This window comes from Mesoplodon bidens (assembly GCF_964165515.1).
Source record: "Mesoplodon bidens genome assembly, chromosome: 4".
Lineage (NCBI taxonomy): Eukaryota > Metazoa > Chordata > Mammalia > Artiodactyla > Ziphiidae > Mesoplodon > Mesoplodon bidens.
The window spans coordinates 93,578,991-93,795,918 of NC_138160.1; the positions used below are offsets into that span (position 1 = coordinate 93,578,991).

Consider the following 216,928-nt stretch of genomic DNA (forward strand, 5'->3'; position numbering starts at 1 on the left):
ACCATCTCAATCCTCATAGCCCAACCTGCTTCTCTGTGGACAACATCTTATTTATGTTGAAAATGTTAGTTTCACTTCCAGGGAGAAGGAGTAGATGTGTTTTTCCAACACATCAGAAGACTCTGGAAATTACAGAGAAAAAGGCAAAACAGCTAAAGACTTGGGGACACAAAGAATAATACAGTGGTGAGTTCCCTGGGTTTTCTTTTTGTCTCATATGCCCGAACTTGTAGCTGAAGCAGCGAGTAACTTAGAAATGCTAAATAGGCAGACTGAAACAAAACAAAACCCCAACAAAAGACTATATCCAAAGGACCAAGAAAAGGGAAATCTGGCAAGACAGAAAACTTCTAGGTAATAACAGCTTTACTCCAGCCAAACGTCACAGAAAACACTACAGCTTCACTCTTACCCATGTCAGCAAAGGCCAAATGGGGAGCCTAGGCTTCCATACTTGTGAGGCTGTAATGAGACACCCAAAACTCTGAGTGGGGTGGTGTCAGAGAGGGTCAACTAGGGAGCTTGGGCTTCCATCCATCTCCCTTTCCCTGGAGAGGTCTCAGAGGAGGCCTCAAAGAGAGTAAGGACTTTCACGATTATCCAATGGTAATGAGGTCATTCCTGTTGCAGTGAACATGTGAAAATCAAAATTTAAAATGCAATACCATTTGTAAATGCTTAAAAACACAACAAAACACTTACTTAGGTGTAAATCTAGCAAAACGTGTATAGGGACATACCATGTTCATGGATTAGAAGATTCAACATAATAAAGATGTCATTTCTCTCCTATTGATATACATGTTTAACACAATTCCTATCAAAATCCCAGCAAGATTTTTTGTAGGTCAAGACAAAATTGTTCCAAAATTTATATGGACAGGTGAAGAAACTATAATAGCTAAAAATTTTTTTGAAGAATAAAGTGGGAGGAACCAACTACCTAATTTCTAGACATTATATAATGAAAGTAACCAAGACTATATGATATTGGAAGAGAGACAAACACATAGAACAATGGAACAAAATAGAGAATCCAGAAATAGACCTACACAAATATGCCTAACTGTTTCTTGACAAAGGTGCAGAAACAATTCTATGGAGGAAAGATAGCAAAACAAATCATGCTGGAGCAAGTGGACATCCATAGGCCATAAATAAATAAATAAATGAGAAGAAAAGAAATTTGACAAAAGTCTTATGCCTTATACAAAAAATAACTCAAAATGGATAATGACTTAAATGTAAAATGATAAAACTCTTAGGAAAAAAGCATAGGAGAAAATCTTTGGTATCTAGGACTTGGCAATATGTTCTTAGATTTGACACCAAAAGTATGATCTATATAAAACAAAAAAATTGATAAATTGGGCCTCATCGAATTAAAAATTTTACCCTGTAAAAGACCCTGGTAAGAGGATGAAAGAAAAGCTACAGACTGAGAGAAAATATTTGCAAACCACATATCCAAACAAAGCACTAGTATGTACAATATGAAAAGAACTCTCGAACTCAAAAGTAAAAAAGAAGACAGTTCATTTAGAACATCAGCAAATACATGAAGAGAATTTTCACCAAATAATATAGAAATGGCAAATAAATACATGAAAAGATGTTGACATCATTAGCCATTAGGGAAATACAAATTAAAACTACAATGAGATATCACTACACACCTATTAGAATGACTAAAATAAAAATAATGACAACATCAAATGCTGACAAGGATGCGGAGAAATGCATCACTCATACACCTTTTGTGAGTATGTAAAGTGGTACATTTACTCTGGAAAATGATTTGGCAGTTTCTTAAAAAGCTAAATGTGTAGCTACCATACAACCAAGTAATCCAACTCCTGGGTATCCCAGAGAAATGTAAAGTATGTTCACAAAAAAATAATTTTACATGAACATTTATTAGAAACTTCATACATAATAGCCCCAAACTGGAAACAACCCAAATGTCCTTCAACATGTGAATAGTTAAACAGTGATAGTCCATACCATGGAATATTACTCAGCAATAAAAAGAATAAGCTATTGGTACTCACAACAACCTGGATGAATCTCCAAAGAATTATGCTGAGTGAAAAAAGCCAATCCCAAGTTGCTACACATTATATGATTCCATTGAAATGACATATTTATAGAAGTGGATTACAGATTGGTGGTTGCCAGGAGTTAAGGAGGGGGTGGTATCAGGAGGAAAATGGATGTGTCTATTAAAGAAAACTTGAGGGATCCTTGTGCTCACAGAAATGATGGAAATGCTCTATATCTTGACTGTATCAGTGTCAATATCCTGGTTGTGATTTTGTACTATGGTTTTGTAAGATATTGGCATTGGGAAGAAACCGAGTAAAGCGTTTTTCTAACAAATGCATGTGAGTCTACAATTATTTCAAACTAAAAGGTTTAATTGAAAGAAGTTAGCATATATTATAATCTCTTCCATATTGTTTACTGTTTGTTCCAGGTAAGATTATCTTGGCTCCGTAGTAGATTTTAAACTACTGAGAGTAAGGACTATCTCGCCAATCTGATCTCTGTCATGGTGTTTGGCACAAAATAGGTGTTCAGACAGCTGGGTGAATGAATATTGTTGAATGAATGCTCTGCTGTGCCTAAGATAGGTAGATATAGCATATGGCTTGAGCTCATCTGTCAAGCCAGATGGAGGGAATTGGGGGAATAGATGTACTTTTAGCACTGCCAACATCCGTGTTACTACCAAGGATAAAGTATAGGAAACAAAGCAACACAGAGCCATCACAATATCCATGCCCAGACAAACCCTTTTCATCACCACCCCACGCCCCACTGAAATGCTGAAGGAAGAGAAAACGAGCTAAATATATCAGTAATCTTTCTCCTGCTCAGAGAAGCTGAGAAGAAAGTTGTAATAAAAATAATCCAGCAGAAAGTTGATAAAAACCCAGTGTTCCAAGGTTCAGCAGAGAGTAACCAAGTAGAAGTTTCTCTGTTATTTCTTGCTGTGCTGTCTATGTGTTTTCCTGGTCTGGGTGCAGGCCCTTAAAGGGGCTAACTGAGCTGGATATAAACCAGAATGTTTTTAGGACACAATTAATAATACCCCTTCTTTTGATTCATGTTTCTAAGGCTCAATTTAGGGAAACCAGGTTTTGTTTCTTTTGTTGTTGTTTGTTGTCATTTTTTATCTCTTGTTGCTTAGCTTTTAGTTTTTTATGCATGTCCATATTAAATGTTAATATCTATCTCAATACTGATAAGAGTAAAAATACTAATTGGGTCCTAAAAGACGTAATGACTAGTGACAATCAAATCAATAGAAATTCACCTATGTTGTGGCTAGCTGCATGGATGCCTAAATTAAGATATGATTAGATGGATATTTATAGGTTAGATATTAATTGGACCTTCATTGAGTGTTCCATATTATAGAGCATTAATGAAGATGAATAAGACATTTTTTTTCCTTTAAAGAGTTCACAGACCAGAAGACAGACACATAAAAACAATTACAGCCCTGTAATAAAAGCTATAACAGTGGTGTGTTCATGGTGTTAATGGAAATATAGAGAGAGGAGAAACTAACTCAAACTGTATACTGTGGCTAGTTTCTAAGAGTCATAGAATCCTAAGGTTTTCAAAAAAATCTGAGTTTGTTTCCCAGCTCCAAAATGGTCTCTTTACTTAACTGTGAGAAATTACAGGACACCATGTGGTTTAAAATTTAGGATTTGGCATTTCTAACATGTGTGCTATGCCTGAACCTGCCTGAGGTCCAGCTGTTTCCAGGTACCGCCCGGAGAATCAGCAGGTGAAGGTAAGAGCCCAGAATTTGGAGCCAGACTCCTTGAATTGAAATTTCAGCACTGCTACTTATTAATGGCCAAGTCACTTAACCTATCGGGACTTTACTCTTCCCAGCTGTAAAGTGGAAGTAATAATGCTACACTTATCCTTTGCTAATTTCTGAAACCACCAATGAATTTAAATGGTATAGCATTTACCTCATTGCATTCTTATCCTATTACTTTCAAACATTTACATGACCTTTAGCTGTATAATAATAATAATACACTCAGCTGTATGATAATGGTGATCCACAATTTGTTTGATTCTCCATCCACTGTATAAGATAAATTTCAAGTTTCTCAAAATTTTCATGACACTATGCAATTTTCTAAAACATATATACCTATATACACATTTGACTAGAAGCAAATAAACTGGAAGTTGTAGTAATTAGAATTCTGGCAGGAAATGGAGAGCATAATGCATGTGGGTAATTTGAGGAGAGTTTTTGAAAGGGACAGAGATATGAGGAGGGGTAGGGAAACCACAGGGGACACTGTGGCCCCCAGGTGGAGTAATGGCAGGGAGCCATTGCCACTCTTAAACCTGAAGGGCAAGGGGAGGGAGTAGTTATCGGAATTCAGAGAAAGGTCATTCAACAGGAGCTATGACCTTTGATACGCCCATGGCAACCCAGCAGAAAGCTATCTAGGGGAAAGATACCCTGATTTCCCTCTCCTCTCTCTGTGACCTTCTACCTGATTCTCCCTACCATTGGCCAAGCCCAACAGAAAGCCAGACAGCAAGGGAATCATTGAGGTCATGCATACAGGTCAGCTTGCCAGAGCACAGAGCAGGGCTGAGATGAGTAGAGCATAGTTCTGGAAGGCAAATGATAGTTAATGTAGAAGACTATTTTATGGTGAAGTTCTATTGCAACAACAACAATAGCAAAATGAAACAAAAAACAAACCCAAGACTGGTTGACAACTGGTCCCTAACTGGCCACTTAGCCAGAATTCAAACCTAGAGAAAGATTTTCAAAAGCTGAGAAACCTCTAGGAAGAGCATCCTCCTAAATGCTCACGTCAGATGTGGCCACAAGAGACAGTAACTAGGGAATGTCTTCTCCAAATGTATAGCCATGGGGCAAAGGAAAATAAAGAGGATTTCCCCATAGGACAGAGCCAGGGTCAGAGGAAAGAAACTCCATTGCCTAAGCACAAGGGCCTCATTCTTACTCTTACTGTCCAGCAGGATGTAGTATGGGTTGTGTGTTTCCCATCTGTATCTTCCCAAATGGGAGTTTTTAAAATTGTAGTTATCCTGTTTCTTCCTCCATCATCATATACTCAGTGTATTTGGATCAGATATTAATTTTTTTTTAATTTTTTTAAAATTTATTTATTTATTTATTTATTTATGGCTGTGTTGGGTCTTCGTTTCTGTGCGAGGGCTCTCTCTAGTTGCGGCAAGCGGGGGCCACTCCTCATCGCGGTGCGCGGGCCTCTCATTATCGCGGCCTCTCTTGTTGCAGAGCACAGGCTCCAGACGCGCAGGCTCAGTAATTGTGGCTCACGGGGACAGCCGCTCCACGGCATGTGGGATCCTCCCAGACCAGGGCTCGAACCCATGTCCCCTGCACTGGCAGGCAGATTCTCAACCACTGCACCACCAGGGAAGCCCAGATATCATTAATTTTAAACTTAAGTTTACCAAGTCACAGGGAACTACAGCCAGAACTATTGAAAAGGACTGGATCTTACATAGAGATACTGGACTTTGACCTGAATGTAGTAACTAGAGTTATATTCCTTGGGAGAAGAAGTAAATGTATTCCACATGCAATGAATATATGAAAATAAGGAAATGTGTGAATTATGTGTAGCCAAGAGGGTAGACTGTGGTGGACACCCTGGATGGACTATCCAAGAGGCTTTCACAAACCCCCTTTTCCTTGCCTTTCTCTACTAAAGAGACTGAAAGCTAAAATACACATCTTTCAGACTCCCTTGCAGCTATAGATAACATAATTGTGGGTACTGAAATGTAGAGACTTCTTTCTAGAAGTCTAAGGCTGGTTTACTGTTCTTTCTCCCTAGACTATAAACATGATGCCTAAAGTTGGAACAGTCATCTTCTAACCATTAGCATGAATTCTGTGTGCTAAAGATGATAGAGCAAAACAATAGATGAAGCCTGGTTTCCTGATTACTATTTAGCAAGAATTTTGGTCAATGTAATTAATACAGACTTACCGCATAAAATGACTATTCAGTTGGTGCTTTTTTACTATATAGCTCTTTAAAAGTCATCCATTTTTGGACAAAGACTCCTTTTGTTGTTTTTGCTGTCTTCATGACTTTTTCACTCCAAATGCACTAAGTAGGTATACTATAAGAAGTGATATTTTGACATTACAGCTTCAGGCAAAGACATACTCCAGTAAATCCTGACCATGAAGCTGTTAGTCAGAGAATATCATATAGACCAAATATGAATTGTGCACCATATTGAGAGGGTTAAATTCATTAAAATAGGAAAAGCATTGAGAACAATGACTACTGCCTAACACAATCAGGGCCAGCTTCATAAGCCAGCTTCATGGGCAAGCAACCTGTGGAGTCACACAGGGCTCAGTGCTTAGAAAGATACCATGCTTGGTTTAATGCTCTGCTGCTGCTGTCTTGATATTCTTAATAATTTTATCTTTGAATTTTTGTATTGTAAATAAACTCTGATGGAACAATAGAGCACACACAGGAGGAGAGGAGATACTTGCAAACTTGGGTGTCCTCCACTCCTTGCTGCCTCATTTGCATATTGTACCTGTGGTACACCATGATCACAGAATGCCAGTGGTTGGAAGTTGAGCAAGACTCAAAGCAAGAACAAAGTAAGCATGCTACATCTACAACAGAGTAAATGATGGCATTGACAGCCCCAGGAGACCATGTTCTCTGTCTGAACCAAAATTTGCTTCAAATGTGGAAAGAAGGCAAAGGCATTCTAAGAAATAAGAACAACCAAGGAACTCTATCATATCCTTCTTATTTACCAATATTAGCCAACCTGCACTGAAAGTTATGACATAGAAGAAAAGCAAAATATAGGGCAACCCATAGTTCCTTTTCCTTTCAGTCCTCCTTCCCTCAACAGGCTTAGGTAGAGAATGTTAATAGAATATGTAAGTATCAAGAAGCAAAATAAAAACAGTTGAGTTAGTTTTGTGCAGTGTTTCACTGTTCAGGTAAGAACAAAATGCATATACATGTATAAACTGCAAAATACAAATGGTATAATTTCAGTAATCCCATATACAAATTAAATGTTCTTGTATTTGCATTTAAAACCAGCATCACACAATATAAAAATGAATGGCAAAAATTCATGCTAATAATTTAAAATCTTAATTTTTCTTTACTTAGAATAAGTAGAAATTTATAAACATAGGGTAAGTTGAGAGAGAGCACACAGAAGAAAAGAAAAAGCTTTATATTGTAGTACCTTTAATAGCATTTTGTTTGTTTGTTTGTTTTGAACAAGAAGCGCTACATTTTCCTTTTGTTCTGGACTCTGCAAGTTTTGTAGCTGGCCCTAAATGATACACATTTACACACAGAACATAAACTGTAACTATAAGCTAGCTATAGTAAACACTAATTAGACATCCAATTAATAATTCTCCAATAAATGGCCTTTTAATAGAGGGGGAAGAAAACACAACTTTGCTAAGAGAGCTTATTCTATCTGTAAGTGTTTAGTCTAGCTTAAGATCCAGATCCTGTAATCACAAATATTACAGGATCCTTAAGATCCTGTAATATTTGTGAAAAAATACGTTTTCTCAGAAATCTAATGTCAGAGAAAAGCGGAGAGGCAAGAGCCATAGGTAGGGATTAATACGGGACCCAGGACTTGACTCGCTGAGCTCTTCCATGCAGCTCCTGCCCTCTGCAACAGGGACGATCACTCTCACCGTGAATGTCACCTTGGATGTGGCTGCAGAGAAGGGGCAGATTAATGGTTTTTGCCTTACCTCTATTGTTTTAAATTCTCCTGGGGCAGAGGCCAAAGGGGTACCATAAAACTAGCATAGGCACCCAGGCCTGTTGGTAGGCTAAAAATTTTGAAGTCCAGGTTCTATATCCAAAGTCTATGACTCGCATAGATCTAAGGCATTGGTTAATATTCCATGGGATTGAAGCCTACTATGTTTTTATAAGGAGTATCATGGTCAGAAAACCCCTAAGCATGGTTCAACCTGCTCGAGCCTCTAGGACTCGCACCAATAGAAAGTGGTCTCAGAAAGACGTACAGCCACCAGAACAGCCCCAATTTCCATTGTTGTTCTGGGTTATTAGACGAGGGAGGTCTTCAGAAAGAACGAGTGGTCGTGGAAATCTATGAGCCAAGGAGATGCCTCCCAAGATCAGAAGCTGGGGCAGCTGGTGGATAGACCAAGGACCACCAGGGCATGGAGTCCATGCTATTCCTGTCCAGTAGGAGATAATATATGCTATAGTCCAGGGACTACTGTGTTCTCTCTTTTCCCAAATGAGAGATGTTATTGAAGGTATTCTCTTCTCTACCCACTATTTTATATAGGGTTGCTTGACTTGGTGAAACATGAAGAGCTACATTTGAAGGGGGACTGGACAGCACCCAGTAAACCTGGACTTGGAGTTGCTTGAAGCACATAGAAGATACATGATTTAACTTCCGCTCGGGAGTTTGCAGGATCTGACTTGTTAATATCCACTGCCACTGTCACAGAGGCTCACTGAGACTCTACTGATGTCCTGGCCAAAGGGGCTGCCTCCTGCCTCCAAAGCTGCCAATGAATGGCCATGCTGCCCTCTTTGGAATGTTTCTTGTTCTGAAGGCACACTGTGGCCTGTGCCTGACTGGGGAGAAGGTGCTTCCCCCTTATCTGCGCATAGAAGCAGCACTGCCTACGTCCTCATGTCACACAGAGTCCCTTATATAAACAGCTCCTTCAGCCTCTGCCTGCAGCCACTCTCTCCATTGGCTCAACCCCTGCCCATGGGGCTGGCCAAGGAGCATCACTGAAACTCTAACCCATTCCCCCACATCTCCTTCCCTCTGGGGCTTGGGCTCCTGCTTCTCTTCTTTTTCAACCAACAAAACAAAGCAGACCCTCTGGCAGGCCTGCCTTATCAAATCAGCAGACAAGTCTGGTCCCGTCTGAATCCCCAGTACGAATCACTGCAGAAAACAGACTGACCTGAATATTCGTATAGTCTATTTAAGAAAGCCTTAGTATCTTGGAGTGATTGAGCAGAAAACCAAAACTACTTGAAACTGACTTGCCATTTGATTTTTAGGGTAATCCACTGGAATTGAGCAGACAGTAGAGGAATATTATTTATTAACGAGTGAGGGTTATTGTGCATAACAGCAAAGAGGATTTTTCTTAATTTCAGTTGAGAACAATTCATGGCAAGTGGACCCATGTTTTAAAGAGAGGTGCTAGGCCATCTCTACAGGACTTGTTAAGAGGTGACTCCAAACTGCCTCTGCTGCCTCTTCCAGGTTTAGCGAAGGATTGAGAATGAGGCTTTCTTGGAAGTCTGGTGGGCGCTGAGCTCTGTGGCATGGCCCTCCCCTCCCACTGGGAGAGAGATGGTGCTACCCTCTCCCACCTCCAACCAAGTGAGGGGGCTCCTCCGTAAACCCTTACAAAGCTATGGTCCTGGAATGGCCACTGGTGACAGCGTTCACAGAAGACTGTGACACATGACTCCCAGCATTTAGAGCATCTGGGGTCTGACTCCTGCTAAGAAACTTCTAAGGTTCGAGGTTCTCTGGACCTGCCCCTGAAGCAGGGCAAGCAGAGCAGCTGCAGTGAGGCAATGCTGGCTGTCCTTCCCTCGAGGGACAGTAGATTCCCTGGGCCAGAGTGGCCATCGTGGGACACTGCAATGGAAACAGGATTTGGGGAGGTGGGAACAAGTAGTTGTCTGGGGAGTGCACCACCCACATCAATGCACACATAGTGCTGGAAGTATGTGAGGGCAAAGAACCCCCTAAAAGAGAGCTAGCTTTGGTGCATCTGCCACGCAGGAGTCACAAACACCACATTAGAACAGCACCCATCCAGTCATAACTGTTTACCTCCTTACCTGTCTATCTCCTCTCCCTGCCATCTCCTCCAACCCTGGAGGAGCCAAAGGGTGCACACTGAGTAGGAGAGGAAAAGTGGAGGAGTCACATCTGGGAATTGTGAAAATATGGAGTAGATCAAGCCCCCTTCCCCACTGCTAGTCTGCGGATGGTGGCAGGGAGAAGCTGGAGAGATCAAAGTTTTCATTTTATCCTACGGGATTTGTTAACACTGTGCCTGAAAGTTAAACATTTTAATCTCTGAAAGGGACTGCAAATCTATAGCATCTGCTTAAGCTTTCATCCAGGGGCCAAGAAGGGAAACACGATGGGAGATATCTGAAGATCAAAGTGGAAGAAAAATGAAGGTGCTTCCTGCCTGCACCCCTGGAGTCCAACGCATTCTACAAACATCTTACATCTGGGATACCGGGGAGAAACTGGAAGAAGTAGTTAACATGTATGGATTTCACGTAAATGCCCTGCTGGAGATAAGTGGAATTGATGTTTGCAATGTTGTATTTCACTATTAAATTTACAGTCATTAGATCGGGAGCCATTAAATATGGCTCTTTCTCATAGTTTCTATCAATGACAACCAAAATTATTTCCCACCTCAGTAATTCATTCCTTTGGGAGAAAAAAATCTAAGAACTTGCTTTTTATACTTAACATTCTATCATAACTATTTTCCATGTTATTTCATATTCTTTTGAGTGCAGTTTTAAATGACTTTATAACTACATCCTATAAAAAGACATTTTGATTACTAACAGTTTTTTTTTTAATGAATAGCAAAGCATGTAGATAGGACTTTTCACATATTTTAAAGCTTAATTCCTTTGGTTATATTCCAAGAACCAATGGGACTCTTAAGTCTCATTATTATTTCATTTTCAATTTTTGACAATTCAAGGTATAATTGATTCCTATTAATTATGATTGGAAGTAATTTTTGTTCTATGAATTTCATGGCCTTACTGGTTAGAAAAAGCAGTTTAGTCTAAAACTGATCACTTTTTAATTTTCCAAATAAAGTGCTCATAAATTAACAATTTATTCTTTGAGCCTTCAACTTCTGATTTTAGCAATAAATTATTTTGTGTTAAATGGCTTGTGTTTATTGTCCAAAAAATACTAGTTTATTTTAATCCTCATTTACATATTATATGTACTACATTAAGAGTAAATTATTTTTAAAAATATTTTGTGATTAAGAATTCTCACTTCGTAGAACAGCCATTTCCTTATTGTCAGTTTGTGAGATTTTATCATAACATGCTTATAGCAAAAGACTCAGTTGTTTTAAGAATTCAAAGTAATTTGAATTCATTGGCTAGACAGTTTTGTGGAAATAAAGTAACTCATACTACATAAGAGAAAGTTTGAGTGAAGTTATTACTTATTAAAATTCCCTCATATTTAATAATAAAATACTAAATACATTGTATGAGCAGAATAAAGCATGTTCCACATTATTTTGCCTATAAATGTAGTTTCATAAAACAAATAAGGTTTCAATTGTCCAAAAAGAGGAAAGAGAAGAGCAATAATAATAAACCATGCCTGATCTAACCCAATGATGTGGAAATTTTAAACAATGTCCATACATATGACTAATATTTAAGGACCTGCATTTGGCATCGTTATTTTTAATGTGTGCAGGATAATATGCATAAAGGTAACGTAATTTTAAAGTTTCATTAGAATTTTTGGCCCTATGTCTTTCAGCAAACTAAACTGGACTCTTTCTCCAGTTGCCTTTGGCAATAAAAACTACAGTGACTGATCTTCATGACCTCATCCTGGAATTTGGCTTCAGTGACCAGTTTTAATCAACCTGAAAATAATGCCTCTTTGTCTATTGGAAAATGAATGGCGACAGATTGGCTCTTTCTGCTATAACCATAGTTCATCTGACTAGCTTTGTCCATGAAAGCCTTAGAAAAGTATGAAATACAATTTGAGGAGTTAGTTGTGTGTGAAAATCTTAATGAACTCAGTCACCTTGTAATTTACTGGCCAAGAAGCAGCTGTCTGAACAGATTAGCCATTAAATCTCAGATGTGCGGCTGTTTGACCTGAATTTACATATTTTTAAAATCCAATTTTGCAGGATGTGGTCAGCTCTCTGATTCAAGCGAGGAGTCTCTGAGCAGTGCCTCACTCCTATCATGTAACAAGGCTACGGAGCAGAAGCTGAGCCAGTCACTAGTAGAAAAACAAAAGGTGACACTATTTTCCTTTGTTTTACATAGTTTTAGTAAATTAAAATGGTTTTATACAATTAGCATTCCCTCACTGGCCACCTGTGTTCTCTGAAAGGCTAAATTAAAATTCAACTACAGCAATGGTGGGTAATAAGAACATCACTTATGTTGGTCTTTACAGTGTATTTATTTCTAAATACAGATATGACTGTTGTTGGCATAAGGAAAACTGAAAATAAAATAACGAAGACATTCAAATAGTGTTGCCAAAGGAAATGCCCAGAAGAACTGGGGAGGTAAAAAGTTGGGTTGTACAAGAGACTACTAATGGACCTCTAGGATTAGCAATAGAATCCTGCTCAGAACATACACTACACTTCTCAGGCTCCCTTGCAACTAGGTGAGGCCATGTGTTATGGACTGAATTGTGTCCTCCCAAATTCATACGTTGAAGCCTACCGCCCTCCACCCTCCCCAACACACCAGCACTATGTGACTGTATGTGGAGATAGGGCCTTTAGGAGGTAATTAAAGGTAAATGAGGTCATAAGTGTGGGCCCCTAATCCAATCAGACTGTGGCATTCTAAGAAGAGGACGAGATCTCTCTCTCTTTCTCTACCATGTGAGGACACGGTGAAAAGGCTGCTGTCTGCAAGCCAAGAAGAGAGCTATCACTAGAAACCAAATCAGCCAGCACCTTGATCTGGGACTTCCCAGCCTCCAGAACTGTGAGAAAAAAAATTCTGTTATTTGCAATGCCTTGGTTATGGCAGCTTGAGAAGACTAAGATACCTTGTGATTAAGTTCTAGCCAATGTGGTATGAGCAGAAATGATAAGGGTAACTTCTTGGTTGTGCAATTATGGAGAATGCACACACCCTCCCCTTCTCCTTCTCTCTTTCTCATCAGCAGGAACCTGTTCCTGGTGGTAGTCAGCCATCTAGGACCACTCAGATGAGGACAATACCTTGGCTGAGCAACAACAAAGAAGGGACCTGGGTCTCACACACCACAAGTCTGTCATCCTAGCTTATGCTAGAATTATATTATAATGCTTATGCTTATGCTAGAATTATATTATATGAGAGAAAAAACAAAAGCATTTCATTTAAGTCACTGTTGCTTTGGGTCTTTAAGAGCAGAATCTATTTCTTAATTCACATAGTATATAAGTTAGTTGAAAGGAGGGGTTAAAGTCCTAAAAGCATAAAAATACAAGTTTTAGGAAACAATGTGCTTGCAAAAACAAAAGCAAACAAAAAATCTGTCTTAGGATAGATTGAACTAGTTTGCAGTTCTGGCTGCCATTTTTCAGTCTCTTTTCTGAAGCCCAGACTCAAGAATCCTTAGAAAGCTGCCACATCCCACCCTTTTCCAGGCTGTTCAAAGCATCCCTCTCACATAGCCTGACAAAGGTGATTCTGCCTGTCAATCCTTTATAAGATTTAGACCTAGGGGTGGGAGCATATAGTTTAGGTCCTTCATTATTGACTGGCTGATTAACTGTGAAGACAGGAAGTTGAAAACCAAGGGCCATGGGTCTATGAGGTGCCAAAAGAAAAGGAGTTTGAGGATGGATTGGAGAGAAAGTACCCCTGGAGGGGATGGGCACAGGACCACCCCTTACTGGTGTGTAGATTGTGTATTGCACAACTGTAAGGGAGCCCATTCATGAAGAAGTCAGAGATTTGCATGTTCTGACAATCTCCCAACAAGTCTTAATGAAGTGCCTTGGAGTCAAGACTCCCTTTGTCTAATTTGCACACTGCTGCAGTAAGGGCTGCATTAGCTATAAGGTGGGTGTGATATGCTGGCTGGTGCTGAAGAACAAGAGTGGGAGACTTTCTGGGAATATATAGAGAGAAGGTGGCAATTGCCCCCAAAAGGAAAAAGTGACTTCCCCTTTGTAAAAATCAGTGAGGTTTTGCAGTGCCAGGAGGGCCTGAGTTTCAGCATACACATCTACTATGGAGATCTTGAGACAGCCATGGGGGGAAAGAAAAACACAAGAAGACCAATGAAGTGTGGGTGGTAAGCACACTTGATTAGAAAGGTTCCTATCTTTACAGTCATTGCATAGGAAATCCCAGGCACCCTAAATGGTGCTAGGGGATTGGGGTAGGGAGAGATTTCCAGTAACATATTCCAAATATTTAAAAAAACTTATTTTATGTCAACATATTGTAAGAGTAGCTGTTCCATGTTTTAGATATTTCCAAAAGTTGAGGGGAGAGGGAGAGGGAAATGGCAACGCTTTGTGAAATTCACTGCTTGTGTTTTAAATATTGTACTATACTACGTTCTATTGCAGAGGTTGTTATCTGGCTGCTCAGGTTGAATTTGGCCTTGCAGTCATATTTTGCTGACACAGTATTTTTTAAAAATTGAAAATAGTTGTCAGTTTTTAAACAGAAGAAATTTCTCAATAAAATTGGGATGTAAGGCTTTTTTAAAAACTGGAAAATTTGGCAATACTGAGCTCATGCTCCCTTATGGTAATAATCAATGGAGCTGACTAAAGGCAGCTTCTTTTTTTTTAAATTGAAGTATAATTGATTGTCAATGTTGTGTTAGTTTCAGGTATATGGCAAAGTGATTCAGTTATATATATATATTCTTTCATATATATATATGTATGCATATATATATATATTCTTTTCCATTATAGGTAATTACAAGATATTGAATATAGTTCTCTGTGCTATACAATAGGTCCTTGTTGTTTATCTATTTTATATATAGTAGTGTGTATGTTAATCCCAAACTTCTAATTTATCCCCCTCATCCCCTCTTCCCCTGTGGTAACCATAAATTTTTTTGTTTTTGTTTTGACTCTGTTTTAATTTTGTAAATAAGCTCATTTGTATCACTTTTTAGATTCCACATATAAGTGATATCATATGATCCTTGTCTTTCTCTGTCAAGGCAGACTCTTTGCGATGGAGCCTCTACCCTTCAGGCCACCACAATTCCCAGTTTCCCCTAGCCTGCCTCATTTACGTTACCTGCCTGCTTCTATTGGCATTTGACTTGACTACCTCTGCTAGATTTCCAACAGGGACTGTTTTTCCCCACGAGGACCTAATGTATTGCTGATAGAGTATGTACTTGATAAAGATTCATTGAATAATGAAGGAGTGAATGAATTGATCCTGCTCAGGGTTCACTACAGTCTGACGTCAGTGATCATCCTCAGGCTAGAATAAGTTATGGACCAGTGTTTTGATCTTCCCGCCTGGACCTCTGCTTCCAGCCAGGAGACAGGTGAACCATTGAAGCCGGATGTCATGAATCCATCTCCAGGGAGGCAGCTTTTGCAGTTATTCAGGATGAGTTTGTGGGACTTGGTGCTGCTCTTCATTTTTATTGAAAACTTTATTTTCTGACAGCCTACAGTCCTGTATTTAGGGTCTGACCTAGGTGATTTCTTGGACCAAGGCCTTTCTGTTTGTGTGTCTTTGTAAAGCTGCTTTAGATTCTTTGGTCAAAAAAGATAACTTTTGCCTGGTGACCTTATTTTGCTTATCAGCTTATTCAACAATTCTGTGATTTCAGTTATTTCCTCAGGAAACTGTGCTTGATTCCAAATGAAACACTTAAGTGCTTTATCTGCAAGTAACACACAATGTGTCCCAAATGCACGGACTTTAATTCATGAGTCATTTAAGAGAAAAGTCTACTAAAGGAAAACTGGGGTGGAGGGTAGAGGGAGGGAAAGAGTAGACAAGAAAGGAGAGGTTGAGGTTGTTTTGTAGATTCAGCAAAAGGAACGGGGTGGGGATCTTGAAGGAATAAATTAATCTTGAATTACACTGGGGTATACAGGCATAAATTCAAGTGCAAAGCTCTTCTAAGACTGAAAGAAAATCATCCAATCCATGCTTTGGGGTGAAACCTCTGATTCTGGTTGAATATTTTTCAGCCATTCTACTTCGCCCAGTTGTTGAGGACTCTGATCCGTTTGGTGGAAACAAGGAAGAAATTCCTCTAGAGTTCTGCAGGCTGGTTGGTGCTTCATAAGCTAGGAAGGATTTTATAAACTCCTCCCAGAAGGATACAGTATATTAAAGAAATAACATTAAAATTTTAGTTGCCTCATTGCTAAGGTCTTTTATATCCCTATGTGCTAGGCATATTATTTCCTGGTAACTAAAAATGGCTCCCTCCATACAATTCATGAAACAAGAAGCATTTCCTCTTCTCACCTTGAGTGTGTATTTCCCAAGTCCTTTTCCAAAGCTTAAAATTTAAGGCAGAGAAAGGCATTCTTCTCATTTTGAAAGCATTTATTAAGAATCTCTGGTGTACTGTACTTACTACCGGGCCAAACAAGAGGCAGAGAGTGGTGGTTGGAAAGTGATAAAGGGGCACAAGACAATACAGAGAAATCCTACGATGCAATAGTCCCTGATCAAAACGCCAGTCTTTGGGGGCAAATAAAACTCACATATTTTATTCTTTCAATTCATTCACTCATTCATTTATCGATTTTTCTTTAAACATTTATTAATTTATACTTAGAAAACTGTAACATGAACAAAATCAAAGACTTAGAACTGACTGGGGAAACAGTGCCTGGTACATGAAAGCATTCAGTAATGGTTAGCTATTATGTTTACTAGAAAATTAAAAAGTTAGTATCACAGAGAGTTTCTACAAGTTAATGAGAAAAAGATAAACACTCACAGAAAATTGAGCAAGGATTATGAAAAGACAATTTATAGAGGAGGAAATCCTAATCTTTAATAAACATATAAAAATATGTCCAGCCTCGGACTTCTCTGGTGGCGCAGTGGTTGAGAGTCCGCCTGCTGATGCAGGAGACACAGGTTCGTGCCCCGGTCCGGGAAGATCCCACATGCCGCGGAGCAGCTGGGCCCGTGAGCCATGGTCGCTGAACCTGCGCGTCCGGAGCCTGTGCTCCACAATGGGAGAGGCCACAACAGTGAGAGGCCCACGTACCGCAAAAAAAAAAAAAAATGTCCAGCCTCATTAGAGGTCAGGGGAAAACATCAATTTAAACAACAATGAGATACCAGTTTCAGACATGAAGCTGGCAAAATTTTAAAAGGCTAGTGAGCATGGGGAGAAATAGTTGCTACAACTGTGGGAAAAGAAATCTGGTGGAATCTATTAGAAATAAAAGTACACATATCCTCCTTGGGCTATGGTTCATTTTGGCTAGAACTTGGTGAGTGGGTGTTTGTGGGGAAAAGTACACAGGGTGAGACCTGGGTATGTGGTGGGGAGCTTGTATCTGCAGGGGGAACCCCTGGCAGAATTTTACCTGGGGAGTGGAACAATGAGATCTAGGAGGTGATGAAGATCAGATGTAGTGCTTCAGAAGGATGCTCTGGCTGCAGTGCAGGAAGAGTGATGGATAGTCACAGGGCTGGAGACAGGGGGATGAGTAAATGGCTGTGAAGAGAAGTCTGATGCAAGAAAATGAGGGTCTGGCACTAGGGCAGTGGCTGGAGAGGAGTGGGTACTATCAAAGCAAGCACTCAGGATGCGAAATCGACAGGCCACCTACATGAATACTCAAGGTCGGGGTGGTACAATGCAGGTGTCTCAGGAGGCAGAGGTGAGAACAGACTGAAGAGTCCAGGACATAAGACTGTCCTAGACCAAACAGTGAAATAGCCCAAATGTACATTAAGCTCTTCCTCTTACCTTTTGGTCTGAGCCCTCATGCCATCCCGGATTACCCAGAACTCTTTTTTGTTTGGGGGGGTGGTACGCGGGCCTCTCACTGCTGTGGCCCCTCCCATCGCGGACCACAGGCTCCAGACGCACAGGCCCAGCGGCCATGGCTCACGGGCCCAGCCGCTCCGCGGCACGTGGGATCCTCCCGGACCAGGGCACGAACCCGTGTCCCCCACATCGGCAGGCGGACTCCCAACCACTGTGCCACCAGGGAAGCCCTACCCAGAACTCTTGACCACACGGCCTCCCACTGGCAGTGCTGCAGGCTTCAAAAGGCTCTAGGCATTAAGCTGTGAGCCACTGGAGGGCAGGGATTGCAACCCATTCATTACTGTGTCCACCCTCTAGCCTGCCTGTCACATTGTAGGTACTCAATAAGTATTTTCTTATTTTGCGCTTTCAATTAATTATTAAGAGGATAATTAACTAAGTCATACCAAAATACGCAAGATAGCAACTTAACATGTGACCTTCCTAGAGTCCGTTGTTAACCCAAAGGAATGTATTAGTGATGGTGAAATTTCTGGGAGAGGGAGAGTTTTTGGAATCTGTATCTTCCTGTCAAATCACACAACACAGGCTATCACCTAGATAAACTGTATTAACCTGGAATGGCAGGAGAAAGTCCCGATGCCATGGCTGCTTATGAGAATCCAATGAAATAATATACCAAAAAAAGTTTATAAGACGGTAAAGTAGATCAGAGATTCAAGTTCTGTCACAATCCAATTCCTTCTCTACACAAAGTCACATATGGAATGGCAGAATCTGGGTATATTTGAGGGCTTTGATTTAGTTACATCAATCCGTGGTACCCAAACGTGAAAGTTTACGTTAAGAGCTCTCTGGCTTGGTCTACAATTTCGTATTTCATATTGTCGTTGCTTTGGGCTCTCCACAATCCAAACTTGCCCTGGGATGATAAATTACTCATCTGATTCCACTGACTGTCTCTTTATTTACCACTTAGTGTGTTCCCAGCTCCACTGGGACCAGCGATGGGTCTCCTCTGGGTCCATACTGGTGTGTGTTAGTCTTTTCCCTGTGAGCAATAGAACCAACTCCTGGAGGGCAGAGGCCTGTTCTCATTAGTGTGTATTCTACAAGGCACACAGTGGGAGCACAGTGGGAGCTCAGTAAACGTTTGCAGATTTCAATTAGAATAAACCATGGAAAAGGGGAGACTTTCAGCATCCTCTGATTAGGTTGAAAGGTAGCTGTATCTAGAGATAGAGCAGATCTATTGCTGGTCCCCAGAGGGCCAGGCTCTTGCCTGCAAGGTACTCCACTTTTATATACCTCATTTATGTCACCCTACTCACAAACAACTTCCTTGGTGGTCAATAACCCCAACGATATCATAAGGTAGCCATTTATTGTTTATGGGTCAAGCAGTATGCCTAGCATTCTTTGTATATATTAATTTTATTCTCACAACAACCCAGCAAGAGGAATTATTATTCCTGTTTGATCACTGAGTTAATACCAGAAAGGTTAGAAGACTTGCCCAAGGTCACTGGACTAGTAAGTGATGGTCTTTTGGTCTCCAAATAAAACCTGTGCTTGAGTCACAGCGAGGAGTTGTTCGTTTGCTTCTTCCCATCCCCATCCTCACTTACATTTTATTTTTATTTTTATTTATTTTTATTTTTTGTGGTACGCGGGCCTCTCACTGTTGTGGCCTCTCCCGTTGTGGAGCACAGGCTCCGGACGCGCAGGCTCAGCGGCCATGGCTCACGGGCCCAGCCGCTCCGCGGCACATGGGATCCTCCCGGACTGGGGCACGAACCCGTGAACCCTGCATCAGCAGGCGGACTCTCAACCACTGCGCCACCAGGGAAGCCCCTGGTTTGTTCTTTAGAGAGTTGAAATACTTAAGATGGAAATAAAATGTATAAACGCTGTTTAAAATGTTTGAGGGTTTTTTTTATGAACTCAGTTTGTATATTAATTTAATACATTAATCAAACCTTCCTTAAAAGTGACTGTTAAAATTTGTTAGTTGTATGAACAGAATAATAATATTTGTAAGTGAACTAAAAGCTCGAAAAAGACCTAGATTTTCCATATTTAATTTTAATACATAACTTATCAAAAAATGAAGTTCCTTAATAATCTTTTCTATTTACAAAGGCCTCTCAAGGTACCAAAAAACACCAGTAACACATTGACATGATGTATGCCTAAATTAAAAAGAATATTATATAGGGTTTCTCAGATAATATATTTATATTGTATATAAAAATATTTCTATATATAAATATATATTAAATATATTATAAATATTATATAGATATAAATAAATATATAAAACATAAATATAAACATATTTATATTTACTATATTACTAATAATGTATTCTTCTGTACATAATAATATAGTCCAAATATATATTTGTGTGCATATGTTTGTGTATTCCTTTTTCCTCTCATAGGAGAAGCAATGGTATGCAAACATTGCACACTAAGGGTTGGATGGTCTTGTCTGAAAGCTGTTTGCCACAGCTCTGATATCCAGTAACCTAAGTAGAGAACAAAGGGGTTTTGCTCCATGAAGCTTAATTGCCTCCTGAATAAATAAATAAATAGATGAAGTGCTGCAGGCGTCAAATGAAGGTGAATATTGACCTGACACCATATGTTTGCTGGCGTGCCAGCTGAAGTGTGCTGGCAGGTTTGATCAGTCAGGGGGCTCGCCAGCCCAGCAAGCAGGGGCCTCTGTCATTCAGAAGCACAGTCTGGCAAGAGACTGAAATATCAACAAGGCTCTCCTGTTGGTACCTTAATCCACCCCCACGTCCAATTCTTTCACCAAAGTCCACTTGCGAAATCTGAAATCCAGAAAAGGAAAAATAGGATGGATATTGATTGCCTAACCTCAAGGTGGTCCCATGGGAGGCTTTGTTAAATCAGACTGAGGAGAAGCATACCTTTGTTTTATTTCACCTTTACTTTAAAACGGAGGAATTATTTGATTGGGTCAGACCCATGAGTGCGTAGGCAACTACAGCATGCCCGAGTGGAACAGGCCCCTCTCCCCACAACACCACTGGCTGGGGGAGTACTATCACCTCTCTGAGCCCCAGTTTACTCAACCTCACGATGAGGATAATACTGGCCCTGTCTTTGTCACAGGGTTTAGAACCTCAAGTGAGGTTAATTATACAACAGGCCTGGGGAAAAGGGCTGTGGATTTAAAAAAGCTAGTTACAATGATTTCTGAGTAACAAGAAGTAACTCTGGAGTATCCCCTCACCCACCTTTGCTTTCTGCCCCTGTTCCCATTTCCCAAGCCCAGAGTGGCCAAAGGAGGGGTAAGGATAGTCAGGCTGCTGCTGCAGGTGGCCATGGTGACTTCTACAGAGGAAGAAATCCCTTCTGTTCTCCTAATTTTTTCTGAATTAATTAAGAAGTCTGAGTAATAGATTTTCAAAGAAATGGAATTTACAAATTTTAAGGATATACAGAATCAGAGAAGTTAAATATTTTCCTTCAATAATAGACAAAACTTATTTTCAAGGAGTGGCATAGAGCACATAAGTAAGTGGTCCTTAAAAAAAAAGGTGTGTAGGTTGTTTATTTAGTTCTTTGCTATCCTATACGGTCAGAAACACGGCTGTGGGTTTCACAAAGGATTACATTTGGCCACCTGTAACAAAAGGCAAAACAAACCCCCAAAAACAAACAACAGGGGTTTGAACAGGTGGACATTTCTTTCTTCCTTTCTCATAAAAAAGCCAAGACAGGCTGCCCCAGGCTAGTGTGGTGCTTCCATGTGTGCTGGGTACAGGCTCCTTTCTTGTTCCCTGCCATTGTCTTGACCTGGCTGTTTGAGTTCCAGCCATCCCATTCAAATGACAGTCACCAGCAGGGATGACAGATGTTGCATGTCTCCTTTCTTCTTGTTAAAGACTTTTAGGAAGACTTTTAAAAGGCTCTGAGGAAGTACCATTGAACACTTAACACTTATACCTCACTGCCAGGTCTGAGCCACATGGATATATCTATTAGCAAAGGAATTTGGGGGAAATGCCCAGGTAAAAACTGGGGTTTAATTTCAGAGGCAGATTATATGCCATATTTTGCTTTGATATATAGGTAAGGGGAAGGTAAACTTTAACCTCAAGATATCATAAACTGCAAAATCAGAAGTATCTTTTGGATAAATACTCAGGAACTACTTCTTCCTACCTAACTCTAATCCACTGCAGCCATGCATACTACTTTTTTGGAGTAGAGACTAAATTGATTCATTAAAAGCTGGGGATACATATGATGTGCCAGGCAGTACTTTAGGTGTTACAGGTAAGAAGCGGAATAAGGTGCGGCCTCTGCCTTCAAGCAGCTCATAGTCTAATAGGGAAGACAGACCCATAAAAACATTTATAATTATAATACTAGAGTCAAAAATAATGTACTCAACCCCCAAATTCACATAACGATCTTCTAGAGTCTTATTTGCACTTCTATCTTATACAATAGTGATCTAACTAAAGGAAGATTAATGTTTGCTAAGAACTATCATTTTGTGAGACTGCAAACTCCATGAGGGTAGAAACCATGTGCAGTTTGCTCATGCTAAGCCTGGTACACAGTGGGTTGTCAATGTCGTGACTGAGTAGTAAAATGAATGGAAACATGTGAGGAAAAGGGGAGTGTGAGTACCATTTTTTAAGTGTATAATTCATACAACATGGAAACTTGGTACATGAAAATAGATATTTGTCAAAGATATAAGGCAAAGGATGATTATTTACCTTGAATGCATGGCCCTCATTTTCAAATATGATTTGTCAAACAACACTGTGTATTTAAACCATGATTTGGGTAGTGGACATTTGTTGGTTACTCCTACCTGCTTTCTATGCTTCAAATGCCTAATTATTCCTTTTCAGTGTCCCTATTTGGGGATCCATGTGATTCCAGAGAAGCAAATGCTGCCTATCACTCGGGAGGTGACTTCTGACCTAGGCTAAGCCTTTCAGTACATCCTCCCTCTAGCCACAGTGATTGTTTCAGGGATGAATAACACCATCATCATCATCATCATCACCACCACCACCACCACCATCACCATCATCATCACCATCATCATCAAAAATACTTTCATAGGATGTAAGTGCCAGGCACTGTTCTAATGACTGCATTAGTCCATTTAACCCTCACAACAACCGCATGAGGTAGGTGCTATTATAACCCCCTCTTTGTGCTGCTCTGAGGCTCAGAGCTTGTAAAGAGTGAGCTGGGTTGGATTCTGAACTCAGGTAGTTTGGCTCTGGAATCTATGCTCCTAATAACTCCATTGAACTGCTTGTGACTCAAGCTGGTCCATCAGAGTGAACCCTGGGCCTCCAACTAAGAAAGTTAGGATGGTTTACACCCTTTTCTCTGTGTGGTGTGGACAACAGATGTGAGTATTGGAATTACTCCAGCATCTGATTGCTTCAAGAGAAAACAGGCTGAGTTAAAGACCAATACATGGAGGTGGTATAGGTAAAAGGTCACAGGGAAGGAATCAGAGTGAGTTCTTGGATGATGCTTGAAATTTGTAGTCAGCAAGGCAATAAACTCTATTTTAAAGATTGGTTTAAGTTGGGTTTTCAAAAGCATCCTCCTATCATTTGATTTACAAAAAATTTACATACATGCATTTTTTCTTACATACATGTTACATGAAAATACTTATATCTGTGTCCTTCACTTATATTTACCAATGAGCATGGTATAAATACAGACACATTGGTAACATTAATCAATTATTTTAGCAGAAAAGAGTAGTATAAACATAATCCTAATTATCATCATACTTTGTTAGTTTTCAAGATGACATTTTCCCCCACATGTTAGTATTTCTGAAATTGGGATATCTCTCATAATTGATAGTGTTATCAATTAATTCTTTCTTTCTTGGTGGTAAAAAAATAAGTTACTAATGGAATCAGTGGCATCTTAGAGTCAATGAAATATACTAATTTGATTATGGTTGGATATATACCCCCTCTTAAATATTGCTTTATCTTACCTACAACCTGGACTTACCTACAACCTGGACTAAGCATATTCACTATTCATATACACTCTTGGTATATATAGTATATGTATACACAACAAAGCTTAACTTCATACTTTCCTAGAGTTTTGGGTGATGTTATATTGCAAGTAAAGATAAATTATAAATGAAAAAATTAACAAATTAAGACTTAAGGAGAGGGGTATCAAGATGGTGGAGTAGGAGGACATGGAACTCACCTCCCCCCACAAGCACATCAAAAAAAATCTACATATGGGGCTTCCCTGGTGGCGCAGTGGTTGAGAGTCCACCTGCCGATGCAGGGGACACGGGTTCGTGCCCCGGTCTGGGAGGTTCCCATATGCCGCGAAGCGGCTGGGCCTGTGAGCCATGGCCACTGAGCCTGCGCGTCCGGAGCCTGTGCTCCACAACAGGAGAGGCCACAACAGTGAGAGGCCCGCGTATCACAAAAAAAAAAATCTACATATGGAACGCTGTTATGGAAAACTAACTGGAAACGGGTAGAAGAACTCCTATACAACAAAAGCTACAAGAAAGATCTCAATGCAACTGGGTAGGATGGAAAAAAAAGGCATCAGGTCAGGACCTGTGTCTCTAGGAGGGATCTATAAAAAGCAGAAGGTCCACATGGGTGGACCCTTACCCTGAGGACTGAGCAGGCTAAGCTATAAACTGGACATCCCAGTCCGGGGGTCATGCACAGACAGCCCCCTTGCCTGCTGGGAAATCTGCTGAGACAGATAGAAGGGCTGGAGAAGCTGAGGCTCTACAGAAGAGGAGTGCATGTGTGCTGGCCTGCTAAAAATCAGGGCAGAGAGAGCCTTCCATTGGCAGCTTCAACCTTGTGATACCTACCTGACACTACATCCCCCAAAACCAGAATATACATTCTTTTCAAGCATGCATGGAACGTTCTCTAGGACAGACCACATAACATACTAGGTCACAAAACAAGCCTCAACAAATTTAAGAGGATAGAAATCATTTTAAGCATCTTTTCTGACCACAAATGTATGAAACTAGAAATCAACCACGAAAGAAAAATGGGAAAAGATGAACACATGGAGACTAAACAACATGCTACTAAAAAAAAGTAATGGGTCAATGATGAAATCAAAGAAGAAATTAGAAAATACCTCAAGACAAATTAAAATGACAAAAAACCCCACAAAATTGATGAGATGTAGGAAAAGCAATTACAAGAGGGAAGTTCATAGTGATACAGTCCTTCCTCAAGAAATAAGAAAAATCTCAAATAAACAACCTAAACCACCACCTAAAATAATTAGAAAAAGAAGAACAAACAAAACCCAAAGTCAGAAGAAGGAAGGATATAATAAAGATCAAAGAAGAAATAAATGAAATAGAGATTAAAAAAATAGATCAATAAAACTAAGAGCTATTTTTTTAAAAGATAAACAAAATTGACAAACTTCTAGCCAGACTCACTAAGAAGACAAGAGAGAGGACCCAAATAAACAAAATGAGAAATGAAAGAGGAGACATAACAACAGATACTATAGAAACAAAAAAAATTATAAGAGAATACTAAGAATAGTTATATACCAACAAATTGGACAACCTAGAAGAAATGGACAAATTTCTAGAAACATACAGCTTGCCAAAACTGAATTGAGAAAAAACAGATAATTTGAACAGACTGATCACTAGTAAAATATAATTTGTAAAAACAAAACAAAAACAAAAACAACTCTGTGCAAGCAAAAGTCCAGGACTAGATGGCTTCACTGGGGAATTCTGCCAAACATACAAGGAAGAACTTATACCTATCCTTCTCAAACTATTTCAAAAAACTGAAGAGGAGGGAACACTCCCAAATTCATTCGATGAAGCCACCATCACCCTGATACCAAAACCAGACAAAGACATTACAAAAAAAGAAAATTACAGGCCAATATCTTTATGACTATAGATGCAAAAATCCTCAACAAAATATTAGCAAACCAAGTCCAACAATGCATGGAAAGCATCATACACCATGATCAAGTTGGATTCATTCCTGGGATGCAAGGATGGTTCTACATATGCAAATCAATCAATGTGATACACCACATTAACAAAAGTAAAGGTAAAACCACATGATCATCTAAATAGATGAAGAAAAAGCATTTGAAAAAATTCAGCATCCCTTCCTAAAAAAAACTCTCCCCAAAGTGGATATAGAGGGAACATATATCAACATAATAAAAGCTGTTTATGACAAATTCACAGCCAACATAGTACTCAAGGGTGAACAGCTGAAAGCCTTCCCACTAAACTGAGGAACAAAACAAGGATGTCCACTCTCACCACTTCTATTCAACATAGTATTGGAAGTCCTAGCCACAGCAATCAGACAAGAAAAGGAAATAAATGGTTTACAAATTGGAAGGGAAGAGGTAAAACTGTCACTATTTGCAGATGACATGATACACTATATAGATAACCCTGAGGTCTCCACATGAAAACTATTAGAACTAATAAATAAATTCAGAAAGGTATCAGGATACAAGATTAATATACAGAGGGCTGTTGCATTTCTTTACACTAATAATGAACTATCATAAAGAGAAATTTTAAAAAAAATAAACCATTTAAAATCATGTCAGGAATTCCCTGGCAATACAGTGGTTAGGACTCCACGCTCTTACTGCTGACAGCCTGGGTACAATCCCTGGTCGGGGAACTAAGATCCCACAAGATGCATGGTGAGGCCAAAAAAAAAAAAAAAAAAGCCACGTGAAAAAAAATTCGTAGGAATAAACTTAACCAAAGGTGTGAAAGACCTACATGCCGAAAACTACAAAACACTGATAAAGGAAATTGAAGATGATTCAAAGAAATGAAAAGATAACCCATGCTCTTGGATTGGAAGAATTAATATTGTTAAAATGGCCATACTACCCAAAGCAATCTACAGATTTAATGCAATCAAAATAACCATGACATTTTTCATAGAACTAGAACAAACAATCCTAAAATTTATATGCAACCAAAAAGGGCCCAGAATTGCCAAAGCAATCCTGAAGAAAAAGAACAAAGCTGGAGGCATAAAACTTCCACACTTCCAAACAGCATGATATTGGCACAAAAACAGACATACAGATCAAGTGAACAGAATGGAGAGCCCAGAAATAAACCCACACACCTACAGTCAATTAATCTATAACAAAGGAGGCAGGAATATACAATGGAGAAAAGACAGTCTCTTCAACAAGTGGTTTTGGGAAAGCTGTACAGCTGCATTTAAATCAATGAAATTAGAACACTCCCTCACACCACATACAAAAATAAACTCAAAATGGTTTAAAGACCTAAATATAATACATGAAACCATAAAAATCCTAGAAGAGAACATTGGCAAAACATTCTTGGACATAAATCGTAGCAATATTTTTTTAGATCAGTCTCCCAAGGCAAAAGAAGTAAATGCAAAAATAAACAAATGGGACCTAATTAAACTTAAAGCTTTTGCACAACAAAAGAAACCATCAACAAGAGAAAAGACAACCTACAGACTGGGAGAAAATATTTGCAAATGATGTGACCGACACGGGGTTATTATCCAAAATATTAAAAGAGCTCATATAACTCAGTATCAAAAAACAAACAACCCATTCAAAAAATGGGCAGAAAACCTAAATAGACATTTTTTTCCAAAGACAACATGCAGATGGCCAACAAGTACAGGAAAAGATGCTCAGCATCACTAATTAATAGAGAAATGCAAATCAAAACTTCAGTGAGGGCTTCCCTGGTGGCGCAGTGGTTGAGAGTCCGCCTGCCGATGCAGGGGACGCGGGTTCGTGCCCCAGTCTGGGAAGATCCCACGTGCCGCGGAGCGGCTGGGCCCGTGAGCCATGGCCGTTGAGCCTGTGCGTCCGGAGCCTGTGCTCCGCAAGGGGAGAGGCCACAACAGTGAGAGGCCCGCGTACCAAAAAAAAAAAAAAAAAAAAAAAAACTTCAATGAGGTAACACCTCACACTGGTCAGAATGGTTATCATCGAGAAGTCTATAAATAATAAATGCTGGAGTGGGTGTGCAGAAAAGGAAACCTTTCTACACTGTTGGTGGGAATGTAAATTGGTGCAGCCACAATGGAAAACAGTATGGAGGTTCCTTAAAAAACTAAAAATAGACCTACCATTTGATCCAGCAATCCCATTCCTGGGTATATATTCAGAAAGGATGAGAACCAATTCAAAAAATACACGCACCCCAATGTTCATAGCAGCACTATTTACAGTAGTCTAGACATGGAAACAACCATCACAACCCATCACTAGACAATTGGTTTAAGAAGATGTGAAATACATACACACACACACGCGCACACACACACACACAATGGACTACTACTCAGACATAAAAAAATGAAATATTGCCATTTGCAGCAACATGGATGGACCTAGAGATTATTATACTTAGTGAAGTAAACCAGACAAAGACATATTCTATATGATATCACTTATATGTGGAATCTAAAAACTAATACAAATGAATCTATATATAAAACAGAAACAGGGCTTCCCTGGTGGTGCAGTGGTTGAGAGTCTGTCTGCCGAGGCAGGGGACACGGGTTCGTGCCTCGGTCCAGGAAGATCCCACATGCCGCGGAGCGGCTGGGCCCGTGAGCCATGGCCGCTGAGCCTGCGTGTCCTGAGCCTGTGCTCCGCAACGGGAGAAGCCACAACTGTGAGAGGTCCGCCTACCGCAAAAAAAAAAAAAAAAAAAAAAAACAGAAATAGACTCACCAGACATAGAAAACAAACTTATGGTTATCAAAGGGGAGAGGGAGGGAGGAAGGGACAAATTAGGAGCACGGGATTAACAAATACAAACTACCATACATAAATAGATAAACAACAAGGATTTACTGTATAGCACAGGGAATTCTATTCAATATCTTGTAATAACCTATAATGGAAAATAATGTCAAAAAACATATAATCGAATCACTTTGCTGTTCACCTGAAACTAACACAATATTGTAAATCAACTATACTTCGATTAAAAAAAAAAAAGAATTAAGGGGCAGGAGTCCTGTGGTTAAATACAACTTTGTCAAGAGTTAAACACTTCATTTCTTTGTGTCTCAATACATTCATCTGTAAAATAATTAAAAGTTAGGATTAGGTTATCATTAAAATTCCTTCCAGATTTCACATGCTATAGGTCCTACGTAATTATATTGCTTGCCGCTGTTTTATAATATTACCAACAACAACAACTCCAATCATAATATCAATAAAGCATCCCCTAAACCCAGATTAAATGACTTATTAGGGAATTCCCTGGTGGTGCAGTGGTTAAGAATCTGCCTGCCAATGCAGGGGACACGGGTTTGATCCCTGGTCCGGGAAGATCCTACATGCTGCGGAGCAACTAAGCCCATGAGCCACAACTACTGAGCCTGCACGCTGCAACTACTGAAGCCTGCGTGCCTAGAGCCTGTGCTCCGCAACAAGAGAAGCCACCGCAATGAGAAGCCCGCGCACCGCAACGAAGAGTAGCCAATGCTCACCGCAGCTAGAGAAAGCCCGTGCTCAGCAACAAAGACCCAACCCAGCCAAAAACAAAGCAAAACAAAACAAAACAAAAAACGCTTATTAGAGATTAATCCTCATCTTGGGGAACTCAACAAAGCTTTCTAAAGGAACAGATTATTGTAACTCTTTTATCAGTATCATCTTGGATATCAGCTCAAATGCTACTTCTAATAGAATTTGGTATTTATTTAATATACCTTGACCGTAAACTCTGGTCTGTAAGTTTGCACAAAGAAAGCCTGAAGTTTTCACCACTGCCCTAATTGCTCATTCAGGTTACTTTCTACAGAAAATAAGGGGATACCTCACAACACTTCTGAGATCCAAGCGCCAACCACAAAATCCAGTAATACACAAGGCAATGAGAAGCCTCAAGGGTAAAGTGCATATTTCAATATATAACAAAGGTTGTATGCTTACTCCAATTCTTTATTACCACATCAGTAAAAGCTGCTTTTGGCTGAGAATATAGATAGCTGGCAAAGTAAGAGTTTTTTTGGAAGGGAATCAAGTCCAGTTGAGGGTGCTCAAAAGAAATGTGCAGGTAGCATGCCACAACTGGAGCCTGTACAAGTGATCTCATTCATTCATTCAACACATATTTATTGAGAGTTTACTGTCAGTCAAGTACTGTGACAGGTGCTTGGGACATAACAGTGAACAAGCCAAACATGGCCCAGAGTTGAGGAACTACAGTCTAGTAAGAGGGTGGTAATAATGCAGATTAGATTGGGACCCAACCCAGACCCAGGAGTCAAAGGAGTTTCCTGGAGGAGGGAGGACAAAGTGGATACCTGAGCAGAGAGTGGACTTACTGAGCTGAAAATGGGGCAGTGGGTGGAGATTTTGAAAGAGGAGGATTTTAGGAAGAGGAAGGTTTTAAGCTAAGAAAACGGCTCATATTGTGAAAGGGTATGAGGACTGAGGGGCTGAAAGTCAGTGATTCCCAGGCCATGCCCTGAGAGCATGTCTGTGTTAGGTGATGTGGTTGCTAATAGAGACTGTGTGATAACTTCTCCCCTTGTTTTGATGTGCTCATTTGGCCTCCTTTTGCTCTTTATTTCACATTTTTATTTTGCAAGATTAATGTTTAAAATTAAAAAGATTTACCTGGCCACAGGGGTGATATTCATGGAAGAAAATTTATAAAAATAAATAAAATCATAGAAAAGAAAACAAAATTCACTCACAGTTCTACCACAAAGAGATAATCACTGTTATTTTCACATATATAAATCCAATCCTTAATCTATCCAATCCATTTAAAAAGATGAGATCAGGGGCTTCCCTGGTGGCGCAGTGGTTGAGAATCTGCCTGCCGATGCAGGGGACACGGGTTCGAGCCCTGGTCTGGGAGGATCCCACATGCCGCAGAGCGGCTAGCCCCGTGAGCCACAATTACTGAGCCTGCGCGTCTGGAGCCTGTGCTCCGCAACAAGAGAGGCCGTGATAATGAGAGGCCCGTGCATCGCGATGCAGAGTGGCCCCCACTTGCCGCAACTAGAGAAAGCCCTCGCACAGAAATGAAGAGCCAACACAGCCATAAATAAATAAATAAATAAATTAAAAAAAAAAAAAAAGATGAGATCATAAACTATACTTTGTCTTTTTAAAAGTGACTTTAAAAAACTTATTTCTGTAGTGACTAAGTAACACATGCACAGAATGAGGCTACAAAACTCCAAATGTGTAAAAAGGAATATGGTAAATGTTGTCTCCATTCTAGTCCTCTCTACCAATCTCCCTCCCTGTAGAAAATGACTGTATTCAGTTTTTCTTGACAATTTCCTAATATCAGAATCAGAAGTTTAGACATGAGTACAGAGGTCATCTACTCCAGGTGTTTCTTTGCCAGATGTTACACTGGGTTGTTCCTTTGGGGTAGCAGCCTTACAGAAAGAGCAATGTGCCGTTTCTAGAAGAGAGGGATGGGAAAGCAGCATGCTGGGCATGAAGATCAAGAGGCATCGTAAGTCCCACGTCCCTTATTTTATAAATGATGGGACTTCTCTAAGGTCACATGGCTCGTCTGACAAAATCAAAATAATTGCAGGTAACTAAAAGCTAAATTCCTTATCCTTTTCCTCAAATTTGTTTAGGTGGATTAATACCTGTATCACTAAATTGATGTTAATGAAGTTAAATTGATATGCTTTATTCAGGGTACAAACCAGAATATATGAACCAGGCAAAATAGTCAACACATTAGAGTCCAGGTTAGGACTTAGAAAAGGCATTCATTCATTTTTTTTTTTTTTTTTTTTTTTTTTGCGGTATGCGGGCCTCTCACTGTTGTGGCCTCTCCCGTTGTGGAGCACAGGCTCCGGACGCGCAGGCTCAGCGGCCATGGCTCACGGGCCCAGCCGCTCCGCGGCACGTGGGATCTTCCCAGACCAGGGCACGAACCCGCGTCCCCTGCATCGGCAGGCGGACTCCCAACCACTGCGCCACCAGGGAAGCCCGGCATTCATTCTTAAATGAAGGCCAGTTTCACTAACTGGTAATTTGACCATTATTTCATATAAAAATTGATTTTTATTTTAAACTAATTCATGCTCATTGTAAAAAATCCAAACATTCTTTTAAAAACAAACAAAAATGGATGTTTCCGTTTGCACTATTATATAAGCTGCTCTTTTTTTTACTTCACTGCTTACCTAAGAGAACTTCCATGTCAGTACATATACATTACTCTCATCTTTTCTAACAACTGCTGGGTATTCTATTATATGCATACATGAAAAGTAATTTAATAACTCCCTATTGTTGGGCACTTGGATTGTTTAAAAAGTTTTAATATTATAAACATGCTGTAGTAAATATCTTTTTACATACATCTGTGTCTATTATTTGATAAGGATAAATTCCTATAGATTGAATTTCTGGGTCAGAGTGTATGCATATTTAAATTATTGTATTTACGACATATTGCACTTCAGAAAGCCTGAATCAATCTATAATTCCACCAACAATGTATCAAAATACCCATTTGACCCACACTTGCCAATCTTTGGAATCTCAATCCAACAGGCAAAGATGTTAATCTGTTGTTTAAAAAACTCAAAAAATATCCCCAAAGGAACTAGACTTATTGACTAGCTCCCCTGCTTCCATTTTTTGCTAGTATATATTTGAACAGATAAGGGGAGACTAGGGTATTTCAAAGTCAAGTTTCCAAACCTTTTATACCAAATACGAACCATACTGATGCATTCACCAACAAGGATAAAAAACTGTGCAAAAGGGACTTCCCTGTTGGTGCAGTGGTTAAGAATCCGCCCACCAATGCAGGGGACATGGGTTAGAGCCCTGGTCCGGGAAGATCCCACATGCCGCAGAGCAACTAAGCCCGTGCACCACAAGTACTGAGCCTGCACCCTAGAGCCATAACTACTGAGCCTGTGTGCCACAACTACTGAAGCCCATGCACCTAGACCCTGTGCTCCGAAACAAGAGAAGCCACAACAATGAGAAGCCCGTGCACTGCAACGAAGAGTAGCCCCGGCTCGTTGCAACTAGAGAAAGCCTGCGCAGAGCAACGAAGACCCAACACAACCAAAAAAAAAAAAAAAAAACGAAAACTGTACAAATTTAGAATTTCCCCTAAACCCCAAAGAACATTTATATGGAGATCACAAGGATGAAGAAACAGCTTAGATAACTATCTTGGGAGATGATTTCCCTTGAAATGTGAGTAACACCTTTGAGGCATTTCAACAAATGGGATCTAAAGCTTCACTACTTAGAAGAGAGGATAGCTGGTTAATGACATTTATATGAAGTGAGTCAGAAGGCAGGATGGGCTTAAAAACTGGATGCGCCTGGGCATATACTATATGAGAAAGAAAAATGAGGAGGGTATCCGAATAGACTAGGCCACAATATGATGAAACTCAAATAGGGATATCTCCCTTCCTTAAAAACTACTCTTTGTGATGTAACCTACTTGGCAAGGTCTTCAATACTCTTTTCTTTGACAGGCATTAGTTTGATGGATGAGGTAGAGTAAGAGGGAGGCTGCTGGTAAAGAATGAACTTTCCCCTTTTAAAATACTATTTGTAGGTAATTAGGAACAACTTTTATTATTTTTTTTGAGAGATAAGCTCTAAAGCAGTGGTTCTAAGTGTAGTTCCCAAGCATCAGCATCAGCATTCACCTGGGAACTTGTTAGAAATGCAAATTCTCAGGCCCCATTCCAGACCTACTGAATTCAAAGATCTGGGGATGGGGCCAGAATCTGTGTTTTAACAAGTCTTCCTCGTGATTCTACTGCATAGCCTTCAGGTATTTAAGTAATTAACTTATTTACGTCAATGTTTTAAAAGTGTTTTTTCTTTTTTCAAATTAGTTAACTTTCTGAAATTTGGAAAATATAAAATTATAAAAAGATGACATAAGACATAGACTGTTTAAGCACATCTTAAAGAGAATATGGTGCTTTAAACAGAATGCTGTGTCTGGCATTTTGAAGTGCATGTTTCACCAAAGGGTAGGGGCCTGTTTTATGTAAAGTGAAACTGCTTTTTCCAGGATGAGATTCCTGCAGTCCTTCACAGATGGTCTACATATTTCCATAAAATTGTATCTACTCTGAATTTGTCATTTGACTCATCTACATGGGCTTATTACGACAAAATGTCATCTTGACCAAAGAAAATATTTTCTTAAAAATCTCTGAAGAGAGATCAAAGGTTTTGACACGAGGCTTTAAATAGACTGTATTATGTTATGCACATGTTGAAAAACGATGTGATTTTCCTGGGGAAAAAATGTTTGAGTAGTATCTTGTTAATTTCTTTCTCTGGATAGGCAGAGAAAGTTTTCCTCCAAAATCCTGTGGATGGTTATATGTTCAACTTTTTGAGAAACTGTCAAAGCGTTATCCAAAGTGGTTGTACCATCTTACATTCATACCAGCAGTGTATGAGAACACAAATTGTTCCTCACCCTCACCAACACTTGGTATGGTGGTGCAGTAGCCATTCTATTAGGACTGTAGTGGTATCTTACAGTGATTTGAATTTGCACTTCCCTGATGACAAATAATGTTGAGCATCTTTTCATGTGCTTATTTGCCATTTGTCTATCTTCTAGTCCAATGATTCTATTCTTTTTTATTTCAAAAGAAATAAAAGCACATGTCCACACAAAGACATGGATCCTTGCTATGGACTGAACTGTGTCCCCTCCAAATTTATATGTTGAAGCTCTAACCCCTAAGGTGACTGTATTTGGAGATAGGGCCTATAAGGCAGTAATTAAGGTTAAAAGGATCATAAGGGTGGGGCCCTGACAGAATAGGTTTAGTGTTCTTATGAGAGAAGACACACAGAGCTCATGCTCTCCCCAACAGCTCCCAGCAAAGAGGAGATCATGGGAGCACGCAGTGGGATGGCCGCCACCTGTAAGTCAGGAGAAGAGGTTTCAACAGAAAGGAACCATGCTGGCATCCTGATTAGACTTCCAGCATTCAGAACTGTGAGAAAATAAGTGCCTGTTGTTTAAGCCACCCAGCCTATGGCTTTTTGTTTTGGCAGCCGGAGCTCACTAGTATAGTCCTCATAGCAGGATCTGTAATATTTATATCATTTGTTCTAGTCAAAAACTAGAAGGCTTCCCTGGTGGCACAGTGGTTAAGAATCCGTCTGCCAATGCAGGGGACACGGGTTCGAGCCCTGGTCCGGGAAGATCCCACATGCCGCGGAGCAACTAAGCCCGTGCACCACAACTACTGAGCCTACGCTCTAGAGCCCGCGAGCCACAACTACTGAGCCCACGTGCCATAACTACTGAAGGCCGTGTGCCTAGAGCCCGTGCTCTGCAACAAGAGAAGCCACCGCAATGAGAAGCCCGCACACCGCAACAAAGAGTAGCCCCTGCTTGCCACAACGAGAGAAAGCCTGCGCACAGCAACGAAGACCCAACACAGCCAAAAATAAATAAATAAAATAAATAAATTTAAAAAAGAAAAAAAAAGAAATAGTTGCTATTAAAAACAACAACAACAAAAAAAACTAGAAACCACACAAATGAATGGATAAACAAATGGTGGTCTACACATGTTCAAAGGAATATTACTGAATAATACAAATGAACAAATGATTGATATACACAACAACATGGATAAATATCACAATAATTATGCTAAATGAAATAAACCAGACCAAAAGAAAAGAGTTGGCACTATTATTCCATTTATATAAAACTCCAGAAAATGGCGATAACTGATAGTGACGGAAAGAAGGTCTGTGGTTGCTGGGGAGGTGAGGTGTGGTGGGGAGTGACAGGGAGAGATTACAAAGGTACCGGAGCAAACTCTAGGGGGTGATGGACAGGTTTACTAGCTTGACTGTGGTGATGGTTTCATGTATGCATAAGTCAAAACTTACAAACTGTATCCTTCAAATATACACAGTTTACTGTGTGCCAGTTATAGTGTTCCTGAACCAGACTTGGGTCTGCTAGCCCACCCAAAGTAAAGCCAATCTCCTGACCAGGTTGTGGTGAATGAAAGTTCAGTGTTTATTGCAAGGCACCCAACATAGGGCCAAGCAAGGAGAACGGGCAGCTCATGATCACAAAGACCTGAACTCCCCGATGGCTTTCCTGGAAGGGTTTTTAAAGACAAGGTGAGGGAGAGGGTGGATATCCTTCTGAATGGTTGGTGGTGAGGTAACAGGGCGGTGTTTCAGAAGTTAACATCATCAACCTTCTGGTTTGAACTGGTCTGGGGTCTACATGCAGTTAACTTCTTCCACCTGGTGGGAATTTTAGCATCTTCAGAACAACTCAAGGATATGGCTCAGAACCTTATCTATAAGCCCTTGAGGAGGAACTAAAGGTCCTTTGTTTTATGGCTAAACTATTATTATTTTGTCTTGCTTCACTGTTTTCCTCTGTTTCTGCATTTTCTCACTTCTCTGATTAAATTTTCCCCTTGGAACTTGGGGAAGGCCTAGGAGACTAAAGCTTTTCTATAATATAAACAAGAGGCGAGGGGACATGAGGGTGGGGTCTGTTCCCAGGAAGGCCCCACAGTGTGTTGCTTGGTTTCCATAGCTCAATAGGCTATTTAACAACAACAACAAAACACCTGTGGAATTCCTATTTTCTCCAGGAAACTCTAATTTTGTGTTAAGTGGATTTTGTTTTCTCCATCCCAATAAAGACATGGAAAAGAAAATGTGTCATCCAGAAAAGGCTGTCATATGTACAGGACTCCATGGCTTTGTACTTTCCCTTGTGAGGAGCCTAGAACAGAATCCCTGCCCCACCCCAAACCCTCAGCCTTTCCATTACCACTGGAGGTAAAGCGGAACAAAATCACAAAATTAAAGAACATAAAACAGGGGGCAGCAAAACTCAAAACTGGCAAGCAAATGATTAGACTTGGGCCTTATCTTTTGTTTTTGTAAGCTTAGGTGGCTCTATTGGATATTGTGGTAAAGAATGAAAATCTGTTATGCAATCTTTCAGTCACATTTGGTAATTTGTGTGAGGAATTATATTACAGAAAAGAAAAGCTTCCCCAAGTAAAGACACTAAAATCTAGAATAATAAGATGTCAGCTCACAGGAGGCAAAACTTTGCCAGTGCAACCCAAAGTTGGACACAGAATTTGGTTAGAATTTCGAAACCTGCTTCAATTTCACAGTAAGTTTGAAAGATAAAGCAGGGTTTGATTCCTATCTTTAGGTAAAGTTCATACCAAACAGTGGGTTTATCACGCTTTGGGGGTTGTGTTAATTTATGTTTAGATGGGGCTGAGACAACAGGGAAGGAGGCTTTCTACAGAAGGTCCTTTGTGGCAAACCACTATGGGAGGAAATTCCTTCTAAAGTTGCATTGTGCATTTCCATTCTATCATTCTACTGTGCTGTGGATGCCAGGTGGTTTTTGTTTTTTGTTTTTTTAAGTAGTAGCGTCCTAGGCTTTAAGCAAATTTTTCACACTTGGGCTCTGTAGTTTAAAAGTGGTAGAGGAGAGAACTCAAAACCGTCTGATACCCAAACTCTCGCTCTTTCTAATACTCAATGTAAAGTAGAGGAGATTTCTGGGAGGCCTACCGTCCATCCTGGCCCGCGTCCTCCTCGGCCTGCGTCCTCCCCTTGTGTCTCCTATTTCACTTGCATTAACTTGCTTCTGGTTCCCAGCTTGAGTGCACAAACTGCACCTGCTCCGAAGGCCAGCGGGGGCCTTGCCTCACCCGCTCCTCAGCCTCGGTTGCTTGTGCACGGACACGAGTTCCCACCAGGGGGCACTGCAGCCTCAGAGCTATTGTGCCCGCCAATCCTGGACACAGCCGGTCCCGCGGAGGGCGTGGGACTAGGAGCGCGGAAAGCCAAGGTCCGACCCTCGCTGCGCCTGCCTTCCTAGAGCAAGCCTCCAGGTCTCCCCGGGAAACCGATACAGCTAGCCGGGCCAGGGCCCGCGACGGCTAGGCGGACCCGCTCCCGCGTCGCGCAGGTTCCTGTGCGGACCTCTCCGCACCTCGCCATTTGACCACCTCCGCTCCACCCTACATCCCCGGCCGAGACCCCGCCCAGAAGGGGCGCCCCCTTCCCGGCCACTGGGTCCCCGCTTCGCTCCAGGGCCTTTTGCAGACGCCCGGGCCCGGCCCAGCTACACCTGGGCTACTACCGCCCGGGGCGCCATCCCTTGCACCGCCAAGAGAACTTTCCCGGGAGCCGCTGCGGCCTGGCGCGCCCAGGGCAAACCCCACCAGCCCGCCGGCCGCGTTCCCAGCCGGGGCGCCCGCTCCTCCGCCCGCAAGTCCCCTGACTGCCCGCTTCTCTGAATCTCCCGGGGAAGCAGCACTCCGCCACCCAGGCAGGGGGTTCTCGGAGGGAAAGCTTCAACTTGGCCACACGTAACCCCGTGATGAACTCGGGGATCCCCAGACGGGAGCTGCGCCTCGCGACGAGCTGACCTCCACTCGCCGGTCGTGGTAAGGAGCCCGAAGCCCTTTCCGACCCTTTTCGGGCTTCTCGGTGGCCGCGGGTTGGGGAGGTGGAGGTGGAGGTAGCCGACTGAGTGACGACCCTCGCCACTGCCCCTGCAGTGGGGCCGGGACGTCGTGGGTACCCCTGACACAAAGGAACAGACGAGTGCTCCCCAGTCGGCGGACCGGACCGGGGGCTGCGGGGTGGGGTCGGAGCTGGAAGTGCGCGTCCGCTGAGGACCCCGGAGGCAGAGAGGAGGCCGGTGCGTGGCGCCAGCGCTCCAGGAGGGCGTGGGTGGAGGCGGCTGCAGAGCTTCTAGGGGCTTCCAAGTACGGGGACGGCCTAGAGCTCTCGTCCCTCCCTTTTCTTGCCTCTTGTCCCCTTTGACAGGAGATTTTTGTCGTCCCCAGGGCTGCGGTTGAGGCCGCGGCACCCCCGCCTTCGGAGGAGCCGGAGCCGCAGGATGCGCGGGGACGCGCCGCCGCCCTCTGCGTCCAGTTCCTCAGGCGCTTCCCTGGCCGCTCGCGGGCGCTGACTCTCTCCCGGGCTTCCCCGCCCTCCTTACCTTACGTCCGCGCCGGGCGGCTGGTCCGCGCCGCGCTGGACCCCGCCGGGAACTGGTCCTCACGCCCTCGCCGCGGTGCGGACAATAACTTAATGCCCCGCGCTTGAGGGGAGGGGGCGGCTCGGCGCCTGGGTCGCAGCTTTCTCCCCTGGCTGAGGCCGGCCACAGCCGACATGGGCTGTTTCTGCGCTGTTCCGGAAGAATTTTACTGCGAAGTTTTGCTTCTGAATGAATCCAAGTTAACCCTCACCACCCAGCAGCAGGGCATCAAGGTAGGCGCGGGCCGGGGGCATGTTCGGGGTCGGGGTGCGTAGCCGGGCAGGCTCGGGGGTTCCGCGGCTTTGTCCCAGGGCTGTCACCCGGGCGGGGCGGACGGCGGTGGCGTCTGTGCACGGTGGGAACGAACGGCAGCTGCCCCCCGCGCTCAGGTGGAGAGTGGACGTGTCAGGGTGAGTTAACTTTGAGTCCTTCATAAAGGAAAGTAAGTTTGACGCCTCGTAGGAGGGTCCAAGCACCAGCTCTCAGCTGCAGTGCACCGTTCTGCAGCTGAGACCCAAACTTCCTTACGTCGTTTTCCTCCAAAAGCGTTTAAGGCCCCCGCAGCTCCCAAAGAGGCGCAGAATTGATTGTACGGGCAGCATACAGTGTTGAAGGCACGATCTCCCTCGGCTTTGTTGAAGACCTTTTTTCTTGATAGGATTATTGGGGAAGTAAAATAATTCACTCGTTGAAACACATTTATTGGGTGGTTGTGATTGTGTCGCCTGTATTTGTGGTTGGGTAATGCTAAGTTTGGCCGGAAAATAATTTCCTTTTCCAAAAGCCACCTGGTTTATCCCAACATTTAAGTAAACATCTCTCCAAACGAGATAATAACTTTGCGCCTCTTCGTAGGTCATTATAATGCAATTACTGGTATTAACCTAGAGAACCCAAACAAAAAGGCTGTGGGAGCTTGCAGACATTCACTTCCTTAATTTTGGCGAGCTCTTATGTTTACGGTTGACAACCTGACCGACGCGCCTGCGCGCTAGTTTTTCTCTCGCAACAGCGTAGCTACCTAGAGATGATCGAAATCCCGAGTGTTTTGTTCCCCTTTCTCCTTCAGTTTTAAATCATTTAGGCATTTTAGATACCTCAGCAGCTGAGTCTGATGAAGGGAAACCGTCCCCCTCCCCCCGCCAAGGAGGCTGTCTGAGAAATCAAGTTCAGGCTGCCAATTGTCTTGTCCTAGTCTTGTCATCTCAGAAGTTAATCCTAATGGCGTAGGCTCTGGGCATTTTCTTGTGTGAATCAGATTTTACATAGCTTTATGCACACTAGAGTAAGTGTTCTTGGCCAAAAGCTTCAGCTTTGTTATAACCGTTCTTGGTGTACAGAATTTTAATTTCACAGCTGTCATTTTTTTTTTTTTTTTTTTTTTGCCAGAGAAAGAGGGCAAAAATGATCAATTAAAGCCACAAGATACAGTTAACCCTTTAGGAAACACTTTAGGTTTTGAATATTGTTTCTCCTGTAATTGTAATAAGCAAAAGTCAATCAGATTCTCATTTAGTGTTTCCTTTCAAGGACAATAAAAGACTCTTTGCGGGGGGAGAGTGTTCATTGTATATTTTTAGCTCTTTATGTTCCAACTCCCAATTCCCCCCCCACCCCTATGAAATCAGGAAAAGAACTTACTTTACAAGATGACATAACATTGCTTGGAGTACTGTGAGCACAAAGTAGACAAAAGTAAAAAAAATCATACATTTTTGATAATACATAGATTCTCTTTGGCTTCGAAACAATTAGCGAAAAATAACTGATGATCTGTTACTAAAAAAACATAGAAGTCTTTCTGAAGTCTAAAGTCATCTGGTGTGTGAGCTTCCTATTTAATCATGAAAGCCCTACTCCTGTCACTTGTGGAACATGTACATTATTCTGTCACGAGAGCAGCCAAGACTCAGAATCAAATGGAATAATTTTGTCAAAGAAACATGAATTAAAAATCCTGATCCATAATTACTTTTTATATCCTGATGGTGCTTATCTTGTTTTACAAATAGGTCGAAAATTGGTGAGGGATTCAAATGCAATAGCAACTTTATAATGCTGTTATTTTGGATATGTGCCATTTAACTGAACAATAATTTAAGCATGCTTTTGTTGGAAGTAATCATTTTGCAACAGGCTTGCCCTCTTTCAGTGTCACAAAAGCATGCCACAATTATTTTGATGGCCATATGTGTAACACAGATGTCTGCTGAAGTTAACCACATTATCTGTAACTACCATGCTACCATAAAATGCATGTGTTAAGCACCTATCTGCTTGTGGTATGTACTAAATTAAACACATATATATATTTACAAATGGTATAACGTATGAACAGCATCTTGCACGTAGATGGTATTCAAACATTGAATGAATATGTGTATATTATTGTTCTGTACATACTTGGCATTTTCTTTAACTCCTGCTTTATTATTATTATTTTTTTCTTTAACTCCTACTTTAGTTTGTAAATGAAATAGTAAGCAATTACTCCAAACTTAATAGCCAATAACTACTATTACAGTGTTTTCCCCCCAGGATAGTACTCTTGATAATTTTGATTATTACTAATTAAAGTCGAAGTTAAGCATGTGACATTTTTCCCCGAAATTAAAATAGAAAAATCTTTTTTCAAAAATATTATCTAATATTTATTTTGAGATGACCCCTTTTCACATTCTATCTCAAATGAAGATATCTAATTTTGTGGTAAAATTATTCACATATTTCATCCCTTAATGGAAGGAATTTTACTAATTCCTAAATGGTTACGTAAGAATTTGCTAGCATTACTGTTATAATAATGCATTGTAGGTTAAAGGAAATTAATTGTAGTAAATTTAAGTAGAAAACATATGAGAGAAGCTTGGTAAAACATTTTTTTCTGTGTGCTATTTTGAAAAACACTCTCTGGATTTCTTTAAGCACCAAATTGCTCATTGAAAAGTTAGTTATGAAGTGATTTTTCTGCAACTCAGATCAAAGTTTTTCATCGACTTAAAAAAAAAAAATGAATGTGTTTGTTCCCATGGAAAGCATTTCAGCCTGAAGACAATAGTTACACATCTTATGTGTTAAGATGAGTAGCATTTAAATGGAAGATAATTTTCTGTTTCAGAAATAATTAGAAAAATAAAACCCAGTGTCTGTATTCATACTAATGTGATGTAGCAATTTGCCTTCTTAAATTGCTTTAGAGCTAACCTCACCTTGTCAAGCAGAAAGTCTTTTGCGTGCAGTTCGTAGTTTGAGCCCTATGCAAGATTTAAAAACCCAAGTTTATATAAACTGAATGTTATTGGTTGTGTGTTGAGCCACACAATAGCTTTTAGCTGTTTGTTCTCTGCTGCTATCTCTGTTGTTTATTTTAGTAAGAATTTCTGCTGTGGTTGGTCTCTTGGTTTTTTGAGCAGTGTTTGTTCAGGGAAACGTTTGTTATGTCCTGGGGGAGGTAGAGATCCTTCTTTTTGTTCTCTTAGATAGCAAAACTTGAATGTGGCTCAGACTAGTTTTTATAAGTTGTCATTTGATTAGCAAAAGATTTTTAGGTAAAAAAATCACAAGGTTTGATGATTTAGTCCTCATAATTGCTGCTGCAAATGTGAACTAGATTAGTATTTTCATTTCAGCAAGATTTTAGTCCTCTGAGTAGTAATGTAATAAACACTGAGGTGCTTATTTTTCCCTCAATGTATTTGACTAAATTAATGAAACCAATATGACAGCAAGATGGAAATTCCATTAACTTTTTTAAAAAACTGCTTTATTGAGATACAGCATACAATTCACAAAGTTAAATTCATCCATTAACTTTTAAATGAAGTTACTTCCTAATCATCCTGAGGTTCCTGAGGGAATATTATGAGTCAATTTTGATGTTTTGATCAGAAACTTCCTAATAAACTAGAAAAACAGAAGTTGGGGACTTAAATTATATGCGTCTCCCTTACCAAGGATTGTAATTTTCACTCCATTTGGACTGGTAAAGAAGACATCTGAGAAAATTTGGAAAAAGTGAAAAACAATAGTTTTTCACAAATCATATTAAGTGCATATCTATATCTTTTAATATCAACTACATAAGGTACACAGTCAGGGACCTTATAAACGTAGGTTGAAGCAAGTAATCATACACCAACATTTCTGTTAATATAAGATTGACTGTAGTTAGTAAATTAGGCTGTGGTTAGTAAATTAGTAAATTAGATGTGACTGGGATAGAAGTACCCCTCTTCCACACTGCATCTAGGTTTCTAAAATTCAGATATGATATCCATGTTGTGACTGTTTAAGATCAGCTACTGTATAAATGCTCCTTCATAATTTTTTTGTTTTTAAAAAATGATTGAAAGTATTTTTTTCAGCTTTATTGAGGTATAATTGAAAATGAAACTGTAATATATTTAAAGTGTGCAACGTGATGATATAATATACATATATATTGTGAAAGGATTCCCACCATCCCACCATTGAGTTAATTAACATGTCCATCACCTCACATATTTACCTTTTTTTGTTGTCGAGAACAGTTCAGTTCTATTCTCTTAGCAAATTTCAATTATACAATACAGCCTTATTACCTATAAATACCATGTTATACATTACACCCTCAGACTTAAATGCCCCCTCAATTTTACAGGAAGTTTTTCTTGAAAAAAATTATTAAAAATGTCATTTATCATTTATGGTTTAAAAGCGATTTAAAAGCAATATAATGGGGAAAGAATTGTTTGTTACCTCTAGCAGGTAATGGCTAGCTATCCTTTTATAGGGACTTATACTTTTCTTGGTTGATGGTGAATCACACTTTTTGCAGCCCCGTTAGTGTAATTGTCCTTGAATTCTGTAATGTTAAGCTTAAACGAACTTTGAACTAAAGTTAAACTAATGCAGAGCTTTTGTTTCTTTTGAGCATGGGTGGTGTCTTAGTCTGTTCAGGCTGCTATAAGAAAATACCACAGGCTTGGTGGCTCATAAACAAGAGAAATTTATTTATCATAGTTCTAGAGGCTGGAAGTCTGAGATCAGGGTGCCAGCATGGTCAGGTGAGGGCCCTCTTCCAGGTTGAAAACTTGTTGTATCCTCATGTGGCAAAAGGGCCTAGGGAGCCCTTTTGGCCTTTTTTAAAAAATAAGGGTGCTGGGCTTCCCTGGTGGCGCAGCGGTTGAGAGTCCGCCTGCCGATGCAGGGGACACGGGTTCGTGTCCCGGTCTGGGAAGATCTCACATGCTGCGGAGCGGCTGGGCCCGTGAGCCATGGCCGCTGAGCCTGCGCGTCTGGAGGCCTGTGCTCCGCAACGGGAGAGGCCACAACAGTGAGAGGTCCGTGTACCGCAAAAAAAAAAAAAATAAATAAGGGCGCTAATCTCAAAGGCCCCACCTCCTAAAAAACATTACCTTGGGAGTTAAGTTTCCGACATATGAATTTCAGGAGGGCACAAACGTTCAGACCGTAGCAGATGGCGCTAGAGTTCAATCTAAGTTGCAGGGTCAAAAGTCCAGACTCGACTGTCCATTAGCTGTATGGACAATGGTTGGTTATTTTTATTACAAAACAAGATGGGAAACTCATCTTTTCTTCAGTGGTTTGTGTCAGGTTGTATCTTAGCCCGGCCAGACGATTCTTTGTTGTGGGATGCTGTCTGCTCCATGGCAGGATAATTAGCAGTCTTTGTAGCCTCTTCCCGTGAGATGCCAGTAGCACCTCTTGCCTAGTTGTAACAACCAAAAATATGCCTAGATGTTGCCAAATGTCCCCTGATGGGCAAAATCATCCTCATTTGAGAACCACTGCTGTGGAGGGTAGCAGTTTCCTTTATTCTTCTTTATTTGGTACACATTGGATGCAAACTGACTTTTGGATGCCTTCTTTTTTCTCTTTTGGAGGAGTGAGTCATGTGCCTTATAGGTCAGTGAAAACAATATGAAATCTGTGTCTTTAACTTGCTTAATATTCTTAGACTAGGAGCAATATACTGAAGTGATGAAAAGCATGGGCTGTAGCATCAGACCACCTGGACTTACATTTTGGCTCCACTGATTACTTATTAGTTGTGGGGCCTCCAGAAAGATACTTTTCTTCTCTGAATCTCAATTTCCCCGTCTGTAAAATGGGAACAAAGTCATACCCACTTCATAAGTTCAAGGTGCCTTGCATGTGGTAAGCCCTCAGAAAATGTTGGTCTAGATTCTTTCTCCTCCGTTCCTCATCCTCTCCTTCTTCTTTTAGTGCTTCATTCCTGTCTGCACATAAAGTCCACCCTTCACTGTCTGATTTGCCACCCTACCTGCTCTAGGCCTTCAGCAGTTCTGTGTGCCTACCCAAACGACTTGCTCTATATGGGCACGCACAACTGCTCAGTCTCGCAAACATACCAGACTTGCTTGTGCCTTATGCTTGGGATTCCCACTGAGTGGTACTGTTTTGTGTTTCCCTAAGCACACGCTCATCTGAGCTCATCCTTTAGGACTTGAACTGAGCATCCCATCTGCTAGAAAGACTTAGACCCGGCGTGCCCTGGCAAAGTTAAGTGCTTGTCAGTGTCCTGCACGCTTCTTATTATAGCCCTTACCACACTGCAGGCATTATTTCTGGACACGTCTGTCTCCCCCAGAAGCCTGAAAGCCCTCGCCCATGATCCCCAGCAGCTAGAGCTGTACACCACATGTAATAGATGCTTATTCACTGTAATTTGAATAGAAGAATGAATGGAGTGTTACTGTTGGAATAGGCCATATTGAAAATCTTCTGGATAATGAGGTTCCTTTGCCATTTTATTTTTACTCAAAAAGACCTAGAATAAAGAGAATCTCACTGTGAAAAATCTGTTGCCAAGATACTCTAATTTTTATATTGATAATGGGTAGAAAATGAGATGGTGCAGTGGACTGAGTGCATGTAACGCATTGAAGAGCTGACTAGCGGCCATTTTAGAAAACATGAGTTACCAACATCTTTGTAGTGTAGAAGTAACTACTGAATCCTTCCCTCTCTCTCTCTTTTTAAAAAGTATAACTTTCCCCTTGTAGCTTGAGAGTCTTTTGGAAGAAGGGCGTATTTCACGAATGGATAATAGATCCTCACACTTTGCTTTTCTTCCTTGTCCCCTATTCTGTAAACCATTGGAGAACAGTATCAGTTGGTTTCACAGTGTGGGTTTACACAATCAGGGACCATTGGTATAATTTTTAATCTTGCTGTACCACCCATTTTACTCCTGAACCTCATCTGACACTGCTCTTAGGCATAATGGAAAACACAGGGTCAAGAAGTTAAATACTGGGTTTTTATGACAAATGTTAAGTTTTTCATTCCGACGCACAATGGATTTTTCTGCAGGCCTGTTATAAACAGGACACATCAGACATCAGATTTGTCATAACCCTGCAGCTTCTCTGGGGTTGACTGCTTTGACCGAGCTTTGTCTCTGATATTTTAGCCACGCGTACAGCTTATCCATAATGCTCCTGGTTAGCCTGCTTTGAGTGGTAAGAGTAACTGACGTTTGCTCCTGCGTAGCAGGATTTGTTTCTAAGTCTCACGTGTTAAGTTTAACCAGGCCTCTGTTATCACTTGTTTGGGTCTCGACTAGGTGTGTTAAGGTCAGGAACCAGCCAGTTTAGTTTGTGACTCAAAAAGCCTGTTACCACACTTGGGAGAGTCTGTAGCATTCTCAGAAATGTGGATTGCATTCCTGTGCCCTCTGAACCATGATTTCCTTTTTTTTTTTTTTTTCTTTTTTTTTTTTTTAAAGTGAAACAGTCACTTTTCCTTAGTGCCGCCTGTTGTTAATCCATTTCTCTGTAACTAAACACTCTTGCTGAATCCCCAAAGGCTGAGATGGCTCTCTGCAGAGGCTCTCCCAGTAATCGCTGAAGTCATGAGAGGGCCTGGCAGTGGCTTCCAAAGGGGTAAGAAGTTTGTTTTCAAGGATACTGACATGCCAAGTGGAAGTTAAAACAAGGGAGATTGTGGCAGGCAGGGAAACCCAAGAGGTGCTGAGTGCTAGCCCCCATGGTCAGTGACCAAAAGGTCAGATGGCAGAGGAGGAATCAGCCGACTGAGACCAAGGAGGGAACCAAATATGGCAGCAGATTGTCGAGAAATGCCACGTTCTGAGCACGTGAGGAAGCGCAGTTAGTGATGCTGAGCGCTACCAACTCTGTGGGCACAGCGTCCTGGAAGTTGGGTAGAAAGTACCTTGCGTAGAATACAGCTTTCCATAGGAACAGTGACGTGCATGGGGGTCGAGTTCCTGAGCTAGCCCACCGAGACCGTTTGAGTTTTTAAACCACTCACGTCCCATTTTGCCCTTCATTCAGAGCCGTGTTTGAGAAGCAGTCTTAGAGCCTCTGCTGCCTTAATTATCACTTGTCAAAATTGGTTTTTATCCACCATCCTCACTGCTCCCACTTTGCACCAACCAGCCTCCTAACTGGGGTGCCATGTGGTCATCTTCAATCTCTCCCCTTCCCCTATCCTGCCCTGTGTTTAAATCCTGGTTTACCATGAAATTGTTGGTCTTGTGATGGACCACAGGACTCTTCTTTGAACTAGCCTTCCTTTCCTCATTTGTAAGCTGAGGAGTGTGATAACTGCCTCATGGGATGACTGTGCAAATCTGAGAAAAGAATTTTAGGCACATAGGATAAAAGGTGCTCAATAAATGATAGCTATCATTATGTGTGATCTATTATTTGCTAATAATTTTTTTTCTGAATTCCAGTTTGGGATATCTAATCCCCCACCCCTGCCCAAAGTGACACTGGCTCTCTGAGAGGTATGGGTGGTTGTTAGAAGTGGGGGAACAGTGGTGGTTAGATATCCATAGATACCAGTGACTTTTCAGATCCCTGTATTTTTATTCACATTGCCTCAGCTACCACTGGGATGCTGAAACTTCACATCTGTACCCCTAGTCCAGACTTCCTCACTCTTACCTGACTTGTATTTCTGATTGCCTACTGGAGGTCCCACTAGATGTCTAAGCCCTTCTGTTTGCTCCAGACTCTCTCTTCTTGTGCTGCCTAGTTTGGCGAATGAGGCCACTCTCCGTCTTCATCAGTTAAGATGCTTTGATTCTCGGTTGCAGAGATTCCATTGCAGATTCTCTTAACGTGAGGAAGCTTATTTGTTCACATCAGGTTCCCAGCTTCTCTCCATCTCTTCTGGGCTCTGTCATCTTGGGAGACAGGGTCATATGCAGATGGGTAATGGTTCTAGAGACAATATTTGCACATGGCAATATGTGAGTTGGGAGTAGAGACAGGCTCTTCTTCAGAAAGGAGAGAAGACTCCTTCTCCCCAAGTTCCCCATCAGACTTTCCCTTGTGTCTTTTAGCAGAACAACTCTTGTGGCCATTCTTGAGCTATAATGGCAATGGGATCACCTTTAGGGCAACAGATTCTCCCTGGGACTGGGTGGGGGTGGAATCCATTTTCCCAAGGCAACTGGCAGCTGGGGGAGGGGTTCAGTCAGGAGGAAAGGTAGGAGTTGTGGGTGCTATTGGCCCTCTGCCCCTCTGGTCAGGATTCTGGCACCTGGGCTCTCCTTAAATTTCCACAGCCTTCCAGGTGTTGTAATTCCACCTCTTAAATATATTCCAGATTCATCTCTTCTCCCCTCCTCTGATTGCTCCTGCTCTGATCTGGACCACTCTCAGTTCGCAGCTGGACACCTGTAGTAGCCACCAGCATGATCCCCTGTGACTGCCTCTAGCGTGGCCTTTCTCACCCTGGCTTGGATACTCCCACGGCTTCTCAACCTCCGTGGCTTAATTTATATTCCTGAGCATGATGGCCCTTCATGATCGGACCCCACCTCTATCTGACCTTCCTCCCACTGCTACCATATACCTCTCACGGATTCTAGCCAGATCAAGCTGCTTTCTAGTCTGAATTCTCCACACTCCCTCTCACCCTGGTCTTTTTCTGCCGGGAAAGCCCCACCCCACCTCATCTTGTTTGAGTGAAGTCCCAGCTCTCATCAAGCAGGGTGCTGCTCAAATGCCACCTTCTCTGAAGACTTCTCCTTGGTGAAGCACTGGAGAGGCCCTCTCCTGACCTGAATCAGGCCTGCATTTCATTGCAGGAGTTTCCGTACTTTCCTGCCCACCTTGCCCTGGGAGCAGTATAGTAAGATGAAGAGAGAGTGGGTCTAGGTCATAGAAAAATCTGGCTTCAGGTCTCCTTTCCATGTGTTAGTGCTGTAAATGTGGTCAAGTCACTTACCCTCAGAGTCAGCTTCCTCATCTGTAAAATTAGGCTCAAGCTCTCCAGCTTATCCTGAGATACTGCACGTGAAACCCTCAGCCCTGTGCCTAATGAGAGGGAGCTGTTGTTACTAGAGATGGAAAGCCTTGAGGGAGGGGACTATATCTTTTTCATGGGATCCCCAAGTCAAGCTGAGTTCCTGAGGAATCGATGAAGGATTGTTGACTGGGTGAATTAATCTGAATAAGAAAAGTACTTCCAGATCGACATAGGCAACGAATCTGAGAAAGAAAAGACATCTTTCACCTCTTTACTTTCTAGGTTCCCTGGTACAAGTAGTGTACCTCCTTGACTCCTTAATTTCTCATTTAATTTTGAAAAGCAGATTTATTGAGATGTAAATCACAGACCATACGAGTCACCCATTTAAGGTGTGCAGTTCAATGGCTTTTCATATAGTTACAGAGTCGTGCGACCACATCGCCATCAATTTTAGAACATTTCATGACTCCACAAAGAAACCTTATACTTATTAGCAGTCACTCCTCATTTCCTCCCAGCCCTCTTACCTGCTCCTGCTAGGCAACCACTAATCTTTCTGCCTCTACAGGTTTGCATATTCTGGACATTTCATATAAATGGATTCGTATAATATATGGTCTTTTGTGACTGGCTTCACTTTGCATAATGTTTTCAAGTTTCATTCATAATGTATGTATCAGTATTTCAGCCATTTTTTGGCTGAATAATAGTCCATAGCATGGATATACCATATTTGTCCATTCATCAGTTGATGGACTTTGGTATTATAAATAATTTTGCTATGAAGATTCATGTGTAAGTCTTTATGTGGACATGTGTTTTAATTTCTCTTGCATATGTACCTAGGAGTGGAATTGCTGGATCATAGGTTTAACAGTTTGAGGAACTTGCAAACTGTTTTCCACAGTGGCTGCACCATTTTACATCCCCACTAGCAATGTCTAAGAGCTTCAGTTTCCCCACATTCTCACCAACACTTGTTTTACTCTTTTTGATTATAACTACGCTTTTGGATGTGAAGTGGTATCTCATTGTCATTTTGATTTTCATTTTCCTGAAAAATAGTGACGTTGAGCATCTTTTCATGTCCTTATTGGCCATTTGTATATCTTCTTTGGAGAAATATCTATTTGCTAGTTTAAAAAATTGGCTTATTTTTCTTTTTATCATTGAGTATAAGTGTTTAAAAATATATATATATACACATATATGTATTCTGTATACAAGTATTTTGTCAGATACTTGATTTGAAAATGTTTTCTCCCATGGGTTTTTTTTTTTTTTTTTTACTTTCTTGACAGTGTCCTTTCATGTACAAAAGTTTTAAATTTTGATGGAGTCCAATTTATCCTTTTGTTTCCTGCGCTTTTGGAGTCATATCTGAGCAGCCGTTGCCTATGCCAAGGTTATGGAGATTTACTTGTATATTTTTAAAGAGTTTTATGGATTTAGCTCTTACATTTAGGTCTATGATCCATTCTTCATTCTTTTGCATGTGGATATCCAGTGGTCCCAGCTCATTTGTTGAAAAAACGATTTTTTCCCATTGAATTGTCTTGGCACTGTTATCAAAAATCAATTGACAATAAATATAAAGGTTAATTCCTGGACTCCCAATTCTGTTCCATTGATTGACATGCCTATCTATGCATCTTGTTTAGTTTTACTAATTCCTTGGCAGGGTAGGTGTGTGTAATTCAGCAGAGAAAACACTCCCAGTTAAAACAAATTTGACATTTAATATTTTGAGCAAAATTTCCTGTAAACTTCCTGGTGGCAGTTAAGTATTGTATATTTTATTCACTTTTAAATCCCTGAGCACCTAGAAGAGTGGCGGGCACATGGTGGTGCTCAGTAAATATTTGTCATATTTGAAGAAAGACTGATAGAAGGATTGTTTTAGTCATGCTGCTATTGCTTTTGTAACTTGAAACCTTGGTTGTTGAATATTTAGATTTCCAAAATCTTTTCTGTATAAGCTTTTGAGTGTTGCTGTTTATGTTGTGTAAAGGATTTGCCTTTGGTCCTTCCAGGCTCTTTCTGTAAATCACTTGATGGAGGGCTGGAAAAGAGTATTAGCATATGTTTTATGAATAACTTTGTTAGTTTTGGTAGGTGAAGATGTAGCATGTTCAAAAAGTTAATGTCATTTAAATAGGTATGTGGATTTCCTCTATTACTTGGCAACTGAGAATTTGCTAGAGATTTGTCCTGAGAGTGCAATGCGCAGTGTTCTCCTCCTGGGAAAATGATGTAGGTGGCTAGAAGACCACTTCTGAATGCACACACCCTCCCCGCTCCCCATGACTTCCTTTCAACCTTGAACTTCCAGGATACCTAGTGTGATTGCAGGTTAAAGCCTAGGGAGCAACTGTGGCTTCATGGAATTGAGAATTCCCTATGACTGAGGGAAATGGTAGCAAATCTTAGTGGTATTGAAAGTGGCATAATAGAAGCTTTACAGCTTTTGTCTGGATTGTGCATTTTAAAATTGGTAGTATTCAAACACTTGACAAATCCCAGTAGATATGCAGGCTACAGGCAGTTTCCTCCGTGAAGAAAATTTCAAATGTCTAGAATCTAGATAATGCCACAGCTCTGTGTCAAAATCTTTCACACAAATTGGTTTCTACTTGTCATTGCTTTTTATTTTTTTGCCAGCCACTCATTCTTTGCCCAGTAGTTCAACTGTCTGGTTTTCTGCACCAAATCTGAGTGTGGTCACACATCCTTAGTTAATTCAGCCCTGTGATGCTGCTCCAAAATGCAGCAGACACCCGGGGAGAATGTGGAAGAGATGACATGAGTTACAGCAGACTGGCTTTCACTTACCATGGAAAGCTAGACTCGGCATGGGCATTTAGAATCATCTAATCCAGTCCTCCCATTCCACAGCTGTGGGAACAGGGACCCAGGGAGGGGCAGTGATTTGCCAGAGCCCAGCACATGGTCCTAGAACCCTGTCTCTTGGTTTCCTGTCTGGTAATTTCTCAGTGCTCACCCACCCTCAGTTTCTTTGAAGCCTGCAAGGGAGGAAGGGCTGAGAGCTGATTATAGGGGAAGAGGTCAGAATTTATTGAAAATCATCTAGGTTTATTGCCAATCCCATCTCTTCCATGCTCCCAACCCTTCTCTGTTTCCTCCTCCCCCCCCCTCCTTAAATTAAGTCCTTCTAGGCCTACATCTGGCTTGATTGCCTTCTGCAGTCTTGGCATTTGGATTTGTGGAACTCTTTCTGGGTAGATTTTATGAGGGAGAGACTCTTTTGTCCTAAAGAATCTTTTTTTTTCCCCCTCCCAATTTGGAAAAGAGTTTGCTTATGTGGAATTTCTTTTCAGAATGATACCAACTGCATTGCATTTTAAATTTTTGGCTTTTTTGAAAATGCTTATTTATTTAAAAGGCCTAGAATAATTTATGGTTATGGCCATGGTTTTAGAGCTCATATCACTCAGAGTTTTTCCTTGGTCTTTATTTGTAAAGTCTTTATCCTGAATTCTTATAGCTCCATTCTGGTATCTCTCCAGGAAAGAAAATTAAAAACTGATTAGTGACCCTTCTTATTGCCTGAGGGAGGGTGCAAGAGAGGAAAGTAGAAAGGTAAAATTGCTCTTTTGCTGAAAGGTTTCAGATGGGCCAATCATCAGGAGGCTAATAGATCTTTCCCCCGATAATGATTATTTCATGCATCTGCTGCTGTTTACAAGGGCACTTGGAGGATGTGCAAATTTTCCAGAATTCCTCAGAGAGCCAGTTTCTTTTTCTTTCAGATGCTGTTTTTACATAATGTTCTGGGGTAGTTATATGAAGATAAACAGGTTTTGAGTGTGATGGTGTATGGGGGTCTGGACCAGTGCTGTGTGTCTGTAATTGTAGGTATTGCTTTGTGAACTCACTTTTAGGAGATTTTATTCAGAGCTTGTGTACCCAGGAGCACCCAGAATTTCTGGTAGGGATGATGAAATAGAGGGAACACTCTTGCCTTTTATTTTTTTTCCTTCAAACATAAGTATGGGTATATTTAATTCTTTCAAATGCACACAAGACAATAATTACACAGCAACAAATTTTTTGTTCAACAGTGATTTGATTCATAAGTATTTGAGTGAAATTTACATAATTTTACATCCAGACTCTTGCATTTTTAAATACTGCAAGTAAAAAAGCTCCCCAAATAGCCAATTCTTATATTTCCTACTTATCCCTCTCTATATCCACAGTTTAAAAAGTTACAAACTGAACATTATACAGAACATATAAGTCATGTTTAAAAACTTGAGGTTTTAAAATCATTGTACCCCAATATAACTCAAAAAAGTCCCCATGCTAACAAATACGGTCCTAGGTGGTAAAATAAATTGGGGGAGGGGAAGAAAGAAGAGACAGACACAAGTTTGCTGTTTTAATATTTTACTAATCCTGTCAGTTAAAAATGGTGATGTCATGAGAAATGACAGTTGAGGTTTAATATGAGGAATGGAGCTTGCCTCATAATTAAAAGAAGTTTAAAAAGTTAAAAGAAATTTAACTTTTAGGTGGAAAGAGAAATATTTACTTATAAAACAACAGAATTCAATACAGTTCATAATCAAGTACTGGGTTATATGGTGGAGATTCTAAGAGGTATAGACATTCTTACAAGAAATGATGTTTCTTATATGCCGAGGTGGGGTTAATCAGGAAAGGAATTTTAGAAAAAGTGAATATAGGTTTGCAGTGCCTTATCTGAAACCCTTGGGGTAGGTGTGTTTGAAGATTCAAAAATTTTCAGATTCCAGCAAGGTAATATGGTATATAAACCATTCATTATGCAACATCCCTGGCCAGGTTTGGGGTGGTATCTCATAAAACAAGCACAGTAGTATTTGCACAGCTTGTCATTTGGATATTCACAATAAGTGGGGTAAATAGAGACTATAAGTTGCCTTCTGCCAGTTTATAATAGATTTTGTCTCTGTATTAGTTATCTGTTGCTGTGTGCCATGTTACCTCCAAAACTTAGCAGCTTAAAAGAACAAACATTTATCCCAAACAGATTCTGTGGGTCTGGAATCCAGGAGCAGCTTCACTGAATGATTCTGGTTCAGGGTCTCTCTGAGGCTGCACTCAAACTGTGCCTCAGGCATTGGTAATCTGGGGATGGTGGGTCTGCTTCCAAACCCGCTCACGGGCACGTTGGCAGGCCATGGTTCCTCACCACATGAGCCTCTTCATAGGCTCCTGGGTGTCCCCACAACATGGCAGCTGGCTTCCCTACACAGCAAGCAATTTTAGAGAGAGAGAAAGCCCAAGATGGAAGCCACAGTCGCATATAATATCCTGTTACTTCTGCGGTATTTTGTTGATCACACCAGCTAACCTTGGAGTGAGCGGGCACTGTATAAGGGTGTGAATACTGGGGGGCGGGCATCACTGAGAGCCGTCTTGAAGATGGACTGCCATAGTCATCAAGTGAGTTTTGGCGTCAAACGTAAAGCTTTCAGTTTTCCTATCTTTTTGGGTTCTGGATTGAGGATTTATATAGACTCTGGCCTCCTCAGAGTGATGACTTGAGAGGATGAACTGTGGCTCTGAAGGTGGTCAAGGACTTCAGGGTAGTGTGAACATAGAGAAGTGAGTTTGGTGGAGGAAGATGGGCGTCTGGGGAGTATGCAGACTCATAGTGTGCTCTGTGCCAGGCACTGTACCTGACATGGGGGGTAAAAAGGTGAATTAGATACATTTTTAACCATCTGTAGCTATACTTATGCTTTGAGAAGTCTAGAGTTTTGTTTTGAAAATACTTGTATTGAGGATCTACAGTGAGAAAGAAAGCCTGCATAGTGAGAGAAGCAGAGAGTATAGACTCAGAAAATCTGGATTCCTTTGCCAGTTCCTTCATTTCCTACCTTGCAAAAGTCAAAGTTTGGGAGCCTTAGTTTTTCCATTTGTAAAATTAAACTGATGCTTATGTTATTCCGTCAATATCAACGTATTGTGAGACCCCAAGGAAGATAATGGCTGAAAAAACTCTTGCAAGAGTTTAAAGTGCTTTGGAGTGTTAATTATTATTATCCTGTGGCTCTGCATTTACTAACTAGTGACCTTTTGCCTCAGTCTCATCATCAGTGAAATGAGGATAATACTACTATCTACTTCATAGATTGCTATGAGGTTTGAATGAAATAATACATATAAGGGCTGAGAATAGTGCCTGGCACATGATAACATGAGAAATAACAAATATTAGCTGTTTTTATGTCATCATATAGTGCTAAGCCTTATGAGGAATTAAAAGAAAAGTGAAATGATGACTTAGAATGTCCTTAGAAAGTTTTAAACAATGAGAAAAAAACCCAGTTTTCCTTAAAAGGCTTTTTATTATTTGTATTTGCATTTGCTGACTAGAAAACTGATTTATTTGGTTGGACAGAGATTACTTTGAAAACAGCTACCAGCTTCCTCCCTCCTTCTTTTCTTCTCTCTCTCTTTCTTTTTTGATGTTGACCTTCACGTACAGCTTTTCAAATTTTTAAAGGTCATAACTGAAAATAAATCCCTTTGCACTTCCGGTAGCATAGTAGTCAGCTTGCCTGTCCAAGCAGAAAGAGCTAAGTTCAATTTAGATAACCCTCATCACTTGATAAAGATGTGTTTCAAAAATGAAGCTTAGATTTGGAAGCCTGGCAGGATTTACTCATTAAAATTCCTTGTTGGAATAAATTATGAGTCAAAAATGAAGACTTGCAATTCTTTTGTTGAGTTCTGTGATGAAGACATTTAGTTTATTATGATTTAGCCTTTGTAAGAATCTGAATAGCCATTTTTTGAGGATCATGAGAACTTCAACAAATCATTATTTTCTAAAATCTTTGTCTGGCAAACCCTGAAGAACTTTCACTTAGAATACCTTTATGCCATTACACGCACCCAGGGATAGCAGGCTGTGACAATGTCATGGAAACATCAGTATTGACACAGCCATTATGGTGACTACCAAAGAACAGCTATAAAGGAAACCAGACCCCAGGCTGACAGCAGATCAATCCCCTTAAGTCACAGATTTCCTTTGTGAATGGTGGTGAAAAAACTTGAGCTTCTTGTGTGTTTTCAGGTTAAAAATTCTTGAGATTTCCTTCTGCTTGAAAATGCTGAACTCTGTGTGTGTGTGTGTGTGTGTGTGTGCGTGTGTGCGCACGTGCCAGAGGGAGAAAGATAAGTGACCTTGTGTTTAACTACCATTTTAATATTTGGGTAGTTGTGTTTAAGAGTACATGTATGTAGAGAACAGACTTGTTGACAAGGGGAAGGGGGTGTGAGAGTTTGGGATTAGCAGATGCAGACTATTGCATATAGAATGGGTAAACAACAAGGTCCTATGTATAGCACAGGGAACTATATTCAATATCCTTTAATAAACCATAAATAAAAGACTGTGCAGAAGAATATATATGTGCATGTATAACTGAATCACTGCTGTACAGCAGAGACTAACACAACATTGTAAATCAACTATACTTCAATAAAATAAATTTTTAAAAAAGAGTAAATGTATGACTAACTGCTCTCTAGGAAACCATTTTTCTTACTTTTAAATGTTGTTTTCAAAAGATGAGCAGTATTTATGTTCTGAAACAACTTTTCCTTCAAGTGTGAGCATCGGGGCTATTGAAAACAGGTGTGCATATTCAACAAGCTGTACCTTGCTTTACTTAAAAAAACTATTATTTTGAAAAGTTTCATTGTGAATTGATTCTTGTTTTAAAATGCTTTCCATCTGGTATAATTGAAAAGTTGAAAACGACACAGATTTTTTTTCCCAAGGGAAGGGTGGTGATTTTTGTGTCAACTCGCTTACAGATCACTGGGTCCTCCTCGTGCTTTTCCATTTGTTTCAGTTAGTGCTGAGTTGAGCAAAGCCAAGTTCCTGACAGAGACTGTTGTGGTTTTCAGCACAGGCCTGCCGCTGTGTTGGCTTTACCAGTGTATGTTTACACTTTTGTCCTCAAATGGTTAGATAATTTTGTGCTTTCTGCCTGAGGCTGGGATAGCAAAGTGACAACAAAATGTACCATTTCTCCCTACATTTAATAAATTCTGCTGCTCTTGAGTGGAACCCATGGCTTATTAGACATGTCAAGTTGCTAGTTTTCTAAGCACGTTCAGCTAAAAATGATGAACAAAATGGCTTAAACTGGAATATTTTGGGTCTCTCTGCATGTATAATATTTGTCAAAGAGTTTGGCTCTTGTTTATTGGCCAATCTCTTCACGGAAGATTCATTGACACCACTTGGGTCAATTTGGCTGCCATTTCTTGTGTTAGGTTGTGTTAGAGTCCTCTTGCAGGAAAGTAAAGGAGTAAGAGCCAGTAAGAACCCAAATATTTATTTATTTATTTTTAAAAATTTATTTATTTAATTTTTATTTTTGGCTGTGTTGGGTCTTCGTTGCTGCATGCGGGCTTTCTCTAGCTGCGGCGAGCAGGGTCTACTCTTAATTGCGGTGCGCAGGCTTCTCACTGCGGTGGCTTCTCTTGTTGCGGAGCACGGGCTCAAGGTGCGCAGGCTTCAGTAGTTGTGGCATGAGGGCTCAGTAGTTGTGGCTCACGGGCTTAGGTGCTCTGAGGCATGTGGGATCTTCCTGGACCAGGGACTGAACCCATGTCCCCTACATTGGCAGGCGGATTCTTAACCACTGTGCCACCAGGGAAGTCCCAGGACCCAAATATTTAGAAACATCTGTAATATTTATACCGATTACTAATAGATTTTCCACTTCCCCGTAAATTAAAACTTTTGGGCTGAGTATAAAGCATATACAATCCACATGTATATTTGTTATTACATGAATCTGGTATTTCTGGTTGTGTCAGTGCATGCAGGGATAATGTTTAAAAAAAGATCTTCAAAATTAATGAGACAACCTTGACTGAGAAATAGTTTCCTTACACAGGAACTTTTAGTTCTTAACTGAGTGAAGTGTGAGGAAAAGATTCTGCAGACCCTGGGTAGTGAATACGTTAATTGTATGTTTGACACAAGCATTTGACCATTAGAATAAATAGCTGAGCTTCCTTCTAGCTCTGAAAGTCTGAAAGGTTGTGTCTAAGGTGGCTGTGATGACAGGTGCAAGTTTTCATATCTGGAGATCGTGTCTGTGGTTTATCTAGTCTGGAGCCACAATCAGCTTTTCATTACTCAGGTTTCATAGATTACTGTGGCTTGTTCAGCTCCCCACATAGAGTGGACAGGGCCCAGGAAAATCAATTAGATTTCCTGTTTTCAGAAACCTGAATGATTGATTTGGTAGTAGGGAAAGGAGAGTGAAGCTGCCTGTTCTTTCTCAGACTCATGAGCATTTTGGATTTTTGGTTACTCCGTTTTTGGGGGTGGGGGTGGGGGCATTATTATTTTCTTCTTTAAGGCTACTTCATAGAGTAAGCGCATAGGCCATTAAAGGCTGCCCATAAGAAAATGTGAGCCAGTCAATTCAATGGATGTTTTAACAGTACTTACCATGCACGTGGATATTTTATACCACATGAAATGTCTAATACCCAGTGATGTTCAGTAAATGTGACCTTTTCCTTCTTTTTGACACTAGTCAGCCTGTTATGGGTGATACAAAATGAACATAAGTGAAATTTTAAGAGAACAGTTAAATCTATACTAGGGCTGGAAGTATGATATTGACGTGTGGGACATGAAGGGTCTCATGGAGAAGTGTGTCTTGAATTTGACTTTTAGGGATAAGTGGGCTTTAGATACACAGAAAGTGAAGGGTTGCGCAGTAGAACTGCTGGGCCACTGAGGAGGCTGGCCGAACCTGGAAGCAAAGGGGAAAACCAGATGGCATCCAGTTGGTGTTATTCAGTAAGGGAAGGACTTGAAAACCATGAAAAGGAGCTAAGACCCTGCTGAGTGATAAGTCAAAGCAGAGAAGAGTCGTGGTAGTATTTTAGGAAGATAAGTTGGTAGGTAACAACTACAGACTAGATTGGAGTGAGAGGAGCCTGGAATCTGGGAAAGCAGTCAGTGGTGAGGTGATGAGAGCTGGGATTCCACCGTGGCGTGGAGTAAAAAAAAAAAAAAAAAAAGATAGTAAGGATGTTTTGGATAGTCATTCACAGAACAAATATATTTGGAGGACCTTCCAGGTGTTAGGCACTGGGCTGGGCCCTGGACGCAGTGATGAGGCCAACTCACACAGTCTCGACCTGCATGGAGCTTACAGCTTACCAGGGGAGCAGGTGTGTGAGCACCCAGGTGTGTGAGCGGCCAGGTGTGTGAGTGGCCAGGTGTGTGAGTGGCCAGGTGTTTGAGTGCCCAGATGTGTGAGTGCCCAGGCGTGTGAGTGGTCAGGTGTATGAACGCCCAGGTGTTTGAGTGCCCAGGTGTGTTAGTGCCCAGGTGTGTGAGTGCCCAGGTGTGGGGAGGAAACATTGGCAGTGACACGAGAGTGTACAACAGGGACTCTGATGGAATGGGAGGGAAGTTTCCTGAGGGAGTCATACATGGGTTGAGTAGGAGTGATGGGGAAGCAGAAGTTCTAGGCAGAGCGAAGAGCTGGTGCAAAGGCCCTGAAGCAGAAACAGGAAGAACCCAGTGTGTCTGGAGTACAGTCAGGAGGATAAATGAAAGAGCTGGTGATTTGTTACCAGCCTAAGTGAGGGAGGGTGTTTAGAGAAGAATATTGATGGAAAATGGGTGGCTTGGAAGGTTTAATGTGGGTAGGGGTGAGAGTATCTGGTAGAGGAGGTTGGGAGAGGATGGATTCAGAATTCCATTTCTGCTGATGGATTGCTTCTTGCTTCCCTCCTCTCACCTGTATACTGGTCTGCCTCTAGAACCCCACCTACATGCTAAAGCTCATTTCCTGGGATGACTGATTTGTCTAATTATAATTTTACCTTCAGCAGGTGTCTTACTGAATGTGACCTACCTGAGATCAAGGTCACAGCAGTTTTATTTAGGTGTGCTCGTTAGTGGGTGTCCATTTTCTCGAGAAACGTGCCCTCAAAACACAGTGTTTTGTGCTTCTGGCTGGCTGCTTTAAGCATGAAAGGCTTTAGGTTTACTTTTAAAGAGAATTCTTAAAAGACAGGGACTTCCCTGGCGGTCCAGTGGTAAAGAATCCGCCTTCCAATGCAGGGGATGGGGGTTCAATCCCTGGTCGGGGAACTAAGATTTCACATGCTGCAGGGCAACTGAGCCCGCGCACCACAACAACTGAGCTCGCGTGCCTCAACTACAGCCCGCGTGCCGCAAACTACAGAGCCTACACATGCTGGAGCCCGAGCACCACAACTAGAGAAGAAAAACCCTGCACACCACTACTAGAGAGAAACCCGTGCACCACAGTGTAAGATCCCGCATGCCTCAACGAAGATCCCGCCTGCCGCAACTAAGACCTGACGCAGCCAAAAATAAAATAGATAAATAATAAAGACATCTTTAAAAAAAAGAGAGTTCTTAAAAGACAGTAAAATAATTAATGTTAAGTACTCTGAGTTCTAAGGCTTAAGAGTCATGAAGATGTTAGGAGTAAAGTCCATTTGTTTCTCATACGCGCAGCTGGTCTCTGCCTTGGGGCCTTAGCTCCTGCTGTTCCTTCTGCTGGGAATGCTTTTCCCTAGAATTCTGCCTGGCTTACCCTCATCCCTTCAGGTCTCTGCTCAAGTGTCTCCTTTCTGAGACCTTCCTTGAGCCCTCTGCATATACTTTCCCTAAGCCCCTTCTGCTTTATTTCTCTTCATCATGCCTACCACCTCTATACATAGTGTATAATTTACTTACTGATTTTGTTTGTTGCCTGCCTTCTCCACTATAATGTACTAGAACGTATGCTTCATGAGGGCAGGAGTTTTTTTAGGATTTGTCCACTGAGATCTGCTCAACATCGACTACAGTGTCTGGCACATAGTGGGCTCACAGTAAATACTTATTGAATGAACACCTCTTTTTTTTTATGCTTTCATTTTTTACATTTATTTTTAAATTTTTTATTGAAGTACAGTTGATTTACAATGCTGTGCCAATCTCTGCTGTACAGCAAAGTGACTCAGTTTTACACATATAGACATTCTTTTTTAAATATTCTTTTCCATTATGGTTTATCCCAAGAGATTGGATATATTTCCCTGTGCTCTACAGTAGGACCTGGTTGTTTATCCATTCTAAGTGTAATAGTTTGCATCTACCAACCCCAGCCTCCCAGCCCATCCCTCTCCCTCCCCTCCCCTCCCCTCCCCACTGCCATGGCACCCACAGGTCTGATCTCTATGTCTATGAGTTTGTTTCTGTTTTGTAGATAGGTTCATTTGTGTAGTATTTTAGATTCCACAGGTAAGTGATATCATGTGGTATTTGTCTTTCTCTTTCTGACTTAATTCACTTAGTATGATAATCTCTAGTTGCATCCATGTTGCTGCATATGGCATTATTTCATTCTTTTTTATGGCTGAGTAATATTCCATTGTATATACGTACCAAATCTTTATCCATTCATCTGTTGATGGACATTTAGGTTGTTTCCATGTCTTGGCTATTGTGAATAGTGCTGCTATGAACATAAGGGTGCATGTATCTTTTTGAATTACAGTTTTGTATGGGTATATGCCCAGGAGTGGGATTGTTAGATCATATGGTAATGCTATGTTTAGTTTCCTGAGGAAACTCCATACTGTTTTCCACAGTGGCTGCACCAGCTTACATTCCCACCAGAAGGGTAGAAGGGTTCCCTTTTCTCCACACCCTCTCCAGCATTTGTTATTTGTAGACTTTTTAATGATGGCCATTCTGACTGGTGGGACACCTCTTTTTAACGTGGGTTAAACACATTTCTCTGTTGGCTCTAGTCAAGATGTACTGGATACCGCGCCTACCCCCCGACCCTTTTTTAAGGCTACGCTCCCAATAGCTTCTTCCTTTCAGAAAACACCCTGACAGTAAGGAAAAAAAGTCTCAGAGGTACTGGATGAGCCACTTAGAAGCCTGTGTTTTAAAACCCATGTATGTTTTACTCAGAGCCTATGAACTCAAATCAGCAACAGTCACACAAGTTAGTTGTAATTTCCGACTCTATAGCAAAGACAGGCCTCCTGGAAGGACCATATGTGAAAGAAAGAAAACCCAAGTTCTAAAAAGGCATTTATTTTGGGGCTGTTTATTATAGAGGTTGATAGACCTTCCCTCCCATTAAACTCCTGAGTTTGGAAATTGGCAGAAAAAGTAAGGAAAGGCCTTTTTTTTTTTTTTTTTTTAAAGAGTCCCCCGTGCCTCCCCACACTGGGGACAAAAAGTTAGATTTTTTTCATATTGAATAATCATCCCTGTACAGTGAATGGGTTGGACTAAGTAATCTCTAAAGCTGCCTTCTGTCTTGAAAGCTGTATGATCCTGTTCTAAATATTCCACTCTGGCCAGTTTATTTTATACACCACTGTATGAACATGCTGCATGCATTCCTTAGCTTAGTGGCTTAGTTTATGATTGTCTCCAGCCTGAGTACTCTAGAAGGGGGATTTCTGGATCCAAGGACTTGGAGATTTTTGAGGCTCTTGTTTCATAGGGCCAAATATTTTCTAGATAGGCTGCACTTTAGGGTAAGGTTTAATGTTTAGGATATTGAGTTAGCACAGCTATGGTCAGCCCTGGGTCAGCTGCTTACCAGCCATGTGCTGAGTTTACCGGATCCCTTTCTCTTCATTTCTTTCATTTTTTTCCTTATAGGATAGTGATGAAGATTAACTGAGAATGCACCCTGGCTGCTATTATTATTATCATTATTATTTTATTTTGTACTCAGAGTTTTCACAAGCACAGAATATTAGCATATAAAATATCCTTGTCAGTTTGTTAAGGAAAATGTGAAGTTTTTATATTTTTGATTACTTTTGAGTATTTTTTCATGTTCATTGGTTATTTACATTTTTTTTGGTATTTAAAAAAATGTTTCTTCTTCATTTTGGTCACAATTCCTTTCTCTAAGTTTAAATCCATATTACACCCATCACTCAGTTTACATGCATTTGGTGTTCTTAAGATCACCAAACATAGCAGGAAGAATGCACAGGTGGTGTTCAAGAGATACGGTATACATTTTTAGACATATAAGATATGTGTATAATATGTGAAGATTGTTTTGGTAAAAATTGTTTTTTGATCAAGTCTGTCAATTGCTTATTAAATAAATGAATATATATTTGGTTTTAAAAGCAAATCCCTTGCCAGTGGCCTGGTGAGTGAGCCATTTTGGAAGTTAGTCTGTTGGCCCATTCAAGCCTTCAGCTGCCTGCAGCCGTGGCTGATAATCTGACTACAGCCTCATCAAGAGACCATGAGGCAGAACCACCCAGTTTATTAAAAATGCCAGTACAAATCTGTCCCCATACAGGGAAATAATTTTGGATGAAATATATTTCTCATATTAGAAAATGTTAGTTTTGCATTTTAAATTATTGTACTTTCTTTTGTTTTTTTCCCCCACTCTTGTGCTCTGAGCCTCCTGCTAAGCCCCAGACATTTGGTTTTTTTCATGTACAATAGTTCTCTTCCGGGATGAGAAGTTACTTTAGCATAAGTTCACAGCTCATTAATTTAAGAAGCAACTGCTTCAGAGACCCACAAACCAATAATTTACTCTTAAGTGTGTGTTTATGTCTGAGAACTCGTAGCAGGGGGCTAAAAGGGGAGAGTAATGAGCCTGGAAACTCACTGCTCAGCTGGCTCACCAGACCCCTCACCGGCAGTGTTTCCACAGTCCCTCTCTGTTTTCTGGGGTCCCACCAAGATGCCCTTTGGAAGATTACAGACAGTTGTTCTGCATGGCACTTAACGATAGAGCAACAGAGCAAAGGGAGAGAAGAGCTTGGAGCTGAGCCTGCACACAGAAATGGACCACGTGGATGTATGGCTGGGCCAGGCCTTTGAGAGAGCCTTCTGCTCCCCAAGTGGGCACGGAGCAGACTTACGTCAGGGCAGCCTGTGGACTTGAGGTGTTTTGAACGCAGGTTATCTGTTCCTGCTTTCCATTTTCCTTTTTCACTCCTTCTCAAGCCAGTGGGGCTGACCCCTGATTGCACAGTAGTCACTTGGGGGAGCCTTGAAAACAACCAGAGAGGTTCTGATTCAAGTGGTCTGGGTGGGATCTGGGCTTGGATAAAGTTAAAAAACCTCCCCCTCGTGATTCAGATACACTCCAGGATGCGAGAGCCAGGAACCCAAGCCAGGTTGGTCCACTGATCTGTTTCCAGACTTAGCCTTTCCAGGCTCCTCCCCTACCATTTGCCTTCCATAAGTCTGCTCTAGCAACAGCTCTGCCCTGCACTTTCAAACTTCGACCTTCGGCTGCTTGCCCTTTTAAATACTGGGAAGGAAGGAGATTGGTGAAAATTCGCAGGCTGTAATCAGGTAAGGGTAAGTTGTTAGTTTGCTACCCTGTTGGGTTTTGAATTAATTTAATGATCTGTGAATTTCTGCTGAAACAACTAGAATATCTAAGTCTCCTCTGTGGCATAGACCCTAGTGAGAAACTCTTGGGTTTGGTATCTTAAAACTTCTCTCTGCTGGTCCTCATGTGCTGGTAGAAGATTCAGGTGGTTTATTTCCTTTTCCCTTTATTATTGTTATAAATTGGGCACACAACTTTTACATTTCTTTTTAAGGCAGTGAAGGTGGAACATTAAGAATGTATTTCATGAGTTTTGAATCAATCTCTTAGGGTTAATCTGAATGTCTAATTTTTCTCTTTAATGTGATTGTATAGGAATGCCTCAGCATTCTAATGAAACCTACAATCTGCAGAACTGTTTCATATAAAATCTCACTTACAGATGATGTGTATTTGACAGTGTAGAAACTTTTCAAATCTACAGTTTGGAGGACTTTGTGATAAATGTTATATTATTTGGCAACTCAAAGGAAAATTTGCAAATTATTTAACAGTTTCCTTAAAATATAGCCACTTAGTAAGAAACTGTTATTAGCCCATTCTAGGCAAAGTTTGACACTTATGTTCTAGTGGTGGTTCATTACCTTTGAGATACTTAAAGTGATGGGAAGGCTTTGGAGCCCTGATGGAAGCTGGGGTGTCCTGTGGGGATGGTGGTCGAGGTGGGCTCAGGGAGGGCCCCTGTGTTGGACATGGTCAGCCCAGGTACCCGGACTTCATGCAGCTAGCTTAATCCCTGGTTGCATCTGGATCTGGCCAAAGTCAGCAGCCATGTGAGTCAGCCTAGGGACTTTTTTGAACAGAGTTTGAGGGGAGAGACCATCGAGGGCCTCCAGTTCAGTGAACTTCATCCTCAGTAGTGCAGGACCCTGAATCAGTCCCTTGGGGCACTTGCTGACAAAGCTGAAGGGCAAGCAGCCTTCAGGCCTTCCTCCTCCGTGTCTGAATGGCTAAGTCTTTGCAAGTCAGTGCTTTTATGCTGTAGTTAGTCCCAGTGGGAAGGTAATTCTCTTCTCTGGGCTTTAATTTTCTGTATCAGATGTGAGGCCCATGTCTCTTGGGGTAGATGTGGGTCTTCCAGGTGGACACACACACTTAAGGGATCCAGGTGGCAATTTGCTCTTTTTTTCATTTTTTTGGTTTTTTCCTCTTCCCTTAATCTTTTTAGCTAAAGCGGGGACCCACTGTTAGGCTCTCTTAATGGTAAGGTCAGTGTCAAGTAGGGTGGTGGAACGGAAAAGAGTCTACTACCAGTGTTTGTTGTCTCATCTCAGTTGCTTCTGCTTTCTCCGTTTCCACTGAGCCTCTCCATCTATTCAGTCTTCCAGTGTCATGTCTATAGTATCTTCCTTTACTGTTCAATCAAAGTAACTGGAATCTATAACCTCAATTTTGAGATGTGTCCTATATTTATGATCCTAAATATGGGATTAAAAAGAAAGTTGATATCAGAGATTTGTTTTATTTTTAAATCTATTTATTTATTTATTTTTGGCTGTGTTGGGTCCTCGCTGCTGCACACGGGCTTTCTCTAGTTGCAGTGAGCGGGGGCTATTCTTCGTTGTGGTGCGCATGTTTCTCATTGCGGTGGCTTCTCTTGTTGTGGAGCATGGGCTCTAGTCGCGCCGGCTCAGTAGTTGTGGCTCGTGGGCTCTAGAGCGCAGGCTCAGTAGTTGTGACACATGGGTTTAGTTGCTCCCTGGCATGTGGGATCTTCACGGACCAGGGCTCAAACCTGTGTCTCCTGCATTGGCAGGTAGATTCTTAACCACTGTTCCACCAGGGAAGTCCCAGAGATTTGTTTTAAAACTTTATGTCTATAATCTGTCCTGAAGTTAGTGCTCAGTCCAATTTCTTATATATCTTTCACAGATCAGAGCCTGACAGTTAAATTCAACAATCATTTATTAGATTAAAACAACCTGGAAAATTCAATTACCCAGAAAACCCATTCCCTGAGCATCCTTTTAAATCAATATTGGGCCATATAGATGAACTGGGAAGTCTCTGTATTCCTTAAAATAATTACTGTGGATGTGTAAGCCTTTAGACTCTATCAAAATCAAGTGTTAATTTTTAAGCTAATAAAATGTATTACTGAAGGTTTGATGTCCCATTGGAAACAGTTTAGGAGCAGAGAAGAGTAATTTGCTGTAAGGATATTTTACATAAGGCTTGAGCAATTTTATGCACTGGGTTTATGAGGCTGGTGTTCAGGGGCTGTTTCTTTCTTCACTGTATGTTTGCAGGGTTTAACATATGATGCCCATTCGTGGGTGATAGTGCCTTCCTTAGGTCTTAGTGCAAACAGCTGTGCTTCATAAAGACAGGCCTCACAGCTGAGAGGATGCACGGCATTGCTTCATCCCATTATGCCTTTTAAAAATATAAAGCGCTGGGGCTGAATTCTTTATTAAAGTAGCTAGAAGTAAGTGTAACTGAAAGGACTAATTAAGCCATATTTAAAAAGTTAATTTGGCTAACAGTGAGCTCACAACTTTATTTCTGAGACAGTAAAGCTTGGGGAGAGAAAGGAGTAATGTTCTAGTGACAAAGAAATCAATACATGGTGCTCACATTATTTTCAGAAATTCTACCAATTTGAACACCTACCACAAGCTTGTGAGACTGAAATCTCCTCTGAGTGATATATAGTATTTGAAGATTTGAGAAATACAAATTTGCATCTTAAAAATTCATTGGTGAGGTTAGGTATTACCCATTTGTTTCCCTCTATTGAGGTTTGTGTCCTTTGGTCCAATGGAGTCTCTCTTAACATCTTCTGGGTTTGGGGCTGCCTCATCTCTGTCATTTAGACTATAATTTTAATTCTTTTAATCTCAGTGAGGAGATAATTTCAGTGACTGAAAAAACAGAGACTGGTCAATGGATTTTATTATTATTATTATTTTCCTGTATGTGGGCCTCTCACTGTTGTGGCCTCTCCCGTTGCGGAGCACAGGCTCCGGACGCGCAGGCTCAGCGGCCATGGCGCATGGGCCCAGCTGCTCCGCGGCATGTGGGATCTTCCCGGACCGGGGCACGAACCCGTGTCCCCTGCATCGGCAGGCGGACTCCCAACCACTGCGCCACCAGGGAAGCCCTAGCTCATAATTTTGACAGCCTAAATTCTCCTAAACATTTCACACCATTTTCAAACTTGATTAATTAAATTCCTTTAGGCATTTCAACCGGTAACACCTAATATACTTAATTTATCCAAGCACTTTAACCTTTAGCAGGATAACCTTACAGAAACCTTCCTGAGCACTTAAACACAACTTACAGACTGGAAACCTAATGTATGTATTAGTCAATCAGTTTTCAAATGATGTGTGTAAACTTAGTCAATCAGACATTTTTTTTTTTTTTTTTTGCGGTACGCGGGCCTCTCACTGTTGTGGCCTCTCCCGTTGCGGAGCACAGGCTGCGGACGCGCAGGCTCAGCGTCCATGGCTCACGGGCCCAGCTGCTCCGCGGCATGCGGGATCTTCCCGGACCGGGGCACGAACCCGTGTCCCCTGCATCGGCAGGTGGACTCTCAATCACTGCGCCACCAGGGAAGCCCCTAATTATTTTAAGAGGAACTTTCCAAATGTTTGAGGGGAGATATATATGTTCTTTTGCCTCCATTCATGTCCACTGAAAGCTGGGGGGATGCCTTGGCTTCCCCAGTGTACTGGCCCCTCAGAGAATGAGTATCTGCAGAGTTAGTGAGGAAGCGCTGGTTTGGTGCTGGCCCGGTGTGCTCTCCACTTGTGTAAAGGTGTTCATGGATGCTCACACCTGCACACACCCAAGCCACAGGATGACAGGTAAGGATTTACAGGGAGCACATCACAGTGGAATGGTTTCCATATTTAGCCCCCGATGCAAAATAAGACTTAATTTTAAGTCAAAATTAGACTTAAAAAATACCTTTAGAAAGGTTCCCCCATGGAAACTGCCCTACCGGCTGTTAAACACGGCCCGTGTTTCGTCTTGCTTTGGAACTATTACTATATGTTCAGTTGCGCATCAGAGAAATGAAGAAGGAGGCTTGTGTTTAGAGGCCTTGTGTTGTTAAAAAAAAAAAAAAAAGAATGCACCTGAACCACTAAGATCAGACTCTGTTTCAAAGCACACCTGAGAGAGGCGTCAGGGAACTGAAGCTGCAGGAACAGGAAAGGCCCCTGGAATTTCCTTGTCTTTCAGATTGATCTAGTTCAATGTGTGTAAGTCAAATGCTGAGTACTCTCTGACCCAGCCAATCTGGCATTCTTAGGAGTGGCTAACATTGTGTGAAAACGAATTCCTCTGGTCATGAGAGGAAACACAGTTTTTACCAAGATGTGATGCAGAAGATAGCATGGCTTGACAAATGAAGGTTGTGAAGTATCAGAATAAGCAGTGGAATGGACTGTAGATATTCCCTCTCTGGAGTGTTTTAAATTCAGGGTAGGTTTTCACTTTCCCATGTTGAAATAAGTTACTCCCTGTTGATGAGGTACATGGATTCTTATGTCTTGGAAAGTTTTAATGACTATCCTTATAGGTAAAAAGTGAAGGTGGCAGTTTTTTGTTTCTGTTGTTTTTGGAGCCAATAATTGTGGATTCAGAATCCTCCAAATGTGAAAATAGATGAATTCTTGTTGTCTTAAATACACTGTAGAGTAATACCCTTTTTTGGTTTCCCCTGAGAATTGGGTTTGTGATAGGAAAGATGAAGCATTAGGAGTAGTGACTTTTTTTCCGGTTCATATGAAAATGTTAGTCTGAAAGACAGGACTGGAAAGGTATAGTACTGGACAGGTGGGCATTTTAGCATCTTTCACTAAAGAGATGGAAGAGAACAAAGCAAGTAGCAGCATAGAAAATGGTCACTAGAGGCTGTGTGTGTCATAGGCTTGATAGCTAATATTATGTTGAATGTCACCAAGGAAATATTAGTCTTGGCAAGGCTATGGGGTCCCCTCCTTTATTGAATAAAATTAGTTAGGTTGCTGGGACTCATGAATCACGGATGAAATGTTAGAGCTAAAAATGGCCCATAAATAACAATCTTGAATAAACATAAAGGTCACTTCCAGGTACTTGCTGTTCACTGTATGTTGCAGTTAATGTTCAGTGGGCCGGTAGCCTTTTTTTAAAAATTTTAATTAAACTTTTTATTATGAGAGAATTCACATGCAGTTGTGAGAAATACTACACAGAGAGAACCTATGTCCCTTTATTCAGTTTCCCCTGATGGTAACTTCTTGCAAAACTGTAGTCCAGTATCACAGCCAGGGTATTGACATAGATGCAGTCAAGATCCAGAGCATTCCCATCACCACAAAGCTTCCTCGTAGTGCTCTTTTATAGCCACATCCACGTCTCTGCCACTTCTACCTCTCCTTAAACTCGTTACCACTAATCTTTTCTCTCTTTCTATAGTCTTATCATTTCAAGAACGTTCCATCAGTGGAGCCATTTGGAAAGGCTTTTTTCATGCAGCATACGTCTCTGGAGATTCATCCAGGTTTTGCGTGTATTCCATGGTTTGGATGCAACCGCAGTTTGGTTAACTATCCACCTGCTGAAGGACACTGGGTTGTTCACAATTTTTGGCTTTATGAATAAAGCTGCTACAAATATTCATACATACATTTTATGTATGAAAATAAAAATTTCATTCCTCTGGGATAAATGCTGAAGAGTACAATTACTGGGTCATGTGGCAGGTGCATGTTTAGTTTTTTAAGAAGCTGCCAAATTGTTTTCCACAGCAGCTATACCATTTTATAGTCCCACTAGCAATATGTGAGCGACCCAAGTTCTCTGCATCCTCGCCAGCATTTGGTGTTGTCACTACTTTTATTCAGCTGTCCTGTTTGGTATGTAGTGATATCTCATAGTAGCTAAATATGTGGAATATCTTTTCATGTGCTACCTGTATATCCTCTTTGGTGAAGTGTCTCTTTCTGTCTTTGCTGACTTTCTAAATGGATTGTTTGTTTTCCTGCTGTTGAATTTTTCGAGTGCTTTGTGTATTCTAGGTATTAGTCCTTTCTTTGGATATGTAGTTTGCAAATATTTTCTCTCAGTCTGTAGCTTGTCTTTTTATCCTCTTTACTGGATATTTTGCTAAATAGAAATTATTAATTTTGATGAAATCCATAGCAGTTTTTACTTTCATTCTTACTTTCTGTGTCAAGTCAAAGCCAGCCCCTGGGATCAGTCCTCTTGTCCCTTCTTCACATCTGAAGCCTTAGGAGACACAGACACTGTCAGTCAATCAGTCCCCAGAGGGGTAGCTCCCCTCAGTGGTCCTCATCTTTGACTCATTCAACAGTCTCATTCAGAAAGTCAGATTAGATCTATTAAGACAAAGGCAACTTGGTCCCTGGTGGCGCAGTGGCTAAGAATCTGCCTGCCAGTGCAGGGGACACGGGTTCGAGCCCTGGTCCGGGAAGATCCCACATGCCGTGGAGCAACTAAGCCCGTGTGCCACAACTACTGAGCCTATGCTCTAAAGCCCGTGAGCCACAACTACTGAGCCCACGTGCCACAACTACTGAAGCCTGTGCGCCTAGAGTCCGTGCTCCGCAAAAAGAGAAGCCACTGCAATGAGAAGCCCGCTCACCGCAACGAAGAGTAGTCCCTGCTCGCCACAACTAGAGAAAGCCCACGTGCAGCAGTGAAGACCCAACACAGCCAAAAATAAATACATAAAATAAATAAATTTATTAAAAAAAAAAAAGACAAAGGCAAGTTACAGTGAACAGGCCCTAGGAGACCACAGACCAGTGTACAGCTGGGATGGAGTCCCATGGGATCCTTCCCCCAAAGAAGCTTCCCAGCCTGCACCAGCCCACACCTGCACAGTTCTGTCCGGGCTAGTAATGAACCTACTTCAAGGACCTGAAGAACATGGTAGCATTTCCTTCAGTTTATCTAGCGTCTTCATAATGGCTCCTTGAAGAATTTTTATCATGGCTACATAAAAATCTTTGTCAGATAATTCTAACATCTCTGTCATTTTGATGTGGAAATCTGTTGCTTTGTCTTTTTTCATTCTGTTGGAGATCTTCCTCGTTCTTGGTGTGATGAGTGATTTTTTAACAAAACCTGGACATTTTTGTATTATGAGATTTTGGATCTCATTTCAACCTTCTGGTTTTGATCCCACTCAAAAGGGAAGGGGGGGAAGTTGTCACCTAATTACTATCTGTGTCTCCAAGGGGTTCTTAGGAAGAAGGGGCAAGAGGATTGGCCCCAGGGTTTGGCTTTAGTGTTCCACCATCACTCTGGGGCCTTGATATTACTTTAGTATCCTCTACACAGTGGTTCTCAACCCCGTCTACCCATTAAAGTCCCCCAGTGGAGCTGAAAACAGCAACTATACATGATGGTCTCTTCTTCTACCCTGAGATTTTGGTTCAGTTGATCTGGAGTGGAGCTTAGGCAGTGGTATTTTTAAAAAGCTCCCCAGGTAATTGTAATGTGCAGCTGGAGTTGAGAGCTGCCATTCTGCAGACAAAAAGAACCTGAATATTGACCATCACATTATGGATTCTTACATTTTTTAAAAGCCTTGGCCTTAAACTCAAAGTTTTGTTTATATCCATTCTCAGTGGCAGGGATGGGGGATGGGGGAAGATGTGAAAAGTCACAGGATAAACTTGACCCATCTTCCTGGAGTGCCAGTTCTGCCCGATAGAAAAATCATGTTTTAAATTACCTTGCAAAAATGGGCAAAAAAATCAAAACAGATCTTTTTTAGAGTAGAATGTAAAGTTTGCATGCATTTTTAAAGAAAAAAACCAGACTAGGTAGGACTCCAGAGAAAGCTCACATTAGTGGTAAGCCCCAGCACCCAGGGATGGGCGTTGGCAGGGCTCTCTTACTGGTGGAATTGTTTTGAGATGCACCATGAAGGCCTGGAAGGCAAAATACTGCTGTCTGTGAGTGATGTTTATAACTCCTATTGTTAGGTAACCTAGGTTACTGGACTAATGCGATGTTTTATAGTATGAATCATGTTTATTTAGAAGACTTTACCCCTTTCCATCATCTTTAACTGTCAAAAGTATTCATCCCCCTGAATACTGATATTTCACACACACACACACACACACACACACACACACACACACACATTTTGGTCTGGAGCTCTGGGTGATTAGAATCCCATGGTTCTGAATTCTAAATTTAAGAAACACTTCTGCTCATTCTTAGAGGGTTAAAGCAGGGGGCTGTTGGGTAATGAGAATATTCTCGGCCTTTTGTTTCCAGCCCCCATCACTGTCAGCGTGGATGAGCTCCTTCTGTATGGCCATAGCTTGTAACACCAGCTTAGCAGTCTTGTTGGGGGCCTGTGCTATTCCGTGGGGATGCTTCTGACATTTGAAGAATGCCATTTATTTCTGAACTGAGCACTCATTCCACACTAATAATTCTCTTTGTGGGAAGTTCTCACAGAAGATGGGTGCTTCCTCCCTGAAGACTTGCGCTCTGGCAGAACTGACAAGTGTGTGCATGCGTTGCTGTCTTTACCACATACTCAGTGAAAAATGAATGTTTTCTCTTCTTCCCATATTAACCTGACTTTCTGGAAGTGATCCAGAACTTGATGGAAACAAACTCACATAATTTCAGCACTATAGAAACCATATAAACATTCACCTCAACGTTTCCCCATTAAAATATAAAAGTTGGACACTCCCTCTTTCCATTGAATCATGGACCTTTCGGTGGTTGACTGCAGTTGTTTCAGTTTATTCCTGAAGAATGAGTAACCAAAATGAAGCTTTGAAGAGGCAGCTCAACTGGTTAAGAGCATGGGGACCATGGGCAGACTGGCTAGTTCTAATCCTGCCTCTGTTGCTTGCTAGTTACTTAGCTTTTTAGTTTTTCGGTGTCCCCTTCTATAAAATGGGAATAGAATTTCTCTGAGGATGACATTAGTTAATACATTGAAAGCTCTAAAACAGTTCAAGGTGTGGATGAAAAATGTCACCTGACATATCAGTAAACAAAGGATGTTGTGACCACCAAGCCAGCAGGTACTGCAGCCATCCCCAGCTGTGTGCACCCTGAGGGGATTCAGAATGGAGAAGAGTAGAATACTGGCCCTAGATAGTTAAGGTGTATATCAAAGGAATGATTTCAGTCAGCCCAGCCTCTTGAATCTACCCAAACATAGAAAAGCGCTAAATTCATTAATTTGAGGAGATGTCTGATTTTCTTTAATTAACAGTAATATTTTGATGTTCGACTACCTGGTTTTTGTTGCAAAATTCTTATACCTGGTTCTTCCTTCACCTCTTCGAAGCAGTCCCTCAGAGCTGTCTGAGAGACTGTCTTCTGGGCTTAAGTCCTCAGTTTTGTCGGCCAAATAAAACATAATTCTCAACTTTCAGGTTGTGTAATGTTTTTTTAGTCGACAGTGGCATATGACAACAAATGCTCAATAAATTAGCTCTTTGTATTGTTTAAATGGACATAAGATATAGGTGGCTACCAGTTTCTGCACATTTGACATATATGTGAAAAAAAAATTCCAATTCCAGATTGGGTGGCAGGTGAATTTGTACTTGTAGCTTCCTACACTTGGGACATTCTCCTTCTCTCATGACTAGTGCACACTCAGCTCAGATATCCCCTCCTGGAAGGGCCTTCCTTATCATTCTGCTCATTTCCTTCCTAATAATACCACTGTTGATAGGTACTTATTTACTTGCTGTCATCCATCTCTTCTACTAGAATATCAACTCCACGAGGTCCATGTTGCAGGCTGACTTAAGTCAGCCTGGCCTTCCAGCATTGTTGGGTTCTTCTGTTCAATGTTGGAGACCTCCAAAGTCTAGAACTAAGTGGGTGCTCTACAACCCTCTCTCCAGGCTTTGGCTTCCAGCTGGGAAATTACAACAAAAGCAATGTCTCGTCTGAATTCTGCCAGGCTTACAGTCATTTATGAGAAAGCAGTGCCAGCAGGTCCAGAGCCACATACCGTCTGGTCACTCTGGATGAGTCCCCACACTGTCCTTGCGCGCTGAGGTTCTTCCGGTACAAGTGCAGCGATGATGTTCTGATGACGAGGCTGGCCAGCTGTGACTCAAGTCAAGCAAGAGAGTCTCCTGAGGGGTGGAGAGAAGCAGGACAAAGGTTCCAGATCTTGAGTCGCACATTACAGGTGTCAGATTTTTGGCCTTGCCAGATTTTTGATGTCTTGGTCTTGCAGAGATGGTGAAGTCTGTATAATCTTAACCAACCACATATCTTGGGCACCACTCATTTCACAAATCAAAATTACTTCTCATTCCTTCAAACAGTTTGCTAATTAACAAACCTTTTGTTGTATTTTAAAATAATGATACTTAAAGTGCTAAGCAGGAGTGTGAACTCCTGATAACAGAACTTGAAATGCTAACTAACGACTGCTAGGGTGTCCATAAGTCATTATGTAAATATACAATACACACAGTGCTCATTGTTTATACCAAAGTTTTCCTAAATTACAGGAATTGCAATAGATGGGGACCTTCTCTGTTTTATTTCCTATAGTATCTCCATCACTTAAAACAGTACTTTGTACATGATAGGTGTTGCGTGAATGAATGAAATTATTGCTGATAGGAAAAAAAAAGAGCTATGTTCTAAACAACCAGTTTACAGACTTTTGGAGCATAACTGACTTTTGAGGATTTGTAACTTGAAAAATTAATCTTTTTAAAGAAATCCATGAATATTTTTATTTAATCTAGACCAAGTTGATGATTTGGTTATCAATCAAATATCTAAATTGATTCGGATGCCATTTTATGAATATGGGAAACACATCCATACCATCCATTTGCTTAAAAATGCTGTGAAAATGACAGAAAAAATACTTTTGGAAGAGAAAAAATCTGGGAATTCCCTGGCGGTCTAGTGGTTAGGACTTGGCACTTTCACTTTGGGGACCTGGGGTCGATCCCTGGTCGGGGAACTAAGATCCTGCAAGCCTCACAGCGCAGCCAAAAAATATATAAATAAATAAAAATTTTAAAAAGGAGAGAGAAAAAAATCTGTAAAATTCAAGAAAGGTATAGAATGCCACTGACAGATGAAAACTATGGAGTAATTCCTGAAGGGTGGAAAAGTTAACAGTTCTGTAGAGGAGCAAAAGTAGTTAAAAGGAGCCAAGGATTGCTACAGAGTAGAAACAGTTCTGCAGACCTACATCCCAGAGTAGGGAAGCAGCAGAAGCAGGTAAGCAACCTGGGGTGTTCATCGGAGATTAATGCAGAGCTTAGAGGCCAGGGAGCCTTCCCCAAGTTTCAGTACCTTTTGCTCCAGGCTAAGTGGGCCAAGGGGTCTGTGCCCAGGTGTCCTCTTGTCCCATCAGAAAGCTCAGGACTCCCAGAGGATAAGCTGCCCCACCTCTCTGACAGCATTTCTGCCTCCTCCCAGCAATTTCCAGTGGCACGCTGGTTATTTCTCAACATTTCTTCAGTTACACAATGGAGATAAAACAGCTATCTTAAGAATTTGGAAAATATTAAATAAATGAATGAAAAAACCCAGCATAGCACATGGTGCTCATTATATTATATAAAGAGTCCCAAGTTTGTAAGCGGTCTGTATTCAGTGCTATGTAGAAACACTTAAAGTAGTATGAGGACATTGGCCTTTCTCAAATAGTGGAACACATGTGGGTGAATTAATTTAGCGTTTTTGGAAATCATTTCATGAGCCATGTTTCTTAACATTGAACTAGGATCATGTTGTCATAAGTCATTATTTAATATAAGCAAAACATTTGAAAATAAAGTCACAAGATTTATGGCTGTTTCAAATAAACTCAAATACATTCCTAAGTTTTTCTAATTCATTCATTAAAGAAATATCATATCTAGATCTGATTATGCAGCTGTTCCTTCAAGTCCCTGAACAGAAGAATGACTACAAGAGACATAAGTCTCCTTTGAAAATCTACTGCAATAGAAACAATGAAATGTGCTAGTCCGATTTTTGGTATTGTTTTGTTTGCAGTTATAATGAAGGAAAAGATAGTGTTCTCAGGGCTCACCAAAGCTTTTACCTCCAAGAATTTTTCTTTAGGTCCTCTTTATTTACCAGTAATTTGATCCAAATCTAAATGATATTCAAAATACCCCTCAGATGTTTTTAATCATACTAACTTTTGCTTCAAGTCCAATTACCTTCATTAAGGCTCTTTGATTCAGTAAACATTTCTTGTGCCTCTGTGCTATGCTATGCATAGCATACACCACTAAATAGGACAGGGTCCCTACCCTGTGGAGGCAACACAGAAACAGGTGATTTTAATTAATGAGGCCAAGGAGGCTACCTAGAGGAGATGTCACCTGAGACCAGAAGAATGAATATGACTTTTTCAGGGAAGGGAGGGTATGAGGAGAATTCCGCAGAAGATCAAATAGCATGAACAAAGACACAGAGCCATGGCATAGCCCTGGGAAACACAGGCAGGTGATAGCCGTCAGTTCTGTATTGCTAGAACATGAAACCAAATAGAGACTAGGTGGGACGTAAAGCTGGGGAAGTAGGTGGGCCTGGAACGGGAGGACCTTTATGCTCTACGTGCAGAGTTAATGGAAGGTCCTCTTAAGGGTTTTGACTGGGCTGCTGATAGACATTTGTGTTTTCAGTAGATCTGGCAGGGCTGTGTCAGGGAAGTGACATGAAGGAGGTTCAGAATTAAGGAAAACCAGGTTCAAAATAAGGAGAACCAGGAAGCTCTGTTAGAGACTTTGCAGTGGTCCAGGTGAGACAGTAAGAACCTGAATTAGTATTGGGAAGTCTGTGTGGAAAGGAAGCGGGGGCGATGGGTTTTAAAAATACTTAGGAGGTAAGACTTGGAAGATTTGGAAAATGAGGAAGAGGTTAGGTTGATTCCAGATCCCTGGCTTGCCAGACTAATGGTGGCTAGGCTACTCTTGGGCATTCATGTTGAGTCTGAAACACTGTAGGCATCAAAGCTGCCATCTAAGTATATTTCTGTAGCTGGAGAAAAGACTCAGGGAGCATTTAGTGAAAGGTGAGAGTTAGAACCGTGGAAGTGGATACAACTGTCTACTCCAAGGAGAGCTTGGAAAGAGTGAGAAGGGGGCAAGGCAGTGGGAGGGATGAAAGCGAATTGTTGACAGAGGGGTGAGAAGGCAGAGAGAAAGACAGAGGCAGTATCAAAAGAGAACCATTAGGGATGTTTAAGGAGTGGGCAGAGAAGCACCGAGAAAGCACAGTAAGCAGGAATGGTTAGAGAACTCCAGAACAACCAGAAATGAAAAAATTACATTATAGTAGTCACAGGAAGGAGAGGTCAGTGGTATCAAACATGGCAGAGAAGGCCAGCAAGACACAGACTGAAATGTATTCAGTGGGTTTGGCATCTACAAGAAATTGGTGGCCTTTGGGAGAGCAGATGCAGTAGCATGATGGTGTCTGGCCTTGGCTCAAGGAAAGGAGGGGCACGAAGTAAAGATGCAGGAGCCCAGAGCACCAATAGTCTTTCAAGTGAGAAGGAGGAAAGCAATGGGCAGCAACTGGAGGGACTTAACGTATGGGCCAGGGAGATTATTATTGGTTATTTTTAAATTTTAATTTTATTTATTTATTTTAATTTTTTGGCTGCGCCACACGACATGTGAGAGTGAACCCACACCCCCTGCATTGGAAGCACAGAGCCTTAACCTGGACTGCCAGGGAAGTCCCTATTGGTTATTATTATTTTTTTAAAGGATTTGAGTGACTAAGGGGTATATATGAGCTGTAAAGAACGTGTGAGTCAATGGGGACAAGATGGTGATAGAAGGGAGGGGACAACAGATGGCCAGAGGAGATGAGAGAATGGTGTCAACCATAGTATGGAAGGAATGGTGTCCAAGAAGAGACAATCCATGCTCTTAGATCAATGAGGAGGAGGGAATAGAAGTATTCTACAAGGGAAGGCAGAGAGATGAGATAGGTATGAAGATGTTCCGTTAGAAGGCCAATCTGTTCTGAAAGTTTATTCCTCATATCTTTAAAAATGATAATTGAGTAATAAGATTAATAAAAGACTTAAAAGCTACAAAAATTATTGTTGGCTGCTTTTAAATTATTTTATATCATAAGCCTTATGAGCTACGTTTTCCTACCAAGTAGTCTCTGTACAAACCCATTTTGATAAATTAAATGCAATTATTGATCATCTTTTTTTTTTTTTTTTTTTGCGGTACGCGGGCCTCTCACTGTTGTGGCCTCTCCCGTTGCGGAGCACAGGCTCCGGACGCACGGGCTCAGCGGCCATGGGTCACGGGCCCAGCCGCTCCGCGGCATGTGGGATCTTCCCGGACCGGGGCACGAACCCGTGTCCCCTGCATCGGCAGGCGGACTCTCAACCACTGCGCCACCAGGGAAGCCCTGATCATCTCCTTTTATGAAGAACCATATTAAATCATCTGCTTTGTATTCCTGGTAAGGTGAACATAATAGCTCATTGCCACACCACTGCAGAGATTTGATTGTGGGTTGGTATTTGGTGTTCTTTGTTTGATGGCACAGGCTGTTCATGGTTTGTTAAAATAGCGACTTGGAACTTTATTGACGGCACGATCATAATGAAATGTAAATGTCATTCCTGTGGTCCTTCAACCTTTCATATTTTCATTGCATTTCCGAAAAGAGGAATGGGTGTTTTTATTAAATGCAAAGGCATTTGTGCACAGCACATTCAGCGCATGAATTCCTTAGGCACTTACTGTGTTGCCTAGTACAGTGCTGGTCTGGGAGGAAGTCAGAAGAAATAAGGAGACATCTACTTGTCCTGGAAGGAGCTGCCAGGTAGGGAATGTGGAGTGGAAAGTACCACCGCGAAAGAGGGCAAGGGCCCCAAGGCAGGAGGGCAGGGGAAGGATGGGGAGGGCATTGAAGGGCCTTTATTCAGGGAGCTTTATGCAAGTAGTGGGTGATAAGGGAAGTCTGCTGTTTATATAAACATAGAAGGTCTAGTACCTCATTAAAAGTCTCCAGATAACTGGTTTTATAGGCTCTTAAGCAAGACAAATTATTTGGAGAAGTGGAGTGAAATGTAAATGAAGTTTTATTTTGTTCTCAGTCTATCAAGTGTAGATTCAAGGTCCAGCCCTGGAGCTTAGGAAGTATTGGGCAGGATGACCCAGTGGTTAGGTTCTTCCTTGTTAGAACATAGGTGCTGGCCTGGGACCACAGGTGCAGACTCTGTTCTGTATTGACATGGGGTGTGGGGCACAGCTGAGCCGTCAGTCTGGGTGCTTGTGAGCCTTCCCTGCAGCAGAGTCATGCTGTGGTGGACCCAAGTTCCATCCTGACTAGTAGATGAGATGGGTATGTTGTGTCTCTTCTTTCAGATACACCTCCATGGCCCACTGGGAGGTTTGTGTTGGACCTAAGATTATTTCTGTAAATCCCCGTCTTCCAGGAGTTCACAGTACAGTAGTGGTGATATGACAGACGAACAAATATCAAAATGCGAATAGCTGTCTGAAGGGTGCCTTCCTTTCTGAACTGCCTTTTATTGGCCCCTCCAGATCCTTTCCCCATCCTAATCCACTCTGTTCTGTGCTCTGGGATGCTGACCTATGTAGTCAACTCGTTTGCCTTCTGGTCTCCTTGGTTCCGGCCGATGGTTGTTCTGGAGTTCTCTAGCAGGGTGGGAGGACAGGAGAGTGAGGTGGGAAAGTCTGTTCCCCTAAGCTCCTGTCAAGTAGCCCTTTTCCCAGTCACTATTCTCCCAGAATTTTAGTATTTCCTTTCTTTCCTTGTTATTTCAAACTCGGTGTGGAGCAGCTTCCCATGGTTGCGTACCCCAGGGTACTGTACCAATTCAGGTTGGTTTCTCTGCCCACATCTCTGTAGATGCTCCTTGATTAATCTCAGTTACTCTGTTGGTAATGCTTTTTCCTGCTGGGACCTGACCACTTTCTTTTCTTTTTCTGAAAATGATCAGAGACAGTTTACAAAAGAAAGACAGGTTGCAATGAATAGCTGCGGGAGAGTGTGGCAAAGGTAGGTAGTGGCGGGGGGGCAACAGTCAGTACAGTTCCTGTAGTTGAACTCTAACTTCAGAGTGATGCCTGGGGCACAGTAGATGCCAGGTGAGTTTTCTCCCAGCTCTCCCGAAATGTTTCCTTGACTCTCAGTCTTTCTCAGGCTCACTTTCTCTAGGTTTCTTGTGATTTGCCCCCCAGCAACACTCTTCAGCTTAATTTCCTATTGCTTAAGTTCTGTACCTGCAGTCTGGAATTTAAAGCTGTAGTTGGCTTCTTCCCAGAATATAGTGCATTTTTCGATGAATAAATGGGGAGATAAAGGACAAATTTTTGCTTTGTACTTTGTCCTGTCAGAAATCTTTGAGTTGAATATTTTGAAATTTGATGTTTGCAAACCCAAAGCCTTCTAGGAAAAACATAAGACAAATCCAGATTGAGGGACATTCCTCAACTCAGTACTTCTCAAAATTGTCAAGGTTATCAAACTTAAGGCAAGTCTGATAAACTGTCACAGACCAAAAGCTAAGGAAATGTGATCACTAAATGTAATATGGTGTTCTGGATAGAGTCTCAGACATTAGGGAAGAACTAGTGAAATTCAGATATTGTCTGGAAGTTTGTTCATAGAAATGTACCAATGTTGGTTCTTTAGTTGTAACAAATGTACCATAATAATGTCAGATGTTAACAGTAGAGGAAACAGGGTGCCAGGTTTATGGGAATTCTACGTCATCTTTGCAACTTTTCTATAAGTCTAAAACTATTTTCAAATAAAAGTTCACTTAAAAAATCAGTCTTTCAGAAAGAGAAAAGCAAATATCGTATAATAATGCATATATATGGAATCTAGAAAAATGGTATAGCTGATCTTATTTGCAAAGCAGAAGTAGAGATGCAGACGTAGAGAACAAATGTATGGATACCAAGGGGGAAAGGGGTGGGGTGGGAGGAATTGGGAGACTGGGATTGACGCATATACATTATTGATACTATGTATAAAATAGACAACTGATGGGAACATAGTGTATAGCACAGGGAACTCTACCTAAAATACTGTGGTAACCTAAATGGGAGGGAAGTCCAAAAGCGAGGGGATATCTGTATATGTATGGCTGATTCATTTTGTTGTGCAGTGGAGGCTAACACAACATTGTAACAATAAAAATTAGTTAAAAAAAATCAGTCTTTAATATCTAAATAACCTCAGTGGAATTGATATTAATGGTAAACTGAGGTCAGTGTTTTGCTTGACTTTTAAAATTAATGGTCTGCTTGTTTTATAAGCTTAATAGTCTAATGGTAGACAAGCCCATTTGGTTTAGTATAGTAAATAACCTAAGAATTTAAAAGTTTGCCTTAATGGCCTGGCTTATCAAGAAAGAAGAAAAAAAAGTCAACATAATAAAACATTTTTAGAATTGGATTTGCTTATTTTCCTTAATTACTTTTGTTACCCTAAAACTGAGTTTGCCTCTTGGTAGGTGTTGAGCCAAAAGACACAAGCAAGCCAAAGATGGGGAGAAGGAAGGATTTATTATTTGCAGTAAGTAAGGAGAACACCAGGAATCTCTCCCAAAGCAGTGTCTCCCCATCAGCAAAACTGGGGAAGTTTTAAGCTAAGGGTACATGCATATTCATGAAGGGGCTTGGGTGGTAGGCAGAGTCCAAGCTTTAATTGATTGAAGCCATGAGGGTCAGAAAAGGTCAACATCATCATCCCTTAGATTTCTGGTGGGTGAGCCCCCAAGGGGGGGTGATTTAAATTCTGTAGAACAGCTCAGACAGTGCTTTAGTCTCATCTTTACCACTGATACAGAATTGGGAGTCTTTACAACTGATTTGCTATCTTTGCTGTTGTTACTTCTCTTGCCTGATAAGGTTGTTTCTGCATTCTTTTGTTCCCATGATATGACTGAGACCTGTTCAAGGACAAGCTTTGTGGCCAGGCTTAAATCACACAATGGCTTAGGCCAAAAATGACTTCTCTTATGTCAAGAAAGCCATGCCTGGTTCTCTTTCTCCGGGGACCCCGCTACCCTATCTGATTACACTTTTACAAATGTATTGGATTTCTATTGGATCTAGTCTGGACAAGAGTTTTTTTTTAATAAAATGTAATTTTAAGTAATTACAGAGTTCAAATATATGCTTTGAAATTTAAAACATAGTATGTTGAGATAGAAAGGGAAGATGGTGTATCATAATAAGGCTAACATTTTAAAACATAGTGATACATGACATATTTAACATAAACTCATCAAGGCTTTCAAGGACTTTTTTCCTACTTATCCTTGAAACTGAAGTAGCAAGTAAGTTTTTTCAAATCTGAAACTCAATCATTGTTATTCTAACCACATTAAGATTAGAGAGCATAAGGAAGTGAAAGCTTTTGAAATCAGCTATAGTAGATAATTGGCTGCCTCTGGCTATGTAGAGAGACGGAAGTTTCTCTAAGCAAGCACTTGGCTGAAAATTTGAATATCTCTGGCTTTTTTTTCGTTATCTTTTTTGGACCCATTAGAGAACCTGGGGAAAAAAAAAAAACCTCTGGATTCTCTTCTAAGAATATGTACATATACATAAATCTTTTAAGAACAATTTTATGGGGGTATAACATACAGTAAAGTACACAAATCTTAAGTATATAGCTGGATGGATTTTTACATATAAATACAATTGTATAAACACTGTCCAGATCAAGATGCAGAATATTTTCAGTTCCCAAGGAGGCTCCCTTGTGTACCTTTTCAAACAGTACCTCTCTCCCCCTTTCACTCACCCACCCAGAGGTAAACCACTATTCTGACTTTCAGCACTGTACCTTAATTTAGCCTGTATTTGACATTGCATAAGTGGAATAATAAAATATGTACTCTTTTGTGTGCTGCTTCTTTCACTTAGCATTATGCTTTGGGATTCTTTCATGTTGCCTGCAGCAGAAGTTCTTTGCTTTTTTCTGTTCAATTTCTGTGTGGTATTCCATTACATGAGTATAATACAATTTATCCATTCTGTTGACAGTATTTAGCTGTTATATATAAAGCTATTCTGAACATTCTTATATATGTCTTTTGGTGGATATGTGCACTCACTTATCTTACGTGTATAGCTAAGAAGTAGAATTACTGGGTCACAGAGTATGTGTACGTGTAGCTGATAGTTTTCCAAAGTGGATATACCAATTTATGCTCCAAATTGCAATATATGAGAATTCCAGTTGCTCCATGTGCTTGTCAAACCTCTTTTTTTTTTTTGCGGTACGCGGGCCTCTCACTGTTGTGGCCTCTCCTATTGTGGAGCACAGGCTCCGGATGCGCTGGCTCAGCGGCCATGGCTCACGGGCCCAGCCGCTCCGCGGCACGTGGGATCCTCCTGGACCAGGGCACGAACCTGCGTCCCCTGCATTGGCAGGTGGACTCTCAACCACTGCGCCACCAGGGAAGCCCTCAAACCTCTTTATTGTCAGTCTTATAAATGTTTGCTATTCTAATGTGTGGTTTTTTCCCCCCATATGATTGCAGGGGGATTTTAGGTTTCCTAATGATTAATCATGTGCTCACATCAGGATTTCAGATTAAGAACTTCATAGTTGGGTGATAGTTAACAGTATCTGTCTCCAGATGTAGTTCTTATCTTTTCTAACTTATTCACAATTTCATGGAATATTCTGTAATCTAGAAACTAAATTGTAAAGTTCACCACCATGGCGAATCCTTCTTAAAAAGGATAGAGAAAGAAGTGAGGAAAAGCAAATAACATGGTGTATATGTATATGTGTGTGTGTGTGTGTGTGTGTGTGTGTGTGTATAAGTTGGATGGAAACAGTGAGGACAAATCATTACCTGCTCCTTGATGGAAAGGGTCCAGTGTAATCCATCTTCCAGCCAGTGGCTGCCTGATCCTTCAGGGGAAGGGGGACTTCCCTTGGGGAAGTCTTGGGGACTGAGGATTGGTTTCTTCTATTGGCAAGTTACGTACTCACTGTTGGCAGGAGCCAGGTTAGCCTTTGTGAGAAGTCCTTGTGTGGAATCCATGCATAGCCTCTGCTACAGTCACCATGGCCACTTCTAGTCAGTCAGTTGAGGATGTCCTGGGGTGGCTGGTGACAGAGGCTAACTGACAGCCAGAGATTTGTAATTTTGTTTACTTGATTATTGAGAGGCCCCTCTGCGGAGAAAAACATTTTTCACAGACTGTGATCATCCTGAGAGGTCCCTCCATATACCTCTTTCTAGATCTTCTTGTATCCTCTCTCCCAATACTGTTTTTTCCCAAATTCTTGACCATCCAGGGTAGCCATTAGCGCTTGCCCATGACTCAGTGTAGATCCATAATTCTGGCCATTTCTCAGTGTTGATCAAGTGGACAAGCGAAAGTAGTGGTCACAGTTGTGTCTGCTAGGATGATTTCTCTTCACGAAGTATTTCAGGGATGCTGTTCATTGGAGATGTGAGGCTGCAGCAGTCCTCTTTTGCTTGGTGCCAGATACCGTACAAACTATCTCTTAACCAGGCCCAAGTTTCCTTTTCCGTCAGCTGATCATAAGGAATTCTCCATGAAGCTCTAGGTGTGGTAATATAATAGGAGTAGGCATTAGAGGTGTCTGAGCCATCTGCTTATGTGATTTCTTGTGCCCTGTAGACCTGCTTTAGCCCAGTCTCTTTTACACCATTCACTTTTGATGGTTGATTGCTTCTGCACAGGCCCAACCTTATGGTCTGGTGGGTGAGATAACATTCAGATCATTATAGGCAGCTCAGGTCACAAGTCACTTGATATCTTTTCATCAGGCTCTGCCAAAGGCTAGTTGCAAGTCAGGAGTCTTTTCTTAAAAAGACAGTTATCTGCAGAAGAGGGCATGGCTTTGTTCAAGAACTTTAGAGGTGGGTGCTGTGATTCTCTGGATTTTATTGGATGTAACTAATTGGACCTGCTGCATCTTAAGAGCCAAGTGGCATAACAGTTGGTAGTACAGACCAGACATGCTGCCTAACCACCTCTTGCTCTGGGCCCTACTCACCACTGGTGATCTTTAAGGTTACCTAGTAAAGGTAACCTGTAAGTGTGTATAAGTGTATTGTCTTTAAAATGTAAAGAGGCCCGTGAAGTGTTATGCCTCTTTTTCAGTAGTAAGCAGTTCCAGGTTCAGCAACTTGCATTTCACTTTGGAGGGGATGTTCCAACATGTTCTAGACCACTGTATCCCCAGAAACTTTACTGATGTTGCAGCCCTTGAATTTTCATGGTGTTTTTTTCACCATCAAGCTTGGATGCATTATACTAAGACATCAAGGAATTTGTTATGTCCTGTTCATCAAGTCTAGTCTGCATGGTGTAATCAATGCAGCAGACCAGTGTGATGGTCTGTAGGATGTGAAGGCAAGCAAGGTCTCTGCAGACGAAGTATGGCAGAGAGGAGGGTTGTTAAAACCCCGATTCAAGAATGTTGAAACTGTATTCTTGAACTTGACCTGAAATAAAAGTAAATGGTTTCTTGTGTTCCTTGCATATTGGTAAAGCATTTTCCAGATAAGTAGCTTTCTATCAGGTGTCAGGAGCTGGATTTGCTCCAGAGAATGTACCTCATTTGGTAAAGCCAGCCACATTGGAGCCACTGCTTGAGCCGTTCTCTAAGATCTGTCTGTTCTCTGCATGGACCAAAGAGGTGAATGTGATCCTTGAAAATTTCAAGTTTTTGGTGGTGGTATTAATCTCTACAGTTTTCCCATGAATGTAATATTTCCTTTGGTTTACTATCCTAGTAGGGAGGTCACTTTGTCATTCCTATCATAATAGCCCATACCCAGTGGTCATGGAGCCATTGTGGGAAGTCTATCAGTGGTTGAGCATATTTACTCAATAACACATTCAGAAACTGAAAAATAACCATAGGGTGGGTCCATGGATTTATTGGACCCACTGTGCGATGCAGGAGGCCAAAATATGACTCACCTGACTACAGTAAACTTGACTTTGACTGTTAGTATGGTGTTTTAGGTCCCTAGGATTTAGTGGAGCTCTAACTTTTCAAAAATGGAAAGGGAAGGATTGCTGTCTGAGGGAATCAAAGAAAGTGGAACGTGGTTTGTTATGCTTTTGTTTCCAGCTCCAAGATCACTCAGTATACCTATAAGAAGGGCAACCCTAGGAGTCGGTAAGGGCCAGCAGGTGAAGGAGTGGAATTCTTCATGGGTGGTGGTCTGTTGCAAAAGGTAGTTGCTGCAGAGCTTGTAGTTGTGTTAGGAGAAGGTTTGATTGAAAGAGCGTGTTTGTTTTCATACATTCTTAATGCTCTCAGACCGGCTCCTAATGAGGTACCAGAAGTGACCTTCATCATATTGGAAATTGAGTTTCCGTTGTGAAACTCAATTTGTGCTGTACATAAACACATGTAGCTCTCCACAGCCAGTGAAATATCAGTTTGAAGTGTGAAACATGCTTGTAGAAAAGAGGTGCTTAGGTGTTTCTTTTTCTTACGAGGAATAACTAGTTGTAAAGAAATTTCAGGCTTACTATTTTTTTAATCAGGTAGTAATCTAAATGCAGTGGATTCATTTGAAACACTAGAGCTCCGGGCATTGCATTGCTTGAATTCAGCCACTTTAGTTGTACAGAAACTGTCTTTGAAATAGCTTTTGACTTCTAGTAACTTATCTTACTAGTTGCAAATAAATGTGAATATATTTTAGCTCCTTTTCTTTTGCAAGTTGATGAAATAGATTACCTGCTAGTGACAATGAAATTTGGGTATAAATTTGTGTTCATTAAATTAATGTCTCTATGTGAAATTCTAGGGAAAAAGAAAAAGAACCTGTGCCCTAAGGCATTTGTCGGTGGTCAGATTTCCCTTCCTCCCACTTCCCTCATTCCATTTTAGGGTTTTCCCTTTTTCTTTTGTTTGTTTTGTTACCTGTTCTTAAATCAAATTAAAAAAGAAAACACAAAACTTCTTTCTTTAGTCACGCATAATAGTTTTTCTTACCTGATGGTAACATGCTATGCTTATTAATGGCATTAGTGTTCTCTGAGATTTATAAAAGACATAGTTAAAAATGCAGATAGGGCTTCCCTGGTGGCACAGTGGGTGGGGGTCTGCCTGCCGATGCCAGGGACACGGGTTCGTGCCCCGGTCCGGGAAGGTCCTGCGTGCCGCGGAGCGGCTGGGCCCGTGAGCCATGGCCGCTGAGCCTGCGCGTCCGGAGACTGTGCTCCGCAACGGGAGAGGCCATAGCAGTGAGAAGCCCGCGTACCGCCAAAAAAAAAAAAAAAAAATCCAGATAAAACAGGTTTGCTAGTAGCGTCTTGCCATATAGTTTGCAAAGACTTCAGCATCCGTAAGCCATGTTTGAACTAGACCAACTATGAATCATGAAGTATTTATTGTTCACTTGTGCAGAGGCTGCTGTTTGTTTTGGAGTCCTAATCAGAAAATGGGATTTTCATCTATCAGAAACCTTTCCTGGATATTTTTTGTACAGGGTAACTATATGGCAGGGAAAAATAAACAATACAAAAAGCAGTACTTGACTGATAGTTAGCTAATGTTCACTTTTTTAGGGGAATGGGTGGGGGTTTGTCAAACTGAATTAAATGTTCTTCCATGTCCTTCCTTACCCTGCCTCAAATTTGGCTTTCTCCTGACATGCCTCTTCCCATCCTCCCTTGCCCGCTGGTAGTATATCACTTAGCCAGGGAGTGCGGTCTGCTTTTACTTGCCTTATCACTGCCCCTTCCAGGTGGTTTCTCTTCCCTTCGTTTATTGTCCTCTCTTGCTTTCTTCTTATCTTCAACTCAATCTATTCTTGATATGTGGGTTCCTCCTCAACACAGATTTAGGTGTTCGGCAGCTCACACCCACTGTTTTCCCAGTAGTTGTCAGCCTAGGTGACTCCAACAGCCATCTGGAATCATAATAACTAACATTTAATTAGTTCTTGTTATGTGCCAGGCACTATTTTTATTTTTTTAATTTTATTTATTTTATTTAATATTTTTGGCCTCACTACACGGCATGTGGGATCTAGTTCCCTGACCAGGGATCGAACCCATGCCCCCTGCGTTGGAAGCACGGAGTCTTAGCCACTGGACCACCAGAGAAGTCCCCAGGCACTATTTTTTTTTTTTTTTTTTTTTTGCGGTACACGGGCCTCTCACAGTTGTGGCTTCTCCCGTTGAGGAGCACAGGCTCCAGACGCGCAGGCTCAGCGGCCATGGCTCACGGGCCCAGCCGCTCCGCGGCATGTGGAATCTTCCTGGACCGGGGCACGAACCCGTGTCCCCTGCATCGGCAGGCGGACTCTCAACCACTGCGCCACCAGGGAAGCCCCCAGGCACTATTTTTAAAGCAAGTTTATATAAAAGTCAATCCTCAGAATAGCCCTCTGAGGTAGGTACTGTCATTATTCCCATTTCACAGATGAGGTTATTTGCTTGAAGTCACAGAACTCAACCAGCAGGTGTGGGTTTTGAACTCAGGTAATCTGATTCCAGAGTCCATGTTTTTAACCAGTATATCCTGGGAGCTTTAAAAAGTGCTGATGCTTAAGGCACATGCCTGAAACTAATAAGAATCTCTGAGGAGCAGGACCCAGGTAGCTGTACTTAAGTCTCCCCAGGTGATTCCATTGTGTAGTTAAAGTTGAGAACCATTGCTCTACATCTGCACTACTTAGTATGGTAGCTTCTAGCTGATTGTGTTCATTTAAATTTAAATAAATTAAGGTTGAAATAAGTAAAAACTCAGTCCTTCAGTCTGCTTGGCACATCTCAAGTGCTCCATTGCCTCCTGTGGCTAGTGACGGCTGTATTGGACCAGGTAGATACAGAATATTTCTGTCCTGGCAGCAGTTCTGTTCGACAGCGCTAGCTATACTGTGACGCCTTCCATCCTTCACACTGTCTGCTTCCTTGACCCCATGACCTTCACTCTTCCTTATAGCACTGACATGGCTTAACCCTGGCCCTGTCATCACTTGGAACTTGTCTGCTTTGCAAAACCTTTAACTCATAAATCCCTCTTTAACCGGAGCCTCCTATTCTGTCTTCTCTCTAGCTCATTTACTTAGCCTCTCCGCCTACCCATTTTTCCCGTCAGCTTCCTCCAGGCTTTCATTCTTTTTTCCATTCAGTTTTGGACTCCAGGATCAGTGACGTCCTGGACATTTTCTCTGTGTCTTCCGTTTTCTCTTTCCTTTCCTGCTGTGCCCACAGTGGCCAGCTCTGATGCTGGATGTGGAGGTGTTGACGTTCCTTGCTACCCCTGGCTCCAGTGCTGCTAGAGAAAATCATCTGTCTTCAAACAGATGTGGCCTTAATTTTTCAGTCTCATTTTGAAACTCATATCTGCACAGCAGTCCTTTAAGTCAACGGTCCCCAACCTTTTTGGCACCAGGGACCGGTTTCGTGGAAGACAGTTTTTCCACGAACCAGGGGTGAGGGGGTGGGGAGATGGTCTGGGGATGATTCAAGTGCATTACATTTATTGTGCACTTTATTTCTGTTATTATTACTTTGTAATATATAATGAGATAATTATACGACTCACCAAAATGCAGAATCAGTGGGAGCCCTGAGCTTGTTTTCATTTGCCACTCACTGATAGGGTTTAGATATGAGTCTGCAAGCAGTTGATTTATTGTGGTCTCTGTGCAGTCAAACCTCTCTGCTAATGATAATCTGTATTTGCAGCCGCTCCCCAGCGCTAGCATCACCACTTCAACTCCACCTGAGATTATCAGGCATTGGATTCTCATGAGGAGCGCACAACCTAGATCCCTTACGTGCGCAGTCCACAGTAGGGTTCAAGAGCTCCTATGAGAATCTAATGCTGTGGCTGATCTGACAGGAGGCGGGGCTCAGGCGATAATGTGAGCCATGGGGAGTGGCTATAAATACCGATGAAGTTTCTCTTGCTTGCCCACTGCTCACCTCTTACCTCCTGCTGTGCAGCCCGGTTCCTAATAGGCCACGGACCATTACTGGTTCTTGGTCCAGGGGTTGGGGACCCCTGCTTTAAGTCACACTTACAGAACTCTCTCTTTTCCCCCATAGTGGCTGCTGCAGACCTTTTCACCCCTGGCATCCCGATCTCCCACCTCTGCCAGCCTCAGCAAATGCCCCCACCTCTCACCTGGAGGCAGTGCAGTGTAAACTCCTGTGCTTCCCTCCCCTCCACCTTCACACTCCTCAGGAGCAGCGCCCACTCTTCGTTCCTTCCCTCATCTCAGAAGAGAAGCCCCACTCCTTTCTAAGGCTCACCTCTCCAGCAGGTCACCCAAGCCCCATCTTCCTATACTGGGGCTTTGCCAAGTCTCTCCTATCCTCTCCAAAAAAGTGAAAAAAATGATACAGATGATCTTATTTACAAAACAGAAACAGACTCACAGACTTAGTAACATTACTGAACGGGATGAGGCTGTAGGATGACTCTGGACTGGGAATACATAGCTTGTTTGGAGATAACTTGAAACACATTCTTGATTTGCACGTGTGCTTCCGAACGGACAGATGGAGTCCCTAATAGATGTTTGGGGGCTCACTGTCGAGGTTCACTTTCTCTGTCCACAAAACACCTGACCGCTTCATTAATACCACTGTCACGTCACTCGTCACGTGCTGTGTCACTTTGCAGGTCTGCCTTGATCTCAGGCCCCTGCCCACCCCCACACCTTCCTCACACACCTGCCTCCCCACTGTCCCTGCAGAGGGACTCATGGGACTTCCCAGATGTTTTAGGTTTTGTCTGCAGCCAAGAAACATTTAGGACTATTGTGTTTTTACATCACATTTTCTAATAAAATGGCTTTTCATGAAATAGGATTTGGGCCCGTTATTACTGATATCTGAAAATGATTATTTAGCAGTCTAGGAGGACTATCTTTGTTCTTAGAGATATAAAGGGAAATAAATAAAACATGAAAGCCATGGCTTTTGGGGTGATTATAAGCTACTAGGAAAAGAATATATGTGTACCATTTGATTCTAATACAGGCACAAGGTGATAAGTGGGTAGAGGTGGGGCATTTTATAGAACGTTTCATGGAGGAGGTGGCTTGAGGAGAACCTTGAAGGACAGGTAAGAATTTCAGTGGGCAGAGACTAGAGTGAGGCTGAAGCAATCCAGGTAGAGGGACACCATGAGTCGTGGTGGTAAGAAGTGTGGCACATGCTGGCTTATGTTGGATATTTCAGTTTGATTGATGCAAGGGTGTATTGGGATATTCACAAAGAAGGATAATTTGAGTCACAGAATAGCGTGCCAGCCTATATAGTGCAGATGTGGTAAGTGGTAGGGAGCCTTTCAGGGCTTTTGTCAGAGGAAAAGTGTGAAGGTGGGGTGCTGGAAAGATGCTCTGGCAGCAAGAAGGAAGTTAGAGGGTTTATGGGAGGGTTTGAGGCTGGGCATCTGTGGCTGGGTGAGGAGCCCAGGGAGGTGATGGTACTGGGGCTCCTTTTTTTCTCTGCTGGAGTGTGGGAGGCACAGGCTAGCCCTTGTCTGGCCCCACTCCAATCTGACATTGAAACTATGGCCTTTGGCTGCTCAGCTCCTCAGACTTAAGCTTTTCTCCAAATTTCTGCTAGTTCAGTCTTTCTGTCACCACTCTGCTCCACAAGTATTCAGTTATATTTTAAATGGATGCTCAAGGGTCAAGCAGTGAAAGGGAGGAAGAAGAGAAGCCACTTATAAAATGGATAATTAAAAGGTGCGTGAATGGCTTTCCTGGTGGTACAGTGGTTAAGAATCCACCTGCCAATGCAGGGGACACGGGTTCGAGCCCTGGTCCGGGAAGATCCCACATGCCACGGAGCAATTAAGCCCGTGCGCCACAACTGCTGAGCCTGTGCTCTAGAGCCCGTGAGCCACAACTGCTGAGCCCACGTGCTGCAACTACTGAAGCCCGCGTGCCTAGAGCCCATGCTCTGCAACAAGAGAAGCCACTGCAATGAGAAGCCCGCACACTGCAATGCAGAGTAGCCCCCGCTCGCCGCAGCTAGAGGAAACCTGTGTGCAGCAACGAAGACCCAATGCAGCCAAAAATAAATAAATAAATAAATAAATTTTAAAAAGAGGTGTGTGAAGGTCCAAACGCATATTTTTTAAAAAAATTATTTATTTATTGAAATATAGTTGATTTACAGTGATTTAGGTATACAGCACAGTGATTCAGTTTTATATATATATAAATATATATATAAAAGAATATATATATATATTCTTTTCAGATTCTTTTCCATTATAGCAAACAGAAACATTTTTGAGAACAAAGAGGTTAGAAATAAAATTATATACTTTTTGAGATATTTATTGTCTAGCAAATTGGTTTATTATTATGGTGAACCTAAAATAGCATAGTGAAGTTTTTTTTTAATGTTTATTTATTTATTTATTTTCTTATTTTTCATCCATTTTATACACAACAGTGTACACATGTCAATCCCAATCTCCCAATTCATCCTCCCCCCACTTTCCCCCCTTGGTGTCCATACATTTGTTCTCTACATCTGTGTCTCAATTTTCATATGAACAGAGCAAACACATGTTCTTAGCTGAAACAAGTTAATGGCTCCAAGTTGCTTGCAAAGAAATGCCTGTAGGAGATGAAATTGGGGGAGTGGAGAATCTGTAATTAAAGTATTAGTACTTCCCTAAATTCTGCACTTTAATAAGCAGATATGAATTATCTACACCACTTGGTGAATTGCCAGTGTTGCTCAGTTTTTAAAAATTCAACTGATTCCTTCTGTATTTTTTTCATCTTTTTACCCACCATTGCTTTTCCACCATCAGTGCAGATGTCAACACAGTGAAAGAGGCAAATAATGTGGGCCCTCTTAATGGATCGCACTTTGAAAATGCTGGTGTGTGTGTATGTATGTGTATCTAACCATCTTTTGGTTATTCCAGCTCACTTTTGTGGCTAGATGATGCTACTTGTAGCTTTCACTTGCTTTACTATTTTTTTTTTTTTTTTTTTTTTTTTTGCGGTATGTGGGCCTCTCACTGTTGTGGCCTCTCCCGTCGCGGAGCACAGGCTCCGGACGCGCAGGCTCAGCGGCCATGGCTCACGGGCCCAGCCGCTCCGCGGCATGTGGGATCTTCCCAGACCGGGGCACGAACCCGTGTGCCCTGCATCGGCAGGCGGACTCTCAACCACTGCGCCACCAGGGAAGCCCTTGCTTTACTATTTGCTTATTGTTTCCTTACAGAACTATGTGTAGACCTCAGTGGTTCTATCCATACTGTAGCTCAGGGCCCTGTTGGTTTACTGGTTTTGTGCCCAACTTTGGTTTGGGGTTAGAGTCAGACATACAGCTGGCTGTTCAGGCTGTAACTGTCAAAATGCCAAATGTTGGGCATTCATTCTCAGGTCTTCCGCCTTGGTGTTAAAAAGCTGTAAAGAGCACTGGGGATTTAAGAATTCATCTGGATATAGCTCTCCTTTTAAAGCTGTGGCCTGAGAAGTCTCAGAGAGGATTTCTGTGCCTAAAACTTGTGTTATGTGATGGAACAGGGAAATGATGACTTGCAAGTTTTGTTTCACTAACATTTATTTTTGGTTATGACTATAAAATAACGTTATAAAGTGTTGATAGGCTTGTACATACATGGTATACAGGCCTGTAGTATGGTGGGCTGCCATACTGTAGTAAGGTGTACGGCTGCCATATTTCTGTTTATAGTATGGTGCAGGGCTATAGCATGGTGTGTGGCTGCCATGTTTCTGTTTATGAACCTCTATGGCTAACATATTTTTATGAAAACCATAAGGCAGTATCTGTTCTCACAGTTTAACTTCTTTCAATTTCTATTTATTACGCTTTAGGCATCATACAAGTTCTTTCTCTTTTGTTTTTTTTTGTTAGGTGAAAAGTATCTAATTTAACTTTGAAGATCTTTTCTATCAGATATTTGATGAAAATATAACATATAGTTATATCTGTGTGAATAAATGATTTGGCATTCCAAATTACTGGAAATCTTGGAAAGAGAACTCAAAAATAATTGTGGATTCTTGTGACTAACAGTCTTGTCCCAGTGTTTCTAGTAACCTAAGATTTCTGTGCAAATGAATTGATCTCCCTTGTCCTTGTCAGTGAAATCAAAGAACTGTCTATCAACTCAACTCTACAAAATAGCTTCATAGCGACACCTAGATAAGTGATTGAAAAACTGGGGACTATAGACCGGCCGTGTTGACTCATAAAGGTGTGACCGTCACACAGACTATGTTAATGAACTGCGCTCATGTACCCTCATTTCCCCCTGCAACGACCATAAACCACTTTTACCTCATCCACACCTTCATCCACTTCTCCCCTTCCTATTTTATTTTGAGGCAAATCCTAGTCATCATTTCATCCACAAATGATTCAGTAGGTATGTATTTCTAGCCCAGTGCAGTCCAACAGAATTTTCTGCTATGACAGAAGTATTTATTCTATATCTGTAGCCACTAGCTACATGTAGCTATTGAGCAGTTGGAATGTGGCTAGTGAGACTGAGAAAATAAAATTTTACTTGTGTTTAATTTTAATTAATTGAGAGTTAAACAGCCACATGTGGTTAGTGGCTATGGTACTGGAGACCATGGCTTAAGAAGGTAAGAGCTCTTTTCATATAACATAATCGTATTATCTTGCCAAGAATTTAATAGTAATTCCTTAATATGATCAAATATCCAGTCAGTATTAACATTTCCACTTGTTTCATAAGTGTGATAAAGTATGTATTTTTTAATAGTTTGGGTCAGAATACAAAGAGAAACAGTACCTTGCAATTGGTAGATGTGTGTGTTTTCAAAACTGTAGGTTTTCTTTCTCTGATTTACTAGTTATTTGTTGAAAATATTGGGTGATTTGTCCTTTTTAGATACTGTGTCCTACTCATTTTATAGATGACACGGTCAAGGGTCGGTTGTGTAAACTGAGCTCAAAGCCAGGTTTGTCTCCAAATTAAAGTTCAAAGTGGGGCTGTCTGGATCCAGAGTTTGAATTCTTAATCACTCTGCTGCATACTATATTTCCCCTTAAACACAGGGATGAGAAATTCATCTTGGTTGCCTCTTAGGAACCTCAACATGTTTGAAATTATGAAGCCAAATTTTACTGAGTGACTTTCCAAGGCTATTGGGAGAATGAAACCAGTTAATGCTTGAAAGCACTTGAGGACCCTTAATGTAAAAGACTGTTACAGAAAGTATTTACTTGTCTGTGAAGTCAACTGCCTCCTATTCCCAGATTCCTATTTGTGTTTTGTATTTCAGTTGCTTTAAAATGGAATCTGTTCCTACAGGCCGCATTCTGAATGTGACATTTTTATTTTAAATCACTTAAACATTATAGAAATCCTCTAAGAAACCTGTTTAGAAACTCTTCTGTTCGAAGTGCCTTGTGCATTTTCTAGATTGTTTTTCTCTCCTGGGTTAGGAGAGGTTTGTTTGTGTCAACAAGATGGAACGCTAAAATGCACTCTTGGGACTGAATGCCTCAGAAGTTTAGCAACTTGATACAAAACCTGAGTGTCTATGTGCGCTGGAATTTTCCTATTTTGTATGCCCATCTGCTAGCTGGAAGCCTACAAGCTAATCCCCGTTAGTCTTAGTGGCCGCCCTTCCCTCAAGACCACCCCTTACTTCCTCAACCCAAGTGGCCATGGAGCCTGCCGCAGCTCAACATGCCAAAGAGGAGTAGACGCCTCCAGCTCTAATTCCTTTCACGTGTATTGGATTAAACTGGTACCTAACGCAGCACACGGGGACATTGCCTGGCTGATAAATGGGTCTGGAAAATGTGCCTGGTGCAGTTGCTACTCTATAAAACCCCCTGCCAGCCCACCCACTCAGGACTGCCGGGCATCTCAAACCCACCCCACTGGATTGAGCTGATCATAGTTTCTAGAAATACATGGCAGTCAATGCTTTAGAAAAGTTATCTGGAAGTACCAGTGATAAGATAAGGTATATTTCATATGTCTACAATTCAATGGAAAGAGAGATAGAAGGAGAAATAATAGTGGAAAGGAACGAAGAAATGGAAGGAAAAGAAATTGGCAAGCCAGCTGGGACAACGTTTATTGTGTCCAGGAAGCATGGGTGTCTTCCTGCACACTGAATGCGGTATTTCTCTTTGTTGCCCATTATCTTTAAGGAAATGGTCTTTAATGGAAAGGGTTACTTTACTGATTAACCTCTCTTTTTAAAAAGTGAAGTTTTTAACAGTTCTTATTTAAGTGTCTCCCAAGAATATATTTCTCTGACAATTTATAGTTTCCAGTTGCAGATAACTTTTTATGGTGTTTTATGAATTATTTTGGTCCTTTCTATAGGATGGAATTGATATTTGGCTTTAACTAAAGATATTTGAAGGAATTTTGACATAATTAATTGCATATTCAATCCTGTTATACTGTCTTCACCTAAGCTAAGATGATATACAGAATTTTAGATTACTGTCCAAAAATATTTTTCAGTATTTTTTTTAGATACAGGATTCTGTCTTTAGAGTGCCCTATTTTTCAAGGCATGTAGTTAAGGATGAACAATATAGCTTTTAATATTTAAAATGACTTCCTTTCAGATAGTTAGATGTGAGCCATCAACAAAGATGTTTATAATAGTTTACATGCTTTGTTCATTTGTGAGGTTATGAAAGAGGTATTAGAGAATCCTACTACCATATTTCAGTTGACAGCTAAAGCATCAGAGCTACATTTGATGACCTCTGGTATTAAAATCATTTTCTGTATGCACACAAACACAAAATATGTATTTTTGTAAACTTATTTCTTGAAGAATTGGTTGTGAGGGAGGTAAGCAACATTTGTATTAGTTTCAAGTAGAAAGGTTAATGCATTATAATTGAACACAATGAATTATATGTGGGATTTTGGGAATCTGATAAGGACTTATTCAATAAATTCAACTAAAATTTATGAAGTGCCGTATCTGCCAGGCTCAGGGGACAGAGTAATGAACTAAAAGCAAGTCCCTATTCCATCTGGCAAGAGGAGACCTATTACAGAATGAAAAAATAAATATACAGTAAGTGTTAAGAAGAAGAATAAAGTTGGGTGAAGGGGCTAAGAGTGATGGGATGTGGGGAGGATTGCTGTTTTAGAGCAGTAGTTGTGGACTTTTGATGAGGTAACATTTGACCAGAAACTTGAATGAAGGGAGCAAACCATCTGGCTATTTGTTAGAAAGAAATATTCTTGCAGAGTGAACAGTAGGTGTGAGGGTCCTTGTGTATGTGTAAATGCATACTTACTTATGAACAGTACTTAAGGTTATATTAGGGTTGAATGAATGCTGTGGGCTTGCTGTCTAATTTGGATCTTTACCCAGGGAGTACATACAGGAGTAAGATAAACTGTACATCATTTTTTTTTTTAATTTTATTTATTTGTGGCTGTGTTGGGTCTTCGTTTCTGTGCAAGAGCTTTCTCCAGTTGTGGTAAGCGGGGGCCACTCTTCATCGCGGTGCGCGGGCCTCTCACCATCGCGGCCTCTCTTGTTGCAGAGCACAGGCTCCAGACGCGCAGGCTCAGTAATTGTGGCTCACGGGCCTAGTTGCTCCACAGCATGTGGGATCTTCCCAGACCAGGGCTTGAACCCGTGTCCCCTGCATTGGCAGGCAGATTCTCAACCACTGTGCCACCAGGGAAGCCCAAACTGTACATCATTTTAAGTGGATTATTTGTAAACAGAATTCACATCACAAAATAAAGTTGGCAGACATGCATATATAGTTGTATTCTCGAGAACTAGTAAAGGTGAAAGGTAAAAATAAAACCTTAATATGTTGTTATATAGCATTGAAAAAATTTATTATATTCAGAGCAGGGATCTGTTTTTGTTACTATTTAATCTTTATATGAGAACTGGAAAATCATATTGAAGGAAGCAATCTAAGACAGATTCCCTGTTAGGCATTGGAATGGGTTGAATTGTGTCTCCCCGAAAGATACTGAAGTCCTAACCTCCAGTATATGTGAATGTGACCTTCACTGGAAATAGGGTCTTTGCAGATGATCTAGTTAAGATGAGGTCATTAGGGTGGGTCCTTATCCAGTATGGCTGTGCCCTTATAAAAAGAAGGAAGATGATGTGAACACACAGGGAGAATGCCATCTACAAGTCAAGGAAAGCCTGAGGCTATGAGAAGCTAAGAGAGAGACATGGAATAGATTTTCCTTGTAATCCTCAGGAGGAACAAAGCCTGACCTAGGACTTCTGGCTTCCAGAACTGTGAGACAATCAGTCTCTGTTCTTTAAGTCACCCAGTTTGTGGTACTTTGTTATGTCAACTCTAGGAAACGAAAACAAGCCTTAAGAAATATTTCGTTTTCTTCTCAAGCTGTCAAAAATGAGAAGATAAACCTTAAAATGCTTTCTGTATCTTGGCACCTTGACAGTTAGGCATATAGTAGGGCAAATATAAATGCCTGCAAACCCCAACTGGATCAGAGCCTTTGTCCGTTCACTGTCTCCCTACATGTGATCGATACTTCATACTTCGGTATTGATTTCTTTATCTAAAATGGGTAATGTGATTTTTGGTAACGTGGCAGCCACATGAAATGTGTAACAGTTGAAGAATCCTCAACAGAAGTGTAATGCTTTTCCAGGAATGCTGTCTCTCTATTATGTATTTACCATTTTCTGCTTGTTAGTAGTGTTTTGCAAGACTGCTGCTCTGTTATAACACTTGAGAAAAATGAACTGAATAAACTTTCTTCTCACCGAGAAACTGAAACACATGGTCGTGCCTTCAGAAGAGGCCAAAATTTGCCTTTTGGAGGGAGGGAAGGGAAGTAGTAAGTTGAAGTTTTCTTAAAAAACAAAACTTGAAGATGCATGGTCCTTTTTTCATACTGGGAAATAAAGGCCTGAGGATGGAGGCTGGGATCATTCCTGGATGTGGTCAGGCAGCTTTAGAATGCTTGTGACTTGGGATCATTGAAATCTGGCTGTACGTTTGTATGAGGAGGTGTATAGTTAGGAGCACGGGCTCTGAATGACATGGCTTGTGTTTGAATCCTGGCTTCATGGCTTGTTGGCTGTGTGACCTTGAGCAAGTTGCTTGACTTCTCTGTGTCTCAGTTTTTCCTCTGAAAACTGGGATAACAGTAGTTCCAGCCTCAAAGGGTTGTTGTGGAAATAAAATGAGATGATCCTTGTAAAGTGCTCTAGAATAGTGTCTGGTCACATAAGTGCTCAGTAATTTATGGCCATTATTAGGAGGAGGAATAGAAAATCAAGTTAGAAGGCAAAATATAATAAGATGGAAAGATAGGGCAGATGAGGCAGATCTGTGAGGAAGAGGCATAGATGCATTGGCCAGAGGAGCTCTAGGGAGAAGATGGCTCTAGCCAGCCCCTGGTGACTCCCCAGGGAGTGGGGACCTCAATGATGCTGAAGAATTGAGGCCTTAGTTGGTTCTAAATCCTGTTTGGAAGAAGTAGGATTTGTAACAGTCCTCACTGACTCTCCCAGGTTTCTGGAGCTGGCTTTATTCTTCGTGATAGGATAGAGGGGGATGGAGCACGGGGCATGTCCAGGCTCCACAGGGGCATTCTGACCTTAGCAGATCCATGAGAGCGGTGACAGTGACAGCTAGCATGGAGGACACCTTACGATGAAACAGCATGTGCCAGCCACGCACAGTACAGGATCTTGTCATTTAATTCTCAAAGCCATCCTGTGAGGCAGTTCTTATTACCAGTTGTATTTTTAAAATGGGAAATCTTGTGCTTTGGAAGGTTGCTTTTCTAAGGTGACACGTTAAGGAAGTGGTGGCCAGGATTCAAACGAGGTCTGTCTGATTATAGAGCCGGAGCTTCCAGCCAGTTTCTCCCCCTCCCCAGCATCCGGTTCACCATTGAAGATCTTTTCTTCCTGAGGCAGGGACCTGATGACCTATATTTAGTGCCCCAACATTGTTGGTTTCATGGGAGGATTATAACAAGAGGAAGGTGATGGTGAGTCAGTCTCTATCATCTGTTCTTTTCCATATGTACACATACATACATACACAGAATATATATATTCTCTGTGTGTATATATATATATATATACACACACACATAATTTTTGTTTGATGACTTAAACCTCAGTCTTGCAATTATGAAATCGAGAAGACCAATTTTAAGAATATCATAACTTATGTATCTATGCGTATTTTTCAGCAGACTTTGTACATATAATAATGGTACTCCCATTATGGCTTAAAGAAATCAGTCTTACTTTCAATGTATTTCTTGGTTTTTAACTAAGAAATATCATGTTATTCAGTGTACTCAACTCCTTTACTAAGACTGGTCTTCAGATAATGTTTTGGACTTTTCCCAACTTACAGCCACCCTCAAATGGCCATTTGCAAAAGTTGAGGATATTTAAAGAATGTGCTACATTCTCAGCAGGCAATTCTAGAGGAAGCACTAAACTGTTTTGACAGTGTCTGCCCTATTGGCAAAACAGCTTAATAATCACAGGAATTGTTTTGAGGTAGATAGCGTTCATTTTGAGACATTCATCCTGACACACTTGCAAAATTATTCATTGCTTGACCTCTAGGGCCCTGGGCTCGTCACTAACATCTGGAAAGATTCTGTGCCCTTCTGTCTGCTCAGACGTCTGCCATTCTGTCCTGTCCCCACCTTCTGTGCTCCCTCACTAAGATGGCTCTCTCCTCTGGTGGGTTGTGAACAAGCTCAGGTTCTTTCATCTTCCTTCAACTTGCAGCTGCCACTGCCCTGTTCCCCCTCTTCTTTTCATAGACAGCCTTCTCAAACTGGTGGCCAGAGAGAGAGGTGAAGATCCAGGTGAGAGAGGAGTCAGGAAAGCCACAGGACGGGTCAAGGTCAGATGCTGCCACAGTGGTTCCCAGAGTGTGATCTCTGGACCTGCCGCATAAGCATCACCTGGGAACTTGTTAAAAGTGCAAGTTCTTGGGCCCACCCCAGACCAACTGAAGAGGAAACTCTGGGGTGGGCCAGCCATCTATTTTAACCAGGGCACCAGTTGATTGTGATACAGCCTAAATTTTGAGAACCACTGTGCTACAGAAAGGTCAAGTGAAAGGTGGGCCAGAAGTCCCCACTGGTGTTCCTAATTGGACAGTTCTTTGTTTCCCTCATTTGCTCCCTCAGTCCTGTGCAGTCTTGCTTCTGTTCCCAGTGCTTCAGTGAAAGTGCTGGAAGTCGGCAGGACCTCCCTCCTGACTCCTGGTGCTGCTGTGAGCACTGATGATGGGAAGAGCCCTGGGCCCCTTGGCAAGAGTTCTGGGTTCTGTTCCAGCCTCCTCCTCTTAACCAGCTGGGTGACTTAACCAGTCTGGGTCCTAGTTTCTCATTTGTTAACCCAGAGAGTAAGATTTGCTAATCATTAAAGGATCTCCTCCATCAGGTCTAAGGTTTTTTATTTGCTTATAAACATTTATGCATTTAAAATGTATAAATTGGCTTATACGTATTTACTTGTTACTCTGTTGTTAGCCATTCAAATTTAAGCATGTTATCTCTGGTTACCAAAACTTTGAATCTCCAGTATATATTTCAATCCCATAATAATGGAGCCAGTTTATTAATAGGGGCTGTGCTGTGGGGCATTGACCGACCTTGCCAAGGAGCCTGACACCTTCATTTCAAACCCATCAATGGGGAGACAGCCAGCCCTGATGCAGAACTTGTGTTTGTGGTTTGATCAGAACCTCCTCCTTTGCCTAAGGAACACAGCCAAGTTTGAAATCCTTCTGTTGGGTGATTCCTTCTCTTTTTGCTGGCACCTGCACGCAGTCACCAGGCCTGTTGATTTCCCCTCCGGCCTCTCTTGCATCCATTTACTCCTTTCCTTTCACACTTCCCCCTTCATCTCCCTGTCTTCCATTTAACAAATGGTTTCTGAGTGCCTGCTGCTTGCTAGGTAATGCAACAGGAGGTCTGGAGGTAAACTGTGAGCACAGAGGGAGAGAGAGGCAGATTGCTTGACACTCGAGAGCACGGCTGGCAAACCTTTTCTGTAAAGGATCAGGTAGGAAATATTTTAAACTTTGTGGGTCATGAAGCCCCGACTATTCGACCCTGCCATAGCAATATGGAAAATAATGGGGTGCGTTTTTTCTAATCAAAGCCTAGGTGGTGGGCCGGATTTGGCCCATGCACTATAGTCTGCCAGCCCTATTGTGGAGATTGAGGTAGGCCCTAAAAAATACACAATAAAAAATGTGTGTGTGTCTTTCTGTGTGTATATCAAGTTGTGATAAATGCTATGAAGAAAATAAAGCAGTGTGAAGGGAATGAGGCAGGCTGGGGTATGTGTGTAAGGGGTGTTCTTTTTCACATAGGCTGCAAGAGGAAGCCCCTTCACCTGGAGAAAGTGTGGGAATGACTGCAGAACATGTGGTGGGAGAGGTTTTCTGGTGCTGGGAAGCCAGTGCAGTGCCCCTGGCATGACCATGTGGTAGGCTCGTTCAGGGAACAGCAGGGAGGCTGGACTGGTTGAGGTGAGCCAGGGCGAGGCTGGGCAGTGGCTCTGGGACAGCTGCCAGGGGAAGAGCTGGTAGGAGTTCACCAACAGACAAGAGAGGAAGGCCTTCCAGAGAGAGGAGGTAGCCTGTGGGAGGGTCTGGGGCATGAGAGAGGACAGTCTGCTTAGGGGAAGGAAGAGATTTGGTTTGGCTGGGGAACAGGTTAGATGGGATATTTGGGAGTGAGGGGCGCGGAGGCGTTGGTAACTTGGCTTTGAATATCATACCAAGAAGGTTTGACTTTATTTGTGGGCAGGTTTTTTGGGAGGGGAACACTGTCAGCATGTGTATTAGAAAAGGGGACAGGAGGGCAAGAGGCGGGGACGTGGGCTGGAGGAAGGATGAGGACGTGACCTGAGACCCAGGGGATGGAGAAGAGGTGATGTGTTCAGGAGTGACCTTGCACTTGGCCCAGTGGAGTCCTTTTCTGTCTCTTTATGTGCCCCGTGCCTTCCTACAGTGGTGTCTTTGTTCCTGCCATTTCCTCCTGCAGGAATGCCTGCTTCTGACCTTCACTTGCAAGGAATGGCCCAAAGGCTTCCTTCTCTGAAAAGCCTGCCCTGATTATGCTCATGAAACAGTCCACTGCCTCCTCCCAATTCTCATAACATCTTCTTCCTGGCAGTTATTTTTTTTAAATAAATAAATATATAAATAGATTTATTTATTTTTGGCTGCGTTGGGTCTTCCTTGCTGTGTGTGGGCTTTCTCTAGTTGCAGTGAGCGGGGGCTACTCTTCGTTGTGGTGCACGGGCTTCTCATTGTAGTGGCTTCTCTTGTTGCGGAGCATGGGCTCTAGGCACACAGGCTCAGTAGTTGTGGCTCGTGGGCTGTAGAGCACAGGCTCAGTAGTTGTGGTGCACGGGCTTAGTTGCTCTGCTGCATGTGGCATCTTCCCGGACCAGGGATCGAACCTGTGTCCCCTGTATTGGCAGGCGGATTCTTAACCGCTGCACCACCAGGGAAGTCCCCTGGTAGTTTCCTTACAACAGGTCAGACAAGGCTATTTGTTTACATGCTTTCACCAATTCTTAGGTATTTTCACATTCTTGAGGGCAAGGGATACTTTATTGATATTGGGGTCTTAGGATATAGTATAGTGGGGAATATGAACCGAGGAGGTTTGCTGTCCCACCACTTACTGTGGCACTGTATGTGAATGGCTTTGCTTCTCTAAGTCTTCAGTTTCTCATCAGTGAAAGGAGGTAGGAGTATTAGCAGTCTCACAAGGCTCCTGTGATAACTGAGATACTGCATGGAAGCACTTAAAACAGAGTCTGCTCTTTTTTTTTTTTTTTTTGCGGTACGCGGGCCTCTCACTGTTGTGGCCTCCCCCGCTGCGGAGCACAGGCTCCGGACGCGCAGCCTCAGCGGCCATGGCTCATGGGCCCAGCCGCTCCGCGGCATGTGGGATCCTCCCGGACTGGGGCACGAACCCGTGTCCCTTGCGTCGGCAGGCGGACTCTCAACCACTGCACCACCAGGGAAGCCCGTGTCTGCTCATTTCAAGTGTTCAGTAAATGTGTCAGTTATTAGTAGCATTACTGTTATGTTACATTAGTACTTAACACAGTGCCTTGAATATAGTAAATGCTCAAAAAACATTGGTCAACGGAGGGAATGTGGTCCAGATAGAGTCTGTGCTAGATGGATACAGACCAACCCAAATTGTGGCAAAGCTTACTAAAACGGATCAGTTAGTTCTGTACTAAGATCAAATTATAGGCTTTAAGAGAAATTTAAATATAGTTAGATATCTTAGAAAGTTAGAGGAAAAGCAATAAATTCTCATTCCTGTGTGAGTGAAAAATCTCAGTATACATGCATCATCAGTATTAATGATCAAACGTTCTTGCATCTTACAAAATCTGCACGTGACAGGTTTGAAAGACAAATATTGAGGGATAATAATGTCAACAATGCATACTGCTTCCGGATTGAGAGAGCTAGCGTCTGTGCTTGGGCGGGAGACCAGTTAGGAGGCAGCTGCAGTAGTCTAGATGGCTCCGACTGGGTGGTGGTGGTGGAGATGGAGAGCTACGAACAGATTTGCGTCAGGAGATCTTGTCCTGATTATCACAGTGTCTGGCTGGTATAATGGGGTAAAATGAACCATCTGAGAAATGCTAATTTGTGGGCCTGGGTTAATAGACTTGAATATCAAGAAGCATCCAAACCTATTTGAGTGATTTTATCATATTCCTCATTTCCTTTGGTTGTATAGATCTGGTTTTTTTAAAAAAAGAAAAGTTTCAAACAAAAAGTAGTGGTGATTTTTCTGCCTATAAATCTATATTATGTTTACCTTTTCCTGGTTAAGGACAATAGATTAATTCTTTGTAAGACTGAAAAGATTTCTAACTGCTGAGGAAGGAGTGTCCTTCTGTGAGTTTGGTGCTTGGGTGAATTCAGACTCTAGTGGAGGTGCCTTTGGTTTTCTGCCTTTCAGTGATGGAGATCTTCCCCCTGCTCTCAGGTCCACCCTGCAGGGCCTTGATCGGATCCAAACAAGGCATCCCGTGTCCAGGCCCCTTGTGCCCAATCAGTGCAAAGCCACCCTGGCTTTTTTTTGTGATGACAGAGTAGTTCTTCTTGTGCTACTTAAACTTAATGGAAATGAAAAATCCCATTCTAGGCCAGAATTTAGTAGTATGTTTCCTAAGGTTGTCACGAATGTTTTTTGCAGTTCTTTTCTCTGTCAGAATTTAATGTTTGGCTTTGCCCAGTGGGGTGTTTGTGGAACACTCACACCCCTCATCTCTTACTTTTCATTTTCTTAGACTCACTGTTAATCATGCTTTGTGGTCCTTGAGATGACATGAAGTGGGTGCTGAGTAAGCTGTTTATGTATACCTACAGGGGAAACCGATGGTAACATCATGGGGTGTGCACGTAGAATAATTCAATGTGATACCCCTCCTGGCTGATCAGGGGCCCCGGCAGGCAGCTAGGTTGCCAGAGAAGCATTTATGCAAAAGCCGAGCTGGTGACGTGTCCTGGAAAGAGTGGGATCAGAATTGCTCTCAATATGTAGCAGTTGGAGAGAGACTCCCTTAACAGCGTGTAAGTGGAGGAGAGAGAGGGGGAAGAAAAGAGGACCAGAGGAAGTCAAGCAGTTTGGGGAAGACACATCTTCCCCTTGTGGCCAAGCTATCCATTTCTGAGAACAGGGAGTGCAAACATAGTATCTTGGATCATCTCTGCTTTGTCTGTCTGTGTGTTTGTTTAATATTCATCAACACCCCGTCTCCTGGGGTTTGGTGTCACAACCATTATCCTTCCGTCTGAGGCTGGCTGCAGCTTCCCGTGGAGACCAGCAGTGAGGCTCCTTAATCGGCTGGTGGGGTCAGCAGGGCTGACATGCACATTCCTATCATTTTCCCATCCCCCCTGCTCCATGTCTCCCCCCACCCCCATATATTTCCTAGAGGGGAGGGCCCAGCAGAACCAGGAGGAATTAGGGGTCTTGCCTGGGAAATAAAACCTGCTCAGGGATGTAGCTCCTTAGCGAGAGGCTCATTCCCAAAGTGATATACTTCAAGCTTTTCAGGGATGCCTCCATTTTATTATTATTATTATTATTATTATTAGTATTAGTATTAGTATTATTTTGCGGTACGTGGGCCTCTCACTGTCGTGGCCTCTCCCGCTGCGGAGCACAGGCTCCGGACGCGCAGGCTCAGTGACCATGGCTCACGGGCCCAGCCGCTCCATGGCATGTGGGATCTTCCCGGACCGGGGCACGAACCCGTGTCCCCTGCATCGACAGGTGGACTCTCAACCACTGTGCCACCAGGGAAGCCCCTATTATTATTATTTTGAAGTGTGGTTGATTTGCAGTATTGTGTTAGTTTCAGGCATTAAGCTGATGGAGGGAAAAACAGTCCTGCAGTTAGGGCTCCTGCTCAGCAAAGTGGCTACTAACGATTTGAGTATTCTTAGCATTTGCAGGAGTTGGGAACTCGATAGTGTTAAGAACAAACATGACTTATGCTTAAATATCAGTACCCACCATCTCCCTGTTCTTCCTCTACCGCATGCTGTGATTGATCTGAGCCTATGAAGAACCTTTCCCCAAACCTTGAACACTAGTCTCTTTATTGGTATGTTGTGTTGCTTTTTTTTTTTAAGATGTTGGGGGTAGGAGTTTATTAATTTATTTATTTTTATTATTTTTTTGCTCTGTTGGGTCTTCGTTTCTGTGGGAGGGCTTTCCCCAGTTGCGGCAAGTGGGGGCCACTCTTCATCGCGGTGTGCGGGCCTCTCACTATCGCAGCCTCTCCTGTTGCGGAGCACAGGCTCCAGATGCGCAGGCTCAGTAGTTGTGGCTCACGGGCCTAGTTGCTCCACGGCACGTGGGATCCTCCCAGACCAGGGCTCGAACCCGTGTCCCCTGCATTAGCAGGCAGACTCTCAACCACTGCGCCACCAGGGAAGCCCTGTTGTGTTGCTTTTAAAACAGTAAAGGAAGAAAGCCTTTCACTGTTTGTAAAGAGCCACAAAGTACATAAGCAAAAGTACAAAAATAATCATGTGCTTTTTAAAAAATAGGTCAATTTTTAAAAAGCTATAGTTCTACCGTATCTGTGTATGTTTTCAATTCCTAACTTTAACTGTACTATTGGTAATCCATGTTATTCTGAGAGGGGCTTAAAATATAGCTTGGGGTGTCAGTCAAATATGAGACTTATTAGGAAAGAAAGAATGTACAAAGAAAGAGAGAAATGAAAGACAACCAGAAGTGGAAAAAGAGTGCCTGGACTGGGGAGTGAAAGGGTGATTTCAGAGAGGGCCTGGTGTCATTCAGGAGCAGTAGTGCCCACATCTCTTGTAGTGCAGAGTTTTATTACAGATGTTATTTTTATTTATTTATTTATTTATGGAAGTATAGTTGATTTATAGTATTGTGTTAATTTCTGTTATACAGGAAACTGATTCAGTTATACATACATTCTTTTTTATATTCTTTTCCATTATGGTTTATCACGGGATATTGAATATAGTTCCCGGTGCTATACAGTAGGACCTTGTTGTTTATCCATTCCATATAAAATAGTTTGCATCTGCTAACGCCAAACTCCCAGTCCATCCCTTCCCCCCCTTCCCCCTTGGTAACCACAAGTCTGTTCTCTATGTCTGTGAGTCTGGTACAGACTTGAAAAAATAAAAACCCATAAGCAGTTATTTCATGGAAGACCTTGTCACACTGAAATGGTCCTGGCTGGTCCCTAAGCCAGATGATTACTCCAAATAACAGAAGTGGTACCACCCCACCTAAGGCTGTGTGTCAGCAAGAATGGTTCAAGAGTAAAATAAGTTGATGAGATGGTTTGGAATCTAGAGCTAAAATCAAGAAGACTGTTTTACTTTTCACCTTCTTAAGATTTTGGAATTAGAGCTTCAGAGGCTGAATTCTTGTAATGTTGTACCTGCCTCCTTGAGGATAGAAGTGGAGGTCACGAATGTCTTTGCTTTCATTCCTGCTCCCACAGACCAGATCCCTTAGGTTTCTTCAGTTTCTGTTCCCAGTTCACCTGTTTTGAGAAGGAGCTGCTTGGTAGCATCCTGTTCCTTAATAAGAAATACTTGCTGTGATTCTAATGCCTGTTGGCAGTCGCCTGGATGGCTCAGGGTTGGAGGTGAAGGATCAGTATTTTGAAAAAGCAATCCAGGCCGTTCTCACATGTACCCAGAAGCAGGTACCCCTTGGGTACCATGGACAGCAGATCCTCTGTTGAGTTAGCTTCCCCCCAGCTGCTACTGCCCACGTTGGTTGGGGGACTGGTGGGTGCTTATTCCTGAGGGCTGAGACCCTTTGCCTGCCAACTCCTGTGGCTGTGCTTGCAAAGATCTGCTGACCCAATGCCAGAGTGGAGGCTGACAGCTTTGCTCTGATGAGACTTGGTCAGGATGCAGCAGCAGTACCCAGAGGGCCCTGCCCAGGTGGCCCTAGCCTGTTGCCCTCTGCTGCTCTGGCCCTGGATTCCCAGTATTTCTTTCGTTCAACACCCCAGTGGGAAGCAGGACATACCAGCCCTCTGAAACCCCAGGGAACCCTCACATATCCAGTGCTGGGGGATCCTGAGCGCGTGTGCCCACTGCCTATTATAAATAAGGAAACCAGGAAGCAGAGTTAGCCTCCAGTTTGGGGCCATTTGTCTGGTGCAGCAGATCAACACATCTCACTGTTTCATGTGTAAAACCAGCAGATATGAGTAGTTATAAAGGGGGATGGAGCGGAAGTAATATTCTTCAGCGATGGCTGGGCACCAATTTGGGACCGGATTCTTGGCATGCATTGATCTTTACAGCAAGCCTGTGAGGAAGGTGGAGTTTTTTCCTTGTAGAAGAAGCAGCTGAGCCCAGAGGGCTAAGGAAGTTCTCCAAACGTCCATGAGTATTAATTAGTGGGAAGTGGAATTTGGGCTTGGGTGTGTTGATGCAGAGTCAGTGGCTTTCCTGCTATGTTGGTTTAAGGATTTGTAAGAATAGAAAGGTAGCTCCTTAGCGTGTTGAAAGATGACTTCCCTTACTTAAAATAGTCTGTGGACATAAACAAAGTACACAAGGTCAGAATCTTGAACCAGCACAGCAGTTTATAGAATGAAGAGTAAAAGCCTCTCACCCTGTGCACACCCCATCCTGCTAACTGCTCTCTCTGAAGGTAATCACTTTAATAATTTCTTCCAAATCTATATAAAATATACATATGTTGACACTTACTGATACATAGATGCACAAGTGTTAGGCCTTTTTATTTCTACCAAGAGAGTATACTCTACACGTTGGCAGCAGGTGTGAGCATGGACTGCATAGCCAGGTGGCCTGGGGTCAAGTCTTGTTTCTTCCTACCACATATAAGGCATAGTTACTCTCTGCACTTTAGTTTCCTCATCTCTAACATAAGTTGCTCTGATCAAATCGGATAATCTTAAGAATGTGGAACAATTCCTGGTGCGTAGTAAATGCGGGATGAAGGTAAGCTGTTTATTACTTGGCATCATCCTGGTTTTTTTTAAAAACTTAAAAAATAAGAGATCTACATCTATTCTTTTTTTTCACCTAAAAAATAAATGAATTTAGCCAAGTATCAAACTGTGCCCTTATTATCTTACAGTGCTGCAGAGCCTGGTTAGCGTAGAGCACGCTGTGATTGTGCATAGGCTAGCATTTTATGAAAGGAGCGACACCATGACTGTGTATGTGGTGCTTTGTGCTTTTCAACAGCTTCCAGATAGGTTTTATTTCATCTTCCAAACCAGCCCATGATGTGGGTTGGGCAGGTGTTATTAATGCATTTTGCTGGTGAGGAAGCTGAGTGTGACCGTGATTCAGCAGACTTGCCTTAGGTCACACAGCCTTGCCTGGAGCTCTGAAGACGCCCAGTACTCTGCCTCCCTTTGATGTTGCAAATGGTCCCGTGGGCCACCCACTGTGGGAAAGTCCTCTCACTTTCAGCTGAGGAGGGGATCGGGGTGCTGAAAATATCACCCGTGGTGGGATAGGTCTGCTCAGATTCATCTACACTCTCATTTTCCTGTAGAGTGACACCCATTTTCAGGCTGGTCCCTGGGATTGGAGATGCAGTGTGGGGTCACTGAACAGATAAAATCAGGAAAGCAGTGTGATGCAGTTGTGCAGTGAAAGGAACAATGAACCGGAAGGCAGGAAATGTGGTCTCAGTGTCTTCATTGTTTAAAATGAGGCCTTGGTATTAGTTCTCCAGGTTTACAGATGAGGATTTAGGGCTGGAGAGGTTAAGGGGCAGCTTTCGGTCACCCACCTAGTTAAGATCAGAGCCAGGACTAGATAGGGAGGGTCTGTCATAACAGAATTAGTTGTCAGGACTGTCAGAACCCTTTTGCCAACCCAGGGAACCTGCTGTCAGCAGTTGTGTTCCTTTATCAAGAAAAGCTTCAGTATAGTGCTGTCCGAAAAAAATATAATGTGAAATACATCGATAATTTAAAATTTTCTAGTAGGTACATTTAAAAAGTTAATTTTAATAACGTTTTATTTAATCCAATATATCTAAAATATTATTTTGACATATAGTTAATATAAAAATTATTCTGTTTTTATATTGTCTTCAAAATCCAGTGTGTATTTTATACTTATGGCACCTCTCAATTTGGACCAGACACATTTATTCAATAGCCACGTGTGGCTGGCGGCTACCCTATTGGATGCATAGCTCTCAGGGGATAGGGGCTGCTTAAATGCACATTGTTCAAGTTGCTTTGAAACAGAGACCATGGCTCTTGGCCCTTGTCAACATTTCCCTGTGCATTTTAGTTAAACTCCCTTAGAGTGGAGAAATTGGATGAACTGTGCTTTAATAAGTGCCACAGAAAAATTTATCTGTAAGACCTGTGATTTAGGAGTTGGTGATTCACATCTTTCAATACATTTGTATTTCCTTCTAATGTATTAACTGTTTTACCACCCGCCCCCCCCCCAAAAAAAAAATCCAAGGAATTGAGAAGTTTTATTAGGTGCTTTGCTACTTGAGGATTAATGAGTTAAGTATTAAAATTTCAGAAAAAAGTCAATGGTACAATATAGTTTGAATGATGAAAATTTGATTTTCTTGAAACTTTTTAGGGGAATATTGGTTGCTTACAAAGTGCTTACAAAGTGACCAACATTTTAAATGAGTGGGATATACATTGAGCAGTTAGGAGAGTTGGATTCCAGTCTCAACTCTGGTTATTACTCAATTCTGGGGCAAATTCTTAAGTTAGCTCTATTTCATTACGTTATAACAAAATCCAAAAGCACTTCATTTTTTAAAAAAACAGTTTAGATACAACCATTAAAATAGTTGTCAGATACACAACCCTTTTATGCACGAGGACTATCAGATACATAACCTTTTCTGCAGTAAACAACTCTTTATTCGCAATATTATTTCTTTGGGAAACTTGAATTCAACTAAGATTATTTTGATTTATAGGATCTTTCTCTCCTAATATTTTACAGCATCTTTTTAAAGGACTATAACTTGCCCAAATGTTAGAAATAAAATGAAGATATGAAGAAGAAATAAAATAAACTGATAGTGGAGACTGCACGTAATTAAAAGTTGTAGAACTGCAATGACCATGAAGGGTGGATTGACTGGACAGCCAGACCCCACTTCGAATCCAATGCTTGCCTGTCCTCCTTTCCTTTCCTATCTTTCTTTCTGTATCCAAGAGTAGTTATTGATTGTTCACTATATTCAAAGTGCTTCTATTTACAGCTGAAGTTTGTAGCTTACAACTTCTACTAAATAGAAAAATGTCTTACTGAGTAGGTACAGATAGTTTTGACATTTTCTATCCTTAAAAGGAGCTTTAGAAGATATTTATTTCTTAGAATCATTAAATTTAAACATGGAGGGTCCTTCTTTAAAAAAGCCATGTTTACTCCATAATATGTTGAATTTCTTTTCTTTAAGGAGGCCTTTTCTAATTATTCTAGCCAGAAATACTGTCTGCTCTTCTGAGCCTTAACATCATGTTCAGGAGGGACCATGACCATGAGCCCTTCCTCAGATGAATATCTCAGCTTCAGCACTTAACTGGTTCCATGGCTTTGGCAAGTCACTCAGCTGACCTTCCTGAGCCTTAGTTTCCCCTGTAAAATTGAGGCTGCTCCTGACTTATGCACTTGTTGTGAGGGTTAAATGAGATCCTGAAAGTCTCTAGCACAGTGTATGGTAGATGCTCAGTGAATGTTTGTTGAGTGAATAGATAACTGATTCTGTGATCCTGTTAGTGCTCTATTGCCTCTGAAGATTTTTGGTTGACTGTAGAACTTACATGGGGTAGGTGTGTAAGTGGCTTTAGTCATTTGGTTGATTCTTAAAAGTGGAGAGCAGGGACAAGAAAAAGGAAGTTGGGATGAAAACAAAGGAGACAGGGTGAGTTGAGAGCACCAGCCTTTGCACTGTGAACTGCTGTACATCACATACTGTTCAGGAGTGCTGAGGTAAGGACACTAAATGAAATAACAGGGCACTGGAACAAGACCCTGTCTTTAGAGGCATGGTGAGTAGAAAGCTTTCAATGACTAAAGCCAATGTGTAAAACTTTCTTTTTTTTTTTTTTTACTTCTGTTCTGATAGTATTCCCCCACCTCCCTTTTTTTATATATATCTTTTTCAGAAATTTGAGATGAAAAGAAACAATTATTTTGAATTACCCCTTGGCCAGTAATACCAAGGGCTATTGCCCCTTCTATGTTTTATTGCCTCTTCTATGAAACTGGGAGGACCCTGTTTGATGAAGGGACTCCAGTGAACAGCCTTTATGCTGTCTCTGTGTAGACCTGGCTGTTCTCTTGATAACCCCCTGGTGGTATTTCCTTCTGGTTGGGGGTTAGGCATGGCTTTCAGGTGGACTGGCGGCACTCACCCTTGCCTAGATTTTGGATAAGTGTAAGTTCACAGAGAAAGAGGCAGACAGTGTGGGTTTCCAGAGGATTCAGTCTGCAGTTTTTGTTACATATTCATTGACTGCCAGAGCCGGAAAGGATCTTTATACAGTTCAGTGATCCCATTTCGCAAATGAAGAAACTGGGACCCTGCGTGGTTAAGCAGCCTGCCCGAGGTTCAGTGAGTCAGGAGCAGAGCTGGATAAAACCCAGGTCCCTGGCTCACCTTCAGCTGCCTCTGAACACTGATCTGTGCTGTTCTCTTGCCAAGGAATGACCTCCCTACCACCTTTTCTTTTCCTTAGATTTTTTTTTTTTTTTTTTTTTGCAGTATGCGGGCCTCTCACCGCTGTGGCCTCCCCTGTTGCGGAGCACAGGCTCCGGACGCTCAGGCTTAGTGGCCATGGCTCACGGGCCTAGCTGCTCCACGGCATGTGGGATCTTCCCGGACCGGGGCACGAACCTGCGTCCCCTGCATCGGCAGGTGGACTCTCAACCACTGCGCCACCAGAGAAGCCCTCTTAGATGGTTTTGAAGTTACAAAATTTGAAATTCTGAAATTTTAAATTGCAAAAGTAAGACATACTGTTCTAATAAATTAAAAAAATGTAGAGATGCATAGAGAAAAACTTAATAATTCCTCATCACCCACTTAAAACACAACTCTGCTTTTGTAAGTAAAATATCTTATGAATATCACTTCAACTTAGCACATATTTATTCAACCCTTTTTAATTGTTGCATCATTTCTTATTTTGAATGACTATGGTTTATTCAATAATTCTTCTGTTGGTGGACATGCAGGTTGGGGGATTTTATTTTGCCACTCTCAGTGTTGCAGTAAACATCCTTCACTGTATAGCTGGTGCTTTTCATTTCCATAAAATAGATCCCCCAGAGTCAGATGGCTTGTTTTAAGGGTACCTGTGATAGCTGCTGTCTGGTTACTTTTCAAAAGATTGTCACTCCTTCACCACTCACATTTATCATCCTAAATGCTACATGTGTTTTTATTCTTGCCATCTATTTTTAATTTATCATTTATTATACTTTGTTGTTGTTTGCTCTTCTTTTCCTTTCTTTTGCTCCATGGTCACATTCCTGCTCAGTTCTCTACCAACCTCATCATTAACATGGACATTCTTTGCTTGTTCTTCCTTTTAGTGGTTCCTTTCCCACTGGATACTTCCAGAGCAGCTACAATTAAAAATTCTATATTAACATACAAAAATTAAATAATAAATATCCCCCCACCTTGAGTTTTACCTAGACAGGTTAGAATTTTTTATTCTCATCTGTTAAGTTTCTTCTTATTGTATGTCTCTTAATAAACATTTAAATTATAAACTCTAAATTCCAAGTCATAGTAGCTTCATCCCGTTACATTGTGCCACTTCCCCCCTCTTTGTCTTGCCCATCTTGAGGTCTCTGTCTAGTTAGAGCACATCTTCCAAGATCTCCTCAGGTTGAGTTCATTGGTTAAGTAGCTTCTTACTTTCCCATATTCAAGAAAGGGTTTTTGTCTTCCCTGACAGGTGAAGAACAGCTTGTTTGGGCTTCTTCTCTCAGTAGTCCCTCTTTAAGTGTGCTCTAGTTTTCAGTATTGCAGTTGAGAAATCTGATGCTAATCTGATCCTTCTTCCTCTGTAAGTCCTCTGTTCAACTTGTTTGAGTAACTATATGATTTCCTCTTAATCTTGAGTCTCTGACTGCTGACTCTGAAAAGACTGCAGAATAACCTATAGATAAAGAAAAGCCAAGTTTAATGCTTATGGCAGTGAGCAGGACCATGACACTGACTGAGTGTTTCAGAGGAGGGAGGACAGAGATGGGGGATTTATGAGGTTCGTTAAGGTCTGGTTTGAGGCAGGCTGTTCAGTGCAAGGACATAGCATTAGACCAAGTTTTTGATAAAACAGTTTAAGAGCGGTGGGCTAAGTAAGGGATATTTACTCTCATAAGGATTAGTTGAGCTGTCTATTGTTTAAGTAAATGGGTTTTGGAAAGTTCCTGAACCAATAAAATTATTTATAACTTCATCTTCCTGGGTAAGGGTTTCCTGAAATAGTGAAGTCATGTTAATGAACACAGTAAGATGTGTGGTTGCGGATGATTTTCCTTCTCAGTTTAAGTATTTCACAAGCCTAGGCATGTGTCTTTTTTATTCCTCATTAATGCTGCCTGAGCTTTCTGTGAGCCCTCTCAGTCTAGAGAATTATCCCTTTTCAGTTCAGGGAGGTTTTCTTTTGTTTTGTCCTCTCCCACTTTCCCTTCCAATTTATTTCTTTTTTGTTTGTTACTGTTTCTCCTTCTCCAGGAAAACCTGTTTTCTGCATGTTCTGTCTTCTGGATATGTCTTCCATTTCTCTAGTATTTTCACTTATGCTTGTCTGATCTTTCAGAACACTGAATGTTCTCAGTACTGATCATGCCCTTTTCCATTGTGTCTTTTGAAATTTTAATTTGATTTTAAAAGGCCTTTTTTGGTGTGTTCTAATAGTATCCCTTTGAAAATCCCTGTTGCCTTTTCTCCCTTATTTTCTTTGTTTTTTTTATAGACACTGTTTTAGTTGTTCATCTTGGTCTCCCTCACTCAAGTGGCTTGAGACTTCTTACTTGGGCTGTAATTTTTCTTTGTCTTTTAATGGATGCCTTGTCCTCAGACAGGCTAAGAGGGCTCTTGGGCCATGGTAAATCAAGTACTGGAAGATAAAAGTGCGTGTGTGTGTGATAATGGATGAGTATAAGCCATCAAACTGGGACCCATCAACTGAGGTATTTGGAGGAGATGATTTGGTCCTTGAGTGGTTTAAGTCACCAGTACAGTGACCCTTGATGTCTGCTGGCGTCAGTAGGGTGAGACAGCCCCTCCGAGGACCAGTCACAGTGTCTTTCCAAGTAGAACCAACTTAGATTTCTGGCCAGGTCATTTTAGGGAGCTTTAAAATCTGTGGTTAACCCAGGTGGGCCCTTTGGCTCTGATACAGATTTTAAGAAACTCTCCCTAGGAGTTTTGAGAGAATTCTGGCCTCACACCTCTTCTTTAGCTTTCCCAGTACAGTGTGAGGGTGTTTTGGAGCACAGGTTCTAGAGCCAGACAGCCTAGGTTTTAATCCTGGCTCTGTCATGTACTGTCTGTGTGCTCTTACTTAACCCATGGGTTCTAATTATCTTATCTGTAAAGTGAGGAAAATAATAATGTCTATTTCCTTGAGTTGCTATGAGGATTAAATGAGTTTCCCCTTTATGGAAAGATGTGGTGTTCTTAGAACAGTGCCCAGTGCATGGCCGATAGTAAGTGTCGGCTACAGTATCATCTCCAACTCACAGTGCGGCTGTGAGCATTGAGCTTGTATATGTAAAGTACTAGTATGTGCCATTAAGAATTAGTGTTAGCAGTTTTGTTGTTTTATGTGATTTTGGCTTATATGACTTTGAATTATTATGACATAATAAAATATTACCAAAGCTTCACTTTATCTTTTAAATTTGGAATTTCCCCCCAATTAAACAAATTTCATAAAAACTCATATAATCTTAAAGTTGGGAGGCTGAGTGAATTCTTAACAGTGTAAATTCAATTACCCCTCACCCATAGATGCAGTTAACATTTTACCACATAGGTTTTATCATTATTTTTTCTCTCTCTTACTGAACCATTTGTGAGTAAGTTGAAAACATGACTTTTTACCACTGGATGCCTTAGTGCAAATTACCTACAAACAAGGACCCTCTACTGCATAATCACGGCACAACTGTCAGCATCAGGAAATGAGATACAGTCTGGCTGTTTAATCCAAGGCCTCGTTCAAATTTTGTCAGTTATCCCAATATTTTCCCCTTTAGAACAAAATAATCCAATCCAGATTATTCATGGTATCTTGCTAACATGTTGTTTAACTCTCTTTCAGTCTGGAATGGTTACTCAGTACTTCCATGACCTTATTATTTTTGAAGGGACTAGGCCAGGTGTTTTGTACGGTATCCCTCAATTTGGGCTTGTCTGATGTTTCCTCAGTATTAAATTTAGCTTAAGTATCTTTGGCAGGAAAGACACAGAAGTGGTGCTATATTTGTTGCATCCTTTCAGGTGGTACATGGTGTCAATTTGTCCCACTATTGGTAAAATTAACTTTGTTGGTTTGGCTGCCAGGTTTTTTCCACTGTAAAGTTTCTCTTTTATCCTTTGTAATAAATATTTTGTGGGGAGATATTCTGAGACCTTGTAAAATATTCCATTCCCCCTCTGACTTTTCACCCACTCATTTTAGCATTGCTGATGATTCTTCACTGGATCAGTTATAAGTTGGCATTTTATTATAAAAAACATTTTCTCTTCTGTTTATTCATTAATATGTTTGTATTTCACATGGACTCAGGGATTCCTCTCAGAGTATTATAATCTGATGTTTTCCCTTATATTGATGTTCAAATTGCCCCAGATTTGACCAGTAAGAGTCCCTTCAAGCTAACACCTGTATCCTTTTGAAAGGACCCCATCATTCTTTGAGCACTCCATTCCTTTCTGGTAATAAAAAAGCATTTTAGGCCTTTTACTTCCCTGTCCCAGCCTTGAATCAGTGTGTTTTCAAAGGAGTGGAGGATGATATTTAGAAACCAAAGATCTAGGCACCAGGTTGGTCCTTGCTATCCGGGTGTCACTGCTCCCATACCATCTCAGGGGGCAGGTCTAGAGGAGTGGGGTGCGTATACATACCCACCTATGTTTATCTGAACATACTAAGTCATGTACTCATATTGGTACTTCCATGTCCACAGTTTCGTTTTCTCGTTTTTGTAACTCCCTTCTCTAACAGAAGAAACCTGGCTCCTGTTTCTCACCGTACACTTACTTATTGCTTAATTCCTCTGTGTGTAACCAGCCTGCCAACTCTGGCCGCTGCCTTCCTCAGCGGCCATCCCTACTCAGACAACTGTCTGGCTCAACGTCCAGCTGCACCAGATAACCACTACGTATCCCTAACAAGTATTGAGGAAGGGACCCTAGTGGCTTTTCAATAGAATGTTTCAGTTAGTCAGGAAGGAAGGGAGAGGAGGAGGAAATAATTTCTTCCATCCCTCTAAGTGTTTGAGACATGAAAGTAAAAGTCATCATTCATTTTGGGGTTATGCATTTTAAATCTGATACCACTTTGTGATTGTACTGTGGAGTCACAGCTGCATGTATGGCTCAGTTATAACGGAAATGTAGGTTATATGATAATTGTGCAATGTGAATAGAATAAAATAAATGCATGTAAAATAGAAAAAAAACCCTACAAAAAGTACAAAAGCCTAATCTACTTTCTAATACCAGATACGAGCTAAGTTATAAAACAAGAACAGTATAGTAAGTTACAAGAAGAGTTTGGGTGTCCTGTACAAGTCATACTGCCTGTCACATGATGTATTTAAAGCTGATGGAAGAAAGGTGATCTGCTCTATCCAAACATATATAGGTGTACCTTGGAGTTATTGTGTGTTGGGTTCCAGACTATCACAATAAAGAGAATATTACAATAAAGTGAGTCATGTGAATTTTTTGGTTTCCCATTGCATATAAAAGTTATGTTTACACTATACCATAGTCTATTAAATGTCCAATAGCATAAAGTCTAAAAAAAAGGACATACCTTAATTAAAAATTTTTTTATTGCTGAAAAATGCTAACCATCATCTGAACCTTCATCAAGTTGTAATCTTTTTGCAGTATAACATCGAAGATCACTATGACAAATATAATAATAATGAAAAAGTTTGAAGTATTCTGAGAATTACCAAAATGTGACCAGAGGCATGAAGTGAGCAAATGCTGTCAGAAAAATTGTGCCGATAGACTTGCTTGCTGCAAGGTTGCCGCAAACCTCCACATTGTAAAAGACTTAGAATCTGCAAAGCACAATGAAGGGAAGTACATTAAAATGAGGTATGCCTGTAATTTGAAACATTCCAGTGAAGATGAGTTCAGCAGAGGAAAAAAAAGAATATAACAGGTATAGAGAGAGATCAGGAAGTGAAATATGGTAGATTGTCTACAAAGATGACCACCAGCAATTCTTCCAGTCACTCCCTGTACCTTTATGTCATTCCTCCTTTCAAGAGATGGAGTTTCTTTCCCTTACCTTTCCATCTGGGCTGCCCCTGTGACTGACTTTGACAGGTAGGGTGTAGCAAGAGTGATGCTCTGCTGGGCCTGGGCCTTGAGAAACTGGACACTGTCTCTTCTTGCTCTCTCAGAGCCCCCAGTCACCATGTAATGAAGTCAGACTGCCTTGCTGGAAGAAAGGCCTCGGAGCAGGAGAGACTGTGAGGTCGGGGAGAGAGGCCCTGCCAGCCCCCAGCCATTCCAGTCACCTGAGGTGAGATGTCACTATTGAATGAAGCCATCTCAGGTACTTGAGCCTACAAGAACCTCTTTAGCTAACAGCAGACAGAGCAGACACTAGCTGTCCCTTCTGAGCCCTGCCCAGATGGCATAATCATGAGCTAATTGTGGTGGTGGCTTGAAGCCGCTAAGTTTGGAGGTGTTGGTTACACAGGAATAGATAGAAACATTAAAGTCTGAGAAAAGTTCATCAGTGTGAACAAGCTTTTATGTATGAAAACCATAGGTAGTTCCTTGAAAAATAAACACATTTTAATTCCTTCACCTAAAGTGAAGGTAACTCATAGTCAAAAACCTTCAGATGGGGACTTCCCTGGTGGTGCAGTGGTTAAGAATCCACCTGCCAGTGCAGGGGACACAGGTTCGAGCCCTCATCCGGGAAGATCCCACATGCCGTGGAGCAACTAAGCCCGTGCACCACAACTACTGAGCCCATGAGCCACAACTACTGAACCCGTGTGCCACAACTACTGAGCCTGCATGCCACAACTACTGAAGCCTGTGCACCTAGAGCCTGTGTTCTGCAAGAAGAGAAGCCACCGCAGTGAGAAACCTGCGCACCACAACGAAGAGTAATCCCTGCTCACCGCAGCTAGAGAAGGCCCGCGCTCAGCAAGGAAGACCCAACGCAGCCAAAAATAAATAAATTAGTTAAAAAAACCAAAAACCTTCAGATGGTGGTTAACAGTACTTGGTCTGAGAAGCAATTACCATTGGTGCCTGAGGAGTGTCTCCTCCATTGCCCCTGCTTTACCTTATCCTAACGGGCCAGAGCTAAAAAAAAACAAAAAAACAAAAAAAAACCAAAATTGACGTCGTTTCTGCTTTCCCAGAGAAACTGAAATCTATTATGTCAAAAATATTAAATAAAAGCATAGTGAATTTTTATAGGCTTAACATTAAAGAATTTTTCGAAGGGTTCATTTCCCCTTTGTGAAGGAGTAAGCTGTTTGTGTGGAACGTAATAGTTATCATTCTGTGCAGCTGGTAAAAACCTGCCTTTCTGGTTTGTAATGTCATGTTAATCTGCAAAGGTGTTGTTACTCTTTTGAAGAATCCTTTGTTCTGGTTGAAAGCCTCACTGATGGTATTTGCAAATAAACTTATCCTGCCTGCGAGTCTTTCTCTGTGATTATAAGCCTCTTGTAGCTCCATTCTTTCCAGAATGTTGCTAGGATGTCAGTAATGAAAGTAATCTATTTCTCTATTTGCTGAGATTTAAGTGGCATATAATTTACTATCCAGTAATATGTCACAGGCATTTATTTACTTTCATTTGAAAAGTAAATTAATAAATTGTAACATTTAAATGAAGTTTTTCTGAATGGAGTTATAAAAAGTCAGAAGCTTCCTTTATTTCTTTATTTTCCTCTTAACTGCCTCATATCCAATCTTTTTTGTTTTCCTGATGATGGAAATCCAAATTCTTGTCAGATTTATTTTATTGCATAAAGAAAACTGTATCTTTATATTTGATGTATAAAAATTGAATATCAGGCCTCTAATTTTTTTGTACCTTACAAATTTCAAATGTAAGATACTTAAAAAAAAGTAAGATACTTACACCAACGTCATAGTCTATTAAGTCTTTTGAAATTATATTAACACTGAAACAAATGTATGTTTTTCAAATTAAACATAAACTAAGTAGCTTTGAATCAGTGGTTATACTGAGGTCAGCAGGATACCTGAATCCATCCATCTTTCTTCACTCTCATAGGTTTGATTGGTCAAGAAAAATGGAAATCTTCATTGAGAGACAGGAAGAGAAGTTTAATTCACAGGCCACCATGTTTCCAATACTGCATCTTTCTCTTCCTTGTTTCTTGGCCCTTAGTATTTATTCAGTGAACTTTCGGGGGGTCTTACTGTGTATGGATTATCGGACTGACATGGAAAGGAAGTGGTGTGTAATGTTCAGCACCTGCTTTCAAAATGTCTATATATTGGTGGCAAAGTTAAGAGAAGTATCAAATGGCTTTAATAAAGGCAGAATAGTGTAAGTCTCAGAGAAGGACAAAAGTAAGACACTTTGTAGGTCCAATGGAGGCCGAGGTCATAATGAGGTTAAGGGGATATGGACAGGCTTTATGGAGAAGGTGGGATTTGCACTTGGTCCTGAAGGATAAGTGGGGTTTTGATGAGGACAGAGAGGAGGGAAGATGTTCCACAAAAAGGGAACAGTACAGACAAGCCAAGATGCGGGGAGACCTCATGAAATTCTTTTTCTGTTATTTGTGTTGGCACTCAACTCATTCTCTCAAAAGTCTCATTAGTGGATGTTCCTTATCTGTCTATGACAATATTTTATTCATTTTCCAGAAAATCCTTGGGCATGTTGCCAAGTGCTTTGGTTGTAGTTACGTCTTATTTTATAGCATCTTGTTGATTTTCTCATTTTGGCAGAGATTTCTTCTAGAAATGGTCAGAAAGACTTGGAATGGTGCTAAATACAATCACATTCATGAGTTTCCTTTGCCAAACACTGAAAGAAGTAAAGTTAAGAAATAAGTTTATATTAAACTTCAGGTGAAACGAACCATCTCCCTTGGAAGTGAAGCCTGTGTCTCAGCGTTTCAAGGACTGGGGGCACTTGGCCTCCACGCTGGTATATGATGGCCTAGAATAGTTAGGTCTGCCTGCTCAAAGGGCTTGGGAAAACTTCAGATTAAAAAGTCTTAAAGCCACTGTTTTGAGGAATGGGAGCGTGAATTGTTGGTGTAAACGTGGTCAGAATGTTGACAACTCACCATCCGAGTGCTATCTTCTCTCTCCGCATTTTCCTTACTTAATACCTCATAGCACATGAGCCAAATCTACAAAATAACTACAGCTGTGAGGAAGAAAAAGATAATGACTAGTTCCTACTTGGCATATTTTTTCTTAAAAAATTTTTTTTGCTCAAATAAGACGTGCATAGTTACTAGACAAATGTACAAAAAAGCTTCTGAAAACCAAGTCCTTCCTTGTCTCACTTTCTAGAAGTTTCTTATCGCTCCATAGTCCCCCCGGCTTCTTCAGGTTTCTGATAGGCCAGTCACCTGCTTCCTCCATCAAGGTTCTTGGTATTATATTCCAGGTGCGTCTGGCTCTCCTACGGCAGTCTTTTTTTTTTTATTAAAAAACTTTAAAAAGAAATTTTGGCTGCATTGGGTCTTCATTGCTGTGCGTGGGCTTTCTCTAGTTGTGGCGGGCGGGGGCTACTCTTCGTTGTGGTGCACCGGCTTCTTTTGTTGCGGAGCGTGGGTGCGAGCTTCAGTAGCTGCAGCACGCAGGCTCTTAGTTGCGGCACGCAGGCCACAGGGTGCGTGGGCTTCGGTATTTGTGGCTCGCGGGCTCTAGAGCGCAGGCTCAGTAGTTGTGGTGCATGGGCTTAGTTGCTCCACAGCATGTGGGATCTTCCCGGACCAGGGATCGAACCCGTGTCCCCTGCATTGGCAGGCAGATTCTTAACCACTGAGCCACCAAGGAAGTCCCTCCTCTGGCATTCTTATTAGTGTACTTCTTCCATCTTATAGATATTAATCACTTGCTGGCATGTAAGAGGTACTCAATAATTGTTTGAATGAAGTCATGTTTCTTTCATAATATCCTTGATGATATTTTCTTGTCCTTTTCTAGTAATAAATCCTGGACTGGCCTTTTCCTTGCCCAGTGTGTTTCTAGTTTGTTCTTTGGCTCTCATGTCAGTTCTCTATCAGTTCTTAATTTCTTTATTCAAGGATGATTTCTTCAGAACCTGAAGACTTTCAACTCAAACTGCAACATATAGCCCACAGGCAGTCTCTGTGAAGAACCCATGTGAAGAATGAAATTATCCATAAGTGTAAAAGCAGAAGACATCCCATTGGAATACAACTGAGGGGGAGGGGGACTGAAAGGGGTCAGTCAGAGTAGGATGGGCAGAAATGTGAGCTGGTGGTGTCACCCTGCCCCAGTAGCTAATGTATTGCTGGCATTCCAAGCTTTCTGAGTCTTGTCATATTGCAGTATAACAGATGAGAAGTTAAGCGGTTTTCATGTACATGTTTGCTTGAAGAAGTGACAGAAATATATAGTATTTCTGAGGTCCACCTGGCTCTGTTCCAGGCATGTGTGCAGACACACCTGTAACATACAGAAAGCTGTAGAGGGAATCATGAAACATCATGTTTTTTTCTTAGGTCAGCTCTGGATTCATTGCATAACACTGCATGCTTTCCTTGTGGTTTCTCTGTAGAGGATAACATATGCTAAAGGCTAATATTCGTAAAGTATTTTCAGCACCAGATTCTATATAAATGCACAACTGTCACAGAGGATCAACAGACTTACGTTCTGGTATTTTTCCAATGATAGTTTTGGAGACGGTGATTCTTGCATGAAATTTTTGCAATCTCCATAGACTTTCCAAACTTCTAAGATGGTTTTCCAAGCTTGCCTTTGTGTATTTTCTTCATAAGCAGGGCATTTTATCTTTTTTTATGCTTTAAAATGTTTTTGTATAAAGACAGCCTTGATTTAGATGTATATTTTTAAAAATCTGCCCTGTTTCAGTGCTGTAATTTCAAGCATAATTCATTCCTCTTTTTTTCGTGAAGCACTTTTTTACCTGCTTGAGATAGAAGGATTAGGTGGAGTTCTGTGGCACTACCTGTTTCTGTCTGTGCCTGGATAGGAGAACGGACCCAGAGGGGAAATGAGATCAAGGTGGAACACTGGCTGGTATGCCAGCCTTCCAGAACTATTTTGAATAGGAAAGATACAGGTGCATTTTCCAGAACCACCTGAAAAATCGGCTGGTCTCAGTTGGCCAAAAACTGTTTGAGAAAAATTTCTGAGATGAAAAGGCAAATGTAAAACAATTGCAGGTGAAAACCGTAGCCCAGAACATGGGCGGGAGAACCATGGGAGGGCATAGTGATGGATTAAGGATTGCTTCAGGTTTAGTGGCTGTGGATATTAGGATGAGGAGAAGACCCAAGCAACTGTCAGGTGGTATCTGTAGAGCCTGCAGTGGAGAAAATCAGTTGCTTTCCAATAGATTAACAATAGCCAGTCAGAAAGTATAGTATAACAGTAAAATGATAAAAAAAAAAGCTAAGAATGAGCCTGTATTAGTTTTCTATTGCTGCATAACGAATTATCACTAATTAGTGGTTTAAACATACTCCTATTGGTTATCTCACCATTCTGAAGGTCTGAAGTCCAGGACGGCATAAGTGGGTTCTCTTCTCAGGCTCACAAGGCTGAAATCAAGGTGTTGGTCAGCTGATCTCTTATCTGAAGGCCCTGGGGAATAATGTACTCTCAAAGTCTTCCAGGTTGTTAGCAAAATCCAGTTCTAGTGGTTGCAAGCCTGAGATTCCCATTTCCTTACTGGCTATCAACTGGGGATTACTCTCAGCTCCTTGAGGCTGCTTAACATGCCCCCCCCCCCCGCCCCATCTTTCAAGTGGCAAGAACCTATGGAGTTGTTCTCATGCTTTAAATATCTCTGATTTCCCTTCTGCTGTAGAAAGTGCTTTGCTTACAAGGGCCCAAGTGATTAGGTCTGATGCACTCCAATAATCTTCCTATTTTAATGTCAAAATTGTGACATATAACACAATAAGAGGGCTGATATTTTAACATACTCACTGGTTTCAGGGATTAGAGCAGGACATTTCTTTTGTGGGGAGGGGGCATTTTGTAACTTTTGCCTACCACAAAGCCTAAGTAGAATTTTGTAAAACTTACATGAAAAAAGTATAAAATTTCCTTGATGAATATAAAAGAAAACCATATAGGTTTCACTTTGTAAATATCATATCATTACCTCCCAAGTTATCCAGTCTGTCAATTCAATTTAATTCCAGTCAGATTCTTAACAGAATTGTTTATTAAATTGGCAAGCTGGTTCTAAACTTCCTGTAGTAGAGAAAAATGTCTAAGAATTGGCAGAGACAAATTTGAAAGAGAATGTTAGATATCAACAAACTATATTAAACTAAAGTTAATAAAATCTTGGAGGATTAGTCCAGGAATAATCCATGGCATAGAATGAGGATTCATTTAGTAGATGATAAGTTGCTTCATTCAAAAGGGAAATGATGGACTTTTAGGTAAATGGTGGTGTAGTTGTCTGTCCATTTGGAAACAAAATTAGGCCCTTATCCCAAGCACAGAAATAGTTTCCAGATGGAGTGAAGAACTAGACATACTAAGTGAAATTGTACAAGTATTAGAAGTATTAAAGAGAATTTGCTTATAAACTTTGAGTTAGAGAATAACTAACCAAAGTGCTAGGAAATGTGATTGGTTAGTCAGCACATGCTAGAGCACTTCTATCAGTGTTAGGAAAATGCAAATTAAAATAATTACCCCCTCGCCTCTTTTTTGCTCAGTCAGATTGGAAAAATTTTGCTCAATCCAAATGCTGGCAAGGGTATTGAGACATGTACTCTCACTGAATGAATTGTAATGGTCTTTTTGGCAGTGCCCATTGTAATTTTAAGTAGGCCTATCCTTTGAATGAGTAATTTCACCAACAGATTTTTACCTTAGTTAAAGACATAGGTACATGAGCACAAAGAGACATTTTCTGGATGTGACATTGTTATTATAGCAGAAAATGTCTAAGAACCTAAAGATTTATCATGGAAGGGCTTTTTATAAATTATCTAATGGATTTTGAATAAAGGACCAATTAAGTTTAACCAAGCTAATTTAGAGTAAAATGAAATATCTGTGGGATTTTTAACAAGAACTGTCTTCTCACAGTGTGTGCTTTTATCACCTCTTATCACTCATTTCATTATATACTTAATCAAAAACATTTCCCTTATATTACAATACATTTTCTAAAAACAGTGCAGTGTTCTTATCATACATGAGTAAGTGTGTAATGGTAATTCTTTGAGGAAAGTGCAACTGAACAAAGCCCTGCTTCATTAATATAATGTGTGACATCTTGGGGATTTCTTTTACTACCCTGTTGTACCTGTCATTGATGGGAAAAAAAAAAAAGGAAAATCTATATCTGTACATATACAATCAAAATGGATTCTTTTCAAGATTAATGTGTATATGGAGTAATGTTTGCTGATTAAATGTTTCTCTTATGTGTGAATAATATTTAATATATTAGATGATAATCTTCATTTAAAGACGATGTAGTGGGAGGGGGAGAAGAGAGATTAGATTTTTTAGACAGGTATTAGCATTTACCAAACAGATAAGGGAAATATTTTCCTTATGTCTGTGCTTATGTGAAAGACATAAAGTCAAATATCTTCACAAGGGCTTTTCAGAACGTTAACTTTGGTGGGTTTTATCTTTAGGTTTATTAGTTAAGGATTGAAAATAAAAGCTTTGGTGATAGTGGCCAAGATGGTAGAGTAGGAAGGCCCTGAGCTTACCTCTTCCCATGGGCACATCAAATTACAACCATTTACAGAGCAACTACCTCTGGGAACGACCTGAAGAGTTGCAAAAAAGATTTTCCACAAGCAAAGATAAAAAGAAGGAACCACAATGAGATGGGTAGGAGAGATTCATTACAGTCAAGTCCTACACCCCTGGGAAGGTGACCCACAAATGGGAGGATAACCACCATTGCAGAAGTTTTCCCTAAAGAGCAAGGAGTCCAGGTCCCACATTGGGTTCCCCAGCCCAGGGGGTTTGCATTGGGAAGACAAGCCCCCAGAATGTCTGGCTTTGAAGGCCAGTGGGGCTCACGTATGGGAGAGCTGGAGGGCTGTAGGAGACAGAGACTCTACTCTTAAAGGGTGAATGCAAAACCTCATATGCTTTGAGTCCCAGCACAGAGCCAGTAATTCGAAAAAAGCCTGGGTCAGACCCACTTGCTGATCTCAGAGAGTCTCCTGGAGAGGCAGGAAGCAACTGGGACACCCTTTGGTGACATAGATACTGCAGCAGCCATTTTTATTCTACCATGAACACACAGGTGCTGACAAGGGACATTTTGGAGTTTTCCCTCTAGCCTGTTAGTGCCAGGGGTTTACTTGCCCACCAGCAGGCCAGCACCAGTTCCAGAACCCTCAGGGCCACAAAGCCACCTATGCTGGGACCCAGGTCTGCCCAACGTTGGGCTGGCAACCAAAGCACAAGGCAGGACCTGGCAGCCAACTGAGCTGGAGGCCAGTCTTGCCTATTACTGCACCCACGGTAGTTAGACCCACAACCAGAGAAGGGCAACGTACAGGAGAACCCTAGAGCAAATTGCTTTGGTGACTAGAGGGGACTATGCTGCTGGGACCCACAGGATGTCTCCTATATAAAGCTACTTCTTCAAGACTGGGAAACATAATCGACCTACCTAATAAATAGGAATAAACACAGAGAATTAGGCAAAATGAGGAGACAGGTGAATATATTCCAAATGAAGGGAGAAGGCAGAACCTCAGAAAAAGAACTGAATGAAGTGGAGTTAAACAAGCTACCTGATAGAGTTCAAGGTACTGATCACAAAGACGCTCAATGAACTTGGGGGAAAAATGGATGAACACAGTGAGAAGTTTAACCAAGAGTAAGAAAATATAAAGACCCAAGAAGAGCTGAAAAATACAGTAACAAATCAAAAATACATTAGAAGGAATCAACAGTAGATTCGATGATACAGAGGACCGATCGGCAACCTAGAAGACAAAGTAGTGGAAATCACCCAAACTGAATAGAAAAAAAAAAAGAAAAGAAAAAGAAAAAGAAATAAATAAAGAAAAATGAGGATAGTTTAAGACACCTCTGAGACAGCATCAGCTGTACTAGCATTTTGCATTATAGGGGCCCCAGAAAGAGAAGAGAGAGGAAGGGGCAGAAAATTTACTTGAAGAAATAATAGCTGAAAACTTCCCTAACCTGAGAAAAGAAATAGACATCCAGGTCCATGAAGCACAGAGTCCAAACAGGAAGAATCCAAAGAGGTCCACATGAAAAAATATTTTAATTAAAATGGCAGAAATTAAAGATGAAGAGAGAATGTTAAAAGCAGCAAGAGAAAAGCAACTAGTCATATTCAAGGGACCTCCTGTAAGACTGTGAGCTGACTTTTCAGCAGAAACTCTGCAGACCAGAAGGGAGAGGCATGATACATTCAAAGTGATGAAAGGAAGAAACTTAAAACTGAGATTATAACCCGGCAAGGCTATCATTCAGATCGTTTTTTTTTTTAATAGGAAAGCATTATCATGTGCTTATTCTTTACTGACACATACAATTTCATTATTTTAACTAGTTTTAGAAACTATTAACTAATTAATCCCTGTACAGTGTTTTAATCAACACATCCGTCTTTCTTCCAAGCTCAGATTCATTTCAGTTAGGAAACTTTAGAGTATTTGTTGTCTTACTGCAGCTAATATCTTTTTTTTAAATGTTTATTTATTTTCTTATTAGTCATCCATTTGAGACACATCAGTGTACACGTGTCAATCCCAATCTCCCAATTCATCACACCACCCCCTCCACCCCTTGCTGCTTTCCCCCCTTGGTGTCCATACATTTGTTCTCTACATCTGTGTCTAGTTTTCTGCTCTGCAAACCAGTTCATTTGTACCATTTTCTAGGTTCCACATATATGTGTTAATATACGATATTTGTTTTTCTCTTTCTGACTTACTTCACTCTGTATGATAGTCTCTAGATGCATCCACATCTCTACAAATGACCCAATTTCGTTCCTTTTTATGGCTGAGTAATATTCCACTGTATATATGTACCACATATTCTTTATCCATTCGTCTGTCGATGGGCATTTTGGTTGCTTCCATGACCTGGCTATTGTAAATAGTGCTGCAATGACCATTGGGGTGCATGTGTCTTTTTGAATTATGGTTTTCTCTGGTTGTATGCCCAGTAGTGGGATTGCTGGGTCATATGGTAATTCTATTTTTAGTTCTTTAAGGAACCTCCATACTGTTCTCCACAGTGGCTGTATCAATTTACATTCCCACCAACAGTGCAAAAGGGTTCCCTTTTCTCCACACCCTCTCCAGCATTTGTTGTTTGTAGATTTTCTGATGATGCCCATTTAACTGGTGTGAGGTGATACCTCATTGTAGTTTTGCTTTTCATTTCTCTAATAAATAGTGACATTGAGCAGCTTTTCATGTGCTTCTTGGCCATCTGTATGTCTTCTTTGGAGAAATGTCTATTTAGGTCTTCTGCCCATTTTTGGATTGGGTTGTTTGTTTTTTTAATATTGAGCTGCATGAGCTGTTTATATATTTTGGAGATTAATCCTTTATCCGATGATTCATTTGCAAATATTTTCTCCCATTCTGAGGGTTGTCTTTACATCTTGTTTATGGTTTCCTTTGCTGTGCAAAAGCTTTGAAGTTTCATTAGGTCCCATTTGTTTATTTTCGTTTTTATTTCCATTACTCTAGGAGGTGGATCAAAAAAGATCTTGCTGTGACTTATGTCAGAGTATTCTTCCTATGTTTTCCTCTAAGAGTTTTATAGTGCCCGGTCTTACATTTAGGTCTTTAATCCATTTTGAGTTTATTTTTGTGTATGGTGTTAGGGAGTGTTCTAATTACATTCTTTTACATGTAGCCATCCAGTTTTCCCAGCACCACTTATTGAAAAGACTGTCTTTTCTCCATTGTATATCCTTGCCTCCTTTGTCATAGATTAGTTGACCATAGGTGCATAGGTTTATCTCTGGGCTTTCTATCCTGTTCCGTTGATCTATATTTCTGTTTTTGTGCCAGTACCATATTGTCTTGATTACTGTATCTTTGTATTATAGTCTGAAGTCAGGGAGTCTGATTCCTCCAGCTCTGTTTTTTTCCCTCAAGACTGCTTTGGCTATTTGGGGTCTTTTGTGTCTCCATACAAATTTTAAGATTTTTTGTTCTAGTTCTGTAAAAAATGCCATTGGTAATTTGATAGGGATTGCATTGAATCTGTAGATTGCATTGGGCAGTATAGTCATTTTCACAATATTGATTCTTCCAATCCAAGAACATGGTATATCCCTCCATCGGTTGGTGTCATCTTTAATTTCTTTCATCAGTGTCTTATAGTTTTCTTCATACAGGTCTTTTGTCTCCCTAGGTAGGTTTATTCCTAGGTATTTTATTCTTTTTGGTGCAGTGGTAAATGACAGTGTTTCCTTCATTTCTCTTTCAGATGTTTCATCATTAGTGTATAGGAATGCAAGAGATATCTGTGCATTAATTTTGTATCCTGCAACTTTACTGAATTCACTGATTAGCTCTAGTAGTTTTCTGGTGGCATCTTTAGGATTCTCTATGTATAGTATGTCATCTGCAAACAGTGACAGTTTTACTTCTTCTTTTCCAATTTGGTTTCCTTTTATTTCTTTTTCTTCCCTGATTACCGTGGCTAGGACTTCCAAAACTATGTTGAATAATAGTGGTGAGAGTGGACATCCTTGTCTTGTTCCTGATCTTAGAGGAAATGCTTTCAGTTTTTCACCATTGAGAATCATGTTTGCTGTGGGTTTGTCATATATGGCCTTTATTATGTTGAGGTAGGTTCTCTTTATGCCCACTTTCTGGAGAGTTTTTATCATAAATGGGTGTTGAATTTTGTCAAAAGCTTTTTCTGCATCTATTGAGATGATCATATGGTTTTTATTTTTCAAATTGTTAATATGGTGTATCACATTGATTGATTTGCATATATTGAAGAATCCTTGCATCCCTGGGATAAATCCCACTTGATCATGGTGTATGATCCTTTTAATGTGTTGGATTCTGTTTGCTAGTATTTTGTTGAGGATTTTTGCATCTATATTCATCAGTGATATTGGTCTGTAATTTTCTTTTTTTGTAGTATCTTTGTCTGGGTTTGGTGTCAGGGTGATGGTGGCCTCACAGAATGAGTTTGGGAGTGTTCCTTCCTCTGCAATTTTTTGGAAGAGTTTGAGAAGGATGGGTGTTAACTCTTCTCTAAATGTTTGATAGAATTCACCTGTGAAGCCATCTAGTCCTGGACTTTTGTGTGTTGGAAGATTTTTAATCACAGTTTCAATTTCATTACTTGTGATTGATCTGTTCATATTTTCTATTTCTTCCTGGTTCAGTCTTGGAAGGTTATACCTTTCTAAGAATTTGTCCATTTCTTCCAGGTTGTCCATTTATTTGCATAGAGTTGCTTGTAGTTGTCTCTTAGGATGCTTTGTATTTCTGTGGTGCCTGTCGTAACTTCTCCTTTTTCATTTCTAATTTTATTGATTTAAGTCCTCTCTCTTTTTCTTGATGAGTCTGGCTAATGGTTTATCCATTTTGTTTATCTCCTCAAAGAACCAGGTTTTAGTTTTATTAATCTTTGTTGTTGTTTTCTTTGTTTCTATTTCATTTATTTCTGCTCTGATCTTTATGATTTCTTTCCTTCTGTTTACTTTGGGTTTTGTTTGTTCTTCTTTCTCTAGTTCCTTTAGGTGTAAGGCTAGATTGTTTATTTGAGATTTTTCTTGTTTCTTGAGGTAGGCTTGTATAGCTATAAACTTCCCTCTTAGAACTCTTTTTGCTGTATCCCATAGGTTTTGGATCGTCGTGTTTTCATTGTCATTTGGCTCTAGGTATTTTTTGATTTCCTCTTTGATTTCTTCAGTGATCTCTTGGTTATTTAGTAGCGTATTGTTTAGCCTCCATGTGTTTGTGTTTTTTACGTTTTTTTCCCTGTAATTCATTTGTAATCTCATAGCGTTGTGGTCAGAAAAGATGCTTGATATGATTTCAGTTTTCTTAAATTTACTGAGATTTGATGAATGTTCCATGCACACTTGAGAAGAAAGTGTAATCTGCTCTTTTTGGATGGAATGTCCTATAATTATCAATCAAATCTATCTGGTCTATTGTCTCCTCTAAAGCTTGTGTTTCCTTATTAATTTTCTGTTTGGATGATCTGTCCATTGGTGTAAGTGAGGTGTTTTAGTCCCCCAGTACTACTGTGTTACTGACGATTTCCTCTTTTAGAGCTGTTAGCAGTTGCCTTATGTATTGAGGTGCTCCTATGTTGGGTGCATATATAATTATAATTGTTATATCTTCTTCTTGGATTGATCCCTTGATCATTATGTAGTGTCCTTCCTTGTCTCTTGTCACATTGTTTATTTTAAAATCTATCTTATCTGATATGAGTATTGCTACTCCATCTTTCTTTTGATTTCCATTTGCATGGAATATCTTTTTACATCCCCTCACATTCAGTCTGTATATGTCCCTAGGTCTGAAGTGGGTCTTTTGTAGGCTACATATATATGGGTCTTGTTTTTGTATCCATTTAGCAAGCCTATGTGTTTTGGTTGGAGCATTTAATCCATTCACATTTAAGGTAATTATCGATATGTATGTTCCTCTTACCATTTTCTTAATTGTTTTGGGTTTGTTTTTGTGGGTCCTTTTCTTGTCTTGTGTTTCTCACTTAGAGAAGTTCCTTTAGCATTTGTTGTACAGCTGGTTTGGTGGTGCTGAATTCTGTTAGCTTTTTTTTTTTTTTTTGCGGTACGCGGGCCTCTCACTGTTGTGGCCTCTCCCGTTGCGGAGCACGGGCTCTGGATGTGCAGGCTCAGTGGCCATGGCTCATGGGCCCAGCCACTCCACAGCATGTGGGATCCTCCCGGACCGGGGCACGAACCCGTGTCCCCTGCATCGGCAGGCGGACTCTCAACCACTGCGCCACCAGGGAAGCCCTCTCTTAGCTTTTGCTTGTCTGTAAAGCTTTTGATTTCTCCATCATGTCTGAATGAGGTCCTTGCTGGGTAGAGTAATCTTGGTTGTAGGTTATTCCCTTTTCATTACTTTAAGTATGTCAGGCCACTCCCTTCCTGCTTGTAGAGTTTCTGCTGAGAAATCAGCTGTTAACCTTATGTGAGTTCCCTTGTGTGTTATTTGTCATTTTTCCCTTGCTGCTTTCAATAATTTTTCTTTGTCTTTATTTTTTGCCAATTTGATTACTATGTGTCTCGGCATGTTTCTCCTTGGGTTTATCCTGTATGGGACTGTCTGTGCTTCCTGGACTTGGGTGGCTATTTCCTTTCCCATGTTAGGGAAGTTTTCGACCATAATGTGTTCAAATATTTTCTCGGGTCCTTTCTCTCTCTCTTCTCCCTCTGGGACCCCAGACGATGTTGTTGTGTTTGTTATCCCAGAGGCCACTTAGGCTGTCTTCATTTCTTTTCATTCTTTTTTCTTTATTCTGTTCCACAGCCCCTTGAATTCCACCATTCTGTCTTCCAGGTCACTTATCCATTCTTCTGCCTCAGTTATTCTGCTGTTGATTCCTTCTAGTGTAGTTTTCATTTCAGTTACTGTATTGTTCGTCTGTGTTTGTTTGTTCTTTAATTCTTCTAGATCTTTTTTCAACATTTCTTGCATCTTCTCAATCTTTGCCTCCATTCTTTTTCCGAGGTCCTGGATCATCTTCACTATCATTATTCTGAATTCTTTGTCTGGAAGATGGCCTGTCTCCATTTCATTTAGTTGTTTTTCTGGGGTTTTATCTTTTTCCTTCATCTTGTACATAGCCCTCTGCCTTTTCATCTTGTATATCTTTATGTGAATGTGGTTTTTCTTCCAGAGGCTGCAGGATAGTAGTTCTTCTTGCTTCTTCTGTCTTCCCTCTGGTGGATGAGGCTATCTAAGAGGCTTGTGGAAGTTTCCTGATGGAAGGGACTGGTGGTTGGTAGATCTGGCTGTTGCTCTGGTGGGCAGAACTCAGTAAAACTCTAATCCACTTGACTGCTGATGGGTGGGGCTGGGTTCCCTCCCTGTTGGTTGTTTGGCCTGAGGCGACCCAACACTGGAGCCTACCCAGGCTCTTTGATGGGGTAATGGCAGACTCTGGGAGGGCTCACGCCAAGGAATACTTCCCAGAACTTTGCTGCCAGTGTCCTTGTCCTCACGGTGAGCTACAGCCACCCCCTGCCTCTGTAGGAGACCCTCCAACACTATCAGGTAGGTCTGGTTCAGTCTCCTATGGGGTCACTGCTCCTTCCCCTGGGTCCTGATGCGTACACTACTTTGTGTGTGCCTTCCAAGAGTGGACTCTCTGTTTCCCCCAGTCCTGCCAAAGTCCTGCAATCAAATCCCACTGGCCTTCAAAGTCTGATTCTCTAGGAATTCCTCCTCCTGTTGCCAAACTCCCAGGTTGGGAAGCCTGACATGTGGCTCAGAACCTTCACTCCAGTGGGTGGACTTCTGTGGTAAGTGTTCTCCAGTTTGTGAGTCACCCACCCAGCAGTTATAGGATTTGTTTTTATTGTGATAGCGCCCCTCCTACCATCTCATTGAGGCTTCTCCTTTGTCTTTGCATGTGGGGTGTCTTTTTTGGTGAGTTCCAGTGCCTTCCTCTCGCTGATTGTTCAGCAGTTAGTTGTGATTTCAGTGTTCTTGAAAGAGGGAGTCAGAGCATGTCCTTCTACTGCACCATCCTGAACCAATCCCCTAATCCAGTTTTTTTAAAATAAATTTATTTATTGTTTATTTTTGGCTGCGTTAGGTCTTCCTTGCTGAGTGCAGGCTTTCTCTAGTTGCGGTGAGTGGGGGCTACTTTCGTTGTGGTGCGCGGCCTTCTCATTGCTGTGGCTTCTGTTGTTGCACAGCATGGGCTCTAGGTGCGTTGGCTTCGGTAATTGTGGCACGTCAGCTCTAGAGTGCAGGCTCAGTAGTTGTGGCGCATGGGCTTAGTTGCTCTGTGGCATGTGGGATCTTCCCAGACCAATGCTGGAACCCGTGTCCCCTTCATTGGCAGGCGGATTCTTAACCACTGTGCCACCAGGGAGGTCCCTATCATTCAGATTTGAAGGAGAGAGAAAGAGTTTTACAGACAAGGAAAAGCTAAAAGAGTTCAGCACCTCAAAATCAGCTTTGTAAGAAGCGTTAAAGGGGCTACTCTAAGCAGAAAAGGAAAAAGACCATAAATAGAAATAGGAAAATTATGAAAGGAAAAATCTAATTGGTAAAGGCAAACATAATGTAAAGGTTGTCGACCAACCACTTATAAAACTAGTAGGAAGGCTAGAAGATATAGAAAATTATCTATATCCACAAGAAGTAGGTAAGAGATACACAGAAGAAAAAGATATAAAATATGATGTTAAACACAGTAAACAGTGGCGGGGGGTAGAAAAATGTTAGAATGTATTCAAAGTTGAAACCGTCACCTTAAAATGTATATAGGTTGTTAAATATGAACTTTATAGTAACTGCAAACCAAAAATCTATCATAGGAGAAAGGAAGAAAAAAGAACTACAAAAACAACCAGAAAACTTAACGAAATGGCAATAATTTCATACCTATCAATTACTTTAAATCTAAATGCTCCAGTCAAAAGACAGTGTGACTGAATGGATAAAGAACAAGACCCATGTATATGCTGCCTACAGGAGACTTACTTGAGATCCAAGACACACAGACTGAAAGTAAGAGGATGGAAAAAAGTATTCCATGCAGAGGGCAACGAAAAGACAGCTGGGGGGTAGCAATACTTGTATCAGGCAAAATATACTTTAAAAGAAAGACTGTAACAAGACAAAGAAGGACAGTATATAATGATCTAAGGGATCAATTCAAGAAGAAAGAAAATACAACAATTGTAAATATATATGCACCCAACATAGGTACACCTAAATACATACAGCAAATATTAACAAACATAAAGGGGGAAATTGACAGTAACACATTAATAGTAGGGGACTTTCACAGCCCACTTTCAGGGAATTCCCTGTTGCTCTAGTGGTTAGGACTCCACTCTTTCACTGCAGGGGACATGAGTTCGATCCCTGGTTAGGGAGCTAAGACCTCACATGCCACTGGGCACAGGCAAAACAAAAACAAAAACAACACCCCACTTACATCAATGGACAGATCATCCAGACTGAAAATCAGTAAGGAAACAGTGGCTTTAAACAACACATTAGATCAGAGAGACTTAATAGATAGTTAGAACATTCGATCCAAAAGCAGCAGAATACATTCTTTTCAAATGAACATGGAACATTCTCCATGATAGATCACATGCTAGGATACAAAACAGGTCTCCATAAATTTTAGAAGATTAAAATCATATCCAACATCTTTTTCAGCCTCACTGGTGTTAGACTAGAAACTAACTACAAGAAGAAAAAACACAAAAGACCTGTAGGCTAACCAGTATGCTGCTAAACAACCAATGAGTCACTCAAAAAAATCAAAGAGAAAATTTAAAAATCTGGAGACAAATGAAAATGGAAGCATAGCAATCCAAAATCTACAGGATGCAGCATAAGCAGTTCTAAGAAGGAAGTTTATAGCAGTACAAGCCTACCTCAGAAAACAAGAAAAATGTCAAACAATCTATCCTTACACCTAAAAGAACTAGAAAAAGAACAAACAAAGCCCAAAGTTAACAGAAGGAAAGAAATCATAAAGACCAGAGTAGAAATAAATGAAATAGAGACTGAAAAAACAGTAGAAAAGATCAATGAAACTAAGTGCTTGTTCTTTGAAAAGATAAACAAAATTGACAAACCTTTAGCCAGACTTATCAAGAAAAAGAGAGCCCAAATAAATAATATCAGAGATGAAAGAGAATTTACACCTGACACCACAGAGCTACAAAAGATCCTAAGAGATTACTGTGAACAATTATACACCAATAGAATGGACAACTTAGAAGAAATGGATAAGTTCCTAGAAACATGCAATGTTTCAAGACTGAATCAGGGAGAAATTGAAATATGAACAGACCAATCACCAGTAATGAAACTGAATCAGTAATTTAAAAAAAACTCCCAGTAGATAAAAGTCCAGTACCAGATGGCTTCACAGGTGAATACTACCAAACATTTAAATAAGAGTTAAGGGCTTGCCTGGTGGTACAGTGGTTAAGAATCCGCCTGCCAATGCAGGGGACATGGGTTTGAGCCCTGGTCTGGGAAGATCCCACATGCTGTGGAGCCACTAAGCCCCTGCGCCACAGCTACTGAGCCTGTGCTCTAGAGACCACAAGCCACAACTACTAAGCCCCCATGCTACAACTACTGAAGCCCACACACCTAGAGCCTGTGATCTGCAACAAGAGAATCCACCGCAAAGAGAAGTCCATGCACAGCAGTGAAGAATAGCCGCCGCTCGCCGCAGCTACAGAAAGCACATGCACAGCAATGAAAACCCAAAGCAGCCAAAAAACAAATAAATAAATAAAAATTAAAAAAAAAGTTAACATGGGTCCTCAAAGTATTCCAAAAAATTTCAAAGGAAGGAATGCTTCCAAACTCATTGTACAAGGGTAGCATCATCCTGATACAAAACCAGACAAGGACCCCACAAAAAGAATTAGAGGCCAATATTACTGATGAACATAGATGTAAAAATCATCAATAAAATATTAGCAAACCAAATTCAAGAATACATTAAAAAGATCATATACCATGATCAAGAGGGATTTATCTCAGGGATGCAAGAATGGTTCAATATCAGCACATCAATCGATGTAACATACCACATTAACAGATTGAAGAATAAAAGTTATATAATTATCTCAATAGATGCAGGAAAAGCTTTTGACAAAATTCAACCTCAATTTATGATTAAAAAAAAAAAAACTCTGGGCTTCCCTGGTGGCACAGTGGCTGAGAGTCCGCCTGCCGATGCAGGGGACACGGGTTCGTGCCCCGGTCTGGGAAGATCCCACATGCCATGGAGCGGGTAGTCCCATGAGCCATGGCCGCTGAGCCTGCGCGTCCGGAACCTGTGCTCTGCAACGGGAGAGGCCACAATAGTGAGAGGCCCACGTACCACAAAAAAAAGAAAAAAAAAAAAAAACTCTTCACAAAGTGGTTATGTAGGAAACATGTCTCAACAAAATAAAGGCCATATATGACAAACCTATAGCCAACATCATACTCAACTGTGAAAAGCTAAAAACATTTCCTCTGAGATCAGGAACAAGACAAGGAGGCCCACTCTTGCTGCTTTATTCAACATAGTATTGGCAGTCCTTGCCACAGCAATTAGACAAGACAAAGAAATAAAAGGAATCCAGTTTGGAAAGGAAGAAATAAAACTGTCATTATCTGCAGGTGACATTATACTGTATATAGAAAATCCTAAAGATGCCATCAGAAATCTATTCGAACTAATAAATGAATTCAGTAAAGTTGCAAGATACAAAATTAACATACAGAAATCTGTTGCAGTTCTATACACTAACAATGAACTATTGGAAAGGGAAATTAAGAAAACAGAAAACAGTCTCATAATTATATCAAAAGAGTAAAATAGGAATAGATCTAACCATGGAAGTAATACTTGTACTTGGAAAACTATAAGACTTTGATGAAAGAAATTGAAGATGACACAAATGGATGAAAATATATACTGTGGGACTTCCCTGGTGGCACACTGGTTAAGAATCCACCTGCCAATGCAGGGGACATGGGTTTGATCCCTGGTCTGGGAAGATCCCACTTGCTGTGGAGCAGCTAAGCCCGTGTGCCACCACTACTGAGCCTGTGCTCTAGAGCCCATGAGCCACAACTACCTAGCCTTCGTGCCACAACTACTGAAGCCTGCACACATAGAGCCCTTGCTCCACAACAAAAGAAGCCACTGCAATGAGAAGCCCGTGCACCACAGCGAAGAATAGCCCCCACTTGCTGCAACTAGAGAAAGCCTGCATACAGCAATGAAGACCCAATGTAGCCAAAAATAAATAAATAAAATAAATTTATTTAAAAAAAAAGAAAATATATACTGTACTTACGTACTGAAAGAATTAATATGGCTAGAATGACCATACTCCCTGAGGCAATCTATAGATTCATCACAATGTCTATCAGAATACTAGTGGAATTTTTCATAGAACTAGAACAAATAATTCTAAAATGTGTATAAAAACACAAAAGACCCCAAATAGCCAAAGCGGTCTTGAGAAGGAAGAATAAAGCTGGAGGTATCACATTCCATGGTTTCAAGCTATACTACAGAGCTACAGTAATCAAAACAATATGGTACTGGCACAAAAACAGACATATAGATCAATGGAACGGAACAGAAAGCCTAGAAGTGAACCCACACTTATATGGACAATTAATCTATGACAAAGGAGGCAGGAAAATATACAATGGGGCAAAGACAGCTTCTTCAATAAATAGTGTTTGTAAAACTGGACAGCTACATGCAAAAGAATCAAACTGGACTACTTTCTCACATCATATACAAAAATAAACTCAAAATGGATTAAAGATGTAAATGTAAGACCTGAAACCATAAAACTCTTAGAAGAAAACAAACAGTGGGCCCTTTGACATCAGTCTCAGCTATATATTTTTTGGATGTGTCTCCTCAGGCAAGGGAAACAAAAGCAAAATAAACAAATGGGACGACATCAAACTAAAAAGCTTTTGCACGGAAAGGAAACTGTCAAAAAAGTGAAAAGACAGCTTACTGAATTGGAGAAAATATTTGCAAACAATATATCCAATAATGGGTTAATATCCAAGGTACACAAAAAAGTCATACAACCTAATGGCAAAAAAACAAACATCCTGATTTAAAAATGGGAAGAGGACCTGAATAGACATTTGTCCAAAGAAGGCAAACTGATGGCCAACGGATACATGAAAAGATGCGCTATATCACTAACCATCAGGAAAATGCAAATCAAAAACACAGTGAGAAACCACCTCATACTTGTCAGAATTGCTATCATCAAAAGGCAACAAATAACAAAAGTTTGTGAGAACATGGAGAAAAGGGAACCCTCGTACACTTTTGGTGGGAATGTAAATTGATTCCGCCACTATGGGCAACAGTATGGGGGTTTCTTGAAAATTTAAATGTAGAACTGCCATATAATCCAGCAATTTCACTTCTGGGTTTACCTGAAGAAATCAAAAACACTAATTTGAAAAGGTATATGCACTCCAGTGTTCATTGCATCATTATTTACAATAACCAAGATGTAGAAGCAACCTAAGTGTTCATTGATAGACGAATAGATAAAGATGCAGTGTGTATATACACAGTAGAATACTGCTCAGCCATAAAATAAAAGAAGCCTTGCTATTTGTGACAAAATGGATGGATCTAGAGGGTACTATAGTAAGAGCAATGAGTCAGACAGGGAAAGACAAATACCTGTGGAATCTAGAAACAGAACAAACTGATAAGCTAAAATGAAGGCAGACTTGTAGATACAAAGGACAAATGGATGGTTGCCAGAGGGAGGAGGCCAAATTGGTGAAGGAATTAAGAGGTACAGACCTCCAGTTATGTAATAAATAATCACTGGGATGTAATATACAGCACAAGGAATATGGTCAATAATATCATAGTAACCGTATGGGAAAAGATGATTGTTAAACTTACTGTGTGATCATTTCATAATGTATACACATGTCAAATCCTTATGTAGTACACTTGAAACTAACATAATTGTATGCATACTATATTTCAATTAAAAAAATAAAACATAAAACCTTACTAAAGAAAATAAGAAAAAATTTTAAAAAGCTTTGGCTATTGTTATTTTAATTTTATATATCTTCTGCATTAGTTGTGAGAGTAATGATGTAGGTGAAAATTTCTTTTTAAAGTGAAAGAACTGTGGGATTTTTAACCAAAGTAAGTTTTTTTGATGAATTTATTAGATGCACTTCATATAAACTATCTTTATTAAAATAATAATTTTGTCTTAAAGATATTTTACAGTCCTATAAGAAAAGAACCTTAAATTAATTTAAAATGTACAATTAAAAAATTGTTTTCCAAAGCAATTCATTTAATGCTGAAATCCCTTTCTTTGTAATTGAGGCAAAACTTAAAGAGGGAACTATGGGCTAATAAAATTGTTCCCATGTGAGCAAAGCTAATAAAAGATGAGAACTGTGACTGTGTCCCACTGAGAAAGACAAGGCACCTTATTAAAAACACACACACACACACACAAAACTGTGAATTATTTTTGCAGAAGTCAACAAAAGGTTCCGTTGTCCTTGAGCACGTATTCCGTCACATAAACCTTGTGGAGATCGATTACTTTGGGCTGCGTTACTGTGACAGAAACCATCAGACGGTGAGTACAATGACTTCATATTAAATTTTTCTTGTATAAATTTCACTGTATCTCTGGCTTTTCCTGATCTTTAGGTTTTTGTAACTGAATATGACTGAAAAACTTAAACATGTTTTCCATTGCTAATTTCTTTGCAATTTTTCCACTTCTGCCGAAAGTTGTAGAGTTGTAGGATTCATAGCTTATGTGTGTGCAGATTTCTTTGTAGGTGGCTTACATAGTTTCTGTTTTTTCGCAGCCATATTATAGAGAGTACTTTCCCTTTGTGCTGTTAGGAGGACTGAATTAGCCATTTAATGTGTGTTAGGAGCCAAGTGTCTAGTCTCTTGAATGATAGGCATTATTGCTTTTTAAGAAAGTAAATGGTTAAAGAGTATTTAAAGAAATACAGTGTAAAAAGGTGCCGATCTAAGTTTTATAAGTTGGACGAGCAATTATAAAATAAGGGGTTTTCATTCATGAGCTTCATGGAATAAGAGTAATAAAGGCAACCAAGTTTTTGGTGTAGGATGTCATTTGTTCATGAGGATTTAACTCAAGAATTCCTGACTGGTTGGATGGTAGAGAGGTACTAAGAAAGTTACCACATTGGTTAGTATAGATTCTATTTGGTAAGACTGAAATGCTGTCTCTTGGTGATGAAGAGAGGAAAGACTTTGGAGGTGATGATTTTGAGGTACAAAAGTATATTCATTAATGTGACTTTTGGTTTAAAAGTCTAAGACAGATCTTAACCTCAGATAGACAGTCTTATTTATGCTTATAATGCTTATATGCTTACCTTAAAAATACCGTATTTGACATATCTTTTATTTTTTATACTGTTAAAATAGGTTTCCTCCTCTTTCTTCCTCAGTTGTCCCAGCCTTCACTGGGTCATCTGGGTCTGGGGTCTGTTCACTGAGATGCATGATTGTCTAAGTGGGCCTTTTCTGTCCTGTTCCCAAGAATGTGCTAGGATGAGAAGAGGCGGACAAGTGGAATGCTATTGATGGTGGTAACTTGTGATTTTTTCTTGAGCTTGTTTCATAACCTGTTTTGTTTCACATGAGCATTTCACAAAGTAGGAATAAAAGATTGGGTGTGTTGGTTAGCTTTCCATAGGAAGGAATTGCTTTCTAAAGGCGAGTGGTCATTAATGCGTAATGCAAAGAAAGGGAACGGACATACTCAGAAGTTCACTGAATTCTGTCTTGTACAGGCCATAAGTCAATATAGCAGAACTGTAAATCTGTACTGAGAGATTAAATTGAAGGCTATAGAAGATATCTTGCATTACATTCATATTTTTGAAATCGCATTTTTCCTAGCAGAGAGAAATTCAGTTTCCTGATCTTATCTAGTACGTCAGACCTTGCCTGGAAAGATCGACTGTCTTGCTAAAATTATATAGACCTTATCTGTCCTTTTTTTTTTTTTTTTTTTACATTCCAAAGAAAAAGATGTGAAAAGCTAGAGAATTTTAAACAATGGCTCATATCATTGCAAAAGAATTAGCAGTTGGTATTGGTAGTTTATTTAAAGTTTTCTAGGGCTTATTCAGAACAGAGTTTCTTTTCTGTTACCTTTATTCCTAAGGATTCGCATTTGTGATACAGGTCTTAGGAGAAAATAAATTACACAGTTAGAAGGAGAAAACTGTAAAGTCATGCTTTTTATGTGGTAAAAACATCAGATGTGTAAATCACATGAAAAACTATTTTTTTGCCTCCTGAATTTATTTCTTTCTAGTAAACTCAGATAAAATAAAGGTGATTTGTAAACGTGACTTAGTCTTTGTACGTTCAAATGTATTCTTTTATTTTCCTTTTAATTGTAGAAAGCTATGAGAATAAGTTCATGAAAATTTACTCTGACTTTAGGTAACCATTTCTTCAAGGCCTATCATTTCTGCAGGGCTGGGAGAGTGTGTCTGGGTAAGAACGCATGATTCCATTCCTGATTTTCTCCTCTTGGGTTCTGAGGCAGAAGTTGGGATCTCCCTCAGGAAGAAGTGCAGGCAGCCTTTTTAACTCTGGAAGGGCAACCTCCCCAACTGTAAGTTTCTGAGGAGATTGTTAGTAAACCTAACTTCATATTTCCCTACTCACTCTCTATATCCCATAGTTACTTATGGTAAATAAGAATAACTCTTATGTTAGAATAGCACAGGGCATGGGGAAAAGTCCTTGTCCTAAAAGTAGAGGAATGATTTCTGTGAATATGCCTGAATTACTGTCCATTAGATGGGATTTTGTTTATTGCTTTACTCTTACTGCACCCGAAAGTTTATTTTAATGGGGAATGCCTGTGTAACAATCTTTAGTGTAATTAAGATCTACATAGAGAAGACTTTGAGGCCCTAATGGGCACCACTTAGATCAACTCTTGAAGCAAATAAAAAGAGATAGTGGGAAGAGGAGCTGGGGATAAAATGGAAGAAGGATGACAAGGAAAAAGAGATGGCTACATCAGTGAAAAGCTCTCCCTCCTCCTCCCTCCATCAGCAGTGGATCATGCCTTGGGGCCATGCCTGAACTTTGGCTGGGGGTGGGGGAATAGACTGGGCAGCCTGCAGCACTGCTAGTCAGCCTGGTATGGTTGACTACATGCATGTGTAACTGAGTTAGACTGGCAGTGGCTGCAGAGCTGGCAAGGAAGGATTAGGGAGGGCTTTATGCCCACCTCAGAGAATTAGTGTGTGTTGCATGAGAAGATGGGCAGCTACCCTGGAGAATTAGGGCGCAACATGCCTGATGAATATGTCCCTAGGACATGTGGACCCCCACATGGCAGGGAGCTTGTTGTCTGTCCTGGAGAATGGGGGTTACCAAGAGGCCTCAATCCAGGTGTATCAGCCATCACCATTGTTGTCATCAATGTATCAGGAACTGTTGAACATTTTCTTGTGTTCATCACATGCTCACGACAACTGTACAAGTTAAATATTATTATCCTACCATCAGAGATGAAGAAACGGAATCTAAAAAGATTAAACAGTTTCTCCAAAGTCACATAACTAGCAAGTATTAAGATCAGAATTCAAACCCAGTCTTCATGTCTCCAAGATTTTTCAACCACTGTAATATCCCGACTTGAATGTGCGTAAGATAAAGAGGTTTTGCATACTTTGGGCACTAAAGAACTCTCTTTTGGGCTTCCCTGGTGGCACAGTGGTTAAGAATCCACCTGCCAGTGCAGGGGACATGGGTTCAAGCCCTGGTCTGGGAAGATCCCACATGCTGTGGAGTAACTAAGCCCGTGCGCCACAACTACTGAGCCTGTGCTCTAGAGCCTGCAAGCCACAACTACTGAGCCTGCGAGCCACAACTACTGAAGCCCGGGTGCCTAGAGCCCGTGTTGCACAACAAGAGAAGCCACTGCAGTGAGAAGCCCGTGCACCACAATAAAGAGTGGCCCCCGCTCTCCACAACTAGAGAAAGCCCACGCACAGCAACGAAGACCCAACAGAGACAAAAATAAATAAATAAAATAAATAAATTTTAAAAAAGAACTCTCTATGCAATTTACATATTAATGTTTGTTGAGAAGAGTTAAATGGTAATTTCCAATAAGCAAACTTCTCAGATTAACCTGTGGCAAGAGAGCTCATTTAGGCCTTTGTGTGTTGCTGCATTCATGTGGTCGTTCAGCTGTTACTTAATGAATACCTAATATATGCAGGCCATGTTCTGGAGCTTTCTATGTTTTTCATGTAGTCTGAGGAATTCTGAGGAAAGGGAATTTACTGCCTGGAATATTAAATGAAAAAATAAAGATTTTATGTACATTCCATGGAACCAAGTCCTGGGAAATTCATGTAGCAAACGCATTGATTTAGGTGTTATGTATGTGTAAAGAGTAACAGCTGGACAGAAATAAATCTTGTAAAAGCTAACATCTCTCTAAGGGTACAGCTGACTTGATTTGGAACACCCTGGGCATCATAATTTCTTAACTTCACTTCTCAGGATGGGTCTGTAAAAGAATCTCTGGAAAATAAAAACAGTTCTTTGTGAAGACATGGTTACTGAGACTGAATTAACACAGTGCCGCCTGCATTACCTCAGGCTTTTTTTTAGAAAGCACCCTCTTAAGGATGAACCATGGGGGAGACTTCCCTGGCGGTCCAGTGGTTAAGACTTTGCCTTCCAATGCAGTGGGTGTGGGTTCGATCCCTGGTTGGGGATCCCACATGCCTCGTGGCCAAAAAACCAAAACACAAAACAGAAGTAATATTGTAACAAATTCAATAAAGACTTTAAAAAAATGGTCCACATCAAAAAAAATCTTTAAAAAAAAAGATGCACTGTGGGCTTCATGTACTTGCAGTTTCTTTCCTTAATGACAGCAATAGTGAAAGCACTTAGCCTGGGCCTAGAACCTCTGTTCTGTTCTGCTCTGGCCTGTGTCATCAGGTTCGTTCTTAATCCAGACTGGTCTGTGCGGGGTATGTCTCTTTTATATCTGGGCCGTGGTTCAACTTACAGAAAATTTCCAGCCGTGATGGAAGGTGTCTGTGAGGCCATCTGTCATAAGGGTTACAAGAACACACCAGCTTTGTCGAATGACCCTGCCACTTACTGGCTGTAAATATTTTAAATTCTCTTAAAGTACTGACCCTTAATCTAGAACAGCAGAACTGCTGGGAGAGTGGGCTGCGTCCAGTGTGTTCTAGGCCTGCCTATCACCAGTTGAGTGGCCGTTCATTGGGAACACCTTCCTGTTCTCCACGTGGCGTGTGGCCAGGAGCTTAGCTTGGTGTGTCTTTACTTTGAATGGGTACCAGCTCTCTCTGCTCAGTGTCTTAATCCCCAGCATCTGTGAATATGTCACCTTATATGGCAACAGGGACTTTGCAGGTGTGACTAAATTAAGGATCTTGTGATGGGGAGATTATCCAGGTGTGACCAATATAATTACATGAGTTCTTATACATGAAAGAGGAGGCAGGAGAGTCAGAGGAGATATGACAGTTGGATGCAGAGATCAAAGTCATGTATTCGCTGGAAGGAGGCCTTGATGCCAGGAAGCCAGGTAGCCTCTAGAAGTTGGAAAGGGCAAGGCAAGGGTTCTCCCCTGGTTCCCCCAGAAGGAGCACAGCTCTGCCTACACTTAGGTTTTTAAGCCCAGTATCTTAGTCAGTTTGGGCTGCCTTAACAAATTACCACAGACTGGGTGGTTTAAACAAACAACATTGATTTCTCACAGTTCTAGAGGCTGAAAGTCTGAAAGCAGGGTGCCAGCATGGTTGGGTTCTGGTGAGGGTCCTTTTCCAGGTTGTGGACAGCTGACTTCTTGTAACTTCACATGGTAAAAGAGTTCTTACAAGAGCACTAATCCCATTCCTGCTTGACCGAAGCACCTCCCAAAGGCCCTACCTCCAAATACCATCACATTGGGATTAGGGCTTTAACATGTAAACTCCTGGCGGTGCCAGACACAAACATTCAGTCAGTTATACCTACTGAGACCATTTTGGACTTTTGGGCTTCGAAATTGTCAGATAATAAATTTCTGTTGTTTTAAGCCACCAAGTTTATGGTCATTTGTTGCAGCAGCAGAAAGAAACCAATACAGATGGTTACTGTGGGAAGCATTTTATCTTGCTTGCTCAGTGGAAACTTGAGGGCCTTCTTGTTTGGTTTCACCATGTTAGGCAGAAACCTGAGATACAGTTACTTTCCTGGGTAATAATAGCATATAACCTTCTGCAGATGCTCAGGATTCCTGTGATTAGGGCTACATGTGTATCTGCAGATGTCTGTGAGTAATATTAGTTGCTGCTTCAAGATTATCTAGATTCCTTATTATGAAGGAGGGATGGTAAGATCTGTTAATGATAGGCAGAGAATTGAAATTACGATACAGGCCTATTCCCTTTAATAATTGGGTGAATTTGAAATTACTCTGAAGCTGGAAGGAACATGAGATGCCTTTGGGTGTTCAGAAGTTATTATAAGTGGAATGTGTGTGGTAGAACAGACAACTGCCTTTGGAGTCACAAGATAGGTCTGAGTCCTATGTCTGTTTCTAAGAATGGTCAAGTCATTTCATTTTTCTGAATATTGAGAATAATGCCTTCCCAGACCCAACATTCAGGATTGCTGTAGGACCAAATTAGAGACCACACATATACTATAAGGTGTTAAACATTTTGAAGGCCTTTCCTGTTGAAACTAGGATGGAGGAAAATATTGCTGGTGATACATAGTTTTAAAAGGTGGAATAGAGGAAAGAAGGAAACAGTCTGGGGGAAAGAAGAGAGAAAATCAAATAAGCTTTGGACTCTGAAACAGCTTTGGAGATTTTTGAAGATGAGTTTTGTTGATATTGAAAGCAGTAATAAGAATAAATGTGATATCTCAATACTACTTCTGGTTTTAAAATTAGTGGTTATAATCACATCTCGTTTTAATGTTAGCACTTGAGGTGTCTTTACAAATTACTCCTTCAAATGCAGATTCTATCCAGGTAGAGCTTTTCTCAGAATATGGCATTCAACCTGCTGAATCTGCTGTCCTATGACTTCAGAAGTCAAAGAAGGAGGGAGACAGGTAGCATACAGATTCAGTCAGCATGTGAATGTCCTCTTCCCCAGTGAACTCTTCTTTGCTTCACCAAGACAATAAAAGAAATCAGATGGAAGCCCCCTAACTCCTTAACCCTTCTCACACACTTAGTTGCTTCTTACCCATCCTTTCCTCTCCTCTCAGTGGAAGAGCCCCAGTGCCTCTCCCCTGGATTTTATCACCTCTCATTTCTTCTGCATCTTCAGCCCTCTCCCGCTCTGTTCCCTTTCTTCTATCAAGGTTTGGGCGTGTTTAAATCTCTCACATTTAAAACCACCCTTCCCGCACTCCCATGCGATCCTTTGTCTACTGCCATATTGACTCCCTCTGTGTCACACCTAAACTCCAGAAAGCTTTGCCTAAATTCATCACCTCCACTCCTCAAATCTAATTCATCCTTTTTTTTTAAAAAAAAAACCATTTATTTATTTAGGCTGCTCTGGGTCTTAGTTGCAGCACGCAAACTCTTAGTTGCGGCATGCATGTGGGATCTAGCTCCCCGACCAGGGATTGAACCTGGGCCCCCTGCATTGGGAGTGCAGAGTCTTACCCTCTGGACCACCAGGGAAGTCCCCATCAAATCTCATTCATTCTTAAACTTCTTACAGTTCAGCTTTGATGCCCATCATACACTGAAACGGTCCTCAGGGTCGTCACTAGTTGCTACATCCAAGTGACACTTTCAGCCCTTATCTTCCTTTCTGTTGTTGCATTGACCCTTGTTCTTAAAATCTTCTCATTTTGCTCTTCTGACAACACGTTCTCCTTTTTTTTCTCTTTTCAAGTTTTCTTCTGGTTATTCCTATTCAATCTTCTTTATGATCACTTTTCCTTGGCCTTTTCCTAAAAATGTTGATATGATTTTGTCCATGGTTTTCTTATGTTCTGACTGAATATAGGCTCACACACTTAATGCTACTTCTTCTGGCACTATTTTTTTCTGAAATAATTTCCTTAAAAAAAAAACAAAACTAAACTGTGTATATATTTGTATCCTCCCCACCACCCCCAAATGCTCTGAGGATTATTGAGCAAAAATGATCCCATCCATTGAGCACTAGCAGGCAGGTGCTGCCATGAGTAATGGTATTCTTGTTTGCATTACGATTTGTTGTATTTTGCAGTGTGAGTGTGAGATTTCACTTTCTGTAACTTTAGCTTCTGGCAAATGCCTGTAATGACTGATAAAATGTGTGTAAGTGATCACACAAGTCCTATTGCAAAGAGAGAAATGAAATTTGTCATGTTGGATTATTACAAATTGAAACTTTTATAGCCAAGACATGGAAACAACCTAAGTGTCATCAGTGGATGAATGGGTAAAGATGTGAGATATATGTATGTATAAATAAAGTAATGGAATGTTATTTAACCATATAAAGAAGGAAATCCTGCCATTTTCAACAACATAGATGGATCTTGAGAACATTAGGATAAGTGAAATAAGTGAGACAGAGAAAGGCAAAGACTGTATGATCTCACTTATATGTGGAATCTATAAAAGCCACACTCATGGATACAGATAACAGATTAGTGGTTACCAGAAGTGGGAGGTGGGGGATATGGGTGAAGGTGGTCAAAAGGTAAAATCTTCCAGTTATGAGATGAGTTCTGGGAATGTAATGTACAGCATGGTGACTATAGTTAACAATGCTCTTTGTATATTTGAAAGTTTCTGAGAGACTAGATATTGAAAGTTCACATCACAAGGAAAAAAGACTGTGTGAGGTGATGGATGTTAACTAAACTTAATTGTGGTGATCATTTCACAATATATACATATATCAAATCATTATGTTGTATGTCTTCGACTAATACAGTGTTTTTTTAAACAAATTTCAATGAAGTATAGTTGATTTACAGTGTTGTATTAATTTCTGCTGTACAACAAATTAACTCAGTCATAAGTATATATATTTTTTTCCATTCTGGTTTAGCACAGGGTACTGAATATAGTTCCTTGTGCTACACAGTAAGACCTTGTTGTTTATTCATCCTATATATACTGGTTTTATCTGCTAATCCCAAACTCCCAATTCTTCCCTCCCCCACCCCGCTCCCTCTTGGCAACCACAAGTCTGTTCTCTATGTCTGTGACTCTGTTTCTGTTTCGTTGATATGTTCATTTGTGTTGTATTTTAGATTCCACATATAAGTGATGTTATATGGTATTTGTCTTTCTGACTTATTTCACTTAGTATGATAATCTCTAGGTCCATCCATGTTGCTGCAAATGGCAGTTTCATTCTTTTTTATGGCTGAGTAATATTCCATTATATATATATGTATATATATATACATATACATATATATATATATATGCCATACCTTCTTTATCCATTCATCTGTTGATGGACATTTAGGTTGTTTCTATGTCATGACTATTGTGAGTAGTGCTGCTATGAACATAGGGGTGCATGTATCTTTTTGAATTATAGTTTTGTCTGGGTATATGCCCAGGAGTGGGACTACTGGATCATACGGCAACTCTATTTTTAGTTTTTTGAGGAACCTCCATACTATTTTCCATAGTGGCTATGCCGATTTACAATCCCACCAACAGTGTAGGAGGGTTCCCTTTTCTCCATATCCTCTCCAGCATTTGTTATTTGTAGACTTTTTAATGATGGCCATTCTGACTGGTGTGAGATGGTACCTCATTGTAGTTTTGATTTGCATTTCTCTAATAGTTAGCAATGATGAGCACCTTTTCATATGCCTATTGACCATCTGTGTATCTTCTTTGGAGAAATGTCTATTTAGACCTTTTGCCCATTTTTCAGTTGGGTTGTTTGTTTTTTTTGTTATTGAGTTGTATGAGCTGTTTGTATATTTTGGACATTAAGCGCTTGTCTGTTGCATCATTTGCAAATATTTTCTCCCGGTCTGTAGGTTGTCTTTTCATTTTGTTTATGGTTTCCTTTGCTGTAGAGAAGCTTGTAAGTTTGATTAGGTCCCCTTTGTTTATTTTTGCTTTTATTTCTATGGCCTTGGGAGACTGACCTAAGAAAACATTGGTATGATTTATGTCAGAGAATGTTTTGCCTATGTTCTCTTCTAGGAGTTTTATGATGTCATGTCTTATGTTTAGGTCTTTAAGCCATTTTGAGTTTATTTTTGTGTATGGTGTGGGGGTGTGTTCTAACTTCATTGATTTACATGCGGCTCTCCAGCTTTCCCAACACCACTTGCTGAAGAGATTATCTTTTCCCCATTGTATATTCTTGCCTCCTTTGTCAAAGATTAACTCTCCATAGGTGTCTGGGTTTATTTTTGGGCTCTCTATTCTGTTCCATTGATCCATGTGTCTGTTTTTGTGCCAGTACCACACTGTTTAGATTACTGTAGCTTTGTAGTATTGTCCATAATCTGGGAGGGTTATGCCTACTGCTTTGTTCTTTGTTCTAAGGATTGCTTTGGCAATTCTGGGTCTTTTATGATTCCATATAAATTTTAGGATTATTTTTTCTAGTTCTGTGAAAAATGTCTCAGGTAATTTGATAGGGATCGTATTATATCTGTAGATTGCTTTGGGTAGGATGGCCATTTTAACAATATTAATTCTTCCAATTCAGGAGCATGGGATATCTTTCCATTTCTTTGAATCACCTTCACTTTCCTTTATTAATGTTTTGTAGTTCTCAGCATGTAAGTCTTTCACCTCCTTGGTGAGGTTTATTCCTAAGTATTTTATTTCATTGTTGCAGTTTTAAAAGGGATTGTTTGTTTGCATTCCCTTTCTCATATTTCATTGCTAGTGTAAAGAAATGCAACCGATTTCTGTATGTTAATCTTGTATCTTGCTACTTTGCTTCTAGTAGTTTTTGTGTGGAGTCTTTAGGGTTTTCTATATTTAGTATCCTGTCATCTGCATATAATGACAATTTTACCTCTTCCTTACCAATTTGAATACCTTTTATTTCTTTTTCTTGTCTGATTGCTGTAGCTAGAACTTCCAATACTATGTTGAAGAGAAGTAGTGAGAGTGGGCATACTTGTCTTGTTCCAGATTTTAGGAAGGCTTTCAGCTTTTCACTGTTAAGTATTATATTGGCTGTAGGTTTGTCATAGTAGCTTTTATTATGTTGAGATATGTTTCCTCTATACCCACTTTGGTAGGAATTTTTATCATGAATGTATGTTGAATTTTATCGAATGCTTTCTCTTTTCCTTTCTTTTTTTTTTTTTGGCTGCATCGTGTGGCATGTGGGATCTTAGTTCCCCAACCAGGGATTGAACCTGTGCCCCATGCATTGGAAGCGCAGAGTCTTAACCACTGGACCACCAGAGAAGTCCCTACTTTTTCTGCATCTGTTGATACGATCATGTGGTTTCTGTCTTTTCTTTTATTGATGCGGTATGTAACATTGATTTGCATACGTTGAACCATCCTTGTGATCCTGAGATGAATCCAACTTGGCTGTGGTGTTATATGTCAATTATATCTCAATAAAACTGGGAGGAAGAGCCTTTACTATCTAAGCATCTTCAGGTATCTGGCAAAGATCAAGAAGCAGAAAGGTCTTCTTTGGTAGCCCTTTGACCATCATAAACAGTGCAGCAGCCTGGGAGGACTGATGACAAAACATCAAGGGTACCTGGAAAAAAAAAAACACAAAAAAATGGCTGGAGGCTCTTCATGAGTCCAGGGGCCGGGAAGGGAATGCCAGAAGCATCTTCATAGGGACCCCCAGCAGTGAAGCTTCTCATTTTCGTGCTGTTGATTATATCACTCTTCCTACATAATCTCATCTGCTCCATGGTTTAGATTACTATCTAAAAAGCTCAGTTGACCCTCAAATTTTTATCACCAACCCAGACATCTCAAGACATTATACTGTGTACAAACTCTCTGGATTCATACAACTCTATACTTGGGAGAGGTGTGTGGCATTGGGTGAGTCTTCTCATTTGTCCAGGCCTCAGTGTCCCCATTTATGAAGTGGGGATAATAGTATCAGCTTCAGAGGGTGGTGGTGAAGGGTAAAGGAGTCTATAAACACCTAGACTAGTGCTTTAAATGGTGTGGTCAGTGCAGTATAAGTGTTTGCTCTTATTCTGTACTTGGATATTCTTAAGGTTCCTCCAACACAACATATTCAAAACTGAAGTCATCATCTCTCCCTCCAGATGTGCTCTTTTTTTTTAAAATATTCTTGACAGTAGTGATTTTCCAGAATTAAAGAAATAAAACTATGTACCTGTGTATAATTTTAGGTTGAGAATAAAAATTTTATCCTAAGTTTAAATAGATGCAAATTTTTGGTTTATCATGAGTACCAACATTGCAAAATCTGTCACATTACTCTTAAATGTATCTTAAATGTATACTCTTAAATGCATCTCTATATCATAGCAATTTTGGTACTCATCATCAATGTTTAAAAAGTAGACGTGAACAAGTTCTACATTAAAAGTCAGAATTGTCTTTGTTTCTTTTATCTTCTTCGTATTCTACTTTCTTCATAGAATTTTCTCTTATTATATTTTTATTAATAAAATATATTTATCCATAACAATATTTTATATAGAAATTGAAAGTTTAAAAGTTTATTTCATGAGACCTTAAGGCTTTATTATTGAGCCATAAGAATAGTTATTATTACCAAGGTTTTCAATTAAAACAGCAAAATATTATGCATTTTAATAACTCTTAAACATAAAAAGTGAACATTTATTGGAAGTGCATCTCAATAAAGTAATGGGCTGCTCCTTCTCAGTTAGTTCATGTACCCCTGAATGATTATAATATATTCCTGGAGTGAGATAGGGCTCAACATCAATTTTATTCCTATTTCTTGTCTTTATAAGGATGAGCACTGAGTAACCTTATCTACTAAAGGAGTTAGATTGAAAAGGAAGGAGTTTTGATAAAGGAAGATCACTTAATTCCTTGAACGCTCCTGAGTTATACGCCAAAAAAATCACATAGTGATCTGTCATCTAAAATTATTTTCAGTAATCTTTCAGATATCTCCAAGGCTCTGTAGTCATCACCAACCCCTTTCAGTCTGCTCTGAGAGCAGAGATTTCTCAGACCACTCATTGCGTTCTCCTTCAGTTTAGTTTGAAAGCAGTGAAATCAAAAGTGCCTGAGTGGAGAACAATTTGTTAATCATTATAGTAATTCAGTTTCAGAATTTCTGGGAGATGTATTCAAAATGCTTTACCAAAATTTATCAAAACAGTATTAATTATGCTTTTTCTCTTTTACTTAGAAGCTTCTGATGTAATCTACTTTGGTTATACAGGATTAGGAAAATTTTAAATTGTTAATTTTAATGAACATTTGCCAGTACATGATTTTTGGTAAAATGCTTTTATCTATAGTTATGTATTTTATATTTTTATCAGAATTGTGGAGCTGTAGATTTAGTTAATCCAGTTTATGGAAAATGTCCAACATATTACTTTGGCAAAGCCAGTTACTGTCAAACCACTGAGCTAAACCAGTGTACATTCTGTCATTTGTCAATTTAAATAAAAATGTTAACATGTATTCTGTGACGAGTACTTCACTTTGGAATTTGATTTCTGAGATGGGTAGACAGATAAGGCACAGTGTTTTGTCACTTACATGAGATAGGCTTACTAGGGCTTTGATTTGTTTTATTCTGTGGGACTCTTCCTCATGAGCTAGGCATATTTTTATATATTTTGATAGTAGCTGGACAATGGAAGTTGCAAGATTATTAAACAAACTCCTTTTGCTGCCTTGTTCTATAATATACCTGAATTCCGAACAACCCAGCCAAGGACCAAAATACCATGTTTCTTTCATTTTGCCTAGTCCTCACCAGAAAGACGTGTAAGGTAGGGAAAGACAGAAAGCCCTGTTCTTCTGGTTTAGGGTGTTTTATTTAAGGCAACTTTGCTGACACTGGTATTTAAAAATGTTTCTATCTTTCTGCTGGGGAATTGTCTACATCCTGGGGCAGAGCGCCCTAGGGTTTAAAAGGGTGAGAGGTGCCTTCCTGCTGTAAATGGGAAAAGAGGGTGGTGAAAGGGGAGGGCAGAGGGGAGGGCTGGCAGGACCTCTCATCAGGTCTGTGCTCACGCAGATCAGGTCTAGAAAGAGTATGTGTGTAAAGAGGGTGAATCCTGAGAGTTCTCATCACAAGGAGAACCATTTGTTTCTTTTCCTTTTATTGTGTGTATATGAGAAGATGGATGTTAGCTGAACCTATTGTGGTGACATTTCACAATATAGGTAAATTATACCATTGTGCTGAATGCCTTAAACTTACACAGTGATGCCAATTATTTCTCAGTAAAAGTGGGAAGAAAAATGTATATGGAAGTTGAGAATCTGGGAATTAAGTCCCTTAAAACTATCTGTTGTCTTTGTACCCTTTAGGAAGTCCTCATGGTTGCATCCCTGAGGTGCCTGCCCCTCTGTCTGAATACCTTAGTGAATGCCGCCACTCACGCTAGGGTGTCATCCTTAACTCTACTGTCTCTCCTCCTCAGAGCTAACCCATCACCAGGTCCTGGCAGTTCTACTCCTTTATAACTAGCATGACTTGTGTAATTCATCATCTAACCCAGGGTACTTTTTTTTTTTTTTTTTTTTTTTTTTGCTGTACGTGGGCCTCTCACTGCTGTGGCCTCTCCCGTTGTGGAGCACAGGCTCCGGACGCGCAGGCTCAGCGGCCATGGCTCACGGGCCCAGCCGCTCTGCGGCATGTGGGATCTTCCCGGACCGGGGCGTGAACTCGTGTCCCCTGCATCGGCAGGCGGACTCCCAACCACTGCGCCACCAGGGAAGCCCCCCCAGGGTACTTTTGAGAGTGAAAAGGGTCACTGTTCGTAACTAAGCTAGGGCAGCAGTTGTCAGCAGGACTTATGGTTACCTCTTAACCTCCCAGCCCTGAATCCTGGTTGAGGTGCTTCCTGGTGGCTCAGTGGTTAAGAATCCGCCTGCCAACGCAGGGGACTCGGGTTCAAGCCCTGGTCTCGGAAGATCCCACATGCCGCGGAGCAACTAAGCCCGAGTGCCACAACTACTGAGCCTGTGTTCTAGAGCCCGTGAGCCACAACTACTGAGCCCACGTGCTGCAGCTACTGAAGCCTGCGTACCTAGAGCCTGTGCTCCACAACAAGAGAAGCCACTGCAATGAGAAGCCTGCGCACCGCAACGAAGAGTAGCCCCCGCTCGACTCAACTAAAGAAAGCCCGCGTGCAATGAAGACCTAATGCAGCCACAAATAAATAAATAAATAAATAAATAAATTTATTTAAAAAAAAAATCTAGCACGGGAGCCTGGATTTCTGCAAAAGCTTTCCGACTGGTCTTCCTGTCTTTGCTCTTGCTCTCTTCCATGTTTTGCCCCCGGCAGTTGTGGTTTTCTTTCAGAAAGACTACTTTAAGGATGTCTCCTCTGTGGCTTCAGATTCTTTAATGGGTCCCAAAGGAAAAATTCAGGAAGTCCTTAACAAGAATTACAAGGTCCTTCAAGAAATGTGGCCCTTGGTTGCTCTAGAGCTTTTCTTGCATGGTAATTCTTCAGTCCCCCACCAATCATCCTCCCCGCAAACCCACACTCCAGGTACATGAAAGCTACACTCAATTACCTGCAGCTCCTTACCTGAACTGTAGTGTCTCCGTGATATACCTGCTGCTTCCCCGGCCTGAATACCCCCCTCGTCTTCCGTGCCTCATTTTTACCTGTTGATCCTGCTCTTCCTTACCACCTGATTGAGCAGTCTCTGATACTAGTCTCCTCCCGAAGCTTTCTCTCACCCCACAAGTGCCCTAGGCTACCCCCTGTCGTCACACACTGCAAGTCCCACATTGTATTTTTCTCTTAAATAATATCCCCCACTAGATTGGAAACTCCTTGAGGGGAGGGGGGAGGGCTTATGTCCTGTTTCTCACTCTGTTACCACCTCTGCCACTGCCAACTAAGTGATCTCTCACCTAGACAAATGGCAGGCCAGAGAGAGGTCAGGCCTTGACAAGAATGCTTCTGCCTTGCCTTTCTGTGTCTGTTTGCTGCCTCCTTTCCCTGCTGTTCTTTGAATTTATTGCTTTGGTTCTCTTAAGAAAGACCTCTGCTGCTGTTTATTTTAACCAGACTTCGGAGATATATATATCTATATATGTATGTGTGTATTTATTTTTTTTAAAGCTTTACTGAGATGTTAGGAAGTTACGTTGGAAGTATCTGGAATTGCAAGAAATTGCAGATACATGCTATCCTTAGTGCGCTGGCAGCTACTGGGTGCTGTTGAGAGTATTCCTCTCTAGTAAGAGGTAGTGTAGTGTGTGGTAGAAGGAAATGTATGAGGATTTGAGTTCAGGTAATGACACCGGCGGCTGTATGGTTGTGGGTCCCGTGGTTTTTAAAAATTTGTTCATAATAAACTATTCTTAATAAGACAGGTTTTCCTCTTTCTCTATAGCTGTTGAACAGTTTCTATTAAGAAAGAAAGTGATGGTGCTTTTCTGGAGCTGGTTTCCATTCACAGTGGGTCTGATCTCTTCTGAGCCCAGTCATGTGCTGCATAGTGAGAATTCAGGAGCTGGCCTGCTGGAAAGAACCCCAGGAAGTGCTGAGAGAGGAGCCTGTCCACCTGCCAGCTGCTCCTGCTTTCCTCCCTGCTCTAGCCCTTAGGGAGAAGCAGAGCTTGCTCTGATTGTTTGTTGTGTGTGTTGATTTTGCCATGGTTTCAAAAATGCTTTTGAAGGACCTAGATTTGTCTAGAGTTGGCTCCATGGTGTATCTTGAACCTAACCCTCTTGTAGTCTTCTTTCTCTCTTCCTTTTCCTTCAGATGGTTGATCATAATAGGCACAAATGTGTCTTCCATGGGTCATGTATAATAAAACATTTTACCCTTCAGCTTTCATAAATTTGTCTTCCAGCTTTAGCGAGTTGAGGCACTGAATTCTATATTTCTTCATTAATGGCACCAGTGTCTCTTTTTTTTAAACCAAAAATAGATTAAAAGGAGAAACACTTGGACATGATAAAGGTACAAAATACTTTAAAACAAAACTATCTGGAATGGTACAAACTTCCCTGTATATACATATCCACATATATTTGCATATATAACAAAGTATGCAGGTATGCTAAGTGTTCTTCTTGTCAATAAAACAGGTTTTCTGTGACCAGTTTCTGTGACCCACACCTGCTTAGCTGTATAAGTGCATGAGAAGAATATTGCTGATTTCCTTACCATGAAGATTTTATTAGATTATCCTTCTACCTGGTTAACTCAGAATGAGCTATACAGGATGGAATTTCAGACAGTTGATTGGCTAATAGAAAAGCAGCGGTTTTAGAGTTAATGATTCTAGACATTTTCCTGATTATCATAGGAAACTAGTTTTTTTTTTAATCTAGTGTTTTGATACAAATCTCTGATAAGTTGACCTTGATTTAACCTTATTCTGAATCTTAAGCGGATTTTCTTCATGAATATAAAAAGATTTGATTGGGATGTTCCAGAAGCATACTGATAAAATGCATTATTTTCTATATTATTTTCTCTAGAATTTCATAAAATGTCAAATATATTGCATGTGCTAAAAGCTAAGATGACTAGTTTGTCCATTTTTGTGTGACCTGTTCTAGTGGGACAGATGCTCCAGGAATTGCTCAAAGTTGGGCAGGTACTTTTGGGGGCGACAGAGGCAAGACTTACCCACTTTCTCTTTTGGACTGTGAATTTTCAAAGTAGGTTTTTGAGTTAACGAAAGTAGGCCCTTTAAAAGCTGACGATATAGAGGAGCTTAATTTTTTCTTGCCCCGATGCTCACCACTTTTTTGGGGTTGCAGGATATTTTGTAGAGAATATTCACTTAGGAAACTTCTTGTTTACAGTGTGATATCCTTCCTCTCATCAGCGCCCCTGACCTGGGACTGTGAAGAGATAAGAGCATTTGCTATTTCTCATCTCCGCTGAGTCATGGAGCAAATACTTACTGGGTAACCACTGTGTCTCAGCAACTAGGGTGCAGTGGTCGGCAAGAGACAAGGTCCCTGGCCTATATCCTAGAGAGAGACAGATCGTAAATATGTGTTCAAATATCATGTAGTGATGAGTGCTTTGAAAATAATATAAGATGTGCCAGAGTGACTGGGAGGCTCCTTCTGTTGAGTGGTCAGAAACAGCCTCTCTGAGATGACATTTAAACTGAGACTTGAATGGCAAGAAGGGAGGGGCATGGTAGGCAGAAGGAACAGCTGTTCAGTGGCCTAAGGCGGGGACAAATATGAAGTCTTCTAGAATTGAAAAAAAGACTAGTGGTGCTAATAGTAGTGAGAAGGAGGGTGACAAAGTGACTGGTAGGCAGGGTCTGTATTACAGAGTGCCCAGCAGCCTATGGTAGGCTGGGTATATGGGAATCTATTGAAAGTTGAAGCTAAGAAGTGATGGGACCTGACTGAGGAGCTGGATTTTGGGAGTGGGGAGTCAGGTTAAGCTTGAACAGGTGAAGCTTCATATGCCCAGTGGACATCCAGGTGGAGATGTTAGGCTAGTAGTTGGGCTCCTGAGAGGTTAGAGTCACATTTGGGAGTCCCTAGGTTTTTAGAGTCATGAGACTTTAAGGTTTTTAAGGTCATTTAGGGAGAAATAGACTATAAATGCAGAGAAGAGGGGCAGGGCTGCCATGTACATCTTTGCCCACCGTGTAATTCGGGCCTCTGGAGTTAGGCACAGCTGTGTGTAGTGGTGCTGAATAGGAGCTCCAGGTCCTATTTACTGCATAACCCCTGGGGTTGGCTTGGCTTCTCTGTGACAAATTACATGGTTACTTAAAGCCATGTTTACATTCAGTTACTAGAACAGAATTTAAAAACAAACTCTAGTTTAACCACCTGTGTATTATTTCAGTTACTACAGTTTCAGAGTATGTCAGATTTAAGATTTTATTTCAAGATGAAAATGATTCCATAGTCTAAACCGTGATGCCTCACTTATCTAGATGTTAGAAATGTGTAGGTAGCAACTTCAGTTATCAAAAATATAGACAAAACTTCTTGAAGAAGAACTAAAGTCTCTTGAGCAGCACAAAATTGATATCTTAAAGTTCACTCACAGCATTCAGGATTTTTCTCATAGAATCTGTCATCCTTAAGACCTGTTTGTTTTTATTTCTAAGAAGAAATCCCGGGACTTCCCTGGTGACGCAGTGGTTAAGACTCTGCGCTCCCAATGCAGGGGACCCGGGTTCGATCCCTGCCCAGGGAACTAGATCGTACATGCATGCCGCAACTGAGACCCAGTGCAACCAAATAAATAAAAAAGAAGAAGAATAAGAAAAAGAAATCCAAACTCATTTGTGATTAGATACATTGGCCCCTGAGAGATTAGGACAGCCTGTTAGATGCAATTGTAGAGCAGCCTGACTGGAGATAGTCGTGGCTTGGCAGGAAGGCATGTCCAAGGAATGATCTGTGGGCTTCTAGGAGATAGAATAGTTGGTCCCTATAATCCAACATAGTTCTGTTAACAACCAAAAAACCAACTCATGTCTGACCTCTTTATTTGTGATAAAACTAGTATATTTAGAATTCAGAAAGATATACAGAAAAATTGATATATTTGTGGATTAAATGAAAAAATGATGGTTAAATTGAAAGATAGTTTAGTTGGTTAAGCCTTAAGCAGAGAGAACTGATTTTTGAATTATATGAACTTAGAAGGAAGTCTCTAGGTATGTCCCGGGGCTTACAATATTGATACCAGTAACTGGGATGAAGCTATGGAGGGCTAGGGCATGCTCACCAGGTTCACAGATGATTTAAGCACAGGAGGAAAAGCAAGCATGTTGTATGCAAGAGTGAGGAATCAAAGAGATCTTGATGAATTGGCACATGTTCCTGTTAATCATGGCTGTATAACAAGCCACCTCAAAATTTAGTGACTTAAGACAACTCTGGGAATTCCCTGGCAGTTCAGTGGTTAGGACTCCATGCTTTCACTGCCAAGGGTGTGGGTTCAATCCCTTTTTGGGGAACTAAGAATCCCACAAGTCATGTAATGCAGCCCGCCCCCCCCCCAAAAAAAAAGGCAACTCTACTCATAAACCTGTGGTGAGGACAGGGCTTGGCAGGGACAGCTCAGCTCTGCATCACTTAGTCTCAGCTGGAGAGGCTCAAAGGCTGGAGGCTGAAGTTATCTGAAATCTCAGCCATGTGTCGGTGGTTGGTGTTGGCAATGGCTTGGGCTTGGCTGGTGGTAGAACACCTACATCTGGACTTTACATGTTGTTGCTTGCCTTCCTCACAGGGTAGAGTTTGGGTTCCCAGGGCAGGCATCCAGAGGAAGATAGGGAGGGAGGGAGGGGCAAAAGCAGTATCACCTTTTATGACTAAGCTCAGAAGTCAGAGAGTATTACTTTTGCTGTATTCTACTGATTTGAAGTGAAGAGAAGGCCAGCCTGCATTTAAAGGGAAGAGAGATTAGATTATCCCATTTGATGGGAGGAGTGTCAACTAAATTTGCACACGTTTTAAAACATTTTCCGGACAAAAATTACTTCTCTTCCTCCTACATATAAAATGCACCTATCCCTCCCAAGGCCTTCGCAAATCTCATTTATTATGACATTGGACTCAGACTTAAGGTCCAAGAGCCCATCAGGGCAGACCCTTTGGGTATTGTTCTTCAAGTGCAATCCCTTGAATATAGTTCCTCTTGATCTGAAGACCTGTGAATTAAGAGGGTAAGAAATATATATCCACATACCCCACCACCATTCAGCATATAGTGATGGGACACACATGGGATAGGATAATTGGTATAAAGAGTTGCATTTAGAATGAGGGAAAACAGGAGGCACATAGCAATCACTAGTCCATAACAGTTCTGAAATCTAGCTAGGCACATGTAGCCATTTCTTTGATTAGAGCTTGGTCTTACTTCTTGTGACAGTTGGCTCTGCCCTCTGGGCTTTTGGTTCTGTTCTCTGAGTTTTCCTTCTCTTTCTATAAAAGTAATGTATGTTTGCAGCTGAGTAGTATTTTCAGTCTCCTTTTTGCCTGATGAAGATTGGGGTCCCAAGACCTCTTTTCAGTGTGTAGGATCTCTGTCCTTTCAACTCTAGCTGATATAATTCCTTTTAAAAAATTATTTATTTATTATCTTGGGCTGTGTCAGGTCTTAGTTGCGGCACTCAGGATCTTTTGTTGTGGCACACAGGCTTCTCTCTAGTTGTGGCATGCGGGCTCAGTAGTTGTGGCGTGTGGGCTCTGTCATTGTGGCGTGTGGGCTCTGTCATTGTGGCGTGCGGGCTCAGTAGTTGCAGTGTGCGGGCTTAGTTGCCCCGCAGCATGTGGGATCTTAGCTCCCCGACCAGAGATCGAACCCGCATCTCTGCATTGGAAGGCAGATTCTTAACCACTGGACCACCAGGGAAGTCCCCTGATAGAATTTCTTCAAAGAACTTTGTGTATTTCTTGTGAATCAACTTATAGTGAGCTTTATTAGACAAAGGCAACACTGACAAATCGCTTTGAAATAAGCTCTTCTATACCTTAGATTCCTTGTAAAACTTTTGGGCAACAATGCCCTTAAGATTCTTAGAGGACCTTTTTTTAGTTTATGAGGCATCATATTAAATCTTTTGAAGACTTAATAAAGTTTTACAGTTACATTCATAATTTCCTGGCAGCACTCTGGATTCGGTCTTTGCCCAGGAGCCATTTCTTAATTGTAGCATCATTTGCCTTCTGATAAGTCTAGGGGTGAGAGAATTTTATTTCAAACCTAGTAAGTCCTGGATCCTGTATATTTCACAGTTTGTTTTCAGCTTATCTCTTTCCTTTTAGATTTCATTGTCGGGGCAAAAGAAGTCAATCAGCACTTTCCCCAGTCCCCCTGGAAATCTTATCTGGATCATCTAGTTCATTAGGTGCATCTTTTATTTTCCATGTTGTTCCAGGCAACAGGATTGCTAAACTTTTTGCCTGAAGAGTCAGGTCTTCTTTCTTCCTGCTTCCAACAGCTTTCTCTTTGCTTTCCTTTAGGCCCCCTTGAAGGCCCTGCGCCTTCCACTAACAGTCTCCTTAAGGTCCTTCCTGCTGCCTTATTCTCAAAACACACAATGGAGAGTGAAGGGGAGTAGGGCCAGATCATATACGGCCTTATAGACCATCGTAAGGACTTTGGATTTTAGTTGAGTAAGGATGGAAACCACTGGAGGATGTTGAGAAGGAGAATAAACTGATCTGATCTACATTTTAAAGCATTCCTTTAAATTCAGAGAAGAAGGGATACCATTAATGGAGTTGTTTAAGAAATCCAGGTGAATGGTGATGACTGCTTGGACTGGGAGTGGTAAGAATTTGACAGATCCTATTTATATTTTTAACATAAGCCAACAGGATTTGCAGATTGATAGAAGAGATAGACGATAAAGAGGCATTGACTGGAGCCAGTGGAAGAGTTTTGTACCATTTACTGAGATGGCGAAGACTGCAGGAGAGCAGGTTTTTCTGGGAGGGAGTAGAATCATCATTTCCTCTTTGAACATGGAAACTTTAAGATTCTAATAGGCGTCTTAGTGCAGATGTCAAGTAGGCAGTTGGCTTCAGGGGACAATTCTGGTCTGGCCATGTATTTGGGAGTGGTCATGTATAGATGTCATTTAAAACCAGGAGCCTGGTTGTAAGATGTGAGCCCAGGGCAATCCAGCCTTTCCTGGTTAGGAGACAGTGAACAATCAGCAAAGGAGATTGTGAAGATGTGGCCAAAAAGTTAGGAGGAAAGCACAGAGGGAGTGGTGTACTACAGACCACATGACAAAGGTATTTCAAGACAGTGGGTGAAGACTCTTCACCTGTCGTTAGATTTAACAACTGTTGGAGTCATTGTAGTAGGAACTAGAGTGGGTTCTAAAGTGGGCTGAAGAGGGGGTGAGAGGCCTTAGCCCTTGGATAAGAAATTATGATCAAATTTGGGAAAAATAAATAATGAAGACTAGAGAACAGTTCACATAGCAGATTTATTCCACTTGAGTGAAGGCATAGTGAGAGAGTGGAGGTGGTATGTATTTTGGATACAGGCATATTTGAGTTTGAATCTCTGCTTCCCAGTTGGCCCATTGTGGAACTTCGGGCCATCATTCTATCTCCATCTATAAAATGGTGATAAAAGTACTTTTCTTAAAAGGTTGTCAAAAGAATGATGTGAAAAAATAATATGTAAAACATCTAGTACAATGCCTGGCACAAAGTAGGTGTGCTAGACATGTAAAATACCATTGTTTTCATTTTTGTTTTTTTCAAACTACAAATTAGAGTTTTCCATGACCCTTATTTTCTTCTCTGGGTATTATTGGTGTGCTAGAGCAAATAATGATGTTAACCCATAACTGAGACTGTCTAGTCCACCCCACTACACTTTTAGTCTTCCTTTTGGCTTGGTTGTGTACTTGGCCAGTGGTATTAGGATTAGAGGAAAGGGTGCTGACCCATTGTCAGGAGACTTGAATGATTCCCTGACTCATTGGCAATATGACCTTGAACACATCACTAGGCCTTTCAGAGACTTAAATACCCCATCTGTAAATAGGGACTCATAATCTAAGCTCATACTCTGTTTTTCTAAAGTCTTCTCTAACCTGAAACTACTCCCCAAATTACCACCGTACATGAAATTCCCAACATTCCCTATATGGCATTTTATAATTTAGAAAATGATTTCATATTCATCGACTCATAACAAGCCCTATCAACTAATTTATCTGCCCAGTACTGTGATGTGAGGAAAAATTAAACTTCCGTTCTACTTGAACCTTTTCAATTGAACCAATTAAATGAGATAACAAATCCAGAAATGGGCTTAGAATAGTTCCAGACATATAGTGAGGCCAATAAAGGCAAGCTACAGTTGTTAAATCTCAAAGTAAATTCTAAGTTTTTTGATTAATGGGCCATGTCTCATATCTCGCCATCTCTTTGCATCTGTGCACATCCCAAAGTAGATAGGACATTGCTGGGTATAGAAGGGATGCATCCAATAAATCAATACTGACCAAAAAAAAAAAAAAAAAAGAGGGGGTGAGAGGAAGTAGACTATAGAATTTTTTTCCCAGAGATTCGATTTAAAGTACAGAAGTAAAGTGGGCAGATATAGGGATCAAAAAGGTGTGTGTGTGTGTGTGTGTGTGTGTGTGTGTGTGTGTTTTAATATGGGAGAAATAAAAGCATGTATTCAGCCAGGAATGATTCTATGGAAAGGGAAACTTTGATGGTGCAGGGAAGAGAGCGGAAAATTGCTGGAACCAAGCTCCTGAATAGATGGGAAGGGATGGGCTTAAGTGGAGCGTGGCCATTCATCCACAGTAAAAAGGCAGAGAGAAGACAGGACACCAGCACAGATGGAGGCAGTTTGGTAGATGCTGTGAGAATGCATACATGTTCTCTCCTCATGGCTTCAGTTTTCTAAGTGAAATAAGCAAGATCATCAGCTGAGAGCGAGAAAGGGGGAGGACAAAGTGTGAAGGAGTTATCCAGGCAGGTGAAAGAATAAAATATGGTAGGATTCTGGGTGGTACCAAGGGCTCCCTTGGGTTACTGATAATGACTTTAAAGTGAGCCCATCTGTGATTGTACAGTTTGAGTCTCCAGTCATGGTCAGCCTCTCAGGTTCTGGCATGGAGAAGGCAGAGAGAGAGTTGGCAGGTGTTTTTTTCAGTGGATATCATGGAGGGAAGATCGTTCAAGGGAACTGACGACAACTGCGAGTGAACGAAGATAATGGATTGTGAGCAAAGTGAGGACATGGGTTGGGGCAGGGAGGAGAGATGGTGAAAAGATAGTAGGATCTCTGACTTGTGTATCCTGTTGGAATCAGAATATCAGCAGGGGTGAGCTGGGAAAAGAGGAGTTGGTAGTGAGTTGAATGTACAAATCTTGAAATTGAGATTGTGCATTCCTGTTAGGACAATATTCTTGAGAATGGCTTGGTTTGAATGTAAGATGGAAGGAGCTTCAGTTCCTTGGACCTGCTGTTCTGTATTTTGGGGCAAGTTGTTTAATCAGTGGTTCAGTTTCCTCATTTGTCAAGTGGTAATTATAGTAGTTCCTAATTCATCGAGTTATTAAGAGGACTAAATGAGTGAATGAATGTAGTCTTCAACAGTGCCTGGCACATGGTAAGCATTTAATAAGCATTAGCTGTTACTGTTGTTACTTCTCTAGGTCTTAGGTGGTGCCAGGGTCCATGTGAAAGAACTGAGGAATAGTCCCTGGGGCCAGTGACACTTCTTGAGGAGCCAGATGGTCCAACAGTAATTAATTGGAATCCACTTTTGTTGAAAAAATGGGGCCCAGTTACCACCCCCCCCCCACACACACTTCCCTCAGTGATGGCCTAATGGCAAGCCCTGGTTTCTGTCCCTGCTGTGAGTTAGCTCTGTGACCGTGGTTTTACCTGAGGTCCTAAGGCTTCTGTGATTGATACCGAGGAGCAAATTAAAACCACGTCCTGTGAATGTTGCTTAGAGGGCCTGAGATGTGTCTATACAGGGGCATTGGAAAATGGGTGTGGACAAAGCACAAATAGCTATCACCACAGTCCTGGATTTCTGGGAACCTATGTGCAAATTATGTCAAGTCCTAGAACTCCCCAGGAATGAGCCGTAGTATCCTTTTTTGAGATCTTTTTGGCTCCATTGTCACTTATAGATTGTCAACTTTTCATACTCCCTTAGATCAAGAAGTTATTTTGTTATATTGATGAAGACTGTGTGCTTTTAAAGTCTTTTTTTTTTATCTACAGGAAACATTATTAAATATCATTGTGGTATTCTTACATTCTCCAAAGGTGAGTCAGAATTATACTCAGTGTTAAATAAGATGCAGCAAAGCTCTTTTTATTTGATGCTGTCCATGCTTTATGTAAGATGTTTTAGGGCTTATTCTACTATTAGAGCTCTAGGAGACTCCAAAAGAACAGTTGACAAATGGAAGGTTGGACCCTGAATTTAATACATATCTTTTGAAGATTAGGATATCGGTTTACTGGACAGCGTTAGAGTTTTAAATTCTAATTTTGAGACTGTTGCCTAGGAAATTGATGAAATCGAGACATGATCAGCCAAGGTGGATAAAAGATGCTCGGGGCATTTAGCCAAGACTGTCAGAGAGTAAGAAGGAACTTGTGCCCACCTGTCATTTCTCTTCGGGTTGCATAAATCCCATTATTAAGATTGACAGGACTGGGCTTCCCTGGTGGCACAGTGGTTGAGAATCCGCCTGCCGATGCAGGGGACACGGGTTCGTGCCCTGGTCTGGGAAGATCCCACATGCCGCAGAGCGGCTAGGCCCATGAGCCATGGCCGCTGAGCCTGTGCGTCCAGAGCCTGTGCTCCACAACGGGAGAGGCCACATCAGTGAGAGGCCCGCGTACCGCAAACAAACAAACAAACAAACAAACAAACAAAAAGATTGACAGGACTGAAGAGGTAAGGCCACCTAACTACTGGACTCCTGCACCCTGGCAAAGAGTCATTGCCAAGGAGGGCTTGTCATCTTGACTCCTTAGTGATTGGGTATTGGGGTTACAGTTTGTTAACATTCTCCTGTGTTAGGAATCCCACTGTAGAAATCAGGATGTGAGAGCAGGGTCTGTTTTGGTTAATTGTCACCTTATCTTCCTGCAAAATAGGATCTAATTCAGCTTGTGAGGATATACAGCACTATAGGATATAAGTTTGAAATAGGAGAGAGGAGATGGGGGACAGGAAGGGGGCAAGATGGAAAGATTTTCCTAGAGACTGAACAGCTTGAATGTTGAGAGATGATGAGAGAGATGGGGCTGTCTCTCCTCGTGACTGTCTAGGTAGCAAGCGCAGTTCAGGAAAGCTGTTCTGTAGCCCAGCACCACAGTGACCACTGCTCAGCTCTCTGCTTCTCTGTTTCCCCCAACCCAGGACAGATGGGAAGACTGAATGGGACATTGCTTCTGGAAGTCCTTCGGGTCTTCTTTTTCTGGAAGTCCTTCAGGAACATCGATTTCTTAGCTGCATAGTTACTAGTTATTGGGTAGCACTGATTTCAGGAAGCCCTCAGCTATAAAGGACTTGGAGTATTATATTCTATGTTGTTACTTAAAAATGGATCCATTAGCTTTAAGAGCAGTGGAGCTGTTAGATATCATTCTTATAAAAACTTAGGGCTGTGTTCTCCATTTCTACTTTGGGAAAGTTTTTTTATTTGCGAGCATGCTGTTCAAAGGTTTTCTCTTCAATGATGCCTTTCTGTACTTACCCTGAAGAGCTCATTTTCTTTTTACATCATCTTTTTATCTCATATGTATTCATCTTATACACATGATCATCTCACCACATTATATTTCAACTCTGTGTCTATGTGTCTGGTAAACTGTGGGTGCCCCATGGTTAGGGAAAAATTTCAGTCATTTGTGTTTTGCTACACTCCTCAAGACAAGATCTGACATGACATATAAAGAATATATGGGGCTTCCCTGGTGGCGCAGTGGTTGAGAGTCTGCCTGCCAATGCAGGGGATGCGGGTTCGTGCCCCGGTCTGGGAAGATCCCACATGCCGCGGAGCGGCTGGGCCCGTGAGCCATGGCCGCTGAGCCTGCGCGTCCGGAGCCTGTGCTCCGCAACGGGAGAGGCCACAACAGTGAGAGGCCCACGTACCGCAAAAAAAAAAAAAAAAAAAAAAAAAGAATATATGTAGTGGGTATTCCACAAATGTTAAGTGAATGAATGGTATCACAGTTTTAGAGCCTACATCCATTCTGGATACAGGTGAATATTCTGATCGTAGACCCTAAAACTGAAACTGGGATACTGTGTTCATTGGCAAATTCTGTGCCCTTTTTTCTCACTGCTGATGGAGCAGCTGCCTGATGTGTTTCATGGTGATCACACATGTGCTGTGTTTGATTGCTTGTTGATAATGTGTGGTGACAAGTGCCATCATGGGATGGCTGCTTTGGTTCCAAGGTCATTTCTTTCCTTTGGTTGAGCGTAAGTGGGTTTTACATTTTAAATGCTAGCTTATGGAACCTGGTGGCTCGTGTTTTATTATGTACGTTCTGGGGCATTTATCATTGTCTGACCTCTGTAACCCCTGGTTTTCATTTAGATCAAATGCAATGTGTGCGTGGCAAGCGCTGGATTGATATTTAGCGTATCTAATGTGCAGTGAGCAGCCTCTGGCTGAGTCTTGACTCTTCCTTTTTGGCTGCAAAATTGTAATTTATAACTCGTCTCAGAAACTTCATTATACTTTTTCACCTCACAAATCTGATTGCTCTCAAGGAAAGATTTATTTTAAAAGTGTACAGACTATCATTAGGTGAAAAATTTTAAGAGATTAACCAGTCTTTCCCATTACATTTAGTTTAAAATTTCCTTCTTGTTTTCTTTACCTGGCTTTTTAATGACTGAAAATCATTCTGGAAGGGAAAACAAACAGACAATGATTTGGTTTGAGGAAAATGTTTGTAAAGTTTGTTTTGGGGTAGATGATGATGTTAAAAGGAGACTCTCTTGCAATTTCTGTCTTTTACTAGTTTCAAGATGAGATTAGACAGAGGAGGAAGACCAGAGACCTCTTCCCTCCCCTCCTTTCTTGCCCCAAGCACTTAGTGCAGTGTAGGGCCTAAAATTAAGGCCTAGTATTATGTGTGCCTTGACATCTGGAGAAAACTGGGAAGGCCTCTCATGGCCCAACTCCAAGTCTCCTCTCAAAGGTGCTCTTGTGGGTAGGGTCTCCTCCCCAAATAACCCTCCAGGACCCCAGCCAGCTGACATCTTGATTTTGGCCTTGTGAAACCTAGAGCAAAGAAACCAACTCATCTGCAGACCTTGGAGTTAATAAATGGGTGGTGTTGTAAGCCTCTACATTTGTGATAACTTGTTATGGCAGCAATAGAAACCTGATGCAAGTGTTTATGGTTGAGTGTGTTTTCCTTGGTTTTATCTTACTTGAAAAATCCAGGGATAGTCAAACCCTTTTGTTTAACATGAATTGCAAGAAACAGTCCACCCACCTAATGTTTCCATTTTGTGGGAAGCAGCCATAGCTTTATATACCTAGAGGAAAGGGTCTGCTCTGTGTCCAACACACAGCTGAGCATTTGCATTGATTTTACTTGATTTGGATGAATCAGTGTTTCCCTGGGAGCCATTTGTTTTAACACCAAAGCCATATCTTTAGCCATTGTGGGCTTCAAAAGCAGTTCACTGATTATGGCCTCTTCTTCAAATATATCTTTTTTACTTTAAAAGTGAGTGTTTCTAGACCTTCAAAAATTGAGACATGATAAGGAGCGGAATAATGAACATTGTGTCATAAGTTGCTACCCATTTATATTGGTTACCTTTTGAAAAAGTTGGAAAATCTGCAACTGCTCTAGGAGTGGCAAATAGTGAAGATTATGTGTACATGAATAGAGTTAAGTATTGTAATAAAATCTTACAATAAAATGATTAATACATTCATTTAGGATGAATGATTTTTATATGTAATTAGGAATAAAAGGTAAGGGGATTATATAAAATATTATCATTACTATTTATAATTACTGCTACTGTTATATAGCAGAGCAAGCATTTCTGCCCTTAGTGGAGGGGCAGGGAAAGGGAAGCTGGGCAGGAAGGTTCTCTTAGACTCCTTTTGTGGCTTGTGATTCTTGACCCAGTGTGGTAAGGAGAGTGTGAGTGATTTCACCAGGACAAACACAAGAGTGCTAGGAATGAAGTGGCTCAAGGTGGACCAGCTCCTACCTCCCTGCTATGAGAATTGCTCCTTCTTCATCCGGGAACATGAGAAAATGGAAACTGGTTAGCTCAGCCCTTGGAATCTCCAGCATTTGGCCAGAACAGCAGGGTAAAGGTTCCACCTTGCCCACCACCCCCGACTTTCCAGGCAGTGGAATCCCTTCGACTGTGTGCTTCTATGGGAGCCCCGGGTGTCCCCTTTGTACTTGGTTTGCTTCTCTCCTGCTCTTCCTCCACATGAAGATGAGGCAGAAGGCTTGTTTCTTTTTCTTTCAGTGACTTTATTTCACAAAGGTGAGATTTAAAGGAAGGCCTCTCCACAGAGCCCCCAATTCTCCCATCATTGTTTAAAATTCTCTTCATCAAAAATTAATTTGAATTAATAAGCAAGTACCTTAGACTGGCTAATGGCACTTATTAAGAATGACCATCACACCTTAATAATAATCATCACTAGCATGTGTTGCATGCTTAGTGTGAGCCAGGGGCTATTCTGAAGACTTTGCATAACTTAATTGATTTAATACTCCTAGCAAGCCTACGAAGAAGGTTCAGAGAGAGAGGTCCAGTAACTGTTTCCAAGTTACATGGTGATAATGAGGGGAGAGCCAGGACAGAATCCAGACCAGTCTGCTCTGGGACTCGAACCCTCAGTCACTGTGCTGAGCCACCTCTCCTGGATTACTTAATGAGGATTTGATTTGATTTGGTTGCTTCCTTACATCTAGCAGCAATACCTGTAAGGGATGGGACTGGACATGAAAAGAGTAAAGACATTTTAGGAGTAGACATGTCTGTAGGGGAATTGTTATAGGGACTCTGGAAAGAGATTGGGGGGCATTCTCTGCAGCCGTTGTTTTCCCACCAGAGGCGGTAAGAAGCTCACTCACTAGCATCTTGATGTTACTGATCTTATAACCAGTAGGAGAATTCAACTAAGAACCCAGCATGGGTTCTCTCCTGTTTCTCTTCTCTGCTTCTCTCCAAACACTGACATTTTTCTTTTCTTTTAATGTTTTAGCAGCAGAAAACTCTTATGTGAGTTTATGTGTATATATCATAAATGAAATGTTTTACTTATTATTTAAATGCTATTTAAAAAAATAACACTTTCCAAATACTCTTGAAGTGGAGGCCAATGAAAAGCAACTAATTTCTGTAATTACCCTTTTCTTCCTCACACAGTATTGGCTGGATCCTGCGAAAACCCTAGCTGAACACAAAGAACTGATCAACAGTAGGTATTTGATTTTAACTTTGTTAAAATTTGAAAATAATTTAATGTCCATGATTAGATGGGTGCAGAAATAGACTTTAATACTACGTAGGTGAATATTATCACTTGAGTGCCAGAATATGGAGATGGGTGTTTGTACATTGCCAGGTCTCTGCAAACTCTGTGCAAACTTTGATTAGATTTGTGTAGATAAAGACTCTGAGTGGATCTGAGTATTGAATTTGGCTTTTGTGTGCACCTGGCCTGGACTTTTGTCTGTGACTTTTTCATTGTCTTTAAAATTTCACCTTCAGACAGAAAAGGCAGAGAGGCACTGGTTTGAAAAAGAGGTGGACATTCGACCTTTTAAAGTGCTTGGGTTTCTTGGGTTAAGGAGTGGTTTTGCCCTTCACATTATTCAGTTGGCTGAGTCGTTAATTAAGGAGTGCCCTCATAACCTGAAAGATTGCTATGGCTTCAGAAAGGACCCATCTGTTTTGGTTTTAATTTTATCAATATGAATCTTACTAGGTGACTCAGAATCTAATTAAGGTTATATTCATTAATGTTAATTTCCATAACCCAAGTTTTTATTTATAAATGTGCATGTGCACACACACTTGCAGCCCTTAAGTATGCAGAAGAGTAGTTACTTTTAAATCATCTTTATTAAAATTATGGTAAAATATCAGTATATAACATAAGGTGTACCACTTTGACCAATTCAGCAACGTTAAGTACATTCACATGGTTATGCAACCATTACCACTGTCCATCTCCAAAATGTCTTCCATCTTCCCAAACTGAAACTGTATCATTAAACCATTTTGCTTTAATGTACAAATTATTGCTAATAAGATCTAGTGGATTCTTCTGGCCTTTCTTATCCCCATTCTGAGTCTGTACTTTCCATGTGTATTGGCTCACTCCCTGTGGTAAAATGGGTCACATGATGCTTTCCGGACCCCAAGAACAGGAACTGAGCTGTTCCTCAGAAAGGAATTGGGAGCTAAGAACTGCAGAACGAATGGTCAGGAACTCAGTGAGTACTGTTTCTCTGAACATCAGCATCATTTTTGTTTCTGTCTGTGGCCTGGCTCTCTTTAAGCCTCCTCAGTTTCCAAGTTACAGCTCTAGCCACAGGCAGAAGTGCACTGGCTGTCTCTGAATTGCAGTTCCGAATTCTAGGGCTGGTGTCGGACCAGCCCAGTTTGAGTCAGTAGCTCACTTCAGTCCTATCAGCTATGTCTAGGCTTTTTGCAAGGTCAGCGCAAACATAGCCGCTAGGGGGCCAGCATTCTGGATGGGAGTGGGCAACAGGTTTCAAAGATGGGGCTGGAGGCTTATGAGATGAGAAAGAACCCTCAAAATATATACCTTAGACATCATCAAGTTCTGCCTACTCAGCCTACACAGCAGTAAATCCTAATCAGAAACAGCTTATGACCTGCCATGGATGAGAAGCTGCTTGACAGCAGAGGGATGACTGAAGTCCTGACCTTCTGACTTCTAATACCACATGCTTCTTGAGTGAGCAAACTGCCCACTAAAGGCTGAGGGGAAGCAGGAGTTTCATGTGATTAGATGTGAATGCAGATAACTTCCAAGAGGTATCCTCGTGTGAATGGTAGGCACTCCAGTTTAACAAGTCTGATCCCTTGGGATCTAGAAATCTGCACTTTTCCAAAAGATTCAGGTATAATAATAAATACGGTAAATATCTGTCTTGTCCATTTGAACCACTTACTTTAAAAATACCAGTTCAACTAGAAAAATGGTACAGATGAACTGGTTTGCAGGGCAGAGAGACACAGATGTAGAGAACAAATGTATGGACACCAAGCGGGGAAAGCGGCGGGGGGTGAGGGTGGTGGTGTGATGAACTGGGCGATTGGGATTGACATGTATACACTGATGTGTATAAAATGGATGACTAATAAGAACCTGCTGTATAAAATAAATAAATAAATAAATAAAAATACCAGTCCAAAAATTTCAAGAATTGTTATTTTAAAGCAAACGCAAAGGTTTTTTTTTTAAGAAAAAAGTTGAGGTTCCTACCCAAATGATGAAGAAAAATAGAAATTATTTTATTTAAGGTGTATTATTCAAGTGTTCCTAAGAGCATTTGAAGTATCTATTTCATTACATGGCATGAAATATTATGTTTAATATCTATAATCTGTAATGCAATTACTTTCTCATCCTAAATAAATGTCATCCTATTAAAAATTTGACATACAGGAAGAATAAAACACTGATATTACAATAGAAGAAAAGTTATGTAAGTGAATAATGCATAATTTTTTATCTCATAAGATAGTTTGATAATTAATGAGGGGGAATGGCTCTCACATCTCCAGCAGATAAGTCAGAAGGAATATCTGTAAAAATGACAGAATATTTGCTAGTCACCAGGATTCTCATAGGTGCATTATGATTTAGTTATCCTGAGCTAATGGGAGACTATTATCATTAAAGGCTTGAAATTAGTCTTCACAAAAGGTAGATTAGAGGATTCCCAGTTTCTGGCTTCTATTTTGCTAGAGTAAAACAATATTAACTTACTTTACATAAGGATTTCTTAAAGGTAGACTCTGTGGAAAGACATAGATCAAGATGATAATCTAGGAATTTACTTCATCAGCGCCTGATATTTATAGTCAGTCTTAGGCTAGGAAGCCAAAAAATACCTGGGTAGACATATCCTTCCTCCAAAATCTCCATTTCTTTAGCCTTTGATTGATCTATAAAACAGTGATGTGTAAATGAAGTATTTGCTTGCTCTAAAGGTGTTATAATTTTTTCCCTCAGAGCCTGTATGGAATAGTGGCCAGCAGGCACTGAACTCTAAGTACTAGCAGACGTGGTTCTCATCATTGGGATCTCGGGCGAGTTGCTTTACCTCCTTGGAGCTTTTCTTGCCTTGCATATGTTACCAGATGCTTGTTGGGAATCAGATGTTTAGGAAACATTTTTGCACATTATCACATACAGTCGAATAGTAATTTATATATTTGGACACCAGACACTTTGTATGTAAGTGGGAAAGGGAGGGCTGATTTGGGCCAAAAGTCCTTAAAGAGAATTAGTCCAAACAATGTTTTTAATTATATATTTTTCAAACTTCTGCTTCTTAACTGCTCATCACTAAATACATTTCAACTATCTAGGCTGGGTCAATAGGGTGCAATCTGTCATATTCCAGAGAATAAAAGCAACTCTGGAGTCTGGACAAGGCCTTCCTCCCTTTGTGCACCATCTCAGCAGCATCTGTGCTCCTTCTGCCCCCAGATGCCAGCCCTGGTGTCCTGCAGGTGCAGGTGGACCCATCTGCTCAGTAACACAGAGCTTGATTGGCACAGATCAGCAGCGGGTGGACTTCCTGGCTTTTCTAAATATTTAACAGTCAGTGCCTCCTTGACATCTGTGTTCGGGGTAGAGGTCTGTTTGTCAGAAATAAAATAAGGAAACATAGAACTCGGACATATGGAATCAACTCTAATGATAAATTGTAACAAAGTTTCTTTTAAAATTTAGTTTCTAAAGAAGCTCCAGCCTAAGGAGTGCCTTACACAGGAAGGCGTAGCTTAGGGGAGCAGGGCCAGGCCCTAGTGTTGCTTGTCTTCTGTGTGTCAGGAACAGGGGTTTTATACACATAGCTTGTGTGTCATAATAATAATAAATAATAACATAGTTCTTATATTATAAGTTCATTATGGCTTTGTTATCTGTTGTTCTATGTAACTTCCTCTCCCCAGCTTCTAAATTTGTGACTTTATTTACTTAGTTAAAAATGAAAATAAACTGTATGTCTGTTATACAGTATCAGAGACTTGGGATAACAGTGTGTGGATGGAAGTATTTTTACACAGGTGCCTGTTTCATATCTTTTTTATTTGTGTGGGAGAGCTTTTGTTGGAGAAAAAAATTAGAAACTGTGACTACCGATTGGTGCACCAGGTAACAAATCCATTTTAAAACAAGATTTAATATAAGATCTAGTTACCACATTGCTCAGAAGTATGCAGTTTTGGAAACAGTGCAGGTTATATTTGTACCTTCTGAAATAGAAATATTTCTAGTGAAAATATAATGTGGCTGGCAAATGAAGGGGCTTGTGTCCTATTGCACAGTATGAGTGTTTAATTATATTTTATATTTTCCCAGGTACAATTCCAGATTTTGTTTCATATATATTTGGTATTTGTGCATGTAGTTCTTCTGTGTGTGGTAAATGACTGAGATGAGAAATGTGTTCTTAAATATGTAAGAACATATTTTTAGATTCAGAAAAGTTTAAGAATGAAACAAATATTGCTCCTAATCCTACCACATAGCCTCACTGATAATTTTGTTTTTAAATGATAAGAGATATACATGGTAAGAAAGTTCTGAATTTAAATGTTCTTACCGAAAGGAAAAGTTAGTATGTGAGGGGATGGATGTGTTAATTAACTTGCTGGGGAGAAATGCTTTCACAATGTATACTTTTAAATATCTTATAATTTAATTTGTCAATTATACCTCAATAAAGCTGGGCAAAAAAAGTTTACAGCCCCTCTTCCCAAAGTTTGCCACTCTTGGTAATTTCTTATGCATTCTTCTGTTGGGGTGTGGGCCCATATTTTAACAGATAACTTTCTTTTACACACAAAAGGAGTCATATTTCTGCAGTCAGAAATAGAGCTTGGTGATCTTTTCCCATCAGTACATAAAGTTCCCCTCTGCCCATTTAAACGGTTGAATGGTACCCTGTGTATATCCTGTGGTTGACTTAAATGGTCCACCTGCTGCTGAGCATTTAAATTGTTTCCACCATTTTGCAGATTTTGGGGGGTACTTTTTGCAGTACTTAGTGGTAGGAGGGTGGTTTTTAAAACTATTCATTTTGTTTATCAGTAATCTTTCTTCATTATGAAAAAATACATATGTTGTAGAAAATGTGAAAAATGGAAAAATTAGAAATAAATAAAACTTGTGCTTATCTCACTAACCAGAGATGAGAAGAACTGGCAATATTCTAATGTATTTGGTCCTGTCTTTTTTCTTGTGTTTATGAGCACATAGACCCATACTACATAGATAACTACATAGTTGAAGCCTTACTATTGCTCAATTCTGAACCCTTGTTTTTTCATTTTGCGTTTTCTGTCTTTAGAAATTCTTGGTGAGTGTAATTTTTTAAACAACTTTGTTGAGGTATCTTTGACATAAAAAATTTGTGTATATTTAAGGTGTACAACTTGATGTTTTGACAGATGTATACATTGTGAAAAGAGCACCACATCAAGCTAAATAATTTACCTATCACCTCGGCATAGTTACTGGGGTGGGCGTGGGGTGAGAAGATTTAAATTAAGATCGATCCTCTTAGCCAATTTCAAGTATGTAATACAGTAGTATTATACACTAGTTAACTATTGTCCCCAAACTCTACATTAAATCACCAGAACTCATTCATCTTGCATAACTGACACTTTTTACTGTTTGACTGACAGCTTCCCATGTCTCCCTCCTCCTGGCCCTGGGCAGCCACCATTCTACTTTCTGCACTTAGGCATGTGACTGTTTTAGATTACACATATAAGTGAGATCAGGCAGTATTTGTTTTTTTGTGTCTGGCTTGTTGCACGTAGCTTAATGTTCTCCAGGTTCATCCATGTTGTCACAAATGGAAGGATTTCCTTCTTTTCATGGCTGAATAATATTACATTGTGTATGTATATCCCATTTCTTTGTGCACATTCATCTACTGAAAGGTTGTTTCTATGTCTTGGCTTTTGTAAATAATGTTGCAGTGAAAATGGGGGTGCATACATCTCTTGGAGATCCTGATTTCATTTCCTTTGGATAAATACCCAGTAGTGGGATTGTTGGCTCATATGGTAGCTCTGTTTTTAACTTTCTGAGGAACTTCCATACTGTTTTCCCTAATGGTTTGATCAATTTCCATCCCACCAACAGTGCACAAGTCTTCCCCTTTCTCCACATCCTCACCAACACTTTTGTCTTTTTGACAGTAGCCCTTCTTGTAGGTGTGAGGTTGGCATCTCACTGTGGTTTTGATTTGCATTTTCCTGATGATTAGCCATGTTGAATATCTTTTCATGTATCTTTTGGCCATTTGAATGTCTTCTTTGGAAAAATGTTTATTTAGGTTCCATTATTTTAATTGGGTTGTTTGTTTTTTGCTATTGAGTTGTATAAGTTCCTCATATATTTTGGATATTAACCCCTTATCCAGTATATGGTTTGCAAATATTTTTGGTGAGTGTAATTTTTAGTAGTTGTGTAATGTTACACTACTATTTTGACTAATTTATAATGTGAAATTTAATTTCTATTTCTTATTTTTAGCTGGACCTCCATATACTTTGTATTTTGGTATTAAATTCTATGCCGAAGATCCATGTAAGCTTAAAGAAGAAATAACCAGGTATAGTACCGACTTTGCTTTTGATCAGTACATGTATGACATATACAAAAGGCTTTATTTAAAACAAATTGGGGTCAAATATTTGGATGGGTATCTGCAGGCATTTTGTAATGGGACTCCTGTGAGAGTTAAATTTAAACTAGCATTGCATGAGGCAGTTCAGTGTCTGACGATAGATGTGTTTGAACAATGGAGTGGACCTGGGTGACATGGTAATAGATTCTGCATCTGCTGTGATGGGATATTTCTGTATTGTTACTGTGAAGGATGCATTCAGTCTTTGTAGTCCTGTAAATGTAGCCATCTGAACTGCGTAAATGGAGGATATATATTTTTTAAAATTTATTTTATAGAAGTACAGTTGACTTACAATGTTTTGTTAGTTTCTGCTGTATAGCAAAGTGATTCAGTTATACATATACATATATATTCTTTTTCATATTCTTTTCCCATGGTTTGTTACAGGATATTGAATATAGTTACCTGTGCTATACAGTAGGACCTTGTTGTTTATCCATTCTATATATAATAGTTTGCATCTGCTAATTCCAAACTCCCAATCCCTCCCTCCCCCACCCCACCTCCCCCTTGGCAACCACATGTCTGTTCTCTATGTCTGTGAGTCTGTTTCTGTTTCATGGATAAATTCATTCATGTAGGGACAGTATTTTGATGCTGAGTTTGCATACGTAATTATAAACTTGAAGAGCCACTCACTTCTCTTTAATTGTCGTAGCTTAAATATCAGCTGTCCAGGGATTTCATTCATCTCTATGGAAAATGAAAAGATAATTGCTTTTAGTATTAAGGGAGAGAAAAAACCCAGTGTTTTTTAATGCATTACTTTACCTGTCATCAAATATCTTATTTCAGTTAAGACAGAATTTCTGATTGGTATTGATTATATTGTTAAAGCAGCCCACACCAGCATTTGAAAATGGCTTATAAAGAGCAGACAATAGCATTATGTTTTCACTTATTCCACTAGTGACCTGCCTGCATGTAATAGCAAAAACAGAAGCGTTTTCCCTAACTGAACTCTAAATGGTCAGTTTTCCCAGTGAACCCATCATTGGCTTGAGTAAAGCCTAATGCATTGCTCAGAAAATTGGAAATCATCTCCTTGATAACTAAGATAGTCTATGGTCTTGTTGCTATTCTATCCTTTCATCTTTTTCCTTAGACTTTCTTTTGTCTTGATTCTGCACTGCACACAGAAGAGTGAGAAGAGGGTCAACTAATCAGACCTTTTATCTTCCGCTCTGAAGTGCTGTAATTAGGCCTCATTTGTAGAACTGTGCTGACATCTGCTTTGCCTCTCCCATCACCACGTTGTTAGCAAGCACTTGCAAAGGCAGGGCTGCCTCTCCAGGGTTTCTCCGAGCACACCTCTATGGGAGAAGGGGCACTGTGCTGGGGAGAGGTTGAGGCGAGGGGTCATGTTTACATTAGAATTTCATGAAGAGTCTTTGCATTCAAGAGGGATTTCTGAGTTGAGGGCTTATGGGGAAACTGAGTCCAAGTGGTATAAATGCACATTTATATCTGTAACTCATTAGGGAATTACAGGGCACAACATTTTATGAAAATACAAGGAAAGTTCTTCGTTTTGATGTTATCAGTAACCTCTCGGTGCTCAATTTCCTCACCTGTAATATTGGAGATGTACCTGTCTCATAAGGTTTTTGTAAGCATTAAATGGAATAATGTTTGTAAAGCTCTTATAAATTGGTTGTTTCGGCTCATAGTTAAGTGCTTGATAAATGCTAGCACTTACTATTTCGTTCTCTCTTTGCTCTGGTGGTTCAGTGAGTTACGTCTTCTTTTTTTTGGCTGCGTTGGTTCTTCGTTGCTGCGCACGGGCTTTCTCTAGTTGTGGCAAGTGGGGGCTATTCTTCATTGCAGAGCACAGGCTTCTCTTTGTGGTGGCTTCTCTTGTTGCGGAACGTGGGCTCTAGGTACGTGGGCTTCAGTAGTTGCAGCACTCGGGCTCAGTAGTTGCGACACGCGGGCCCTAGAGTGCAGGCTCAGTAGTTGTGGCACATGGGCTTTGCTGCTCCGCGGCATGTGGGATCTTCCCGGACCAGAGATTGAACCCGTGTCACCTGCACTGGCAGGCGGATTCTTAACCACTGCGCCACCAGGGAAGTCCCCCATTGAGTTACATCTTAAATGAGAGATGCCAAAAGATACTTGATTTAGTGTTAAGAAGGGGGGAAAAGAGCAGTGTTTTATAATGCATTACTTCACATCTGTTTACCAAATACTGATGATGAAGGGAAATTTCCCTTTAGAATCTACTAACAGCTCATTAGCAGAATATATGGATTTGTGTGTAATCTACGACCCCACAATATATTGAATACAACCTTTTTTTCCTCAAGTTTTAGACCATTTCATGTAAAGAACCAGATGATATTGTTGGCTTAGTTAGTGGCCATGATCTATAATAATTTGTTTTTATTGTACAAAACATAGAGTCGAATTTAAGTAAGTTAAATGAGCATTTAATGTGATATTATTGTATACTGACTCTTAGTATATCCTAGAGATAAAATCATTGATTTGCATGAATATGCTAACTTAAATGGTTAGGCATAATGGACCTTAAAAAGGGAAGGGAGTCAATTACATGAGATAATTTTGGCAAAAGTGAAAACTGAAACCAAAAGACAGAATCCCCCAAAATAAGCTACTAAAGGAAAAGCATACTTAGGCCAGCATTTTCAAGTCGAACATTTATCTTGCTTCAGTTCGTTGGAAAATTGTTCCAACCTACTCTGTACTGGCTCTTAGGTTGTTTGTAATTTTTTCCCTTCACTTTCTCTCTTCTATTTCTTTTTTCTTTTTTATGAAATTTAATTTAAAAAATTGAAGTATAGTTGACTTACAGTGTTTCAGGTGTACAGCAAAGTAATTCATTATACATACACATATATATTCTTTTTCAGATTCTTTCCTCTCATAGGTTATTACAAGATATTGAATATAGTTCCCTGTGTTATACAGTAGGTTCTTATTCCATCTATTTTATACATAGTTTGTAATTTTTTGATATGAAAAATAAAGCTACAGTAAACATGCTTTTTTTCCCTGAATTTTATTTTATTATTTTATTTATTTTTTCTTTATTGGAGTATAATTGCTTCACAATACTATGCTAGTTTCTATTGCACAACAAAGTGAATCAGCCATATGTATACACATGTCCCCATATCCCTGCCCTCTTGAGCCTCCCTCCCATCCTCCCTATCCCACCCCTCTAGGTCATCACAAATAAACATGCTTTTTAAAAAAAATAATTATTTTTATTGTGGTGATTCCATCTAAGAAGAGTTAAAGGATAAAATATAGTACAGAGTCAAGCACAGCTCCCTTTTTTGTTTTTTTGTTTTTTTTGGCTGTGTGCATGTGGGATTTTAGTTCCCTAGCCAGGGATCAAACCTGCGCCCCCTGCATTGGAAGCACAGAGTCTTAACCACTGGACCACCACCAGGGAAGCCCCTAAACATGCTTTTACTTATTCTTCCATGTATAGTTTTTTTTGAAAGTCACACACAATTTCATGCATACGGTTACAGACCTCTTTCACCATCTAACCCATTTGTTTTACTCCCGCCCTTGTGGATGACTACCCAGCTTGTTTCCTTTTTAAAATTATATGTGATGCTGCATTGAATCTTCTCATGTAGATAAATTATCATGCTAGATGATGTATTCCAGAAGGACATTGTATCTTGGGGGAAAATTTTTTAGATGAATGGGATACATTAAAAAATAAGGCTCCAGGGCTTCCCTGGTGGCGCAGTGGTTGGGAGTCCGCCTGCCGATGCAGGGGACACGGGTTCGTGCCCCGGTCGGGGAGGATCCCGCATGGCGCGGAGCGGCTGGGCCCGTGAGCCATGGCCGCTGAGCCTGCGCGTCCGGAGCCTGTGCTCCGCAACGGGAGAGGCCACAACAGTGAGAGGCCGGCGTATGGCAAAAAAAATAATAATAATAAGGCTCCAGACTATGAAAAATATAAGTTAATAGAATTGCTTCAACTGGGAGTACCTGCTATGTGCTCTAAAATATTTTCTGAATAGATGAAGTTGGGGGACTCTGAGGTCATATATCCTACCCTCTATTTTTATAAAAAGTTCCTGAGATGTTAGCCAGCTTCTTTCTTCTTAAACATTTTAAAGAGAGGAAACCTTGCTGCTTCACAAAGCAGTTGGAAGTTCAATAAGAAATAAAAGATCTCTGGAACTTCTGTCATCAGCACTAGGTTTTCTTTCTAGGTTTATGCGAAATAAATCTAATCTCTTTTCTCTTTATCAGTTTTTTAAATAATTTGTGTCCTCATGACATCTGTTAAACTTATTTTCAATTCTGATTCAAAATATTATGACAGCCTTCCATGTATTATGTGTCATTCATAGCTATCTTCTGCAGATTCGATAAGCATAATGCACATATTCGTTAAGAAGGCAGCCTTTGGAGGCAGACAGGCTGGGTTTTGCAGCCTTGCTCTGCCACTCACTGGTTGTGTTGTCTTGAGAAGATTACATAACCTTTTAAAGTCTCAGTTTTCTCATCTGTAAAATGGCATTATAGTATTTCTTCAAAAAGATGATGGGGGACTTCCCAGGTGGTACAGTGGTTAACAATTCACCAGCCAATGCAGGGGACATGGGTTTGAGCCCTGGTCCGGGAATATCCCACATGCCTCAGAGCAACTAAGCCCATGCGCCACAACTACTGAGCCTGTGCTCTAGAGCCCGTGAGGCACAACTACTGAAGTCCACGCGCCTAGAGCCCATGCTCCGCAACAAGAGAAGGCACCTCGATGAGAAGCCCGCACACCACAACGAAGAGTAGCCCCTGCTCACCGCAACTAGGGAAAGCCTGCACGCAGCAACGAAGACCCAACGCAGCCATAAATAAATAAATAAATAAATAGATAGATAGATAGATAGATAGATAAATGAATGAATGAATGAATGAATGAATGAACGAATGAAAGATGATGGGAGGAATATATAAGATAATACATGCAAAGTACTTACCATAATGCAAAAATGAAGTGTTCAGTACATGGTGGGGGTAGTTAAAATAGAAATAATGATTATCTTATATTTTCAAATTACTGACTAAAAAATTAGGGAGGAAAAGACCAACTTGGAGCCCTGAGGATAGGTCTTCCAGGTGAAAGTCAATCCATTAATCAGAATATCCTACTACTGCCCTCTAGCCTGCATTTCTTGAATTTGTACATAAAGACAGAATTCACTCACCCACTCACCCTCCTTTCAATACTGTGTGGAGCACTGTTGTCCAGTGCAGAGGACAAGGAGATTCTACAGTGACCAAAAGAGAGCTATGGTTTCAGTCCCCCAGAGAGAGAAGACGGAGAGTGAGTGGGTCTGAGTGAGTGAGTCTGCCTGTTGCTTTGCTGACAACCCTATGTGTGATGACACTGAAATTTTAACTCTTTCTAAAAAGAGAATAATGTTAGTTCCAAATGACTTGTTCATGATGAATACATTTTAGCTTCTGAAAACAGGTGTTTGTTTTTTAATATTTTATTGTACTTTGTTGGGGATTGACATTAAACTCGTCACTTATTTATTATTATTATACTGGGTAATCCATATCCTTCTCTTTGTTAAGGTTAGTGTGTTTTAGCTTCTTTATGAGCTGAGTGACCTTCAGTCACACATTCTCTTCCAGTGTCCCTGTCTCCTTCTCTAAGTGAAGTTAATGGGTCTCAACACATCAGAGTTGAGCTGTGGGTCACATTTCAGGATGGATTCAAAAGACATTGTGACCTTAAAAGGACTATATAAGTACAAGGTGATACTGCTACTCTTTGCTCCTGTATGTTTATCATTAGTTGTAAACTGCAAAAATGTTATTCCCAATCTTTGTCATTTTCTCTTGAGAGTCAGTGGGTGCTTTCTCTCCTGCTTTTCTTTTTCTTAAGTCATACATGCTATTTTCCCCACAGTGTTCAGTACTATGTTATTATTTAAACATTTCCTTCTGTCCTGCACATTAAGTTTCATCCAGAATGATTAGGCTCCTGTCACAGGCTGCATCCCTCTCTGTTGGAGGCAGAAAACCGTCCTGCCTTTCCTGTAGGCAGGTGCTTTCCTCTCAGATGTCTCAGTGTCACATTTTGCTGGCACCAGAAATCAAACTTCTACTTGTCCTCATATCTTTCAGTTTCCTCACCAGGGTCTCAACAAAGGCTGCTGTGAGCCTTCCTGGCTGTCTTGGGCCCCAGAAGTCTCAAGAGAACCTCCGGTTTGGGCTCTGGAAAGAACAGCATTGCTTCTTCTTTTTTTTTTTTTTTACATCTTTATTGGAGTATAATTGCTTTACAATGGTGTGTTAGTTTCTGCTTTATAACAAAGTGAATCAGTTATACATATACATATGTTCCCATATCTCTTCCCTCTTGCGTCTCCCTCCCTCCCTCCCTCCCACCCTCCCTATCCCACCCCTCCAGGCGGTCACAAAGCACCAAGCTGATCTCCCTGTGCTATGCGGCTGCTTCCCACTAGCTATCTACCTTCCGTTTGGTAGTGTATATATGTCCATGCCTCTCTCTCACTTTGTCACAGCTTACCCTCCCCCCTCCATATCCTCAAGTCCATTCTCTAGTAGGTCTGTGTCTTTATTCCTGTCCTACCCCTAGGTTCTTTTTTTTTTTTTTTTTTTTTTTTCATTTTTTTTTAAGTTTATTTATTTATTTTTTTAATTAGTTTCTGCTTTATAACAAAGTGAATCAGTCATACATATACATCTGTTCCCACATCCCTTCCCTCATGCATCTCCCTCCCTCCCACCCTCCCCATCCCACCCCTCCAGGCGGTCACAAAGCACCGAGCTGATCTCCCTGTGCTCTGCGGCTGCTTCCCACTATCTATCTACCTTACGTTTGGTAGTGTATACACGTCCATGCCTCTCTTTCGCCTTGTCACAGCCCACCCTTCCCCCTCCCCATATCCTCAAGTCCATTCTCAAGTAGGTCTGCGTCTTCATTCCCGTTTTGCCCCTAGGTTCTTCATGACATTTTTTTTTAAAATTCCGTATATATGTGTTAGCATACGGTATTTGTCTTTCTCTTTCTGACTAACTTCACTCTGTATGACAGACTCTAGGTCTATCCACCTCATTACAAATAGCTCAGTTTCGTTTCTTTTTATGGCTGAGTAATATTCCATTGTATATATGTGCCACATCTTCTTTATCCATTCATCCGATGATGGACACTTAGGTTGTTTCCAGCTCCGGGCTATTGTGAATAGAGCTGCAATGAACATTTTGGTACATGTCTCTTTTTGAATTATGGTTTTCTCAGGGTATATGCCCAGTAGTGGGATTGCTGGGTCATATGGTAGTTCTATTTGTAGTTTTTTAAGGAACCTCCATACCGTTCTCCATAGTGGCTGTACCAATTCACATTCCCACCAGCAGTGCAAGAGTGTTCCCTTTTCTCCACACCCTCTCCAGCATTTATTGTTTCTAGATTTCTTGATGATGGCCATTCTGACTGGTGTGAGATGATATCTCATTGTAGTTTTGATTTGCATTTCTCTAATGATTAATGATGTTGAGCATTCTTTCATGTGTTTGTTGGCAGTCTGTATATCTTCTTTGGAGAAATGCCTATTTAAGTCTTCTGCCCATTTTTGGATTGGGTTGTCTGTTTTTTTGCTATTGAGCTGCATGAGCTGTTTATAAATTTTGGAGATTAATCCTTTGTCAGTTGCTTCATTTGCAAATATTTTCTCCCATTCTGAGGGTTGTCTTTTGGTCTTCTTTATCGTTTCCTTTGCTGTGCAAAAGCTTTGAAGTTTCATTAGGTCCCATTTGTTTATCTTTGTTTTTATTTCCATTTCTCTAGGAGGTGGGTCCAAAAGGATCTTGCTGTGATTTATGTCATAGAGTGTTCTACCTATGTTTTCCTCTAAGAGTTTGATAGTTTCTGGCCTTACATTTAAGTCTTTAATCCATTTTGAGCTTATTTTTGTGTATGGTGCTAGGGAATGATCTAATCTCAAACTTTTACATGTCCCTGTCCAGTTTTCCCAGCACCACTTATTGAAGAGGCTGTCCTTTCTCCACTGTACATTCCTGCCTCCTTTATCAAAGATAAGTTGGCCATATGTGCGTGGGTTTATCTCTGGGCTTTCTATCCTGATCCACTGATCTATCTTTCTGTTTTTATGCCAGTACCAGACTGTCTTAATTACTGTAGCTTTGTAGTATAGTCTGAAGTCAGGGAGCCTGATTCCTCCAGCTCCGTTTTTCGTTCTCAAGATTGCTTTAGCTATTCGGGGCCTTTTGTTTTTCCAAACAAATTTTGAAATTTTTTGTTCTAGTTCTGTGAAAAATGCCATTGGTAGTTTGATAGGGATTGCATTGAATCTGTAGATTGCTTTCGGTAGTAGAGTCATTTTCACAATATTGATTCTTCCAATCCAGGAGCATGGTATATCTCTCCATCTATTTGTATCATCTTTAATTTCTTTCATCAGTGTCTTATAGTTTTCTGCATACAGGTCTTTTGTCTCCTTAGGTAGGTTTATTCCTAGATATTTTATTCTTTTTGTTGCGATGGTAAATGGGAGTGTTTTCTTGATTTCATTTTCAGATTTTTCATCATTAGTGTACAGGACTGCCAGAGATTTCTGTACATTAATTTTATATCCTGCTACTTTACCAAATTCATTGATTAGCTCTAGTAGTTTTTCGGTAGCATCTTTAGGATTCTCTATGTATAGTATCATGTCATCTGCAAACAGTGACAGCTTTACTTCTTCTTTTCCAATTTGGATTCCTTTTATTTCCTTTTCTTCTCTGATTGCTGTGGCTAAAACTTCCAAAACTATGTTGAATAAGAGTGGTGAGAGTGGGCAGCCTTGTCTTGTTCCTGATCTTAGTGGAAATGGTTTCAGTTTTTCACCATTGAGGACAATGTTGGCTGTGGGTTTGTCATATATGGCCTTTATTATGTTGAGGAAAGATCCCTCTATACCTACTTTCTGCAGGGTTTTTATCATAAATGGGTGTTGAATTTTGTCGAAAGCTTTCTCTGCATCTATTGAGATGATCATATGGTTTTTCTCCTTCAACTTGTTAATATGGTGTATTACATTGATTGATTTGCGTATATTGAAGAATCCTTGCATTCCTGGGATAAACCCCACTTGATCATGGTGTATGATCCTTTTAATGTGCTCTTGGATTCTGTTTGCTAGTATTTTGTTGAGGATTTTTGCATCTATGTTCATCAGTGATATTGGCCTGTAGTTTTCTTTCTTTGTGACATCCTTGCCTGGTTTTGGTATCAAGGTGATGTCGGCCTCGTAGAATGAGTTTGGGAGTGTTCCTCCCTCTGCTATATTTTGGAAGAGTTTGAGAAGGATAGGTGTTAGCTCTTCTCTAAATGTTTGATAGAATTCACCTGTGAAGCCATCTGGTCCTGGGCTTTTGTTTGATGGAAGATTTTTAATCACAGTTTCAATTTCAGTGCTTGTGATTGGTCTATTCATATTTTCTATTTCTTCCTGAGTCAGTCTTGGCAGGTTGTGCATTTCTAAGAATGTGTCCATTTCTTCCAGGTTGTCCATTTTATTGGAATAGAGTTGCTTATAGTAATCTCTCATAATCTTTTGTATTTCTGCAGTGTCAGTTGTTACTTCTCCTTTTTCATTTCTAATTCTATTGATTTGAGTCTTCTCCCTTTTTTTCTTGATGAGTCTGGCTAATGGTTTGTCAATTTTGTTTATCTTCTCAAAGAACCAGCTTTTAGTTTGGTTGATCTTTGCTATCGTTTCCTTCATTTCTTTTTCATTTATTTCTGATCTGATCTTTATGATTTCTTTCCTTCTGCTAGCTTTGGGGTATTTTTGTTCTTCTTTCTCTAATTGCTTTAGGTGCAGGGTCAGGTTGTTTACTCAAAATGCTTCCTGTTTCTTAAGGTGGGATTGTATTGCTATAAACTTCCCCCTTAGAACTGCTTTTGCTGCGTCCCATAGGTTTTGGGTCGTCGTGTCTCCATTGTCATTTGTTTCTAGGTATTTTTTAATTTCCTCTTTGATTTCTTCAGTGATCACTTCGTTATTGAGTAGTGTATTGTTTAGCCTCCATGTGTTTGTATTTTTTACACATCTTTTCCTGTAATTGATGTCTAGTCTCATAGCATTGTGGTCGGAGAAGATACTTGATACAATTTCAATTTTCTTAAAATTACCGAGGCTTGATTTGTGACCCAAGATATGATCTATCCTGGAGAATGTTCCATGAGCACTTGAGAAAAATGTGTATTCTGTTGTTTTTGGATGGAATGTCCTATAAATATCAACTAAGTCCATCTCGTTTAATGTATCATTTAAAGCTTGTGTTTCCTTATTTATTTTCATTTTGGATGATCTGTCCATTGGTGAAAGTGGGGTGTTAAAGTCCCCTACTATGATTGTGTTACTGTCGATTTCCCCTTTTATGGCTGTTAGTATTTGCCTTATGTATTGAGGTGCTCCTATGTTGGGTGCATAAATATTTACAATTGTTATATCTTCTTCTTGGATCGATCCCTTTATCGTTATGTAGTGTCCTTCCTTGTCTCTTCTAATAGTCTTTATTTTAAAGTCTATTTTGTCTGATATAAGAATTGCTACTCCAGCTTTCTTTTGATTTCCATTTGCATGGAATATCTTTTTCCATCCCTTTACTTTCAATCTGTATGTGTCTCTAGGTCTGAAGTGGGTCTCTTGTAGACAGCATATATATGGGTCTTGTTTTTGTATCCATTCAGCCACTCTGTGTCTTTTGGTGGGAGCATTTAGTCCATTTACATTTAAGGTAATTATTGATATGTATGTTCCTATTCCCATTTCCTTAATTGCTTTGGGTTCGTTATTGTAGGTATATTCCTTCTGTTGTGTTTCTTGCCTAGAGAAGTTCCTTTAGCATTTGTTGTAAAGCTGGTTTGGTGGTGCTGAACTCTCTCAGCTTTTGCTTGTCTGTAAAGGTTTTAATTTCTCCATCAAATCTGAATGAGATCCTTGCTGGGTAGAGTAATCTAGGTTGCAGGTTTCTCTCCTTCATCACTTTAATTATGTCCTGCCACTCCCTTCTGGCTTGTAGGGTTTCTGCTGAGAGATCAGCTGTTAACCTTATGGGGATTCCCTTGTGTGTTATTTGTTGTTTTTGCCTTGCTGCTTTTAATATGATTTCTTTGTGTTTAATTTTTGACAGTTTGATTAATATGTGTCTTGGTGTATTTCTCCTTGGATTTATTCTGTATGGGACTCTCTGTGCCTCCTGGACTTGATTAACTATTTCCTTTCCCATATTGGGGAAGTTTTCAACTATAATCTCTTCAAATATTTTCTCAGTCCCTTTCTTTTTCTCTTCTTCTTCTGGAACCCCTATAATTCGAATGTTGGTGCGTTTAATGTTGTCCCAGAGATCTCTGAGACTCTCCTCTGTTCTTTTCATTCTTTTTTCTTTATTTTGCTCTGCATCAGTTATTTCCACTATTTTATCTTCCACCTCACTTATCCGTTCTTCTGCCTCAGTTATTCTGCTATTGATCCCATCTAGAGTATTTTTCATTTCATTTATTGTGTTTTTAATCGATGCTTGATTCATCTTTAGTTCTTCTAGGTCCTTGTTAACTGTTTCTTGCATGTTGTCTATTCTATTTCCAAGATTATGGATCATGGAAATAGAATCTTGGATCAGCTTTACTATCATTATTCTGAATTCTTTTTCAGGTAGACTGCCTATTACCTCTTCATTTGTTAGGTCTGGTAGGTGTTTATCTTGCTCCTTCACCTGCTGTGTGTTTTTCTGCCTTCTCATTTTGCTTATGTTACTGTGTTTGGGGTCTCCTTTTTGCCGGCTGCAGATTCGTAGTTCCCGTTGTTTTTGGTGTCTGACCCCAGTGGCTAAGGTTGTTTCAGTAGGTTGTGTAGGCTTCCTGGTGGGGGGGACTAATTCCTGTGCTCTGGTGGTTGAGGCTCGATCTTGTCTTTCTGGTGGACAGGTCCACGTCTGGTGGTGTGTTTTGGGGTGCCTATGGCCTTATTATGTTTTTAGGTAGCCTCTCTGCTAATGGGTGGGGTTGTGTTCCTGCCTTGCTAGTTGCTTGGCATAGGGTGACCTGCACTGTAGCTTGCTGGTCGTTGACTGAAGCTGGGTGCTGGTGTTGGGATGGAGATCTCTGGGAGATTTTCGCTGCTTGATATTATGTGGAGCTGGGAGGTCTCTTGTGGACCCGTGTCCTGAAGTTGGCTCTCCCACTTCAGAGGCACAGCACTGGCTCCTGGCTGCAGCACCAAGAGCCTTTCATCCACCCGGCTCAGAGTAACAGGGAGAAAAAGTAGAAAGAAAGAATTAGTAGAAGAAAGAAAGAGAGAGGGAAAGAAAGGAAGAAGGGAAGAAAGGAAGGAAGGAAGGAAGAAAGAAAGGAGGGAGGGAGGGAGGAAGGATGGAAAGAAAGAAGGAAAGAAAGGAGGGAGGGAGGGAGGAAGGAAAGGAAGAAAGACAGGAGGGAGGGAGGAAGGAAAGAAAAAGAAAGTGGAAAGAAGAAGGGTGGGAGGGAGGAAAGAAAAAGAAAGAAGGAAAGGAGGAGCGGAGGGAGGGAGGGAGGAAGGGAGAGTAGGAAAAAAAGAAAGAGCAGGTAAAGTAAAATAGAATAAAGTATGAAATATAGTAGCGTTATTAAAATTAGAAAGTAATTATTGAAAAAAAAAAAAAAAAAACCGGACCGATAGAACCCTGAGACATATGGTGGAAGCAAAGCTATACAGAGAGAATCTTACACAGAAGATTACACATACACATTCACAAAAAGAGAGCAGGGGGAAAAATCAAAAATCTTGCTCTCCAAGTCCACCTCCTCAATTTGGGATAATTCGTTGTAAAAAGAGGAAAAGGGCGAGAAGTCTGAAATCTTGCTAAGTCCACCTCCTTAATTTGGAATAATTCGTTGTAAAAAGAGGAAAAGGGGGGAAAGTCTTAAATCTTGTCCTCAAAGTCCACTTCCTCAATTTGGGATGATTCGCTGTCCATTCATGCACTCCACAGACGCAGGGCACATCAAATGGACCGTGGAGCTTTAATCCGCTGCCTCCGAGGCTGCACAGAGAGATTTCCCTGCCTCTGCTCTCACAGCTCCCGGGTCTCAGCCTTGGACCTGGCCCCGCCTCTGCGCGTAGGTCGCCGGAGGGCGTCCGTTCTTCGCTCAGACAGGACGGGTTTAAAGGAGCCGCTGATTCGGGGGCTCTGGCTCACTCAGGCAGAGGGGAGGGAGGGGCGCGCAGTGTGGGGCGGGCCTGCGGCGGCAGAGGCCGGCGTGACGTTGCAGCAGCCCGTGGCGCTCCGTGCGCTTTCCCGGGAAAGCCGTCCCGGGGTCTCGGGGACCCCGGCAGTGGCGGGGTGCACAGGCCCCCCGGAAGGCGGGGCGGACAGTGACCCGCGCTCGCACACAGGCCCGGCGGCGGCAGCGGCGGCAGCGGCGGGCCGCGGCGGGCGGCGGTGGCGGCGGCGGCGGCGGCGGGCGGCAGGCGGCGGCGGCGGCGGCGGCGGCGGCGGCGGCGGCGGCGGCCCACGCCCGTCTCCGAGGTCCGTGCCTTACCCGCGGCTCGTGCCTGTCTCCGGCGCTTCCCCAAGCAGCCCTCTTAATGCCCTCTCCTCGCGCACCAGGAAACAAAAGGGAAAAAAGTCTCTTGCCTCTTCAGCAGCTCCAGACCCTTTCCCCGGACTCCCTCCGGGCTAGCCGTGGTGCACTAACCCCTTCAGGCTCTCTTCCTGCCGCCAGCCCCAGTCCTCTCCCTGCGCTCCGACTGAAAGCCGATACCCGAGCCTCAGCTCCCAGCCCCGCCCGCCACGGCGGCCGAGCAGACAAGCCTCTCGGGCTGGTGTGTGCCTGAGGGCACCGGTCCTCTGTGCCAGAATCTCTCCGCTTTGCCCTCCGCACCCCTGTTGCTGTGCTCTCCTCCGCTACTCCGAAGCTTTCCCCCTCCGCCACCTACAGTCTCCGCCCGCGAAGGGGCTTGTAGTGTGTAGAAACCTTCCCCCCTTCACGGCTCCCTCCCACTGGTGCAGGTCCCGTCCCTATCCTATTGTCTCTGTTTATTCTTTTTTTCTTTTGCCCTACCCAGGTATGTGGGGAGCTTCTTGCCTTTTGGGGGGTCTGAGGTCTTCTGTCAGCGTTCAGTAGGTGTTCTGTAGGAGTTGTTCCACGTGTAGATGAATTTCTGATGTATCTGTGGGGAGGAAGGTGATCTCCGCGTCTTACTCTTCCGCCATCTTCCTCCGGGGTCCTGAAGCATGTCCTTGCCTCCTATCACACTGGAATCCCATCAAGCCTTCAGGCTTCCTACCAGCTTACAGGATGGAATCTGCTGGCGTCTCCCCGCTTTTCCCCTCCATTAATGGCAGGGTCCCAATGTGTACTTGCGACCCATGCTTTTCTCAAACCAGTGCTTCTCCCGTTTAGCGCGCTCCCCTAGGTTCTTCATGACATTTTTTTCCTTAAATTCCATATATATGTATTAGCATACGGTATTTATCTTTCTCTTTCTGACTTACTTCACTCTGTATGACAGACTCTAGGTCTATCCACCTCATTACAAATAGCTCAATTTTGTTTCTCTTTATGGCTGAGTAATATTCCATTGTATATATATGCCACATCTTCTTTATCCATTCATCCGATGATGAACACTTAGGTTGTTTCCATCTCCGGGCTATTGTAAATAGAGCTGCAGTGAACATTTTGGTACATGACTCTTTTTGAATTATGGTTTTCTCAGGGTATATGCCCAGTAGTGGGAGCATCTCTTCTTTAAGCAAATCTCCTTTGCCTGTTCTTCTCATCTCTGACACTTGCTAAATTGTCTGTCGTCCTTAGCAGCTTGTATATCCTGGGTGTTAATTCAGCTCTATTCTCTGAACATCACATAAACACAAAATGGTGAGGCCAGTATTTCAGGCCCTTCTCTTGTGTTGTACTGGTTGTACTGTTGTGATGAGGGAGGATGGGGTGCAAGATGGAGGGCTTCTCCCCCAGGGCTCATAATCTAGTTTGGGCCACAGTGCATGTACACCAGTATGGTAATTTACATACAAAGACAGCCAGTAATGCGGCCTCTGCTTTGTACCGGAGTGTGTTCTGGAAAGCTTCCTTATTAAGAGGATCCTGTTAAATCAACATTTTCTTTTCCCCAATGTGGGTACAGCGTAACTAGGGTTACAATATAGTTTATTGTTCAAACCCTAACACTTGGGAGAATGATGAAGAGAGTTATTAATAATGGGGAATGTGTAACAGACTTAAGTTAGAACTGTCCTAGGCAAACTGGGATTTGTCGGGTTAAAACCAGAGATAAACAAGGACTCACACATGCAATCATAGCCTTAATCAGAATGATGTAGAAGGAAAGACTCAGGAGCTCTAAATCTGTAATTTAAATAAAAAATTGTAGTCTAGGTCCCATAAATGGACAAAATAAGTTATATATAGTTAAAAACAAGCCCTGAGATAAGATAAAATGTTCAGCATATAAAAATATGATTTTACTGTATCATAGATTTGTCTTATACAAAACTAATATGATGCTTACTGTGATAAAAATTAATAAAATTATTAATTAAAAATAGTTTACTTGTCTTCTTTGATTTTAGTGGATTATTTTTTTTAATGGAATGACTTAAAGATCTCTAGTATCTTTAAAAGGCAGGCTACCTACCCACGGAAGTTTGAACAGATGTCCTTTTTTTTCTTCGTGAATTTCTCAGAGACAACTAAGAATGTTCATTTTTTTCCATTTTCATCTCTCTATCTGTTCATTCATATATCTGTCATCAAGTCAACAGCTATTTACTGAGCAGTTACTGTGTGCTAAACCCTAGGTACTGGGAATACAGTCACCAGTGAGGTCTGGTTCCTTTTTCTTTGTACAGGCTTGTCTTTCTCTGTTTCAGCTCTGTCTTTGTAAAAGCAAGGAGAAATCATCTCCTTGGTTCTCTTTCCCTTTCTCTCTGAAGCAAAGTCTTATGGGATTAGGTCCCTCAGTTTCTTTATTTGGCAAAAGATTTTACTATTCAGTCAAATGTTATGAAAGTCTTAATGGAGCAAGACAAATATGCCTCTGTGACTTACTTACTCAAAAAAATACACTTTAGGAAAAGAGATTCCAAGTTAACAATAGAGGAAGGGAGTGAATCTAAACACAAGTTTCCAGCAAGCAGTAGTAATTCTGGGGAAATGTCTCTATATTTTTGCATTTCAGTTCTGCTAATGTCACTTTACTCTGCTTTTCTCCTCTTCAAGAGGAACCCAGATGATTATAACAAAGTGGATTTGATATCTAAGATGAGCATTCAGGGAACAGAAAGTAGTTAGTAGGGCTGGGAAAGTGAACGCAACTTAAGGAGTGGGGTTAGCCATTGGTAATGGCAAGAGATTTGGCTCAAGAAATAAGCAAGTCTTGTAAGCTATCTTAGGGATCTTGAACTTTGTCCTAAAGGCAAAGGGAAGTGTCTTAAGTTTTGTTTGTTTTTAAATCCAGGGAGTGACATTATCCTAGTTACCTCTTGGAAGGGTCATTTGCAAGAGAGATAAGTATGACTAGTGGCAAGGGTAGTGAAGGTTTTAGAAACCCAGTGGTTAGTGACCTGGACTAGGAGATGGAAGAAAGTGTATAGACTCCAAAAAACAGGTTTAGTGATTGAACGTGGGTGCCAGGGGTTACATGTTGTCCTGGGTTTCCCTTGCTTATGTGTCTGGAGAACCGTGGTGACATTTACTAAATGAGTAGTGGGGAAACACAAGGTGTTAGGCAGATTTTCACTTAAGCCTGTGGGTACAAAGTTGATTTATCAGTCTTCCAGAAATAATCAGAGTAGCATCTAAAATTCACTAAGAACTTTGGTTGTGAGCCTTGGGTGAAGAAAAACTTACCACAGCTGATTTTTATAATTAATTTCCTATGCTTTTTTCCTGCCATTCCCAATGACAGCAAGCGTCACCTTGCAAAGAAAGAGAAATCACAAAAGACAGCCTGGTGTCTGTGTGTGTGTGTGTGTGTGTGTGTGAGTGTGTGAGAGAGAGAGAGAGAGAGAATAAGTGATGATGGCTGAGGATGGCATGGATGGTTCATTGTATTTGTTCATAAACCTCTTTCACCCACTGGCAGAAAGGCTGAATGGGAGGGGTAGGGGGAAAGCTAGCTAAGGTTGCATAACTTCCTGATTAAGAGAGTGCTAGGGTCACATTGTCTGGGTTCCAGTTCTAGATATGCTACTTAACTAGTTGCGAGATCGTGGACAAATTTTTTTATCTCTTTGTGTCTGTTAGCTTCTTCATCTGCAAAAGAGATAATAATAGTGCTAACCTCATTTTAAAGTCTTAAATAAGTTATTGTCTGTAAAATACTTGGAATGAGTTACTATATTTACAATGTTTAGAACAACGGGTAGCACTGTTATTTATTTATTTATTTATTCATTCATTCGTTCATTTATTTATTTATGGCGGCTGTGTTGGGTCTTTGTTACTGTGCGAGGGCTTTCTCTAGTAGTGGTGAGTGGAGGCTACTCTTCGTTGCTGTGTGCGGGCTTCTCATTGCGGTGACTTCTCTTGTTGCAGAGCACAGGCTGTAGGTGCGCGGGCTTCAGTAGTTGTAGCACGCAGGCTTCAGTAGTTGTGGCACACAGGCTCAGTAGTTGTGGCACACAGGCTTATTTGCTTCATGGCATGTGGGATCCTCCCGGACCAGGGCTCAAACCCACGTCCCCTGCATTGGCAGGCAGATTCTTAACCACTGCACCACCAGGGAAGCTGGTAGTACTATTATTATACAAGGTTTTCTTCTAGCAGATGGAATGAACAAAGCCACAGATAATGGGCAGCATCTTAATAAGTGGGAGGATTGATGGAATTACATTATAATGACCTTTCTGTCCTGTATCCATGATTTTAGACCCTGATAACACATAGCATATTGTCTGGGTCCTTGTAATTTGTTCATCCCAGTGAGAACATGTTGTAGTGTTAGTGGCAGTGGCAGTGATGAGAATCGTGAGACTAGCTTGTATGAAATCTCCACGTCAACCTGATGAGGTGTAGATACTTCATGGTCTCACTTTTACCCTTGAAGAGCCTGGCTGTTATGTGAAGCAGCTGCCCAAGGCCAAGAGCTCGTGAGTCCTGGAGCTGGGATGCAATCCAGTTGGTTTAACTTGAGAGCCTACACTCTTTAGCCACTATCCTGATCGCCTCTGCAGTGTGTGTAAATAGTCCCTGTTCACGCAACGGCCCCCTCACAAAAGAGCAGAAAATGGCTTTATTTTCGTTAAAGGTGATGGGTTTCAGGGTCTGAAACTACAGGTCAGGGTAGTGGAAGATATCATTAATCTCTCTTTTCTGTTTCTCTTTTAGATATCAGTTTTTCTTGCAGGTGAAGCAAGATGTCCTTCAGGGCCGGCTGCCCTGCCCCGTCAACACTGCTGCTCAGCTGGGAGCATATGCCATCCAGTGTAGGTTCCACTTAAGCAAATTTGCTTCAGAGCTCTTGAGAAGAATGTTTGAATTTTTCTTTTTAAGCAAGTTTATAAAGTTCTTCTTATCAAATGACATTTTGCTAAAAAGAAATTGAATTTAGTCAGAATTCAAGTTTTAATCAGTGTGCCTTCAGAAGGGGTAAAAGTGAAGCCGGTTACATATCCCTTGTAGTAGGTTACATGGAGTTGTAGTCACAGGAGTAGCACTGATTCTTGATTCCATGGAAGGTCTGAAAATTTGTTCTATTCTACATTCCTCCTGAGTTGATTGATCCCTCTGAGCCACTCTGCCTCAGAGATCCCACTGCTTCCAAGCGGCTGTTGTGATGACCCCACGTGGGCAGGTGCCATTGCCAGTTTAGAGTGTGGCCCACAGTCTGCACCCATTGTCCATCAGCTCTTGCCATCAATATGGTGGCCATGGGGGCAGCTCCAGGTTGCACTGTCATTTTGGAGGCTAAAGCTGAGGCTGTTTCCACTTATATTTACTGAGCCCCTTCTAAGAATCAAGCAGGGTATGGGGGTGTTGAGACAGCATGTTCCTTGCCGGTGTGATTCTTGCAGACCAGAAATAGTTTAGAAAAAATATTCTAGAAAAAGTGTTGCGTAAATGAACTGGGGAACTGGTTGGGTTTGGAAGGTGGATTAATGTAGGGAGAATTTTTATAAGCATAACATAGTGAGCTCTCTGGTTTCATTTAGTTTCTTTGTGTAAACTGTAATGGGGTTATGTGCAGCATTGTATTATATTTCCATGACCATTATGTGGGGCAAATATGTTTTGAACCACATGATTTATCTCTTGGTGTCATTGTCTGAGAGAGGATATGGTTGTTTTTCACCTCAAGCATTTCCATTATATGTACTTTAAATTCTGTTCACAACCTTTTACTTCATATAAACTGGTAAGAATAACTTAAATGAAAATGATAATCATAGTCTTGCAGAAAGCAAAAGTTTTATCTTTTTAAGATAAGATTTTGTTTATACTATCTTTATATTCTCATCAGAGTTGTTTTAAACTAAAATTAGTTATTATCTTATATAAATTTATTAATAAAGCATTTGAAGAAAATGTTTAAGCATGAGAAGAAAACTTTTATTCCTGTATTTTTAGGAATATTTTCCTAAAATGGAAAAAAATTAGTTTCTTTCTTTTTTAGCGGAACTTGGAGATTATGATCCGTATAAGCATACTGCGGGGTATGTGTCAGAGTACCGGTTTGTTCCTGATCAGAAGGAAGAACTTGAAGAAGCTATAGAAAGGATTCATAAAACTCTAATGTAAGATTCACATTTTATTAACAATAATCAACATGTTGTACATTAGAGCCCCAGAACTTCATCTTGAAACTAGAAGTTTATATTTTTTGACCAACATCTCTCCATTTCCCGCACCGCCCCATTCCCTACCCACCCAGGCCCTGGTAACCACCCTTCTAGTCTCTGTTTTTATGAGCTTGGCTTTTTTAGATTCCACATACAGGTGGTATTATACAAGAATTTGTCTTTATCTGTCTTACTTCACTTAGCATTATGCCCTCAAGGTCTATCCATACACTTGAAAGTTGCTAAGAGAGTAGATCTCAAATGTTATCACAACAAAAAAGAAATGGTCATTATGTAACGAGATGGAGGTGTTAGCTATGCTATAGTGGTGATCATTTTGCAGTATATAAATGTATCAAATCAACATGTTGTACACCTTTAACTTATATAATATGTCAATTATATCTCAATAAAGCTGGAAGAAAAAGAATCCCACTTTACGTCACATCGCCCATCAACCATCATTTTATGCTATTGTCAGGCTTAAGAAAAGTTTCTTAACAAATTCTTCATCTGTGCCTTGAACATTTTTTCTTTTCAAAGTTTTTTTTTTTTTTTTTTACTGCTTATAACACTAAAATGCACATAGGAAACCCAAACAGTTTAAAAAGTATAAAGGAAAAAAAAAAGTGAAGAAGAGAGAGTAAATCCCAGTACCTAAAGTCAACATATTTTTAGTTAATGGCCTTTCAGACCTCTCTCTATGCATGATTTCCCATAGAGAAAATTTATTTTATATAGATTTATGTATGTATGATTTTACAATGAAATCATTCTGTACATACTGTATTTTGCAATCTTCTATTTTTTTCAGTCACCAGTACCTTGTGAAATTTATTTTTTTTAAACTATAAATATATGTTATTACCACAAAAGCCTTAATGTATTCTGGATTTGCTCTGTCTTAAGTATGTAAGTTCTTCACAGTTACAAGCAAAGCCCTGTTCAGTCTCTAGCAATGAATCTGGAGATCATGATGCCATTGTGGAGCCTCAAGGGGTATTATGTTAACACCACATGCGCTTCTGAGACATAAACACACTCCACTAGTAGGATTTTTAATTAATGGCCTGCAGCATTGAAGTTATAATTTAATTATAGTTATTTTGGTTAAATCCTCTATACTGATTAACTTTGCTTTATTGCCTCTTATGTAACATTCCCCTTTGAATTTGCTTAGTTTCTTTCAGATGTATTACAGTTAAGGTGAAAAAAAGTGTAGAATTAATCTGGTCAACAAAAAATGTTTGCCTAAAGGATCTGTTTCAGTGAGTAGCACCAGAAGTCAGTTGCTGAATTGCAATCAGAGAAACTAGGCTTTCCACCTTGTATTAACATGCCCCAGAATGCTCTCCAGCCTGGTTCTAGAGTCCTTCATTTTAAGGTTTCACTGAAGTGGGTGCTAAGAGAGTACCTGTTATAACATTATGAAGGGCACCGTCTTTGGCACATTCTGAGAATACTGATTCTGCTAGGAGTTTCCAAGTACACTTATGTTTTGAAATTATCAGGAGCTTTGATAAAGGACCTTATCTGTTTTATGGCATGGTGTTGACAGCGTGACTCTTATTTCTAAAAGACTAAAGCTTGATCAAGGTTTGGTAGCTTTCTTGTATCTAATTTGTGGTAAACATTCTTCTTTGTAGATTTCAAAAGTATTATATTGCTGGGCTTTCCAAAGTACCATGGCTGAAACATGGGATTGCATCGAAGCAGGATTTCTTAATTTTTAAAAATTTGTGACTCCTTTTGTTAACCATTAAAAATCTCTCTCTCTCTCTCTCTCTCTCATACACACACACACACACACACACGCACACGCACGCGGGCGTGCGCACACACACACACAGAGTTCCAGTCATCCATGGAGATTCCTGGCAGATGCTTACCCTCTTTAGGAATGAATGCTATTTTCTGTATATTGTCACCAATTAAGATTTTGGGAAGATTTTTATACTTTGTATTAAGAAAGTGACAAGTACTTTGACAATTTCTAAAGGACTACACATGTGCTCAGGAGATGCTGATGAGCCCCGGTTGGGTGGTGAGGGCCCCATTCTCTTTTTCCCTCCAACACTGCTCTCCTTCGTTTGCCTCCCGGTGGAGAGCTGCCGGTACACAGAGACGTTTTACTGTCTGTAAAGGGTATGCTTTTTAATTTGAGTGCTTATATGCTCAGTAATCTCTTTGGGGGTTTCTGAAACTGAGACTTTTTAATATATGTGGGGCTACTGGGATCAGCTATAATGAGCAAAACTAGATTTGGTAAATGAAATTAACTTACAAGTATCACCTCAAGAGTATTAAAATTTTGTCACCACGAAGGCAAGAGTCTTCTTGAAATACAAAGGCTTATGTTTGCATTAGCACAAAGGATTATTTATTTTTCCAGTGAATACAGTGAAAATGGCTTCTGTTCCCTGTGAGCATAGTAGCTATCAGTAAAGTAAGGCTCTTTGTTTTTATGCTGGGCGTAGGGGTCAGGCTCCTTCTGAAGCAGAGCTGAATTACTTGAGGACTGCTAAATCCCTGGAGATGTACGGTGTTGACCTCCATCCTGTCTATGTGAGTAACATTTAATTAACACAAAGTATTTTAAGCTGATGACATTTTCTTAAAAAGTCACTGGAACTCCCAAAGGAAAGCAGCAGTCCTGTTGTTTAGCGAGCAGATGATACTTCTTCATCTGTGTTTTTGAACACAAAGAATCTCTTGCGTGGATTAAAGCCTAATGAGTTTTGCATAAAGGTCTGTGATTATATTTCCATGTGTAGAAAAACAATTAACTGGGCTTGAAAACACAACCTGGATAACAGCTCCAGAGGGCTTAGCTAAACATCAAAACAGTTTTAAATTGGTCTATAATTGATTATATTAGACAGAAAACAGGAGGATTTTCCAAAAAATAGATTTTATGGCTGAAAAACATTCATAAAATCACCTGCCTGCTAAAGTAGACTTTAGGCAACAGTATATGTGTAACTGTTGGTGGTTCTATGTTGGATATGCAGGTTCTGTCAATATTAGGGTTACTGCCTACTGTAGTTATTGCCACTGCATAAATAGGAGAATTTTTGCAGTTTTTCTTCAGTGGCTGATGAAAACTTTCGGAATATGATCAGTGGGCACTTACACTGAATCTGTACTGAGTGTTCAGGATCCAGGTCTTCAACTTTGAGCCACTTCTCTAAGGTTACCAACTGGTTATTCTACACCAGTGAGATTGGAATGTCATTGTCTTTGATTTTATGAGAGTTTAGTTACCAATAGACAAATCTGATTATTTGAGAAAATGGACCAGGTGTCTTATTCTTTACACGAAGTGAATTGCTAAAGATTATACGTAGATTGAATGTTTGTCATTTGGATTATGGAACTCAGTTGGGTTTTTTTTGGAACTCAGTTTTTAAGAAACCCTGATAAGACTTACTGTAATGCAAACAGCTCATTGATGTTTTCATTTTGTAATATGTCTTTTGCTCATCAGAGTTTGCTAAAACAAATCATCTCATATTATTTGTAAAGAATTAGAAGCATCCCTGGTTATACTGTTAATATGGCAATAAAAGTTACATATTTGGGAGAAGTAGTAGCTCCCTGATAAATTACAGTCTAATCTCATTAAACCATTAAATGCTCCATACTACTGTCCTTTAAAAATACTTCTAAAACTTTGTGGAGTAATTTTTTTTTTCTTCTAGCCACATTAATCTTGTTAGGTTTTCAGTTTTTTAAAAAATATATTTTATAGGAAATGTATAAAGAGAGAGTCTTCTGCAAAATGCCTCTGCATTTGTATAATGTTTATTCTAATTCAAAAATATTTTTTTTGTGGGAGGTGGAAATTTATGGCAAACGAACCAAATTCGTTAGAATCTTCCATACATTCCTTTAAAATCGAATTTTTAGAACTGAAAGTGGGCAACAGCTGATATTTTTTGAAAATATATTAGCTATCTTATGTTCCTTGGGAATTTGACTTTGAGGCTGTTATTTGACCTTAGGGTAGAAAAAAGATGGATACAAACACAATTCTCTGTGTGTTCTTGGTATCCACTCTGTTTGTGACCTTTTCATTTCAGAATCCCATTTTCTTTTTTTTTTTTTTTTTGCGGTACGCGGGCCTCTCACTGTTGTGGCCTCTCCTGTTGCGGAGCACAGGCTCCGGACGCGCAGGCTTAGCGGCCATGGCTCACGGGCCCAGCTGCTCCGCGGCATGTGGGATCTTCCCAGACCACGGCACGAACCCGTGTCCCCTGCATCGGCAGGCGGACTCTCAACCACTGCGCCACCAGGGAAGCCCAGAATCCCATTTTCTTAATTGGGATTTGTTATTGCCCAGAAATGAAGGGTTTCCAGTCTTTACCTACCAGAAGAGATCGTATTTAAAAATTTTTGAGCAGTCTTAAAGTCACAAATGGAAATAGGAAGCAGCATGCTGGAGACCTCAGAAAATCCATGTGTATGTCTTCAGGTGGCTGCCTGAGGTTTCTGGGGAGGGCGGTGGTGAACCAGGACTCATGATTGTCCTGATCAGAGAGTAAGATCAAGACAAGTCTTTGGAAGGGGCCCTTGAGAGCAGCCAGTGGTTGTCAGTTCTTGGCTGCACAGGAGAATCACCGGGAGCATTTATGTGTTTTTGATACCTGGGCCCCTTCATTATAGATTCTCATTTAACCGGTTTTGATGGTACCCAGGCATCAGCATTTTAAGCTGCATGAGGGATTCCAGTTAATGTGCAACCAGGGTTGAACACCACTGTAGAAGCAACACGGGGTGAATCAGTCAGTGGCTGGATTGGTAGGTAGTCCAGGTTCTCTTAATGAACTGAGGTGACCAGTTAGAAAGCACTAAGAAAAATTTTCTTTAAAACTTTGAAAAAAATGAGCAGCACATTAGCTACCATGATAGCTTAGCTAGCTTTCTAAGCTGATGTCTTTCAAAAACCAGATCTAGTATTTATGCAACAGATTATGTGTGTATGGCTAGTTACAGTTTGAGAAAGAGTTTTTACATGAACAAATTTATGGTTATAAACATATGTTTGTTTTTGTAGGGAGAAAACAAATCTGAGTATTTCTTAGGATTAACTCCGGTTGGCGTTGTTGTCTACAAGAATAAAAAACAAGTGGGGAAGTATTTCTGGTAAGTTTAACTTGAGGGCAGAGTTGGTATTAAAGTTGTACGCTGTATGTATTTGGCTTATGGGACTTGTATGTCATTGAAAGAGTTGGGGAAATGCAAACAGGTACATTTCCAGTGGTTGACAAGTAAATGAGTGAAATTGGGTATAAGTTTTCTCCCAATGCATATCAGTGTATCTTTTCTCTGTAAATTTCAGGTATTTTGATTCTGGACTCTCTTGTCCATGGAAGCTGTGTGTAGTAGGATTTCCTACCCATTCTAGGATAGTCTGTGGGCCCAGGACTCCTCTGAGTTCTAACTCTAAATGGGGAAGGATCTGAGAGAGATAGGGGAGCCCATAGCACTACACTATGTCTGGGAAGGCAGCACCACCAGGGCCTGGGGACTCCAAGCTTGTCTGCATTTACTGGAGAAGCCCAGGAGAGTGAGAATGGAGTTTTGTTCAAGAAGGTGTCCAGAATGAAGGATGTACATACAGGGAACTCTCTACAATTACAGTATCAGTCTATAAACCAGTCTTTTTCTACTGAATACTTCCCACTATCTGTTTTGCTTTTCAGGCCTCGGATTACAAAGGTTCACTTCAAGGAGACACAGTTTGAACTCAGAGTACTGGGAAAAGATGTAAGTTTGTGTTTAGCGCTTAGCTTCCCTGAGATGGGAAGTCTTGTCTACTCATTGATAACTTAGAAGACACGGTGAAGTAAAACCGCCATGTTTTCTTCAGCTGCAGCCACATGGAAGAAGGTTAATTGACTCATGTGAACAATTTGTCAAGGAAGGGAAGGGGAAATGAGTAGAAATGAATGAGTTGGTAATGGAGAAATGTCACTTCAGTTTTATCAAAGGAAAAAACCTAACCTTTCTAGGGCACAGGAGAGAATAGGATATGATTATCATTATTAGTGTAATTCGATCTTCAGTATGGTCTATGAAGGTAAGATTCATGTAATCAGAAGGGTGCAGCCTGCATGCACGATAAAACGTGTCCTAATTTTGTCCCGAAGTCAATTGAACAACAACCCGTAGGGAGTCACACTTCTGTTCTTTCCCTAGTTGAGCGTGGTAGATAAACCAGATGGGAAATTCTGGATGCTTTCAAGGGAGAGTGTAAGCCAAGGGTGCAGAAATGCTGACGGTCACTCTGCAGGTTGCCAGTGACCTCCAGGACTGTTTGGGTAGCGGGTACAGTGTTTGTCAGAGCCTCAGGGTGCTGTCGTGCATTGACAGGTAGCTTTTAGGAAACTGGGCAAAAGAAGACAGGATGTGAAAGCTTCCTTTTAATCTCCCTGTGAAACTAATGCTCCCTTGAAGTGCTGTTCCTATAATTCATGTTTATGGGATACGCGGATGAAAATATGACGTAGGAGAGTTCATCCTTCTGTCTCCTTGATGCTAACTTTATGCTGAAAAAAAACTTAAGTGAATAGTGTTGAATTGACTTTCTAATAAGATACTTGTAAAAAGAAGTAAACAAAATCTGCTGATGCAGCCACAAGCTGGGACACAGGAAGCAAAGTGGCTGCAACCACAGTTGGAACCTGGTATCTGGCTTAGTGCCCCACATGTAGCAGGTGCTCAGTAAACACTTGTGGCCTGATCGGTGAACTGATGTACTGGGATGGTGGGCTGCCAAATCAGAAAACCTGATACCACTATTGGTTCTTCTTCTAGAAAAAATACAGTGATCCCTCCCAGAACTGTGTGATATGCTGCCAATTATTGATGAAACTAAAATTGGATTTTTGACATGAGTTTTAACTTGTAAGGAGCGGAAATTCCTGGTTTTTAAAGGAACGCATAGTCTAAAAAGCTTGTAGTAGTTCTCAACAGTCTAGTCCGAAGAAAGTCCAGTTTTCTTCAACCTTAAAAGATGTACTGATAAAAGATTGAATTAAAATTATCCAAAAGTATTATAGAATAGCTCATTAGATAGTAGTGTTACACAGTTTTCTTCCTATCTTGCTGGTTTCATGTGACTTGATAATGCAAGGAGTAAGGTCTGTTTAATACTTGGAAATAACATTTCAAGTTTTTAATAAGAATGTGATAATGGGAATTCCCTGGCAGTCTAGTGGTTAGGACTCTGCTCTCTCACTGCTGAGGGCCTGGGTTCAATCCCTGATCGGGGAACTAAGATTAAGATCCCACAAGCTGCACAACCAAAAAAAAAAAAAAAAGGTGATAATAAAATGATAAGGCTTTTCATGAAAACAAAATAAAGGGATTATATCAATCTAAAAAGTTTTGGTACAGCAAGGGAAACTATCAACAAAACAAAAAGGTATTCAGGAATTCTGAATAAGTCTAAAATTATTTTTAGACTAAAATTAGTTTAAGTCTAAAAATATTTAAGTCTAAAATTATTTAAGTCTAAAATTATTTTAGACTTAAATTATTTTTAAGTCTAAAATTATTTTTAACTTAAAATTAAATCAATCAGTAGCCAAATTCCAACTCCTGTGCTCCAAAAGAAAATACTACTAATAATGTCATCATTGCCACTGTAAAACTTGTACATATTACTTTAGATTCTCCTCCCAAAGAATTCATTATTTGTTGGGGGGTTGGTAAAAATGGATAAAGGGGGTCAAAAGGTACAAACTTTCAGTGATAAAATAAATTGTATATTTGAAAGTTGCTAAGAGAGTAGATCTTAAAAAGTTCTCATCACAAGAAGGAAAACTTTTCTGTAACTATGTAAGGTGACAGAGCTTGACTTATTGTGGTGACCATTTTGCATTGTATACAAATATCAAATCATTATGTTGTATACCTGAAACTAATATAAGATTATATGTCAGTTATACCTCAATAAAAATATAAAAAAGAAAAAGAAAAAGACTTTTCATGGAAGCATTACTATTATTCAAAGTCATTTTTCCATTTAGACCTAAGTTATTTTTGTGAATGAGGCCCTTTGGTGAACTCCTTGTACATTATTATTACAGTGCCTTAAAATGTCTTCTGCATCCTTGGGATAAATATTTGGTAAAGTTGCAGCTAACTCGAACTTTCAGCTTCTTACATTTCTTTATTATTAAGTGAAAACAACAACAAAATTGATGTCAGCATGTGATTTTTTTTTAAAAAATGGCAGTCTCCACAGGGTGGCCTGGTTTCCTACACACACAGCTCAATCCCTTTGCTGTAGCATCTCTGAGAAGGCACGGATGTTTGTTTGTGTGCAGCCTGAGGCACTGTGTGCTCCTGGCAGTGGTCTCTAGTAAGGTGCCAAAGCAGGTCACATATAACTCAGGCTTGAATCAAAGGAATTTTAAAATTTATTTTATTTTTTTATTTTTTAAAAAATTTATTTATTTAATTTATTTATTTTTGGCTGCATTGGGTCTTCGTTGCTGTGCGCAGGCTTTCTCTAGTTGCGGCGAGCGGGGGCTACTCTTCGTTGCGGTGCATGGGCTTCTCATTGCGGTGGCTTCTCTTGTTGTGGAGCATGGGCTCTTGGTACGCGGGCTCAGTAGTTGTGGCGCACAGGCTCAGTAGTTGTGGCGCACGGGCTTAGTTGCTCTGCGGCACGTGGGATCTTCCCGGGCCAGGGATCGAACCCGTGTCCCCTGCATTGGGAGGCGGATTCTTAACCACTGCACCACCAGGGAAGCCCTAAAATTTATTTTATTAAATAACACACTAATTTAACCAAAGCATTCCATTTTCTCAGAATTCTGGCTTTGCAGACCCTTTCTTCTTTCTCCACCAGGCTATCTTTGTGAGGTGGTGATATACATAATGGTAGAATTAAGTTGATTATTATGGAGGTCTAACTGTAATCATAGATTAAATAAAAAAGGCCCCTGAAACCCATTACCTGGAACAATAATCACAGTCAGCTTGAAAAAGGATTGAAATCCTTATTCTACTGGTTTTCCAGTCGGCTGGTCCAGTTAGAGAGACTTAACTCTTTATGTTAGGAGCTGTTAGGGCCAAATTCAGAGATTCAGTTCCCAAAAGAACAGCAATGTCCTACAGATAAAAGATTTTCCTGGTGTCACACTATGCCACTAACACTGTCCAATTCCACATTTTAATATTTACCATGTCCAACAAAACACATTGACATATCTTATTAGATAGTAATAATGTCTAACATCTGTTTATATATTGCTTTGCATCCATAAATAACAATCTCATTTTTCTTCTTTTCAATATCCCCACCAATATTTTCTTTTTTTCTTTCTTTTATAAATTTATTTATTTATTTATATTTTTGGCTGCATTGGGTCTTCGTTGCTGTGCATGGGCTTTCTCTAGAGGCGGTGAGTGGGGGCTACTCTTTGTTGCAGTGTGCGGGCTTCTCATTGTGGTGGCTTCTCTTGTTGCAGAGCACAGGCTCTAGGCACACAGGCTTCAGTAGTTGTGGCACATGAGCTCAGTGGTTGTGGCACATGGGCTTTGTTGCTCCGCGGCATGTGGGATCTTCCCAGACAAGGCTTGAACCCATGTCCCCTGCATTGGCAGGCAGATTCTTAACCACTGCACCACCAGGGAAGTCCCAGGAGCCCCATTTTTAACATGATGAGTCTGAGGTGTCTGTTAGACTTCTGAGTGGGGACATTTAATAAGTGGGCTCTGTGAGTCTGGAGTTCAGGACCAATGTCTTTGCAGAATATTCAAATTTGAGAATCATTGACATATCCCTGGATTCAAAGCTATGACACCGGGGCTTCCCTGGTGGCGCAGTGATTGAGAGTCTGCCTGCCGATGCAGGGGACGCGGGTTCGTGCCCCGGTCCGGGAAGATCCCACATGCCGTGGAGCGGCTGGGCCCGTGAGCCATGGCCGCTGAGCCTGTGCGTCCGGAGCCTGTGCTCCACAATGGGAGAGGCCACAACAGTGAGAGGCCCGCATACCGCAAAAAAAAAAAAAAAGCTATGACACTGTATGAGGTCACTAGGAGAATGAGTGTAGATGAGAAGAGAAGAGGAAGAACCAGAAAAGCAGGCTGAGAAGGAACAATCAGGGAGGTAGAAGGAATCCTAAATTGTCCTCACCTTTGCCAAGTGGAATTCATGTATTAAGTAAGGTTCATATGATGTTGACATGTCAACTTAGGTAAGGACTGAGAATCAACCTTTGGAATGTAGGAGGTCATTGATAAGACCAGTTTCAGTAGATTGAAGAGTGAGTTTTAGCAACTCCACTCTTAGCTCTTTGTACCCTAGAGAATCACAAGGGACATGGATATTCCTTGCAACACTTACGTGAAAGTAAAAAAGAAATAAAATAACAGAGACGTTCATTCATAGGAGAATGGACACCTAAATTCATGCATGTTAAGAAAAACAGAAGAAGTAATAGGAGGAGTGGAATTGGAAATGATGAGTGTGGACAGCTCTTCTGAGGAGTTTTGACACAAAGACGAACAAATAGGGAGATACCTGGGGGGGGGGATGTGGGGCAAGAGGAGGTTGTTTTGTTTTGTTTTGTAAGTTGGAAGAAATAATAGCACACCCTGATGAGAATGATCCAATACATGGTGAAAACTTGATGTAGGAGAGAGAAATGCTGGAATGATATTTGCTGAGTAGAGGATAGGAGATGCCAGCTATTGTATAAATGGAGGCATATACATGGTTTTAGAGAGCAGCCAGGGCAGTTCATCTCTGGTTTGCAGGCAGGAAGAAGGAGTGTGGGAATGTAGACTGGGGAAAGTGGTTGTTCTCTTTTCACCATTCTGCTTTTTATTTTGAGGGAACTAGGTAGCACCGTCTGCAGTTGAGACTGAGGTTGGGGAGGATGTGTTGGGGTCTGAAGGAAGAGGAAGCTATTAAATAGTAATTTGGGAGAGAAAATGGACATGGGACGTGTGGTTTGATGATGTCCTATGATAGTTCCATGGTGTGAAGTGTCATAATTTCAAGTAAGCCCACTCATGGTGTGCTTTTCTCCAGCCACATTCAGTGGCACTGGGGCCGGCACAGAGCAAGTGGGGAGTTGGTTTTGTTAAGAAAGCAATACAAAGAAAGAGAAGGGCAAGGGAACCCAGTGGGGCAGGGGAGTGATTATAGTGATTTGCCATGGAGTTGAAACTGGATAAGGAGGTGACTGAGGACAGTGAAAGAGTGGTCGAGTCTGTGGGTGGAGGTCCTGGTTTAGTTGAAAGATTGTTGGGGGTAGAGTATTGGAGGGAGTTAGCTGGAGAGGGAGGTGGTGATCAGAAAGTTGGGTGCTAGGCATTGAGATTAGGGAGGAGCTTCAGTTATTGTAAAGGGAAAGTCCTAGGGCAGTGGTTCTCCTGGGGGCAATGGCCTCTCATCCCCTGCTCCCCAGCCCTGGGGATATTTGGCAACATCTAGAGATGTTGTTGGTTGTCACAGCGCTGGGTTGGGCAGGTATGGTGCTGGCTTCTAGAGGGTAGAGTTTGGCTGTGCCGCTAAACTTTTCCCGGAGTGCTGGGTGTTGGTACAGGAAGGCCCTCCTCCCCCAACAAGTGTCAGTAGTGCTGAAGCTGAGAAACACTACTCTGGACTTAGGAGCATGGGGGTGAAGGGTGGAGAGAGGGGGCAAGACAACCTTGTTGGAGAAGAGAAGTTCAGGGAACTGAGATGTCTGGGAGTGGGAGGGATCTTTTTTTATATATTAAAATTTCCAGTGCAAGAGTAGTATTGGAGAGAGTGACAGAGACTGTAGTAGCATCAGCCTGTGAGGGAGATGACTTAAGGGCGACAGCCAGCATAGAGAGCACAGGTGATATATATTATCTGATGAGATTCAAACCTGGGAGTTCTATGGGGAGGGAGAGAGAATGGTCTGAAAGTGGCAATGGGGAGCAAGGAGGATCCTCCCCCACTTGCAGGCCCAGTGATATGAGAAGAGGCGGGGCAGAAGGCACAGCACGACATCAGCACTGCGGTGCACACTGTCCTCAGGGGAGAGCCTGGGTTGGCTGGCTCAAGAGGGTGAAGGCAGCACCCTCTCTGTTTAAGAGAACAGATTGGAGCTGGGGGATTTTGCTGTTGTTGGTAGGCTATGAATTCCAGAGGGCACCAAGGAAGTGTTTCAGGATTTGGATAGCAGTGGAGGAGGGGGACAGACAAGGGGATATGCTGAGCATTATTTGGGGGTGACTGACATAAACAGGTATAGGGGACATAGTGAGACGGCGTCCAGCGTCAAGGCAGATGAAGGCGAAGAGGCTATGAAATTCGAAAGGGAGTGAGGGTTGGTTTTCCACGTCTGCTGTCCACCCTAATGATGAGGGTAGAAGGCTGGAGGGAAGTGAGATGGTCCCAGTGCACTAGCGCAGTCCTACCTTTCTTGAGAGAGGATTTCTCTGATCTGTGTGCGTGTGCTGGGTCTTGACGCTGACTGATGGACTGGAGGACTGCTGGAGGGACTGGGTGGTACATCAAGCCTAGGGCCTCACCCACTGTGATCAGATTTACCTTTCAGAAAGAGTACTCTGGCTGCAGGGTGAACGTGGAGGTGAGAACAGAGACAGACAAGTTAGGAGACTGAAGACTGATCAAGGGGAGATGACGAGGGGGTAGTCACCACAAGGAAGGAGACAAGTGGACAGATTTGAGGGGCATTTAGGAGGTAAAATTCCTTCTGATTGGTAGCAGATTGAATTTTTTTTGTGCAAAATAGGGAGGAATTCAGGATCATACCTGAATTTCTTGGTTTCATTAACAGGAAAAGAATGCAGTCCCCAGAGTAGGCCTGGAAGTTGGCATGTACTAAGCACATTTGTTGAATAAGTGGAAAAAAAAATAATGCTGTGATTACATTTACATGTGATGCATCATGGAACTAACCTCAGCCAAACCTACCCAGCGTGACGGGTTGTAGAACCAAAAGATTTCTGGCAGCTCTGGCCACGAGTAATTAGATCCACTTGGCCGAACTCTCAGCCTGCATTGAGAAGAGGAAGTCATGGTGGCCAGGAGTTGTCACTGTCAACAAGCCCAAGAGGTCTTGCTTACGTAAGCTAGGGGTTCCTTTCACGTTTTTAATAAAACTACAGATTTTTTTTTTTCTTTTCGATACGCAGGCCTCTCACTGTTGTGGCCTCTCCCATTGCAGAGCACAGGCTCCGGATGCGCAGGCCCAGTGGCCATGGCTCACGGGCCCAGCCACTCTGCGGCATGTGGGATCCTCTCGGACTGGGGCACGAACCCATGTCCCCTGCATCGGCAGGTGGACTCTCAACCACTGTGCCACCAGGGAAGCCCATGAACTACAGATTTTTAAAATTTGTTTTTATTTGAAAATAATTCCAAATTTACCAAAAGTTGCAAAGATTAAAATATCACAAACAACAAGTTCCCCTTATGTTACTCACATTCACTTGTTAACATTTTACTCCATTTCCTTTTTTACTTATCTCTCTACACACACACACACTTCCTTCTGAACAATTTAACAGTAAGTTTCACGTGTCATGTGTCTCTAAATACTTCAGTGTGTTTTTCCTAAGAATAGAGATGTTCTCTAATGTGACCATAGACCACAGTACAGTTATCAACTTAATTTATTTTGGTAGAATACTTCTTTTTTTTTTTATTTTTGAATTTTATTGTATTTATTTTTTTATACAGCAGGTTCTTATTAGTTATCCATTTAATACATATTAGTGTATATATGTCAATCCCAATCTCCCAATTCATGACACCACCACCCCTCCCCCTCCACTTTCCCCCCTTAGTGTCCGTACATTTGTTCTCTACATCTGTGTCTCTATTTCTGCCCTGCAGACCGGTTCATCTGTACCATTTTTCTAGGTTTCACGTATATGCACTAATATACGATATTTGTTTTTCTCTTTCTGACTTATTTAACTCTGTATGACAGTCTCTAGATCCACCCACGTCTCTACAAATGACCCAATATCGTTCGTTTTTATGGCTGAGTAATATTCCATTGTATATATGTACCACAACTTCTTTATCCATTCATCTGTCGATGGACATTTAGGTTGCTTCCATGACCTGGCTATTGTAAATACTGCTGCGATGAACATTGGGGTACATGTGTCTTTTTGAATTATGGTTTTCTCTGGGTATATGCCCAGTAGTGGGATTGCTGGGTCATATGGTAATTCTATTTTTAGTTTTCCAAGGAACCTCCATACTGTTTCCATAGTGGCTGTATCAACTTACATTCCCACCAACACTGCAAGAGGGTTCCCTTTTCTCCACACCCTCTCCAGCATTTGTTGTTTGTAGATTTTCTGACGATGCCCATTCTAACCGGTGTGAGGTGATACCTCATTGTAGTTTTGATTTGCATTTCTCTAATAATTAGTGACGTTGAGCAGCTTTTCATGTGCTTCTTGGCCATCTGTATGTCTTCTTTGGAGAAATATCTATTTAGGTCTTCTGCCCATTTTTGGATTGAGTTGTTTGTTTCTTGAATATTGAGCTGCATGAGCTGTTTATATATTTTGGAGATTAATCCTTTGTCCATTGATTCGTTTGCAAATATTTTCTCCCATTCTGAGGGTTATCTTTTCGTCTTCTTTATGGTTTCCTTTGCTATGCAAAAACTTTGAAGTTTCATTAGGTCCCATTTGTTTATTTTTGTTTTTATTTCCATTACTCTAGGAGGTGGATCAAAAAAGATCTTGCTGTGATTTATGTCATAGAGTGTTCTGCCTATGTTTTCCTCTAAGAGTTTTATAGTGTCTGGTCTTACATTTAGGTCTCTAATCCATTTTGAGTTTATTTTTGTGTATGGTGTTAAGGAGTGTTCTAATTTCATTCTTTTACATGTACCTGTCCAGTTTTCCCAGCACCACTTATTGAAGAGACTGTCTTTTGTCCATTGTATATCCTTGCCTCCTTTGTCATAGATTAGTTGACCATAGGTGCATGGGTTTATCTCTGGGCTTGCTATCTTGTTCCATTGGTCTATGTTTCTGTTTTAGTGCCAGTACCATATTGTCTTGATTACTGTAGGTTTGTAGTATAGTCTGAAGTCAGGGAGTCTGATTCCTCCAGCTCCATTTTTTTCCCTCAAGACTGCTTTGGCTATTCGGAGTCTTTTGTGTCTCCATAAAAATTTTAAGATTTTTTTGTTCTAGTTCTGTAAAAAATGCCATTGGTAATTTGATAAGGATTGCATTGAATCTGTAGATTGCTTTGGGTAGTAGAGTCATTTTCACAATATTGATTCTTCCAATCCAAGAACATGGTATATCCCTCCATCGGTTGGTGTCATCTTTAATTTCTTTCATCAGTGTCTTATAGTTTTCTGCATACAGGTCTTTTGTCTCCTTAGGTAGGTTTATTCCTAGGTATTTTATTCTTTTCGTTGCAATTGTAAATGGGAGTGTTTCCTTAATTTCTCTTTCAGATTTTTCATCATTAGTGTATAGGAATGCAAGAGATTTCTGTGCATTAATTTTGTATCCTGCACCTTTACCAAATTCATTGATTAGCTCTAGTAGTTTTCTGGTGGCATCTTTAGGATACTCTGTATAGTGTCATGTCATCTGCAAACAGTGACACTTTTACTTCTTCTTTTCCAACTTGTATTCCTTTTATTTCTTTTTCTTCTCTGATTGCTGTGGCTAGGACTTCCAAAACTATGTTGAATAATAGTGGCGAGAGTGTATATCCTTGTCTCGTTCCTGATCTTAGAGGAAATGCTTTCAGTTTTTCACCATTGAGAATGATGTTCGCTGTGGGTTTGTTGTATATGGCCTTTATTATGTTGAGGTAGGTTCCCTCTATGCCCACTGTCTGGAGTGTTTTATCATAAATAGGTGTTGAATTTTGTCCAAAGCTTTTTCTGCATCTTTTGAGATGATCATATGGTTTTTATTCTTCAATTTGTTAAGATGGTGTATCACATTGATTTGCGTATCTTGAAGAATCCTTGCATCCCTGGGTAAATCCCGCTTGATCATGGTGTATGATCCTTTTAATGTGTTGTTGGATTCTGTTTGCTAGTATTTTGTTGAGGATTTTTGCATCTATATTCATCAGTGATATTGGTCTCTAATTTTCTTTTTTTTGTAGTATCTTTGTCTGGTTTTGGTATCAGGGTGATGGTGGCCTCATAGAATGAGTTTAGGAGTGTTCCTTCCTCTGCACTTATTTGGAAGAATTTGAGAAGGAAGGGTGTTAGCTCTTCTCTAAACGTTTGATAGAATTCACCTGTGAAGCCATGTGGTCCTGGACTTTTGTATGTTGGAAGATTTTTAATCACAGTTTCAATATCATTACTTGTGATTGGTCTGTTCATATTTTCTATTTCTTTCTGGTTCAGTCTTGGAAGGTTATACCTTTGTAAAAATTTGTCCATTTCTTCCAGGTTGTCCATTTTATTGGCACAGAGTTGCTTGTACTAGTCTCAGGATGCTACATATTTCTGCGGTGTCTGGTTTAACTTCTCCTTTTCATTTCTGATTTTACTGATTTGAGTCCTCTCCCTCTTTTTATTGATGAGTCTGGCTAATGGTTTATCAATTTTGTTCATCTTCTCAAAGAACCAGCTTTTAGTTTTATTGATCTTTGCTATTGTTTTCTTTGTTTCTATTTCATTTATTTTTGCTCTGATCTTTATGATTTCTTTCCTTCTGCTAACTTTGGGTTTTGTTTGTTCTTCTTTCTCTAGTTCCTTTAGGTGTAAGGTTAGATTGTTTATTTGAGATTTTTCTTGTTTCTTGAGGTAGGCTTGTATAGCTATAAACTTCCCTCTTAGAACTGCTTTTGCTGCATCCCATAGGTTTTGGATTGTCATGTTTTCATTTTCATTTGTCTCTAGGTATTTATTGATTTCCTCTTTGATTTCTTCAGTGATCTCTTGGTTATTTAGTAGTGTATTGTTTAGCCTCCATGTGTTTGTGTTTTTTATGTTTTTTTCCCTGTAATTCATTTCTAATCTCATAGCGTTGTGGTCAGAAAAGATGCTTGATATGATTTCAGTTTTTTTAAATTTACTAAGGCTTGATTTGTGAACCAGGATGTGATGTATCCTGGAGAATGTCCCATGCACACTTGAGAAGAAAGTGTAATCTGCTGTTTTTGGACAGAATGTCCTATAAATATCAATTAAACCTATCTGGTCTATTGTGTCATTTAAAGCTTCTGTTTCCTTATTTATTTTCATTTTGGATGATCTGTCCATTGGTGTAAGTGAGGTGTTAAATTTCCCTACTATTATTGTGTTACTGTCGATTTCCTCTTTTATAGCTGTTAGCAGTTGCCTTATGTATTGAGGTGCTCCTGTGTTGGGTGCATATATATTTATAATTGTTATGTGTTCTTCTTGGATTGATCCCTTGATCATTATGTAGTGTCCTTCCTTGTCTCTTGTAACATTCTTTATTTTAAAGTCTATTTTATCTGATATGAGTATGGCTACTCCAGCTTTCTTTTGATTTCCATTGGCATGGTATATCTTTTTCCATCCCCTGACTTTCAGTCTGTGTGTGTCCCTGGGTCTGAAGTGGGTCTCTTGTAGACAGCATATATATGGGTCTTGTTTTTGTATCCATTCAGCAAGTTTGTGTTTTTTGGTTGGAGCATTTAATCCATTTACGTTTAAGTTAATTATCGATATGTATGTTCCTATGACCATTGTTTTGGGTTTGTTTTTGTGGATCCTTTTCTTCAATTGTGTTTCCCACTTAGAGAAGTTCCTTTAGCATTTGTTGTAGAGCTGTTTTGGTGTTGCTGAATTCTCTTAGCTTTTGCTTGTCAGTAAAAGTTTTGATTTCTCCATTGAATCTGAATGAGATCCTTGCCGGGTAGAGTAATCTTGGTTGTAGGTTCTGCCCTTTCATCCCTTTAAGTATATCATGCCACTCCCTTTGGCTTGTAGAGTTTCTGCTGAGAAATCAGCTGTTCACCTTATGGGAATTCTCTTGTATGTTATTTGTCGTTTTTCCCTTGCTGCTTTCAATACTTTCTCTTTGTCTTTAATTTTTGCCAATTTGATTACTATGTGTCTCGGCGTGTTTCTCCTTGGGTTTATCCTGTATGGGACTCTCTGTGCTTCCTGGTCTTGGTTGGCTATCTCCTTTTCC

General features: G+C 40.8%; 1 protein-coding gene and 1 long non-coding RNA gene across 2 annotated transcripts; both read left to right on the plus strand.

Annotated features, from left to right (window-relative positions):
* Positions 1–39,005: 39,005 nt before the first annotated feature.
* On the plus strand, positions 39,006–198,749 carry EPB41L4A (erythrocyte membrane protein band 4.1 like 4A; the record flags this gene model as incomplete). The annotated part of the gene is made up of 6 exons (XM_081231101.1): positions 39,006–39,182; positions 141,865–141,969; positions 172,425–172,476; positions 178,816–178,894; positions 197,340–197,437; positions 198,625–198,749. The coding sequence occupies exons 1-6, from the start codon at positions 39,084–39,086 to the stop codon at positions 198,747–198,749; spliced, it is 558 nt and encodes a 185-aa protein (XP_081087227.1). The 5' UTR covers positions 39,006–39,083.
* Positions 59,393–59,782, plus strand: LOC308616029. The gene is made up of 3 exons (XR_014015688.1): positions 59,393–59,449; positions 59,482–59,577; positions 59,610–59,782. It is a non-coding gene; the product is annotated as an uncharacterized lncRNA (long non-coding RNA).
* Positions 198,750–216,928: the final 18,179 nt, after the last annotated feature.